The 265332-nt window shown below is 46.4% G+C and overlaps 6 protein-coding genes across 8 annotated transcripts; 4 read left to right on the top strand and 2 right to left on the bottom strand.

Moving 5' to 3' along the window:
• Positions 1-3520: 3520 nt before the first annotated feature.
• CRLF3 (cytokine receptor like factor 3) lies at positions 3521-14717 on the top strand (the record flags this gene model as incomplete). Its single annotated transcript, XM_078777987.1, is given in 6 exon segments — positions 3521-3605; positions 3921-4098; positions 5295-5553; positions 8453-8585; positions 8865-8977; positions 14051-14717. Coding segments are annotated over 6 exon segments (1007 nt in total), but the record flags the coding sequence as incomplete, so codon positions are not given.
• Positions 14718-53319: 38602 nt separating this feature from the next.
• YEATS4 (YEATS domain containing 4) lies at positions 53320-99066 on the top strand. Of its 2 annotated transcripts, none has more exons than XM_068117220.2 (6): positions 53320-53626; positions 56111-56297; positions 86899-86993; positions 87141-87233; positions 94731-94818; positions 98732-99066. In XM_068117220.2, the coding sequence occupies exons 1-6, from the start codon at positions 53573-53575 to the stop codon at positions 98893-98895; spliced, it is 681 nt and encodes a 226-aa protein (XP_067973321.1). In that variant the 5' UTR covers positions 53320-53572; the 3' UTR covers positions 98896-99066. The 2 variants fall into 2 exon arrangements, with proteins under 2 accessions (XP_067973321.1, XP_067973322.1); XM_068117221.2 differs by having other exon boundaries at positions 53380-53626; positions 86902-86993.
• Positions 99067-99068: 2 nt separating this feature from the next.
• ATP6V1E1 (ATPase H+ transporting V1 subunit E1) lies at positions 99069-117504 on the bottom strand. The gene is made up of 9 exons (XM_068117222.2): positions 117254-117504; positions 116721-116786; positions 115512-115621; positions 114774-114840; positions 111539-111619; positions 104816-104884; positions 103264-103358; positions 99573-99660; positions 99069-99278 (listed from the first exon to the last, which is right to left on the bottom strand). Exons 1-9 carry the CDS (start codon positions 117284-117286, stop codon positions 99216-99218), a joined length of 672 nt encoding a protein of 223 aa, XP_067973323.1. The 5' UTR covers positions 117287-117504; the 3' UTR covers positions 99069-99215.
• An 870-nt stretch (positions 117505-118374) lies between these two features.
• RUVBL2 (RuvB like AAA ATPase 2) lies at positions 118375-146860 on the top strand. Its single transcript, XM_068117218.2, has 15 exons — positions 118375-118471; positions 121805-121859; positions 125139-125194; positions 125917-126058; positions 129704-129833; positions 130054-130120; positions 130231-130337; positions 130827-130920; positions 131618-131741; positions 131833-131927; positions 132036-132154; positions 143347-143466; positions 143967-144096; positions 146372-146486; positions 146585-146860. Exons 1-15 carry the CDS (start codon positions 118463-118465, stop codon positions 146608-146610), a joined length of 1389 nt encoding a protein of 462 aa, XP_067973319.2. The 5' UTR covers positions 118375-118462; the 3' UTR covers positions 146611-146860.
• Positions 146861-148158: 1298 nt separating this feature from the next.
• On the bottom strand, positions 148159-155184 carry MED21 (mediator complex subunit 21). 2 transcript variants are annotated; one of them, XM_078777981.1, is made up of 5 exons: positions 154893-155057; positions 150028-150158; positions 149419-149533; positions 149198-149298; positions 148159-148946 (listed from the first exon to the last, which is right to left on the bottom strand). In XM_078777981.1, the coding sequence occupies exons 2-5, from the start codon at positions 150028-150030 to the stop codon at positions 148743-148745; spliced, it is 423 nt and encodes a 140-aa protein (XP_078634107.1). In that variant the 5' UTR covers positions 150031-150158; positions 154893-155057; the 3' UTR covers positions 148159-148742. The 2 variants fall into 2 exon arrangements, with proteins under 2 accessions (XP_078634107.1, XP_078634106.1); XM_078777980.1 differs by lacking the exon at positions 150028-150158 and having other exon boundaries at positions 154893-155184.
• A 55415-nt stretch (positions 155185-210599) lies between these two features.
• Positions 210600-264387, top strand: LOC137428641 (uncharacterized). The gene is made up of 34 exons (XM_078777283.1): positions 210600-210648; positions 210966-211036; positions 211189-211259; positions 212821-212906; positions 212994-213231; positions 215983-216103; positions 216415-216493; positions 216631-216737; positions 216891-217095; positions 217740-217865; positions 219049-219160; positions 221749-221887; positions 226961-227053; positions 227423-227492; positions 229526-229663; positions 230204-230368; positions 230669-230763; positions 230924-231050; positions 231749-231995; positions 232948-233009; positions 234016-234113; positions 237184-237335; positions 237622-237760; positions 238464-238574; positions 238702-238893; positions 240177-240416; positions 240683-240839; positions 241167-241292; positions 241378-241525; positions 245890-245927; positions 251932-253188; positions 256812-258983; positions 262228-264275; positions 264364-264387. Exons 1-34 carry the CDS (start codon positions 210600-210602, stop codon positions 264385-264387), a joined length of 9303 nt encoding a protein of 3100 aa, XP_078633409.1.
• Positions 264388-265332: the final 945 nt, after the last annotated feature.

Genomic DNA, 265332 nt, shown 5'->3' with positions numbered 1-265332 from the left:
GCGATAGTAATAGAGGGCTGTGCAGACAGCCGAGATCGCTGGCAGACCAGGTATTGGTGCCACAGCGACGCGCTACTCGGCATCCGATAGTTACGTACCTACTATATTATATAGTCTAGACTTCTAGTCGACTGGACCAGGTACGTAGGTCCGACTGGCAGGGACGTACTGAAATCGGTATACCTGGCTTAAATGAAGTCGGTGTAGCTGGCGGAAAACTGAAGTCGGTGTCGATGACGGAAAACTGAAATCGGTGTACCTGGCTTAAAAGAAGTCGGTGTGGCTGGCGTAAATGATGAGCGGTTTCGAATTCAAAATCCGTTCTGTACAGTACTGTATTGTAATTTATTGATTTTAATCACCAGGTGAAAATAATTTATCGGTCGCGCCAGACCAAAGCAAGATCACGTGAGCAAGATGGCGGATCATGGAAGGGACATTTCAAATGACGACTTGAAATTTTGTTCCCAAGGAAATGGGGAGAATTTTTTTTTTTTTTTTGTGAAATTTGAAATGAAAGTGAAATTTTGAATGGATTTACATATACATGCAATTGGCATAGAGGTTCGCTTACGAAGCTCTCTATGAACACGAGCCTCTAGACCCATTTGCTCTTAATAACCATCTTGATATCCAGTGGGACTGTTGTGGTTGCAGTTGCGCAGCAAGGATAATGACGATACGGTCTAGTTCAATTTTGTCAAGGACAGAAAACCCACATGTGATGGTTTGAAATTGGTTCAGTTCCACTGATAAATGTTATCTAGTTCTGTCAAGTGGTGTCCGATTTCTGGTGATATGAATGACCAGATTTCTCCAAATGTACCAATCCCACACTGCTTCCTGTAGCTCTGGTAAAGACAGCTTGGTTGCAGTCTCTACGCAATCCATCCAGCATGTATGAGGTCTGCCTCTTCCTCTTCTTTCTTCACTCGTTCCCAGCAGGGTTGACTTCTCCAGATTTTTGGTTTCTGCACAATGCAATACTCGAAATAAATTTTTTTTATTTAAAGTATATATATATTGTCGTGTCAGCCTGAACGGTTAGCACCGCTGGGGGACGAATGGCCGTAACGGATTTAACTCCGAGGCGAATTCTGAATAATGTAGGTACCGTCTTGCGCAGGTGCTTCCCTCAGACGGAACGACACGGGTTTATTCCTGAACCCACAGAACAAAGAAACACGACACACAATTGAAAATGCAACACAAATTAATTTCGTGAAATAAAGCAAAGAATAAAAATGAAGGGTGAGGCAAATTGAATATTTACTACGTTGAGACGTCTCCATTCAGACACACAAAACAGACAATGGGAAAGGTAAAAAGAAAATAAATTGTTTCATTTTAAGCTGGCTGGCACTTGGCTAGCTCAACGAGGCTTTTTATGAGCCTGCTGGTCCTCGAAGCCTCACAGGCAGGAAGTGCACAAGATGGCCGCTCCTCGGCGCCACAAACGTGAGGGCCTTCTTTGAGGGCAGTCCTTCCTCGGGTTCCTCTGCCGTCCGGGGAAGCACAACGCGGACCCACAAACTGCCACTAACACCTCCTCCTCATGATCACAAAAGTCCACATGAGCTCCGCAATGTTCTCACGCTCGCACAATAGCCAGGAACCGCCAGCACAAAAACGACAAACTGAGACAAAAGCGTCCGCCCCAGAAGATAGCCAGCACGAGAGAGAGATTCTTCCTCCTCAGTTCTCCAAGTCTCTTGATGACGTCACCCCCAACCAATCATGCACTTTGTGGGCGGGGCCTCCTGGCCCTCTTGACCGCCCACCAAATTCTCCACCTCTACTGGGCGGGGCCTTTTTCCTTAGTCGGTTGGTGGGGCGGGGTTAATTGTCTATTACGATTCCATGGAGGTGGGGTGTACTTGCAGATCATGATGTCCGGGTGCTGTCGGCGATGTTGGGCACAGGCAATCACATACTGGGGAGATTAATCTTAAACCCTAGAGCTAATTAGCATGTCTTCAATTTGGCAGAGAGGTAGCGTATGTGACACGGACGAAATGATGAAAATATTTTGGTGAAGATCCGGATCTGGATCTGCGAATTTTAAAAGTGATTCTTCACCATTGAGACATAGGGCAAAAAATGATAGATAGCACACTATCTCAAAAAGTTGTGTACGTATGCTCTCTCTCTACCGAGTGCCGTTCTAGTTTGAATTTTTTCATATTCACCTTCTTCGATGCAATTTAGCGGAAATGTGCACAAAAGTGGTTATTAAATATCCTAATAAAAATAATAAAAAAACACCGTTTAGAGGCCATTTTTCCCCGCAAAACGGGGGTTGGCCTTTTCGGGGACCGTGGTAGTTGTTTTTTTGGTCCCCTTTTTGAAGCAATGTTTTACGGCCGGATGCCCTTCCTGACGCCAACCTTTTTTGCCGCCTTTAACGACAAACAGGGAATTACCAGTGAACTGGTACTCAATTAGCCGACCTCGGAAGGATGACAGGCTGAGTCAACCCCCCTGGCGTTAATTCGGCGATCGACCGAGATTCGAACCCAGGATCCTAGGTATCCTAAGCCGGCACCCTAGCCGCTAGCCCAACACCAGGGATAACAACACCCAACACCCAACGCTAGCCCAACACCCAACACCACCTAATAATTAATCGATAATCAATAAAGCTAAAGATAATGGCAATGTGTGTGACATAATGGGGTGCATGGATGACACGGATATGTGGGTCATAGTAGCATAGTAGTGTGTTCAGTTAACAATGGTATTTTTCGACATAATGAATGCCCGAGGCGAGACTATGCTCTCCACCAAGTGCTCTTCTTGTTTATTTAGTATTTCCTCTTTGAGCAATAAATTATGAACGAAGTTGGACTTCACGGTACGAATAACGATTGATATCAATGAGTGGCATGCTAATAATCTGTCATACATGTATCTCTAGAAATCTTGATTTGTAAATAAAAAAATGTAGGTCAAGGTCCAGGTAATTGTTGAATGACAGAGCTTAGGAGGTTAACAAGCTGACAAGGGTAATGGGGTAAGGCGACGGAAGTTCAATAGTGAGATCATGGGTAAGTATGTGGAACAAGGTTCAGACATACATGGCGGCGGCCATCTTGGATTTTGACGTGGGTTGCACCCACCTACCAAATTAGAATTCGGTCCTTCGCTTACACACGCACGCACGCATGGACGGACGGACGCACGGACGGAGGGGAAAACCATAGTCCCCCTTTCGCTCCGCAGTTCGACGGGGGACAATAAATTTAGTAGTAATGGTCTAAGGGATCACTCTCTTTAATGACTTCAAGGAAGAGTCTGATAAATAAGACAATTTTAATGTAAAATCGAAAAGGAATTATTGGGGATGCGTAGTGGGGTGTGGAAGGAATGAAGAAAAAAGTAAAGTAGATGAGAACATTTTATGCCTGTATGTGGCATATATCAGGGATCAATGTTTTTATCATATTTGTAAACGTAATAAATAAATTGCGTCACCATGCCTCTGATGGCTTTTAACACTTTCCTCATTGTCATCCTCTAGGAGAAGCTGCTTTGCAAGTTCACTCTAGTACTACAGAGAAGCTTCTTGATTTAAGAGACGCAGCAGCAAGAGTCCACCTGGGCAGGTGAATACAGGGGCATTCAAATCCTTATCTGAATGAAATATTTGCAAGAGTTGAAGAGCTGCCAACGTGAAATATAAGGAGGTGTTTTGTGCTCGTGTGTATGTGTGCATATTTATTTATGATTAATTATACCTCTTTTCTAAAAAATAGATAAGTTGGTATTTCTTGGATTATTGTATCTTATTCTGAAAACGGGTTGAGCGTCCCGCGACTCCAGCATGTGGTCGGCTGGATGCCATTTTTGGCTTTTGCACTGATATTGTAATTGTTGCAGATGGAGTTGGTTTTTGTCAATGCATTGCCATGCCCATACAGCCTTCCGGAGGTGCCATCCCTCAACGACGTCCCATGCCTGTCGGCCAATCTCCCACGACACGTCATCCCGGGACTAGAGTTGCATCTGTCTACCCATGGAGCAGTGGCTGCACAGCCACCCGTACGCATCGAGGACATCGTGGAAAGACCTGGTGCACTTCATCTTCGCTGGACAAAGGTTTGTTGATGAAACACCACAACCCAGCAATGGAAATGCTGACTTTTTGTTTCATATTTTGTTTAGCTTTATTATCCCCATATTTTAATCTGCTCTGTCTGTCTGTCCATCCGTCTGTCAAGCTATCTCCTAAATACTTGTGTAGAAATTCACTAAACGTGGTAGTTATGATCATCATATGACAAGAAGGTGCAAGAACGGTATCATTTTTGGTCCTGCCCTTCTGAAGTCCTGTGGCGGGGTCAAAAGGTCAAATAAGAAGGGCAATAAGTGACTTTTCAAATGACGTATGAATGCTAATGAGGCTTTTTGTGCATGCGCTGTGTGTGTGTTTACAGTGACTCGGTTCTACTCTCCGGGCACTTTTAACCTAGCGTTGCTAGCGTGAAATCTGCAATTGAAATCGTCTTTTTCACATAATTTTCAGCATTTTGACGAAAAAGTGGCAATTTTAAAATGGTTAACTCTCATTGTTCTATCATTCCTCAATGCAAATCGCACTCGAGAAAATGTAGGAAATACGATAAAAAGTTGTGCATGAGAGGGGTCGAGTTCCTACCTTTTCCTGTTGATACAATTATCGAGCGGGGACAGTGAATGTAACAAACGGACGTATGCTTCTTATTTTACCAATAGATGCAAAAATATAGTAAAATTTATTGTGGCCCTGGAAGGTTTTGGTAGAAAGCGCCCGTCCACATCCTCGGGAGTTTGCAGTACTGAGAGCTGCAACCTATCAGCCTTTTGGGCAAGTTCAGAAAGTTCTCTAACTGCTTCATTTTGCAGAGGCACACCCCTTCTCACAGCTACGTTTTCAAGTGTTTTCGGCTTCTTCTCGAAGCTTTTTAGCCAATTTAAGGTCGCATTCCTTATCGGGCACGTACAATATATATTCAGCTACCACGATGATCCCCGTTTCTAGGAGTTTTTGTGCATACCCCCCATATCATTCTGGAGCGGATTGCATCATTTTGAAAGTTGTGTATTACGGGCACATTTTCCAACATTTTTATTGAAACTTTGCGTTGCAATCAGAATTGGGGGACACGTGAAATATGTGACCGGCTGACTACTTTCTTTTTTTTAATCGACAAAACGACTTTGGGTAGATTACTAGTATCTAAGACTATTTTATCAGCACGCAGTACCAGCTTGATGTCTGATATTTCTTGCTGATGAATTTGCACTCATGCCAGGTTGATGAAGATTACCCGGTTGATGAGTATGTCGTGCAGTGCAGCGAGATGTTGGACGGCCAGCAGGTGCAAGGTTCCGTTGGTGACAATGTGAGCATTTTGTACCGTGGACCCAAGTGTGAGTTCACAGCTGTGCGCCTGGTTTGCGGTACCCGGTACTCATTCCGCGCCGGTATACGGTGCTCCGAGAATGATGTGGATGACGATGCCACCGTTTGGAGTGTGCCGCAGGTTGGCAGCACCTCTCTACCTTCTCATGGTAAAACCTTAGTCAAATTTTGTTGTCTTTCAGAAAACTCAATTCCCCAACCCAAACCTCCTTTATTTATTCTTCTTCAGCCATTGTCAAATTACATGTACGTTTGCCATTTCAATCGCTGTCAATGATGCTGCTGATGTCATTTGGGTTAAGAAAATTAGGCTTTTCGCTTCCTGGTATCCTTCATGTTGCGGCTCATCACAAAATCGTCCCGGTTCCTTTGGCAAGCCTGTCTTCAAGCCTCCCGCTATAGGATAGGGGAAGGCTTGTAGCAGTTGTCGGGGTTTTTTTTCCTGCAATTGGCATCCATAATGTTTATGGTACCACAGAATTTCTTCGACCCCTTGGAGTACTAAACCACCATTTAGATTTTTCCCTGCACTCCCAACACTCCAAATTTTAGAGCTGTATCTCGGAATTGGGAAGGACTTTTAGAATGTAGATATCCAGTTTAAACTGATTTTTTTTTTCTTGGCTGATGGAGACTTTCGGTAGAAACAACAAGTGGGCTTGTGAAAGCATGGCCTTCAGGTTAAAATGCACATGTATTGATTGTTTGGACAAACTTTACCATGGTCTTCAGTCATCATGTACTTGGGTTTAGCATTCTCTTGATGGTTGGATCTTTTTCAGCAGATGAGCTTGTTCAACTGTCGTAGTAGAGTAATGGGTAGTGGAGTAACTTTAGTAATGGGTGTTCTAGACCCGCTGAAAAGCTTCTAGATTATCCACATGTTAAGAGGATGTGATGTTCTTTTGGCCAAGGCCTGGGGGCATTTAGACAATAGTAGTAGCATAACAAATGTTCTGTACCCGCTAACAGGCTTCGAGATTATCCACAGCTCGAGAGGATGTGATGATATTTTGGCTGAGGCCTGGGAGTGTTTAGGCCATAGTAGTTGTGTGAGGGGGCGTTCAGGACTTGCTAACAGCCTTCTAGATATTATCCACATCTCGTGAGGATGTGATGTTGTTTCGGGCCTGGGGGCGTTCTCGACCACTTGTTTATGTCATGGGGTTTCTTGCTCATTTTAATAAGGAGGAATGGAAAGGGATGGGTTCTGGATGACTTTATGGTTCTCGTCGACCATGACAGTTCTGGACCACACGTTAGACTTCTAAAAGGTAAGCTGAAACATGAGCTTGGGAGGAATGGGGTAAATAGATGTAGAAACACAAAGTCATGTTGAAGGAGACGGTAACCCGGATCAATAGCATCATCACCCGGGCTCCACATAAAGAGCTGCATGAGATACTCACAATAGTCCAAGAAATGCTCGGGATTCGTTTTATTATTTTCATTACATATATAACTATATATCGATGATTATTAAGCAAACATATTGTCATGTGATTCCTCAGGTGAACACCACAGGGATCACGAATGGCCAATAGCGAGCTTTAAACTCCGAAGCGTTCAGTTCAATTGCGGACTTTACTATATAGTGCGGGAGGAAAGAAAGGGCCGGAAGCTGAAGCGCTTACCTGAGCGATCCCACCGGGCAGTCTTCAACCTGCAGGAAATAAACTCACATGAAAACCCGGATTTAAAATGTACAGAAAATATCGAAAGGATTTATTCAAACGGATGCTGATAACAAGAAACGCGACAGTAAATCAAATTCCAAATCGGGACATCCCCCACACCAGACTTATAACACAGACACAGAAAGAAAATAAACTGGAAAATAATGGAGTGTGTGTGCACTTAGCTCCGATCACTGGTGGGATCTCGTCAGGGTCTGAAAAAGTCGTCCGGGGCGCTGGTGACGTTGCGCGCGTTGGTGCGAAACAGGCCTCACTCGCGTAGGCCCGAGCGTTCATCCACGCGTCGTTTCTGCCTGGCAAAACCCTGCACGTCTCCCGGTGGCGTCTCTGATCGCTTCCTGGAGCCCGTCGTCCACGCGCAATTGCTTGCGAGGTCCGGGACGAGGGACAAGAGCAACAATGGGGCAAGAGAGAGGAAGGCAAGACCGAAGGCAAGAGAGGAGGGCAAGAGAAGCAAGAGTCCAGGGTAAGAGAGAGAGACAACATGTCAGTCCGAGTCTTCTTTTATCGTCGGGTCGTGACGTCATCAGCGCTTCTCCACCAATCAGCGTGCCGCTTCTTGCTCGCGTCTGATGTCATCGGTGGTCCGCGCCAATCGGTGCTCTGCTTCCTCCTCAGCCTTCCTTCCACCAATCAGCGGGTAGCTTCTTGCTCCGTTCTGGCCAATCACGAGTCCCTTCTTACCCCGGCCTTCCCATTGGTCAACTCCTGCCCAATAGTGAGTTGCTTCTTGCTCCGCCCTGGCCAATCACGGCTCCTCAGGGCATATCTTCGGTCTGCCTGTCTTCCGTGGCGATGTAGCTGATGCGTCGAAATGGCCGTGCTTAGAACTGGCTTCCGGTTGGTTTTATTATGTATTATTTAGTGCAATTAATGGCTATTTCTCACTGGTGTCTATGCTGCAGTGCCAAAAAGGACAAAGGATAGATCACATCGGGTAAGACTTACAAGGGATAATTTATCCTTATGCCCTAAGCTAGTTAACATGCCCGCCCCCTCATGACGGGGACGAAGATACACCTTACTCCGACATTCGGCTAAACAGAACTTATTACATGGTGATCGTTCTTACCCGCATGTGGAGCATGATACCTACACGCATCTACCTGACTCTACATATCACTACCTCCACAAACATAGCAATATTTATTTCCATGAGGAGTGTTATATTTGTTCCTTTTTATAGAAGTTAGAAGTGCGTTTGTCATCTTTTTTTTGTCAAATGGACCTGTGCTTCATCTCTGGTGGTGTTATTGTTTGGCAGTAGGCCCAGGCTTGTATAATTCGTAACACCCATATTACAAACTGCAAACATGATCGTAACAATGAACCGATCTGTGGCCTTCTTTAGAATGGAGTGTCGGACACTTGGGGTTCACCTTGAACAGGCAGCGAGATATGGCGCTAAGAAATGCCATCACCGACGCATCTGTCCTGTACTCGCGCAGTGCTTCATATCACTGCGGCCAAAGTATTGCATTCAGGTCTGTATTGCAGGCCTGGCAATCTGAACGCAAGGCCTGTTTGTTGTTATTTTTGTTTTCACTTTCTCTCGCTGCTTCTCTTGCACTTTGCTCTGAAGGAAGTTTGTCAGCACAAATGACTGGTGTGAACAAAATGGCTGTTGTTGTGACTTAAACATGACCTCTACACTTGAGGTTGTGGTGCCGTTAGTTGGTGTCGCAGTGGTTGAAGGAGAAGCAGAGGTAAAAGTGGTCGCAGCGTTGTCTTGGTCAACATGATGATGGGACTTGGTTTGTCAGGGTGGAGTGTGCAGGACAGTCGTGTCGCATGGACAGCATTGGTCTCTGTATGGAGTTGCTGCCGGACACCAAGACTCTGCGTCGCTGTGGAGCACTCTGTATTGGTTCATCCGGTAAGGCTTGCCTCACGGACATGACTGCAGCTCCTCGCTATTTATTTTTTTTGTCATTGCTCCATTTTGGTTTTCCGAAGCTGCAATATTTTGGTGCTGTACAAATATACAGTACTGTGCAAACGTTTGGGTTATTCTCTCTTTTGCGGTGCTATTTGTCATTGATCATTTGTGGGACGTTAGAAGTACGCAATAACCACCTTTAGAGGCCATTTTTCCCCGCAAAGCGGGGGTTGGCCTTTTTCGGAAACCGTGGTTGTTGTTGTTTTTCGGTCCCCTATTTGAAGCAATGTTTTACGGCCGGATGCCCTTCCTGACGCCAACCCTTTTTGCCGCCTTTAACGACAAACAGGGAATTACCAGTGAACTGGTCCTCAATTAGCCGACCTCGGAAGGATGACAGGCTGAGTCAACCCCCCTGGCGTTAATTCAGCGATCGACCGGGATTCGAACCCAGGATCCTTGGATCCTAAGCCGGCACCCTAGCCGCTAGCCCAACACCAGGGATCCAGGGACCAGGGTTAGAAGTACGCAATGTAGGTCGATAATAATTCAAATTTCTGTAAAAAGCATATTTAATATCACAGTTACCTAACTAGAACGACACTCGGTAGAGCGCACACCTCTGCTAGACTGAACAGTTTGTTTTGTAACCCACCGATAGGTCAGATCTGGATTGGGACCTGAACCAAAATCTAATCGGCTTGTTTTTGTCACCTAACCAACTCGTCCACCAAGTTTAGTCATAACTCGTCCATAACATTTTAAAATATCATGCTATATAATCGCTTTTCCCCTGATTTCTCAATGGTGAAGAATCACTTAAATAATTAAATAAATTTCGTATCCGAATCCATATTCAGATCTTCACCAAAATCGAATCGATTCGTCTTTTTCACACGCACAACCTCTCCACCAAGTTTCGTCCGAATCCGTCCACAACTTTTTGAGATATGCTGCTATGTATCGTTTTGGCCCCATCTCCCAATGGTGAAGAATCACTTTAAAAATTCTACTAGCCGGATCCGAATCCGGATCTTCACCAACATCTAATCATTTCGTCCTTGTCACATACGCTACATCTCTGCCAAATTTTGTCCGAATCCATCCACAACTTTTTGAGATATCTCGTTCACAGACAAACACAAAGACAGACAGGGGTGAAAACATTAAATCTCCAGCCACCTTCGGTGGCAGAGGTAATAATTACCTTTAACAGAGATAGTTACCTTAAATAGTTACCTTCACAATATACCTGTAAAATAAATTAGGAAATTGAAAAAGGTTAATTTTTGCAAAACATATTGTATTATCGTGTCGTCGTAAATATCCAATTATCACAAAGGAAATGTACAGGAAACAATTTGTGGATTTTTGTACAGTAAATAATAATAAATTAATGAAGTGATCACCGCCATTTACATTAATGCGAATTACAAGAAACCACAATAAAAGTTGCAAATTAGTGAATATGTGAAATTAGTTTTCATCGGCTTGTTCCCTTGCTTGAAAGTCTAAGAGGGTTCAAAATGGCACCAAGGAAGCAACTTTGACCAGAACGGTGTTTGAAGATCCAATCTCTGCGAGAAGAAGGGCACACCATGAAGAAATTAGCAGAAAAACTGAAGGTCTCCTGCAATGTGGTGTGAGGTACATTTTGCAACACCTGAAATAAACGGACTCAGCACAAGACAAGAAAAGGCCAGGAAGACCCCAGAAAATCTCTGCAATTAGCTAGGGGGATTGGACTTGTACCGGTGGACGACTGGTGCCTAATGCCTGCGGACGAGATATGAAGGTGCTCACTTCACATGACAGAGGAAAATCAAGTCCGCATTTGACAAATGAAATGAGAGCAGGCCTGAAAATTAACATCTCGTTCAGGACTATGCACAGAAGGCTGATCTAAGAGATGCCAGTTCGTATGCCTAACTATAGATGTTTGCAGACTACTGTTAAACATGGGGGAGGCTCTGTGACTGTCTGGGGTTGTGACTCATCTTTTGGTGCAGGAAATGAATGAATGAATATGAATGATCGTTTTAAGGCCATTTTTCCCCGCTAGAGGGGGGGGGGGGGGGGGGTTAGCCTTGCGGGCCCCATGACAATCATGGTTCCCTGTTTGAGGCAATGTTTTTATGGCCGGATGCCCTTCCTGACGCCAACCCTTGGTCACGCTCTTGCGATGTGCAGGGACACGGTGTACCTATTCTAAGCCAGGGTACACACCGTGATCATTCATCCCAGCAAGCTGGTACTCAATTTGCCGACCATGGAAGGATGACAGGCTGAGTCAACCCCCCTGGTGTTAATTCAGCGATCGACCGGGATTCGAACCCAGGATCCTAGGATCCCAAGCCGGCACCCTAAGCACTAAGCCAACACCAGGCTACAACACCAGGCTTTTGGTGCAGGAAGACTTGTTAAAATCAATGGGACGCCAACAAAAGAGTGGTGCAAGCAGATACTGCAGCACCATGCAGTTCCGAGTGCAAATCGTTTAATCGGAAGGGAATTCATTTTCCTACAAGATAATGATCCGAAACACACTTCCTATTTAGTACAAACAGAATTTAGAGCAAGGTTACAGCTGGTGTGCTCCAGGCGTTAGAATGGTCACTCCAGAGTCAGGACATGAGTCCCATCAAGGCCATATGGGATAATAAAAAAATTTTTAAGGCCATTTCCCCCCACTGAGCAGGGTGCCTTTTTCGGGCACCGTGGTTCCCTTTTTGAAGCAATGTTTTATGGCCAGATGCCCTTCCTGCCACCAACCCTGTTATTCGCCTCTTGCGACATGCAGGGAATTACCAGTGAACTGGTACTCAATTTGCCGACCTCGGAAGGATGACAGGCTGAGTCAACCCCCCTGGTGTTAATTCAGCGATCGACCGGGATTAAAACCCAGGATCCTAGGAACCCAAGCCGGCACCCTAACCGCGAAACCAACACCAGGCTTGATGGAACAAAAGATGTCTGCTAACCTGTGTATGATTCTCTAGTTGCAGGTCCTATCCTCTGTTTCATGATACTCAAGGCCTTGTGCTTCACAGCATCAAAAAGTGCCAAATAAGTGGGTGGGCCTAATGGCCACAATATAAATATAAAAAAATAACCACCTTTAGAGGCCATTTTTCCCCGCAAAGCAGGGGTTGGCCTTTTTCGGGAACCGTGGTTGTTGTTGTTTTTTTGTTCCCCTTTTTGAAGCAATGTTTTACGGCCGGATGCCCTTCCTGACGCCAACCCTTTTTGCCGCCTTTAACGACAAACAGGGAATTACCAGCAAGCTGGTACTCAATTAGCCGACCTCGGAAGGATGACAGGCTGAGTCAACCCCCCTGGCGTTAATTCAGCGATCGACCGGGATTCGAACCCAGGATCCTAGGATCCTAAGCTGGCACCCTAGCCGCTAGCCCAACGCTAGCCCAACACCACCAACACCCAACACCTAATGGCCACAATGTCGGGGCATATTCCATGACACTGCAAATGAAAACCCTGATGGACAGCCATACAGACAGCCCTGACAGACAGGAATATCTCTGTAAGATGGAGAATTCCCAGTGAGCAACTGGAATTGAGGCCATTCTGAACATGCCGTCAAACCATTAAATATTGGAGCAGATAATGACACCATGAAGCTCTAATCTACAGACTGGGTGAATGAATGGTCAGCCATAGAACGAGATGAAGAGTTGGCATGGTGATCCTTGTGGATCATGGGGGACACAGGATGAGGACATTTTGACAAGGTCAAAGTTTTGGACAAGAGTTCAGTCTTTTCCAAAGTCATAATTGAGCATTATTATTTGCCACAGGACTATACAACAACAACAGGCATTTTAAGGCCATTTTCCCTGTAAGAGCGGGGGTTAGCCTTGCGGTCCCCATGACAATCTTCTCCATTTTGCCCTATTTTCTGCATCTCCCCTTGTTAGCCCCCTTGCCCGCATTTCTTCTTCGACCATCTTTAGCCAAGTCTTTCTCAGTCTTCCCCGTCCTCTACTTCCTTCTACATTCATTTCCATCACTCTTCTCAACCAGTCACTTTCATCCTTCCTCAACACGTGACCAAACCATCTCAACCTGTTCCTCTTCACAGCATCAATCACAGGCTCTATTCCCATCATCTTTCGCAATTCATCATTTGTCTTCCTCTCTCTCAACGATACTCCACACATCCACAGAACCATTCGCATTTCCACCCTTTCCAGCCTTCGTTGCTGCTCTACGTTCATTACCCATGTCTCGCTCCCATAAATCATAACACTTCTCACACATGCAGCATACACCTTTCCCTTCAGCTTCAACGACACTCCCCTCCTCATCAGGATGCCACTCAGTTCTCGAAACTTCTTCCATGCACATCTCACTCTTGCAACCGTTGCCGAGTCTGATCCACCTTCTCCATTCAGCATGTCTCCGAGGTAGCAAAATGTTTTCACACCTTCCAGCTTCACGCCGTCTCCAATATCCAAAGCAACATTTCCTCCATCTGCAGCTCCCTCTGTGCACACCTTGCATTTGAATGTAGCTGCCACACTGGTTAATGACCCTCTCAAACCACTACATTTTTGATGAACCCACTCAGCGCACATTGTACATTGAATGGAGTTCACTCCGACACCCTTCCTGCACACAGCACACGGCCACTTCCCAGTTCTTTCCACCTCACCACATGCTTTACCACATGCCATCACCTTCGTTTTTCCGATATTCACCTTCAGAACTATATAGCATATAATAGCACTGAATCATCAGCAAAATGTTAGAGAGGGTTGTAAAGTCGGGGGGCTGTGATGTGTTTATTTTTTTGTACACTGGCAAAGGAATGGGCCCCAAAATATCTGAAGAAAAGCTGCTGCCGAAGGGATGATAGAGGTAAGGCTAACACGCTGCTTTCTGGAATGGAGGAAGTCAGCAAGCCATGTATGGAGGGGACTGTTGATGCCACAAGAAGGCCTCAGTGCTGGATGCTATCAGAAGTCCATGCCATAGAGATTACTCTGAACAACTTGAATGTTGGCTGCTTGCTAATGCTGTAATTGTTCTCACTTCTTGTCATTTCTTTAGGAGCTGTCTTTGTGAACGGCAAGGAAATGACCAATCAGCTACCACCATTGGCAGCCGGGATGACTGTGACCTTTGAGACCGAACCCGTGCTCGGTCATGGCGGTGATTTCCGGCTACGGGTCAGCGTAGCGTGCGGGGAGCGTGAAGTGGTCTCTGACTGGCCTCTCCAACAGCCTCAACTCAAACTATTTTTCGGTTGCTCGTTCCTGCATGCTGGTTGGGAGCTTCTTGTTTTCTGAGTCGCAATTTGCGTTATCTTCTTTTTATATTTATATTTACCTCTGCCATCTGTGATGGACAGACGTTATGCTCGCACCTCCTGTCTGTTTGTGTGCAGGATATGTCAAAACGTTGGGGACGGATTCGGATGAAATCTGGTGGACATGTTGGGTGTGTGACGAGGACAAATTGAATAGATGTTGGTGAAGATCCGGATACTATATAATTTTTTGAGTGATTATTCACCATTGAGAGATGGGGCTAAAAAGATGTACAGTATAACATGATATCGCAAGTTATGGACGGATTCGGACGATACTTCGTGGCCAGGTTGGGTGTGTGACGAGGAAGAATTGGATTGCACTTCCCCAAGGTGTGTGTGTGTATGTGTGTGTGTGTGTGTGTGTGTGTGTGTGTGTGTGTGTGTGTGTGTGTGTGTGTGTGTGTGTGTGTGTGTGTGTGTGTGTGTGTGTGTGTGTGTGTGTGTGTGTGTGTGTGTGTGTGTGTGTGTGTGTGTGTCAGCTCCATTGTGAGCCTGAGGCCATGTAAAAAAAAAAAAAAAAAATTTGATTTGGTGAAGATCCGAATCCAGATCCGGCCTATCAGTGGGATACAAAATAGAAACTAATCAGCCTGGCCGAGGTATGCGCTCTACCGAGTGTGGTTCTAGTTTTAACAGTTTTTATTTTTAAATCGTGTTACATGCATACACACACACACACACACACACACACACACACACACACACACACACACACACACACACACACACCAATTCCAATAGCTTCTCTCGTACCTTCAGGAATGGGCAAAGCTAATAATGAGAGACAAGTAAATTAATACATTTTCTACATTGTCTGAGGTTCATAGTAAAGCATGTACAAACATTATACGCAGGACAAAAATGTTTATGAGACATCTGTGTACGTTATTGTGATTAAACAAGGATATTCGAGTGCAATATTATTCAATCAGTACAATTTCGTCTTCACGCTGTTGAAACCAAAGCTTTCAGAATCATTGGAATCTCCCGCGATGAAGCTAACTCCGAGAGCCTTTCACTCACTCACCGCAGGCAGGTTGGTGGTCTTTCTGTCTTCTACCGACTCCTCTCCGGCCTTGCTCCCCCCAGCTCTCTCTGTGCTCTGTCCCCCAAATATTCCTACAGGTCGCACAAGATCTGCCAGCAACCCTCTTATGGTTAAACTGCCAAAATCAAGACTCTCTGCTCACCGTCACTCTTTCATTCCCCTTTTTTCCCGCCTCTGGAACAAACTCCCTCACTCCCTTCAATCCCACTCCTCCCTCCAGGTCTTTAAAACAGCTGTTCACCACCATCTCTTATCTTCCCCCATCCAAAACCTTGATTTTTTTTACCCCCGCTAATTTCACCCCAGATACACTTTTTTGAAATTCAGACTTCTTTCCTGGAAGTCCCAGCAGTGTCCATGTGTTTTATACCTCTCCCACCGCCCCCCCCCCTTCCCGTGCCTCCTCCCCCCAAGCCCTCTCCCTTCCACAGATCTCCCGATGTCCCTGGTCTCTACTGTTGTGCTTGTGTGCTTCCCTCTCTCTCCCCATCTTGTCTCCCGCTCCCTTTATTAAATGTTTTATGTGTCCGCTTGTTTTTTTTGTGATGAATGTTAGCTCTTACACAAGCCTCGATCTTGTATACAAAAAAAAAATGTGGACAAACGTGTTGTTGCTTGAATGGGCCACAACTAAGACTGCAAGCGATGCCAAGCGGGAAGACCGGGCATGCGGAGGTCACCCGCCTCAAATGCGCGACCCTGGTTCACGACTTCATGAGCTATTGGTTCAGATGTGGATGCTGAAAGAGGCAACCCAATTGTTAATGCACATAATCGTTTTGTCGGTGCAATTAAAAAATTTATTTTGCAGTATTCTCCTGATTCTGTTGTACAATACTCGGTGCTAGTTTCTTGGCAAGGGTTATACTGGGTGGTTTGCCTTTGCCTTCCCAGCAGTAGTTGGGGCAGGAGGATCAACTGAGTGTTAAAGTTTGGAACATGGCGAATGTGTAAAATATCCAGGCCTGGACACGTGCTGTGTTCGCTCTGCATCCCCAGTGGTGCTTAACAGTCCAATCACATACACACTTCTCAGATTTGGAAACAAACACAGGCGAGCTTGAGAGAAGATACATCAGGAGCAACAATATAAAGAAGTCATGAGATGTCGATGGCTCACCATCTAAAAACAAGCATTCTGAGTATTGCGCTGCAATACATGTCCCCTACCGGCAGTCTGTCGTCCGGAAAACTGTTGGGGAAATTACCAAAGTTCAAAGTGCCATAACTTTGTCAAAAATGATCGAAACGTCGTGAAGTTTAAACTTGATCTGTAACTTATCATGAGGAAACCATGTACCAAGTTTGAAATCATTAGCATTAAGAGTTTAGAAAAAAAAGTCCGGAAAACTGTTCTTTGCGTGACGGACAGACAGACGGACAGATGGAGGGACGGAGTGCAAACCTATAGTCCCCTCCGGTGTACACCGGTAGGGGACTAATAACAGGAGTAACTAGAACGGCACTCAGTAGAGAGCATACCTCCACCCGGTAGGCCATGATATCACTCAATGGTGAAGAATCATTTAAAAAATTATCCTTGTCGGATCCGAATCTGGATCTTCACCAAAATCTAATCATTTCGTCCTTGTCAATACGCTGCATCTCTGCTAAATTCCGTCCGAATCCGTCCACAACTGTTTGAGATATTTTGTTGACAAAGGGACAGACGGACAAACAGGGGTGAAAACATAACCTCTATCCATGTGTTATGGTGCCAAAATACCAAGTGTTATTGTGCCAAAATACCATGTTATGGTGCCAAAATACCATGTGTTATGGTGCCAAAATACCATGTGTTATGGTGCCAAAATACCATGTTATGGTGCCAAAATACCATGTGTTATGTTATGGTGCCAAAATACCATGTTATGGTGCCAAAATACCATGTGTTATGGTGCCAAAATACCATGTGTTATGGTGCCAAATGCTTCCTGAATGCTTTGTTTCAGTTCATCAACAGATGCCATGTGATATTCCGCAACCTCAGCTTCGACGTACCCCCACAGAGCATTGTCACAGATGGTCAGGTCACGACTGCGCATTGACCACAGAAGCTTTCCACCTGTTTTCACGATCTGTATCTGACAATTCACAAATGACACTTGGTTTATATGGTTTCATGTGAAGGTCTTCTCTCATTGTGCAACGTAACGATGAATACGAAACACCCAACTCTGCAGAACGCTTCCGCAATGATTTTCTTGGAGATCTGAGAACGGATGTTTCAATGTTTTTCATTTCAAAATCACGAATTTTTGGTATTCCGCTGCGCTTGCTGTCGAGTACACTTCCAGTGTGAAATTCCTTTTTCTTCCCAAACATGAACATTTGATTTTGACGGTGCTTGTTTTCCAAAACGCTCCTCGAAGTCTACTCGCACCTGTTTCAGCGTCTCGTTTGTGTTTCTCCTCTTGTGCTACCAATCCACAGCTACCAGCATCACTTCCACTGTAAATGGACTTGTCTGCCATCTTGGTTTAATGTGTTATTTGTATTTTCTGAAAAAAAGAGAACAGTAAAAATACTTGGCAGAAACAAATCTTGTATAAGCAGAAACTAATATTGTATAATTACTAATGTGTCGATCGTTTGGAGCTGTCGCGGAAGTGGAGGGTGAGACTCAAGACGCCAATGGTCGGAAACAGGTTTTACAAAAGGTCACAACTTTATTAAACTGTATTCACTTCATCCAATTACCAAAATGATACCGCATAATATAATGGATCAGGTTAACTCTTTTCGCTGGTCCTTCTCTCCATCCGACACTCCCGTTCGGTCAGCGCTTCACGTAGCAAGTACTCGTTCATTCCATCGTTCCGTCGGGCAGGGCTTCTGAGGACAAGTGTACTTTACTCAACGTTTGCTCTCGTTATATCGCCAAACTGGACTTAATCTCCTCTCCGCTAATGTCCCGAGGTCATGCATCGCACCGAGTCCTGGCATCAGCTCGCTCCCCTCCTGCTGTGTAAATGGAAATCACAGCAGGGGGGGGTGCTCTAGCCTGGGGCCTTGACCAGGTGTTTCAAGAGATTACATTGTTCATACACATAAAATGTATCTGCTTTGTTACCAGGTTAATTAATAAGTTACCAGGGCCAATCAATATGTTACACTGAGTTACACTTCCACAATTCCCTCATCTTTTTGTTTTTGTTTATATTAACCATTAATCTAAACATCAATATAAGTAAACAATCAATCACTACTAGTAAACATCATTACAAGTATAAGTAAATAATCAATCACTTTGGTAATCAAATTCCCTTAGGCATACACCGTCATCCTGCAAGAATCACAAAACATTTCGTTGGTCATTGACTCCTTCCATATTGTTCAATCTATTGCATTTGCATCACAAATATATTTTCAAAACAACACTTCACCATCACCAAGATACAACAATTTCACTTCATTTTCAAGTTTTGTAAAGCATCTGCACCATCTGGCGAAAACGTTTGCCTCCACACAAATGTTGACTTCGTTTGAAAGGAAGGGCTGATCACTTGTGTTTGAATCCAGGTATGAAACATTTTCTCCTAATGTCTTCATAGCTCCTGCACTACTTCGTGTAGGATTTCGCTGTTGTGGTAACATTGCGGAGTCATAGACTGACCCTGCTCTCCTTGTAGCATTCTTGCCACTTTTTGCTGTAAACCATAGTAATTCCTGAACAAGGCCTTCACCCAGTTGTAGTCGACTTGCCTCCTCCCTTATTGTGAGTGGGCAGCAAGTATTGGTGTGACATTGATTGGCCAGCAAGATGTGGAACAGGGATGCCGGATGCATCCACAATGATGTTGGGACCATGGTGTTCAGGTCATTCATGGTCCTTACCAGGAGCAATCCAGCAGAATCGTGCACAGCTGTTGTGACAAGGGCACAGCCGTTTTTTGCAGCTCCATGCTGGTTCCCCGGACGTTGGTGAAGTAATAACATATGTCCCCGCATTTCACAGAGGTTGCAGGTAAAATGTCGTTGTCCTGCAACTTCTGATGTGGTGAATGTTCGAAGTCTTCGAACAAGAGTAAGTGATCGCCTTTCTTTCATATGTTGCAGTGTGATCCAGGCAAATGGTCACATAAATTTCCTTGGTGAAGGTAAGCATTCATCTCCAAGTTACACGGGAGAATGTCTTCATCATTCTTTGAGAAAGAGGGTGTATGCCACGATTAACTTCATTTTTTAGCCACAAATTTTCTTTCTTTCTTCTTCCCAATTCCGTTAGCAATCCCTCCAAAATGTGATCTCGTCTTATCCTTATGCTCAGTCATATCTGAATCTGCTTTCCGCACACACTGAATCAGATAGGGTACATCTTACCATGAAATCAGCATAATCATGTATATCTTCCGACAGTTTCACATTCAACAATTTGTTGTTTTTCCTTAACACAAAAAGTTATATTCATTTATATGCGTCACACAAATAATATTCAATCAGGTATGTATTTTATTACTAAACCAAGAATAGCATTGTATATGATTACAATCACACACGGGAATACCTAATTCCCAACAACAATTTTCCCAAACCAACAAATTAAGCATAATGTATTATTACCATAATTCCTCTCCACTTTTTCTTTTCCCTCTTTTTTTTTTTTTTCCTAACAGTGTGTCACTCGTGGTGATATGAGTTCATTGATATTGTAATTGACACAACTCATAACATTGTCGTTATGCCATTATCTTAATTCTACTGTTTATGTCGCCATAAAAGTCTTCCTTTTCTGGTTCCACATTTCTTTCCTCATTTGTCACTTCATGTGTTATCATCGTGTTGTTGGTTACCTTATTCAAACACACCGTCACTAAGGCTTTCAAGCAAGCCACCACTAAAACAATTGCCAATATAACTACTAAACCAACAAACAAGTCTGCTACTCCTTGTATATATTCATATCTATGACATAGTTATATGTCGATGACATTTAACATTATATACCAAACTAACAAGCTTCCTAAAAGGTAAATAAAGAAAATCCCTTAATATGTAACATAATCAGATTATTTGTCTTACCCTGATCCCCCTATCTCCCGGGGTTGAACTCAATCCCCTGATCATGAGTGTAGTTGTGATACATTTTTTCACTCATGTTGTATTTATATCAGCAGGTAATTGTATGTCATGTAGGCAAATAAATGTCACTATTCCAAGTAGGAATATCACATGTTGAAAATGTAATGTTTATCAATGCAAGGGGTGTTAAAATGTAATTCAAATGACTGTAAATCATGACTATCATTTTTCTACCACTGAATGTTCTGCTGGGCTGCTAGGTGCAGCCTCATTTTCTGTGGGATCGTCCACCTTAGCCCCATGTGCTTGCTTGCAATGAGAGGCATGAATCCAACTTTCTATTTTGGGTCCATATTTGTTTCTATTCTTATCAATCTCCTATGGTTTATCAATTCGTTCCAAGATACCGCAACCAAAGGTTTTAACCAAAGCTCTACCAAACTATTTCCAATTTGAACAAAAATGCCAGTGAAACAATGATTCGAAGGATTAACTTCAAGGGGTCAATAAATTTATTCTATAGCCAGATCTAATTTTCCCATCCAATAGTTTGCCTTGCCACATGTCATATTATAACACCTTAATAAACCTTCGAAAAAATGTTTCCCATCTCAACAAATTTCCTTTTTTACAAATAGCCATGTGTAACTTACGTATTTAACTACAATTTCCTCTCAATTTGTTTGGCCTAACTGGCCGCAAAAGTGGCTGCCAGCATGCAGTACCGTTTTTATCTACCAAGGAAGTGTTCCACACAAGACCTCTACCAAAATGTTGTTTGTAAAAACAAATCTGGGATTTCTGATTACATGGATGCACACTCTCAGGACATTTTCAGGCTGCTGTTAACAATCCACTACGATGACTTAATTCCTTTACCCACAATCAAATAATTAGTACAAATTGAGGATATTATCCCTATCACATTCTTTTATAGATTCATTATGTTGGATCTAATTTTTTCCAATAATTTTCCACTGCTGTAAGGCGGAACAATAGCTCTCATAAGTCTTAGTAATATCGTACTTAATTTGCCCAGCAGAGAATAATTTATTTACTATCCTTTCTCATCTGTTAACCAGTGACTTTGTTTAAACTCCAGAACTGAAAAACCCACAATAGTTCAAACCAGCAAAATTTTCTTTACTCTTTTCCCATATCATCTATGCCTAAAACACATCCATACATACAGCACAATTTATATGCTGATAAAATTCAAGTTTATATATATAAAATCCATGAGCAGAGTATTCTGGGAAGTCAGTGTAAGACCTCTCCCAAATTTGGATGATTTTGTACTTCCTCATTTCCTTTTATGAAGCTCATATCCATAAATAGATGTTATTCTCATATACATTCTATCAAAAATGGAATCCCAAAATTACTCACAATTTTACTATTAATTAATGGCTGCTCATAACCCAGCACATCAAATTTTTTTTTTATATTCCATTTCCCTTGACAAAAGAGATAATGTTCATAATCAAATTATATTTCTATTTTATTTTACGGATTCTCTGGATATTCAATCCCATCCACATATCCCAATCCCATCCACATATAACTATCCATTTCCAGACAGGCACACTGTCGGTGTCAACAATCTTGTAAGATTGATACACAAAAACACACACACACATGCATTATGCATATTTGTTTGCGTTGGAACCATTATTTACAGATCAGATGGGTGTCAATTTTATTTCAATTTCATAAAATTTGTCAATCAAATTCAAAATGCTTATAGACAAATAAACCAAAAGTCCATTCTTAGAAAACCCTTATGATGTCAAATTGAAATTACCCTTTCTGCCTTCACAATAATCTATCCAAATTTTGACTACACACCCATTTGCATGTCAGTCGACCATTGACCTATCAATCGTGCGGAACAATAGTCCGAAATTCCCACCTGATCATCATGTGACTCTTGTTACTTGGTTTGCCAACAATTGCAACGCAATTGTTCCAAACTTTGTAAATTTAAAATTGCTGTGCCCAAAATAGAAGATCCAATTTTGGCATTTGATCAATTAATTATTAATTTGTTAACAAGCAAAAAGAAAAATGAATCATTCTTGCTCTGAAAACTTTTCAGACACAAGAATCATTGACAGTTGTTCATGTTTGTCCAGTAATCGAATCTGTTGAGGCCAATCATCATTTGGGATTTGCAGCAATGAAGGCCTAATCATTGTCTGAGGTACCGGTAAGCACTGGTACCCTTGATCTTGGTTTGCCCCATGACCTTGTCTTCCTGTTGACATACGGACATCTTCTTCTCCAATGTCCCATCTTTCCACACTCAAAACACCGGTTTCTGTCGTTGTCTGATCTGTGCGCCTGTGCACTTGTATTGCTGGGCTGCATCTCTACATCCCTGAGTTGCCACTGCAATCTCTCGTTATCTCCTGAAACACGAAAAAATTCTCTGTACCGTCCTTTTTGGGGAGACAACTGGAAATCAGATGGGACAACTGTGACTTTCATTCCTAATTTCGAGGGCAGTTGTGCATTTGTCTCCTCCACTGTATCCTGTATCCTTTTTATTTTAAGTTCTAGTTCCGTTATCCGTTCTTGCTGTTCCCGTTGTCTGGATTCACCATCCCAAAGATGGAATGCAAGCCAGTCTACCGTTAGATTCTGTCTCTTCCTGGCTTTCAATCTTTGTTCCAATCTTTCCAATCGACTTCGCTCAAATGTACCATCTCTTGGAAACTCCTCATCATGTCCCTTTGTCCACAAATACCAATTCTCGACCTGCCTTATAGCTTCGGCACCATAACGGTCGTACATATGATGTGTACAAGTACCTTTTTGTGGAATCTCTGGTTGTCCTTGTGTGTTCTTGCAGGCTCCATTTCCCATTCTGCCTTTTATCAAAGTAGCGTTGGATGTGTTGTAGCTTGTTCCAGGTTCCTCTAAAGCTTCACTCGTACCTCCAGGAAGGATCTCTCCACCTGTTCGCACGGTGATTTCCAGAGAATCTCCCTCAGCTGTGGCTTTTGCACAATCCAATCTCACAGATCAGTATTTGCAGATGAGCCGGAGGGTCAGTATGAAGTGGGTGAATCCTCAGGTGTCCGCTCTGTTTGACGGGGAAATCACACAATGGTAACCGCACATATATATCTGTATATAAACTCACCACCTTGCTCAATTTTCCCAGGTTGTCTCCACATTGATAATATCTCGCAAAGATATCAAAGCTTCTTTCTTGAGACCGCATTTTCATCAATCAAACAATCAATATATTCAATTCAATTTATTCAGTTCAATTTATGCAATTAAATTCAATCAATTAGATTCAATCAATTAACAATTCAATCAATTATTCAATTTCAATTAATTCATCAATATTCATCAATAAATCAAATTAATCATTTTGAATGACTCCTTGCATAAGCCCTTTCCCCAATGATGTCAGGACAGGTCCATCCATTGACTGAGATCGAATTTCATCGGTCGTCACCTCGGATTCGTACCTCATGTCAATTGATGAATCGCCGTCCTGTCCTAGGGTCATATCTGACATATTTTCCCATTTTGCCTGGTCTCCACAAATTTTTCTTTGCAACCACTAAAGGCAACTCATCCTTCATTCGTGAGACAGCCAAAATGGATGCCAGATATTAAAGTTCTTTGGGAAAAATATCTCATCATTTTCCTTTTAATAGTACCCAAAATCTCTTGGCAATTTAAATTTCGTAAAACTACTGAAATAAGACTGTAAAATTCCTTCAATCATGCTAAATTTTGAAGCTCCATTGCTTGTAACACCCAATTTATCCCATAGGGCTTGAAAGTTCTTTCCCAAGTTCATGCAATCATTCTGCATTTGAACCCTATGATATCATTCATAATAATCATCATGATTTTATAGTCATGGTCATATCATAATCATCTATTTAAAACGAACATTTCCTTTATCACCACAATTATGTGGTATAATCAACAATAGAATAAAACTGTACATAGCAACAGGCTACCTCATGGCCACTCAGTATACCTATTGACAATAAGTCATAACAATATCGAATAATCATTGAACAATTCAAAAATCGCTTCCACTGCTCCAGCCGCAGCATTCGTCATTTTGTTTGCTCATCCGCATGACCAAAACGAAATAAAGGGAGCTCAACCATTACACAGCGCTTTTAATGGCGCATGCCATAGAAACTCAACGCAATTTCGACTCAGCCAGAAAACGAGCAAATTTTGCAGGATGTTAACTGGAATTAGTCGTGAAAATATATCCAAAATACACAAAAAATACACATCCACAAAATAAACAACAAACCCAAACAAACCCAAGGTCGACCCTCTTACACAGTAAATTACATCATTTCAGCATCGTATTGATTGCTGAAATATTCCAGGGTTTATACATACCTTAAAAGAGGTATGCGTGGTGTTGCCCCCTCCCACGTTTATTCCAGGGTTTATACACACCTTAAAAGAGGTATGCGTGGTGTTGCCCCCTCCCACTTTTAATTCCTCATTAAATTACTTATTAAATTACTTATTAAATTACTCATTAAATTATTCGTTAAATTACTCATTAAATTACTCATTAAATTACTCATTAAATTATTCGTTAAATTACTCATTAAATTACTCATTAAATTATTCGTTAAATTACTCATTAAATTACTCATTAAATTACTCATTAAATTATTCGTTAAATTACTCATTAAATTACTCATTAAATTACTCATTAAATTACTCAGTAAATTACTCATTAACTTATTCGTTAAATTACTCATTAAATTACTCATTAAATTATTCGTTAAATTACTCATTAAATTACTCATTAAATTACTCATTAAATTATTCGTTAAATTACTCATTAAATTACTCATTAAATTACTCATTAAATTCCTCAGTAAATTACTCATTAACTTAACTTACATAGTTTCAGCATTGTATTGATTGCTGAAATATTCCAGGGTTTATACACACCTTAAAAGAGGTATGCGTGGTGTTGCCCCCTCCCACTTTTAATTACTCATTACATCGTTTCCATTTAAAAAAACATCGCTTCTACTGCTCCAGCCGCAGCATTTGTCACTTTGTTTGGTCATCCGCATGACCAAACCGAAATAAAAGGAGCTCAACCATTACACAGCGCTTTTAATGGCGCATGCCATAGAAACTCAACGCAATTTCGACTCGGCCAGCAAACGAGCAAATTTTGCAGGATGTTAACTGGAATTAGTCGTGAAAATATATCCAAAATACACAAGAAATACACAAAAATACACTCCCACACAAATAAACAACATTTATTCCGTTCAACAGAACAAACATTTCCTCTATCATGACACGCATGTCTTCAAAATTATATGACCAAGAGAAAAAGTAAAATTAATTAAAACTGCGGGCAGTGATGATCCGGGGACCATACCGCTCCATCCTGATTGGACGAGTGCGTGCTAGAGTCGTTAACAACGACAGTCCAGATCCGATTGTTCAAAATTTCAACTCAATCGATCGAAAAATGAACGCAGGGATGCATTTTAAAGGTGCAGTGGCACTAACTGAGTTGCCACGAATATGGCCACGAAATTGCCAATATGGCCATCACAAAATATTTTCCTTAATCAATTGGCTCATAGCATAACCAATCTGCAAGTATTTCATCCGAAGATGTATCTCTCAGGAATTTTAATTAAATAAGTCATTTATAAATCAACGAGTTAATTTATTAAATGATTAATCAATAAATCAATATTTTCCTTGACAGCCACATCACTTGGTCAGTGTCATGTCCAAATATCAGCTTCCTTACTCAAAAGGTGCCTGAGTTAATGTAATGTAATTACTGTAATAAGATTACTGCAATTACTGTAATGATTACTGTAATTACTGTAATTACCGGAACTGTAATTACTGTAATTACCTCAGGTAATTACTGTAATGTAATTACTGTAATGTAATAAGAAATGTAATTAATTAAATAAGTACTTCATTAATCGTTAATAATGAAATAATTCCTGAATTCTCATTCGATTCACTTGACATTCGAATGTCCCCAAAACGTTGGAGCAAAACGTTGCAACAACGAAAGTGAAACGTTGTAGCGACGTTGTGGAAATGTTAGCAAAACCCAACATTTGAATGTTCCCATTCATTCCAACAACAAGTTCCAACAACAAGTTCCAACAACAAGTTCCAACAACAAGTTCCAACAACAAGTTCCAACAGCAAGTTCCAACAACAAGTTCCAACAACAAGTTCCAACAACAAGTTCCAACAAGTTCCAACAACAAGTTCCAACAGCAAGTTCCAACAGCAAGTTCCAACAACAAGTTCCAACAACAAGTTCCAACAACAAGTTCCAACAAGTTCCAACAGCAAGTTCCAACAACAAGTTCCAACAACAAGTTCCAACAACAAGTTCCAACAGCAAGTTCCAACAACAAGTTCCAACAACAAGTTCCAACAACAAGTTCCAACAGCAAGTTCCAACAACAAGTTCCAACAACAAGTTCCAACAAGTTCCAATCCACTAGCTGTTTTATTTGCCAACTTCTCCATAGCCAATGCCATGTGCCTGAGTTCTCGCCCTGCCTTCCAGGTTCCATAAAATGGAAATATTACCATTCCAATCCATTCCCCCATGCTAATAGTTCTTCTCTGCCTAGAATGCAGGATATGCGTTGGTGACTTTGTTAACAGGCGCATGTGTGGAAGCACAAACCCCAGAAAACATGTTCCGAACCATCCCGAGGGAAGATACGCATACGCCTTGTGTCCACATATAAAATACGTATTATTATATGTCCATGTGTTGTCCATTCCCCACATGCCTTCCCAATATAAAGCTAAACCCTTCGTGCCATTTGGTCCTAGTGGGACAGGTGTTCTCATCCAGCCTTCTTCGTGACCATAATTGTGGCATTTAGAGGTTCCCATAGACCTGTTATGCGTAGGCGTTTGGGGTCTGGTGATACACATTAATCCTGTTATTTGCTGCTGGACGGTCATGTAAGAGGGCATTTTGTTCTTATCATATGTAGGTCTATAACTGTCCTCAAATTGGTTACAATTATATCCCCCTTTCTTCCATCCCTCTTCCCCGGACAGTTGGCCGTTAAAATCTGATGCTATCAGGGTGTGAGGGAAGCGGCTACATAATTCCGCCCAACCAAAAGGAACTGCCTCCAATGGTACTCCGATCTCACTAGAATGCGGCATTTGTGTACATATCCAACAATTACTTTCATTTGCTATAGCAGCCCTTGTATGGGCTAAATGTAAAAAGTATTAATCCCGTGTAATCCATCGGATTCTAAAGGTGTGTCTTTATCCTTCATCAAACTTCTCTTCTGCTTTTGTCGTTCCGCATGATCATATATCTGTGTATCATTTGCTGGTGTTGCGTTTTGTTCCCTCATTACCCCAAAATAATCCATACAACACAGAGTCCCCACTACCAGAGAACCCATTCCTAGGATAAATATCACCATTTTCAAGGAGTATCTGAAGTAGAAGTCTCTGGTTTCCCTTGATTGGTCGGCTTGTCTTGATACGGTGTTTCCCTTTGTCCCACCTGTATCCATCTGTAAAACATGTGTCTGACTATCATCTTTATCTCTGTTTGGCTCTATGTCTCTCTTTCTTTCTTTTTCTGTCTATCTCTCTCTGTCTGTCTCTCTTTCTCACTTTGTCTCACTCTGTCTATCTCTTTTTGTCTGTCTCTCTCTATGTGTCTGACTCTGACTATCATCTTTATCTCTGTTTGTCTCTATGTCTCTCTTTCTTTCTTTTTCTGTCTATCTCTCTCTGTCTGTCTCTCTTTCTCACTTTGTCTCACTCTGTCTATCTCTTTTTGTCTGTCTCTCTCTATGTGTCTGACTCTGACTATCATCTTTATCTCTGTTTGTCTCTATGTCTCTCTTTCTTTCTTTTTCTGTCTATCTCTCTCTGTCTGTCTCTCTTTCTCACTTTGTCTCACTCTGTCTATCTCTTTTTGTCTGTCTCTCTCTATGTGTCTGACTATCATCTTTATCTCTGTTTGTCTCTATGTCTCTCTTTCTTTCTTTTTCTGTCTATCTCTCTCTGTCTGTCTCTCTTTCTCACTTTGTCTCACTCTGTCTATCTCTTTTTGTCTGTCTCTCTCTATGTGTCTGACTATCATCTTTATCTCTGTTTGTCTCTATGTCTCTCTTTCTTTCTTTTTCTGTCTATCTCTCTCTGTCTGTCTCTCTTTCTCACTTTGTCTCACTCTGTCTATCTCTTTTTGTCTGTCTCTCTCTATGTGTCTGACTATCATCTTTATCTCTGTTTGTCTCTATGTCTCTCTTTCTTTCTTTTTCTGTCTATCTCTCTCTGTCTGTCTCTCTTTCTCACTTTGTCTCACTCTGTCTATCTCTTTTTGTCTGTCTCTCTCTATGTGTCTGACTCTGACTATCATCTTTATCTCTGTTTGTCTCTATGTCTCTCTTTCTTTCTTTTTCTGTCTATCTCTCTCTGTCTGTCTCTCTTTCTCACTTTGTCTCACTCTGTCTATCTCTTTTTGTCTGTCTCTCTCTATGTGTCTGACTATCATCTTTATCTCTGTTTGTCTCTATGTCTCTCTTTCTTTCTTTTTCTGCCTATCTCTCTCTGTCTGTCTCTCTTTCTCACTTTGTCTCACTCTGTCTATCTCTTTTTGTCTGTCTCTCTCTATGTGTCTGACTATCATCTTTATCTCTGTTTGTCTCTATGTCTCTCTTTCTTTCTTTTTCTGTCTATCTCTCTCTGTCTGTCTCTCTTTCTCACTTTGTCTCACTCTGTCTATCTCTTTTTGTCTGTCTCTCTCTATGTGTCTGACTATCATCTTTATCTCTGTTTGTCTCTATGTCTCTCTTTCTTTCTTTTTCTGCCTATCTCTCTCTGTCTGTCTCTCTTTCTCACTTTGTCTCACTCTGTCTATCTCTTTTTGTCTGTCTCTCTCTATGTGTCTGACTATCATCTTTATCTCTGTTTGTCTCTATGTCTCTCTTTCTTTCTTTTTCTGTCTATCTCTCTCTGTCTGTCTCTCTTTCTCACTTTGTCTCACTCTGTCTATCTCTTTTTGTCTGTCTCTCTCTATGTGTCTGACTATCATCTTTATCTCTGTTTGTCTCTATGTCTCTCTTTCTTTCTTTTTCTGTCTATCTCTCTCTGTCTGTCTCTCTTTCTCACTTTGTCTCACTCTGTCTATCTCTTTTTGTCTGTCTCTCTCTATGTGTCTGACTATCATCTTTATCTCTGTTTGTCTCTATGTCTCTCTTTCTTTCTTTTTCTGTCTATCTCTCTCTGTCTGTCTCTCTTTCTCACTTTGTCTCACTCTGTCTATCTCTTTTTGTCTGTCTCTCTCTATGTGTCTGACTATCATCTTTATCTCTGTTTGTCTCTATGTCTCTCTTTCTTTCTTTTTCTGTCTATCTCTCTCTGTCTGTCTCTCTTTCTCACTTTGTCTCACTCTGTCTATCTCTTTTTGTCTGTCTCTCTCTATGTGTCTGACTCTGACTATCATCTTTATCTCTGTTTGTCTCTATGTCTCTCTTTCTTTCTTTTTCTGTCTATCTCTCTCTGTCTGTCTCTCTTTCTCACTTTGTCTCACTCTGTCTATCTCTTTTTGTCTGTCTCTCTCTATGTGTCTGACTATCATCTTTATCTCTGTTTGTCTCTATGTCTCTCTTTCTTTCTTTTTCTGTCTATCTCTCTCTGTCTGTCTCTCTTTCTCACTTTGTCTCTTTGGTCCATTCGCAAAGCCAAAACGAACGACCTGCGAGTACGGTGACCATACCTTGGGACCCCCTTGTCCGATTAATTTCAAACCTTGACAAATTTTCCATTCCTTCCCTTCCTGATCTTTCGTGGCATCTCTGCCATTTAAAATCCCATATTTTGTGAGCGTGCCGAATCAGTAAGCATCACCCCTTCTATGAGCCTCGACCAGAGGGTGGTTGTTACTCACAAACACCATTTCCTGTAATTATCTCTCACTAGGGCATGCCCGTACTATATATATATCTAAAATTATATCCCCCGCCGAGCAAGTCGCTGGCTCCAAGTCGAGTGCTTTGAACAAAAAAAAGTACTCTAAACGGTGGTTTTTTATTCAACCGTGAAGCATGTCTCAAAGGCTTCTTGATGGACCTGGACAAAATTTGATGCAATTTTTTTTTCTCAATCGCCATCTTTCATCATAATTCTGGACCGGCATGAGGGGGGTTGTCTGTCATGAATTTATAGGCATGGCGGGAAAACTGAAAAAAATTATTTATTTAAAACGGGTGTACACGATTGTACACGTGTACGGACGGACCTTACCGAACCGGCAAACAAGTCGCTTCATGCACATCAGTGGTGCGTTTCTTCGTGGCGCGTGTCAGAAGAATTACACAGCGCAGGAAAAATACGTATTTACAGAAATCGTTAAAAAAAAAACTCGGATAATCGCTAAAATCGTTGTGGCCGGTGTACCATATTGGAAATATATATATATATAAATATCAAGTTCCATTTCCCGGTTCCCTGTCGCTCGCCAAGCGCCGATCAAGTCAAGTGCTTCGAACAAGTGCAAAAAAAGAAGTACTTTATCCGTGTGCTGGTGGGTAAACGAGTGTACCGGCCTTACACGTCCTGGAAGCAGATCGTCCCATGGTGCACTCATGGCACGATCTTGCTCCTAGTTCATGGTAAGGCTTTTAATAACCAGCGTAAAAATACGTATTTACAGAAATCATTTAGAAAAAACGAATAAATTGCTACAGTCGTTTATCGAAATCCCATTTGTGATGGCTCACGCCACCTATATCGCGGCATCGGTGCGCTTCACGAGCCGACTTGCCCGCAGACCAGAGTAAGGCTCTTAACACCCAGCGTATACCGTACGTATATGCAAGCACACGAATAATAGAATCATTTAAACCGTTCCATCCGTGACTTTTTCCTTGGACGGTCGTGACAAAAATACTTTTACACTCCTTGGATTACCTACGGAATGCAAGTCCCACACACCAAATCCTCCATCTTCAGAATTCATATTTCATAATGGACAGATCCCCAAGACCTCATGCTTACATGCTCACCTTGGCGACGTCCACTCGAAATCTCGGTGGGACCTCCATATTGTCGCGGAAGTGGAGGGTGAGACTCAAGACGCCAATGGTCGGAAACAGGTTTTACAAAAGGTCACAACTTTATTAAACTGTATTCACTTCATCCAATTACCAAAATGATACCGCATAATATAATGGATCAGGTTAACTCTTTTCGCTGGTCCTTCTCTCCATCCGACACTCCCGTTCGGTCAGCGCTTCACGTAGCAAGTACTCGTTCATTCCATCGTTCCGTCGGGCAGGGCTTCTGAGGACAAGTGTACTTTACTCAACGTTTGCTCTCGTTATATCGCCAAACTGGACTTAATCTCCTCTCCGCTAATGTCCCGAGGTCATGCATCGCACCGAGTCCTGGCATCAGCTCGCTCCCCTCCTGCTGTGTAAATGGAAATCACAGCAGGGGGGGGTGCTCTAGCCTGGGGCCTTGACCAGGTGTTTCAAGAGATTACATTGTTCATACACATAAAATGTATCTGCTTTGTTACCAGGTTAATTAATAAGTTACCAGGGCCAATCAATATGTTACACTGAGTTACACTTCCACAGAGCCCAAGTCTTTCACGAAGCGGTACACTAATTCAGCTGTTTCATTTTAAGGAAGGCTTTACAATGCTGATACAACCTTTCCAGACCATCCCGTCACTCGCATCCATCAGGGCAAGAGCCAAGATTATATAGACATAGAGGGTTTTCAGAGGTATCCCAAAATGCCGTGCGCGCCACCATGCTGGTTGTTTTGACGGTTTTTTCAGAGTTAGTGCAAATGATTTCAAGCTCTGCAAGCAATGTTTACAACTCCATTAAGCTGCACTAGCATGAGCGAGCTGTATCAATGACCTATCCGTTTGGTCTTTTAATACGCTTGCAGGGGCTGATCTAGGGATGGGGGGGGGGGAGGGAGAGTTAACTGGGTGCATGTGACCCCCTTACCTTTTTTACCTCCGCCATCTGGAATGGACAGAGGTTGTTTTCACCGCTGTCAGTTTGTTTGCGTGCAGGATATCTCAAAAAGTTATTGACCGATTTAGATGAAATCTCCTGGGCAGGTTGGGTTTGTGACATGGACGAAATGATTTGTATTTTGTGAAAATCCGGATCCGGTTACGAGAATTTTTTTTTCAAAGTCTTTCTTCGCCATTGAGAGATAGGGCAACAACGATATATCACACGATATTAAATAAAAGTTGTGGATGGATTCGGCCAAAACCTGGTGGGCAGGTTCAGTGTGTGACAAGGAAGAATCGATTCGATTTTGGTGAAGATCCAGATCCAGCTACTATAATTTTTGAAGTGATTCTTCACCATGGATCGATTGGTCCAAAAAGGATATATTGAATGATATTTCAAAACATTGTGGACGAATTCGGACAAAACCTGGTGGACATGTTTGGTTGTCACATGGACAAATCTATTTGATTTTGGTGACGATCCGAATACGGATCCAGATATGAGAATTTTAAAAGTGATTCTTCGCCATGGAGCGATTGGTCTATAAATGATATATTGAATGATATTTCAAAAAGTTGTCGACGAATTCGGACGAAACTTGGAGGACAGGTTGGGGTTGTCACAAGGACAAATCGATTAGATTTTGGTGAAGATCCGAATACGGATCCAGATTTGAGAATTTTAAAAGTGATTCTTCACCATGGAGCGATTGGTCTATAAATGATATTGTTACGGAACCCAACGTCGGCCTTTTTCCCCTTAAGAAGGGGGGATTAATCCCCTTGTCTATGGCTGACCGACGTGAGTCCTGAAGTCCCAACGCTCCTCCCAGTCGGGAGCAGCCAGGGTATTTGGTCTATGAAGAGTCCCAAGGACCTGAGTGCCACTCCTGACCGCGAAGCAGGGGAGGGACTCCCCTGCTTGAACCCCGGTTTTAGATGGTCTAGTTGCCGAGCGGTTTTTAGCAACCCGAGGTTCGAGTCATTAGCATTCACTAACCCGATTCCGAAACGTTGGCCAAAATCGCGCCACAGGTGTTCAATGTGGAAACCTCAAAGACGAACGGATGTGAAGAAGAAGAAGACAAAAGTAGGAAGAACAAATATGATTTATTACTAACTATTATGTACAAGACCAAAAGAACCAAGGAGAAGGAAAGATCAGAAAATAAAGACAGAAGGATGGAAGGACCAGAAGACACAGTGCAATATTAACTTACCTATACAAACTTACTTATACCCCAGGACAAGACACACAAAACAGACGACAGTCAGACTTACACGAATGGGGAACGAAGGCAGGAACGAATGGCTGGAAGGAGAGGAAGGTTCAGTTGGAGCAAGAGAATGGTCGGGCCGGGAGTGAGCAGCCGCCGCCCCTCTGCACTCGGGTCCACATGGCCGGGATGCTCGCAGCAATACGTCGGAGCTTGTCGTGGCAAGGCTGGTTGGAACAGCGTCTCCTTTCCCAGAGCTCTCTATTCGGGCTCCTTCAACTCTCTGGCTCCCTCAATGACTTCGTCCTTCACCTCTTTCACCAAGCAGACCCTCACTGAACTCTTGCGCGCATCTCTCTCCCTCAATCATCTCGGTGGGGGCGTCGCGTGACGGGTTATATAGGCCACACCCTCGAATCTTCACGAACCTCCCCGGTCGTTCTTTCTCTGCCCTCTCAAGCCAAACCCCTCATCCTTGGTTGGTTGATCGGTGCTGGCTCACTCCTCCCTCAGATGACGAGGGGGGAGACATGCCTTTCTTCTCCGAACCGACCGCGTGTTCAATGGAGGGCAAATGCAGTTGGCAATTGCGGACAAATGGGGAATTGAAAGGGAATCTATCTTATTTGAATTCGGTGCAATGTAGAGTCAACTAATGGGAAACACAACCTTAAACTAATACACATAATAAAGAAATAACTATTTAGAAGGGTATATGGTGGCCTGCGTGTATGCGATGGATTAACTAAGAGGACGACCTTTGACCTTTGCACACAAAACGGAGATATTTACAAGGAATTCATTACACTTACACAGGGTGATATTTACAACAATAAAAAAACACACGATTCTCAAATCCACATCACTGCACCCTCATCCTCTAGGCACGTCCTCGGGCCTATAAAACTTACTTAGTGTGACGCGTAGGTGTAGTTCCCTCTACATTTAACCTGACCCTGAGTGTGACAGTTTTAAAACACAAATAAGTATGTCCCCCTGCTGCATTGCACCCTGCCTAACAGATTTACGCCCACAGGATAACCGAATTGCGGAATGGTTTTCAACCTACACATGTACGGTGGGGAGCATTATTTACAAGTGACGTTATTTGTATTTACACTGCAACCCAGGACCTGTGATTTGTTCTTTTGGGGGAGGGGGGAGACAGCCGGCACTGCATCGATGCACCAGCACCAATAAAGAGCACCATAAAGCACCAAAAACGCACTGGAGTGCACAGTCACCACAGTTCATAATAAAAACCAAACCCCTGGTGCTGGTCTTCTTCTTCGGCTCCCTCTACTGGCCATTATTCTTCCAGATGTTGTCTTTCTTCGTCTTCTTGCTGGCGGCCTATTTGCAATAATAAAAAGCACAAAACGTGTCCACTTTTTATTTATGGCCCACAGGGGCCGACTAGGGGTGGTTCACCTGTGTGGCATAGGTGCCACGTCACCGAGGTCCGCAAGCAAGATCCTGGGCCATCGTGGCCGGTTCCAGCAGAAGGGCCATGCCCCAACCCGTGGGTTCCATGAATGGTGCTCAGCCACAGACATCTGGTCCATAAGTGGTGCATCGATGCAGGCAGCTTATTGTGGGGGTGCGGGCACACAATGGCGGACTCCCGCACGCTCCCCTCGGTGCCCGGAGAGCACGATCCATGGGTCGGGGAAGGAAGACAGAGAGGGCTGGTTAGCGAGGGGTAAGGTCACAAGGGTACACATCAATAAAGGCAATGCAAGGTGAGGTGCGTCTGGAGACTGAGCGGAAAAAAGCTCGTCCCTACCGTACGTCACCCCCCCCCCCCCATTACCTACTCTCTACCCTTGCCCTTACCCCATATGTACACACAAAAATCTACACCCTTACCGATTCGTCACTACTGTCTCGTCTTCCCCATCTTTCCCCTAAGACCAAATTCGTCACCACAATCCCACTAATCCAAAATTTGCCATCACCAATTATTCATCAATCCTCATAAGGAGGGAGAGATGGAACAACAAAGCACAATGTCACACCCACATCATGATGCATCTCACAATCCAAACATTTGCACAAAAAAAATAACAACAACAAACCATGGCATGGTGTGGAGCACCGTCGTTACCTCAGGTGAGTGGATGTAGATGGTGCAAGGAGATTTCCATCCTATCTTCCTTCTAAATGACATTAACACACTTTACACTACCCGGGGTCTTTCCCTGCCAATCCATTGGCAATCTTACTCTATACAGTTTTAAGAACCAAATTCCCATTGACCAAACTGTGGTGCTTCATCAATTTGGGGTCTCACTCCCCCGATTCAACTCCCGGTGCCTTTGCACAATTTCAGGACTGGGTCGTGTGGCTCTCCCAGCAGGTCTACCCACCTGCACACCTCCACCACTGCAGTTGCCTCCGAGCTTACCTGCTCCTTACCCTAACCTATCTAACTGGGGAAGGCCCTCTGGCGCTCTCCCCACTTGGTGCCCTCTGGCACTGGGCTACCCAGTTCCGTCCTCTGGATCCTCGGGCCCCATCCACAACTCTACCGGCTCCCAGAGCCCACCTGCGGCCTCACCTGGCCGACATCCTCACAGTGGCGGAGTGCCCATTTAACTACACACACTAACAGGCCACACGCCCAGCCATTTCCACATTACTAATGCACCCATCCAAATACCATTCTTCCACACGCACCACAGATGCCAATATCCAACCACAATTTACCTACTCCCTCTACCTAACTCTTAAACTACCCTCCCTGGGTATTCGTGATGGGGTCCATCCTCCCCATACACACCTTCGCACCATCCACTCCACTCCACAGTTTCCACCATACTCACTCCACACCATCCATTCCATACTCCATATATTCCATACTCCATGTATTCCACACAACCATTCTCCATACACCTGTATTTGCACACCTGTGCCATCACACCTGGTGCTTCCTGCACTCTCCTTCCTCCAGGACCATTCGGTCAACACAACACACAATCACCATTACTCAGTCATACACTGCTCCATACACCTGTTCACTTGCACACCTGTGCAATCACACCTGGTGCCTCCTGCACCCTCCTTCCTCCCAGGCTTCTTCAATCATTCAATACAATGCACAACCACAATTGTTCCTCATACACTGCTCCATACACTTTCACGCTCAACACACACATCTCTCCCGAGCATTGCCTCGCAATTCCTCATTTGCTCGATATCAATACTCTCACACACACGGCATCATCTGATCTACCTGGTGCCCTGCTAAAACTCGCGCTTCCCCATCGCCCCTTACATTATTGCGCTCCCTCGTCATTAACAACCATTCTAACCTCTCTATGTCCCCAACTACCTGTCCAATGTTGCTACTTACCTCTACCGTTACCTATGGTCATCTCTAGGTCCCTATACATTATCCTAACCCTCCCGGGCTAGTTTTCACTGCCAAACCCCATAAAACTATTGCTCATGTGCCCCGTGGTGTGAGAGATGGCAGAGTTGCCATCCCACCACATCAGGCATCTTCCACTATAAATTTTGCTCATTAAATTCCAGCCAATCAAAAATTTTCCAATCACAAATTCCCTATCCCTACCAAATGTCCTTTAACTTGAGCCTCGGTGCGTCGTTACCTTCGCAAAGCTCGGCTTCGCATGCGGGTGGTTTGTTGCCGGCGGTTTGGTCCGTCCGGCATTCGGTGCAGGGAAGGAGGTTTACTCGGGCCGAGATTCCACGCACCATCTCGGCACGGAACCGCCTGATGCCCCAATCTCGGCCGGCCGGAACGCCTCAACCACAAGGGGTCGCCGTGCCGACCCTTCCCCCCTGTCCTCGAACCGGGCCGCCCGCTCCGCTTAGCGGAGCACGGACGCGACTGTGCAGAGCGAGGCCCGGCGTGGATTGCGTACGGCGGTTCTTTCGAAACCGCCGTGGTTACGATCCCCGCTGGTTCCCGCTGCACACAAAGCCCGGCACGAACCGAGGGCTCGTTTCGGCTAAACGTCGATCCAACCGCTATCCCGTTTAGCGTCGATGCTTCACTTGCATGCTCACACCCCGCGTTCCGTTCCTTGCTCACACATCCAGCTGTCTCCATACCCTCCGTCATTGCACCTTCTCTTACACACCCCCCAGGTACACTCATAGACTTCGTCACACACCTGACCACCACACACCTTGGCACACACTTGTCGTTCATACACCTCACCAAGACACCTCTTTGCACCCACTCCTCGGTCACATCTTCTGTGACAACTACGGGTGTGCACTCACCTGCACACCCAATCACGTGCTTCACTACCAACTCAAGTGTGCATTCCCACACGCGCTCGACCATTCCAGGTGTGCATCCTTCCATTCCAGGTGTACATTCTCTCTCACCTGTCACAACCAACTCGTGCTCCGTGTCACTCTCACTACTCTCACCACCACACTCGGTCGCGCATTCACCCTTACTCTCGACAGCGCACTCTGTAAGCATGCACCCATCCGTTACGCCCCTTTCTCGTGCATCCTCTTGTGCACACTCTCCCGTTACGTCCTCCGTAACACTCACCACAGGTGTGCACTCTTTCGTTACATCCCCCGTAACACTCCCCATCACGCGCTTCCATGTGCCCCCCCCCCCCCCGCACATGCGCCACGACCAACTCATTCTCGACAGCATACTCACTCCTCGGCGCGCACTTTTTCCTCACACACCCCATAGTCGGACATCCTCGCACACCTCCTCCTTCACACTCTGTACCTGTCACACACTTTACCAGTGGCCTCTCACGAACACCCGGGTCTAAACCAACACCCAAGCTGACTGAATCTCCCCTCACACCATATACATTTCCGAGTATATCGCCACTCACCTCGGCACCTCGCCTCCACTCCTCCTCCGCCACCTGCAAACTCTTTATTTGGTCAGTAAGCACATCATCACGATTTGAGCACAGACCTTGTACATATTCCATCACCTCCTCCTTTATCTCCCTCTGAGTTTCCCTCCGTCTCTTCTTAATTTCACTCACCCCCTCTTCCACATTCTCTAATTTTTGCTTCACCTCTTTCATTTCCCGGTGCGCCCCCTCAATTTCGTCCTCTAAGGTCACCTTGATCGTTTCTATGTGCATCCTCACCTCCCGTTCTTTCGTCTCCATTGCCTCTGTCACCTCGTCCAACCTCTTTGTCAACCCCTCATGGACCATCTGGCATTCCCTCTTCGTCGCTATAAGTCCGTTTTTATCTCCTTCTGTGTCACCTTTAACCCCACGATTACCGCAGTGTTCTTCTCCACTTGCTCCACTAATTCCTTCTGTCCCACCGTCAGCTGTTCTACTCCCCTCGTCAGATCCTCTATGCCCCCCTGTAACCTAGCCGTCCTATTTCTCACCTCTTTCTCCACTCCTGACACCAATTGTTACGGAACCCAACGTCGGCCTTTTTCCCCTTAAGAAGGGGGGATTAATCCCCTTGTCTATGACTGACCGACGTGAGTCCTGAAGTCCCAACACTCCTTCCGCTCGGGAGGGTATTTGGTCTATGAAAAGTCCCAAGGACCTGAGTGCCACTCCTGACCGCGAAGCAGGGAGGGACTCCCCTGCTCGAACCCCGGTTTTAGATGGTCTAGTTGCCGAGCGGTTTTTAGCAACCCGAGGTTCGAGTCATTAGCATTCACGAACCCGATTCCGAAACGTTGGCCAAAATCGCGCCACAGGTGTTCAATGTGGAAACCTCAAAGACGAACGGATGTGAAGAAGAAGAAGACAAAAGTAGGAAGAACAAATATGATTTATTACTAACTATTATGTACAAGACCAAAAGAACCAAGGAGAAGGAAAGATAAGAAAATAAAGACAGAAGGATGGAAGGACCAGAAGACACAGTGCAATATTAACTTACCTATACAAACTTACTTTTACCCCAGGACAAGACACACAAAACAGACGACAGTCAGACTTACACGAATGGGGAATGAAGGCAGGAACGAATGGCTGGAAGGAGAGGAAGGTTCAGTTGGAGCAAGAGAATGGTCGGGCCAGGAGTGAGCAGCCGCCGCCCCTCCGCACTCGGGTCCACACGGCCGGGATGCTCGCAGCAACACGTCGGAGCTTGTCGTGGCAAGGCTGGTTGGAACAGCGTCTCCTTTCCCAGAGCTCTCTATTCGGGCTCCTTCAACTCTCTGGCTCCCTGAATGACTTCGTCCTTCACCTCTTTCACCAAGCAGTCCCGCACTGAACTCTTGCGCGCATCTCTCTCCCTCAATCATCTTGGTGGGGGCGTCGCGTGACGGGTTATATAGGCCACACCCTCGAATCTTCGCGAACCTCCCCGGTCGTTCTTTCTCCACCCTCTCAAGCCAAACCCCTCATCCTTGGTTGGTTGATCGGGGCTGGCTCACTCCTCCCTCCGATGACGAGGGGGGGGAGACACGCCTTTCTTCTCTGAACCGACCACGTGTTCAATGGAGGGCGAATGCAGTTGGCAATTGCGGACAAATGGGGAATTGAAAGGGAATCTATCTTATTTGAATTCGGTGCCATGTAGAGTCAACTAATGGGAAACACAACCTTAAACTAATACACATAATAAAGAAATAACTATTTAGAAGGGTATATGGTGGCCTGCGTGTATGCGATGGATTAACTAAGAGGACGACCTTTGACCTTTACACACAAAACGGAGATATTTACAAGGAATTCATTACACTTACACAGGGTGATATTTACAACAATAAAAAAACACAGGATTCTCAAATCCACAACAATATATTGAATGATATTTCAAAAAGTTGTCGACGAATTCGGACAAAACTTGGTGGACAGGTTGGGTTTGTCACAAGGACAAATCGATTCGATTTTGGTGAAGATCCGAATACGGATCCAGATTTGAGAATTTTAAAAGTGATTCTTCACCATGGAGCGATTGGTCTAAGAACGATATATTGAATGATATTTCAAAAAGTTGTGGACGAATTCGGACGAAACTTGGTGGACAGGTTGAGTTTGTCACAAGGACAAATCGATTCGATTTTCGTGAAGATCAGGATACGGATCCATATTTTGAGAATTTTAAAAGTGATTCTTCACCAAAGATCAATTGGTCGAAAAACGATATATTGAATGATGTTTCAAAAAGTTGTGGACGAATTCGGACGAAACTTGGTGGACAGGTTGGGTTTGTCACAAGGACAAATCGATTCGATTTTGGTGAAGATCCGAATCCTGATCCGGTTTATCAGTGGGACACAAAACGTAACCTGTTCAACGTGGCGGAGGTATGCTCCCGACCGAGTGCTGGTCTAGTTTGTCACGTGATCGTTGTGCGAGATTTCATTGGACAATCATTCTGCATCTTTTTTGTGCACGCAGCAATTCATCTGAGCTGCGTTACTTTTCACCTCCAGCTCTGTGGTAATTCCTGATCCGCAGTGTCCAGGTTTGGCTCCGAAGCGAAAGGTAAAATTTCTGTACAATCCTGAACTACGTCATCAAGTAATTCAAACCTTCAGTTGTTACATATGTGGAGCTATGCTCCCACGTCGAACTCCAACAATATGGACGCAACAACGAGCTGAGTTTCACAGAGCTGTTTATTCCGAGCTCGGCACGAATGCACTGAAAACGGCTAACCCGAGCAGCAATATATTTTTCAAATTCAAACAGCAAGCCACGCCTCTCAACGGGGCGTGGTATGCAATCCGAGTGACCGCCCGCTGATTACATCACCGGCGGGTACAAGAGAATTGTGTCCGGTAACCGCTACATGCCCCCCCCCAGAATTCACTTGTACATGGAGAGTCAGTTTGTGGGGGGCCTTAATGACCCGGCCGAAACGACCCCTGGCGATTCGTGTGGGGGTGGGAGGTGGCTTGGCGGCGGATGGTCGGGTGGGGGGCTTGTTCGACGGGGGACGGCCCCGCCGTGGAGGAAGGGCCAACCGTGGAGGTTGGTCGAGGTCCAAATGGGCCGGCTTGAGGCGGTCCATGGAGATATGGTCCGGTTTGCCGCCATTGTCGACGACGAACGACTTGTCGCCCCTCCTCAAGACCTGAAAAGGCCCATCGTACGGCGGCCGGAGCGGTCCCCGGTGCGCGTCGTTGCGCACGAAAACATACTCCGCTGTGCGAAGCGCTGGGGGGACATGGGGTTGAGGACAGCCATGATGAGAACGGGGCACCGGGGCAAATCTCCTGGCGGCCTCCTGGAGGACCGAGCGTTGGCGAGCCGCGGACCAGGGGCCGGTGGCGTCGGGGATGAACTCCCCCGGCACGCGCAGTGGTTGGCCGTAGACCAGCTCGGCGGTAGAAGCCTGGAGGTCTTCTTTAGGGGCCGTCCGGAGGCCCAATAGCACCCACGGGAACCTGTCAGCCCAACTGTCGTCCTGGAGGCTGGCCCTGAGAGCGGCCTTCATTGAGCGGTGGAACCTCTTCATTGAGCGGTGGCTTGGGGGTGGTAGGCCGTGGTGCGGTGAAGTTTGACCCCCAAGGCCTGAGCGACCGCACCCCAAAGCTCAGAGGTGAACTGTGGGCCTCTGTCAGAGGAGATGTCGGAGGGGGCGCCGAAACGGGTGACCCAGGTGCCAATGAAGGCCTGCGCCACGTCGGCGGACGTCGTTGACGTCAGCGGGATGGCCTCCGGCCACCTGGTGGTCCTGTCCACCATCGTGAGGATATGGGTGAAGCCCCGCGAGGGGGGAAGGGGTCCCACCAGGTCCACATTGACGTGGTCGAAACGCCGCGCGGGCACGTCGAATGGTGCCAACGGGGCTTGGGTGTGCCGGTGGACGTTCGCACGCTGGCAGGCGACACAGGCGTTGGCCCAGTCGTGGACGTCCTTCCGTAGCCCGTGCCAGACGAATTTCGCTGCCACGAGCTTCTGCGACGCTTTCCGGCCCGGGTGGGAAAGGCCGTGGATGGCGTCAAAAACGAGCCGTTGCCATCCAGCGGGCACAATGGGACGAGGTTGGCCCAGGGAAACATCGCACAGGAGAACTGTGCCTGTGTCCTTGAAGGGGACGTCGGACAACCGCAGGCCCGTGTCCGCTGTCTGGAGGGCTTGCACTGCGGGGTCGGAGATCTGGTCGGCCGCCATGCGGGCGTAGTCCACGCCGAGGTGGACGGCGCCCGCGACAGACCGGGAGAGGCAATCGGCCACAGCATTGTCCTTGCCCGCGACGTGCCAGATGTCCATCGTGAATTCGGACACGGCGGAGAGGTGGCGCTGCTGACGAGGCGACCACGGCTCTGAGACCTTGGCCATGGCGAAGACCAGGGGTTTGTGGTCCACAAACGCCGTGAATGGGCGGCCCTCTAAAAGGTGGCGGAAGTGGCGAACCGCCAGGTAAAGGCCGAGGAGCTCGCGGTCGAACATGCTGTATTTGCGCTCGTTAGGGCGAAGCTGCCGGCTGAAGAAGGCCAGCGGTTGCTAAGCCCCGTTAACCCACTGCTCATGCAAGGCGCCCATCGCGTAGTCGGAAGCGTCCATGGTAAGGGCGATGGGTGCGTCGAGCGCCGGTTGCGCCAGCATGGTTGCGTTAGCGAGGGCCAGCTTAGCGCCCGTGAACGCCTCGTCCATCTCCTCGGTCCAGGCGATGTCGTGCTTGGTCGGCGTAACCCTGAGGGCCTCGTACAGGGGGCGCATGAGTTGGGCGGCGCGAGGCACAAACCGGTGGTAGAAGTTCACCATACCCAAAAACTCCTGCAGGGCCTTGACGGAGCGGGGGCGCGGGAAACTTTTAACGGCCTCCACCTTGGTCGACAGCGGAACGGCTCCACGCTTCGTGATGCGGTGTCCCAGGAAGTCGACGGCAGCCACGCCAAACTGGCATTTCGCCGGGTTGATGATGAGGCCGTGCTGGCTGAGGCGCTCAAAAAGCGTGCGCAGGTGAAGGAGGTGCTCCGCCCGGGAAGTGCTGGCGATGAGAATGTCATCCAGGAAGACGAACAGAAAGGTGAGATCGCGCAGCACACTGTCCATCAGCCGCTGGAAGGCCTGGGCTGCGTTAAGGCCGAACGGCATTCGGAGGAACTTGAAGAGGCCAAAGGGTGTAATTACAGCCGTCTTCGGAACGTCGGCCGGCCGGACAGGTACCTGGTGGTAGCCCCGAATAAGGTCGACTTTGGGAGAAGATCACCCGCCCTGCCAAACGGGTGGAAAAGTGCTGGATATGCGGTATCGGGTACCGGTCGGGGGTGGTGGCATCGTTGAGGCGGCGATAATCGTTGCGCGGTCACCATCCGCCACCCGGTTTGGGTACGATGTGCAGGGGCGAGGCCCATGCGCTGTTCAAGCACCGCACAATGCCCAACCGCTCCAGCGCGTCGAATTCCGCCAATGCCACGGCGAGTTTGCCAGGGTCGAGGCGACGAGCCCTGGCGTAGACCGGTGGACCAGTGGTTGAGATGTGGTGTTCGACGCCGTGTTTTATGGTGATGGCCGAAAACGTCGGCCGCGTGAGGGCGGGGAACTCACTGAGGAGGCGGGTGAAGTCGTCCGTGGCCGGGAGCGCGCAGGCTAGCTTGGTTGGTGCGGAGCCGCTCAACGAACAAGCGAGAGAGCTGAAGGTCTCTGCTTTGACGAGCCGACGACGTTTTACGTCAACCAAAAGTCCATGGGCGCAAAGAAAATCGGCACCCAACAAAGCCATGGGCACGTTCGCCGTGACGAAATCCCACTTGAAACGCTGGCCCCCGAAGCAGAGTGCGACGCTGCGTGAACCGAAGGTGCGGATAGAGGAGCCGTTTGCGGCGACCAAGGTGGGGCCGCAAAGCGCGGCCTGCTTGTCCTGCCCCGAGGCGGGTATAATGCTCACCTGAGCTCCCGTATCACACAGGAAACGCCGCCCGGACGCGGTGTCCGTAATGAACAAAAGGCTGCCAGAATGGCCGACGCTCATGGCAGGAAGCGAGCGCCGGCCTGGTCGTTTCGCAACCCGCCGAAAGTGCACGGTGGGCGACACGTTCTGGCCTTCTGCCCGAACCTGGCGTGGTAGTAGCACATGGTCCACCCCGGTGGTGGCGGCGGCGCCGGTCATGTCATGGCGGCCACAAGGGGCGCTGAATTGGCCGGTGGCAGCGCCGGTCGTGGCGAGGGCGTTGCCTCGGCCGGACCAGGGTTCCAGGCGGCCGCTCCGAAGTGCCGCCCAGCTGAGAAAAATTTGTCGGCTTCCTTAGCCAGGGCGCAAGGGTCCTTGATTGTCGAGTTAGCCAAAGCTAAGCGTACCTGCCCGGGTAGCTGTCGGAGAAACAGCTCGCAAAAGAGGAAATCTGGGCGGTGTTCGCCGAGCAGGGAGAGCATGTGGTCCATGCGCTCGGATGGTCGAGCCTCCCTGAGCTCAGGCAGATCGAGCAGCTGTCGCGCGCGTTCGGCCTCAATGAGGTCAAACGTACCGAGGAGTAGTCGTTGGAGTGCGCCGTACTTGTCGGCGGTCGGCGGGCGCCGTAGAAGGCTCAAGACCCGGGAGGCGGTGGCGGCGTTTAGCGCGGAGACCACATGGTGGAAGCGAGTCTCGTCCGCCGTGATGTGCCGCAGAGCGAACTGGGACTCCGCTTGGGCAAACCAGACGGCCGCGTGCGATTCCCAGAAGCCAGGGAGTTTCAAAGCAACGGTCGACTCCATTGCCGTGTTCGTAAAAGAGGTCACCAATGTGGAGCTGTGTTCCCACGTCGAACTCCAACAATATGGACGCGACAACGAGCTGAGTTTCACAGAGCTGTTTATTCCGAGCTCGGCACGAATGCACTGAAAACGGCTAACCCGAGCGGCAATATATCTTTCAAATTCAAACAGTAAGCCACGCCTCTCAACGGGGCGTGGTATGCAATCCGAGTGACCGCCCGCTGATTACGTCACCGGCCGGTACAAGAGAATTGTGTCCGGTAAGCGGTAACCGCTGCAGTCCATTATTATGACGATCTGATGATGCGAATGGCGACTTTAGGTTTAGTACTCAGATTCTTTTCATCACATTTTGTCCATGTCCGTTCCATGTTCTTGTTGATCTGTATCGTAAATTGTTTTTGTATTTAAGTCGTTGTTGTGAAGATCCGTCGCAAAGATTCCAAAACCATCAGCTATTCTTTATATTCAGTTAGTGACAGGCCCGAGGCCTTTTTTCCTGAATAAAAATGTATAAAAAGAAAGAAATAAAAAATGTTCCTTTTTCCTAAATTTGCTTTCCTTTTTTTTAACCGTTCCTGAATTTTCCTCAATTTTCCTCAATTTTCCTGCTGCGAAAGTAAGTTGATGGTTGTATATCACCAATTCCAGGTATATGAACTGGATTTTCCTCGAATCATTTGCAATTTCTATTGTTTTGCGTACTTGGGTGTGACTATCTTGGAGATGTTTTCTTTGTGAACAAAGGCAACTAGAACGCCACTCAATAGAGCGCATACTCCCGCCGTGGGTCAAGTTGGAATAGTACGATTTCACAAAAGTTTGAGGGAGTAGTTCAGTGACAACACAAGACAAGACAACACAAGACAGACACTGCACAGATATATATTTCGAATATATAGAAGATAATGTTAAAAAAAAACAAGGCAATTTCACTTACATTTTCGGATTCAGCGTTCAATTCTATATAAGTGAGTGTATTTTGAGGCATGTGTGACTTCAAATACAATTGTAAGCCAGGAAAACGTTCGTTTCATTCCTTAGGGATACAACATGTAAAACTGGCCCAAACGTCAAAACAAAACTCGCTCATTTGAAGTCGTACAAGCTAAATGCGACCACTCATTCTTCTGGGAAGAATCCCGTGCACATGCTGGTCACACTTATAACTCACCTAAGTCTTTATAAGTTCATCAAATACTGATACCGCGATTGACATTTGCTGAGGTAAATGTTGATATTGTGGCGGACACAAAAGCCCACTGGCGTGGTGACATCATTCCACGCACCAAGTGGGCGGTGGCCACGCCCGAGGGGTAGGCGTGGCCTCATGATATACACCGGGCGACCAGCCCGGAGCAGTTCAGTGTTACAGTGTGCTCTTACAATAAAGACGTTTATATGTTACCGCTTGTCCGCTTCCTCCTTGCTCACAAGCAGCGCGCGTAACGCCGCGCTTTACTGGTGACCCTCGACGTTGGATCTGCCGTAGCGATCCTTCCGAACACGACGCCATTGCAATGGCCAACGACAAGGCAATGGCGATTAAACTTCCCGAATTTTGGGAGGCCCAGGCCGAAGTCTGGTTCGTTCAAGCCGAAGCCCAATTTCAGCTTCGGCGCCTCACCAACGACGACCTGCGCTACTGCCATGTCGTCGCCTCCCTCGGGCCCGGCACGGCCGCTCGAGTTGTGTCCGTCCTTCGCCACCCACCGGACGGCCACAAGTACGAGGCACTCAAGCGGCTACTCCTAGCCACGTTCGGCCTCACGGACGACGCACGGGCCGACCGCCTCCTGGATCTCCCCGAGCTCGGTGAGACGCGCCCGTCGGTCCGAATGGACCATATGCTGTCACTGTTGGGCGACGAAGCCCCCGGTTCGCTATTCCGGGCGCTTTTCCGGCGCCAACTTCCAGCGCAGGTTCGCCTCGCGTTGGCCGGGACCGAGCTAACGGAACCCCGAGCATTGGCAGCCGAGGCGGACAGGTACTTCGCCGCTTCGGACACGCGGGCGAGCGTCGGCGTGGCCGTCACGGCCCTCGACGCTGATGTTCAGCAGCATGTTCCACAGCATCAGCTTCTACAGCACGCTGATGTTCAGCAGCATGCTGATACACACCTCGTGAACGCGGCCACGCCCCGCCCACCGCCGCGGCGAAAACCGCCACCGCGGGGAAACCCGCCAACTCCACCGGCCTGGCGGAGCCAGCCGCGCTCCTCCAGCTCCACCACCTGGTGCTGGTTCCACGCCAAGTTCGGCCACGAAGCTCGGCGGTGTCATCCGCCGTGCTCCTTCAACGGGTCGGGAAAACGCCCGGGCCGGCGCTCAATAGTGGCGATGAGCGCCGGCCGTTCGAGCAGCCTGCTGTTCATAACGGACACCTTCTCCGGGCGCCGTTACCTGTGCGACACGGGAGCGCAGGTGAGTGTCATTCCCGCCGGCACGTCAGACAAGCACGCCGCGGGTGGGGGCCCCGCACTGCTTGCCGCGAACGGGACGCCCATCCGTACGTATGGAAAACGCTGCCTCTCTCTGCGGTTTGGAGGGCAGGTTTTCCGATGGACGTTCGTCACCGCCGACGTGCCCATGGCACTGCTTGGCGCGGACTTCCTGTGCGCTAATGGGCTCCTGGTCGACGTCAAGCGCAGACGGCTTGTCCAGGCCGAGACGTTCAGCTCGCTCGCTTGTGCGTTGCCCAGCTCAACGAGCGGCTTGCCAAGCGGCTTGCCGAACGATTCGGTTCCGGCCACGTTGGTCTGTACGCTTCCGGCAGCGGACGCATTCACCCGCCTCCTCGCCGGCTTCCCGGCCCTCACGCGGCCCACCTTCTCGGCGGGGGCCGTCAAGCACGGGGTGGCCCATCACATCCCCACCGTCGGGCCACCGGTCTACGCCCGGGCACGCCGCCTCGAGCCGACGAAGCTGGCGGTGGCAAAAGCGGTGTTCGCTACCCTGGAGCGACTCGGCATCATTCGGCGCTCAGAGAGCGCTTGGGCATCGCCGCTGCACATCGTGCCGAAGCCCGGCGGGGAATGGCGACCGTGCGGGGACTATCGCCGTCTCAATGACGCCACGACTCCCGACCGCTACCCCGTCCCCCACATTCAGGACTTTTCCGCCCGTTTGGCGGGCAGGTCCTTCTTCTCGAAGGTGGACCTCATACGCGGCTACCATCAGGTCCCCGTCAGGCCGGAGGACGTCCCGAAGACGGCGGTCATCACGCCATTCGGACTCTTCGAGTTCCTGCGCATGCCCTTCGGTCTGAAGAATGCGGCTCAGGCGTTCCAGCGACTGATGGATAGCGTCCTGCGCGACTTGGATTTTGTCTACGTCTACCTGGACGATATCCTCGTCGCCAGCGCGTCCCACGAAGAGCACCTACGCCACCTCCGCACGCTCTTCGAACGCCTGGGCCAGCATGGCCTGATTGTGAACCCCGCAAAGTTCCGGTTCGGCGCCGCCACAATCGATTTTCTGGGGCACCGTGTCACCAGGCACGGAGCCGTCCCCCTGCCGGCCAAGGTGGAGGCGGTGAAGGGGTTTCCGCGCCCCCGCACGATCAGAGGGCTGCAGGAGTTCCTGGGCATGGTGAACTTTTACCATCGGTTCCTGCCCCGTATCGCCCAGCTCCTGCGCCCCCTGCACGAAGCTCTCCGAGGTAAGCCGGGCAAAGGCGACGTTACCTGGACCGAGCAGATGGACACGGCGTTCACGGGCGCGAAGCTCGCCTTGGCTAACGCCACCATGCTCGCGCACCCGGCGCCCGATGCACCGATCGCCCTCACCACCGATGCCTCGGACTACGCGGTGGGCGCGGTGCACGAGCAATGGGTGCGTGGAGCTTGGCAACCGCTGGCGTTCTTTAGCCGGCAGCTTCGCCCGCCCGAACGCCGTTTCAGTACCTTCGACCGCGAGTTGCTCGGACTTCACTTGGCGGTCAGGCACTTCCGCCATCTGCTCGAGGGCCGGGCGTTCACTGCCTTCGTCGACCACAAGCCGCTGATCTTCGCGATGGGCAAGGTCACCGAGCCGTGGTCGGCCCGGCAGCAGCGTCACCTCTCGGCCGTGTCCGAGTACACCACGGACATCCAGCACGTCGCGGGGAAGGACAACCCGGTGGCGGATTGCCTTTCCCGGGCCGTCGCCCACGCAGTCCACCTCGGCATCGACTATGCCCGGATGGCAGCGGACCAGGCCGCTGACCCCGACGTCCAGGCCTTGCGGACCGCCGTCACGGGCCTCCGCGTCACCGAGGTGCCGTTCGACGGCGTGGGCGCGGCCCTCTTGTGCGACGTCTCCCTCGGGCGTCCTCGCCCCATCGTGCCCGCGGGCTGGCAGCGCCAGGTGTTTGACGCCATCCACGGCCTGTCCCACCCGGGCGCGAGGGCCTCCCAAAGGCTGATCGCCGACAAGTTCGTCTGGCATGGCCTCCGGAAGGCCGTCCGCGGCTGGGCCAGGACGTGCCTCGCGTGCCAGCGCGCCAAGGTGCACCGGCACACCCAGGCCCCGTTGGCCCCGTTCACGGTGCCGGAACGCCGGTTTGACCACGTCCACGTGGACCTGGTGGGACCTCTGCCCCCCTCGCGGGGTTTCACCTACGTCCTCACCATGGTGGACCGCACCACCCGGTGGCCGGAGGCCGTGCCCTTGGCGTCGACAACGGCGGCCGATGTCGCGCAGGCTTTCATCGCCACCTGGGTCGCCCGGTTCGGCGCCCCCTCAGACATCTCATCCGACCGCGGCCCCCAGTTCACCTCGGAGCTCTGGGGGGCGGTTGCGCAGGGGCTCGGGGTCCGGCTGCACCGAACCACGGCCTACCACCCCCAGGCTAACGGCCTGTGTGAGCGATTTCACCGCTCATTGAAGGCCGCGCTCCGGGCCACCCTCCGCGACGGCGGCTGGGTCGACAGGCTCCCCTGGGTCCTGCTGGGCCTCCGGACGGCGCCCAAGGAGGACCTGCGCGCATCCGCGGCGGAGTTTGTCTTCGGGCAACCGCTGCGGGTGCCGGGCGAGTTCCTCCCCGACTCCACGGCACCATGGTCCGCGGCACAGCAGCGCTCCGCTCTGCAAGAGATCGCCCAGAGGTTCGCCCCGGTGCCAACGGCATGCCACGGGCACCCACCGACGCACGTCGCCCCGGAGCTTCGCACGGCGGAGTACGTCTTCGTCCGCCACGATGCCCATCGGACACCACTGCGGCCCCCGTACGACGGGCCTTTCCGCGTGCTGGAGACCGGGGCGAAGCACTTCACCCTGGACATCGGCGGTACTCCTGACCGCGTTTCGGTAGACCGCCTCAAGCCGGCCCACCTCGATGTGGACCATCCACCGCCAGTGGCCCGACCCCCACGTCGGGGCCGCCCTCCTGCGGGCGGACCCCCGGCACCGACCAGCCAATCCGCCCCCCGGTCCTGCACCCATCCCAGGGGCAGCCAGGGGCATCCCACCTGGCATCCCTGCACCCCGGACGCCGCCGATCGCCAGGGGGCGCTTCGGCCGGGTCATTCGTCTGCCCCGCAAACTGGCCCTCCAGGTGCGCGGGAATTCTGGGGGGGGGGCGCGTGTGGCGGACACAAAAGCCCACTGGCGTGGTGACATCATTCCACGCACCAAGTGGGCGGTGGCCACGCCCGAGGGGTAGGCGTGGCCTCATGATATACACCGGGCGACCAGCCCGGAGCAGTTCAGTGTTACAGTGTGCTCTTACAATAAAGACGTTTATATGTTACCGCTTGTCTGCTTCCTCCTTGCTCACAAGCAGCGCGCGTAACGCCGCGCTTTAATATCTCTTCTGAGGTAAAGAAAAAAAAAACAGTTTTAAAGCATTATACGTATCAAACGATACATTTTATGAAACGGGGAAACCGAATACACACTTTGGTTGCTTTAAAATGACAGAATATGTCTTTATTAGAAAAAAAAAGAAGAACCTTGAAGACGATGCTGCTAATAAAATACACCGCTCTAACGCATAACCATGAGTTTAAACTACATTTACAACAAATATGAAAACTATTTTCATATCACAATGTTAAATATAGTATATTGAAGATAATGTTAAAAAAAATTAGCCCTATCTTCCAATGGTAAACAATCCTTCAAAAAATTCCTGGATCCGGAATAATATCCTGAGCTTCACCAAAAACTAATCAACTCTTCCTTATCCCAAGGGCAATCATCCCACCAACTTTCATCCAAATCCGTTCAGAACTTTTCCAGATATCTTGTTCACAAACACACGAACACACACACACACACACACACACACACACACACACACACACACACACACACACACACACACACACACACTCGGACACGATCGAATGCATTACTCCCTGGCGGGAGTAACTAATCACAACATCCATGGATCTATCATTTAAAAATCGTCCATCGCAAATGTTTCCACTTGGTGTGTTGAATCGTGAATCTCAACTACAAACAAAAGTTGCTTTCTCAAAGTAAGACGTGCATTGATTTCTACATATTGCAGATGAGCTCCCACTTTGGACAAGAAACGCCAACAAGAAGACAAATGAGCCACATGATACAGATTCAGGTTGTACGCAACCTTAAAGTCCCAGGTACCATCGTGCATCTCCACATCTGGTGCTTCTCCTCCAATGATGCTTCCGCTGGCTCCGGCCAATGACTTCAGACCTGCTCATAGAACCACAGACCCACTTCCACTGAGCACATGAGATGGATCACGCAGGCACTGCACCTCATGCCATCTGTGACCTGCTCGTTTGGGACAGTAGACACAGAAGTCAGCAATGAACTGGTGGATTCTAGCAACATTACCTGCCATCACCAATATTAGTTGATACTGTCTTCTACTGACTCCTCTCTGACCTATCCCCCCCCCCCCCCCCCCAGCCCTGTCTGTGCTCTGTCCCCCAAATATTCCTACAGGTTGCACAAGATCTGCCAGCAACCCTCTGATGGTTAAACTGCCGAAATCTCGGCTCTCTGCTCACCTTCACTCCTTCATTCCTCTTTTCTCCCGCCTCTGGAACAAACTCCCTCACTCTTCAATCCCACTCCTCCCTCCAGGTCTTTAAAACAGCTGTTCACCACCATCTCTTATCTTCCCCCATCCAAAACCTTGATCTTTTCTACCCCCGTTCATTCACCCCAGATCCACTTTTCTGAAATACCGACTCCTTTCCTGGAGGTCCTTGCATTGTACATGTGTTGTTTTTTTTTACCTCCCACCCACCACCCCCTTCCCACGCCTCCCCCCCCCCCAAGCCCTCTCCCTCCCACAGATCTCCCGAGGTCCCTGCTCTCAAATGTTGTACTTGTGTGCTTCCCTCTCTCTCCCCATCTTGTCTCCCGCTCCCTTTATTTCGTCTTATGCGTCTGTTTATTTTTTTGGTCATTAACGTTAGCTCTTACACGAGCCTCGATTTTGTATACAAAAAAACCAGAGGTGCACAGCTGCCAGTTGGAGTGGACAGGCAAGTCAGCATCCGAGGACCCAAACACAGCAGCAAAAACCCGCAAACGGACATACAGATCATTCTTCCCCGACACCCACTGCCTGATACGTCTCTTCTGCACGATGCCCGTAACATCATTTGAGTGTGAGCAGTCCATTCGCGGACTGAGACGTCTGCAGACAACAATGTGTGACCATCAGATGAATGGACTGCTACAAACACACATTCACTATGGCATGAATTTAGATATAAATGGCATCGTTTATGACTTCACAAAGCGAAATCCATGGAGAATGGAGCTTTGGACATTCTTAAGTAGAGCTAGGACTACGACGTCTAACAATGTACAAATAGTAAACCGTCACTTCACTCAGTAGACCAACACAAGCTTCCATTCATCACTATTGAGGACAATATCTGTCTTTTAGCCAAATATTGTCAAGTGAAATAAAACAGAAGACGAATACATTGACTTGAATCAGGATTGGTGGTAGATTTTGCGATGTGTGAATATTTTAACCTCAAGTGAACCCCTCTAAACGTTTTCTGGATCCGCCCCTGGCTTGTCAAGTCCATTCGGGAAACATTACTTTCCAGCCTTGCAAAGTCCTGCTCGTTTACGCTGTGGTTACGTGTTTGTGCACTTTGCGGTGGCCATGATGGTGTAGAGAGCGGTTGTGTCTCTCTTCCCACCGCTCCCCCACCCCTGGTCTTTGTTTCGAGGCCTGCAATTTTTATTTCATATTTACATCCACCATACTCGTACATCGCTTTCTCGTCACAAGATTATTGGCGACGTTTGACGTGTGTATGTTCTTTATTTGAGACGTTGAAGCGCTCTTTAGTCTTTACCCTTTCGTAGCGGAAAGGGCGGAAGGAAGTGAAGCGTCTCGTCATGTACAAGTCCCGCATGGCGGAGTTCGGGCCCGATTCAGGGGGACGTGTCAAGGTTTGTGGATTATAAGCGTTACGGTCGCGCACAAGTGGCCAATGTGACCCGAATCCGAATGGTGGCTGTTCTGCCCGTCCAGCTGTCCTTTCATTCTCTTTTTTATTCCCTTCGTGTTGATTTATTGACGTGTACATATAATCCTGTGTCGGTATCACTTCCCCTGACGCTATTTAACCGGGTAAAGTAGCATTACTCATTAGGTAAGCAGACCGATGCCATCGGAAATTATACCGGCAAAACAACTGACAAATATTCCCAGCTCTGGTTAAGTTTGCACTCCTTTGTTTCAAAGTGCCCAACGAGCCTCCCACGAGGATCGGGGATTATACCGGCAAAATAACTGGCAAACACCTGTTCTGGTTAAATTTGTGAATTTGCACTGCTTTGTTTCATACATTGTCCTAGCCTCGTACCACCAACACCGCAAATTATACCGGCAAAATAACTGGCAAACGCCTGTTCTGGTTAAATTTGTGAATTTGCACTGCTTTGTTTCATACATTATGTCCTAGCCTCGTACCACCAACACCGGAAATTATACCGGCAAAATAACTGGCAAACACCTGTTCTGGTTAAATTTGTGAATTTGCACTGCTTTGTTTCATACATTATGTCCTAGCCTCGTACCACCAACACCGCAACTTATACCGGCAAAATAACTGGCAAACACCTGTTCTGGTTAAATTTGTGAATTTGCACTGCTTTGTTTCATACATTATGTCCTAGCCTCGTACCACCAACACCGGAAATTATACCGGCAAAATAACTGGCAAACACCTGTTCTGGTTAAATTTGTGAATTTGCACTGCTATGTTTCATACATTATGTCCTAGCCTCGTACCACCAACACCGCAAATTATACCGGCAAAATAACTGATAAATAAACATTACCGGTTCTGGTTAAATTTGTACTGCCTTGTTTCATACATTGATTGTGTCCTTCTAACATCTTATTAGTTTTAAATAGTCTCTTACTGTTAATGTGCAATTGGTCACTGGCTTTGACGCCAATACAAATTCATATCATGGACCCTAGGCATCAAAATGCAACATGTATCAAATGAACAGTTTCAAATGGAGCACCTCGCCACCATGAGAGTATCGAAATTGCATCAGATGTAGCAATAAATGTGAATTGTTGCTCTCAGCTTGCCGGCTGCACGACTGAAGACGCCATTTGCATTTTTGCCACCTTCATCCCTCCCCCGGTTATAACCCCGTGCGGGCAAGGGCAACTTGCTCGTGATGCCAAGTGATAGTAAACGTGTGTTGTGGTTTTTCCCTGAAACTTCATGACATTGAAGTCCGAAGTTACATTTTGATTATGCCATGAATCAATTCGTCCACTAATTTATGTCATAATCTGTCCACACCTTTTTGGAATGTCCTGCTATGTATTGTTTTTTGCCCCCGTCTCTCAATGGTGGACAATCACTTTAAAAAAACTGAAATAATTATCGTATCCGAATCTGCATTCTGATGTTCACCAAAATTGAATCTGTTTGTCCTTGTCACAATGTCAAGCAACCAACCTGTCCACCAAGTTTCGTCCGAATCCGTCCACAACTCTTTGAGATATCGTGTAAAATATCGTTTTTTCACTTATCTCTCAATGGTGAAGAATCAGTTTTAAGATTCTCAGATCCGGATCTTCCCCAAAATCCAATCGTTTAGTCTGTGTCACATACTCAACCTCTCCACCACATTTAGTCCGAATCCATCCACAACGTTTTGAGATTCGGTGGTGGAGGTACGAATAACATATTGCAGTAATGCAACATTTACAATACCTCCTTAGACTTCGAGTGCATCCATACAACGTCCGCCGTTGTCATGGCACAAGCTGGTTGTCAGGTGTTTCTCCACGTGTGGTGTGAAAACTGACACAAAATACCATGTGTTATGGTTCCAAATGCTCCCTGAATGTGGTTTCAGTTCATCAACAGATGCCATGCGATGTTCCGCAACCTTAGCCTTGACGTAACCCGACAGAGCATTGTCACAGGTGCTCAGGTCATGACTGCGCGGTGGCCACAGAAGCTGTCATTCTGTTTTCATTCATGATCTGCATCTGACAATTCACAAATGACAGTTGGTTTATATGCTTTCGTTGTGTGACGTAACGATGAATATGAAACGCCCAACTCTGCAGAACGCTTCCGTAATGATTTTTTTTGGAGATCTGAGAATGGATTGTGCCGTGTATACAGGGTTTACACAGTTATCCCATAATGCCGTGCGCGTTGCCATGTTGATTGTATTCACTTCCCTGGCAACGATGGCATCAGTAGCTGGCAATCTAGCACGTTAATCTCATTATTCTGATTGTAGTGGAAGGCTACGCTAATCATTTGGCCTTGTTCGGTCTTGTTTACCTTTTCTCATTTGTCAAGCTTGCCAATTGAGATGGCACCCACGCACTGCATCATGGGTACTGAAACACCTCTGACGGCGTGATTTTGTTTGGTGTGTTTTTGTCAGGGTGTTACTATAGTCAAGGCACTTGTTTATGGAAACGTGTCCCGTTACTTTGGGAAGAAGCGCGAGGAAGATGGACATACGCACCAGTGGACCGTGTACGTGAAGCCTTTCCACAACGAGGACATGTCCACGTATGTGAAGAAAATACAGTTTAAACTCCACGAGAGCTATGGAAACCCACTCAGAGGTAAAACTTGTTGGGAGAATGTCCGGGCTATTTGGGGTACATACATGCAAGCAGGTATGTACTTGTTATTTTGAACTGTCTATTTATTGGATGCAAAGTTGAGGCTCGTGGAGGAGCTAGAATATGGGATGAGTCAGGACGTAACAGGGGAGGACACACGAACAGCGGGGTTGAGGGAGACTTGGACAATTAATGGATGTGAGGAAGATTGAGGGGTATGGGAGGATGCACAGGGTGGATAAGATCGATAGAAAGTAGCAAAACTCTCAGGAAGTAACGACTGGTAATTTCGAAATATATGAGTTTAGGGAGGATTAACAAGGGGAGACAAGAACATGGTTTTGGATTGGGGATGATCTGAAATGGTGGGCAACAGCTGTCTTGAAGACCGGAAGGGAAGAAGAATGATATTGAAGTGAATGGGGTTGGGGGGGGGGGGGGGGTAGGAAGAGGAAAAAAAATGACTGGAGGTGAGCAGTGATCCTGAATTTTAGGAATTTCACCAGAAGGGGCTGGTGGTTAACCGTGTGAGCCCTGCAGAGACTGAGGGGGGACAAAGAATGGAAAGCACATCGGCTGCAAGACCAGAAAGGAGGCGGTAGAGGATGGAGACACCACTGACCTGTCTGCGATAGTGAAATGATAGGCCCATAGACTCAGGTTATGCACGGGAAATTCCAATGATGTTGAAGGCCTTGGGTGTGTACCCTGGTTTAGAATAGGTACACCGTATCCCTGCGTGTCGTAAGAGGCGACGAAAAGGGTTGGCGTCAGGAAGGGCATCCGGCCATAAAAACATTGCCTCAAAAAGAGAACCATGACAATTACAACTACATATGGGCAGGGTACAGTCCGAAGTACCCCGTGGGGGACCCCACTCCCTCTCGTCAAAACTCAAGGTGGGGAACCCGATCGAAGCAAAGGTGGAAATCACTCCATTTATGACGACGAAACGTCTGATGCCCGACGTGGAGATCGGTTTCTGAGGTTTGGGACATGGAATGTAGGGACAATGACAGGGAGATCAGGAGAAGTGGTGGAAGTATTGGTCAGAAGAAGAGTGGACATATGTTGTGTGCAAGAGACGAGATGGAAGGGAAGTGGTGTGAGAATGGTGAAGGGTAGGCAGGGACAGAAATACAAGTTTGTGTGGTAAGGGTGCCCGGAGGGCGTGAATGGTGTTGGTGTCCTGTTTTCTGAGGAGATTGTAGACAGTGTGGTGAGTGTGACTAGAGTGAGTGAACTGAGTGATAGGTTTATGATGGTGAAAATGATGATTGGAAAGCTCTTGGTGAACGTCATCTCAGGATATGCTCCGCAGGTTGGTCGGAGTGATGAAGAGAAGGACGAGTTCTGGTGTGCAATGGAGAAGCTGATGGAAAACGTGAAAGATGAGGAAGTTGTTGTGGTAGGAGGAGACCTAAATGGACATGTGGGAAGGAGTATGGACGGTTTTGAGGGAGTTCATGGGGGTTACGGATATGGTGTGAGAAATGGAGAAGGTGAAAGGATTTTGGAGTTTGCTGATGGAGCTGATTTGTTGATTTGTAATACTCAGTTCCAGAAAGAGGATAATAAGCTTGTTACATACACGTCAGGTGGGTCGACGACAACCGTTGACTACCTGCTGGTGCGTAGGCGAGATAGGGGGCACCTCCGGGACACAAAGGTGATCCCGGGGGAGGAGGCTGTTTCACAGCACCACTTGGTTGTCTGCGACATAAGGGTGAAAGGTGCGAGGAGAGCTCGGCGGGTGAAGTACTAACAGAAAATGAAGGTGTGGAGGTTGAAAGAGGTGACAGTGAGGGAGGCATTAAAAGAGAGGCTGAGTATGGTAGAGGATGATGTGGTTGAGCTTGAAAGTGGTTGGATGTCAATGAAAGATAGTCTGTTGGGAGCCGTTGGTGAGGTATGTGGATGGACAAAAGGACCACCGAGGCAATCGGAAACATGTTGGTGGGATGATGAAGTTGGAAAGAAGATTGACGAGAAGAGGAAGAAGTTCAAGGAGTGGCAGAAGGCGAAGGGTATGGGGGCAGAAAAGGCAGAGCATGAAAGTTATAAGGCAGCCAAGAAGGCTGCAAAGAAAGAGGTGGCAAAGGCACAGGAGGCATGTAGGAAAATTTTCGGAGAACGCTTGGATTTGGAAGAGGGTCAGAGAGCGGTATTCAGGATTGCAAAGCAGATAGCGAAAGAGAGGTGTGATGTGATGGGGGTGAGTTGCTTGAAGGATGAAGTGGGACAAATCGTTGTGGACCCAGATGGAATTAAAGGAAGATGGAAGAGATGTATGGAAATACTGTTGAATGCAGAGAATGAATGGGATGGCAACATAGAGAGTAACCCAGTTTTAGGGCCAGCAGAGAAGATAACCGAGAAGGAAGTTGAGGAAGCGATAAAAGCAATGAAGAGTAGAAAAGCGGGAGGGCCGACGGGAGTTGTGGGAGATATGTTGAAGGAAGCAGGAAGTTGGGGTGTGAAGAGAATGACAGATCTGTAATCTGGTGGTGAAAGAAGGCCGCATTCCAGTGGATTGGGAACTGAGTACCCTCGTCCCTCTATACAAGGGGAAAGGTGACCCTCTGGACTGTGGCTCGTATCGAGCGATAAAGTTATTGGAGCATGGAATGAAGGTATTGGAAAGGGTGTTGGAGAGGAGGATAAGGAAGAAAGTGAAGATTGATGAAATGCAGTTTGGATTTATGCCAGGAAGAGGAACGACAGACATGCTTTTTATTGTGAGGCAGTTGCAGGAGAAGTATATGGAGAAGATAGTCTAGGGCGATTAGTAATTTCGTGTTTTTTGTTTGTTAAAATTGATTTAGCAATGGATTCTGCTTCAGAATATTATAGAGATGTAAAAAAATAGGGTTCCATTTTTTCTTTTACGTCTAATAGGTAGTAATTCGAAGAAATCCAAGATGGCCGCCATAAAATTTGGAAAATACACTTTTGTGCATATCTTTGTATCTAGATATCATATAAACATGAATAATATGTCCTTTTATATGTTTTCAGACCCAAGGAAGCCATATCTGCCATTGTTTTTACAGAAAAATGCAAGGAAATTAAAATAGTGGGCAATATACCAGCCAAAATGGAGACGGCCGTCGTGAAATCGGATCGTATAATTTCCCAATTAGAATCGATTCAATAAACAATCTTCACTGATAACATTTATTTTGAATACACACACACGCACACGCACACACACACACACACACACACACGCACACACATACACACACACCTAAACATAAACGATGAATGAACATAAACGATCACATAAACGAATGCCTCATTCATCCTCATCCATATCTATCACACGCGGTTCATTGATGTTTGCTTTGTTGTTACAACTGTAACCCACACACCCACAAACTTCAGTACAAGGAATATTGTTATTGCGACAGCTACATCTTCCCATACACCCTTTCTTGCACCCACAGTTCACGAGATTCATTATTGCTTCTGGGGCTGGAGGATTCAGGCATCGACTTGGGGCATAAACCCCATCATCCGAAAGTAACTGCCAACCATACTCGACAGGTGATGGAAGGGACGGATGGCTTTCTGCTGCCTTTCTCCATATCATTGCGATATAATGTGCTCGCTGAACGTGTAACTTTAGCGAACCAGTGGTAGGTGGAAGACTCTCTCCCTCAGCAGCACGGTTGGAGAATAAGAACCAGCGAAGCTCGTTTACTTTCGTGTGAACTTTAGACTTGTACAGCAGACAGACGAAGCGTTCCAGCTGGGAACACACTTCTGGTGACGGATCAGTTTGTCCCAAAGACTCCAGAGCCTCCCATATCTTGTTGTCACATGTCATGAAGACCTTAAAGCACCAGTCCTTGCTCCTGCCAGCGAACCTTCCAGACATGTCACTTCCCGTGAATGCGTGGAATCCAAGTATTGCAGACGCACGTTTCTCTCCTAGCATGCCATGAATAGGTTGGACTGCAATGCTCCTCCTCAACTTTCCCTTCCCAGTGAGAAACCTCGTAGCAGGTGGTAGATCGTGAAATCTCTGAATCAGTAGGAGGAAGATATCGGTATCTGGCGAATCAATGATAACTTCTGCATCTTTGTCGACTGTGAGAGTATGCAGAATTAAGAGTGTATCGGCCTCTTCTTGGCTGTGCGTGAGTAGACTGTCTGGAACTTCAGTGTTGCCCGTGGTCTTAGTTCCTGATGTCACCATGAACTTCTTCAACTTGTTTGGATGAGCCTTGCTGTAAGATAGACACTTCACAGCCAAGTACTCTGTAAGCTCTGCCTTGGTCTTCACATTGGAAAGGAAATCTTTGAGTGAAATCTTCTGGATCAATGTACTATCCCTGACGTGATAGTATTGTCGCGTAACCGTGGTTAACACCACAGTTACGGATGACCGATTTGCGAGACTTTAACTCCCGAGGCGAACACTCAATGGCGGACTCAAGTTCAACACCAACGCGCGGAATAGCGGGACGCAGCGAAGGCTGCGCAACCTTATCTATTAAAATCAAACACCCAGGAAAACTGCGTTCAGATATTATGTACAAAAAGTAATATAAGGGTTTATTAGGAAAAGTAAAGCCAGTGAAAAAGCCCGCCGGTAAATCTAATAACTCTAATAAACCTAAATCGGGACGTCCCCACACGACTGACAGCAAACACAAACGAGGGAGATTAATCACGAAAATAACACGTCCCGTCGTTCAAAATATACGCGGAGATCGGGCTTATCTGTCTTTGTCGTCTTGTATTGTTGGTGTCCAGCACCGCTCCTTCCGGCCCGATCGCACACCACGAGGCCCCTCGCTCCAAGCACCACGCGTCCGACGCAGGCCAGCGGCTCCACTTGACCAGGGACAGGAAGGACTCCTTTCAACTCCACTCGACTCGACGCGGGAGTGCTGGCAGCCAAGTGCCAACGAACTGCTCAGTGCCAACTGGGTGTGCTCTCGTGTGTCTCCTGCGACTCCCCACAACCCGAACTGCACTCGAACTGCGACTGGAATGGCGCGTCCTCTCCAACTCTCCACCACCGCTCAACTCTCTGGTGCCTGCCTGCGTCTGCCAGTGCCTGCCACGAACTCAACTCAACTCAACTCAACTCGTCAAATGGCGTCCGACCGTCGCCTATATTGGTGGCCGATGACGTCACATTGCGCACTCCTCAGCCAATCAAAGCCTCCCGCGACTCCTGACATCTCCCCCGTTACGCGACCCTGCGGTCCTGGCATAACACGTGCCGGCCAGGTTTGTAGGCCTTTGGAGGTGTACACGGTGGCGGCCAATCATGGCGGTGTTTTTGACCTGGTTTCCTGTCAATTTAATACGAAGTCCTTGTCAGGGAAAGGGGATTATTTAATGTTGCGCTAAGGACCTAACTAATGTTTATGTGGTTTGCAGTGCCATAAAGGACAAAGGTTTGATTACTAGGTGATACTCACAGGGGCGTTACCTTTAATCCCTCACTATTTAACACTCGAATCTCCAGGTAGATCCACACTCATACATCTTACCCCGACAAACGCCTAAACATCAAGAACTTATTACATGTAGAGTCCCTGTCACGACAGCCGAATACCTACCTATTCAGTTCTACCTAGCTCTAGATATTGCTCTACCAAATTCATAACACAGCCCCCCCCCTGGAACCGTAGCTCCTGCAAGGTTCACCGCAGGGCTACCATTCCAGCCTTAACACTTACTGTCACACACTTAATTAACCTATGAAATAAATCAGGAAGGGCTGTGGGAAGTGAGTCGGACTACCTACCTACACTTCCTTAACATGCTGAACCCCTTAACCATCATGCAAGTATGTACATCTTCTTCGTTGTTCCTGTGGAGGGAGGAAACAACAACACACAACACTAACTTAACCACAAAACTTAACCATCTTTCCAAAACTCAAAACTCTAACCTTTGTACATACCCCGGTCTACAGACCGCGTCCCCCGGTGGATGCCACAAGACTCAACCTTACCTGCGGGGCCATCCCCAATGCATCCCCCCTAAATTTCCACGGGCCCTGTCCAGATGTTACAGGTGAGTGACACGGCTCGGTGGATTTCGCCCACATTCATGCAACACAGACCCCTTAACCACTCATTCTCATTCCATAGGTCATCAAGGCATTGCAAAAATCAACGAAGCACTTATTCCCAATACACCCCCTGCAGGACCATGGCATTGATGTCATTCACGTGTGTGTGCACTCCTCAACTAGGCAGCGGGGAGGTACCGCACAAAAAGATGGTGGGGGCGCATCAGGCTGTGGTGCCCGCAGTCCCAAAAACAAGTCAACCGACTTACAAGTTCATTGCCCCCCCCCCCTTCACCTCTTGGCCCCATGACAGCCCAACAGCCCCTTTCCGCCGTTACCTCGCCGGTGAGGGTCTCCACACACACCAGGCTCCTTTGCCTCCTGCTTTCGCGCAGCAACACGGGTCACCGGGGGACTTCCTCACCCCGCGGCGCCCAACCAGACCCTCCACCGACGAGCTCCAATTTCCAGTTACCACCGGCTGCCAGGGGTAATTGCCGCAGAGGGGGGCCCGCAGGCATCGCTCCTCAGAGCTTGCTCTGTACCTGCGGACACACACACCTTTCCCACCCACAAGACCCCAAAACACACTTCCTCCCCCGCTGCCATTCAATTCTCCACACAACTCAGCACAATTCAGTACAATTCATAGATGGTGTAAAAGGTGTTACAAGGCTTGCCATGGCCTGCCAATGTGAAATCCCATTCACAGTTCGAATCATTGAATCCTTACACATTTCCATTAGCACATTTCCAAAAAGCACAATTTATCGCCCCTCATTATCTCCAATAATCATCACTCACTCTCCAGGTTCCACTCTCACGACCACATCAAAACACCTAACCACAATACAAAAACATACGCCACCCACAAGACACTGTGGCTCCCATTCCATCCCCTCACCGGCCATGTCATCACTCTCACCCGCCTCCCAACTCCAAATTACATGTCCCCAATTTCCCAAAGCAAATCCTGAAGCCTGGGACAGTACTCCTCAAAACACTCACCTCAAGTGCAGGTAGTTGCAGGTTGGTCAGGTTCAAAGTGCAATCCACCCATACAATTCCCAAAATTTCACATTGGGCCTACCAAATCCTTCCAGATTTCTCTTTTGTCCCCACTACACTGGCAGGTATGTGGATCCGCATCCAACGGTGATCATCACTACACAACTACCTGTGGCCACGACAGCTCTGCACCTCTACCGTGCAAGGGTCACCGGGACAAGGTGAGCAGTCAAAACGCCAACATGGCCCATGAGTGTCCATAAGGGTGCGACCCACCATCCATCCTTTGGCCCCCCTGCGAGGAACACAGCTGCAGCAGCCCCAGCTGGCCAATGTGGTGAGCACTTGCTGCCACAACACACACTACCGCACACACAACCTCGGCCCTGGGGGGCACGGTCGCAGTGCGTGGCATCCCTACAGCCACGTCCCCTGCACCTCCCCATCATCCCCCAGTCCGACTACAGAACTGCAGCCCCCCAGTGCTCACCCACACTTGACCACACCAAGGTCCAGTCAACAGCCATGCTCCACCAGGAGACCCACCCAGAAGACATGGTCCACACACCTCGGACACGCACAGCACCACGTTGACCCTCAGGCTACACAACTACATCCCCATCATCCCGCGTCCCAAATATCAGCACAGTTGCCCCCGCAACCAGTTGAAAGCTGTGTCTTGCTACCCTATTAATTTCATCACAGCCTCCAACACTTTGGTCTACACACCTGGATCAATAATGGCGTCACTGTACAGTGTCCACCATGGCATTTCAAAATCCACCCTTAAATTTGCATCTAACCCACAGATTACCCATGCCAACCATTTGTCACATTTTACTAACCTCACCAAAGAAGGATGCTTTGCCATACACATGCCAGCCGAGCATGGCCCATATGCTCGGCGCGTTACACATCTCCCGATTCACATCCCCATGGCTCTCTTCCCAACCCGAGAGTCCATAAATCACAACGGAGCATCTGTGGAAGGTCACTCACACCATCACGTTCCACAGATGCCCCAATGGTTGTCCGGCAGGCTATCTCCATCCCTGTCCATTCGGTTTGACCCGCGTCCATCGACCAACACGGCATGGCAGGTCATCACATGCCAGTTGTCCCAAAGTCCCTGGAGGAGAATGCCAGGCCGCATGCCCGGGTGGTCACCACATCAGTCCCAAGTTGGCCATCCACAGTGCCACCACCAAAGCGCGACCCACAACACCTCCCCCTAGTGGTCCTCAATAAATGCCAACCCAGGCTTGAGAAACCACCTCGGACCCCTCTGGAGGTCTTAACCCCCACCAGGGTCCGGTGACCCTGCCGGCCCGAGCCACCAGCTCGGACGGCGCCCCGACGGACAAGGGACGCCACACTCCACCAGACCCCCCGTGGGACCCAGGTCGTACCTCGACACCCAAGGCTGGACCCCACGTCCAAATCTCGCCATCACAGCCCCCCAGCTGGCTGGCATACCCAAATTTTGAAAGGGGCAACTTTGGCCCGAGGCCATCACCCATGACCTCGCCATGTCCAGATCCCGCAGCCCGGGGACCAATCCCCACCATGGCTGCTCCAAATCAATTTCCCATTGTAATTTTATTTTAAATTTTCTTTTACAAATTTTCATTCCCACTGCCAAACCGCAGCTGCAGGGAACAACCTCTACCACCGGTTGTTCTGCCCCTCCCTGCAGTTGATCCAAATTCCCTACAGGGACCAAATCTCCAGAAGCTCTATCTCCCGATCCTCCAAGATCCAAATCCAGCCCGGAGCCAACACACTCCCCCAACTGGGTATTCCGTTTCGGAGCCTCTGGTGTCCAAATGTGGCTCGTGGTGAGGGTCTCCTGGGTCACTTTAATCTGGTCCTGAAGATGTTTAACCGACCTACTCACCTCTTCCTTCAGGCTCTCTTGAACCCGACCAACCTCCTGCTTGATGGTATTGTCCCAGATCTCCAGTCGCTCCTGCATAAAATCACTCACCCTTTCATTATCCATTAGTGGCCCCCACAGGCCTTTCTCAATTAACCCTTGCTCCTGCTCTTTTATGCGGGTTTCCAACCCCCTCACCTCCTCGGCCAATTTGCCCCCTTGTCGGTTGAGCAGTCCCCATTCCTCACTCTGCTGTAGCATTCTGGCATCCACCCGGCCCCGATAGCCTTCCAGGTCTCCATTTGCTTTATCAATTCGAGCATTTGTGGCACCAATCTGACCCTCCAACTTTTCCCCCATTTGGACAGCCTGCGTCACGCCCTCCTCTATTTTTGACATTAATTCTTCCCGTTTCAATTCAATTTCCACCCCTATGGCTTTTTCCATCTCCCCCATTTGAGTTTCTACTTTACCCTCAAATTTCCCCAGTCTGTCCGTAATTTGGTTTTGCACTCTCCCTTCTATGCCATCAATTCGTTCCCCCAGCTGCTGTGCCATTTCCCCAATTTTTTCTTCCAATTGTTCATTCCTTTCCTTTATTTCATTCCTCCATTCCTTCCCCTGGGACTCCATTTTATTTTCCATCCCTTCAATTTTATTTTCCAACCCACTTTTCATTTCTCCCATTTGTTCCTCCAATCGATCACTCATTCCCTTCATTCCTTCCCTACATTCCTTCCCCTGGGACTCACTCTGAGCCCTCATGTCTTTTATTAAATTTACTATGGTCTGGAGATCTATCGGGGCCGTCCCAACGGCGGGGAAAGTTCCAACGCTATCCTCCTTATCCCCCATTTCCGGCTCACTCCCGACGCTGACGGAGGCCTCGCTGCGCACCTCCATTTCGTCGACCTCCGACATCCGCCTTTCGGAAGGTTGTTTCCCGCGCGCGTATTTATTTTAATACCAAAAACACAATTTAAATTTGACGAAGACGCGATATCGCGCTCCGTATGCCCAATTGATTATTAAATTTCTCCGCCTCGCCTATACAAATTTTGCGTTCGAACGTCGGACGCAATGTACGCCCGACCGTGTCGATGTCTCGCCGCGGACAAAAAAATTTGTCCGACGGGTTCAAATCCTACACTCCTGACACCACTTGTCGCGTAACCGTGGTTAACACCACAGTTACGGATGACCGATTTGCGAGACTTTAACTCCCGAGGCGAACACTCAATGGCGGACTCAAGTTCAACACCAACGCGCGGAATAGCGGGACGCAGCGAAGGCTGCGCAACCTTATCTATTAAAATCAAACACCCAGGAAAACTGCGTTCAGATATTATGTACAAAAAGTAATATAAGGGTTTATTAGGAAAAGTAAAGCCAGTGAAAAAGCCCGCCGGTAAATCTAATAACTCTAATAAACCTAAATCGGGACGTCCCCACACGACTGACAGCAAACACAAACGAGGGAGATTAATCACGAAAATAACACGTCCCGTCGTTCAAAATATACGCGGAGATCGGGCTTATCTGTCTTTGTCGTCTTGTATTGTTGGTGTCCAGCACCGCTCCTTCCGGCCCGATCGCACACCACGAGGCCCCTCGCTCCAAGCACCACGCGTCCGACGCAGGCCAGCGGCTCCACTTGACCAGGGACAGGAAGGACTCCTTTCAACTCCACTCGACTCGACGCGGGAGTGCTGGCAGCCAAGTGCCAACGAACTGCTCAGTGCCAACTGGGTGTGCTCTCGTGTGTCTCCTGCGACTCCCCACAACCCGAACTGCACTCGAACTGCGACTGGAATGGCGCGTCCTCTCCAACTCTCCACCACCGCTCAACTCTCTGGTGCCTGCCTGCGTCTGCCAGTGCCTGCCACGAACTCAACTCAACTCAACTCAACTCGTCAAATGGCGTCCGACCGTCGCCTATATTGGTGGCCGATGACGTCACATTGCGCACTCCTCAGCCAATCAAAGCCTCCCGCGACTCCTGACATCTCCCCCGTTACGCGACCCTGCGGTCCTGGCATAACACGTGCCGGCCAGGTTTGTAGGCCTTTGGAGGTGTACACGGTGGCGGCCAATCATGGCGGTGTTTTTGACCTGGTTTCCTGTCAATTTAATACGAAGTCCTTGTCAGGGAAAGGGGATTATTTAATGTTGCGCTAAGGACCTAACTAATGTTTATGTGGTTTGCAGTGCCATAAAGGACAAAGGTTTGATTACTAGGTGATACTCACAGGGGCGTTACCTTTAATCCCTCACTATTTAACACTCGAATCTCCAGGTAGATCCACACTCATACATCTTACCCCGACAAACGCCTAAACATCAAGAACTTATTACATGTAGAGTCCCTGTCACGACAGCCGAATACCTACCTATTCAGTTCTACCTAGCTCTAGATATTGCTCTACCAAATTCATAACAGTATGTTGATTTCCCCTTTGTCCTCTTTAGGCGCATTTTGTCTTTCAGTGAGTTATCGATGTATCGGTCGAATACCAACCTCACGTCATCATAATGCACGGCAATATTTTCGAGGCGTTCAATGAACGATTGAGCAAAGTCACTGCATGTAATCATTTGTTCTGTTTTGGAGATCCCGTTAACAAGAGCCATGCCATCAATGATTATCATTCTATGGCGAGAAGTAGTCTCGTTTTCATTGATCACTCCTGATCTTGTGGTTGTGTCTGGGTTTTGGCTGATCTGAGAGGGTTCCTGCAAATTTTGGCTTGAGATTTCATAGTCAGTTGATGGGTCATTAGTTTCTTCCCCAGCGTGTGCTGCTGCATCATTCAAAGCGGCAATTCCCGCGTCTTGATGCTCATTGATTTCTGTCGAAATAGGTTCTCCTGGTGGATCATGTACATCCTGCTCTTCAGGCTCAGCCAGATGCTCAAGTTGACGAAGGATTTTTGCCTTGTCGTATGCCAACAAGAGGGATCCATCAGATGCAAATAAAGAACGTGGAACGATGCCAAATTCATAGGTGCCAATACATTCTTTCAGGTCGAGCTCTGGTCGGCTCCGTGAGATAACGATGAACCTCTGCAACAATCCTCGCTCTTCTTTGACTTTGATCAGCTTGTCGCCCGATCTCACTTCTGTTGTGGCATTCGAACTCTTGAATGTTCGAAGTTTTCTTTTCGTCATTTTGTCCCACACAGAAAGTTTTCCCTCAGCTAAACGATCTGTGGCAAATTGCTGGAACATCTGTTGTCCGATCTCGTCGCGCTCTAAGATGTCGCTGGACACTTTTTCATTCATGACTTCTTTGGTGAGCAGGTTGTAGACCTCGTCTACTTCCTCTTCCATAAATGGATCGCCATGTTCACGGAACACCCTAGAAAGCTTGGAGGCATGGCTCATCACCCGGGAAAGCTTCCCCCCCGTGATTTCGTGGTGTTGTTTTCTGCTCTGGTTTTCACCAAGACCATATCCCTCCGCAAACTCGTGCAGTGACTTTGACAGCTCAGGTGCAATGAGGAAGAACTTGTCAAGCGCCTTCTCATTTTGAGTTATCCCTACGATTCCTCCAATCACCTTCAGTGTACGGTTTTCTTGCTCAATGCCATGGTCTGGGGCTATTGATGTGAAGCCTGCCAATCCTTTTGTCACACAGAAGTTCCCTTTCATGAATTCCCTCCACAGTTCTGGGTGCTGCTTTTCAGTCTCCTGCATTGTTGAAATGTAGAGAGGGAGCAACCGAGCATAGTTTAGATGATCGTGAGCGAAGAAGTACTTCGTGAGAGACTCGATGCTCTCCATATGCAGCAGCAGATCACGTTGTCTTGTACTTCTAATGAACAGAAGGATAGTCTCAAACTGTTTCATGTAGTTCAGGATGAAGCGCTGTATCTTGTTTGTGCTGACCTCAAATTGTTCCAGTTTTTTGGTCATATCTCTGGACTCCATCATGGCCAATGTTTTTTTGAGAATGTCGCATAGATTCTTCTCTGGCTCCATGCTCCCGCTGATGTCTCTCTGATATGCCTCTCCCAGACGAACAGATGACTCGTTCAGATAGGCCCTTTCTTCAGGTTCCATTGCCAGGAATCTCTGGAAGTACAGGTTGTACAAAGCGATCAGTGTTACCATGTGTGCCTCCAGAGCTCGATACAAGTGCCTCCCATTTAGTATTTGGCTCACTGTGGTTGGCGAGAAAAGTCCAGCCTCGACCCATGCCTGATCAATTCCACTCCCTTCCACGTATTTTCCTAATGCAGCTAAGGCCCAAAACACAACATGTAGCTCACCAGGTCGGAAGAGGAATTGCTTCCTGATGTCCTCGCGTTCCACCCACAGCTTCATCGCCAGGTCGTATAGCTGCAAATCGAGAGTCATGACTGTGATTGCCTCACTCCCCATAACACGAGTTGTGATGTTGTGAGCTCTCATCAGACCCGTGTACAGTGTATCATAGTCTGTAGGAGGCGACCTTATCAACGGAGGAACGAGAGCAACATTGGTCTTCTCACTGGACGAAGATAGCAAGGAATTGAAGGCTCCCCACGTCCCCGGAGCTGTGAGTTTGACGTCAACTTCTCCTTCTTCCTCGAAGTTCAGGCATCCAATCATCCAGGTCATATCGGTTTTCTTGTTCTTGTCTGTCTCGGGTTTTGATGTGAGCAGCTTGCAGTCGCTCTTTCTCTTCTCGGGTGCTGGCTTCTTGCAGGTCAACGTTTTACAGCCAACTGCATCATGTATCGTTTGAGCTTTTGATGACCGGTCAAGTTCAATTGGTGGTATCATGGGTGATTTCTCCGGTTCTCCGGTGATACAGGCTGGTAGATCGCAATTGCTGTACCATGAAGGGTATTCATCCCGCAAGGAGTTGACTCTAGAAAATCGATGTTGTCCATGGCAAACCAGACGAACGTGTCCTGAACCAACCATGGTGGTAGACAGATGCCTCCGGTGGACTCCATTTGCTTCAGTACGGAGTTGGCAATGCTGGTCTCAATCTCCATGACCTTTTTGTAGGAGATGGCGAGGTCCAGATGTGCAAGTTTCTCTACAAGCGCCTTGGATCGTGTGTTTTTGTGTAGGTCGAGAGCTAAGCCCACACTCAATGGAGTTTCAAATCGTTGTTTGAATGATCCATCCTCGCTTCTTGGTTCGTACGATACCTGTCGGTCAGATTTATAAGCACCGACAAAGTGCTGCGCCAACAATGATGCACTCACACCAATGGAGTCCTCCCTGTTGCTATTTCCTACTTTCCTTGTTCCCATGACTGCATGCTTGCAGAAGATGTTGAGCATCGGGGGTGGCTTGTAATCAGCAAAGGTTCCATTAAATTTCCATGCTGGGGAAGATGCGATGTCTTTCCTCAATATTTTCGCAGCTCGCAAAAGTACTTTAAAATCGTCTTTGATGCTGTCTGCTGTAATTGTGCTTGATATCATGTGGTCTTTGAGCTTTGTGGAAAGAATCTGCTCTGGCTTTGTTTTGTTTGAGGGCCGGCTGAAATGAACATCGGCAATGTTGTCTAGGATCAATTGTTTCAGGTATGGCTTATAACTATGGTTGTCTGAGACCGGAAAGTCGTGCTCCTTAAGTAAATTGACATAGGTTACATGAATTTCATTCATATTCAGCACAGCATTTTCAGTAGTATCATTCAACGCAGTTTCAACAATTTCAATGAGTTCAAGGTCTGATAACACCTGACCAAAGTTAACATTGGTTGTTTCTGTTTGTTTTTCCGTCTTAACTATAGCACGTTTGGCCTTAACTACACATGGTAAATGATATTTCATGTCCTCAGCCATTGCTTGCAATGGGTCAGGCGAACTTATGACACTGTTCAGTCTCACTTTCAGATTGTCATTACTTGTTTCTTGGCCAATGTTTCTGATCTGGAGTCCCATGTTCTTTGTTGACACATTGTGTAGTTCACTTCCTCTGTCTTCCCTGGCATATGACACATCTGAGCGCGTCAAATGTCTGTTCTCGGAACACCTTCTGGATGTTGACGTGCTTTCCCCTAGATCACTAGAACTTGGTCGTCCTCTCTTTTTCAGTCGGATTTCTGCGGCACTGCCTGATGTTGTTCCTTTCTCAAACCTAGCCTTTGCTCGATCAATGTGCATCTTATTGGTAACATCTTTGTAACAAGCTTTATGGTAGCGGAGACCTTTGCGAGCAATTCTTCAGCAGAGGAATATTGCAAACGTCTATTCAATGATGCAAACTTTGTTTCACCATACGTGTACTGTTCCTCAGCACCTGCCATCAGTTTCTCGACAGAGGAGAGTTTTGGTTTCGTTACAAAGGTTGTATAGTCTGTTTGCCCTATGGCCATTTTGGCATACAAAACAAAGTCCGAAATCTACTGACTTCTCATCTTCCTGGGTGGTGAGTCACTCATCTTGAAGGTAGGTGTAATTTTCTAGACACTCTTGAACTGTCGTCGGTCCTGCAAAGATAGATACTACTATTCAGATTCACATTTCGTCAACACAGTCAAAACCAGACCTTAACTAGATGGTGGAAACTTAATTAACCGATTTCATGCCGGCCGACCCCACTTTGGCTGGTATATGTCCACTATTTATTTTCTTGCATTTTTCTGTAAAAACAATGCAGAAATGCTTCCTTGGGTCTGAAAACATATAAAAGGACATATTATTCATGTTTATATGATATCTAGATACAAAGATATGCACAAAAGTGTATTTTCCAAATTTTATGGCGGCCATCTTGGATTCTTCGAATTACTACCTATTAGACGTAAAAGAAAAAATGGACCCTATTTTTTTTACATCTCTATAATATTCTGAAGCAGAATCCATTGCTAAATCAATTTTAACAAACAAAAAACACAAACAATATGTTATGACATATGGGCCTGCACTAAGAGGAAGAAGTTGTTTCTTGGGTTTGTTGATCTGGAGAAAGCATTCAATAGGGTTCCACGTGAAGTAGTGACATGGGCATTGAGGAAGTTAGGAGTGGAGGAATGGTTGATCAGAGTAGTGATGGCAATGTATAAAAGAGCGTGCACAGCTGTAGGGACGAAGGACGGGAACAGTGGTGAGTTGAGGTGAAGGTGGGAGTGCATCAGGGGTCGATACTAAGTCCATTACTATTTGTAGCTGTGATGGAGGTGCTGGCTTGGAACGTCAAGGAGGGTTTACCGTGGGGAGTTGTTGTATGCAGATGATCTGGTGTTGATTGCAGAAAGTATGGATGGACTGAAGGAGAAGATGAACAAGTGGAAGGAATGTATGGAGTCAAAAGGTCTGAAGGTGAATATCGGAAAAACGAAGGTGATGGCAAGTGGTAAAGCATGTGGTGAGGTGGAAAGAACTGGAAGTGGCCGTGTGCTGTGTGCAGGAAGGGTGTCGGAGTGAATTCCATTCAATGTACAATGTGCGCTGAGTGGGTTCATCAAAAAATGTAGTGGTTTGAGAGGGTCATTAACCAGTGTGGCAGTTACATTCAAGTGTAAGGTGTGCACAGAGGGAGCTGCAGATGGAGGAAACGTTGAGTTGAATCTTGGAGACGGCGTGAAGCTGGATGGTGTGAAAACATTTTGTTACCTCGGAGACATGCTGAATGAGAACGTGGATCAGACTCGGCAACGGTTGCTCGAGTGAGATGTGCATGGAAGAAGTTTCGGGAACGGAGTGGCGTGCTGACGAGGAGGGGAGTGTCGTTGAAGCTGAAGGGAAAGGTGTATGCTGCATGTGTGAGAAGTGATATGATTTATGGGCAGCGAGACATGGGTAATGAACGTAGAGCAGCAACGTAGGCTGGAAAGGGTGGAAATGCGAATGGTTCGGTGGATGTGCGGAGTATCGTTTGAGAGAGAGGAAGCCAAATGATGAATTGCGAAAGATGATGGGAATAGAGCCTGTGATGGATGCTGTGAAGAGAAACAGGTTGAGATGGTTTGGTCATGTGTTGAGGAAGGATGAAAGTGACTGGTTGAGAAGAGTGATGGACATGAATGTAGAAGGAAGTAGAGGACGGTGAAGACCGAGAAAGACTTGGCTAAAGATGGTCGAAGAAGAAATGCGGGCAAGGGGGTTAACAAGGGGAGATGCAGAAATAGGGCAAAATGGAGAAGATTGTCATGGGGACCACAAGGCTAACCGCCGCTCTTGCAGGGAAAAATGGCCTTAAAATGCCTGTTGTTGTTGTTGTTGAAGGCCTTGGTTCCACAAAGTCAAGCTGAGCAACATGTGAGGCAGGGGAGCCAACCCGGGGAGGGGAGAGGCATTACTCAATCAGGCTGCGGATGCAGGCTTTGTCGGTGGATTAGTGTTCAGGTGTGCAAAGGTAGGACTTTGTACGATGCTGGATGCCCAGAGTGCCTTCGGAGGCCAACGTTGAAATGTGATTTGCCCAAGAAAGATCATGCCTGATAGTGAGACCCAGGAGTTTGAATGACTGAACTTCCTTAAGAGGATTGTTACGAAAATAGACAGGTGTTTGTGGATTTGCCAGATGGTTCTTTCAGAGTTGTTAGTAAGAGTTCTTTCGGAGGTGAGATTTGTCATGATTGAAAGACATATTCTAAGTGTTTGGACAACTTGTGATTTTTTTTTTCCAAGGTCTGAAGAGAGGAAGAGGCTGTAGCCTGCCTGTCTGGAGATGAGGGATGTCACGGCAGAGGGTGGAGTCATCAGCAAATAAATAAAGAATATTTTCCAGAGAGTCAGAGATTGCTGATTAAGATTAGGAAGTCTTAATTTGCTTCATCTGTGTTTATACATCTGTCGTCGAAAGCTTGGGGGCTGACTGTGACCTCTATGGTAGTGGTGTTTTTTGTTTTTGTTTTTTTAATCTGCAACTGAGCTAAAAGTTTCATTTTAGACTTTAATGTTTTTTTTTGCGGTGACAATTTTGAAATCTATAACTGTGTAATTGTCGTAATGGATGCCAAAACAGGGTGGACGCATGGCAGGTGCTGCTGTATGTCACGACCTTTGCGGCAAGTATTTGTGTGGTACAGGGCGTTATGGCTCTGGTACTGGCCTGAGCGATTAGGGTGCCGGCATGGGATCCCAGGATCTTGAGTTCGAATCCCGATCGATCGTTGAATCGACGCCAGGGACGATAGACTTAGCCTGTCATCCTTCGAGGTCGGCAAATTGAGTACCAACTTGCTGGGATGAATGTATCGGTGTGTGCCCTCGTTTTTAGAATAGGTACACCATATCCCTGCGTGTTGTAAGAGGCGACTAAAGGGTTGGCGTCAGGGAAGGGCATCTGACCATTAAAAAAAAAAAATTGCCTCACAAAGGGAACCATGATGATTGCCATGGGGCCTGCAAGGCTAACCCCCGCTCTAGCAAGAGAAATGGCCTCAAAAAGGGATTTTTTTTTTTCACGCCCTGTAGAAGATCACAATATTCCATTATCTCGCGAAATTGTGAATAAACAGTTTCGTCGATATTTAATTTTTACTTTTTTTTTTTTTTTTTTTTTTTTTTTTACTGAATGTACAATGCATCACAAAGAAGATAATTAATTTGGTATAATTTATTAGCAGAATTAAAATACTCACAATCACTTGAGTAGAAAGTCCATGGAATTTTCCGCGTGACGTATCTGGCGAGATTGTGAAGTGGACGTTGTTTCGACATACGTTGGGGCATAACTTTGTTGGAGAGCAATAATATCTGAGGGACGACCCAGCCTGACTGCTGATGACCAAGAGACAGTGAGTGCGACAAGCTGACAGAGAATATCATTGGCCCTGACTGCTGGCGACGGACAATGGTCACACACATTTAAAATACAGTATTGTCTTTAGAGAAGTGTTTATTTCATAATTCAGCAACATCTAGAGCTGCGTTCCGCAACCTTTTTAGCCCAGGACCCAATAAAAAAACCCAGGCAATCCAGCCGCGACCCATCGAACTCCGCCCCTCCCCACCCCCCGCCCACAAACCGTCACTGAAATATCGATTGCTTATGGCGTTAATATCTTGGTAAGGTTTCGGTTCATCATCTTTGTACAGTACTACAATTCGTAATTGAACAATAAAGCAAAGTGACGACAATCATACCAAACACTGTCCTTATTTTGTATGGATTTCCGAGAGAGAGAGAGAGAGAGAGAGAGAGAGAGAGAGAGAGAAGAGAGAGAAGAGAGAGAGGAGAGAGAGAGAGAGAGAGAGATGAGAGAGAGGAGAGAGAGAGAGAGAGAGAGAGAGAGAGAGAGAGAGAGAGAGGAGAGAGAGAGAGAGAGAGAGAGAGAGAGAGAGAGAGAGAGAGAGAGAGAGAGAGAGAGAGAGAGAAAAAGAAAGAAAGAAAGAAAGAAAGAAAGAGAGAAACAGAAACAGAGAAAGAATGCCCCCGCCCCCCTTGAGAATGAGCAGCGACTTCGATCACAGACTCCGCCCACTTGATATTATTGTCAGCCAATCAGGTGTAAACTCCCTGCCTTGTTAGCAGCTTCGGAAGAGATGAATCTGCCCCTCGATGAATCCGGATGAAGATGAAGATGAATCTCACAACATTCATTGGCGGTGTATCTTTGTGAAATAGAATAAAACTTTAATTATTAAAGTGACACGCCAAGATAAGGTGTTTGAACTTTATTTTAATCTTCATCGTGAATAGATGATGAACTTAAAATGTAACATGAACTGATAAACAAAACAAGAATAACTTTTACTGAAAAAACCCGATATGCATCTGAACTTATATCCAGGTTCAATGTTCCCGTTATCATGAACAACATTAAATAAACAACTTTCACCGATTAAACCCAAAGTGAAACTTACAAGCCTAATTCAAATGTTCCGTTAGCAACATTGTAGATGTGGATTATCCACATCAGTGCGATGGTTGACTTTGCATATTGGCTACGAGATCATCGATTCGGCTTTGAAGCGGCGACAATGCGATTCTCAGGTTGGTGCACAGGGCCACTGTCTCCAGTTTGTTTCGATACTTGGACTTCAGATATGTCACCGTTGAGAAACCTGCCTCACACATACACGTCGTCGTGAATGACATCAGGAACTTTACCGCGAGAAGTGCAATCTCTGGGTACTCATGAGACACTGTCAGCCAAAACTTTACTAAAGTGTCCTTCCTGAACAGTGTCTCAAGTGTACGTCGGACACGATGTCGATCAAGTCCTCTTTCAATCTGTTGGACAAGTTGCAGCACTGCTGAACGTCGACTGAATGAGGGTCTCGGATCCACTTCGTCCTCCACGCGTGGATCAACAGGAAAGTGTTCGTCAAATTGTTTGTGCAGGTTCACCAGATGTTCGACGATGACATCCTTAATGTCCACACGTTCTCAACACTCTTGCTGAGCAGATCATCCAGGTTTTCGAACATGTCAAATTCATCATTGGTCTGTACTCGGTTCTCTTCCATAGATACAGCTTTGACTTGAACGCCGCTATCTTGTCATACATTACGAACACGGATTTCGCCTGCTTGTTCGTTTTGCCCTGGAACGATATGTTCAGATTGTTCAACAAGTTGAAGATGTCGGCCATGTATGCCAATGTTGTGATGAATTTGTTGTTTTTGTAGTAGAATGCCAGGTCTGACCTAGCCACCTCCAAGAATGCGAGGACCTGGTCGCGAAGTTCATACAATCTTGCCAAAGCATCTCCTCTGGAGAGCCAGCGAACAGCTCCAAAATACCAGCACCATGGTGTGTTCTGCATCTTGCTCCTTACACAGCTCTGTGAACAACCTCGAATTTAGGGCGCTCTTCCTAAGATGGTTGATTGTTTTCACTGCAATGTCCATTGCTTCGGCAAGTCCAGGTGACATCTCTTTCGCCGCTAATGCCTCGCGGTGGAGGAAGCAGTGGGTCCAGCTTGCCTCTGGTGCCACATCTTGGATGAGCTTAATGACACCGCTGCGCCCGACCTGTCATCGATGCCGCACCATGGGTACAAACGCCAACACAGTCTTCCCACCTGAGGCTATGCAATGCGATGTGTTTGTTGACGACTTCGAATATTTCTGCGGCCATGGTCTTGGTCTCCAGCTCGTCACATGCCAGAAGATCCTCCATAAAATCATCGCCATGCCGATAACGAACAAATTGTGCTTATCGTTATTCAAGGTGAACCCATAGTTCAGGAACCACAGGCTGATACTTTCTAGCCATGGCGAGTACCTTACGCTCACAGCTCAATCTTTCGAATGAAAAGCAATGGACATTCGCGTGTCGGAAACTAAACGTATGATCTGACTGACCGGATGCACGCGTGGTACATCGCTGTACATCGGTACAGCGCGGTAGAAGAGTCCACACTATAAAGTTTGTGTTGGCGTTCATTTGATCTCTGTTCTGTTCAGTCGGGAGAAGTAAATCGTCGATAAAGTTTTTTTTTTCCCGCGATTTCTGAAACGATCGTGCGACCATTGAAAATCCTTCGCAACCCAAACATTGGGTCGCGACCCATAGGTTGCGGAACGTCAATCTAGAGGACATAGCTAGACAATATTAAATTAACATATATTTAACTGTTATTTGCACAACATTGTTGAAGTCACATTTTACATAATGTGGAATTTCCATGGGAAGCTGCTGGTTTGGATATTGTTCCTCATGGGATGGGCCTGCCTGCTCCTCTCTTGATGGGAAGGTGGACAGTGGTTACCAAAGAAAGCATTGTAGTATGACCATCGACAATGCATTTTCACCCGGTAGGGAAAGGATTAATATTTTATATGAATGGGTTTTGTTCTCATGGCCAACGTGCATGAGCATTCGTTCGACCGTGTACTTTGGTCTTAGTGCTGAAATACACGAGCATCTATATTATAATAGCCGTAGATGATTCTGTCTGTCTGTCTATCTGTTGGGTGTCTGTCCGGGGTGTGGCTTACTCGGTTTGCAGAGTAGCTCCACCCATAGCTCCACCATTCTGGGAGTGGCTATAAAACAAATATCCACCATTTATTAACTCGCATAGCTTTGAGTCCTGTTTTGTAGGCCCGTGGTGTCTTGCTCTCCCCCAGTTTTATTTCAAATCAAATTCGATAAATCATTTCATTTTTCACAGTCGCTAACATAGTTTTAGACTCGGTTGAAAAAAAACGGGAAGAAAATCCGATGAAAGTTGCCGTTTATAGAACGAAATGAATTCTCAAAGGCCTGTAACTTCAAGGCCATTGAGTCTCTCTCACGCCTTTATCTCCAATCTAACTCACCATATGATTTCATTTTTATCGATGGTTTTAACTTTAGACTCGGTGTCAGCAATAATTGAGAACAATCCACACACGCGGGAAAATGCAGAGATATATTTTTTTAAATCGCGTCATGGTGTATCATACACCGCCCAACATGACACCCGCCGGCAATGTGTCGATATATATTAAAAATTCGCTTTTGCTTTTCCGTTATGATATATTACTATTTCGTTTGATGATAGTCGTCACAAAAAACGTCAACAATGATGCCGACATATTTCTTTTTATATATATTTTCTTCGTTTTATTTCATCAACATATTAGCCGGAAGTAAAATATGTTTCAGGAAATTACCGAGAGATATTTCTTCGTTTTTTTTATTAGTTATGTGCGCATACACTTTAAATAGGTTTATTTGAAATCTTTAATTTTCCACAAACATTCCACACACAACGCGGGAAAATGCAGAGATATATTTTTTAAAATCGCGTCATGGTGTAATCATACACCGCCCAACATGACACCGACGGCAATGTGTCGATATCTATTTTAAAATTCGATATATCATTTCATTTTTCACAGTCGCTAACATAGTTTTAGACTCGGTTGAAAAAAAACGAGAAGAAAATCCGATGAAAGTTGCCGTTTATAGAACGAAATGAATTCTCAAATGCCTGTAACTCAAGGCCATTGAGTCCCTCTCTCACGCCTTTATCTCCAATCTAACTCACCATATGATTTCATTTTTATCGATGGTTTTAGAGTCGGTGTCAGCAATAATTGAGAACATTCCACACACGCAGGAAAATGCAGATATATTTTTAAAATCGCGTCATGGTGTATCATACACCGCCTAACCTGACACCGACAGCAACGTGTCGATACATATTAAAAATTCGATATATCATTTCATTTTTCACAGTCGCTAACATAGTTTTCGACTCGCGTTGAAAAAAAACGGGAAGGAAATCCAATGAAAGTTGCCGTTTATTAGAACGAAATGAATTCTCAAACGCCTGTAACTTCAACTTCAAGGCCATTGAGTCTCTCTCACGCCTTTATCTCCAATCTAACTCACCATATGATTTCATTTTTATCGATGGTTTTAGAGTCGGTGTCAGCAATAATTGAGAACAATTCCACACACGCGGGAAAAAATGCAGAGATATATTTTTAAAAATCGCGTCATGGTGTATCATACATCGCCCAACATGACACCGACGGCAACGTGTCGATATATATTAAAAATTCGCTTTTGCTTTTCCGTTAAGATATATTACTTTTTCGTTTGATGACAGTCGTCACAAAAACGTCAACAATGATGCCGACATATATTCTTCGTTTTTATTTAATTCAACATTATTAGCCGGAAGTAAAATATGTTTCAGGAAAATTACCGAGAGATATTTCTTCGTTTTTTAAAATTAGTTATGTGCGAATAACACTTTAAATAGGTTTATTTGAAATCTTTAATTTTCCACAATATAATTTACTTGCCATTTATCATTTGATGATTACGAGACAAATTCCTCTTGAGGATCGTGACAATTCATGCGCTGCGTGGAAACTTCTATTTCCAAAATGAATGAGACGATCGATGAAGAACGCAGACTTGAACAGGATGCAGCAAGAAAACGAATGAGACGGGCGAACGAGTCCATCGACGAACGTCAAGTCGTCAATGCAAACTTGCGGGGTCACCCGTGGGAATCCCACGGGCATGGATGTGTGTGACATTTCGACATATTGAGTTAGATGCTGCACATTCATTTTTACAAAATGGTTACTGGCAAGTCATCAGATCCAGAAATGGTGTAAAAACCACCGTTTAGAGGCCATTTTTCCCCGCAAAGCGGGGGTTGGCCTTTTCGGGGACCGTGGTAGTTGTTGTTTTTTTGTCCCCTTTTTGAAGCAATGTTTTACGGCCGGATGCCCTTCCTGACGCCAAACCTTTTTGCCGCCTTCAACGACAAACAGGGAATTACCAGTGAACTGGTACTCAATTAGCCGACCTCGGAAGGATGACAGGCTGAGTCAACCCCCCTGGCATTAATTCGGCGATCGACCGAGATTCGAACCCAGGATCCTAAGCCGGCACCCTAGCCGCTAGCCCAACACCAGAAATGGTGTCATGAACACAATTTATTTACGCACAAGCACAAAAGCAAGACGGGCCGATTTCCGATTCCGACGGGCCGACGGGCGAGACGGGCCGATTTCCGATTCCGACGGGCCGATTTGGAGCAAGAAAAAGAACGAGACGGGAGAAAAAGGAGAGAAACGAGACGGGGAAAGCCGATTGGAGAGGCGAGTGAGGCGCGATTGGAGAGGAGTGTGAGGCGCGATTGGAGAGGAGTGTGAGGCACGATTGGAGAGGAGTGTGAGGCGTGATTGGAGAGGAGTGTGAGGCACGATTGGAGAGGAGTGATTGGAGGGGAGTGTGAGGCACGATTGGAGAGGAGTGTGAGGCACGATTGGAGAGGAGTGTGAGGCGCGATTGGAGAGGAGTGTGAGGCGCGATTGGAGAGGAGTGTGAGGCGCGATTGGAGAGGCGTGTGAAGGATTGGAGAGGAGAGGAGTGTGAGGGATTGGAGAGGTGAGGGATTGGAAAGGAGAGGGATGTGAGGGTTTGGAGAGGAGAGGAGTGCTAGGTGGAGAGAGGAGAGTGTCAGGTGGAGACAGGAGAGTGTCAGGTGGAGACAGGAGAGTGTCAGGTGGAGAGGAGTGAGGGGTCACATATTATGTGAAATAACTAAATTCACACCATTTCTGGATCTGATGACTTGCCAGTAACCATTTTGTAAAAATGAATGTGCAGCATATAACTCAATATGTCGAAATGTCACACACATCCATGCCCGTGGGATTCCCACGGGTGACCCCGCTAGTACATATATATATATATATATATATATATATATATATACATATATATATATATATATACATACATATATATATGTATATATATATATATATGTATATATATTGTTACGGATCTCTCCGTCGGCCTTCTTCCCCTTATCAAGGGGGGATCAACCCCCTTGTCTTTGACTGACCGACGTGAGTCCTGAAGTTGCACAGCTACCCCCGAAGAGGCAGGTGCACAACCTCGTTCGTAACTGCGGACAGATGTGAATTGCCGAGCGGTCTAGCAACCGCGGCACGAACCATTAGCAGAGACTAACCCGATCCTGAACGTTGGCCAAAATCGCGCCACAGGTTTTCAATGAGGGAAATCACAAAAACGACGGATGTGAAGAAGAGGAAGACAGAGGTAGGAAATACAAATATAATTTATTACTACTATTTACAATTCAAAAGAAACCAAGGAGGAGGAAGGATAATAAAATAAAGGCAGAAAGAGGGACGGACCAGAAGGACACAGTGCAACACTAGCTTAACTAAACGGTCTTACTTAACCCCAGGACAAGACAAAAGACAGACTACAAGCGCACTTACACGTGGGCTGAAGGCAGGAACGAAGGACTGGAAGGAGAGGAAGGTTCAGCTGAAGCAGAGGAATGGCTGGACGGACGAGGCGGGATCACAAGGCGGGGAGGATGCTGGTGGTTGGTATGATCGCGGCCCGAGTTGAGCAGCCGCTGACTCTCCTCAACCGTCTCTCGTACGGCGACGTTGCTTTGTCGCTGCAACTGCTGTCACCGCTCAAGCTGCCGTGGTAAAAACGGCGATGGTCTCCAAGCTCGTTGGTTCGTGGGGGCTCCCTTGGTCATCCACTTCCTCAATCGTCTCAGGTGGGGGACTGGGGGTGCGTCACGTGCTTCCCAAAGACTCATCTGCCGCATTCCCCCAAAAGGCTTGCGCGGGCGCTTTTATATCGCGCCTCGCGATCAACCCGCGCCACGCCCGTGCTGGTATCTCACCAGTCCTGATTGGCGGGTGGGGGCTCGCTGGCTCCACCTTCCGATGACGATGGCGGAGACACGCCTTCTCCGAAATTACCTCGTGGCTAATGGTGGAGTGCAGTTGGCAATTGCTGACAAATGGGGAATTGGAAGGGAATCTACCTTATTTCAATTCGGTGCAATGCAGTGTCCATTAATGGAAGACAGAGCCTTAAACTAATACACATAATAAGGAGATAACTAATGAAAAGGGAAATCTATGATTTGCTAAGTGATTGTATATGGACTAACTAAGGGACAACCTTTGACCTTTACACACAACACGGAGGGTGATATTTACACACAAAAAAAACACAATTCTCAAATCCACAACAATATATATATATATATATATATATATATATATATATATATATATATATATATATATATATATATATATATATATATATATATATATATATATATATATATATACATAGATATATATACATAGATATATATATATACATACATACATACATACATACATACATACATACATACATACATACACACACACATTACATTACATACTAGCCGAAAGCACCCGGCATTGCCCGGGTTCTTTTTGAATGAATTTACTACTATAATTCAGCTTTTACTCGTGGCCGTCGAAGATTGACTACTATAATTCAGCTCGGCTTTTAATTGCGAAATGGGCCCAGCCCGGCCGATGCGGCCTCGACCGGCCTCGCCACCTAGCCTATAACCTTCCCGGGGCCCGTCCCGACATTTTTTTTGTATTGGAGGTTTCCTCCTATCTTTCACCGTTCAGGAGATTAGCTTGCGCAGACAAACAAACAACTTTCTTTTATATATGTATAATAATAAATAATAATAATATAATATAATATAAATAAAATAAAATAATAATAATAATAATAATAATAAATAAAAATAATAATATTGTTACGGTTTTTAGAACCTTCACTTTGTAAATTTAGTATTAAATTTCCTGTGTACATTTCCCCTTTTAATTGGCTGTTAATTGAAATGAGTGCACCGTAGCTAGTCCATATACAAGCACGTAGGCCATCATAGAACCTCTCTATAGTTATTTCTTATTCTATGTTAGTATAAGGCTCTGTTTCCCATTAGTTGACTGCATTGCACCAGATGAAATAAGATAGATCCCCTTACAATTGGGGATCCTCCATTTTCAACTGCGTCATTGCCATTCGCATTGCCAACTACATTTGCCGCCATTATGGCGAGGTCATCTCGGAGAAGAAGGTGGGAGGAGTCAACCAATCGCCAGGAACAAGGCGTGGCTTTGCCAACGCCTCATCAAGGGGGCGGGATCGGTGAGCCCTCGCGACCAATCCAGGCCGAGGTGAGCTCACCGATGGGCGTTTCTAAAAGGCCGGCGGCTTGATCGCCACGCGCCTTATAAAAGGAAGTTGGGAGGGACTGCTTAAGCAGATGACCGCAGCAGATGACCGAGGGAGCCAGAGGCGTGTCAACGAAATACGTGTGCCTGCCGCCGCCTTGCTCGCTTCCAGCCCGGAGAGGACCTGCTTGCTGTGCCGCCCTGCCAAACCTTCCAGCCTTGTGGTCCCACCTTCCTCTCCTTCCAGCCAATCCAATCTGCAATTCCCTATTCGTGTGAGTGAGTTCGTTCTGTCTGTATTGTCCTGGGTATAAGTTAAGCCTGTATAGATAAGCTAGAAATTGCTCTGTGTCCTTCTGCTCCTTCCATTTCCCTGTAAATTACATTTGTTTTCTTCTCTTCCTTTAGTCTTGTGTAAATAATAATAAATCCTGTTATTTCCTACCTTCGTCTTCTTCTTCACATTCGATCGTCTTTGTGATTTCCCCATTGAATACCTGTGGCACGATTTGGCCAACGTTTAGGATCGGGTTTAGTATTGCTAATGGTTCGAGCCGCGGCCTGCTAATCCACTCGGCAAAATAACATCTTGTCCACGGTCTCGAACGAGGTTGCTCACCTGCCTCGTGGAGGGAGCTGGGCAGCTTCAGGACTCACGTCGGTCAGTCGCAGACAAGGGGATTAATCCCCCCTTGGTAAGGGGAAAAAGGGGCCGACGTTGAGATCCGTAACAATATATATAATAGAAGAAGATAGAATATATTGATATGGTTTTGAGATTTGTATATATGACATCATTAAAGGCTAAAGGTTTGCCCCCCATAGTTAGTCCACAAGCAACACGTAGGCCCACTGAGAGTATTAGTTATGTCATAGTATGTGTAAGAATAGGCCATTTCCCTAGTAATATCTGCGTTGTGTAAAGAAATGAGCTTCGGTCCTTTCATCTTTGCGCCACCCCCCAATTACATCAGTGGGCATAATCGATCCCGTGCCCCATTTGGCATCCCTCAAGTTTGTTACGCTTTGGCTACCCGCAATTTGTTACGCTTTGGCTGCCAGCAGCGTTCGCTGCCCTTTGTTCGCTGCCAGCAGCGAAACTAGCCAAGTGACATGAGGTAGGCCTTAAAAGAGGGAGCGTGAGGTTGGGGTGTGGCAGAGTCGAGGAGCACGTCAGAGGCGGTGACGGTAAGGGCTCCCAGCCAACCAGGGCTCGGAGGGCATGGCGTGTTTGGGCATGGTGAAGAACGTCTGGTAAGTTCCAGAGAGTTTGCTGGGCAGGGCTATATAAGCCTTCGCAAAAGCCCTTAAACAGGTCTCGTGAGGAGAGAACTTGAGGACTGGCTGGAAAAGGACTTGTTGGAGAGCACTGATGAGGATTGGTTGTTGGAGAACTCACGAAGTCGCGCGTGCATACGACAGTATCAAGGACTTGGAAGCGCATTGCTCGCATTTATTGAACTATTACGTATGCGGCCGCAGCGGCGAGTGATTAACCGCCATTGCCAGCCCTCCCGTTCACCCTGTAATAATCCCGTGCGCGCCAACGACACGCGGAGACCTCCTGGCCGCTGTATACATCTTCTTCGCGGTGCGAGTTGGGGACCGGAGGGAGAGCTGCCCGGACGCCATCCCTGGACCATCAACCTGTTCGTCTGCAACCCCGTGCGAGTGTGTCTGAGTGTGAACGGGCCCGTTTGTCCAGGGGATAAGTATAAGACTGTTTAAGGCTGCAGTCTTCTTCTGCTAATCATTGTACATTGTATAAATAAATTCTGTTCTTCCTTTCTTCCAAATTCGACCGTTTCTGTGAATTCCATCATTGGGTAAGCGTGGCACAATTAAGAACCGCTTGGATCGGGTTTAGTCATTGATAACGGCTCGGGTCACGGGTTCGCTACCGCTCGGCGTATCCACCAACACCCGTGATTCGGGCGGGGCTTATTTCCTCGTTTCTGGGCAGCGCGAGTAATTAGGTATTAGTGATTAGTCCTACGACCTTACTTCGCGCTGTCCGGGAGGGACGCCATAGGTCCCGGGTCCCGTCGGCTAGTCAAAGACAAGGGGACTAACCCCCCCCTTGGTAAGGGGAAAAGGCTGGCGCTGAGATCCGCAACTATATATATATATATATATATATATATATATATATATATATGTATGTATGTATATATGTATATATATTTACGGGAAAGGGGTGAGGGGGAGGGGTTCAATACAGCAATTTTTGTCAAACAGGATAACTAATTGGTCCGTCAGTTAAGCAACGGGTAGGCTCTGCTGGTATATTATATATATATAATCGCCTAATGCTGTCTGTCTATCCCACCCTGAAACATGGAAACACTCCTCGTAGAGAAAAAATATATATTTAAAAGTACAAGTTACTTCAAATTAATCCATACCTATGGGAAATTTACAAGTTTTTTTCAATTGGACAAAAATAATTGAACATGGGTGGTGTATAGACAACAGACAGCTACCTTGATCGCTCCCAAAAAAATTATTTTCTTTGCTGTTAAGAAATATCTAACCTCCCATTTTGAGATCTTTCAACCAGCACATGAATAAATCTTCCTTTTAAAAAAATATAATGGTATTTTTATGATGGACTTCTGCTCATAATCTTACTATAATTCACCAAATGTCCGTCCATCTGTCCGTTCGAAGGTACCGCAAAAACGGCTCTACCGATCGCAACGATATTTTGCATGAGTAGTCCGAGGACCCCCTGGAGTAAAATAGGCTATATTGTTTTTCCAATTTTTCCAATTTTCTAGTTTTTCCAAACACTATGGAATAATATTTACCGATATGAACAGTGATGTGGCTTTTGTTGAAGTTCTACGTACCAGGAGAGAGTAGATCGACTCCTGACGAACTCTTCCTATATAAACGTGCGGCTCCAATGTAACACGGCAGCGTGTGCGAAGTGACTGAGAAACAGGTGTAGTGGTCGCTTCCGTGTTACAGATTCGGCGCGCACTCTTCACACATATACGTGCGACTGAGAAAGACGTGTAGCGGCCGCTTCCGTTTTGCAGAATTCAATCTTCTTTTTCAAAATAGACGCCATGTACTGTTTAGATTTTGGTGATTTGCGTGTGATATGATTCAACGGATGTTTATATGAATCGTTTAAAATTTAAAAAGCCTTCAATTTCTGATATTTTGCCTTTTCATTTGTGCCTCCCAATTGAAGCCCCGCCCATAGGGCGGGTACCGTTGCTAGTGCATATAATCCATGATCTGCATCCCGTATTTTCACATCCTACCTCCCAACCGTAGTAGTTACCAAGCCCCCATACGAAATTACAGAGACAGGATGGGGAGAATTTGAGATAATCATCAAAATTTTCTTCATCGACCCCAATGAAAGGCCGGTGAGTGTGATCTTCTTGGCTCATAAGGGTTTTGTGCACGAAGCCGTTTTGTGCATGATTTCCTGTTTGCTTCAAGGTTTTGGTAAATTGTATTGTGAATGGAAGAGGTTTCAAAAATACTACGCTTTTATCTCTTCATTCATTCAGGTCACTGTTTACCACCTCCTCAAGCTGTTTCACAGTGAACCGAATATTATGTTGGGCAAAAAGGCTTTGGTGTCTGAATTCTATGACGAGATGGTGAGTTTGAACAATGCCCGCAACTCCTGTTATAAGACGTATTGAAATGTCACTTCATGTCAATGGATTAAAAACCAATGTAAGTTGTACCTGCACTTTCAATTTGAAAGAAATATGCAGGGTGTCCCATAAGTCTGGAACCACTGGGAAAAAATGTCATTCATGATTTTTTTTTTCGTTTAAAAATGATATTTTCATGATTATTTAGTTTTTTGCAGGTGTCCATGATGTCGCTGAGTAAGGAAGAATGCATCCAGTAATCCTGCTTGTAGGAAATCAGTCATATGGAGGTCGCTGAGGAATTCAACATATTGCATCCGGACCGCGCGCCGATTACACACAGCTGTGTAGGCAAACTGGTAGCAAAGTTCAGGGAAACGGGATCCATAGGAGATAAACCACGCTGTGAACCTCTGAGGACATCCACCGACGACCACAGCTACTACCCTTCTCACTCATTATATGAAAAGCCCCAAAAGATCTCTGGCGGTTGTCCACGGGCACAGGAGTGTCGATAAGCAGTATCCACCGCATTCTTCAAGCACACAAATTGCATCCTTACAACTTCAAATCCTGCAGAAATTAAGCGAAGATGATTTGGACCGATGGATGGAATTTTGTGAATGGGCTATGGAACAATGTACTCAAAATTCTGATTTCCCATCCACCATTCTGTTCAGTGATGAGGCTGCTTTTTACGCAAATGTTGAGGTAAACTGACAACACCCGCTACTGGTCACAAGACAACTCTCACTGGTTTACTGCTTCAAAGGAACAAGGTGCCGCTCGTGTGATGCTGTGGTGTGGCATTTGGAAAGACCGCATCACAGGCCCCTTCTTTTTTGATAGCACAGTCACAGGAGATGCTTACTTGCATATGCTCAATGAAGAAACATTCCCCATTCCCAACATGGTTCTAGCAGGATGATGCTCCTGCCCATTACAGCATCCGCATAAGAGAGTGGCTGAACCGGTAATTCCCTGGTTATTGGATGGGACGTCTGTGGAGTGGCTGGCGAGGAGCCCCAATCTCAGCCCTTTGATTATTTTTTTTTTTAAATCTCTGGGGTCACTTGAAGTCGTTGGTCTACACGGAAAGGAGTGGGTTTGAAGAGAGTGTGGGAGTTTGTTCAGCGACGCATGTAACACCATCACTCTTGACACCATTCGCCATGTGACTGCTGACTGGATACATTGTCTGCATTTTTGTATCAATCATAATGGTTGAACACATTGAACACATTGAACACATTCTGTGAATACAAGCCGTTTTTTATATATGTATATTTCATTTTGTATACAAAGTCGAGGCTCGTGGAAGAGCTAACACATTAAACACAAAAAACATAAACGGACACATAAAACATTTAATAAAGGGAGCGAGAGACAAGAGGGGGAGAGAGAGGGAAGCACACAGGGAAGTCGGTAGATCTGTGGAAGGGAGAGGGCTGGAGGGAGGGAGGGGGGGGGGGGGGTACATGATATAAAGCAAATGAACACTGCTAGGAATTTCAGGAATGAAGTCTGAGATTGAAAGAGGTGGATTTGGGTTGTATTAACGGGGGTAGAAAAGATCAAGATTTTGGATGGGGGAAGATAAGAGATGGTGGTGAACAGCTGTTTTAAAGACCTGGAGGGAGGAGTGGGATTGAAGAGAGTGAGTGAGTTTGTTCCATAGGTGGGAGTAAAGAGGAATGACGGAGTGAGCTGAGCAGAGAGTCTTGATTTTGGCAGTTTCACTGGAAGAGGGTTGCTGGCAGATCTTGTGCGACCTGTAGGAATATTTGGGGGACAGAGCGCAGACAGAGCAGGGGGAGCTAGGCCGGAGAGGCATCAGTAGAAGACTGAAAGATGACCAACCTGCCTGCGGTGAGTGACTGAAAGACCCTCAGAGTTAGCTTCATCGCGGGAGATTCCAATGATTCTGAAAGCTTTGGTTTCAACAGCGTGAAGCTGTACTAGGTGTGAAGCAGGAGCACCAGCGCAGAGGGGAGAGCAGTTACTCCATCAAGCTGCGGATGAAAGCTTTGTATGTGGTGAGGGGCTCACAAGTGCACAGGAAGGACTTCGCATGACGGAGGATGCCCAGTCGGTGACTGGCTTTGGAGGCCAGCTTGAAAATGTGGTTTTCCCAGGAAAGATAATGACAGATAGTGAGACCCTAAAGCTTGAGTGACAGAACTTATTCGAGAGGATTGTTGGAGAAAGTAGATGGGAGGGTTGTCCAGTCCGTCTTTTCGGAGAGATATAGTGATCGTGAGATTTGTCAGGATTGAAAGACGTTCCACTTGTTTGACCAGTTTGTGATTTTGTCCAGGTCTGCAGAGAGTGAGGAGGCTGCAGCCTGTCGATCTGAGGGTTGAGATATGGAGCGGCAGAGTGGAGTCATCAGCAAAGAGATAGAGGATTTTCCAGAGAGTCAGAGATCATTAACCCTTTGAGTACGGATGACGTCCAGTGCCGCAACCCCCGAAATTTTTTTGTGTACGGATGACGTGACTGCACGTCATTGACTATACCTATAAATAGATCGTCAGTACGTGGTTGGATTCCTGTAATGCCAAATTGATCCCGTACCAGGGGTATTTTTAAATCCCGTACTCAAAGGGTTAATTAAGACTAGAAAAAGCACAGGGCCAAGAACACTGCCTTGAGGAACTCCAGCCTGGACAGGAAGGGAAGATGAGAGAATTCCTTTCAGGGCCACATGTTGACTGTGACCAGAGAGGAAGTCCGCAAACCATGCGTGGAGGTTTCCATGGATACCATAGGAGGAGAGTTTGGTGAGCAGAGCGGGGTGCCAGACCGTATCGAAGGCACGAGATATGTCAAGGGAGACGGCTCTGATTTCCTGTTTGGCATTTAGGGCCTCCATCCATTGTTGAGACAGCAGAAGCAGCATGTCCAGAGCAGAGTGACCTGGTCTGAATCCAAATTGATGATCCAAGATCAAGCCATGGGAGAAGAGGAAGGATTTGATGTCAGAAGTGATGATTAATTCCATGACCTTGCTGATTAATTGGGAGCAGGCCGATTGGTCTGTTTTTGCACCTTTCTTGTGTAAAGCGGTAATGTTGGCTGATTTCCAAGCTGATGGCAGATGACCTTGAGCAAAAGAGAGGGTGAAGAGAATTGAGAGAGGGTGAAATGGAGCGGCAGAGCAGGATTTTAGGACCCGTGGGCTGATGCCGTCTGGCCCAGTTGCAGAATCAGAGTCGAGGTTTGAAAGAAACTTCTCCACCTTGTCGGGAGAGAAGGACACATAGTCGAAGAGCAGTTGGGTACGACTGGGTACGGTGGGTACAGAGAGAGACGGGTTTGCGACACAAGATTTTGAGGCAAACACAGAGTTGAGGCATTAGGCTTTGTCACGTGCGGTGTCAGCTGTGTAGCCGTTTGAGGTAAGGGAGGGAATGGAGGGGAACAATTTGAGCAGATGCTACCAGGATTTGGAGGAGGGGACAGGTTTGAGAGATCAGTCTTGACATCCGAGAGATATTGTTTCCTGGCTCTCCTGAGGGTAGACACACACTTGTTCCAAGCTTTGTGAAAGGAACGGAGGAGATAGCCTTCCGTTGCAAGCGCCTCATGGAAAGCAAATCCAAGTTGTTTCAGGGCAACTGCCTCAGCACAAGATTCAGTGTACCATGGACAGGAGAAAGGGTATTACAACAACTGAAGACGAGATGGGATAAATCTGTGCATGAGAGAGAGCAATTTTCTTTGGAAGAATTCCCAGGATGAGTTTATGTCAGAGACAGTAGAGATGGGAGACCAGGCCAGATGATTGATCGCTGCTTGAAGACCGTGCCAGTTGGCCTGAGTGAAATTCCAGACTCGTCGACGCTGAGGAGGCTCTCTGAGAATGGCCAGAGAGACGTCCACTTTTACAAGGAAATGATCAGATTAACCGATTGGAGCAGAAGAAGAGCAGCAGACACATGCAGGGAAGTTTGTCATAACCAAGACTGGAAGATATGATGTACCGTTGACAGATCCGGGTCGGGAAATTGACAGATTTTGTTTGTCCCAATGAGTCGCAGAAGTCCTTTGCCGAGGTGCCATGGCTGGAGCGAGAGGAGATTAGAAGGGGAGGGGTGAGGGGGGAGATTAGAAGGGGAGGAGTGAGGGAGAGATTAGAAGGAGAGAGTGAGTTGGGAGATTAGAAGGGGTGGGGTGAGTTGGGAGTTTTGAAAGTATTGGACGGGACCACCTTCAGAGGCCATTTTTCCCCGCAGAGCAGGGGTTGGCCTTTTTTGGGCACCGTGGTCCCCTTTTTGAAGCAATGTTTTACGGCTGGATGCTCTTCCTGCCGCCTTTGAAAGTATTGGACGATTAATGAAAATCGAACATTTATTACAAACCGGGTTTCTTGAGATTTTCAAGTCAGAGATCCGTTTGAAAACATTAGAGAAGGGGTGAAATGAAGGTGAGTTTAGTGAATGAAGAAAGGAAAAACTGTAATAGATAGAATTATTTTTTTTGAAGTGGAATGAATTGAAGAGGAAATTGAAAAAAGCCTTTTGAAGAGGAAGAAGAATAAAAACCACCTTTAGAGGCCATTTTCCCCCGCAAGCGGGGGTTGGCCTTTTTCGGGAACTGTGGTTGTTGTTGTTTTTCGGTCCCCTTTTGGAAGCAATGTTTTACGGCCGGATGCCCTTCCTGACGCCAACCCTTTTTGCCGCCTTTAACGACAAGCAGGGAATTACCAGTGAACTGGTACTCAATTTGCCGACCTCGGAAGGATGACAGGCTGAGTCAACCCCCCTGGCGTTAATTCAGCGATTGACCGGGATTCGAACCCAGGATCCTAGGATCCTAAGCCGGCACCCTAGCCGCTAGCCCAACACCAGGGTAAAACCTACACCAACACCAGGCTCGCCCAACAAGAGGAAGAAGAATAGCGAGTTATAATATAGCATGGCAGGGGGGAGTTTAAACATTTTAAAACAAAACCGTGAACAGTCTGGGAAATTCGCTGAAATGCAGAAGAATAGGAGATTAACAAGCCAGAGGAGCGGAGAGTGAAGGAATTGGGTGGTGTATAAACAATTTGTTAGTACGGGAGGAGGGGCTTCCTTTTTATATTCTTCGTTAATAGTATCTATTTTTTTTGAAGGTTAGATGAAAGCGGATCTGAGAAAGGAGGAGAAAGGTTGAAGGAGTATGGTGAATTATTCACAGATTGGAAAGGTGGGGAAAAAAAAAAAAAACGGCGTGGAGAGGACGGAGATATGATGGAAAGAAAATGGGAGTGGCGAGACAACAGGGTGGGGGAGGGGGGACCGCGAGGAGAGAAGGAAATTGTTATTATGATTACATACATATTTTTATATATACTGTATATATATTGTATTTAATACATTAAACAAAGGGTAAGAGGTTAGGTGGAAGTAGGGAGTGAAAAAAAAAAAGGGTCCAGAGAAAGAACGGACGTGAATAAACAACAGACCGACCAGGAGACTGGGCAGGCCTCGAGGCTAACCAGGCCCCAAACACGTACGAACAAACTGGCTGACTAATACACACAATTTGCATGAATTGCAAAACAAGATCTAACTAGAAACACACAGTAAACATACACAGCAAAATAAAAACTTCACTTTGAAAAAAAATAAAAACTTCACTTTGGTGGCCGTGAACGAGCTCAGACGACACAACCTCACCCGGGGAACCGGAAGCGGAAAAATGATCAGTTTTAATCATTTTGCCCTATGGTTCCAGACTTATGGGATGGTTCCAGACTTATGGGACACTATGTTACAGCATGTTACCAACATTATTCGCTTGATTTGTGCCTCTGCAGCCATGTGACTTATTTTATCAAAATTAAATACACATTCCAGCTCAGTTTGTCTGTGTGAAACACAGAATGGCCCTGTTAGCAGCATAACACACCTTTATGCAGAAGGTGATTCATCCATTTTCCTAGCTACAATTTAAAGATCGCATTGACTGGTAAAGGGTACATAAACAGAATGTTTATGTGGCAGACCCTTCCTGTCTTGTTGTTATTGTTGTTGTATAGCCCCATACAGTTCTCTCGAACAAACCTGCTGCATGGAGACAGCCAATCAATCTCCCAGGTGGGACCCAGCGATCAACCACATCCAGGATGGTGTACCCCCGCTTTCGCAAAGTCGTCGTCGCAACAGAGTTAGAGAAAATCTGGGTCCCGGCGATATCGCAACAATGGCGACGCCTTTCTCACCGCACTCAGCGGGACATTTCCGAAGGACTTTCCTCATTCCCACGGATGCCAATCTATGGGGATTGCCCATTCTCATAACCTATTAAATGCTGAGCATCCGTCAAGCAAGGAAGCAGTAAGAGCCATTTTAAAAAACAACAAAAAAAACAACATTTTTTTTGGTATGATTTAAATTTGAATCACCAACCTCCCAAACTTGGAGTGGATGCTCGAACCATTACATTGTCGCGTCTGCTTAATTTGCATTGATTCACTTCGTTTATGGATTATGTTTGAGTCGATCTTGGTGGAGATTTGTTTTTGAAGCCCCTCCCATAACGGATGTAGCCACTCCCTCAACGGGTGAAGCCACACCCATCAACGGACAGACTCAATCAGAGATACTAGGGCATGCCCGTACTATATATATGCCCGTACTATATATATATCTAAAATTATATCCCCCCCCCTCTATTTACATGAAATGGTTTGGTCCATTCGCAACGCCAAAGCGAACGGCGAACGGCTTGCGAGTACGGTGACAATCCCCCCCCTCTATTTACATGAAATGGTTTGGTCCATTCGCAACGACCACAGAACCCCCCCCCTCTATTTACATGAAATGGTTTGGTCCATTCGCAACGCCAAAGCGAACGGCGAACGGCTAAATCGCCATAGCTCGGTAACTACTTGTCCGATTAATTTCAAACCTTGAAAAGGCACATCCTCGGGTCCCCAGCAATATACCTGGCAAGTTTCAAGTATATCGGACCGGTAGTTGTCGAGAAACAGCGGTCACAGACAAACATACATACATACATACATACATACATACATACATACATACAAACATACAAACATACACACAGAGATTACTGGAATTATAGATAGATAACCCCTTATTAGTCCTCTACCGGTGTACACCGGAGGGAACTATAGGTTTGCACTCCGTCCCTCTGTCTGTCCGTCACGCAAAGAACAGTTTTCCGGACTTTTTTTCTAAACTCTTAATGCTAATGATTTCAAACTTGGTGCATGGTTTCCTCATGATAAGTTACAGATCAAGTTCGAACTTTACGACGTTTCGATCATTTTTTTGACAAAGTTATGGCACTTTGAACTTTGGTAATTTCCCCAACAGTTTTCCGGACGACAGACTGCCGGTAGGGGACATGTATTGCAGCGCAATACTCAGAATGCTTGTTCTAACTACTGTCTCCTTTTATGATAAATTGTTTTGCAACTACGAACTAACCTTTTCTTTAACTCAGCCTCGTATTTTTCCTTACTCTTCATTTTCTCCGTAGATCTTTCAAGACCCCACAGCCATGATGCAGCAACTTCTAACGACGTCACGCCAGCTCACTCTTGGACCTCATAAACACGAGACGGACTGTAAGTGCAGAAGGTGGAATTGATGTGTGAGTTCAACTGTTGTAGCTTTTTCATTATTGCCTCCGCCACCGAAGGTGCATGGATCTTAAGTTTTCACACCTGTCTGTATGTGAGCAAAATATCTCAAAAGGTTGTGGATGGATTCAGACGAAATTTGGCAGACGTAGTGTATGTGACAAGGACGAAATGATTAGATTTTGGTGAAGACCTGGATCCGACTACTATAATTACCCTGCGCTCGCGAAGCGAAAAGCGGGGCTAAGCATTCAGTCGTGTACGTGTGCCGTGTCTGCATTTAAAAAATTCATTTTCTCGGCAACCGTTCGTCCGATTGACATAAAATTGTCACCATCGGAGGGCCTCCTCCTGAAGAATATTTTAATGATTATTATGATGTCATAGGTCATGTGGTACAGGCGCCATCTTGGAAAAACTTCACACCTCTGTATCTCTGAAACCACTCCATGGAAAAAATTGAGACCTGGCTCATTGTCAACTACTCCCCATGGGGAATAAGACATGTTATTAATGATGTCATCGGTGCCTTCGTTATGACGTCATAATTCGACAAATACACTTATCCATCCGATCTTTATTTTAAAAATTTCAGCAACTGTTGGTCTGATGGACACGAAATTTTCACCATAGGAGTGCCGCCTCCTGTACAATATTTTAATAATAATGACGTCATAGGTCATGTGGTACAGGCGCCATCTTGGGAAAACTGAAAAATGTTGCACCTCTATATCTCCAAAACCGCTGCATGGAAAAAATTGAAACATGGCTCATTGTAAAGAACTCCATGTGTGGAATATGTGTTGTTAATGGTGATGTCATTGGTGCCATAATTATGGCGTCATAATTCGACAGGGACAACGCTTGGTCTGATCAGTTTGAAATGTATTGAGCATGAGCTATGCAGCAATTATATTAGAGAATATAAATTTATGATGTAATCGCTCACATGGTCTGGCAGCCATATTGGATCAAATTTTTAAAATGTTCAAAAACGGAACAGTTGGCTCGCAACAAGTTGACTGTGCAGGGTAAGTATTCTATGAATACCATCTAGTTTTTTAAGTGATTCTTCACCTTTGGGAGATAGGGCCAAAAACGATATATAGCAGGATATCTCAAGTTGTGGACGGAGTTGGACGAAACTTAGTGGACCGGCTGCGTATGTGACAAGGAAGAATTGATTCAATTTTGGTGAAGATCTGGATCCAGATCATATAATTTTTAAAGTGATTCTTCACCATTGAGTGATGGGGCTTGAACAGACATATATATATATATATATATATATATATATATATATATATGGCAAAATATCTCAAAACGTTATGGACGGATTCAGCTGAAACCTGGTGGAGAGGTTGCCTATGTGACAGGGAAGAATTTTTTATTTATTTATGTATCCAAGATCGAGGCTCGTTTAAGAGCTAGCACATCAAACACGTATTAGCACATCAAACACAAAAAACAAAGGGGAGGGGGAGAGAGAGGGAAGCACACAAGCACAACAGTCGAGAACAGGGACATCGGGAGATCTGTTCGAAGGGAGAGGACTGGGGGGGGGGGGGGGGGGACACGGTACAAAATAAATTGACACTACAAGGAATTTCAGGAATGAAGTCGGGGATTAAAAGATGTGGATTCGGGGTGTATGAACGCGGGTTCAAAAGATCAAGGTTTTGGATGGGGGAAGATAAGAGATGGTGGTGAACATCTGTTTTAAAGACCTGGAGGGAGGAGTGGGATTGAAGAGAGTGTGGGAGTTTGTTCCAGAGGTGGGAGAAAAGAGGAAGAGGTGGGAGGAAAAGAGGAAAGAGTGAAGGTGAGCAGAGTCTTGATTTTGGCAGTTTCACCAGAAGAGGGTTGCTGGCAGTTCTTGTGCGTCCTGCAGGAATATTTGGGGGATACAGCACAGAGAGCTGGGGGAGATAGGCCAGAGAGGAGTCTGTAGAAGACAGAAAGACCACCTACCTGCCTGCGGTGAGTGAGTGAAAGGCCCTCAGAATCGGCTTCATCGCGGGAGATACCATCGCTTTCATTGATCCTGAAAGCTTTGGTTTCTACAGCATGAAGCCAAGCTAGGTGTGAGGCAGGAGCACTGGCCCAGAGTGGAGAGCAGTATTCCATTGATCTACGGATGAAAGCCTTGTAGGTGGTGAGGAGCTCAGGTGTGCCAAGGAAGGACTTCGCACGACGAATTGATTCAATTTTGGTGAAGATCCAGATCCGGATCCAGCTAGTCGAATTTTAAAAGTGATTCTTCACCATTGAGCGATAAGGCTAAAACTGATATATAGCACGATGTCTCAAAATGTTATGGACGGATTTGAACGAAACTTGGACAGGTTGTGTATGTGACAAGGATTAATCGATTCGATTTTGGTGAAGATCTGAATATGGATTCGGATATGAGAATTATTTAATTTTTTCGTGATTCTTCCCCATTGAGAGATCAGGTGAAAAGCGATATATAACATTATATTTCAAAAAGTTATGGACAAGTTGTGACTAAACTTGGTGGATGAGTTGGTTAGGTGACAAGAACAAGCCGATTAGATTTTGGTTTCGGTCCGAATCCAGATCCGGCCTATCAGTGGGATACTAAACAAAAATTGTACAGCCTGGGGGATGTGCCCTACCGAGTGCCATTCTGGTTCATTCTCAGATGTACTGCCATTTATATACCCTGACCCTGTCTCTGCATTAAATGTTCAATCTTGTTTCTTTTGCTTGTCCCAACTCTCTCCCCCCTTCATTCTGTACCCTCTGTGTACCAGAGTCTATTTTAATACCCTGTGAAACAATCTTCAGTTTTTAGCAAAGATCACATGTGCAAAACATAACATCTCTCTACCTGTAGCAATATCTAAGTCATGGGATTTCTCCTTTACCACCTCATCTCCATTGTAGAGCACAAGACAATCTGAAAGGCTTGTACAGGGTGTTTCAAAAGCCTTAGTACGATTTGGATTGTCTTTATTGACCATTCTTTTATTTTACAGGTTATGTTCTCGGAAGTTGGTAAATAGTCTCCACCAGGTTTCATTAGTCCGGAGTGAATATGTCACACGCAGCACAACAACAAAGTAAAATGGTAGTATTAGTATGGTACCTTGAGACGAAGTCTTTGATCAAGACTCAGCAGTTTTATCACAAACATTTTGAAGTGAGGAGCTCACCCAGCAAGAACTGTATTCTTCACAATGTCAAGAAGCCCCAGAAAAAAGGCATTGCTCACAATCTCAATAAATCGGGGAGAAAGAAGACTTGCCATTCAAAGGAGGACATCGAGGGGGGTGATACCATCTGTCACTCGGTCTAAGGAGTTCCTCTCGACGATGCCAACAGGAGCTTGGTCTTTCACACTGTCTTTCAGATCCTGAGGTAGAACATGACATTTTATCCATGTGACAGGGCAGCCTCCTTCTGGATAGAGCACATCTGGTCTCCACATTCACCAGACCGAAAACTGCTGGACTTTTCTGTGGAGCTACGCGAAGGAGAATGTTTACAAAGACAACCCTCGGTAACATCTAGTCGCTCAAGAGAGCTATTGGGGGAGTGTAAGATCCATCTAACATCTGACATGCAAGAGGGTGATACAAAACTTCCCTGTCAGTGTGAACGCTTGCCTGGCATGGTGTGGAGGTCACATCGAACACAGCATTCATACCGTTCAATCTTGGTGGATCAAAGTGCCAAAAAAACAAAAAACAATGTTCAAGTCTCTATTTATGATGAGTGATTGTTAATTTTGTCTCTTGTAATCTCTTTTTCAAAATAAAGTATTGAAATAGTACCAAGACCTTTGAAACACCCCCATATCAATCTGCGGCTGTTAAAATTGCTGATTCATCGGTTTGAGAATGACTGCATGTGGCCTCATGCTGCCTTGCAGTTGGAGACCTGGAGGCTAGGACAATAGAGCGGCTGGAGAGCGCTCGACGGAAAATTGGGGCCGAGATTGCCGTACTGAAGGAGAAACTGAGGGCGAGCCGCGAGTCCGTTCAGAAACACAAGGAAGAGATACGCCGGCTGGAACTTCAGGACGGCAGGGAGTGAGGATCAGAACTCTGAAGTCCGTTGCAGCTATTAATTCAGTTGTGACTTGTCCAGGTACGAGCTGGTGGACTTTAAGGGTAAGCCAGATCCAAACATTGCTTAAAGTGTTGTGTTTTTTTTTCATCCTCCGTGATGTAAAGAATTGTAATTGTCAATAAATAGATGACAAAGTGTTGTGTCGATTATTTTACTGATTTACAACATCAATGAGGAACGTTCAACTGCACATGAAGTTTTAATCACAGATACAATGGCAGCACTTCCACCGCTGCGGACAATAACACATCGTGCATTGATGATCGTTGCTTCAGAATCCCGCCTTAATCCAAAAACTTGCGGTTGGCATTTGCTCCAAACAGAGCTTCTCGGATTTCTGGCATCATCTGCAGGATAACAGCATTTGCAATTACTATTGACGTCTGAAAGAGTAAAAAAAAAGAAAAGAGAAACTTGGTGAAATTGATGCAAAGTTTGATATTTTAGGTACAGACAAGGAAAACGGATGTGCATGTCGTGTTGGGGATACAATTGGTGTTCCCAACTCGGTTTTCTGGAAAAGTGCGGTTTACCAAGGTTTTTCATAAATGTCAAAGTAAACAATTTGTTGCTTTTGAAGTCAAGATGGAAAAGCAATTTTTCACGTTTGAAATCTCACCGCGAACACAGGTGCCACATACCTGCCGAGACATCATGTCGAGCCGGCTTTCCAGCGTGTTGGAGATGAAAATCTTCCCATCTGGAATTGAAAGCTTGATTCCACCAGCACTATAGAAAAATTGGTCAAAAATGTACGAGTTAGGTCTTATCGCCATCCATTTAGTTACCACAGTACTTGTAGAACTGAAAATGGTGGCTCTTACTATACAGTAATGGCATGAGTAATTAATATCTTGAAAGGAGCAGCGTCCATCCATGTCACACTTTATTCTCAAGGGTTCCTGCTGTCATGGAATTAAAATATATCTATCTATAATTCCAGCAATCTCTGTGTGTCTGTCTGTGTGTCTGTGTGTCTGTGTGTTTGTCTGTGACCGCTGTTTCTCGACAACCACGGGTCCGATATACTTGAAACTTGCCAGGTATATTGCTGGGGACCCGAGGATGTGCCTTTTCAAGGTTTGTAATTAATCGGACAAGTACCTACCGAGATATGTCCAAAAAACGCTTCAACCAATCAGAGAGCAGCGAGCTATCACGTGTGCCGAACCGTTAATGCAATGCAAGCGTTAATGCGTTAATGCAAGGCTTTTCTTTTTTTCCCTCTTCTCTTTCTACTTTTCCTTGCGATTAAATTGCAAACAGCCAAAATACGTTGGCGCTAATTGAATAATTGGCCATTAACACTAAAATAATCGTAACTGCGATATGCCAACTTCCGGACAGTGCAGCCTTCCATGTTGTTGTTGTTTGCAGCAGCTGTTTGCAGCAAGGCAAGGCTTTTCTTTTTTCCCCTCTTTTCAAACTGCGATTAAATTAAAACGATTCATCCTAACTGCGATTTGCGAACTTCCGGACAGTGACGACTTATCTTCCGGCAGCCAATCACAGAACGCTCTGTTGCGTAGGCGTGGCCGATGTGAGACGAGCGGAGCTGAGCGCGTTACGAGCTGACCGCCATTACGGTACGTAATTCGATTTCTTATGCGCATTATTTCTCCCAATTCAGTCAGAGCGAAGGGCGGAAGCGAAGAGCGTTGCTTTTTTTGTTTACGGGCGTACGGGCGGGGTAGAGCGTACGGGTAGCGTTTTTTTTTTTTTTTTGGCCACGGAACGGGCACCCACGTACGGGCAATGCCCTAGTATTTGTAAAGCTAATAATCGATTTGCTTGGAACAAAAATTGGCTGTTTAATCATAAAAATGCCTGTTGTATAATAGGCCTTTGGAGGGAAGAAGAAAAAGCAGGACTTGGAGCTTTCATGTAGCAGTTCCAATGGTATGACAGCAGGAACCCTTTAAAATAAACCACTGTGGACATGGGAGCACACAAAATTATATGTAGTAATTCTTCTCGAAGCAATAGAAATATATATAATCGTACACAGAAGGAGCACACAAACAACTGGAGTGTTCATTGAACACCTTAGCCCATGCAGTCTTTAGAAAAAGGGCATGAGAAGGAAGGGTCCTTTGAACTCTTACTTTGCGTTTCTGAGCACGATCTAACTTTCCCACCAGCCGCAATTTTGTCTGAATCACGATATTCCTTAACACAAGATGCACAAGAGCAAGTGCCAAATTTGATTGGTCGAGATAAAACAACAAGCAACAGGCATTTTAAGGCCATTTTCCCTGCTAGAGCGGGGGTTAACCTTGCGGTCCCCATGACTATCTTCTCCATTTTGCCCTATTTTCTGCATCTCCCCTCGTTAACCCCCTTGGCCGCATTTCGTCTTCCACCACCTTTAGCCAAGTCTTTCTCGGTCTTCCCCGTCCTCTACTTCTACATTCATTTCCATCACTCTTCTCAACCAGTCACTTTCATCCTTCCTCAACTCATGACCAAACCATCTCAACCTGTTCCTCTTCACAGCACAGACTCTATTCCCATCATCTTTTGCAATTCATCATTTGTCTTCCTCTCTCTCAACGATACTCCACACATCCACCGAACCATTCGCATTTCCACCCTTTCCAGCCTTCGTTGCTGCTCTACATTCATTACCCATGTCTCGCTCCCATAAATCATAACACTTCTCACACATGCAGCATACACCTTTCCCTTCAGCTTCAACGACACTCCCTTCCTCATCAGCACGCCACTCAGTTCCCGAAACTTCCTCCATGCACATCTCACTCAAGCAACCGTTGCCGAGTCTGATCCACCTTCTCAATTCAGCATGTCTCCGAGGTAGCAAAATGTTTTCACACCTTCCAGCTTCATGCCGTCTCCAAGATCCAACTCAACATTTCATCCATCTGCAGCTCCCTCTGTGCACACCTTACACTTGAATGTAGCTGCCACACTGGTTAATGACCCTCTCAGACCACTACATTTTACATTGAATGGAGTTCACTCCGACACCCTTCCTGCACACAGCACATGGCCACTTCCTAGTTCTTTCCACCTCACCACATGCTTTAACACTTCCCATAACCTTCTTCTTTCCGATATTCACCTTCAGACCTTTTGCCTCCATACATTCCTTCCACTTGTTCATCTTCTCCTTCAGTCCATCCATACTCTCTGCAATCAACACCAGATCATCTGCATACAACTCCCACGGTAAACCGTCCTTTACATTCCGAGCCAGCACCTCCATCACAGCTAGAAATAGTAGTGGACTTAGTACCGACCCCTGATGCACTCCCACCTTCACCTCAAATAATTTCAATGTCGAGATGGTGTAAAATTTAGGGAAATTTTTTTTCCCTGAAGTTTACCGCCATCGATTCACCATCTTTTGCACCACCTTATTTAACATGTTCAGTTCGTCATTCGTGCCAATTGTTTATCCTTTACGATGTCCCTAAAAATAGTAAGCTTACTGTTTGAAATTATTTTCAATTTCGATTGAATGCCAGACACACAGACTAAAAAATTACCTTGATAATCCTCTGTGCACACGAGTGTTTGGATCGAAATACGGTACAATTTGCCAAATTCGAGTCAAAGTACTGCTAAACTGCAGGTTCATGTTCCGATTCATATTCTATAGTGTCAAAATATAAAATTCAATCAAAATCAAGTTGGTCCTCGATTATTTCGATTTATTGATTGACACCTGCAGACAAAGTGAACCAATTGCTTAACCCCGCATTTTCACTTCGTATTGGATGATACAGGTCTTTAAGTACCTTGGCAATATTCAAAATGCCACACGGTGCATTGGATCAGCAAGTCACAGACCAATGAAATGACAAAGCAGCAGTCAAGTGCTGCATTCATGGAAGTCAATTAAATAATGGGGGCGTTCGTGTGGAGCCTGTGACAACTGGTTGCATCATTTCCTGGGCGCAAGGCTGCCACCAATGCAATGCCTCTATGACCAGTCATCTGGCACGCATTTTGCTGACCTCGGAAGGATGGCAGGTTGCCAACCCACTTGGTGTTAATTCAAAGGCATGACAAGGGCTCAATGCTCAATTTCAAGACCTGAAGATCTCAAGCCAACATCAAGCTTAATTAAATAATTAATCACAACAATCTGCTGGTTTCTGACGATGACTTTCGAGGAGGGAAAATTGGTGCTGACAGAACAAGTTATCTTCCCTGATAATTATCAAAAACCATGTCAGACAATTTTTACTCTTCAATGCTACACCACCACCGTCTATGGGTCAACAAGATTAAATCTTATCTTAATTTGTGTAACGTTTTGATCATTTAACGTGATGTCCTTGACGGACAGGTGGCCTGCATACGTACATTTCTGCAGAAAGGTAATTGCTGTGATCAATGGTGACGATGACATCCATTTGAGTTTTCTTCTTGTAATTGCTGCAGATTTCAGGGATTATTTTCTGTATGGTGTTGGGTTGAGACAAAATGCAATGATTACGAACAAATCATTTGGTCTGAGAATCTGTGCATGTTAGATATCTGGCAAGTGTGTGTGCAGGATTGATAAAAGACATATAGCATGCAGTTTGTAGTCTTGGAGATAGGTTTCAAATCAGAAGCCACTATTGCTTAGGTATTCAAATTGCCTATGATTGGGGACAAAAGTTTGACAAATAATTTTTAAAAAAAATGCAGACGTCCTTTGAATTGTTCTTGGTCGCTTTAATCTCGTGGAGTATTTTTCCATTAACCCCTTCCTGGTTAAACCCCCAAAATCCAGGCCGGCTGTACACCTCCTCGCTTTTGTTCCTCGTTTCTCCTGTTTGTGGAATTGCCTTCGGACATGGTTTGATCGCACTCTTCCCTCCAGGGCTTCAAGCAATTGGTGCACCAGCATCTCGTCATTAAAATGTTTCTGCCTCCCTCAACTCTGCCTCATCTTGCAGATTAGTTTCCTTCCCTCTTCTCTCAATTTTTAATCATTCCTTCACTTATTGTGCCTAACTACCTCACTGTCGGTTCATTTCCTCCTCTCACACAGCTAAGACATTAACTTTTCTTCATCTGCATCCACTTGGTACTACTTAATAGAATGTCATTATTAAGCCACTGATACCCATATCTGCTGAACTTGTTGATCTGCTATCTTCCATAACGGAACTCCTGTTACTCTTATCTCAAGCTTGTAAAATTTGATCGCATCACACAAACTCTTCACTGGCTCCTTGCACACAAAAGGGGTTTTATTTATTTATTTTTCACTTTTTGGTGACGCCCTTGTAAAGCCAAACTTAAATCCAGCCTCCATTTGCAACCGAACCTTCACACCCACCCCGACAAGAATGTCGCGGTCTGATTGGGAATGCCGTGGTGGTTCTGCATGAAGATGAGGACTTGACGAACGTACATTCTTAAAGATGTACTCCTCCAGCTCGAGGATTCTTTGCCCTTTCAAATTAACACAGCCTCATCAAATCTCTTATGTTTATTTCCTTTTCTTTTATTAAATCTCCTTTGTCAAAAGCTTTGATATTTTGCGATTAAATGGAAAGTGCTTTAAGAGAAATTGGTCGACTATGGAGAGAAGCTGCAAGTTGCATTCTGGTTGCAGATTGTACCCCACGACTATTCATTCACCCTTTTTCCAACACTTGCCAATCCCTTCTCGGTTGTGCTTCCACTGATTTGACCTAATATAATGATCTGAAACATTGTCGTGGGATTTAAACATTATTCTGGGAACCTTGTCATGGGTCACCACATTACCTGTGGTGACCCAATAAATTTGGGTGGGGGCATTTGACAAGTTTACATGGTTAAAGTGCCGTCTTTTTACCCAAGTACTTCCTGAATCAAAGTGGGGTCAAAAACATTTCTCTAGCATGCCCAATTTATAAACATGCAACAACATCCTTACATCGAGATACTTTGCGTCAACCTTCCGACACCTCACCACCACCCTGGGTTCCAACAGCTGAAACAGGGACTGGAGAGGGGGGTAGGGGGAGGGAGGAAAAGTGATAAGATTTAACCACCTCTATTCTAGCAACAACCTTTATGAACTAGTTGGCCATTCAGGTTGTACAGCTTGGCCAAAACTTTGGTTGTGGTAATTGCACTCATACCACCATCTTATACATTAATAGTTACGTTTGTAGGGTTTAGACAATGATTACCTTCGAACCAGGTAAAATGCATAGATTCGTGTGCTCCGATTGTCGTGAAGAAGAAGAACCATCTCGATGTACCATAAGTAGGGAATTTGTAGTAGACCGGACTGTCGGTTTAAGTTGTGTATTCGTCCCCATCAGAGGAGTGGGGCTTGTTCATTAGCAAGGGATTATGGGTAAATTAATGCCCTGTGTGTCGTTGACTCTGCAATCTATTCCTTTGTTCCTTATGACACCGCACCAGACACATAGCCAAGCCACGCAATCGACACCCTAATTAGCAAGCATTCCGAGTATTGCACTGCAATACATGTCCCCTACCGGCAATCTGTCATCTGGAAAACTGTTGGGGAAATTACCAAAGTTCAAAGTGCCATAACTTTGTCAAAAATGATCGAAACGTCGTGAAGTTCGAACTTGATCTGTAACTTATCATGAGGAAACCATGTACCAAGTTTGAAATCATAAGCATTAAGAGTTTAGGAAAAAAAAGTCCGGAAAACTGTTCTTTGCGTGACGGAGGGACAGAGTGCAAACCTATAGTCCCCTCCGGTGCACACCGGTAGGGGACTAATGAAAACTAAACGGAAGCCAGGCATAAAGCACTACCCCTGATCACCCCGACTTGGTGAGAGGACACAGGACGGGCAGGCCAAGAGCCACGCCCCGAAGAGCAGCGATTGGTCAGGGTTTTGATGGACAGAAAGCACGAGTAAGAAGGGACTCGCTGATTGGTGAAGCAGGACAGATGATGTCAGAGCCGCAGGTACAAAATAGTTGGAGCGGCAGACATCTTTCTTCTCGTTCTGGAGACAATCGTGAATGGTCGTTATTTTCTTGCGCTGCTTCCCGTTGTGGACACCAATAGCGAACGGTCGTTATTGCCACTCTTGCCCCCTTCTCGTTCTGGACACCAATAGTGAACGGTCGTTATTGCCGCTCTTGCCCCCTTCTCGTTCTGGACACCAATTGCGAACGGTCGTTATTGCCGCTCTTGCCCACTTCGCGTTCTGGGTGCCACAGCGGACGATTGTGTGCCGACAAAGTCTCGCCCCTTCTGATTTGGACACCATCGTGACCGGCTGTGTTCCGAGATCTTGCTGGTGGTTGTGAAGAGGCAGAGCTGCGGACTGAGGGCTGCAGTTTCACGCACGAGGACGACGAAGACATGCACGGCTGGGGGAGCGAGCTGCACGCCTGCTCATTTGCTTCGCGTGGGAGGCCTGGTCCGCGCGAACTAGCGTGTTTTGTGTGCAAAGACGCCAAGGCCTCAGATGATCTTGGACAAATCCTGAGATTTCGGAGACGCTCAGAGTTAAGTGCACACAGACGCATATTTATTTGTTTATATTTCCCATTTGTCTGTATACGAGTGTGTGGAGGGTCCCTTAATTTAGGATTTTAGTTTTATCATGCTTTCTTTGTTACCGGCATTTTCTTGAAAAACCCGTTTATTTTTGTACATTTTAAATCCGGTTAGTTTGAGTTTATTTATTGCAGGGTCGAGGACATCGGGGGATCCGTGAAGGTAAGCTCTTTGGTTCCCTTCCCCGCCCCCCACGCGTATCCTCCGCTATAATTTTGACTGAATGCCCCGGAGTTAAAGCTGGTTCGGCAATTCGTTTCCTTAGACGATTTTAATCGCGAGGAACACGACAATAATAAGCATTATTAGATGCAACAACTACATGGTGAACAAACTTTAGAGAATGACATGGGGTTTGCTGTTGAAGCACATGTGCAGAGAAATAGCAAATTAGAGGGTAGGGTGGGGATTGATTTTTTTTTTTAATTTTGTATTTATCCATGAGCAGAAGCCAGTGGTAAAATATCGCTTTATTATTTATTTAAAAAAGTGTATTCTTGTGCAGGTTGAAAGAGCTCAAAAATGGGAGGTTATGTATTTAATAAAGAAAAAAAATTCAAGAGTGATTGAGGCAGCAATCTGTTGCCTATACATTGCCCAGGTTCAATTATTATTGTCAGATTGAAAAAAAACATTTGGCCGGAGGTTTAGATCAATTTAAAGTAGCACTGGGCCAATGAGAAAATTTGACAACAGATTAAAAAAAAAATAATGCCGATTATGCTACCAATGCCGATTATAACGTGATAAATAATTACGTCATTGTGCATACATGGTGTATACCGTGCTGGATCGGTGCCATACCCACGATTTATGCATTGATCTTCGAGTTGCTGTGAATTGATACATTTAAAAATACAGAATACCGTCAGTCCGCCTTTGTGAACACATACATACATAGTTACGTTTGTGGGGGGTAGGCAATGATTACCTGAGAGCCAGGTAGAATTGTATAGATTACCATGCTCTGTATGTCGCGATGAAGAAGAAGAAACCCCATGTATCATAAGTAGGGATCCGTTGGACCGTATGTCGTGTAAGAGTGAATCTTTGTTCCCATGACAAGGAGTGGGGTTATGATAATATTAGTTAGGGATTAATGGTAAATCCCCTGCATGCAATTTTCTCTGTTATTTCCCCTTTGTTCCTTATGACAATGCAGCACACACACACAAGCCAAGCAATCGTGCATTAATAACACTAAATAAAAACTAACTGGAACAAGACATTCAACTACCGCTGGCATTGCCAGCCCCCACGTCACCACATCAAGCAGGCAGGGCCGTAAGGCCATGCCCCGAAGAGCAGTGATTGGTCCAGGATTGATTCGAGCAAGGACTGTTAAGATGGGACTATTGGAATGGTGGAGCAGGCATGGGCGGCGTCTGACATCAGAGCCAAGAGTACAAAAGAACGGTGTCCCCGACATTTTCTCTCTCCGCTTCGGGATTTCATAAAGAACGGTCAAAGTTTACCAGCTCTTGAGTTGGGATTTTGATGGCGAACAGTCACGGTTGTCGCCAGGGGTGTGCCGAGTTACTGCAGACGGTCGCAGCTCGTGCATTCTTTCTTCTTGGTCTGGGTGATCGGCTGAGTGGCCGCATTGTCCTTTCACTTGCTCGTTAGTGCTGCTCCGGGCGTTATCTGGGTGCGCTGAGAGACGCGAGTGCTGGTGAGGCAAACGAAGAGGAAAAGCGTGGCTGAGTGAACGAGGGCGCGCTGAGGCCTACTTCCCGCCGAGGCCTACTTCCCGCCAGGGCCTGTGCCGCGCCCGGATTGCGCGCTCGGGGCCTGGACGATTCCAGACGGGGTTCAGAAGCGGCTCGCTTCTGTCGGGGACACTCGGGGTCGGGGACACTCGGGGACACTCGTGGCCTGGACTCGTGGAATGTCGGGGACACTCGGGGCCTGGACGATTCCAGACGGGGTTCAGAAGCGGCTCGCAGCCGAGTACAGAAACATTGCGCATTATTTTCACCAGTTATTTTTCCCCTTGGGTGTATACGGTTCTGTGTGGGGGCGCTCCATTTAGGATATTAGTTTTATCGTGCATTCTTTTGTTACCGGCGTTTTTCAATAAAGCCGGTATTTTTGCATTATAATTCCTCGTCGGGGTTGAGTTGATTGTCCAGGTTCGGGCACGTCTGGTAGAGTCCGTGAAGGTGGGAGCTTCACTGCCTCATTCCCCCAGGCGTATTAACTCCGCAATAGTTGAATTGAACGCCTCGGAGTGTAAAGCTTACTCGGCTATCCGTCCCCAGGGGTTTTCACCCCGGGAACGCGACAATATATATACATATATACAGTGCATTCAGAAAGTATTCAGACCCCTTCACTTTTTTCACATTTTGTTATGTTGCAGCCTTATGCTGAAATCGTTTAAATTCATTTTTTCCCTCATCAATCTACACAATACCCCATAACGACAGAGAAAACAGAATTTTAGAAAGTTTTGCAAATTTATTAAAAAGAAAAAACTGAAATATCACATTTACATAAGTATTCAGACCCTTTGCTATGACACTTGAAATTTAGCTCAGGTGCCTCCCATTTCTCTTGATCATCTTTGAGATGTTCCTACACCTTGATTGGAGTCCACCTGTTGTAAAGTAAATTGATTCGACATGATTTGGAAAGGCACACACCTGTCTATATAAGGTCTCACAGCTGACAATGCACATCAGAGCAAAAACCAAGCCATGAGGTCGAAGAAACTGCCTGCAGAGCTCAGAGACAGGATTGTGTCCAGGCACAGATTTGGGGAAGCCTACAAAAAAAATTCTGCTGCATTGAAGGTTCCCAAGAGCACAGTGGCCTCAATAATTCTTAAATGGAAGAAGTTTGGAACAACCAGGACTCTTCCTGGAGCTGGCCGCCTGGCCAAGCTGAGCAAATGGGGGAGAAGGGCCTTGGTAATAGAGGTAACCAAGAACCCGATGGTCACTCTGGCTGAGCTCCAGAGATCCTGTGTGGAGATGGGAGAAACTTCCAGAAGGACAACCATCACTGCAACACTCTACCGATCTGGGCTTTATGGCAGAGTGGCCAGACGGAAGCCTCAGTGAAAGACACATGAAAGCCCGTTTGGAGTTTGCAAAAAAGCACCTGAAGGACTCTCAGACTGTGAGAAACAAGATTCTGTGGGCTTTCATGTGTCTTTCACTGAGGAGAGGCTTCCGTCTGGCCACTCTGCCATAAAGCCCAGATCGGTGGAGTGTTGCAGTGATGGTTGTCCTTCTGGAAGTTTCTCCCATCTCCACACAGGATCTCTGGAGCTCAGCCAGAGTGACCATCGGGTTCTTGGTCACCTCTCTTTCCAAGGCCATTCTCCCCTGATTGCTCAGTTTGGCCGGGCGGCCAGCTCTCGGAAGAGTCCTGGTTGTTCCAAACTTCTTCCATTGAGGAATTATGGAGGCCACTGTGCTCTTGGGAACCTTCGATGCAGCAGAAATTTTTTTGTAGGCTTCCCCAAATCTGTGCCGTGACACAATCCTGTCTCTGAGTTCTGCAGGCAGTTTCTTCGACCTCATGGCTTGGTTTTTGCTGTGATACGCAGTCAGCTGAGAGACCTTATAGACAGGTATGTGCCTTTCCAAATCATGTCGAATCAATTGAATTTACCACAGGTGGACTCTAATCAAGGTGTAGAAACATCTCAAAGATGATCAAGAGAAATGGGAGGCACCTGAGCTAAATTTCAAGTGTCATAGAAAAGGGTCTGAATACTTATGTCAATGTGATATTTCAGTTTTTGATTTTTAATAAATTTGCAAAACTTTCTAAAATCCTGTTTTCTCTTTGTCATTATGGGGTATTGAGTGCAGATTGACGAGGGAAAAAATGAATTTGAACGATTTCAGCATAAAGCTGCAACATAACAAAATGTGAAAAAAGTGAAGGGGTCTGAATACTTTCTGAATGCACTGCATGTAGTGAAAATAATAAAACGAATCCCGAGCATTTCTTGGACTATTGTGAGTATCTCATGCAGCTCTTTATGTGGAGCCCGGGTGATGATGCTATTGATCTGGGTTATCGTCTCCTTGAACATGACTGTGTTTCTTCATATATTTACCCCATTCCTCCCAAGCTCATGTTTCAGCTTACCTTTTTGAAGTCTAACGTGTGGTCCAGAACTGTCATGGTCGACGACAACCATAGTCATCCACAACCCATCCCTTTCCGTTCCTCCTTATTAAAATGAGCAAGAAACCCCCTGACATAAACAAGTGGTCGAGAACGCCCCCAGGCCCGAAACAACATCACATCAGCATAAGGCTGCAACATAACAAAATGTGAAAAAAGTGAAGGCGTCTGAATACTTTCTGAATCCACTGTATACATATATATATATATATATATATATATATAAAATCAGTCATTATGCGACTTCATACCATCAGTGGAGAACCGCCAGTAAGGTGTCTCATACAGCTGCTGCTGCACCTTACTGGGAGCGATAAGCACCGCCTGCCACACGGTAACATTACCTCTGGTATCCATTCACTATATGGAGTCGACCTGGATGCGGTTGGGAGTTACTAATTAGTATCTATAATTTTACGCTCCAACCTAATGAGCGACCGTCATGACGTCATCACCACGCATGTCAGCATTGCCTGCCAAGCTCCGGAGGGGCCATCTAGCAGTGCGTCATTATGGATGTTAAATTCAGATACCGTCAAGTGTATGCAACATTCTGTATCATGTCACAAGTGTATTCATGACTGATATATATAACCGAAAGGTTTTCAGTCACAAGTGTATGGAAGGCTCACTGCGTTGCCCTGATGAAGCCCCAATAAGGGCGAAACCAGGTCGGTAACAGTGAGTTTTGCATGCACTTGTGACAGGATCTGAATTTAACATCCACAATGACGCACTGCTAGATGGCCCCTCCGGAGCTTGGCAGGCAATACCGACATGCGTGGCGATGACGTCATGACGTTCGCTCATTCGGTTGGAGCGCCAAGTTAGATACTAATATATATATAAATAATTTGCCACAAAGGTTTTTGCTTATTGTGACCTTCCATTCGTGGTGTGAAGCAGCCATTGCATACTTGCCTTTCTTTATGGTGGTCATGCCCTATTGGGGTCTCACCTGCAATACAAGATTGTGGAGCAGCTGGGTTCCGTGTTGGGAGCCATGAGCCAGTCGACGCCTTGCTTCATCCAGAAGATCCTGACAAATACAATTTACATAATTATAACCTCTCACCTAATCGTAATGGACTCTTAAAATTGTCTCTTCTTTGGGAAATAAAGTTCGGTAGGTTTTATACCATTTCATTAACCAGAATTTTCTGACTTCCCTTCACTGCACCCCCCCCCCCTCCCCAACCCCCACCCTTCCCACCTACTCGAACCAACCTTCTCTGCTTTTCCTCTAATCTGCCACATTCCCAAACCTTACCACTTTCAGTATCCCCCACCTAACCTCACTCTCTCCAAGTGTACACACTATGTATTATGTCGACTATAGCGTGTGCTGTGCAACAAGAAATGTGCCAGTCGATTTGACAGATCCACAGGTCTACAATTTCACTCAACATCGAGTCAACTTTGGTCTTCACTTTATAAAAGTTACCTTGTGTTGAAGGGCTTGGCAAAATATAGTGGGTTCTGTTAATACTGAGACCATACCTGCGTAATCTATAGACATCATTATTTTTTTCGTCCTTGGGGTCACAGTGTCGCATTGTGTATGACTAGGGCATGCCCGTACTATATATATATCTAAAATTATATCCCCCCCCTCTATTTACATGAAATGGTTTGGTCCAAAGCGAACGGCTTGCGAGTACGGTGTTTTTTATCGGACCCGTGGAATTATAGATAGTAGTTTTAATTAGTTTTAAAACATAGTTTAACGGCAACATAGTTTTCCAACGTGAAATAAATGAATACGCTCTCAAATGTGCCGTCCGAGGCAGAGTGTGTTCGCCACGTTCGGCACACGCGATAGCTCGCTGCTCTCTGATTGGTTGAATCGTTTTTTGGACATAGCTCGGTAAGTAATTGTCCGATTAATATGAAACCTTGAAAAGGCACATCCTCGGGTCCCCAGCAATATACCTGGCAAGTTTAAAGTATATCGGACCCGTGGTTGTCGAGAAACAGCGGTCACAGACAAACATACACACATACACACATACACACAGAGATTAATGGAATTATAGATAGATGACCAGAGAACAGGAAAGGCAATTTAAACATAAAAATACTCAGTATTTTCTGAAAATCCCACCACTGTAATGGAATGACCTTTAGATATTCGGGGGGGAGGGGGGGGGGGGGGACATTACAATGAGGAAGGGGTAGCTTTGGGGTAAACCCATATATATGTACAGTGTCAAAGATGCCTTGGGGGAAATGAGTATTAATTAATTAGACACATCACTCGTCATTGCTCCACACATGCGAAGCGAAAAGTGTGGTTAAGTAATTTGTTCACTTTGTCTCTCTCTAAAAATGTTAGTTTATGATCGAAGAACAACGTAATTTCAATTTAAGGTTTTATTTTGAACACAAATCGGAATTCTCCCTTTGGCTCAATTTGCCCTGATCAAAAGAGGAATGAGAAAATATTTTTTACTCTGTCTGCCTGCCTGGCAGACAAAACTGAAAATCATTCCAAACAGGAAACATACTGATTTTAAGGATGTCATAAAGGACACAAACAACAGGCACGAAGAACTAATGTAACGTGAGACAAGGTGGTGCAACAATGCCTCAATGACGGTAAACTTCCGAATTTCTTTTCTCTACAACCTATAAAATCAGTATTTTATTTCAATTTAACTATATACATTCAGTATATTTAATACTATATTTAATCAGTATTTAGGCCTGGCTTAGCGGTTAGGGTGCCAGCTTGGGATCCCAGGATCCTGGGTTCGAATCCCGGTCAATTGCTAAATTAACACCAGGGGGGTTGACAGCCTGTCATCCTTCCGAGGTCGGCAAATTGAGTACCAGCTTGCTGGGATGAATGATCCCGGTGTGTACCCCGATTTAGAATAGGTACACCGTATCCCTGCGCACCGTAAGAGGCGACTAAGGGTTTGTGCCAGGAAGGGCATCCGGCCATAAAAACATTGCCTCAAACAGGGAACCATGATTGTCATGGGGCCCGCAAGACTAACCCCTGCTTTAGCGGGGAAAATGGCCTTAAAACGATCATTCATTTCATTCATTCATATATACACGAACACTGGAGGACACAAATTGCCTTTTTGGCACATTCAAAAAAAATAAAAAATAAAAACTTTCATTTAACAGTACTGTACTTTGCCAAAATGTTACAGCATTTTACATAATCTTGACCAATCAAATTAGCTGCTCGCAGACAAATGGGTGTTGTCACAATGATGTTACACCAGCGATTAGAGAAACAGCTAGCTACATTTAAGCCAGTTGAAGTTCAGCTGGCCTGCAGTTGGGCTCAAGTGTATCTGCGCGAGTTGGAGCCAGGTTGTGGAACCCGGCGAGTCGAGTGGGCCGGCTGTGCAAATCCAGTTATATCTGGTTTGGTGCATCTGGTGGCTCAGAAGAAGAGTCCACAGTGCCCCAGATGATGGAAGGCCTACCCTCTTCTTTCTTTTTCACCTTCTGTCTTGTTCCTCTTCAGCGAGTGTCTGTGTCATTAAGAATAGGTTTAAATAGGCAAGGCCCATTTTGTCCTGGGACATGCAAGTACCACCAGGTCATTCTTATCCCGCATGTGTAGCGCAAAGTGGGGTTAAGCAATTTCGTCACTGTCTGTCAGACCATTTCTATGATCGAGTAACTACTTGATATCAATTGAATTTCTTATTTTTAACACGCGAACACAAATCGGAACATGAACATGCAGTGTACCAATACAATGGCTCTGTATTTGGCAAATTGTACAAGATAAAGTGAAGAGGAGGAGGAGGAGGAGAAGTGCACCAAAATATATTAAATTAACGTCAATTCCTGTGCTCACAATATGTGTGTGTACAAGCTCCCCTCCCACCCAGGTGATCCTGTGGAGTTTATCTCTGGTGAGACCAGCGATGTGTTCCTTTACCAATCGGCTTGCTATCGCTTGCCAAGCCAGCCGTTCCTCATCAACCGTTTCATTGGAGTGCTTGCAGGAATGCTTAAGCCACTTGACGAGTGCTTCACTTCACCTCTAGTGAAGTTCCTTAGGGCAAGACTGGCTCCCGCTACAATGAATAGACCCTCTAAATGCTTGATTATACCGTATTTCAGCAAATGAGATACAAGAATTTGTTTTGAGTTCATATCGGGCTCTTGGAAGGTTTAATTAATTTATTTTGAGGTACCATTTCACCAGCACCACAACTCACCTGGATAAGGTCTTCTCTGGCCTTCAGGACCTTGAGACGGGCCTGATTCATCAGGTTTGACATCTGGCTGTGGGTCATAACAGGCAGCAGGTGATATCATTCATTGGTTATCCATTTCATTGACTGCTGTGCCTTTCAAAAACATTCAAATAATCCCATTGTTTTTTTCGTTATGAATAAGCCTGGTGTTGGCTTAGCGGTTAGGGTGCCGGCTTGGGATCCTAGGATCCTGGGTTCGAATCCCGGTCGATCGCTGAATTAACGGCAGGGGGGTTGACTCAGCCTGTCATCCTTCCGAGGTCGGCAAATTGAGTACCAGCTTGCTGGGATGAATGATCACGGTGTGTACCCCGATTTAGAATAGGTACACCGTATCCCTGCGCATCATAAGAGCGTGAACAAGGGTTGGCGTCAGGAAGGGCATCCGGCCATAAAAACATTGCCTCAAAAACAGGGAACCACGATTGTCATGGGGCCCGCAAGGCTAACCCCCACTCGAGCGGGGAAAATAGCCTTAAAACGATCATTCATTCATTCATATTCAATAAACACCGTGAAGCAGAAATCAGTGCCCACTTATACCATTTGTTTTAGTTTAGTTGCTGACAACCTGAACATGCGGCAGGTAGAACCGGGTTACATGTTAACACTCCGAAGACTGAATCCTTCCATACATCATCACCCATTAACACTTATCCAATATGTCCTTCAACCAGCTCCCCCTTTAACAAATCTCACATTTTCTTTTGCTGCTCTATCTGCTTCTCCTTCTTTTCAAAGTGTTCCATTATTTTTAGCCGCTGTGACTGCACCAGCCGACCTTTCTCAATATTGAACTCTTCTTCTGCCTGACAAGAAGGGAGACACAGGAACAGTCGTCAAGGTCATGGAAGTAGTCGTTAATATGTATACCGCGACATTGAGATACCAATCGGTCATTTCCAAGGCAGGCAGGTGGTTACATGAAGCCGCTCCTCACTTACCGATCTGAAAGTACCTTGTGGGACAGCGTACAAATTGCACAAAGCAAAAAGTCCAATTGCTAGCCACCGATATAACCATACGAGAAAGATATTTTCAGAAAGAACTTACATCAAAGCAATTCAGGCACATTTGGAGGTGTCCGTTGTACAAATTACTAGGACATTTGTTTATAATGGATAATTTAACAGTAAATTCGATTTGAAACCGGGATCTTTGCATCGTGAGGCAAGCGCTGAGTTGGCAATGCCAAATAGGCCAACCAGTAGGATTCATCCTCAAACTTTTAAAGTCTTTCTTCACCATCGAGATAGGGCCAAAAACGATACGTAACACGATATCTCAAAAAGTTGTGGACGGACTTGGCCGAAACTTGGTGGAGAGGTCGACTGTGTGACAAGGACAAGTAGATTCAATTTTGGTGAAGATCCGAATCTGGATACGAGAATTTTAAAAATGGATTCTTCACAATCGAGATAAAGAATCCAAAACTATATATTCGATGATATTTGAAAAAGTTGTGGACGGGTTATGACTAAACTTGGGGGACGAGTTGTTTAGGTGACGAGAACAAGGTGATGAGATTTTGGTTCAGGTCCGAATCCAGATCCGGCCTATCAGTGGGATACAAAACGTAAACCTTACAGCCTGGCGGAGGTATGCGCTCCACCAGGTGCCCGTTGTGGTTCAAACCCGATTTCATCGTCGAGTTCGAGACAGCAAGTGCAATGCTCAAATGGCCACTTGGGTACATGTACAACCCAAATCACCTTTACTTTCAATATCTGACCCACACACGTCAAAAAGGAGACAGTGTCCCTATGTCGACATCAGATACGCTTGCAAACTCTGAACAAATTAATTCTCCATGATGGATTCAAACATTCATATTTCCCGGTCAGTGCGACCTTTCTTTCCCCCTTACAAGAGGGCAATTAAATAAAGAAGAGCAACAGTCGTTCTCACCTTTGCATCTATCTCATCAGCCTTTTCATTTGCCTCCTGCTCAATAAATGCCATCATATGCTTGATCTGTAAACACACAAAAGATCATTGCCATCATAAACACAAATCCATGGGTCAAAGTCCAAGCAAAGTTTTAGATTAGACGTTGGTGCAGCCTCTTCTTCCTTCCTGGCCACGAATCATGCCGGTCAAGGTATTGGCTATTGTAAAGGTGGGAATGAGGGCAGGTAAGCGCAGGCATCCACCCGTGCACCGTCCGTCGAATGGACGTTAAACTGGGCGTCCTATCTGCTGGATGTTCAAGATCCCACGGTGTCCTTCGCGGAGAGCAGGCGAGTTATCACCAGCACCCTGAACGAATTACAAATTCCTGCCCTGGTTTCCACTGGGAAGGCAAAGGCAAACCACCCATCGCCAAGGCAGCACTTTGCCTCTGTATATAAACGCATAATTCTATATTCTACACACCGAGTATACGGGGAGGGCCGATTTCCCTTTTAAACCACGACAAAGCACCCCAGAAGTATAATTACCTGCTTCTGCACGTCCGCATCACTGAGCGCCATGGCTGAGCGAGGGGGAGCGACGGGACTACGGAAGAGAATGAATCACAGTACGATTTATGAACCCGAAACGTCGTGGAAACAGATAATTCCCAAACAGCAATGCCAAAATTGCCAGCCAAGGCCAGTCCACCAGCAGTCCAGCACCTTCCTTTGGGTAGAGCTGCCGCTTCTTCCTCTTCAAAAAAAAATGTTGTTATTGACTTATCATGACGTTTCACAATTTATTTTTTTCCCGATCTGTATAGATCACGTCTTTCACTCGTGGTTTCAACTTTTGTTCAGCAAACTGGTCTGAGAAACAGAAAGTCCAAATAACACCAATATTGTATACAGTACACTACTTACAAGGACGCCGCTGACTACACCGCCTATCTATCTATCTGTCCGCACTATTTAGTACTTACCCGCCTCGAATGGGGAATAAAATGCCAAAAACGAAAAGGTATACAGAAAAATTAGAAATGTTTTCAAGAAAAATGATATTTTTATTGCAATTTGCTTATTTGGAATGTTATTGAACATTTTCATGTAATTCATTTACATACACCGTACAATATGACTTTGCAAATTGAAAGGTGTAATCCGTGATGCAACACATCGTTTGTACAAAAACAAAACGATATTTTGTTGTAATTTTTTTTTTTAATGAAGCCCACATTCCTTTTGGAGAGTTAGAACAGTAAAAACATGAGCGAGAATTGCTTTGCAATGCATGTCCCCTATTGATGTGATATTGAGACCGAGTGCATGTAAGAGCCATGGTGTATTACAGCGAGAATTACAGCTCGTCCGAGTCCAACAATTTATCGGCTGTATTCGTAGAATATGTCAGAATTATGCATTTACACGTTCTGTTCTTTATTGTTTTCTTTTGTCATAATTAAATGTACATTTTTTAAATGACTCTTCTTCAATTATACCGCCCTCTTTCTTTGATGGACAATGGAGGTGTATAGAGAGAATGATTGAGCGACACGAGTTCCCACTTTTTGCAATCACCATAAAATAAAAATACCCCCAAAATAATGAAATATGTGGAATATATTACGCAATATACATGTATATTCGGAAATGGAAATATTAAAATTATAGTGGATTGAATGAAAAAAAAAAAGACGTGTATCCCGCCGTTGCTCACCTCAGTCAGTGGCGTGGTGGCGTAGTGCGCATGTTACTATGGCGTCGGTAAGTTGTGTTACATGTCAATGATTTCTTCACATGTAGTCAACTGATCGTTGTTGGATTTTTCAAAGTCGCACCAAAACTTAAATGTAAAATGGTGGTTGTATTATATTAATCGTGAATGATTTGTTATTTTTACATGAGCTACCTCACGTAGTGTTGTTTTTCACCCAGCTCTCTATATATTCATATTGTGACTTGGATTGTAAGTGTAACTCACATCGTGACTATGTAGGTGTTTGTGTTACTAAAACCTTATTTTTCATTGGGTTGCTTTTGATATACGTAGTTGTGATACAAAGTGTGCAGAGAAAGGCGACAGCGACTGTAGCAGGGGGTGTGAGGAACAGTTTAGAGCCGTTGGCATGCCAACATTTGTGCTGTACATATACTGTACTGTTTATATAGGGTTTTCCGAGCTATCCCATAATGCCGTGCGCGCCGCCATGTTGCTGTTGGTTGTGTTCACTTCGCTGACGATGTTGGCATCAGTAGCCCTACATTCTTTTATCTCGTTATTCTGACTTACTGCAATGGAAGGTTTAGATATTTATTTGGCCTTGTTAGGTGTTTACCTGTTCGCCCTTGTTTTTGCTTGACAAGCAATATGGCGCCCGCGCACTGCATCATGGGTACTGAAACCCCTCTATATCAGCATTCGAGCTCAGCTGGAGTCTGGGGAAACAAAACGCTCAGAATTTAAAGCAGTAACCGCTGCTATACAATACTGTGTGCTGTGTTACACTACACTGTAACACACTACACTACACTGCTGTGTTACTGCACTTGCACTGCTACACTGTTGACTGCATCATCAGACATCAGTCAGCCTGCGTAGGTTTCAGAAGCATTTTTTGACAAAATTGTCAGCCCACCCCTTGAGTAACTTAGGAATCCATCCACGCTTCTGTCTTCCTGGCTGTCAGTGCTGTGGATTCCTTTCTGAAGATGATCTGACAGATCATCCCATGAGGGAGTACAGTGCGTGTGTGTGTGCGTGTGTGTGTGTGTGTGTGTGTGTGTGTGTGTGTGTGTGTGTGTGTGTGTGTGTGTGTGTGTGTGTGTGTGTGTGTGTGTGTGTGTGTGTGTGTGTGTGTGTGTGTGTGTGTGTGTGTGTGTGTGTGTGTGTGTGAAGCCTTTTTCCTTGATTTCTATACAATTCCATAACTCTGAGCCAATTGCTCCGAAATTTGCTGAACCACATTTTCACTCAAGGAAAGGTCAACATCACAATAAAACTTAAAATTCGTAATTAAATGTTGAAGTGAAAACAAAAAGTAATGGCGCTTTGGCCGAATGCAGGGAGAAGGGAGCTTGGCTTACACGTCAGCACTTCCGCATCGTGTTTGAATGTGAATTATTTTTTGGGAATTGAACCAATTTTGTTTAATTATTTATATTGCAATAAAATTAAAAAAAAAACCACCTTTAGAGGCCATTTTTCCCCGCAGGGCAGGGGTTGGCCTTTTTCAGGCACCGTGGTCCCCTTTTTGAAGCAATGTTTTATGGCCGGGTTCCCTTCCTGCCGCCAACCCTGTTAGTCGCATCTTGAGACACACAGGGAATTCCCAGTAAACTGGTACTCAATTTGCCGACCTCAGAAGGATGACAGGCTGAGTCAACCCCCCTGGCGTTAATTCAGCGATCGACCGGGATTCGTACCCAGGATCCTAGGATCCCAAGCCAGCACCCTAACCGCTAAGCCAACACCAGGCATTCATTTGTGGTCCCCATAGTCTCTTAATCCCTGGTGTTGGGCTAGCGGCTAGGGTGCCGGCTTAGGATCCTAGGATCCTGGGTTCGAATCCCGGTCAATCGCTGAATTAACGCCAGGGGGGTTGACTCAGCCTGTCATCCTTCCGAGGTCGGCAAATTGAGTACCAGTTCACTGGTAATTCCCTGCTTGTCGTTAAAGGCGGCAAAAAGGGTTGGCGTCAGGAAGGGCATCCGGCCGTAAAACATTGCTTCAAAAAGGGGACCGAAAAACAACAACAACCACAGTTCCCGAAAAAGGCCAACCCCCGCTTGCGGGGAAAAATGGCCTCTAAAGGTGGTTTTTTTTTTTTTTTTAATAGTCTCTTAATACCAGTTTGTTGATGATTTTATATTACAATAACCGAATGAAAATTAATAAACAAGTAATGGTCAGTTTCAGTCGATCAGTTTGATGTCGTAGACAAAGAATATGTTTTGAGAATATGGAGAAAAAAAATCTAAAAATAAATTATGGAGGAAAGCCAGGTCAGCCCCGTCGCAGCGCATCAAGTGTGAGACTAACCGTTTTTATAAATCGCTTCCGTGTTTATTTATTTACCATTGAGCTTCAGTGTCTGCCAAACCATAAAATAATTTCCATTTGAGCTTTTGTCATAAAATCATCAACAAACTGGTATTAAGAGAATATGGGGAACACAAATGAATAAAATGTACATTTTTTACCTGTCATTTTGGTCAAGTTTACTCCTATCGGTTTGGGAGGTGGAAAAGCAGTACATGGAGAATGAGAAATGGAGGTCTTGATGTACAGTGTGACTCTGCCGCCAGGGTGGGATTCCGGTTGAACAAACAGGAGGAGACAATAGCCAGGGAATGACACGAAGGAGTCATGGACGTCCTGTGGAAGGAAGGATTCTGTTGAACAGATGATGGTTTATCCGCAGCGGCCTGGATTGAAAGGATCTACACGTTTAGAGACGAGGGAGGGGAGCTGCTGATGGGGTGTAGGAATATGAAAGGAGCAAGGAGAGTAGAGCTAGCTGTATCTGTAGTGTCATTTGTGGAAGGACTGGAGAGGAGCAAGGGCATCAATATCAAGTTCCGATGAGGAGGCTGTATGATGATCCTGCTCCATGCTCTACCCGACCTAAAGAAGACATGCTATCGGAAGATGAGGCGATCACTTCTACCTTTTTGTCTCCATAATTCCACTACTCGCCTCTCCATTTGACCTTGATCGGGTGACCCACCTTGTATGCTTTTATGTGTGTATATATAAATAAATAAATAAATAATCTCACACTGCATTTGCCAGTTAGTAGTTCTGTTTATCTTCATAATAAATTATACCTTCATTTCACTCAGGTGTGTGTGTGTGTTTATACATATCCACGTTCATTCATATCAACTTTGGTTGTCTCTGACTGGACAAGCGTAGGACAGTTATTTTGATTTGGTATCAATCAGTAATTCAAAACTGCCAAAGATTATTACATTATACTCCCTTAAAAGTATGGTACATGTTTGCAACTGTTGAAGTGAGCCACTGGAAATACACACCAATGATTGCCAGTGTTTGTCACAATATGTGTGAAACATATATGCTTCTATGTCGTACAGGCAACAGCAAGCAAGGTGCAAGAGGTGAGGGACATCACTCGTATCGAACGCATCGGTATGAATTGCAGAAATTGCAGTTTAATGTTAAAGTCTTTGAATAAGATGAGACGATCAATAAATTTAAATTTAATTGCCATCTCTTTCCCTTCTCTAGTGTATACATAATAATATCACTGACACTGGAATTATTCTATTCTAAAAGGTGTGTTCTGGAAGACTGGAGGAGGATTTCATTGATTAAAAAAAATAAAAATTGATACAATGAAAGGTGAAATTCAGGGTATACATAGCAAACTTTTTTTTGTTTGTTTGGGGCCATTATTTATTACATATGCAGTACGTTTGTGGTGGGGTGGCTAAATGGATATAATATGAACAGAGAAAAAGGAAGAGAATGAAGGTTTATTGAAAAGGAAAATTGGGAGAGGAGTGGGAGAGAAGGGAAATAACGTTTGGAAGAGAGAAGCGAGATGAGGGTTGGAGCGTATGGGGGGGGGCTTCTTCTACGATTCCACTGTATATGCATAAGTACTGTGTTCCCATTTAGTATTTCAGTATGCAGCCAATTTGAAAAAGTAAATGGCTGACTTTTATAAGTAGCGTAACCTATATGCCTAGGGGCCTCTGGGAAACCTCAGCCCTCAGAAGCTGCAATATGCTGCCATTTTAAGCTTCAAAGACTCGTTCCGTAAATACAGAAATCAGGCCAATGACAAAAATGCAACAATAAATCAATAAGTTCAATCTTCAACTTTGTTGACCCGTTGTCAAAGAAATTCGGTAAATAATGATACAAAATATGCATCGGCCGAAACATTCACATCCTATGCAGGAAGACTGAAGATTATAACCACCTTTAGAGGCCATTTTTCCCCGCAAAGCGGGGGTTGGCCTTTTTCGGGAACCGTGGTTGTTGTTGTTTTTCCGTCCCCTTTTTGAAGCGATGTTTTACGGCCGGATGCCCTTCCTGACGCCAACCCTTTTTGCCGCCTTTAACGACAACCAGGGAATTACCAGTGAACTGGTACTCAATTAGCCGACCTCGGAAGGATGACAGGCTGAGTCAACCCCCCTGGCATTAATTCAGCGATCTACTGGGATTCGAACCCAGGATCCTAGGATCCTAAGCCGGCACCCTAGCCGCTAGCCCAGAACCCTAGCCGCTAGCCGCTAGCCTAGAATCGCTAAGCCGGCACCCTAGCCGCTAGGAAGACTGAAGATTGCACTGTCCTAATTCTGAGGTCGATGTCTCGACAAAAAATGATAAAAACAATTACAGCACTTAAAATGTACATTAACCCTTACACTATAAATCAAATTTAACAAATTGTTTAACATTCGAAGGAGAATCGGTACCAATTGAAGAAGACAAAGCAGCCAGTGAGGCTTGAGGGAAGACCGATCCAGGAAACTAAATAAAAGAAAAAAAGAAGAGAGCTCATAGAACACCTTACCCTGTGTAGTCTCGAGAAAAGGATATGGCAAAGGTCTTTTAAACTCCTGCATTGCGTTTCCGAGCACGATTTATATTTCTTGCACGCCGCCATTTGTTTTTCATATCATAAATTGTTCACAACCAGAGACACTTCTTCGATAAAACTGTCAACATCTTCAACACAGTAGAAAAGACCGAGCAACGTCGTTTGCCGACACTTTGGCATGGATGCTGTGGTAAGGTTTATCCGATTGTTCGTTCTTGTAGCTGGAAGCTGCGAACCATCATCACTTTTGGCTCGACCATATAATGTGTTTCACGTACAAAGGGATCGAAAGAAAACTTACGAAACACACAGGGCCAAAGCCGAGATATGGCGTTTTAGAAACGTTTTCATTTCAATTATTTATTGTCAGAATCGGAGGACGTATTGGAAACTCGACATTGGGAGTAGACTTCTCACCGAACCGCTAACCACCTGTTGATAACGGTGCATAATAGATGGCCCTTTGGAAGAGGCTAGGAATGGAAGATGAAGTGGGGAACAAAGGTAAGGCGTGCATGATTAGAAAAAAAAAATTGCACCATTGACTAAATTTGCAGCCATTTTGGAGATCTGGGCAAAGTTCTTCTTTTTTTTTGGACGGGGTTTATAACATAACCACATGTTGTTTGCTGTTAATAAAAATCTAAAAAATTAAATTAAAATTTGGCATTTTTAATATGAAATAGGCAAAGCCTAGAAACTAATGAAACCCATTTATAATTACCCTAATGAACCCTCTTAAATTACCCTTTAGAATAACCCTTTAGGATCACCCTTTAGGATCACCCTTTAGGATCACCCTTTAGGATCACCCTTTAGGATCACCCTTTAGGATCACCCTTTAGGATCACCCTTTAGAATTACCCTTCAGCATTACCCTTTAGCATCACCCTTTAGCATCACCCTTTAGCATCACCCTTTAGCATCACCCTTTAGAATTACCCTTTAGAATTACCCTTTAGAATTACCCTTTAGAATCACCCTTTAGAATCACCCTTTAGAATCACCCTTTAGCATTACCCTTCAGCATTACCCTTCAGCATTACCCTTCAGCATTACCCTTCAGCATTACCCTTCAGCATTACCCTTCAGCATTACCCTTCAGCATTACCCTTCAGCATTACCCTTTAGCATTACCCTTTAGCATTACCCTTTAGCATTACCCTTTAGCATTACCCTTTAGCATTACCCTTTAGCATTACCCTTTCGCATTACCCTTTCGCATTACCCTTTCGCATTACCCTTTAGCATTACCCTTTAGAACCCAACCCAGTGGGTTAGAAAGGTTCTTCTTCTTCTTGGTTTGACGGACAGATTGACATAGCCAAATACTGAAGCGGCTTCACCTCTTAAAAATATGACCACGGGTGCTGAAGCCCACCTCAAAGTCAATGACGTTATAAAATAACCAAATTTTGTTCATGCACAGAATCTGGTTGCGTGATTGGTTGAATGGAAGCCCTCTCTGCTGACTACAGCGATACATGTTTACAGGTCATGTTTTTACAGGTTACAGGTCATGCTTTTAGCTGAGGGAATGGCTGTACCGCTGAAGCAATGCCCCCTGTATGGTAGGGCAGGATTTTTCTTTAGCGTTTTGGGCCTGAAACCCATTAATAAGTGCAGAATTTGATGCGGTTAATACACTTTCGTTAGGCATCAGATATGAAGCTTGTGGCCAAGTTAAAATTGTGTGTTTGGTTCAAGCGATAATGACTGAAGTGTTTACAGACTAATTCACTGACTGACTGACATACCTGCGGACACTGCTCGATCGCGTATCTCATCGGACTAACGTCCAGGTGAGTGAATAATAATAATAAAATAATAAATTATACCTTTATTTCACTCAGGTGCACATTCCCACATCCGTGGCCTTGGACTGGACGATGCTTTGGAGGCAAGACAGGTATGAGGTGTGCGCGTCTGGCCTGCCCCGATTCTGAAATTTACTATCAAATAAAGTTAACGATAAGGTGCTGTAGAATTAGTACTGTAATCATCACATCGTTTCAAATGTGATTACAGTACTCGTTCAGTGCTAATGTGAGTACAGTACTAATCTGAGGCGTTTGAAAGGGCTTTTATTGCTCAATAATATATTGTGATTTATATGCCAGTTTTAATTTTTTTTACAGAAAAAATATTTTTGTGTACTGTGCAGTATATGCAAACGAACCTTACACTCGGTCTCCAAAGAGTTTAGAAAACAAATTGTGTCTATCAATGGTGTTTGCTGACTTTATCTGCCTGGCCATGGTCTGTTTATGTGATTGTCATAATATGAGCTGTATCAAGTCCACTCTCTTTCTCTCTCTCTCTCTCTCTCCCTCTCTTTCTCCCTCTTCCTCCCTCTCTAACTTAAACGTGATTTGATCTGCTAAAATACACCACAGCACTCATTTTAAACAGATTTTTCTGATGTCTTTTAAAGCTATCATTAATATTGATGATGCTAACTCTTACTTAGCCGTAATGCTGTGGCTTACCTCGATAATGCCGAAGGACCGGTTGAGGTCTGATTAATTTAAGAGCTACAGGTAGAATTGATACAATGAATTGCATGCCCAGGTAGTCCAAGGAAGTGTCAGCAGTCAGTTTTGTATCCCATGTTTTCATGTGCTTATGCAGGTTTCTCAAGGCATGGTGGGACAAGTTGGTGCCAGGCGGGCAGCAGGGGTTGTGCTGGAGATGATCCAAGAGGGCAAGATTGCCGGACGTGCTGTGCTGCTCGCTGGCCAGCCTGGCACTGGGAAAACTGCTATTGCTATGGGTTGGCCAATATGCTCTTCTCATGAATACCTAGGAAAATACGGGACTATATTTAACTCGGGGTTAAATAGACAAGTTAAAACATAATCAAGGATATGAACGAAATCTTTTTTTGACGAAAGGTTGAATGTTCCGTACATATGATTATATGGTTAGGGCTGTTAGGATACTTTGGAGGAAGTGTACTCGCTTTTGAGCTGTCTCGTCTGCATTCAATTACCAGCCAGACCCAAAACCCACCCTGGTGCTTCCCTGGCATTTTGCATCGGTGATTGTACTGATCTTCAGAAGCTCCAGGTGGACATTAAAGATCCCATGGTGCCTTTCACAAGAATAGGCCATTATATGCTGGCACCCCAGCCAAATTCCAAATTTCTGCCTTGACTTGCAGCACTCTACCTTAAATGTCTGGTTATCACTCAGCAACATTCACAACTTGTGAGCGCCCAGATGTTTGTAGAGAGTATGAGCAGATTTTGACATGTTCGTCGAGAGCTCAATCAATGTCGTGATGCAGTTTTTAAATAATTGGCGAAGAACCCATCCTACCGGACGGGTTAATTCCCCCAGGATTCCTGACGGGGCAGCGGCCCTATGCGACCCACATTTACATGTGGAGAATTGCAGGTCCTCCCTCCACCATGAACCCCTGGGACCATGATTATTTATTTATTTATTTTTACTGCCTAAAACCTTTCCGTGCACTCCCCCGAATACAACCGACAGTTTTCAACGCATTCTGTCCATCCATTCAGGAGTGGATAGAAGTCGAGCAAACAGACGAACACAAGCAAACTCATGCAAACACAGATACATACAGTCCTCAAATTATATATATATATAGGTAGTATGATTACAAGTTCCACAACTCCAGTTACATCTAATTCAGAACTTCTGGCACACTGGAATAATTTGGCTAATTTATTTCTGAAGATCATTTGGCTATTTAACACCTGGTTCCTATTTGTGCATTTTCTACATATGCCTTTAGGGTTGCGTTGGGTCATTTAAACAACTTCACTTCAGTGATTCATCAGAGTAAAACTGTACATGAATAAAAATTTCGTTGCCTGAACTTAAAATGCATTGAATTGATATTTTTTCAGCACCGACCGACACGTAATAACCCATAATGTGAAAGTGGAATTTCTTTTCTGAATTTTTTACAAATTAATTAAAGATTTAAAAGCTGAAATGTCTTCAGTCAATAAGTACTCCAAATTTCAACAAGTCAATAACTCTGGTACTCCAAATTGAGCTCAGGTGCATCCAATTTCCTTTTATCAATGGTGAGATGTCTCTACAACTTGATTGGAGTGCAGCTGTGGCGAATTCAATTGAATGGACATGATTTAGAAAGAAACATGCATTTCTGTATAAGGTCCCATAGTTGTCAGAGCATGTCTGAGCAGAAACTCGACCATGAAGTCCAAGGAACTGTCTGTCAAACTCCGAGATAGAATAATTGTGAGGAGGCGTTGATCTGGGGAAGGGTATGAAACAATTTCTAGAGTGTTGAAAGATCCCAAGAACACAGTGAGCAACCATGATTAGGAAATGGAAAAAATATGGAACTACCCAGACTCTCCCTCGAGCTGGCTGTCTGACCAAACTGAGCGACCGGGTGAGAAGGACCTTGGTGAGGGAGGTGACCAAGAACCCAATGACCACTCGGACAGAACTACAGAGTTCCTTGGCTGAAATCAGCGAATCTTCTGGAAGGTCAACATTCTCTGCAGCACTTCACAAATCTTGGCTTTTTGGGAGAGTGGCCAGACTGAAGCCACTCTTGAGAAAATGCACATGACAGCATGCCTGGAGTTTACAAAAAGGCATGTGAAAGATTCAGAGATCATGAGGCAAAATATTCTGTGATCTGATGAGACAAAAATGGAACTATTTGGCCTGAATGCAATGTGCTATGTCTGGTGGAAACCGAGCACAGCTCATCACCCATCTAACAAGATCCCTATGGTGAAGCATAGTGGTGGCAGCATCATTCTATGGGGATGCTTTTCAGCAGCAGGGACTGGGGAGACTTGTTAGGATAGAGGGAACAATGAATGGAGCCAAATACAGGCAAATCCTTGAGGGAAACCTGCTTCAGAGTGCAAAGACCTTAGATTGCGGTGAAGATTTACGTTCCAACAGGAGAATGACCCCAAGCATACAGCCAAAGCAACACTGGATGAGCTTCAGAACAAGAATGTGAAAGTCCTCGAGAGACCCAGACAAAGGCCAGACTTGAATCCCATTGAGCATCTGTGCAAAGACTTGAAGATTGCTGTTCACTGATGCTCCCCATCAAACATTACAGATCGTGAGTAATTCTGTTAGGAAGAATGGGAGAAATTCCCCAAATCCAGATGTACAAAGCTGATACAAACATACCCAAGAACACTCAAAGCTGTAATCACTGTCATTGGGGCCTATATGAAGTTATTGACTTGGGGTTAAATACTTGTGTAAATTAGATATTTCTGTATTTCATTTTCAATTATTCTGTAAAAATTTCTAAAACCAAATTTCCACTTTGACATTATGGGGTATTTTGTGTAGATCTGGGAGAAAAAAAAATCTCAATTTAATCCATTTTAAATTCAGGCTGTAACACAACAAAATGTGAAAAGAGTCAAAGGGTGTGAATTCTTTCTGAAGGCACTGTATCCTATATGAGAGATGTTCTTCTGTTTGTCTGTCTGTTACCATTTTTCTCAGATGGCCAAAATGTTCTGTCAAACTTTCAAAGGTTAATCAGTGTCAGTGAGCGTTTTAGGCAAAAAATACATTTTTGAAAAAAAAAAAGTTGGAAAGCTACAACGGCACAGGCACTATAGTGCCTAAATCTTTGTAGCTATGTGAAAGGGGATATTAAATGATCCTCGACCACATTCTTTCGTAGGTGTTGGCAAGTGCTTTAGACCCCGGCAATAAAATAGAAAACTAGAACGGCATGCAGTAGAGCGCATACTTCCACCAGGCTGAACAGTTCACGTTTTGTATCCTACCGATACGCCGGACCTGGATCCTTACCTTAACCAAAATCTAATTGGCCTGTTCTTGTCACCTACCCAACTCATCCCCCAAAGTTTCGACAGAATTCATTCACTTTTTGAATTATCATGCTATATATAGTTTTTGGTCCTATCGCTCAATGGTGAAGAATCACTAAAAAAAATTCTCTGATCTGGATCCGGATTCTCATCTTCACCAAAATTGAATCAATTCTTTCTCGTCATACACCCAACCAGTCCACTAAGTTTATTTCCCGAATCTGCCCACAACTTTTTGCGATATCTTGTTCACAGACAGACAAACAAACAGAAATTGGTGAAAACATAATCTTCGCCCACCTTCGGTGGCAGAGGTGATTAAAAACTCAAATTTGATTTCTTCAAAATGTCAACGGCATTACAACAGCACCGAACAATGCCGGGTACCCCTGCTATTCCTGTATAAGCCAACATGAGTATGAGGTTGGAGTTTTTCCATTTCTTTTTGGTTTGATGTCGGCCTCTTGGAAGAGCAAGAATATGCAACAGACATACAGATAAGGATCCCAAACAGGTGGGGCAACAATACCTTTTACTTGTTTGAAGTAAGGCGATCACATTAAATCTAATGTGTGCGATTATGAATGGTGCAGGAATGGCGCAGGCATTGGGGATGGACACCCCATTTACATCGATGGCTGGCAGTGAGATCTTCTCACTAGAGATGAGCAAGACGGAGGCGTTGACCCAAGCGTTTCGCCGCTCTATTGGCGTGCGCATCAAGTATGCGCCTTGTTCCTCCTTCAGTCTCATTTAATTAGGCATTTGTTTATTTATTGTTTGGCTGTTTTTTTTGTTTGTTTTTTACCCTTTATATTCCTTTGTTATTACTTCTGCCCCTCATTCTTCATCCTTCATTTTTCTTTTGTTGATCGAAGGACTGCATTGTCAAGAGGACAGGAAAAAAAAAAAGAATTTATGTATTGTGCTGTGTATTTATCAGAGAGGAGACTGAGATTATTGAAGGTGAGGTGGTGGAGATACAAATTGACCGGCCAGCAACTGGCACGGTAAGAACGTTGCATTGCATGGCTGCTCTTCCTTTTTCATATTCTGCTGGGCTAGAACAGCACAAGGTTACTGTGGTGGTCATTATTACGTGATGCCTTTTTTCCACTAGGGAACCAAGGTTGGGAAGCTCACCCTGAAGACAACAGAAATGGAAACTATTTATGATCTTGGGAACAAGATGATTGAATCGTTGAGCAAGGAGAAGGTGCAAGCTGGGTAAGAGTATTTACATGAGCTTATTGGATGGTGCATGCACCCCCTCATCCCCCACCCCCACCCCCACACTTCACCTCACCCACACGTCACGCCGCTCCTCCCACCTGTCGTGCACCTTTCACCCATGCCCCACGCCAATAACCACATGTCATACCACCCTACCAACACGTCATGCCGCCCCACCCACGCATTGCACACCCCTCACCCACGCGACGCTCCATTCCATCCACGCATCGCACACCCCTCACCATGCCCCACAGACCCCTCCCCCACGCCCCACCACCACCCACGCGTCACTCCATTCCATCCACGCATCGCACACCCCTCACCACGCCCCACAGCCCCCCACCCACCCCTACCAGCACCCATGCGTCATGCCTCCGCGCCCAACCACGCATCATGCCCACCCACCTCCCACCACACCAACTAAGCTTCTACACTATTTCTCCTCTTCCCTCTTCGGTGACGTAAACTGTGCATGATTTGAAGAGATGTCATAACAATTGACAAAGCAACGGGCAAGATTTCCAAGCTGGGACGTTCCTTCACACGTGCACGTGATTACGATGCCATGGGGGCTCAGGTAGGAAAACGTTCCTGACACTTGTTGATATTACATAGTGCCAATGACAAAGATGTTTCAATTGGGGAAACCCAGCTTGCTGTGAGATATGCTTTTTGTTTCAGAATGATCAATTGTTTGCTGTATAAATATAACACTAAGTTTAGTAAAAAAAAAAAATCACTTACCTTGCATAACCACATGATTCATAGGAAGAACATCTGATCGTGCCAATTACTATACCTTGTGACCAGTTGTTGACTTCACTTCCATTTTTGATCATAAACACATTGCAAGCAATGGCAACACATTTAGCTTTTTTAATTGGGCTTTTCAAGCAAAAGATAATTTGTACTTCTATCAGTTGGGCCTTGGAGTCTATCTGGTAACGTTCGAAGCAAGTGGATGACAGGTTGCTCTTCTTTAAAACGTTTGTCATGACTCTACTAACGGGCCCTGAACATCTTCAGTCGTGCAACTTGGTCAGATGATAGAGTAGGTGACGTGTGGCCTGCCTGTACCACCCGTCTCTTCCATTTTGCTCTCACTATTTTCCATTAGTGTCATCACTCGATCCATCTCTTCAAAAAATTACAAAACAAGAGAGTTTTTGGGCTTCAAGGACTGAAATTTCTGTTCCACAGATGAAATGTTTTGATAATATTGCACATTGCAGTTGTGGAACGCATGCAAAGGATGTGCGTGCATTCTTGTGCAGACACGCTTCGTGCAGTGCCCAGAGGGGGAACTACAGAAGCGAAAGGAGGTCGTGCATACCGTGACTCTGCACGAGATAGATGTCATAAACAGCCGCACTCAAGGCTTCATCGCACTGTTCTCTGGTACGCACTTGAGAACGCAAACTCCTTGGAGCTCACTCAGTCTATATATGGTCACACAACTGTTGTGCTAAAGACTGGAATGTCGGTGCAGGTGACACTGGGGAGATAAAAAGTGAGGTGCGAGAGCAGATAAACGCAAAGGTAGCGGAATGGCGGGAAGAAGGTAAAGCCGACATCATACCTGGGGTAAGACGTGGGGATGAGCGGAATCTCTTGTTCTCTCCATAAATCCATATCTAACATTGACTCGTGCATGGCTAAGGAAATATGACTTCACACCTGTCTTAATCCTAGGTTCTGTTCATAGACGAAGTGCACATGCTGGACATGGAATGTTTTTCTTTCCTTAACCGTGCCCTGGAGAGTGACATGTCTCCGGTGCTGATTATGGCAACCAATCGAGGAATCACACGGTAAGGCAACCATTAATCTATATATTCCATATGTGAAGAATGTAGGATATGTCTGGTAGGTAAATTAATTGATCAACATGGAATGGAATGGGATGGGCAAGGGGCAGGAAAAGTAAAGGGAAGAGTGGTGGTGAAAAGTGAAGAAGCTGGGAAGAGGGAGAGCAAGGGAAGGAAAAATTGATTACACATCAAATGGGGGACAGTTTAAAAAAAAATCAACCATTTTTAGCCCACCTGGGTTTTAGTCCGGTGAGCTTATGTGATCGAGCAGTGTCCGTAGATAAGTCAGTCAGTCAGTCAGTCAGTCAGTGAGTGAGTGAGTGAGTCCATAAACGCTTCAGTCATCCCTTGAACCAAACACTTGGCCACAAACTGCAAGGTGTATTTGTGAAGAAGCAGCTCTTCGTTTGCAAAAGAAGTCCACAAATAGCCTGAAATGACGCAGCTTTATTAAAAACCAACTTATACAGATCCGGAAGAAGCCAGACATCTACAGCAAGAACCACCATCATGCCACGTCTAGTCTTCCTGGAAACACATTGATTCTCATTCACTTATATATGAATACGATTATCAGAAAATCTCCGAGAGAACAAAGCGACTGGCGAGAGTCCCTCCCACCGTTATCCGCTGTCATTCGGGGGAGTCAGCCCTTCCTTATCATTCGGACCAAATGTTTCTCTGGGCTCCGAGAAAACAGAAATGTAACTCACAAAGAGAAGAGTGCATGCTTGGCCAAACAAACCCATATATTTTATGGGTTTGTTTACATGAGTAATTCAAAGCATGTTTATACAGAGTCATGCGTCGCTGTGATTAATACAAAATATATATGTTTATGTCTGCAATCTAAACATTCTACTAGCGTTACACAAAATCACGCGCGTGAGCGTGATTTTACGACCGGCCTTATCTAGCCTTGAAAAAGCACACGTATACAATTTGTCCAGCACGACCGAAGCGAGCCTTTCCTCATCCAAAACTAAAACGAAGCAAAAACCCTTTATTAACTTTATGAAAATAGCATTTTTAAACAACATTTAAATCATAACACATTAGCAACCAACGTCTATAACTGAACATTAGGCAATAACAAATCTACAACTTGACATTCCTTCCTCTTGTCTCGTCGAGACAAAGTATCTTAAGAGACAACGTGCCACATCGGGCTTTATTGAAAAATAATTGTGTAATGCGGGTATTGAAAAAATAATTGTGTAATGCGGGTATCTCCCAAGGGCATATCGTGCGCCCAAAGCGCCTCGCCCGTGCATTTGGCGAACGTGTCGTGTGGTGCGTGCTCGGAGCCTGAGGGCTCAGAACATGAAAGTCCATTAACGTTTCGGATCCACAACGAAGGTGTCTGGTCCAGATGAGGTTCTGCTCCGCCAGAGGGCCCATCACCTCCCCTGCGGAACTTGCTCCCCCCACCCTTTGCAGACTCAGTCCTTGCAGATCTTCGAAGTTAATCAACGATCATGCCCATGAGGTCCCTCACGTGCTGCTGTTCTGGGGAATACATAATATTGTCAGTATCTTGTGTCTCAATTTCCTGGTCAGGGTACAGAGCGTAAAAATCCGATTCACTTGAAGCATTTGAACTTAATACATATGAAGCAAAGAGAGGAACTTCCTTTATGTCAAAGTCTCCCTTGGGCGCCTGGTCGGCTTGCGGGTCTAGGATATCCTCGTCGGGTCCCTCGACCGCCAGACCCAGCGTCGCAATCAGATCCATAGTTGGGTTGAAAGGGGGCGTGCAGCTGTCAGCTTGTAATACATAAGCAGCGTTAGCCAGTACACGCAAGGGGTTTATAGCACAAGTATCACAGTCATCACATACACCGTTACAGGCAGCAGCCAGTTCCCACATGGGATCCACACAAGTATCACAGTCGTCACAAAATTCAATACAATTTTCTGGAGCGTTGGTCGCAACTGCCTTGTTGAAGGACCCGTTCAGGTCGACGGCCTCTGTGGTCAGAGCCATAGTCGTTGTCGGCGGCTTCTTCACTTTCCATCCTGTAAAATACTTTCTCATACAGAGGAGGACTAGAGATTTCATTAGTGCCCCCCAAATTACTACCCCGATTATCACAGCCAGTGCGGTCAATAACCACTTCACTATGGTGCCCGTCCATCCCCGGAGCATGTCCAAAGCCACCCGATTCTGCATCACCATTGTACGCATGTGAATCACCGTATCCAATAGTATGTCATGAGCCGTAGCGGTGTCGTTTGCCACCTTTTCTAGGGCCAAAGCCAATTTGTCTATCCGGAAACTATCCATGACTGTGCCCGCTCCTGGGAAGAAGAAACCAAACACCTTTTCCCATAGACTCCCGTGTAGTTTAGTGGTTCCATCTTCGTTCATGACTGACCTCTTATAACGCCTGTCCAAGGACTTTGGGTCTAGCTCATCCAGTATCTCAACGTCAGGAAGGACTGAACCCAGATAACATGTGCCCCCCCAATTATTTGGTGTACCTATGATTAGGCCCATCCTTACTGTGGTTGCTGTGGTGTAGTGTCTGGTGCTTGTATGGCCAACTTACAGTGCGTGGCGTGGATCCACGAGGTCTTGCCCTCGCAAAAGACTGCCGTTGGTGTAGTCAGCAACACCTGGACTGGTCCCTTCCACCTTGGTTCCAAGGCGTTCTTGCAGGTGAAGTGCTCCACGAACACCTGGTCTTTTTCCTCTGGTGGAACACCTGGTCCACAAGTCTCCTGGGAACGCCTGGTCCACAGGTCTCCACCCCATAGACGCAATTCATCCAATCCATAGCCCCATAGAACACCTTCTCTCCAACCTCCCAATCCACTTTTTTTTTTTTCAGTGGATCCAATTTTATCCAATATTCGAAAAATTATCCAATATTCAATTTTTAAATTCAATCCCATTTAATCCAGTCCAATTCAAATTAAATTCAATCCTTCTCTCAGCATCCCATTACCTGTTTCCAACATCAATAAAAATAAAATTATAAAATTAATAAAAAATCAATCATCTCAAGTCTCAAATCAAATCAAAAAATCAATAAAATAATAAAAATAAACGAAAATTACTTCAGCTAGAGTTTCAACTAGAATTAACACAAACAAACCACCATTAACCTCCATTAACACAAACAAACCACCATTAACCTCCATTAACACAAACAAACCACCATTAACCTCCATTAACCTCCCCCTATTATTTATTTATTTTCACGAATAAACAAATAATAGAAATAACCTGGTCTACTTCCAATTTCAATTCTGGTCAGTTCTGGTGTCTGGTCACACACAATGTTTTCCTCACCCACTGTGATTCGCTCAAAATAGATTCTCACTGTTATGTCTGAAATTCGTCTCATGAAAACCCATTCAAGAGTCCGGTGTAACGGACAGCCAAACACATAGACACGCCGAAGACCCCAGGGTACCCATCAAACTAGCTTGTCCGCAGATCCACAACACAGCGAAACATGTAACTTTACTAAAATAATCACTTACTCATAACTAATACTCATAATAACTCATAATTACTTATGTAATTACTCATACCAATACTTACTTAAAATAATGTAATATCCCAATCTTCACCCCCTATGCAAATCGAAGCACCCCGGACGATCCACAACCAATATCAACCACTGTAGCCGTCTTCCCGACTCCAGGCAGCCACACGCAGCCACATACATCTCCATCCACGTCACACAAGACAACAGCCAACGAGTGTGTCCACCACACAGAAACCTTTGGCAATGCAACAACCGAACTCCCAGACAACCAACAACAAAACCCAATCCATCTCCATGGCTCATCAAGCAGTTCCAACTTAATCCAGCTTCACATACCGATTTCCCCAAAAACTCGTGAAACTTCACCCCCATTCTGGAAAAACCCTGGACTAAACCCTGACACCCTAAATAACTTCAGACTCATCTCCAACCTACCCTTTCTGTCAAAAGTTTTGGAACGTGCTGTGGCCACTCAACTCAAACATCACCACTCTGCCAATAACCTGTATGAAACATCCCAATCCGGATTCTGCTCCAGCCACAGTACTGAAACTGCTCTCCTCAAAATCACCAGCGACCTTTTCTCTCCTCTGATGCCGGCAACCTCAACATTTTCATCCTCCTCACTTCAACGCCTCCTTTGACATCATCAATCACACCATCCTCCTCACCCTGTTTAGACCAGCTTGTGCCTATTAAACCCAAATCAGTTCACTCCCAAGCCCACAAGGACCACCTACAGCACTGCAAAGATGTCCTCTACTCCACCTACTACCCTCAAATTATCCACTCTGGCTCCGGAATCCCAAAAGCACTCTTCTCTACAATAAACAAACTAAATAAACAAATAAATAAACAAACTTTACAACGTGAACAAACTCCTCAGCGCCCTGGATACCACCACCTGTCATTCAGAGTAGACAACAGCATCTCCTTTCTGGTTTTCAGCATCTCCTTTCTCCTTTCTGGCATCCAAATAAAATTCTGGCTTCAAATCAACTTCCTCGAACTTAACTATGATAAATCTAAATTAATCTTCGTTTGCCCACAACCACTCACCAAATTCACCCATAACTTTGCCCCCAACATCGATGGTCATTTGAACACAAATTGAACAAAATTAATCGAACAAAACACTTCCATTAACTCGACATTCTTTTCACAGCACAAAGTTCACTTGAACATCCTTTTCCTGGATACTCCCTCTTTATTTTTATACCATACCATGCTTCTCCACTTGCAACCCAAATATTTTCCATGAAATAAATAAAATGAATTTTATGAATCTTCTCATTATTCGAAAGTTTACAAAATGTCCCAAATCTGTATATTATTTTCTACTGTGGTTATATTAAACCATTATTTTACAAAATCCAACTTTCAATAAACTGAAAAATGCTTCGCCATGGAATAGTCCACCACTCATATAAATAATCATAAGAGTTCTGCGAAACATCTCCATCTTTAAAACTTAGCCAACCAATTTTAAACCACATGTTTTCCCCCCAAAAAACAAGTCACATTCTTTGTATATTGCCAACATTGTTCATCGTTTAAGTATCATCCAGAACTAAATTTTTATAAACCATCAACTTGTAGATGCATTTATTTATATCCCATTAACCCAAGAACTCTCAATTGCTTGGTTATATTTTAGTAATGTCATATATCCATATTTCTTTTCCAAAATGTTCCTGATATACACATTAATCCCATCTGTCTTTGTTTCCAGATGAACTCAAATCAGGAAATCAACACAAATCCTTATTACCTCCAATCAATCACACTGCACATCATTCCCCGTCCTTGATGGATAATTTTACATCCAGATGGGCACAGCATCCCATTTTTGGCGACCCAGCCCTGAAACAAGCCCCTGGACTCCTTGCAGGCTGGACCAAAACCCCTGGACCTGCCTCCATGGAACAATGACGCCTAAGCACTCAATTAGCCCTCCCAGTACCAAAGACTTACAATCAGACCGACAGACAGACAAATAACAGAGGCATGTCGCCAGCCCCAGCACAGGACATCACCTTTCCGGGCAGGCACAATATAATCCACAGCATCGAAATGCCAATTTCTATCCGGAGCCTCGCAAAGCCAAAATCGGGCATGTTCACTGCATTTCACTGCATTTCACTGACCATGACTATCCCCATTGCTCGATCACGCACGTCACTGTGCTCGGCCCGGTTAAATTAAACTCAAGCGTACTGTACCTGACGCTTCCGGTCGGCACCGGAAGTCTGTTTATTTCTTGAGACCCCTGAATCGGGACCTCAACGACAATTACAACGACAAACAGAACTCGATATTCTCTGTTCATTAATTACGTACATGATTTCAGTTTTATCCAACAATATATGTCCCGATATTCTCTCCAGATTTAAGTTCTATATCCTGTCGTTAAAGCAACACCCTGTAGACTGACTCCGCCTGTCGTTCTTCCAAGGTTAGTGAATTGCCTCTGACCTCTTACCCTTACATATCTCGAACAAAGGTCAAATAAACTTCGAAAGGTCAAACTTCAAATTGGGGTAACCAGCGCTTTATTATCCCACAAGTAATGCAAGTCCGGCGACAATGGACAAATGACCATTAATGTGGCTCTACATAGCATAATGCTAACTTCTACGAATCCAACAACCGTCACAATCCGCCCAGGAACGTCCGTACGAGGCGTGCTTTACAATGCAGCACCTCTCTACCTGGTGCACACCTTTCGCACATCCCTCCTCGTTCGCACAACGCTTCATCAACAAACCTCCTCGCGCCCACACAACTGCAACCCCCGTGTCCACCCAGAGTGCCCAATCTGCGACCCACAATCTTCTCGGGGCACACACTTCCTCCTTGAAATCCATGCCTCAGAAATATAACTCCACAGAACAGACAGCAATGAAACCACAACCTCCGACAACCATTCGACGTACCTTATTCGCACATCTAGGTGTCTCCTTGCCCCCCGTCATTGCAAGAGCATCTTGTCTTGTACCTGGAACAATATCCTCCCAAGTACACTCATTCCGCTCCCATCCCACTCCTGACACTGGACAAATGGCTTCGTTACACACCTGACCACCGCACACCTTGGCACCAGCCACACCACATACCGACAGTTGAAACCTCGATATTCCTCTTTCCTCGGATAAGCGTTCTATTGAAAACGTGACATTTCTGCTCAAATTATTGAATTTTAATAACTTAACCTTACCAGCATCGCTCGCCAGCAAACCCTTTGTCCGGCGCATCGATCAACACAAATCCTTCGATGCATCTTCCAGCCGCCACTCCGCACTGTACCTCACTTACTGTTACTGTATGAACAAGACTTCCTGTTGGAACTTGTCACCGGAAATTAATTACTCTGTCTTGAAATCGTTTATTTTAGCGTTTAGAAAATCATTCTAGAAATCGAATTTAGTTTGGAAATCGTTTCTTCCCCTTATATAAATCCATTTTAAATAACGTATTCCTTTTGTGACATTGCATGGCATGTATGTCGCAGGTGCCCACTATTCTGACATGGCTCATGACTCATGTCTAATTCTGACATGAAGATGAAGGACAAGAAGATGAAGGATGAAGGACATGACATGAAGAAGAAGATTCTGACAAGATACTGACATGAACGTCTGACATCCAGCAAAGTCGAAATGACCCACAATGCATTTGGGCACACATCCTCCTCTGAGAGTGGGCGAGTTATCGCCGGCACTCTGAGCAAATCTCATACAGCACACCCGTGACTCGCGGCTCGCTCGGCTCCTGCCCGAACGCACAATATCCCTCTACCCAAACTTCCACGGAGCCGCACGGCGGAAACACAGGTTTGTACCACACTTTAATTAAACGAACATCGCCAGGATTCTCGGATAGACGTAAATTTCACAACACACATGACAAAAATCCGATTTAAATTCAGAGATCGCCGATCGACCTGGCACAACCATCTCAACGCGACGACGCCACGCCGCCCTCCGTCCTGGCGCGCACCCTCGTGCCTCCACACGAATCCCAACACTCCCTGCACGCCGCTCTATTCGCGTTCACGGCGGGGTTTACCTCACGTTGGGACATGCAGTCGGCTGTCATAACATAGAGCTGTCATAACAAATCTACGACCTGACATGTAGTGAGCTGTCAGAACATTGAGCTGTCAGAACTCATCCCTAGCTCGTAAACATCGCAAAAAAACAGGATCTCCGACGCTTGACCTCTCTGACCCAAAATGCACTATATGACACCAATTCCAAAGGTGAGCTGCCTCAGCGATACATCCCACACATACAATCCACAATATCTGCCATTGAATGAACTCTTCAATTCAAGTAAAACACACATATTGATTCGAATTCTGAATTTAGTTCAACAAATTCCAAATCTCCGTCCGACTGCCGCTCGAAAGAAAAAAACAGCCCATCCTGCAACCATCTCCAAGAAACCGCTTCATATCAACAGTAGGTCGACAAGGGCACTCCGAGTGCTTTCCTGACCCGATTTATATCAATTCGCTTCCCAAACAACTCCCAAACAGATGACAGACAAATACATTGGCCAGATACACACGTCAATTAACATCCCAATATACATTCATTCCTCATTCATATACTCATAGAAGTCTCCCAGACTTCGCGCGAAACTCAGATCGACTCAAATCATGCCTTTCTCCAGCCACTCCCAAACAATCTTTGCTCATTCATGTTACGTCTCTCATTCAAGGAAAAGGATTTTTGGGACGGGTTGGACGGGGGTGGGTTGAGGTGAAAAAGGGAAGGCAGGGCGGGGGGTGTTGGGGTGTTGCCTAGAGCCCCGGGACTGAGCTCAGGTCTTGGGGGGGGTGGGGGATGTTGCCTAGAGCCCCGGGACTGAGCTCAGGTCTTGGGGGGGGGGGTGGGGGGTCTTGGTCTGGCATCTGGTCCAGTGGCATCAACCGCTGATTTACTTGTTTAACTGCTTACTTAATTGTCCTCTGTCCTGTAGCTTCAATAACTATAGCTGCAATGCTTAAAATTTCAATATTTCAAAAACCATTCCTGTCCTTCTCACCCTGTGGCCACCTGGCCCATTTCCTGTGAGCTTATTTATTTTCTCTTGTCCACCAGGTCCTGGCCTGTTTCTATCTGGACCTCTGTTGCTTGCTTCCTCTGTCAAGCCTACCTGGTACCTGCGCGTTATCCTTTTACTGGCCATGTTCCTATGGCCCTCTTAAGTTAGCCACAGCCCTTCGTTCCCTGGCATGCAATGGCATACCCCATCTTGTCTCTGGGCTGTTCCTTCCTGGAAAAATCTTGGCCACCTGGCTCCAGCCTATATGGCTGTCCGACCTCATTTTCCCCTCCTGGTGCTAACTGTAACTTTAAGCTTACTGTTAAGTCCTTACTGGTATCCTTACTTGTTTATCCTGGCTTTAACAAAGCCACGTCATTCTGAGGCCTAAAATGAGCCTTTTCTTACAATTTCTGTTCGAGTGCAGGCAGCGCGGAAGACAAGGAGACTGAACCCGCTCGAGGGAGGAAGGTACGAATTTGGAATAATAGCCCTCTGATATAAAACAACTCCCACCTTTAATCAAATCCGCGTGCCGGCGCCGGCCTCAGGCAGCCTTCCTCCTGTCCCTCGGGCTCCGTTTCCCGTCGTCCGGTGCTGCACCCCAACTCCTGGTACCATCTGTGAAGAAGCAGCTCTTCGTTTGCAAAAGAAGTCCACAAATAGCCTGAAATGACGCAGCTTTATTAAAAACCAACTTATACAGATCCGGAAGAAGCCAGACATCTACAGCAAGAACCACCATCATGCCACGTCTAGTCTTCCTGGAAACACATTGATTCTCATTCACTTATATATGAATACGATTATCAGAAAATCTCCGAGAGAACAAAGCGACTGGCGAGAGTCCCTCCCACCGTTATCCGCTGTCATTCGGGGGAGTCAGCCCTTCCTTATCATTCGGACCAAATGTTTCTCTGGGCTCCGAGAAAACAGAAATGTAACTCACAAAGAGAAGAGTGCATGCTTGGCCAAACAAACCCATATATTTTATGGGTTTGTTTACATGAGTAATTCAAAGCATGTTTATACAGAGTCATGCGTCGCTGTGATTAATACAAAATATATATGTTTATGTCTGCAATCTAAACATTCTACTAGCGTTACACAAAATCACGCGCGTGAGCGTGATTTTACGACCGGCCTTATCTAGCCTTGAAAAAGCACACGTATACAATTTGTCCAGCACGACCGAAGCGAGCCTTTCCTCATCCAAAACTAAAACGAAGCAAAAACCCTTTATTAACTTTATGAAAATAGCATTTTTAAACAACATTTAAATCATAACACATTAGCAACCAACGTCTATAACTGAACTTTAGGCAATAACAAATCTACAACTTGACATATTGACCGTATCAAAATCTCTCCTCATTGGGAGGGTTTACGGTATATATATATATTGGTATATATATATTGGGTATATATATATCGGTATATGGTATATATATATTGGGAGGGTTTACGGGGGGGAGGGGGGGGGAGGTGGGAGGGTGGAGTTTTGACCCCTCAAAATAGGTATTTACTCTCTTCTCCAAAACTACACACACTATTTTGATGAAACTTGGCCACAAGCTGCATACCTGATGCCGAACGAAGGTTTATTGGCCGTATCAAAATCTGCGCTCATTAAAGGGGTTTACAGGGGAGAAGGGGCTTTAACCCCCCAAAATAGGTATTTGCTCTCTTCTCCGAAACTACACGCACGGTTTTGATGAAATTTGGCCATAAGCTTCATATCTGATGTCGAATGAAGCTTTATTGACCACATCAAAATCTTCACTCATTAAGGGGAATTACAGGGGTGTTTAGACCCCCCCCCCAAAATAGGTATTTGCTCTCTTCCCCAAAACTCCACACACAATTTCGACAAAACTTGCCCACAACCTTCATCACCCCTGATGTACCAATGTTTGCTCATGGCATAAAACAAATCAAGGTCTAAGGTGGTCTGTGGGGGGTTTGACCCCAACCAAAATTGGTAAATAGGTATGTATGTACAAACACACACACTCGTGAATGTGGATGCAGATACTTTGAGAACCGGGAGGGTTCTGTTTACCTTCTATACCTGGAGATAACAACCAACAACACACGCACACACACTTTTTTTCCCTCTCTCGAGGTCATACCAAGAATTGAAGCACAAGTAACTGACTTTCTCTGAGTGTTTACCCAGAAGTTTTGAAAAGTTATCGTAGCTGTGAGAGAGCTTGGGACAGTTACCACAAAGGCCGGAATATCGGATGTGAATGCACTTGCGACACACGGTTCCGAAACGGGATTTTCTTTTTTTTTTCTCTCCGCATCCATTTTGCACCAAGTCTCTAATTGAGTTGTCAAAATAGTCACTTGTCGCATTGTAGCTCCAGTGAGTTTCCCAATTGGTGACTCTATGCTCTCCTGCATCCCGATGTGTACCCCGATTTAGAATAGGTACACCGTGTCCCTGTGCATCGTAAGAGGTGACTATGGGTTGGTGTCAGGAAGGGCATCCGGCCATAAAACATTGCCTCAAACAGGGAACCATGATTGTCATGGGGCTCGCAAGGCTAACCCTTGCTCTAGCAGGGAAAAATGGCCTTAAAACGATCATTCATTCATTCATTCATTCATGCATGCTCTCCTGCTTGTCTGCAGGATTCGCGGAACAAAGTACCGCAGTCCTCACGGCATACCATTAGACCTCCTAGATCGCCTTCTTATCATCTCCACCAGCAACTACAGCCAAGCAGAGACACGTCAGATCCTGGCTATACGGTCAGAACTCTTACCGCCGCCTTACCAAATTATTTCCCTTTTTTATTCTTCCACAGCCGAAAGCGCCACAGGTATTATGTTTTTGGGTTGTCCGTCTGGAAGTGCATACATCGGTTTTTTGTAACCATGATAATTTTTGAACTACTGAAGGGATTTCAACCAAACCTGGCACAAGCTTGGACTGGTATACGAAGATCAACTGGTTCAATTTTGGGTTCAACAGGGCAAAGGCCATGTGCCCTTTGAAAATCATTTTGCAGATCATAACTCGAGTCTGAAACATCTGATATTTTCTCTTCTACTTATCTCGATTCTCTCTCTCTCTCTCTCTCTCTCTCTCTCTCTCTCTCTCTCTCTCTCTCTCTCGACCTTTAATTGAGATAAACCATAACTGTGAGTAGACATGTTACATGGGTGGAGCCATATCTATTGATACATTCATGCCAAATCATATTTTCTAGTTTATTTTGTTTTAACCTTTACCTGTTCCGACCTTCCAGGTGTGAGGAGGAAGATGTGGAGATGGGTGAAGCCGCTTTGACCGTGCTCACCAAAATTGGCGCAGAGACGTCTTTGCGCTATGCCATGCAGCTTATTACCGCTGCCAATCTCGTCTGCCGGAAGCGCAAGGTTATACAGCACAAATCTCTGCTAACTAATTTTATTTTAACCCTCTTGTTGCTCTGCTCGAGTACGGTTCATTTTGGAGTGAAGATTACAAGAGTAAGATTAAGAATGAGATAAATAAGCAAACTAAAGACTTTATCGAACACCTCACCCTCTGCACTCTTGAGAAACGGCACATGGAAAGGATCTTGCTCTTGCTTTTCATTTACTTGCAACTCCTGGTGTTGGCTTAGCAGTTAGGGTGCCGGCTTGGGATCCTAGGATCCTGGGTTCGAATCCCGGTCAATCGCTGAATTAACGCCAGGGGGGTTGACTCAGCCTGTCATCCTTCCGAGGTCGGCAAATTGAGTACCAGCTTGCTGGGATGAATGATCACGATGTGTACCCCGACCTAGAATAGGTACACCGTATGTATCCCTGCGCATCGTAAGAGGCGACCAAGGGTTGGCATCAGGAAGGGCATCGGGCCATTAAAAAAACATTGCCTCAAACAGGGAACCATGATTGTCATGGGGCCCGCAAGGCTAACCCCCGCTCTAGCGGGGAAAATGGCCTTAAAACGATCATTCATTCATTCTTGCAACTCTTCTTCTTCTTGCATCTCTTGCAACTCTTGCTTTGCATTTCCGAGCACAATCTATATTTCCTATGAGCCGTGATTTTCTCTGATGCTCGATACTCCCCAATGCTGAGAGAGCGAGCAGCAAATTTGGTTGGTTGAGATGGTGTAAAATGGCGGAATATTTTGTCCAAGTACTGCGAAACTGGAGGTTTTTGGAAGTGCCAAACATGGCGATTTGTGTTCTACAGTGTTTAAGTATATAGTTAAATGGAAATAAAATCTAGTGTTTAAAGGGCTCTTAGGGGGAAAAAAAAATTCCCAGACGTTTTACTGCCGTTGATGCACCGTCTTTCACACCACCACATTTTAACACGTCAAACTCGTTATTCATGCCTGTTGTTTGTGTCCTTTCTGAGGTCCCTCAAAACAGTAAGTTTCCTGCTTGGAATGATTTTCAATTTTGTTTGACTGCCACACAGACAGTCAAAGTAAAACAATTTCCTTAATCCTCTCCGAACCTGTGCACTCGGGATGAGATTCCGTACAATTTGCCAAATTCAGAACCAAAGTACTGTTAATCTGCAGGTTAATGTCGACTCAGCCTGTCATTCTTCCGAGGTCGGCAAAATGAATACCAACTAGATGGGAAGGGGGCACAGCCATGCCCCCAGAAAATGACGCAGCCAAGCAGTCACAGGCTGCACATGGATAAATGGAAAAAAGCATCAGAGGTCATGTCAGGTAAAACTGTGATACTTGAGAACAGCTGAATGGATTTAAGTCAAATTTGGTACTTGGTAATCAAACTCATGTCTAATGATGTAATAATGCGGGCGGAGGCATATCCGTTGACGTCGAAGACTGCCATTCTAGTTTATGCATGATCTGAGTTCTCGTGGTGGAGCTGCTACACGCAAACACACACATGGACATTGGACATGCAGACGAACATAAGACACAACACAATACTGTTAGATGAGACAAACAGCCACTGAATTTTGGGGAAGTGCCATCACTTCCTGGAGCACTCTGGGTACCAGTGACATCACAACAATGGTGTGGCCTTTCTCACGGCACTCAGGGGGGCATTTCTTGAGGAGGAATTTCCTCCTCCCAATGGATGCCAACCTATGGGGGTTGTCCATGCTATTTTAAATGCTAAATGTCAAGCAAGTCTCTGGTATGGCTTGGCTGGGGTTTTAACCCTCGACCTCCCAGATTCCGAGAGGAAGCTCTATCCATTATTGGACGTGACTACTTTATCCCAAGCTCAGCTTCCTCAGGGAAGCAGCTTATTGTCTCTGTTCCTTGCTGTAGTCCGAGTCATTTGGAAACGATGATAATGTGTGCTCTTCAGCATTGTCATCGGGTATCTTCATGCTCTTTTCGCTCTTAGGGTTAACGCCCGAAACGTCAGCTTCTTGCTTCCCACACTGGACTGGCATACCTTGATCAGTGTCCTGTCAATTTCATTCATTCATCATCCTCATGCATTTGGCTGCGGAAGTTTGTCCATTTTGGATTAAAGTTTTTCACGTGGGACAAACAGAAGGCAAAACTAAATGGGCAAGTACTAAAGAAACATTTTGTATCCCATCATGCTATTTTTGTGAAGGTCGGCACCAGAAACTGTCTGGGTTAGACGATTTGAGAAATGATTCGCTGCGGTCTTTGGTACCTCTGGGGTGCAACGTATTTGCATCGTTGCCATTTCAGGGCACAGAGGTTCAGGTTCCCGACATAAAACGCGTCTACTCCCTCTTCCTGGACGAAGCACGTTCGACGATGTACATGAAAGAATATCAGGATGCTTTTCTCTTCAACGAGATGAGTAAGTTTGGCACTTTTTCTTTTTTTTTTGACAGTTTGAAAACACCAGCAGCATGCACACACCAACGATGTACTACCGCACCTATTTGTGCCCCACAGAACCCGAAAGCATGGAGGTATCCTGAAAGGAAATGCATAACCGGCCACTGGAGCTCTACCCTTGATGGTGTGGGCCACGCAAACCTAGTGCCGTTGGGGGTGGGTGGGACGAGGTGTGGGTGGGGTTTGGTGGAGGGAAGGGCAGGAGTAAACACTTACACCAATGGTTTGTGATTATTGTATTGAATAAAATTTGCTTGTTTTTGTTTACTTTCTTTTTTCCCTGCTGTGTCACATTTTGATTGAGAAGGGTGCAATAAATACAACCCTTTGTTACATTGATGTTTGGGGGGGGGGGGGGGAGAGAAGCAAAGCAAAAAACGATCATTGGCAAAAAGGGTTGGCGTCAGGAAGGGCATCCGGCCGTAAAACATTGCTTCAAAAGGGGGACCGAAAAAAAAAAAAACACGGTTCCCGAAAAGGGCCAACTTGTGGGGAAAAATGGCCTCTAAAGGTGGTTTTTTTTTTTTTAGTTGCACAAACGGGCTATTTGCAATGTTTGGGATCGGGAAAGAGTTGCATGCAGCTTGGCGTCTTGGGGAAAAAAATTGCATACGAGCCATTTTCGTATGGAGATGAAAAGAGAAAAGGAACAAAGTGTTGAAGGTAATTGAAAGAAAATGAAGGAGGTTGGAGGAAAGGGTAATGAATGGGGTGGGAATTTCATCCAAATTCCACGTTTTTGTGCACAAAAGTGTGGTTACTTTGCTAAATTAATATTTAAATGCAAATCAAAACAACTTGACCAAACATATGTTTAATAACAAAGACAAGTTGGCCACCGAATGAATAAATCGATTGTGAAGCACAATTTAAAAAAAAAAAGGTTTCCTTCTCCATATCATAGTGCACAGGTTAAAGGTCAACGGTTGCAACCAGAACAGTAAGGGAGAAGGCAATAAGGGTGGAAAAAGAGAAAAAGAACGCTTGTTCCTTTGGCTTTTGAATGTTTTTTTTCTCGATCATGTACGATCCCGATTTGTTAATTGCATTTTAACCTCACATCGCAGGTCTCCAAGTATCCGTGCGATTGTTGTTGGGGGTCGATTTTTTTTTGAAATGTGCACCCATTTTTTTATTATTTGTATGCAAGATCGAGGCTCGTGTCAGAGCTAACATCAATCGCAAAAAAGGACAAACGGACACACAAAACATACAAAAAAGGGAGCGGGAGACGAGATGGGGAGAGAGAGTGAAGCACACAAGTACAACAGCAGAGAGCAGGGACAACAGAAGATCTGTGGGAGGGAGAGGGCTTGGAGAGAGGAGGCATGGGGAGGGGGGAATGGGTGGGAAAGTATAAACACGGACACTGCTGGAACTTCCAGGAAAGAAAAAATCTTTATGGTCCCCTAATGATCGTGCTTGCATAGGGGTCTTCTCGGTGAACGTCCGTCCAATGGACGACACACGAGGAATACAAAACATCAGCACGACACCTTATAGCTTGGTGGACATTCAAACCCAAACTACGTGGGTTGGGATCTCGCCGCAGCTACAAACTGCATACCTGGAAGCTGTCCTGCCACCCCACACACTGCCACGACAGAGAAACTGAAAATGAGCCAAAAGAGGAAATTTAAAATAAAAAGTATTTTATTGTTACAAAATATTATTATTCCACATGCACAACAGGCCTTGGCAGTACCACTGAATTGTTGCAGTAACATACGGCTGCAAACTAAACATTTAACCAGTCATAACCAACTGCGTTTCCACACCACTGTATCCTTGTGCGTTACAAACCAATGGTGTTCGTGTAATTAAAGTACACACAAAGCGTGCCTGTTAGATGCCATTTTATGTAGAGACTGTTGCGCTTTGCAAAGAACAGCAAGTTTCAAAAAGCACTTTCGACTTGGCACATGCGGGTTATAGAATCAAACAAATCCTCGACCCACGATAACTCCATTGCCATGGTGGCTTCCTGATCCACCTTTAAACCATAAACCCTTAATAGTTCTGCATCGTCAGATGTTTTTAAATCGAGTTCTTCATAACACAACTCTTCTCAATATCGAACAGCTGCGAGTTGGTCCCTTAATTCCTCTTTCATCACGCTTTACAATTCAACCCCTCAGCTTTGATTCCAGCATTTCATACTAAATTTTCTCTCCCCTGAATCCAAAAAGCTTCTAAACCACCTGAGGTTTTGCAATCATTCCCTATTTTTCACTACCTCTTCTTTTTGTTTTCCCTCACTCGTTCTCTCCTCACCACCATGCGTCCCGAGCTGGGATAGAGCAAGGTCTGCCAGAGCAGCTTGTATGGCCGATAGGAGCGCTTCACCCTGGGCCACAATAACGGCCAGTTCTTGTCCGGCCACCTGGCCCTCATCCTCCAAGCGCTGGAGACTTGCCACCTGGAGAAGAGATGCACGAGCTACCTCAAACTTGGCTCACACGATGCATGGGTTCATGTTAACGAGTCATCTATTATGTTCATAAATGTACGAAAGGAACAAGATGAGTAGAGTGGAGAAAAAAAAAGATGAAAAAGTGGGAAGCAAGTGAAGAGTTTTTAGCAAAGGGGATGTATGTAATATGTGAGAACAGACGAGGGGTGAAAAATTACATAACTAACACCTAGCTCGTAATGGGAAGACTATTCTACCTGCAGGGCTGGTGTGGAATCTTCACTCGGCAGTGAGTCGATAAGAACATCTATGTCCTTGGCGGTCCGGGCGATGAGCGTAGCGAACAGCTGGGAGTACTCTATTTATGGAAGAGGGGAGCGGGAATAAGCGAAGCAACCACAAATGTACACCAAATCAATGTGCAGGTTTCGTGGTGAAGAATTCTGTCGAGTGTTCATGTGAGCGCGTGTGGCTCCACCTTCCTGCGTGCTGGCCTGCACGTCTTTGATGGCGGCTCCCTGTGTGCTGGTAAAGCAAGAGGAGGGTGCACACTGCTGCAACACTCCAACCGCATTACAAAAATGGTCTGCCATCTAGACAAAGCAGGTTCAAAAAAGAAAACGTTTCACATTCGTTAACTTTGCAACTAACCTCCGTTTTAGAACCACCTTGAACCGCTCAGGCCATTTAGCCTCAAATGTATCGTCACCATTTCTGACCGTCTCGCCATTTAGGATTTCTCGACAAGTGATCGAGGCAGGCTGATGAAAGGTTGTGTGGTGTGTAGTCAGACTTTGAGGTATTGTGGAATTTTTTACAGCTTACCCAACACTACTTCATCCATTTTTTGAGAAGATTCAAATTAACCATTTTGCACTTGCATTTCACTACTGAAATTTGCACTATTCCCACATTTTGGGGCTATGAAGTAGCTTTGGTGTCCATGATCATTCCAGGAAATCAAGAGTGACGGTGTGTAGAATAGTGTAGAATAAAACTTCAATATAGTAAGGACTATTTCGTTGACTATTTTCGCAAAGAGTATACGAGTTATTGCCGGCACCATGAGTAAATTACATATTCCTACCATGACTTCCCGTGTCCTGTGTTGGAGATTCCAATTCCGATTCCTCACCAAAATCGAATCAATTCACCCTTGTCACACCCAACCTGCTCAACTAGTTCCGGCCGAATCTGTCTCCAACTTTTTGAGATATCCTGCACATAGACAAACAGGGGTGAAAACATAACTTCCATCCATCTTCGGTGGCAGAGGGAACTCAAAACGCCACTCGGTAGAGTGCATTCCTCTGCCAGGCTGAACAGTTTACATTTTGTATCCCACTGACTGGCCGGATCTGGATTCATACCTGAAACAAAATCGAATCGACTTATTCGTGTCACCTTACCAACTCTTCACCAAGTTTAGTCATAACTCTTCCATAACTTTTTTAAATATCGTGTTATATGTTGCTTTTCACCAGATCTCTCAATGACGAAGAATCATGAAAAAAAAAATTCTCTGATCCGGATTCGAATCTTCACCAAAATTGAATCACTTCTTCTTTGTCAGACACCCAACCTCTCACCAAGTTTTGTCCAAATCCGTCCACAACCTTTTGAGATATCCTGCTATGTATCGTTTTTTGCCCAATCTCCCAATGGTGAAGAATCGCTTAAGAAAAAATTGACTAGCCGAATCCGGATCTTCACCAAAATCGAATCATTTCGTCCTTGTCGCATACGCTACATCTCTACCAAATTTCGTCCGAATCTGTCCACAATCTTGTTCACAGACAGACAAACAAACAGACAGAGGTGAAAACATAACCTCCATCCACCTTCAGTGACTGAGGTAATAAAAAGAAATAACAAGCGTAAAATTTATGTTCACGAGTAAATAAAATCAGTTGCATGATTTACGTTACAAAAAAAACCTGAAAGTGTTCCATTGTTGTAATCGTCATGTCGTGTCGTCATGGAGAAATTTTAGCATCCGTACATTTGTGAGTGTCAACACAATACTGTTGCGGTTTTGAGTTTGTACAGTGAGTCTAATAAAGGTTAAAATTGCCCCCCATAGTTAGTCACACAAGCAACATGTAGCCTCGCGATAGTATAGTTATGTCTTAGTATTTGTGAGGTTAGTTCCTTTCCATTGTTAGTCTGCGTTGAGTAAGACCTAGGAGAATATAGGCCCTACTGCCACCGATCATCCTACGTCTGTAGCCTCAATCCCTTTTGCGTTAACGTTGGTTCATTATTGGGCGAGTTAACACGAGGCAGGCGAGGAGGACCGAGGCGGAGTCGAGGGCGGAGCAGCAGAAGCGCTGACGGTAAGCACGAGCCGCCAATCAGGGCTCAAAGGTAGTGACGGCGGCGTTGCGTCACAGGGTGTGGTGAGAAGGATCGAGAGTGTTCCAGAAGGTTCGGGGGGGCGTAGGTATAAGACCCGCTGCGCAAAGCCCTCGAGAGGACTCGCGAGAGAGGGACGTGCCTAAAAGGATTCGCAGGACTTGCATGAGGACTAGCGCGGAAGAGGATCGTTATAAAGAACTTGCACGAGAACTCACGTGCACTAAACCAGCTCAGGATTGAGAAAGAGGAGTTGGCCGCATGTGAGAACTGTACAGATACGCGGGCGCAGCCAGACGCGTTTAAGCCGATATACAGTGCATTTGAGACGCGCGAGTGAGAACGGCTGAGTAATCGCCAGCCGCGCTAAAAGTCCCGCCCATTGCCGTTCCGCCCCATCATCTGCCTTGTTCGGGAGACGCGCTACGAGTCCCTGCCTTCGCCTGCCACCATCTTCGCGGGACGTGCCGGGGCCATGGAGAGCCGGACGGCGACCGTCTCTGGACGACCACATCGACACGTGGGCTGACCAGCTACCCATCTGCAATCCCCTGTGTGAGTGTGAGTCGGGCCCGTTGTCTGGGTTTAGGTTAAGACTGTGTAAGGTTGCTCTGTGTCTCTGCGTCCCTGAACATTGTATTTTTTATTTTTTTTTGTATACGGAATCGAGGCTCATGAAAGAGCTAACATTTATTTCACAAACAAATCAACCAGACAAACAAGATATATAAAACGAGGGAGCGGAAGACAAGATGGGGAAAGAAGGGGGAGCACACAAACATAACATTTGAGAGCAGGGAGATGTGTGGGAGGGAGAGGGCTCGGTGGGAGGGAGAGGGCTCGGGGGGAGGAGGCGTGGGAAGGGGGGAGGGGAGGAGGCGTGGGAAGGGGGGGGGGTGGTGGGAGAAGTATAAAACACAAGGACACCAAGGACTTCCAGGACAGAAGTTGGTATTTCAAAAAAGGGGATTTGGGGTGAAATTAGCGGGGGTAGAAAAGATCAAGGTTTTGGATGGGGGAAGATAAGAGATGGTGGTGAACAGCTGTTTTAATACGTGTGGGAATAATTAAAACCTTTGTTCTTCCTTTCTTCCTGATTCGATCGTTCCTGTGGTTTCCTCATTTGACTAAGCGTGGCACGAGCACAACCGCTCTAATCGGGTTCCAACCTCTAGGTAACTGCGCGGACCACGTGTACGGAATCCGCTCGGCGTACTCAAACCACACGTGGTTCGTGCGAGGCTTGTTTCCTCGCTCCCAGGGCAGCGCGGGGAATTAGGTAAGAGCGAGAAGTGGTCCCGAAACCCTACTCCGCGTTTGTCCGGAAGGGACGTTGCAAGTCTCGGTTCCGCCAAGCCCAGTAAAGCCAAGGGGATTAATCCCCCCCGGTCAAATAACGATGTGGCATTGTGGCATTCTCTCAAGCAGGGCTCTTACCGCGAAGGTTCCATGGGTCTTTGCTATTATTTCCGACTATTTTCTCTTCAGCGACTTGACCAGGATCATGAGCTCTGTGTCACTATAAAGGTCTTTGTCGGAGGACTACTGGGTTATCTCACGAGATTGTGAAAGAAAATATCCGTCATATATTACTTTTAACGATGTGTGTATATGCATCAGGAAGAAGATCATTGGTTTTGCATTGTTTATTGGCACAGTTAGGCTGATCATGCTCTCTTGTGAGTTGTAATTCCATGGGATTTCTGCACATCTCGCATGACTGAGATTTTGACAGGTAACCGTGATGGAACATGACATGTAGGAGCCATGCTCTTGCTCTTTTTGACGCGGTTTCTGTGATGTTTGTGATCGCATGATAGGGGAGGGAAAAGTTAAATATTCTGCTGTTTCGATGTGGGAAAGAAGAAATATGTAATGATTGGTGTGGGAATGCTTGTTTGCTTTTATGAGTGGGAGGAGTTAAGGTGGGGGAGGTTGAAGCTTTGCGAGGGGGTTTGAAGGCTTTAAGTGGGGAGGGGATTGACATCTCAGAGTTGGGTGAGGGCTTGATGGGGAGGGGAGAGCAAATATGGGATAGTGTCGAGAGGGGGAGGTTGAGGTTTTTTGGGTGGGAGGGAGGGAGGGAGGGAATGAGGACTCTTGCAGAGGGGGTTGAGAAGTTGTGGAAGGTGAGAGAAGGTTGGGAAGTTGTGGATGGCTGTGGGGGTGTGGGGTGGTGTTTGAGGAGTTGTGGATGGTTGGGGAGTGTGGGGGGGTGTTTGAGGAGTTGTGGATGGCTGTGGGGTGTGGGGTGGTGTTTGAGGAGTTGTCGATGGCTGTGGGGTGTGGGGTTGGTGTTTGAGGAGTTGTCGATGGCTGTGGGGTGTGGGGGTGGTGTTTGAGGAGTTGTCGATGGGTGTGGGGGTGGTGTTTGAGGAGTTGTCGATGGCTGTGGGGTGTGGGGGTGGTGTTTGAGGAGTTGTCGATGGCTGTGGGGTGTGGGGGTGGTGTTTGAGGAGTTGTCGATGGCTGTGGGGTGTGGGGGTGGTGTTTGAGGAGTTGTCGATGGCTGGGGGGGTGTGGGGATGGTGTTTGAGGAGTTGTCGATGGCTGTGGGGTGTGGGGGTGGTGTTTGAGGAGTTGTCGATGGCTGTTGGATGTGGGGGTGGTGTTTGAGGAGTTGTCGATGGCTGGGGGGTGTGGAGGTGGTGTTTGAGGAGTTGTCGATGGCTGTGGGGTGTGGGGGTGGTGTTTGAGTTGTCGATGGCTGTGGGGTGTGGGGGTGGTGTTTGAGGAGTTGTCTATGGCTGTGGGGTGTGGGGGTGGTGTTTGGGGAGTTGTCGATGGCTGGGGGATGTGGGGGTGGTGTTTGGGGAGTTGTCGATGGCTGGGGGGTGTGGGGGTGGTGTTTGAGGAGTTGTGGATGGCTGTGGGGTGTGGGGGGGGGGGTGATCGAAGAGTGGGAGGGGTGGGGTGATTGAAGAGTTGTGGATGGCAGGGGGTAGGGGGGAGCAGGGTTGACGGCTTGTGAATGGTGGAGGAGAGGGGTTGAGGAGTTGTGTTGGAGGGATGGAGGGTTGTGGTAGAGAGGGGTTTGAGGAGGGGGGGAGAGGAGTGAGGACATTGGGGTCAAAGGTTGAGGAGGTGGGGTTTGGGGGGGGGGTTGAGGTGGGGTTTGTGGGGGGATCGAGTTGGGGTTTGGGGGAAGTTGACAGCTTGAAGTCACATTTTACATTGCGCAGATATATTTTAGCGGGTCCCTGCTGTTGCCGTTGGTGCATAATAACATGATTAACCATCAACCTAACATCCAATTACACCCACATTCATTCAGCCACAAGTATGATCGACTCATATTAAAGATGCCATGGGATATTAAACACCCACACGGTTTTCGGCGAGGACAGCCGGCTTAACATGTGAAAATAGTAAACGGCGTGCTCCACAATGCTGCACCAGATACACGAATAGCACCATTGGCAGCATTATATAATATATTCATCTTGGTCTGCACACGGAACTTTACTTTTAGACATTCGGGGGTGCGATACTGCGATGAGATCATACTGTATTGATCCTGAATAGAATAGAGAGAGGGGCACCGATCCTCTCCAACACACGGGACGACAACACCGCCAGGAACGACGATTCACTCACCAAATTAAGTGCATCCTGAAGTTGAGTTAAACGATCGGCCATGTTAGCACCTCTTCTGCAGAGATAAGAATGAAGAGCCACAACACAACTGCGTGATGAGAAATAAAAACAACCCAGTGACAGTGTGCAACATGCCGCGGAAAAGGTTCGACCCTTCCTGTCTTCAATGTTATTCGAGATTGTAAACCAAGTAGTACGTACGACAGTTTTTGACAATAAAACAGGACTGAATAAACTTTGTACAAGAGGTTTAACAAAAAAAACAAATTGAATACGCTTCGACGATCTTGACGAGAACAACACCACCATGGCGATTATAAACGGCGCAAACACGATGCCAGTTATCTTACGAACGACATTCCTAAATCTTCAGGTATCGTCATATAATGGTAATAACAAGAACGACCACACTGTGCTCACAAGTTGCGACACAAAATATATGTTTTTTTGCAACCAATGCGAAAAAATGGTGATTAAACAATTAATCACTGCCACAATCAGTGACACTGGGTCTCACGCTGCCACGCAATGCACGCACAGTCAGTTCTCAATAATTCTCATTGGTTGCATGTCACAACTAATTAAGAGGCTTCTTCTTCTTTTTAGAGCTTGAGCTGAGCGTTTTGAGTTCGGCGTTGTTTTGATAAAGACTCGATGAGATTCATTTAAAATTCCGAGTATTGTTGAGCTGTTCTTGCTAAATCTAAGATATTATGTAACACCTGAAAACATCTCCCTTCTCGTTCTCCCTTCTCGCCCTCCCTTCTCCCCCTCTCTTCTCCCCCTCCCCCCTCCCTTTCCCCCCTCCATTTCCCCCCTCCCTTTCCCCCCTCCCTTCTCCCTCCCCTCCCTTCCCTTCTCCCTCCCCTCCCTTCTCCTCCCTTCCCTTCTCCCCAGCCTCCCTTTTCCCCCCAGCCTCCCTTTTCCCCCCTCCCCTCCCTTCTCCCTCCCCTCTCTTCTCCCTCCCCTCCCTTCTCCCTCCCGTCCCTTCTCCCTCCCTTCCCTTCTCCCTCCCCTCCCTTCTCCCCAGCCTCCCTTTTCCCCCCAGCCTCCCTTTTCCCCCCTCCCCTCCCTTCTCCCTCCCGTCCCTTCTCCCTCCCCTCCCTTCTCCCTTCTCCCTCCCTTCCCTTCTCCCTCCCCTCCCTTCTCCCTCCCCTCCCTTCTCCCTCCCCTCCCTTCTCCCTCCCTTCCCTTCTCCCCCCCCTTCCCTTCAAATCAATACTCGACCCAAACAAAGCCAATGTAAATCTGACGCAACAAATCCAGGCAGTGTATCATGAGCAGAGGCTTACAGGCCTGATGTCTTTGGCCCACCAGAAAACCAATATGGCGGGCTATTTTTCTGCAGTGTTATTGTGGGCGGAGTCGGGCGACAAATGTGGTTGATATTTGACCAATGGGTGCACATTTCAAAAATTATCCCCCAATAAGAACCACCACCACCACCAGAACAACACCAACTACCGGTACGTACGCAGGACTCTTGTCTGCCTGTGATCAGATTCAGGGAGATATTGATACCCAGGGATGTCGAGAGCCAGCACAGGCTCCGGGGCAAACGACCTCGTAGACCACCCACCATTTCGCTCTCTTTTGGAACGTTTTCAAAATATCTTTCTTTAATGAAGATCCTAAAATTAGAACAGCAACAGGTTCATAAACAAAGCAAAATCACAGTAGTGTAGCGGTTACCGCTGGATGCACACAATCGCCTTGCACCGGCCAGAACACGGCCAGACGCGCCTCTCCCGGGCATGCCCGGACTCACTGTTCCCGGGCACGCCCGAACCTCCCGGGCACGCCCGGTCTCGTCTTTCCCGGGCATGCCCGCTCTCGCCTTTCCAGGGCTCGCCCAGAGCGTCCGGGCACGCCCAGCCTCGACTTCCCAGGCCGCAGCCAAACACGCCCGGGCAGGTCCAGACTCGCCTTTCCAAGGCTCGCCCTTGACACCCGGGCATGCCGGGTATAGCTTTTGCCGGGCAAACTTCCCGACATAAATGTGTATATTGTTACGGACACGACTTAGATGTTATGATGGGCCGAGCGGAATGGCCGCCGTGTTCGCACAAGTTACCCGATTACACTCGAACGTTGGCCGAATCGCGCTATGCTAAATCAATGAAGGAAAGGACACAACGGCTGGGTTAAATGACACGACACCAGGGGTACAGTTCTCAAGACCTCCGGAGGAGGATATAATATGGGTTATGCAGAACGTTTAGATTACACGGCACAGAGGTACAGCACAGAAAGATAAGCACTTATACACGGTCTTATCTTATTCCCGACAGACCACAGACAAACGGGACAAGACTGACTCACACAGTGATTGATGGCAAGGGAGGGCAGGCAGTCGATAGCTCAAGGTGCACCTTGGCTCAGGGGCAGAATCGACCCGGTCCGGTCCAAAAGATTCAGGGAGGTGTCTCAGCGCTCGGAGGTGGCGTCCTTCTTTGTCCAAGCTGAGGCGCATCTGACGTCACCTCCGTCTTCCTGCGCATGTCCAGCGGGGAGTGACACGCCCTCGGCTCGTTAGCTCCGCCCCAGATGGAATCGTTCCGCCGCTTCTTATTGGGTGCGGGGGGTTACCGGGCTCCGCCCTTGACGAGGAGCTGACAGTGAGCCCCTGAGTGGTAACCCCGTCGGAGCACATGGTCAATGGCGGCTAACCAAGCCGGAGTGAGGACGCGCACTCCCCGCGCCGCTGTTGTTGTTGTTGGTGTTGTTGTTTCATGAGGAAGAGATGCGGGGAGGTATTGGGAGGTCCTAAACTTACTACTGGTGCCATACAATCACATTCTGGTGCAACGAAGAGTCAGAATTAATGGAAACGAGTCCTTAACTGACATAGACTAAGAATAACTAGCAAGATGTCCTATAGTTGTCTACGTGAGATGCGGTGAACCTGGGTACGACATTTAATGGGGGAAAAATGGGAAGGTCGGTTCTACAGAGTGTTGTTTACAGACAATGGGACTAGGGAATGGGGGATTGGGGATAGTTGGGGAGTATTGGGGAAATAGGGGAATATTTACAAGCGGATATGGATGGAGGCCAAATCCCATATCCGCAACATTGCACCCTTCTCTACCTCGGGGCGTCCCGACCCGATAAATTTTTACCTACTTTAGTGTGGCACTCAGATGTAGTTCCCTCTACTATTAACTCTACCCTGAGTGCGACAGTTTTACAGATGTTCACAAATGAGTAAATATGTCCCCCTGCGACGTTGCACCCTTCTCCTCACAGAAACACACCCACAGGATAACCGAATCGCGGAAAGAATCCTCAAACTAAACATACAGCCGGTAGGGAGCATTATTTACAATTGACGCTACTTTATTTACAAGACTAACCCAGGACCTGTGATTGTTCTTTCTGGGGGGGAGACAGTCTGCTCTGCATCAATGCACCATTAAAGCACCCAAAAACGCACCAAAGCACCCTCAAGCACCAATCGGTGCAGTCACCATTGTTCATGAAAATAAAAAACAACAACCCCTAACCCTGCAGGTGTCTCTTGCTCTTCGGCTCCCTCTGCTGGTTATTATTATTGTCTTCCAGTTGTTGTCTTTCTTTCATTTTCTTACTGGCGGCCTATTTGCAATAAAGTGTGCCCCATGTGTCCTTTTTATTTTCTTTATTTATGGCCCACAGGGCCGACTACGTGTGGTTCACCTGTGGGGCATCGGTGCCCTGTGGCCAAGGTCCGCCAGCAAGATTTCCGGCCCTCATGGCCGGTTCCAGCAGAGGGGCCATGCCCCAACCCATGGGGTCCATCAGTGGTGCTCGGCCACAGGCATGTGGTCCATAATGTGGTGCATCGATGCAGACAGCTGGTTCTGAGAGTGCCGGGCGCACAATGGCCGACTCACGCACGCTCCCCTCGGCACCCAATGGCGCACAGGTCATGTGGGAGACAAAAGGGGAAAGACAATGAGCGAGGGGTAAGGTCACAAGGGTACACATCAATAAGGCAATGCAAGGCGAAATGCGTACGGAGGGCGAAGTGAGAAAGCTCGTCCCTACCGTACGTCACCCCCCTGTCACCTACCCTACCCTTGCCCTTACCCTTACCCCATATGTACAAAAATCTACACATTTACAAATTCGTCACTACTGTCACGTCTTCCCCATATTTCCCCTATACCAAATTCGTCTCCACAATCCCTCTATCCAAAATTTGCCATCACCAAATTCATCATCAATCCTCATAAGGAGGAAGAGATGGAACAACAAAACACAATGTCACACCCACGTCATGATGCGTCTCACATTCCAAACATCTGCACAATAAAATAACAAAACATGGCATGGTGTGGAGGTACGTCATCTCAGGTGAGTGCATGTAGATGGTGCGAGGAGACTTCAATCCTAACTATCCTCTAAATGACATTAACACACTTTACACTACCCGGGGTCTTTCCCTGCCAATCCATTGGCCAACTTACTCTATGGGTTCTAAAAACCAATTCCCATTGACCAAACTGTGGTGCCTCTCAATTTGGGGTCTCACTCCCCCGATTCATCTCCCGGTGCCTTCGCACAATTTCTGGGCTGTGACGTGTAGCTCTCCCAGCAGGTCTACCCACCTGCACACCTCCACCACTGCAGTTGCCTCCGAGCTTACCTGCTCCTTACCCAAACCTAACTACCTGGGGAAGGCCCTCTGGCGCTCTCCCCACTCGGTGCCCTCTCTGGCACTGGGCTACCCGGGTCCGTCCTCCGGATCCTCGGGCCCCACTGACACTAACGGCTCCCAGAGCCCACCTGCGGCCTCACCTGGCCGACATCCTCACAGTGGTGGAGTGCCCAACCAACTACACACACTAACAGGCTACACGCCCAGCCATTTCCACAACACTAATGCACCCATCCACAATACCATTCTGCAACCGCACCACAAATGCCAATATCCAACCAAAATTTACCTATACCCTCTACCTAACACTTACACTACCCGCCCCGGGTACTCGTGAAAGGGGTCCACTCTTGCCCCATCCACACCTTTGCACCATGCACACCACCCCGTACCACTTACTCCAACTCTCTCCACACCACTCATTCTCTGCTCCATATATTCCACACACCTGTACTTGCACACCTGTGCTCTCACACCTGGTGCCACCTGCACCCTTCTCTCCCCAAGCGCATTCGTGCTGATCCACAACACTCACTACTCATCCACTGCTCCACACACCTGTCCAGTTCTCACACACACGGCATCATCTCATCTAACTACTCCCCTCTGAAACTCGCGCTTCCCAGTCGTCCCTTTAAACTATTGCGCTCCCTCGTCATTATAATCCACACTAATCTACCTGCGTCCCCACTACAGGTATCAAGTCTCCTACTTAAATCTTGTCACCTGATGTCATCTTCGCTAGATCCCTACACACAATATAACCTAACCCACCCGGGCTAGTTTTCACTGCCATACACCCCATAAACTATAGCGCATTTGCCCCACCTTTGTGAGGGATGACAGAGTTGCCATCCCACCACATCGGGCATCTCCCACTACCAATTTTGCACATCAAATTTCAACAAATCAAAAATTTGCCAATCACTACTCATCATCTGCCAATCATTACTGCCAATCCTTTGCCAATCATCAAATTTTGTTTTTCTAATTTCGGGGCCAAAACACTATCCTCATCACCCGTCTACTTATTAGATCCTCTCGGTGCGCCGTGACATCATTAAACTCGGTTCGTAAAGCCGAGCAATGAATTCGGGTGGTTTGGTCGCCTGCAGGTTGAATCCGTCCGGCTTTCGGTTCAAGGGAGGTGGTTTGGTTGGACCGAGATTCCACGCACCATCTCGGCGCGGCACCTTGCGGTCCCGGGCCCGATGGCTCAATCTCCCTCGGTCGGAACCCCGTCCCCACGAGGGGGCACCGTTCCGCTTCCTCCCACTCGCCCTCGAACCGGACCGGTCGCCTCGCCCGACAAAGCCCGGACTCGACCGTGCGGGGCGGGGCCAAGCCCGAATCGGCAACGACGCTTCGAAGAGAAGCGACGCAGCATCGATCCGCGCCGGGCCCTGCATCCAACAAATCACACCGCGCCCCGAGTGCTCGCATCGGCTATCCGTCGCCCTAACCACTACCCCGGTTACCGTCGATGCTTTACTTGCATGCTCACAAGCATACGCTACCCCTTTCACCCTCACAAAACCTGGCGTTCCAACGCCGTCCGTACATTCCACCAACGCTCTCTCTGTTACACACCACACCTCTCGCGCACACTCTTGCGCACACTTCGGTCCACACCTCTCCTCCGTTACGTCCTCCGTAACACTCACCATGGGCGTGCACTCCGTATTGCTCTCACTCCCTGTGTCACACCCCGTACACACCGACGTGCATTCTCGCTCGCACTCGGTTTCACTCCCACACTTTGTAACACACCCACTCGCCGACGCACACTTTTTCCTCCCACGCGTGCCATTTACACTCACACGGGACCCTTCACCAACGCCCGGATGCCTCCTCGATCCCAAGCGCGCGAAAATTCTTTTGTCGCCAAACATCCTCTTACAAAATCTCCCAGCACAATACACAACAGCACGTCTCACCTTCGGGGTTCTTCTTCCTCCCTGCACCAAAACCTGCAAACTTCCATTTGGATTAGCGAGTACAGCATCAGGATGTGCATTTAGACTTTGAGCAATTTCCATTCCTTCCTCCGATTGTTGCTCTTTTAACTTTAAGTCCCCGGTCTCTCCAATTTCAACTATACCCATAATTTCTTTGTTCACCTCGACGACCGTTGGCTTTAATAAAACACCCTCTACCTCATCGGTCGCCGGCTTTTCCAAACCCCGTGTCGCGATTTCTACCCCCGTCATTGTACCCGTGCTTTCCTCCGCTTCGCTCAACCAGCGCTTTTCGACCCGCTTTACCTCCTCGTGCACCCCTGGGACCCTTTCGCCCAACTCTGTCCCTCTGCTCCCATGCCTCTCTATCGGCCCTCATTCCGTTCGTTGTTGCTTCAATTTTGTTTAACAATCGCTCACTGTTCCGGTTCAAAAGGGCTTCCATTTCAGCCATAAATAATTGCATGTCTTCCACCGTTGGTACAAAGGGTGCGGCAAAATTTGGAGCCGCTGTAACCACGTGCGCGAGAGCGCCATTTTGTGCACCTGATACCTCCTCAACCACACCTTCTTTACTCTCCTCCACCATTTTCCCCACTTCTTCCCTGGGGTCCTGGGTCGATTCTACCCCACTCTCCTCTACCGGAACCCAGCCGTCTTGATCCGCCATAGCGCGACTTTCAAAATTCGGGTTTTTTTTTTTTTTTTTGTAAAACACAATCAAATTTCGCCGTTATAATTTCGAGCGCGTGAAACGCGCTTCGGGTCCAATCTCACTTCCCGACACCAATTGTTACTCTAATAGTACAATTGGTGTTCCAAAATGTGGGCCTAACAAATTTAGTCCCAGGTCCGAATCCAACTCCTGACAACCAATTGTTACGGACACGACTTAGATGTTATGATGGGCCGAGCGGAATGGCCGCCGTGTTCGCACAAGTTACCCGATTACACTCGAATGTTGGCCGAATCGCGCTATGCTAAATCAATGAAGGAAAGGACACAACGGCTGGGTTAAATGACACGACACCAGGGGTACAGTTCTCAAGACCTCCGGAGGAGGATATAATATGGGTTATGCAGAACGTTTAGATTACACGGCACAGAGGTACAGCACAGAAAGATAAGCACTTATACACGGTCTTATCTTAATTCCCGACAGACCACAGACAAACGGGACAAGACTGACTCACACAGGGATTGATGGCAAGGGAGGGCAGGCAGTCGATAGCTCAAGGTGCACCTTGGCTCAGGGGCAGAATCGACCCGGTCCGGTCCAAAAGATTCAGGGAGGTGTCTCAGCGCTCGGAGGTGGCGTCCTTCTTTGTCCAAGCTGAGGCGCATCTGACGTCACCTCCGTCTTCCTGCGCATGTCCAGCGGGGAGTGACACGCCCTCGGCTCGTTAGCTCCGCCCCAGATGGAATCGTTCCGCCGCTTCTTACTGGGTGCGGGGGGTTACCGGGCTCCGCCCTTGACGAGGAGCTGACAGTGAGCCCCTGAGTGGTAACCCCGTCGGAGCACATGGTCAATGGCGGCTAACCAAGCCGGAGTGAGGACGCGCACTCCCCGCGCCGCTGTTGTTGTTGTTGGTGTTGTTGTTTCATGAGGAAGAGATGCGGGGAGGTATTGGGAGGTCCTAAACTTACTACTGGTGCCATACAATCACATTCTGGTGCAACGAAGAGTCAGAATTAATGGAAACGAGTCCTTAACTGACATACACTAAGAATAACTAGCAAGATGTCCTATAGTTGTCTACGTGAGATGCGGTGAACCTGGGTACGACATTTAATGGGGGAAAAAGGGGAAGGTCGGTTCTACAGAGTGTTGTTTACAGACAATGGGACTAGGGAATGGGGGATTGGGGATAGTTGGGGAGTATTGGGGAAATAGGGGAATATTTACAAGCGGATATGGATGGAGGCCAAATCCCATATCCGCAACAATATATATTGCTGCCCGATAAACGGGCTTGTCAGAATACCTGAGCTGTTTTGTTTCAATAAAGCAACTCGGACGAATTCCGTCTTTGGTCGCATCAATTCTTTCGACTCGCGTTGGAGCGCAGCTCCTTCACTGGTGACCTACCGACATGGACACGGCAGTGACGCTTAAACTGCCTACCTTCTGGGAAGCTCACGCGGCTGTTTGGTTCGCTCAGGCGGACTCTCAGTTCGCCCTGCGAGGCATCACCGTGGACGACACCCGCTTCCACCATGTTGTGGCGGCGCTCGGTTCCGCCACCGCGGCCCGCGCCTTGAGCCTCCTCGAGCACCCGCCGGCTGCTGACAAATACGACGTGCTGAAGACACTCCTCCTCGGCGCTTTCGCCCTCTCACTGGCAGCACGCGCACGGCGCCTGCTCGCTCTGCCCGAGCTCGGCGACACGCGCCCGTCAGAGCGCGTGGACTATATGCTCTCGTTGCTCGGTGAGCACTCTCCGGATTTTCTGTTCCGCGAGCTGTTCCTTCGCCAGCTGCCTCACCCGGTACGCCTCGCCCTGGCTGGCACGTTGATCACGGATTCCCGCGCCCTCGCCAGGGAAGCCGATAAGATCTCCTCGGTGGGCCAGCACATCGGCGCGGTTACCTGGAGCCCGCCGCCATCCGAGGCGACGCCCACGACGCCCGAGCGCCCTGCGCGGTTGGACGCCGAACTGCCGGTGCAACTGGCGGCCGCCACACCGCACCGCCCACTTCCGACACGACGGCCGGGGCCTCCACCTGACCGGGCGTGGTGTTATTACCACGCCAGGTTCGGACACAAGGCTCGGACATGCCGGCCCCCGTGCACTTTCGGCAGGTCGGGAAACGGCCGGGCCGGCGTTCATTCCCAGCCATGAGCGCCGGCCACTCGGGCAACTTGCTGTTTATTCGGGACAAAGCGTCTGGGTGGCGTTTCCTGTGTGACACCGGCGCCCAACTGAGCGTCATACCCGCCTCCGAGCAGGACAGGCGGGACGCCGTTTGCGGCCCCTCTTTGGTCGCTGCTAATGGCTCGGCCATACGCACTTTCGGCCCATGCGTCGTCACCCTCTGCTTCGGCAGCCAGCGTTTTCAATGGACTGTTGTGACCGCCTGTGTCCCCATGGCTTTGCTGGGCGCCGACTTCCTCTGCGTGCACGGGCTGCTGGTCGACGTCAAACGTCGTCGCCTTGTCAACGCCGAGACCTTCAGCTCCCTGGCGTGCACGATGAGCAGCTCCGCGCCGACCGAACTGGCGTGCGCCCTCCCGGCAGCGAACGAGTTCGCTCGCCTGCTCGCGGAATTCCCGGCCCTCACGCGGCCGACGTTTTCGGCCGTCGCGGTGCGGCACGGGATCGAGCACCACATACCCACTACGGGCCCGCCGGTCTACGCCAGGGCCCGCCGCCTCGACCCGGCCAAGCTCGCCGTGGTGAAGGCCGAGTTCGACGCGTTGGAGCACCTCGGCATCGTGCGGCGCTCCGATAGCGCGTGGGCCTCGCCACTGCACATCGTGCCAAAGCCGGGGGGTGGATGGCGCCCGTGTGGCGACTACCGCCGTCTCAACGACGCTACCACCCCCGACAGGTACCCGATCCCACATATTCAGGACTTTTCCGCCCGTTTGGCGGGACGGGTCATCTTTTCGAAAATTGACCTGATACGGGGCTACCACCAGGTACCTGTCCGGGCGGCCGACGTCCTGAAGACGGCCGTCATCACGCCGTTCGGCCTGTTCGAATTTTTGCGGATGCCGTTTGGCCTCAAGAACGCGGCCCAGGCGTTCCAGCGCTTGATGGACGGCGTGCTGCGTGACCTGCCGTTTCTTTTCGTCTATCTGGACGATATCCTCGTCGCCAGCACGTCCCGCGTCAAGCACCTCCTCCACCTCCGAACACTGTTCGGTCGCCTCAGCGAGCACGGCTTAATTGTCAACCCGGTCAAATGCCACTTCGGCGCGACGACCGTTGACGTTTTGGGCCACCGCATCACCAAGACCGGGGCAGTGCCGCTGCCGACCAAGGTCGAGGCCATTACCACGTTCCCGCGTCCCCGTTCCATCAAGGCCCTCCAAGAGTTCCTCGGCATGGTGAATTTTTATCACCGATTCGTGCCCCGCGCTGCTCAGCTCATGCGGCCCCTTTACGAGGCCCTCCGGGGCAAGCCGGCCAAGCATGACATTGTTTGGTCCGCGGCCATGGACGCGGCCTTCGCCAGCGCCAAACGGGCCCTCGCTGACGCAACGCTGCTGGTTCACCCGGTGCTCAACGCACCCATCGCCCTCACTACGGACGCCTCCAACTACGCGGTGGGCGCCGTCCATGAGCAATGGGTGGACGGGGTTTGGCAGCCACTCGCTTTTTTCAGCCGGCAACTCCGGCCGAACGAGTTAAACTACAGCACGTTCGACCGCGAGCTGCTCGGGCTATTCCTGGCCGTTCGCCATTTCCGACACCTCCTGGAGGGCCGCCCGTTCACGGCTTTCGTCGACCACAAGCCGTTGGTCTACGCAATGGCTAAGGTCACGGAGCCGTGGTCGGCCCACCAGCAGCGCCACCTCTCCGCCGTGTCGGAGTTCACCATGGACATCCGGCACGTCGCCGGCAAAGACAACGCCGTGGCCGACTGTCTTTCTCGGGCCAGCGCGAACGCGGTCCACCTCGGCGTGGACTTCGCGCTCATGGCGGCCGACCAGACCACCGACGCCTCGGTGCAGGCACTCCGTGCGATGGACACGGGCCTCCGCCTGGCCGACATTCCCTTCGCGGGCACCGTCCTGCTCTGCGACGTCTCCCAGGGCCAGCCTCGCCCCATCGTGCCCGTTTCCTGGCAGCGCCGCATCTTCGCCTCCATCCACGGCCTTTCTCACCCGGGCCGGAAAGCTTCTCAGAAGCTGGTGTCGGCACGTTTCGTCTGGCACGGCCTTCGACGAAACATCCGCGACTGGGCCAATGCCTGCACGGCCTGCCAGCAGGTCAAGGTCCACCGCCACACCCAGGCCCCGCTGGCACCTTTCGCCGTGCCTGAACGGCGTTTCGACCACGTCCACGTGGACCTGGTGGGTCCCCTGCCCCCCTCGCGGGGGTTCACCCACCTGCTCACCATGGTGGACAGGATCACCAGGTGGCCGGAGGCCGTGCCCCTCGCCTCCACCACCACCGCCGACGTGGCGCAGGCATTCATCGCCACCTGGGTCGCGCGCTTCGGCGCACCAGCGGACATCTCGTCCGACCGCGGCCCACAGTTCACGTCTGAGCTTTGGGGCGCGGTCGCCCGTTCGTTGGGGGTCACGCTGCACCGCACCACGGCCTACCACCCCCAAGCCAACGGGTTGTGCGAGCGGTTTCACCGCTCCATGAAGGCCGCACTCATGGCCGGCCTTCAGGACGACGGTTGGGCCGACCGGCTGCCGTGGGTCCTTTTGGGCCTTCGCACGGCCCCCAAGGAAGACCTCCAGGCGTCCGCCACCGAGCTCGTCTACGGCCAGCCGCTCCGCGTCCCGGGCGAATTCGTGCCCGACGCTACCAGTCCCTGGTCCGCCGCTCGCCAGCGCTCGGACCTCCAGGAGGCCACCCGACGATTTGCCCCCGTGCCGACGTCCCACCACGGTGGCCCCCAGTCCTAAGTCCCCCCGGCGCTTCGCACAGCGGAGTACGTCTTTGTGCGTTATGACGCGCACCGGGGGCCACTCCGGCCGTCGTACGATGGGCCCTTCCGGGTCCTGCGACGGGGCGACAAGTCTTTCATCGTCGACTTCGGCGGCCGGCCGGACCGGATTTCTGTGGACCGCCTCAAACCGGCGCACATGGACGTCGACCGACCACCACGGTTGGCCCTTCCTCCGCGGCGAGGCCGCCCCCCGTCCACAGTTCCCCCCGCTCGACCACCCACCACCACGTCGGACCCCTCCCCACGACACTCCAGGGGTCGCTTCGGCCGGGTCATCCGGACCCCCCTTAAATTGACCCTGCCGGTGCAGGTCGATTCTGGGGGGGCGTGTGTAGCGGTTACCGCTGGATGCACACAATCGCCTTGCACCGGCCAGAACACGGCCAGACGCGCCTCTCCCGGGCATGCCCGGACTCACTGTTCCCGGGCACGCCCGAACCTCCCGGGCACGCCCGGTCTCGTCTTTCCCGGGCATGCCCGCTCTCGCCTTTCCAGGGCTCGCCCAGAGCGTCCGGGCATGCCCGCTATCGCCTTTTCAGGGCTCGCCCAGAGCGTCCGGGCATGCCCGCTATCGCCTTTCCAGGGCTCGCCCAGAGCGCCCGAGCACGCCCAGCCTCGACTTGCCAGGCCGCAGCCAAACACGCCCGGGCAGGTCCAGACTCGCCTTTCCAAGGCTCGCCCTTGACACCCGGGCATGCCCGGTATAGCTTTTGCCGGGCAAACTTCCCGACATAAATGTGTATATATATTGCTGCCCGATAAACGGGCTTGGGAGAATACCTGAGCTGTTTTGTTTCAATAAAGCAACTAGGACGAATTCCGTCTTTGGTCGCGTCAATTCTTTTGACTCGCGTTGGAGCGCAGTTCCTTCAGTAGCTGCCTTTTCAACTCACAGTGTAAGTGTCAAAAAGGAAATAAATAAAGTAGTGTATTAACAAAACTATTATGTAAGTTCAAGTTGGTTCTCTCCGTGCCTCCGTGCGTCGACGGCACTGAATTTAAAATATATAGAACGCTCATACTCTGTGAAAGTGTAGCCGCCGTGTCGCCATCTTGGTTTAGCACGACTCGACCTCGACCAACTCGCTTCACGGATCTCGTTTGTTTTGAACGTGTCCCAGATTTTAAAAGCCAGACAACTGTTAAAATGGCATTTTGTGCAGCAATAAACAGCGCCAATCGGTTACGGAAGGGTTGTGGAAAGACGTTTCACAGCTGTTTCAAAGACGTTTAATTCATAGTCCACTAGCAGAAGTACCCCCCTCCCCCTCCCCTCCCTTTCCCCCCTACCCCTTCCTTTCTGTCCTACCCCTTCCCCACCCCCTCCCCCTCCTCCTCCCCCCCCTCCCCCCTCCCCCTCGCCCTCCCCCCCTCCCCCACGCCCCTCGCCCTCCCCCCTCCCCCTGCACCTCCCCCTCCCCCCCCCACCCTCCCACTCCTCTCCCCCTCCCATCCCTCCCCCTCCCCCCTCTCCTCCCCTCCCCCTCTCCCCTCCCCCCACCCTCCCACTCCTCTCCCCCTCCCATACCTCCCCCTCCCCCCTCTCCTCCCCTCCCCTCCCCCTCCCCTCCCCCTCCTCTCCCCCTCCCCCTCCCCTCCCCCCTCCTTAATTCATAGTCCATAGTGCTGTGATAGATAGATTGTTCTCGAATTTTTTTTTGTGAAAAGGAAAGTGTTGTAGTAACTGTGATATGTTTCCTATTGAAAAACGATCGCACAAAAGGTGAAAAAACGCTTTTGGCTCTGAATTACGTGCAAACGCATGATGGAAATCACCATCGCCCAGCATCGAGTGCCAACCAAGATGGCGCCCGGTAGCTACATCTCCACCTGTGTGGTGTGAATGGCAATGGTCATTCTATATACCGTATTTTCAGTTCAGTGGTCGACGGTCGCTTTCGGTGCTGCTTTTGCTTTTCTAGCCCGGGTTTGAATCTTCACCCAGTTACAAATGGTCACCACGGTGTTTTACAGGCTGGGTGATTCCTCATTGTGTGTGCTGCCTCTGTCCCTCCGATGGACGTTAAACAGGGTGTCCCATATTTGCTGGACGTTAAAGATCCCACATTGTCGACAAACTATTGCCTGCTCCCTGGGCAAATGACAAATTTCTCCCCAAACCTTCGTCGAAAGTCACGCCTGGTAGTCACGCCTTCAGCCGATGTAGCTCTTACATTGCCATCCCGCACAAAGAAACAAGGTGGGGTTGCACTGATGGGCATGGAGTGGGGAGGGGGGAGAAAATGGGGGGCGAGAAATCCTTGAAGAAGTGATTTTAGATGGAAGAAATATGCCCGGCCACAGTTTGTAAGAAGTTGAGAAAGTTTTCAAAGTTTGAGAAAGTTCACGGATTCATTAGTGGTCTTGAACGCCACCTGTTGACTGCTCATTGGTAAGGCATGTCGTGTAATTAGAAGCATTTGTTCGTATCACAATCGCCCATTTCCCTTACCCCGTTTCTATGGCAACAAGACTCGATTTATGTGTTTGTCCCTGCCTGAAACAGAGATGTTCGCACTTTCCCTTAGCAGTTAGCTTTCTTGTATAAACTCAGTAGCTGCAGGCTTGTCCGAGCAAAATATATTTATCATCCAACACCTGGTGCCTTATCGTATTTGGCAAGGCACTAGGGAGACTGCAGGCAACACTGTGTATAGCCCAGTTTTATTTAATTTCCATGTTCTTATTCATTACATTAAAACTATATATTGTTACGTTTGTAGGGGGTAGGCAATAATTACCTTCGTCCAGGTAGAATTGTATAGGGAGTGTGCTCCGACTGTCATGAAGAAGAAGAACCCCATGTATCATGAGAAGGAAATTCGTTTAGACCGGATGTCGTGTAAGCGCATATCTTTGTTCCCATCACGAGGGGTGGGTTATGTTAATTAGTTAGAGATTATGGGTAATTAATCCCCTGTATGTAATGGCCTCTGTTATTTATCCTCTGTTCCTTATGACAATGCAGCACACACACATAGCAAGAAATCGCGCATTTATAACACTAAATAGAAGCAACTGGAACAAGACGTTGAACAATACCACTGGCACTGCCAGCCGCGATATCACCCCATCAAGCAGGCAGGGCCGTAAGGCCACGTCCCAGAGAGCAGTGATTCGTCCGGGACCATAGAGTGATGTGATGGCGGCCACTGATTGGGGAGTGTGCAAACATCATTGGAGGAGGTGGAAGACCGGGGAATAAAAGACTTGAGTCCCGACATTTTGTTCTCTTGCGCGATTGGATTTCATAGAAAGCGACCAACGTTCGTGTTGTCTCCTCTTGGCTTTTCTCTCAGTTTCCGGATCTGGTGATAGATGGATAAAGGGGGCGGGGCGACACAACAGCACACCTGGGCGGGGTCTGCCAGGAGAGAAGGAAAAAAAAAATTGGATTTAAAATGTTAAACATAAGATGTTCGGGGGAGTTAGAGGGAGAAAAGAAAATCAAAGAAAAAGCAATACAGTGAAGGAAAAACTTAAATTCACAAAACACTGACGGGGGAGGGAAGCCTCATCTAGTGAGTGTTGACCTCATCAATCTCCATAGACAAACATTGGCAGTAGAATGGGCCGTACTGAAGAGCTCAGTGACTTTCAACGTGGCACCGTCATAGGATGCCACCTTTCCAACAAGTCGGTTCGTCAAATTTCTGCCCTGCTCGAGGTGCCCCGGTCAACTGTAAGTGCTGTTATTGTGAGGTGAAAACGTCTAGGAGCAACAACAGCTCAGCCGCAAAGTGGTAGGCCACACAAGCTCACAGAACGGGACCGCTGGGTGCTGAAGCACATAGCGCGTACAAATAGTCTGTCCTCAGCTGCAGCACTCACTACTGAGTTCCAAACTGCCTCTGGAAGCAACGTCAGCACAACATCTGTTCGTCGGGAGCTTCATGAAATGGGTTTCCATGGCTGAGCAGCCGCACACAAGCCTAAGATCACCATGCGCAATGCCAAGTGTTGGTTGGAGTCGTGTAAAGCTCGCCGCCATTGGACTCTGGGGCAGTGGAAACGCGCTCTCTGTAGTGATGAATCACGCTTCACCATCTGGCAGTCAGACGGGCGAATCTGGGTTTGGTAGATGCCAGGAGAATGCTACCTGCCCGAATGTATAGTGCCAACTGTAAAGTTTGGTGGAGGAGGAATACTGGTCTAGGGCTGTATTTCATGGTTCGGGCTAGGCCCCTTAGTTCCAGTGAAGGGAAATCTTAGCGCTGCAGCAAACAATGACATTCTAGACTATTGTGTGCTTCCAACTTTGTGGCAACAGTTTGGGGAAGGCCCTTTCCTGTTTCAGCATGACAATGCCCCTATGCACAAAGCGAGGTCCATACAGAAATGGTTTGTCGAGATCAGTGTGGAAGAACTTGACTGGCCTGCACAGAGCCCTGACCTCAACCCCATCGAACACCTTTGGGATGAATTGGAACGCCGACTACGAGCCAGGCCTAATCGCCGAACATCAGTGCCCAACCTCACTCATGCTCTTGTGGCTGAATGGAAGTAAATCCCCGCAGCAATGCTCTAACATTTAGTGGAAAGCCTTCCCAGAAGAGTGGAGGCTGTTATAGCAGCAAAGGGTTGACCAACCCCTAATGCCCATGATCTTGGAATGAGATGTTTGATGTTCGGGTGTCCGCACACTTTTTGTCATGTAGTTACGTTTATGGGGGTGTGGGGGGTGGGGGGGCGGATAGAGATTACCTTGGAGGAGATAGAACTGTGTAGGAATAGCATGGACCACGTGCGAGTATAAAGGCAATCTCGATGTAAGGAAGTGGGGATTTGTTCATGTTTCTTGTTTGGCCAAAAAAAATATATTGCTGGTCTCTGGTCAGATCAAAGTTCCAGAATTGATGCGGCGATGCGATTTTTTTTCTTTTTCTTTTTTGAAAAGCATGGATTGCACATATAAAGGTATTGTTTTTTGTGTCCTCATGCCTTGCGGTCCTCCTCATCTGCTGTGGCGCTGTCCAGAGAGAAATTAAAGACAGCCAATGGGACTTGTAGGCCTTTTTTTTTTGTAAATAATGAACACAAGGTTAAGTTATTTTAAAATGTATTTATTCTGAAAATCATGAAGTTCTTCAAGCATATTATAGACTGCCATTTCGATCTCGAGATCGCCTCGCCGTACCGTTAAACATTCCAATGCGTCCATCGCGTCAACACTGCGCATGCGCAAGTGGTCTAACAGGCCGATGGTCTCCCACGATCTCTTCTCCCAGTCCACCAGATTATCACAGACACTTACAACTTCATGACAAACGAGATAGGATCCAGGCCTAACTACCGAGACCACCCATAGCTCTCTCGGCCTTCTGGTTGCTTCACACGAACCCGACCAAGAACGTCTTCGTTTCAATAAATGACAATATCCAGCCGATAGAGGCCTTGCATCGCGTGAGCGTCGTCCATGGCAACCGGTTCCGGCCGCCATATTGGGTGGCATAAACAACATGGCAGGAAAGCTGTCGATTGATCAGACGGACCTGTCAGTTTACGCCCGTAGCTTGCCCGTTGAGGCGTTTTCGCGGTATTGCGAGAAACTGAGGCTGTGTCATCTGCCTGTGGACCCACAAGTACGCCACACACACTCCATAGTACACACACACTCCACCCGTACGCCAGAGGTACGCCACACACACTCCACAAGTACGCCACACGTACGCCACACATACACCACAAGTACGCCACACACACTCCACACGTACGCCACACACACTCCACACATACACCACAAGTACGCCACAATTACGCCATACGCACTCCACACGTACACCACACACACTCCACACGTACACAAGTACGCCACACGTACGCCATACGCACTCCACATGTACGTAACCAAATGCCTAATCCTGCTTTTCGCTTCGCGAGCGAAGGTAACAACCTCATGAGCCATTTTCTCACCTGAGAGCTGCAGTCAAGGCAGCCATGAATCCGTTTTAGCGTTGTGTCGTCCGGAAAACGGTAGAATGACAAGCCCGATCCCTTATGAAATCGGGCTGTACATCCGACAGCACAACAACTCTTTACCATCGTGTAGGGGGCAATTTATATGTGAGACGAGTTTCAAATTGCTGCCATTACGTATGGTGGCAGAAGCAATGTTTTGCCACCCAAGCGGTCACGTGACTAAGACGATAACGTCACATGCAACTTCCCCATTGGATTCATGACGTCACGGCACACAAAACTACTCATGTAGCGGTTACCGCTGGATGTACATAATCGCCTTGCACCGGCCAGAACACGGCCAGACGCGCCTCTCCCGGGCATGCCCGGACTCACTGTTCCCGGGCACGCCCGAACCTCCCGGGCTCGCCCGGTCTCGTCTTTCCCGGGCATGCCCGCTCTCGCCTTTCCAGGGCTCGCCCAGAGCGTCCGGGCATGCCCGCTATCGCCTTTCCAGGGCTCGCCCAGAGCGTCCGGGCATGCCCGCTATCGCCTTTCCAGGGCTCCCCCAGAGCGTCCGGGCATGCCCGCTATCGCCTTTCCAGGGCTCGCCTAGAGCGTCCGGGCATGCCCGCTATCGCCTTTCCAGTGCTCGCCCAGAGCGCCCGGGCACGCCCAGCCTCGACTTGCCAGGCCGCAGCCAAACACGCCCGGGCAGGTCCAGACTCGCCTTTCCAAGGCTCGCCCTTGATACCCGGGCATGCCCGGTATAGCTTTTGCCGGGCAAACTTCCCGACATAAATGTGTATATATATTGTTGCCCGAAAAACGGGCTTGTCAGAATACCTGAGCTGTTTTGTTTCAATAAAGCAACTCGGACGAATTCCGTCTTTGGTCGCGTCAATTCTTTCGACTCGCGTTGGAGCGCAGTTCCTTCATTGGTGACCTACCGACATGGATACGGCAGTGACGCTTAAACTGCCTACCTTCTGGGAGGCTCACGCGGCTGTTTGGTTCGCCCAGGCGGACTCCCAGTTCGCCCTGCGAGGCATCACCACGGACGACACCCGCTTCCACCATGTTGTGGCGGCGCTCGGTTCCACCACCGCGGCCGCGCCTTGAGCCTCCTCCAGCACCCGCCGGCTGCTGACAAATACGACGCGCTGAAGACGCTCCTCCTCGGCGCTTTCGCCCTCTCACCGGCAGCACGCGCACGGCGCCTGCTTGACCTGCCCGAGCTCGGCGACACGCGCCCGTCCGAGCGCATGGACTATATGCTCTCGTTGCTCGGCGAGCACTTTCCGGCATTCCTGTTCCGGGAGCTGTTCCTCCGTCAGCTGCCTAACCCGGTACGCCTCGCCCTGGCTGGCACGTTGATCACGGATTCCCGCGCCCTCGCCAGGGAAGCCGATAAGATCTCCTCGGCGGGCCAGCACATCGGCGTGGTTACCTGGAGCCCGCCGCCGTCCGAGGCGACACCCACGACGCCCGAGCGCCCTGCGCGGTTGGAGGCCGAACTGCCGGTGCAACTGGCGGCCGCCACGCCGCACCGCCTGCTTCCGACACGACGGCCGGGGCCTCCACCTGACCGGGCGTGGTGTTATTACCACGCCAGGTTCGGACACAAGGCTCGGACGTGCCGGCCCCCGTGCACTTTCGGCAGGTCGGGAAACGGCCGGGCCGGCGTTCATTCCCAGCCATGAGCGCCAGCCACTCGGGCAACTTGCTGTTTATTCGGGACAAAGCGTCTGGACGGCGTTTCCTGTGCGACACCGGCGCCCAACTGAGCGTCATACCTGCCTCCGAGCAGGACAGGCTGGACGCAGTTTGCGGCCCCTCTTTGGTCGCTGCTAATGGCTCGGCCATACGCACTTTCGGCCCACGCGTCGTCACCCTCTGCTTCGGCAGCCAGCGCTTTCAATGGACTTTTGTTACCGCCAGCGTCCCCGTGGCTTTGCTGGGCGCCGACTTCCTCTGCGCGCACGGGCTGCTGGTCGACGTCAAACGACGTCGCCTTGTCCATGCCGAGACCTTCAGCTCCCTGGCGTGCACAATGAGCAGCTCCGCGCCGACCGAACTGGCGTGCGCCCTCCCGGCAATGAACGAGTTCGCTCGCCTGCTCGTGGAATTCCCGGCCCTCACGCGGCCGACGTTTTCGGCCGTCGTGGTGCGGCACGGGATCGAGCACCACATACCCACTACGGGCCCGCCGGCCTACGCCAGGGCCCGCCGCCTCGACCCAGCCAAGCTTGCCGTGGCAAAGGCCGAATTCGACGCGTTGGAGCACCTCGGCATCGTGCGGCGCTCCGATAGCGCGTGGGCCTCGCCACTGCACATCGTTCCAAAGCCGGGGGGTGGATGGCGCCCGTGTGGCGACTACCGCCGTCTCAATGACGCTACCACCCCCGACAGGGACCCGATCCCGCATATTCAGGACTTTTCCGCCCGTTTGGCGGGACGGGTCATCTTTTCGAAAATTGACCTGATACGGGGCTACCACCAGGTACCTGTCCGGGCGGCCGACGTCCCGAAGACGGCCGTCATCACGCCGTTCGGCCTGTTCGAATTTTTGCGGATGCCGTTTGGCCTCAAGAACGCGGCCCAGGCGTTCCAGCGCTTGATGGACGGCATGCTGCGCGACCTGCCGTTTCTTTTCGTCTATCTGGATGACATCCTCGTCGCCAGCACGTCCCGCGCCGAGCACCTCCTCCACCTCCGAACACTGTTCGGTCGCCTCAGCGAGCACGGCTTAATTGTCAACCCGGTCAAATGCCACTTCGGCGCGACGACCGTTGACTTTTTGGGCCACCGCATCACCAAGACCGGGGCCGTGCCGCTGCCGACCAAGGTCGAGGCCATCACCACGTTCCCGCGTCCCTGTTCCATCAAGGCCCTCCAAGAGTTCCTCGGCATGGTGAATTTTTATCACCGATTCGTGCCCCGCGCTGCTCAGCTCATGCGGCCCCTTTATGAGGCCCTCCGGGGCAAGCCGGCCAAGCATGACATTGTTTGGTCCGCGGCCATGGACGCGGCCTTCGCCAGTGCCAAACGGGCCCTCGCCGACGCAACGCTGCTGGCTCACCCGGTGCTCAACGCGCCCATCGCCCTCACTACGGACGCCTCCAACTACGCGGTGGGCGCCGTCCATGAGCAATGGGTGGACGGGGTTTGGCAGCCACTCGCTTTTTTCAGCCGGCAACTCCGGCCGAACGAGTTAAACTACAGCACGTTCGACCGCGAGCTGCTCGGGCTATTCCTGGCCGTTCGCCATTTCCGACACCTCCTGGAGGGCCGCCCGTTCACGGCTTTCGTCGACCACAAGCCATTGGTCTACGCAATGGCTAAGGTCACGGAGCCGTGGTCGGCCCGCCAGCAGCGCCACCTCTCCGCCGTGTCGGAGTTCACCACGGACATCCAGCACGTCGCCGGCAAAGACAACGCCGTGGCCGACTGGCTTTCGCGGGCCAGCGCGAACGCGGTCCACCTCGGCGTGGACTTCACGCTCATGGCGGCCGACCAGACCACCGACGCCTCGGTGCAGGCACTCCGCGTGGCGGACACGGGCCTCCGCCTGGCTGACATCCCCTGCGCGGGCACCGTCCTGCTCTGCGACGTCTCCCAGGGCCAGCCTCGCCCCATCGTGCCCGTTTCCTGGCAGCGCCGCATCTTCGCCTCCATCCACGGCCTTTCTCACCCGGGCCGGAAAGCTTCTCAGAAGCTGGTGTCGGCGCGTTTCGTCTGGCACGGCCTTCGACGAAACATCCGCGACTGGGCCAACGCCTGCACGGCCTGCCAGCGAGCCAAGGTCCACCGCCACACCCAGGCCCCGCTGGCACCTTTCGCCGTGCCTGAACGGCGTTTCGACCACGTCCACGTGGACCTGGTGGGTACCCTGCCCCCCTCGCGGGGGTTCACCCACCTGCTCACCATGGTGGACAGGACCACCAGGTGGCCGGAGGCCGTGTCCCTCACCTCCACCACCACCGCCGACGTGGCGCAGGCGTTCATCGCCACCTGGGTCGCACGCTTCGGCGCACCAGCGGACATCTCGTCCGACCGCGGCCCACAGTTCACGTCTGAGCTTTGGGGCGCGGTCGCCCGTTCGTTGGGGGTCACGCTGCACCGCACCACGGCCTACCACCCCCAAGCCAATGGGTTGTGCGAGCGGTTTCACCGCTCCATGAAGGCCGCACTCATGGCCGGCCTTCAGGATGACGGTTGGGCCGACCGGCTGCCGTGGGTCCTTTTGGGCCTTCGCACGGCCCCCAAGGAAGACCTCCAGGCGTCCGCCGCCGAGCTCGTCTACGGCCAGCCACTCCGCGTCCCGGGCGAATTCGTGCCTGACGCTACCAGTCCCTGGTCCGCCGCTCGCCAGCGCTCGGACCTCCAGGAGGCCGCCCGACGATTTGCCCCCGTGCCGACGTCCCGCCACGGTAGCCCCCAGTCCTACGTCCCCCCGGCGCTTCGCACAGTGGAGTAAGTCTTTGTGCGTCATGACGTGCACCGGGGGCCACTCCGGCCGCCGTACGACGGGCCCTTCCGGGTCCTGCGACGGGGCGACAAGTCTTTCATCGTCGACTTCGGCGGCCGGCCGGACCGGATTTCTGTGGACCGCCTCAAACCGGCGCACATGGACGTCGACCAACCACCACGGTTGGCCCTTCCTCCGCGGCGAGGCCGCCCCCCGTCCACAGTTCCCCCCGCTCGACCACCCACCACCACGTCAGACCCCTCCCCACGACCCTCCAGGGGTCGCTTCGGCCGGGTCATCCGGACCCCCCTTAAATTGACCCTGCCGGTGCAGGTCGATTCTGGAGGGGCGTGTGTAGCGGTTACCGCTGGATGTACATAATCGCCTTGCACCGGCCAGAACACGGCCAGACGCGCCTCTCCCGGGCATGCCCGGACTCACTGTTCCCGGGCACGCCCGAACCTCCCGGGCACGCCCGGTCTCGTCTTTCCCGGGCATGCCCGCTCTCGCCTTTCCAGGGCTCGCCCAGAGCGTCCGGGCATGCCCGCTATCACCTTTCCAGGGCTCGCCCAGAGCGTCCAGGCATGCCCGCTATCGCCTTTCCAGGGCTTCCCCAGAGCGTCCGGGCATGCCCGCTATCGCCTTTCCAGGGCTCGCCCAGAGCGTCCGGGTATGCCCGCTATCGCCTTTCCAGTGCTCGCCCAGAGCGCCCGGGCACGCCCAGCCTCGACTTGCCAGGCCGCAGCCAAACACGCCCGGGCAGGTCCAGACTCGCCTTTCCAAGGCTCGCCCTTGATACCCGGGCATGCCCGGTATAGCTTTTGCCGGGCAAACTTCCCGACATAAATGTGTATATATATTGTTGCCCGAAAAACGGGCTTGTCAGAATACCTGAGCTGTTTTGTTTCAATAAAGCAACTCGGACGAATTCCGTCTTTGGTCGCGTCAATTCTTTCGACTCGCGTTGGAGCGCAGTTCCTTCACTCATAGCTTTGGAACGGCTGGTTGGATTTGGACAAACTAAACGCAATTTTGTAGGGGAGAACCGTGCGCGAACGTCTATACCAAATTTGAAAAAAAAAAATTGTTGACGCCCAGGGCCAAAGTCGATGCGGGCGCTGTCCAGAACCCGGAAATATATTTTTCTCGGCCTAATAGCTTTGTAGCGGTTGCCGCTGAACATACACAATCGCCTTGCACCTGCCAGGGACGCAACCGGGGAGCGATCGCTGTGCCGGGCTCGCCCAGACCGCCCGGAGATGCTCAGTCTCGCCTTTCCCGGGCATGTCCGGACTCGCCTTTCCCGGGCTCGCCCAGACCGCCCGGAGACGTTCAGTCTCGCCTTTCCCGGGCATGTCCAGACTTGCCTTTCCCGGGCTCGCCCGGGCCGCCCGGAGACGCTCAGTCTCGCCTTTCCCGGGCATGTCCAGACTTGCCTTTCCCGGGCTCGCCCAGGCCGCCCGGGCGCGCCCACTCTCGCCGCGTTTGATTGTATATATATTGCTGCCCGATAAACGGGCTTTTCAGAGTACCCGAGTTTGGTTTTGTGGAATAAAGAAACTCGGATGAATTCCCGTCTTTTGTCGCGTCAATCCTTTTAACTCGCGTAGGAGCACAGCTCCTTCATTGGTGACCCCCGACATGGACACGGCAGTTGCCCTTAAACTGCCTACCTTCTGGGAGGCTCACGCGGCGGTTTGGTTCGCACAGGCGGACTCCCAGTTTGCCCTGCGAGGCATTACCGCCGACGACACCCGCTTCCACCATGTGGTAGCGGCACTCGGCTCCGCCACCGCGGCCCGCGCCCTGGGCCTCCTCCAGCACCCGCCAGCCACTGACAAGTATGGCGCGATCAAGACGCTCCTCCTCGACGCATTCGCCCTCTCACCGGCAGAACACGCACGACGCCTGCTCGACCTGCCCGAGCTCGGCGACACGCGCCCGTCCGAGCGAATGGACTACATGCTCTCGCTGCTCGGTGAGCACTACGCGCATTTTCTTTTCCGAGAGCTGTTCCTCCGCCAGCTGCCTCGCCAGGTACGCCTCGCCCTGGCAGGCACGCAGATCACGGATCCCCGCGCCCTCGCCAGGGAAGCCGACATGATCTCCTCGGCAGGCCAGCACATCGGGGCGGCTACCTGTAACCTGCCGCCATCCGAGGCGACGCCCATGGCGCCCGAGCGCCCGGTGCGGTTGGAGGCCGAACTGCCGGTGCAACTGGCGGCCGTCACGCCGCGCCGACCGCTCCCAACACGACGGCCGGGGCCTCCACCTGACCAGGCGTGGTGTTATTACCACGCCAGGTTCGGACACAAGGCTCGGACATGCCGACCCCCGTGCACTTTCAGAAAGTCGGGAAACGACTGGGCCGGCGTTCATTACCAGCCATGAGCGCCGGCCACTCGGGCAACTTGCTTTTTATCAAGGACAAAGCGTCCGGGCGGCGCTTCCTTTGTGACACCGGTGCCAAACTGAGCGTCATACCCGCCTCCGAGCAGGACAGGCAGACCGCCGTTTGCGGCCCCTCCTTGGTCGCTGCCAACGGATCGGCCATCCGCACCTTCGGCCCGCGCAACGTCACCCTCTGCTTCGGCAACCTGCGCTTTAACTGGACCTTTGTGACGGCGAGCGTGCCCATGGCTTTGCTGGGTGCCGACTTCCTCTGCGCACATGGGCTGCTGGTCGACGTCAAACGGTGTCGCCTTGTCAACGCCGAGACTTTCAGCTCCCTGGCATGCACGATGAGCAGCTCCGCGCTGACCGAACTAGCATGCGCCCTCCCGGCGGCCAACGAGTTCGCTCGCCTGCTCGCGGAGTTCCAACCCCTTACGCGGCCGACGTTTTCGGCCGTCGCAGTGAGACATGGTATCGAGCACCACATACCAACTATGGGCCCGCCGGTCTACGCCAGAGCCCGCCGCCTCGACCCGGCCAAGCTCGCCATGGCAAAAGCCGAGTTCGACACGTTGGAGCACCTCGGCATCGTGCGGCGCTCCGATAGCGCGTGCGCCTCGCCACTGCACATCGTGCCGAAGCCGGGGGGTGATTGGCGCCCATGTGGCAACTACCGCCGCCTCAACGACGTTACCACCCCCCCCCCCCCCAGGTATCCTGTCCTGCATATCCAGGACTTTTCCGCCCGTTTGGCGGGGCGGGTCATTCTCTTAAAAGTTGACCTAATACGGGGATACCACCAGGTACCTGTCAGGCCAGCCGACATCCCAAAAACGGCCGTCATCACGCCGTTCGGCCTGTTCGAATTCTTGAGAATGCCGTTTGGCTTCAAAAACGCGGCCTAGGCGTTCCAACGCTTGATGGACGGCGTGCTGCACGACCTGCCGTTCCTCTTCATCTATCTGGACGACATCCTCGTCGCTAGCACGTCCTGGGGCGAGCACCTCCTCCACCTCCGAACACTGTTCGAGCGCCTCAGCGAGCACGGCTTAATCGTCAACCTGGCCAAATGCCACTTCGGCACGACAGCCGTTGAATTTTTGGGCCACCACATCACCAGAAACGGGGCCAGGCCGCTGCCAACCAAGGTCGAGGCCATCACGGAGTTCCCGCGTCCCCGCTCCATCAAGGCCCTGCAGGAGTTCCTCTGCATGGTGAATTTCTCCCACCGTTTCGTGCCCCGCGCTGCTCAGCTCATGCGGCCCCTTTACGAAGCCCTCCGGGGCAAGCCGGCCAAGCATGACGTCGTCTGGTCTGCAGCCATGGACACGGCATTCACAGGCGCAAAGCTGGCCCTCGCCGACGCAACGCTTCTGGCTCACCCGGTGCTCGACGCTCCAATCGCCCTCACTACGGACGCCTCCGACTACGCGGTGGGTGCCGTACACGAACAATGGGTGAACGGGGTTTGGCAGCCACTCGCTTTTTTTAGCCGGCAACTCCGGCCGAACGAGCTAAAATACAGCACATTTGACCGCGAGCTCCTCGGTCTATACCTGGCCGTTCGCCATTTCCGCCACCTCCTGGAGGGCCGCCCGTTCACGGCTTTCGTCGACCACAAGCCGTTGGTTTACGCGATGGCCAAGGTCACGGAGCCGTGGTCGGCCCGCCAGCAGCGCCACCTCTCCGCCATGTCGGAATTTACCACGGACATCCGACACGTCGCGGGAAAAGACAACGCCGTGGCCGACTGTCTTTCTCGGGCCAGCGCGCACGCGGTCCACCTCGGCGTGGAGTTCGCGCTTATAGCGGCCGACCAGACCACCGACACCACGGTGCAAGCCCTCCGGGCGGCGGACACGGGCCGCCGCCTGGCCGACGTCCCCTTCGCAGACACTGTCCTGCTCTGCGACGTCTCCCAAGGCCAGCCTCGCCCCATCGTGCCCGTTACCTGGCAGCGCCGCGTTTTCGCCTCCCTCCACGGCCTTTCCCACCCGGGCCGGAAAGCTTCCCAGAAGCTGGTGTCGGCGCGTTTCGTCTGGCACGGACTTCGACGGGACGTCCGCGATTGGGCCAACGCCTGCACGGCCTGCCAGCGGGCCAAGGTCCACCGCCACACCCAGGCCCCGCTGGCGCCTTTCACTGTGCCCGAATGGCGTTTCGACCACGTCAATGTGGACCTGGTGGGCCCCCCTTCCCCCATCACGAGGTTTCACACACCTGCTCACCATGGTGGACAGGACCACCAGGTGGCTGGAGGCCGTTCCCCTCGTTTCCACCACCACCGCCGACGTGGCGCAGGCTTTCATCGCCACCTGGGTCGCCCGCTTCGGCGCACCATCGGACATCTCTTCGGACCGCAGTCCGCAGTTCACCTCCGAGCTGTGGGGCGCGGTCGCCCGCAACCTGGGGGTCAAGCTCCACCGTACCACGGCCTACCACCCCCAAGCCAATGGGTTGTGCGAGCGTTTTCACCGCTCTATGAAGGCTGCGCTCATGGCCGGCCTTCAGGACGGCGGTTGGGCCGACCGGCTGCCGTGGGTCCTTTTGGGCCTCCGCACGGCCCCCAAGGAGGACCTCCAGGCGTCCACCGCCGAGCTCGTCTACGGCCAGCCGCTACGCGTCCCGGGCGAGTTCTTGCCCGACGCTACCAGTCCCTGGTCCACGGCTCGCCAGCGCTCGGACCTCCAGGAGGCCGCCCGACGGTTTGCCCCTGTGCCAACGTCCCGCCACGGTGGCCCCAGTCCTACGTCCCCCCAGCGCTTCGCACAGTGGAGTACGTTTTTATGCGTCATGACGCACACCGGGGGCCACTCCGGCCGCCGTGCGACGGACCCTTCCGGGTCCTGCGACGGGACGACAAGTCTTTCGTCATCGACGTCGGCGGCAGGTCGGACCGGATTTCGGTGGACCGCCTCAAGCCGGCGCACGTGGACGTCGACCAACCACCACGGTTGGCCCTTCCTCCGCGGCGAGGCCGCCCCCCGTCCACGGTTCCCCCCGCTCGACCACCCAGCACCACACCGGACCCCCCCCCCCCCACGACCCTCCAGGAGTCGCTTCGGCCGGGTCATCAGGACCCCCCTTAAATTGACCCTGCCGGTGCAAGTCGATTCTGGGGGGGCGCGTGTAGCGGTTGCCGCTGAACATACACAATCGCCTTGCACCTGCCGGGGACGCAACCGGGGAGCGATCGCTATGCCGGGCTCGCCCAGACCGCCCGGAGACGCTCAGTCTCGCCTTTACCGGGCATGTCCAGACTTGCCTTTCCCGGGCTCGCCCGGGCCGCCCGGAGACGCTCAGTCTCGCCTTTCCCGGGCATGTCCAGACTTGCCTTTCCCGGGCTCGCCCGGGCCGCCCGGGCACGCCCACTCTCGCCGCGTTTGATTGTATATATATTGCTGCCCGATAAACGGGCTTTTCAGAGTACCCGAGTTTGGTTTTGTGGAATAAAGAAACTCGGATGAATTCCCGTCTTTTGTCGCGTCAATCCTTTTAACTCGCGTAGGAGCACAGCTCCTTCAGCCTAAGGATTTTGTTTGAATGTGCACGTCGTGCTTGTGATAAGATATAGAGGGGTTGAGGTTAAGGAAACGTGTGTAAAAGCTCATGTAAACTTCCACTTGTCATTCCAGGTGTCATCTCTGTTGAACATTGTTCACAAAAGCCCACAAAATCGAGGCAGAAAGCCGTCACATTGTGAGAGGCAAGGAGAGAGGGGGCGGAGCTATAATCATCCCCTGTATCAAATTCAATTCTGTGAGGATAATTCGGCGTGAACAGGGGTGCTGTGAAGCTGCAGGGTCGGTGGAGAGGCTGAGGAGAATCGAGAGGAACCAGGGCGAGCGGAAACCGAGTGCAGAGGAGCTCTCAGAGGCTGAGGGGAAGAGGCGAGGTGTGTGAGGAGAACGGTGGTGTTCGCAGCGTCCTGAAGAGAACTGAAGGAGTTGTGAGGGGAATTGAGCGGTGGAAACTTTAAGGAGGCCATCCTGCCCACCTGCCTTGGCCCTTGAACCGAGTTCCACCATCCCCCCATTGCTGGTGGTTCGTCCAGCTGTTACCTCACCTACCTATCGTCCTGCCCATCTCCTCAACACCAGCTACGTCCCCATCTTCCTGCTCTCCCGCTGCCACACCAGAGATAAGTTCGCCCGGTTTCGTGTGCTTGTGACTGAGAGCGAGGCTCCTTACCTTATTTTTAATCAAAGCCTCGGATTTAAAGCCTGTTTTTAGTTCAGGTCCGAATCCAGATCTGACCTATCGCTATCAGTATCAGTGGGATACAAAACGTAAACAGTTCAGCCTGGTGGAGGGAACAATTTGAAAGCAGGGATGGGGGAGGGGAGAGAGCCGGCGAAGCGGGGAACAGAGGAGGGTTTATTTAAAATAACGAGTCGAGGTGATGCTGGTTTTGGGTTTATTAAAAACTAACAAAGGTACCCGCTTCGATTCGTCACTGGAATATGAAAAGATGAGCGGGGGGGGAGGGGGGGGGTGGTATTTGTACGATGACGTAATCCGTCGGCGGAACTACAACTACATGTGAGATTAGTACGCGTACGTGCGTCATGGCGGCAGAGCTATTCATGGCTTCACTGAACGTCTATCACTGTGGAACTAGTGGGGTCACCCGTGGGAATCGCACGGGCATGGATGTGTGTGTCATTTGGACATCTTGATTTAGATGCTGCACATTAAATTTTACAAAATGGTGACTGGCAATTAATCAGATCCAGAAATGGTGTAATGAACACAATTTATTTATTTCACATAATATGTGACCCCTCACCCCTCACTCCTCTCTACCTGACACTCTCCTCTCTCCACCCTCACGCCTCTCCAATCCCACTCCTCACACTCACCTCCAATACCTCCTCACATTCCTCTCCAATCCCTCACACTCCTCTCCAATCCCTCACACTCCTCTCCAATCCCTCACACTCCTCTGCAATCCCTCACACTCCAATTCCTCACACCCCTCCAATCGCTCCTCACTCTCCTCTCCAATCGCCCCTCACTCTCCTCCAATCGCTCCTCACTCGCCTCTCCAATCGCCCCTCACTCTCCAACCCCTAGCTCCTCGCTCTCCAACCCCTAGCTCCTCGCCCTCCAACCCCTCGCTCCTCGCCCTCCAACCCCTCGCTCCTCGCTCTCCAACCCCTAGCTCCTCGCTCTCCAACCCCTAGCTCCTCGCTCTCCAACCCCTCGCTCTCCAACCCCTAGCTCCTCGCTCTCCAACCCCTAGCTCCTCGCTCTCCAACCCCTAGCTCCTCGCTCTCCAACCCCGAGCTCCTCGCTCTCCAACCCCGAGCGCCTCGCTCTCCAACCCCTAGCTCCTCGCTCTACAACCCCTAGCTCCTCACTCTCCAACCCCTAGCTCCTCACTCTCCAACCCCTAGCTCCTCACTCTCCAACCCCTAGCTCCTCACTCTCCAACCCCTAGCTCCTCACTCTCCAACCCCTAGCTCCTCACTCTCCAACCCCTAGCTCCTCACTCTCCAACCCCTAGCTCCTCACTCTCCAACCCCTAGCTCCTCTCTCCAACCCCTAGCTCCTCTCTCCAACCCCTAGCTCCTCACTCTCCAACTCCCCGCTCTCCAACCCCTCGCTCCTCACTCTCCAACTCCTCACTCCTCTCCAACCCCTAGCTCCTCACCCCCCAACCCCTAGCTCCTCACTCCCCAACCCATAGCTCCTCACTCTCCAACCCCTAGCTCCTCGCTCTCCAACCCCTAGCTCCTCGCCCTCCAACCCCTCGCTCCTCGCCCTCCAACCCCTCGCTCCTCGCTCTCCAACCCCTAGCTCCTCGCTCTCCAACCCCTAGCTCCTCGCTCTCCAACCCCTCGCTCTCCAACCCCTAGCTCCTCGCTCTCCAACCCCTAGCTCCTCGCTCTCCAACCCCGAGCTCCTCGCTCTCCAACCCCGAGCGCCTCGCTCTCCAACCCCTAGCTCCTCGCTCTACAACCCCTAGCTCCTCACTCTCCAACCCCTAGCTCCTCACTCTCCAACCCCTAGCTCCTCACTCTCCAACCCCTAGCTCCTCACTCTCCAACCCCTAGCTCCTCACTCTCCAACCCCTAGCTCCTCACTCTCCAACCCCTAGCTCCTCACTCTCCAACCCCTAGCTCCTCTCTCCAACCCCTAGCTCCTCTCTCTAACCCCTAGCTCCTCACTCTCCAACTCCCCGCTCTCCAACCCCTCGCTCCTCACTCTCCAACTCCTCACTCCTCTCCAACCCCTAGCTCCTCACCCCCCAACCCCTAGCTCCTCACTCCCCAACCCATAGCTCCTCACTCTCCAACCCCTAGCTCCTCACTCTCCAACCCCTAACTCCTCTCCAACCCCTAGCTCCTCTCCAACCCTCCTCATCGTTGATGCAGCAGCATCCTGTGCGAGTCTGTGATCAGGTTCGTCGAGGGTCTCGTTCTCCCGTCTCGTTCTTTTTCTTGCTGCAGTCTAGTGGGGTCACCCATGGGAATCCCACGGGCATGGACGTGTGTGACATTTGGACATCTTGATTTAGATGCTGCACATGAAATTTTACTAAATGGTTACTGGCAATTCATCAGATCCAGAAATGGTGTAATGAACACAATTGATTTATTTCACATAATATGTGACCCCTCACTCCTCTCCACCTGACACTCTCCTCTGTCCACCCTCACGCCTCTCCAATCTCACTCCTCCTCACACTCCCCTCCAATACCTCCTCACATTCCCCTCCAATACCTCCTCACACTCCGCTCCAATACCTCCTCACACTCCCCTCCAATACCTCCTCACACTCCTCTCCAATACTTCCTCACACTCCTCTCCAATCCCCCACACTCCTCTCCAATCCCCCACACTCCTCTCCAACCCCCCACACTCCTCTCCAATTCCTCACACTCCTCTCCAATTCCTCACACTCCTCTCCAATTCCTCACACTCCTCTCCAATTCCTCACACTCCTTTCCAATTCCTCACACTCACCTCCAATCGCTCCTCACTCTCCTCTCCAATCCCTCCTCACTCTCTTCTCCAATCGCTCCTCACTCACCGCTCCAATCGGCCCTCACTCTCCAACTCATTGCTCCTCACTCTCCAACCCCTCGCTCCTCGCTCTCCATCCCCTCGCTCCTCGCTCTCCAACCTCTAGCTCCTCGCTCTCCAACTCCTCGCTCCTCACTCTCCAACTCGCTCCTCGCTCCTCTCCCGTCTCATTCATTTTGGAAATGAAAGTTTCCACGCAACGCATGAATTGTCACGATCCTCAAGAGGAGGTGTCTCGTAATCATCAAATGGCAAGTAAATTACATTGTGAAAATTAAAGATTTCAAATAAACCTATTTAAAGTGTATGCGCACATAACTAATTAAAAAAACGAAGAAATATCTCTCGGTAATTTCCTGAAAACGTATTTTAGTTTTTACTTTCGGGTAATAATGTTGAATGAAATAAGAACGAAGAAATATATGTCGTTTTGTGACGACTGTCATCAAAAGTAAAAGTAATATATCTTAACGGAAAAGAAAAAGCGAATTTTAAATATATGTCGACATTTTCCCCGACTGTTATTTTAGGCGGTGTATTTTCGTGTATCATCGTGGCGCGAGTTTTAAAAATATATCTCTGCATTTTCTCGTGTGTGCGTGAAGGTTCTCAATTATTTCTGACACTGAGTCTAAAACCATCGATAAAAATTAAATCGGATGGTGAACTCGAGATAAAATCGTGAGGGTGACTCAATGAATGGGCTTTATTTTACAGGCCTTTGAGAAATCATTTCGTTCTATAAACGGAAACTTTCATGGGATTCTCTTCCCGTTTTTTTTCAACCGAGTCTAAAACTATGTTAGCGACTGTTAAAAATGAAATGATATATCGAATTAGAGTTGAAATAAACCTGTGTGAGAGAGAAAGACAGCACGGGCCTAATTAAACAGGCCTCAAAGCTATTCAAGTTAATAAAATGGTGGATATTTGTTTACATGAAGCCTCTCCCAGAATGGGTGGAGCTACTGTCTAAACGGAGTAAGCCACACCCCCGGACAGACAGACAGACAGACAGACAGACAGATAGACAGAATCACCGTAGCCTATTATAATATAGATAAGCTCCGATTGTCTGTCTCCTGAGAATTTGCCTCCGAGTCCTTGAGTTTGGCGGTTATCCGCCCTGTGCCTGTCACGTATCCTATCGGTTTTCATCCAACACGTGTGCCCCTCTTTTACAACAACCAAGAGGAACTATCGCCGCAACATTTTCATTACTCTGCGCTCACAAAGCGAAAACGGGGTTAGGCGATCGGGTGCGTGTGTCTGAATTTTTAAAATGTATTTTCTCGGCAACCGTTGGTCCGATTGACACTAAATATTACCATAGGAGTGCCTCCGCCTGTATATATATTTTTATTCACAATTATGACGTCATTGTTCACGTGGTATGACCGCCATCTTGGAAAACGTTACACTTCTATCTCCGAAACCGCTCAATCGAAAAAAAATTAAACATGGCTCATTATCAAGTACTCCACATAGAGAATAAGATGTGTTGATTATGATCTCATCAGTGTGTTCATTATGTGCAAGTATTTTTTTCTTTATTTTGTATACAAGATCGAGGCTCGTGTAAGAGCTAAACGTGTACTCGTGTACATTATGTACAAGTATAACAGCAAGTATAACGCTTCATCCAATCGGTATGAATTTTTACCTCCGCCACCAAAGGTGGATGGAGGTTATGTTTTCACCCCTATCTCTCTGTTTGTCTGTTTATTTGTCCGTTTGTGAACAAAATATCTCAAAAAGTTGTAGACTGATTCGGACGAAAATTGGCAGAGATGTAGTGGATGTGACAAGGACGAAATGATTAGATTTTTGTGAAGATCCGGATTTGGATCCGGCTACTAGAATTTTTAAAGTAATTCTTCACCATTGGGAGATGGGGCCAAAAACGATACATAGCAGGACATCTCAAAAAGTTGTGGACGGATTTGGACGAAACTTGGTGGAGAGGTTGGGGGTCTGACAAGGACGATACAATTCGATTTTGGTGAAGATCCGGATCCGGATCCAGCTAGTATCATTTTTTAAGCGATTCTTCACCATTGAGTGATATGGCCAACCAGGCGGAGGTATGCTCTCCACTGAGTGCCATTCTAGTTGTCCCCCGTCGCACCGCGGAGCGAAAGGGGGACTATGGTTTGTCCGTCCGTGCGTGCGTGCGTGCGTGCGTAAGCGAAGGACTGCATTCGAATTTGGTGTGTGGGTGCAACCCACGTCAAAATCCAAGATGGCCACCGCCATGTATGTCTGACGCCATGTATGTCTGACGCCATGTATGTCTGAAGCCATGTATGTCTGAACTTTGTGAGCGGAATATCTTGAAAAATAAGCGAAGTACCAACTTCGAATCTGGTGTGTGGGTGTATCTCGGCATAAGGAAGAACGCTATTGAAAATTGGGTTGCCACGTCAAAATCCAAGATGGCCGCCATCATATATATGTCTGAACCTTGTGAGCGAAATATCTTGAAAAATAAGCGAAGTACCAACTTCTAATCTGGTGTGTGGGTGTATCTAGGCATAAGGAAGAACGCTATTGGAAATTGGGTCGCCATGTCAAAATCCAAGATGGCCGCCACCATATATATGTCTGAACCTTGTGAGCGAAATATCTTGAAAAATAAGCGAAGTACCAACTTCTAATCTGGTGTGTGGGTGTATCTAGGCATAACGAAGAACTCTATTGAAAATTGGGTCGCCACGTCAAAATCCAAGATGGCCGCCTTGCGTCTTCCACTTTGTCAACTCGCATCACTTCACCGACGGGGGACCCTAGGCATAACACTTGTTTTTCTCTGCAACTGTTGGTCGGGACATTAAATTTTCACCATAAGAGCACCTCCTCCTGTATAATATTTTAATAATTGTGACGTCAGGGGTCACATGGTACAGGTGCCATCTTGGAAAAATGTTGCACCTCTATATCTCCGAAACCGCTCCATGGAAAAATTGAAACGTGGCTCATTTTAAAGATGTCCTCATGTGGAATAAGTGTTGTTAATGATGACGTCATTGGTGCCTTAGTTATGATGTCATAATTTGACAGGGACAACGCTTCGTCTGATCAGATTGAAATTTCTTGAGCATGATCTTCGCAACATTTTTATTAGAGAATGTGAATTAAAGACGTGATCGCTCACATGGTCTGGTAGCCATATTGGATCAAAGAAAAAAAAAACCCCTTCAAAACCAAAATAATTGGCTCGCACCAAGTCGACTGTGCAGGGTAAGTATTCTATGAATACCAACTAGTTATATTTTGTCATTGCTGTAATCTATACTTGTATTGATATTTTATGTAAATTTATCTGGTTTCTCATAGAACAGACATATCCACATTTTCTCATGGCCAGGTGTGGAAGATTTAGAACAGCTATGGCTGCAATTTCAGAACTTGGCTGCTAAAGTTGAAGATTAAAAATATACCGCCATCTCAACAGCTGTTGCTGTGGTTTGTGCAGAGTTTGACCAAGAATGTACAGCCCTGAGAAACCAAATTTGAGACCTCAGGTACATCCAGCGTGAGGATCGGGATAATAGACAACAATATTCAGATCGCATACAGAATGACCACATGTATGGATAGTGTATGAAGAAAAGAAGACCCACCTTTAGAGGCCATTTTTTCCCCGCAGAGCAGGGGTTGGCTTTTTTCGGGCACCGTGGTCCCCTTTTTGAAGCAATGTTTTACAGCCGGATGCCCTTCCTGCCACCAACCCTGTTAGTCGCCTCTTGTGACGCACAGGGAATTACCAGTGAACTGGTACTCGATTTGCCGACCTCAGAAGGATGACAGGCTGAGTCAACCCCCCTGGCATTAATTCAGTGATCGACGGGGATTCAAACCCAGGATCCTAGGATCCCAAGCCGGCGTGGCGCCTGATTGTTTGATCATTTACGATTGTCGGGTGATCGTTTACGTGGCACCTGACCGCTAAGCCAACACCAGGCTAAGCCATGTGTATATAGTAAGGTTAAAGACTACACTGGGACATTTACTGGAGAAACCAGTTCTGATGACACTTATTAAATGTGTTTTTAGATAAAGTTGATAGAGCCTTAGACAACCTCTTATATGTCATTTGCAAAGGTAAAGTGTTGTCTTTGTTGGATGGCTACGCCAGAGCGAAATGTGAAACTTTGGAAGAGAATGCAAAGAAAATCGATTCATCAGTTGTTGAAATGTTAAAAAGTAGTTTTCGTGGCCCACTCCAGGGACATACACACTCTATTCTTTTCAAGGAAGCTACAAAGTGCAGTAATGAAATGTACGTGGCACATGCAGCTTGTTCGCATCTACTGGCACACTACCATTGTACTACCATGACAGGTGAGCAACTGGAACTGGTTGTGAAAGACGTTTTTCAACACGTTAAGTAGCTCCATGCGTCAGTACATTTATCAACAGCTGCATATACGAAACACCGACCAAGAGGCTGTGTCCATTGATGCACTGGTTGATATGGCTCAAAACCAAGTTGGCCATAGACTATCTGGCTCTCACCAAGACCGTTTCGTCTGTTCGGGATGACTACGCCACTGACTCCTATCCACAGCCACGAGACATGAAACATCCTTCTGAAAGACCCTTGGGACGCAGTAGAAGAGCTCCCCTTTGTACCTCTCATCCATCCTTTGAGTACAGGTTTTCCTCACCCCATAGGCCCCGTCACTGTGATTATGTGGATTTTGCTGTGCATGGCGTTTTTCGCGAGGACCCGTATTAGGATGACAACTGCCAGAAATATGCCAGATACCTGAAGCCACATCGAGTTGGTTCTCCCATATTGTGTGGAAGTGATGACCGTGTACACCAGTGATGTAGGACTCGAGTCCACTTTTTGGAGGACTCGCACTCAACTCTTCAGGACTCGGACTCTGCCAAGAACTCGGACGTGGCCCGATTCCGACTTGAGTCCGGAGAAATTTAGGGTACAGCATAAATAAAAAGTGTACAGTAAAACTTATTGAACAGCAGCAAGAACCCACACGTACAGTAACCAGGCCTAATATTGGTTTCCTGCCAAAATGCTTGTACCTTACCATGCACTCAACATGTAATGTGTTGTACCTGTGAAGCAGGTGATTATAAAGGATTAAAAACCACCTTTAGAGGCCATTTTTCCCCGCAAGCGGGGGTTGGCCTTTTTCGGGAACTGTGGTTGTTGTTGTTTTTCGGTCCCCTTTTTGAAGCAATGTTTTACGGCCAGATGCCCTTCCTGACGCCAACCCTTTTTGCCGCCTTTAACGACACACAGGGAATTACCAGTGAACTGGTACTCAATTAGCCGACCTCGGAAGGATGACAGGCTGAGTCAACCCCCCTGGCGTTAATTCAGCGATTGACCGGGATTCGAACCCAGGATCCTAGGTATCCTAAGCCGGCACCCTAGCCGCTAGCCCAACACCAGGGATTGATTATAAAGGATTAACGGACAGAATTAAACAATCCTACAGAGGAAAATGAAAATAACTCCGACGATGTTCCAGATTTTTGGAGATAATGCGAACGTCATACTTCCGTGTAATGGTTTGCGATCCAAAACATTCTGTTCTTTCAAAGAGCACTTCTAACGATTTGCTGAATCGCTTTAAACCTATAAAACACTAAATGGCTTAACTTTAAACGCTATCAATGCTTTCGTTTTAACTGCGACACAAAAATAAGGCACATTTTCCTTATAGTAATAAGAATGAGGTTTTTGAGTGTAAAAAGAAACTGGGAATGAGAAACTGGGAATATTTATACACTGCCTTAAACGATATTTCTTAAACTATGTTGAAAAAAATCAATGTTTAATACACATAGTCACATACTTTTTTACATAGTACTTGTAAACACGAAAAAAGACGTTGGTTATTATTGTAATTGAAATAATTCGTGCATTAGTTCATTTAAATTGTTTAGATATAGATAATATGATAATAAAATGTAAACATATTTATGAAAACGATGAAAAGTAGCACAATTGTATAACTTGCAGGCAATACTTTATGACAGTCTAGCAGACTTAAAATCACTGTTTTTGAATGATTTATGTCGACAATCTGAGCTATGTTTGTGTGATGCTGTTTTGGACTTTCATAACTTTGACAGTTGACAATAAATGTAATTTTTACCACCTTGTTTTCTGGACAAGATTTGTATGCTATCATAAACTTTGCAGACTGAAAATAATGAGCAAACTACCGCAAGATGACCATAATATGGAACAAAATGTTGATGCAAGTAGCAAGTTACACTGTTAGTCGGTTATCATTTTTAATTGCCTTCATTTACATAATACTGTTACGTTTACGGGGGGTAGGTAAGGGATTACCGGAGGAAATGTATGACTGAATAGAATTAGCATGGACCGTGTAACGTGTAGGAGCATTTTGTTATAATAAGTAGGGAAAATGTAGCTTAAGGTTGTGTTTAAATATTCCTCATACGAGGGATGATGACGTGTCAATTAATTGAAATAATTCGTGCATTAGTTCATTTAAATTGTTTAGATATAGATAATATGATAATAAAATGTAAACATATTTATGAAAACGATGAAAAGTAGCACAATTGTATAACTTGCAGGCAATACTTTATGACAGTCTAGCAGACTTAAAATCACTGTTTTTGAATGATTTATGTCGACAATCTGAGCTATGTTTGTGTAATGCTGTTTTGGACTTTCATAACTTTGACAGTTGACAATAAATGTAATTTTTACCACCTTGTTTTCTGGACAAGATTTGTATGCTATCATAAACTTTGCAGACTGAAAATAATGAGCAAACTACCGCAAGATGACCATAATATGGAACAAAATGTTGATGCAAGTAGCAAGTTACACTGTTAGTCGGTTATCATTTTTAATTGCCTTCATTTACATAATACTGTTACGTTTACGGGGGGTAGGTAAGGGATTACCGGAGGAAATGTATGACTGAATAGAATTAGCATGGACCGTGTAACGTGTAGGAGCATTTTGTTATAATAAGTAGGGAAAATGTAGCTTAAGGTTGTGTTTAAATATTCCTCATACGAGAGATGATGACGTGTCAATTAGTAGTAGGGAATAAGATTAATTTCCCCCTGTTCGTGTCACTCTTTGTGGCCACCCCTAACATTTAAAACGACTGCCGGCCAAGCAAAACAGCAGCCGGCCAGTACTCAAGCTCCATGGATACACACGGCAAAGACCCGCCCAGGAGAGGTGGGGCGAAAATGGTTCAATGGGCGGGGAGCGGGACCGGCAGGCCACGCCACCCCCTCCCTCCACCCCCGCAAGTGACGCGGCCGGATGACATAGGCGGGCGAAAAAGAAGTTTCGTGATTGGGTCTGGAGCAGGAGCGCGAGCAAGAAGCATCGCCATTTTTGTGTCCTTGGAGGAGAGCGTTTTGTGTGGTTATCGTGAGGGAGCTTTGACTGCTGTGCTCACCAGGCAGCTGAAGGCCATGCTGTCCTTCCCCAAACGGAGAAGAAAGGACCAAAGGCCATCTACGTGCTCACCACCAGATCTATAGCGAGCGCTTTAGGCGGTCGCTTTAGGCTTGGTTCGACGTCATGGTCCATTTTGTGGGTGGCTCAGCAAAACGGTGGCTCCGTTTCCTGCGTGGGTGGCTCCGGGCTTGGCTTTGAAAACTGCCGACCTTCCAAAGGATCCATTTTGGGCCAGCTAAATGCCAGAGAGGGACTTTTATTTTCTTACCTACCCTGTGTGTGTGTTTGTGTCCGTGTGGAGGTACCTCAAGTTAGCATTTGTACCTCAGCATTTATTTTCGTTATTTTCATTCCGTGCCTTATTTTAATTTTTTTTATTATTGTTACATTTCTTTTCGTATTCTTGGTTGGGTTTTGGAATAAATCCTTGTGTTCGTGAAGTTAAACGCTTCGTGTTTCTTCCATTCTGCGCCATCATAACCGCCAGATTGGGAGATCGCCCCGGGAGTTAAAGCTGGTTCGGTTCATCGGTCCAAGGCTGGTGATAACTAGCTGCGGACGCGACAATACATAAACACAAATAAATTCACTTTTTCTACTTTCCTATACATGCTCAGCATAGGACTCGGACTCTGAATGCCAAGTACTCGGACTCATGACTACTGGACTTGGACTCATACCGCAGGATTCGGACATGGACTCGACTACAACACTGGCAGCTACAGAGGAAAGAAAGATAAAGAAATGGGAAGTCAAAAGGAGGAATTCCCTTGCCAAGCTTATTTGTGGACCACTGTGCATTTTGGGGAGGGGTTTTGCATATTTGTAGATCTTGAATAATTCGGATGAAAAGTAGAAGTAAAACTTAGTGTGAAATGCACGTTTCAATAACATCATCTAACATTAACATAACATTAGGAGTATACATAACAGACTTATATCTGAACATTTGATTGGTTGTAGTATTATTTTGAATCCGACTACGGCGGCCATTTTTGCTAACATAATGAAGCAATGAGTAATGAGCGAGATGAAGGTTCAAGATCAACTTTTATTTCCCTATCCACCCAGCGATTCATATCTGCCAACCACAACAACAACAACTCGTAACTTCCTCAATGTTCAAAAGTTCTCATTAGTGGCCAGAATTAGTACCACCATACCCCCATTTACTTAAAACGGCTAAAGCATACAGAAAAACCCCAATTCTTACCAATGACCCCAGGTGAATAGTAATTAACTCGGCAACTAAAACTCTCAGAGACTCAAACTTTACATAACATTATCATTGAGATGTGTGGCTAGTGTCTTAGCATGAGAAGAGCAACGAATAGGGGGTGTTTGTGTGACTACTTGTGTAGAGCCTGTTTTAGGCTGCAAAGCTGAGGATGTTTGTTCAGCTGGTTCTTGTGACTGAAGTATTGGTGTGGAGTGATTTGCCAACTGATCTTCCACTGGGAGTGGGGTAATAGGTGGAGGAGGCACAACAGACTTCCTGAGGTGCTTGCGGCTGCGTCGGTAAACCTGGCCGTGAGACGGCTTGCCTTGCGGTTTACAATGGTCAAACATATATGCAGAGAAATACCAATAAATATCAGCTGACATTCTGCATTCTTGCAGAATATTGTGGTGCTGACCGGGCCGCCGTGGTGCTGACCGGGCAAATGTGGTGTGGTGCTGACCGGGCCGCCGTGGTGCTGACAGGGCCAACGCGGCGTGGTGCTGGTGGGGCCCCCGTGGCCGTGGTGCCCCCCCCCCCCCCCAGAATTTCCATGTTTTAAACGTTTCTCAGTGTGTACCCTGGATTTAGAATAGGTACACCGTATCCCTGCGTGTCGTAAGAGACGACTAAGAGGGTTGGTGTCGGGAAGGGCATCCGGCCATAAAAACATTGCCTCAAAAAGAGAACCATGACAATTACAACTACGTATGGGCAGGGTACAGCCCGAAGTGGAGATCGGTTTCTGAAGTTTGGGACATGGAATGTAGGGACAATGACAGGGACATCAGGAGAAGTGGTGGAAGTGTTGGTCAGAAGAAGAGTGGACATATGTTGTGTGCAAGAGACGAGATGGAAGGGAAGTGGTGTGAGAATGGTGAAGGGTAGGCAGGGACAGAAATACAAGTCTGTGTGGCAAGGGTGCCCGGAGGGCGTGGATGGTGTTGGTGTCCTGTTTTCTGAGGAGTTTGTAGACAGTGTGGTGAGTGTGACTAGAGTGAGTGATAGGTTGATGATGGTGAAAATGATGATTGGAAAGCTCTTGGTGAACGTCATCTCGGGATATGCTCCGCAGGTTGGTCGGAGCGATGAAGAGAAGGACAAGTTCTGGTGTGCGATAGAGAAGCTGATGGAAAACGTGAAAGATGAGGAAGTTGTTGTGGTAGGAGGAGACCTAAATGGACATGTGGGAAGGAGTATGGATGGTTTTGAGGGAGTTCATGGGGGTTACGGATATGGTGTGAGAAATGGAGAAGGTGACAGGATTTTGGAGTTTGCTGATGGAGCTGATTTGTTGATTTGTAATTCTCAGTTACAGAAAGAGGATAATAAGCTTGTTACATACACGTCAGGTGGGTCGACGACAACCGTTGACTACCTGATGGTGCGTAGGCGAGATAGGGGCCACCTCCGGGACACAAAGGTGATCCCGGGGGAGGAGGCTGTTTCACAGCACCACTTGGTTGTCTGCGACATAAGGGTGAAAGGTGCGAGGAGAGCTCGGCGGGTGAAGTACCAACCGAGAATGAAGGTGTGGAGGTTGAAAGAGGTGACAGTAAGGGAGGCATTAAAAGAGAGGCTGAGTAGGGTAGAGGATGATGTGGTTGAGCTTGAAAGTGGTTGGATGTCAATGAAAGCTAGTCTGTTGGGAGCCGTTGGTGAGGTATGTGGATGGACAAAAGGACCACCGAGGCACTCGGAAGCATGATGGTGGGATGATGAAGTTGGAAAGAGAATTGACGAGAAGAGGAAAAAGTTCAAGGAGTGGCAGAAGGCGAAGGGTACGGGAGCAGAAACAGCAGAGCATGAAAGTTATAAGGCAGCCAAGAAGGCTGCAAAGAAAGAGGTGGCAAAGGCGCAGGAGGCATGTAGGAAAATGTTCGGAGAACGCTTGGATTCGGAAGAGGGTCAGAGAGCAGTATTCAGGATTGCAAAGCAGATAGCGAAAGAGAGGTGTGATGTGATGGGCGTGAGTTGCTTGAAGGATGAAGTGGGACAAAACGTTGTGGACCCAGATGGAATTAAAGGAAGATGGAAAAGATATATGGAAATGCTGTTGAATACAGAGAATGAATGGGATGGCAACATAGAGAGTAACCCAGTTTTAGGACCGGCAGAGAAGATAACTAAGAAGGAAGTTGAGGAAGCCATAAAAGCAATGAAGAGTAGAAAAGCAGGAGGGCCGACGGGAGTTGTGGGAGATATGTTGAAGGCAGCAGGAAGTTGGGGTGTGAAGAGAATGACAGAGATCTGTAATCTGGCGGTGAAAGAAGGCCGCATTCCAGTGGATTGGGAACTGAGTACCCTCGTCCCTCTATACAAGGGGAAAGGTGACCCTCTAGAGCAGGGGGTGGCAACCTTAGGCACGCGTGCCACCATTGGCACGCGGCAGCGTAGTCATTGGCACACTGGCGAAAGCAGTGCCCTCTCCGCTGCATGCCAAATCACCTATTGAACAGCCATTGGCTGTTGCGCGTGTTGCACTATAACAGTATTCCGGTGTGATTGTGCAGGGTGATGAGGTAGATGGATCAGAGCAGAGTCACCATTCAAATTCCAAATTCTATTACTGGAATAATAATCAAAGATGCACAACATGAGATGCCGGCCTGGCGCATTCAAACACAATATTCGCGGCAACCGGATGTGCTGTAAGAACAGTGGTGTTGTTCACAGCAGATGGTCCGAGGCTGCATCTCCACTCATTATTATTATTTGGACTGGTTTCTGAGTTTTAATATTATTAATCATCATTATTCTGAATTGTATAATAATCGCAGATATAAAACAGGAGATGCAGGCTTGGTGCCTTCCGATATACCGTTCGCGGCAACCTGAGGTGCTGTAAGAGCGGCTGTGCTGTTAACATCCGGTGGTCAGCGGTTGCATCTCCACTCTTTGTTATCATTCAGGCTGCCTTCTGCGTTTTAATATTGATCTCGTCATTATTTTGAGTTTTTTATGGGGTGGTAGTAATGAAAATGGGGGTAGTAGTTTTTCTCGTAACACGCGGCCTGTCTTATTAGTCCCCTACCGGTGTACACCGTAGGGGACTGTAGGTTTGCACTCCGTCCCTCCGTCTGTCAGTCTGTCGATCCGTCAGTCCGTCACGCAAAGAACAGCTTTCCGGACTTTTTTTTCTAAACTCTTAATGCCAATGATTTCAAACTTGGTACATGGTTTCGTCATGACAAGTTACAGATCATGTTCCAACTTCACGACGTTTCGATCATTTTTGACAAAGTTATGGCACTGAACTTTGGGAATTTCCCCAACAGTTTTCCGGACTATAATTTGGAGTCCGGTCAGTCATAATGCTGTCTTCTATGACAGTGCTACCCAATGCCGGTAGGGGACATGTATTGCAGCGCAATACTCAGAATGCTTGTTTAGTTTGATTGACGGTACGGCCTCCCGCTCACATTTCCCACAGGAATTGCAGTGAAGCGGTTCAGGTTCGGTAGATGTTCGGTAAATGTTTCTTTAAAATGTTGTTGCTATGCATGTAGCCGATATGGATGGAATAAAATTCCATGTCTGTTGAAAATATTTTTTTGATGTGGTGTCAAAATTAAACTTAATGGTAAACTTAATGTTGATATGGCACACTAATTAACAAGAACATTTCAAACTGGCACTTCATGTCAAAAAGGTTGCCGACCCCTGCTCTAGGGTGTGGCTCGTACCGAGCGATAAAGTTATTGGAGCATGGAATGAAGGTATTGGAAAGGGTGTTGGAGAGGAGGATAAGGAAGAAAGTGAAGATCGACGAAATGCAGTTTGGATTTATGCCAGGAAGAGGAACGACAAACGCGCTTTTTATTGTGAGGCAGTTGCAGGAGAAGTGCATGGAGAAGAGGAAGAAGTTGTTTCTTGGGTTTGTTGATCTGGAGAAAGCATTCGATAGGGTTCCATGCAAAGTATTGACATGGGCAATGAGGAAGTTAGGAGTGGAGGAATGGTTGATCAGAGTAGTGATGGCAATGTACAAAAGAGCGCGCACAGCTGTAAGGACGAAGGACGGGAACAGTGGTGAGTTTGAGGTGAAGGTGGGAGTGCATCCGGGGTCGGTACTAAGTCCACTACTATTTGTAGCTGTGATGGAGGTGCTGGCTCAGAACGTAAAGGAGGGTTTACCGTGGGAGTTGTTGTATGCAGATGATCTGGTGTTGATTGCGGAAAGTATGGATGGACTGAAGGAAAAGATGAACAAGTGGAAGGAATGAATGGAGACAAAAGGTCTGAAGGTGAATGTCGGAAAGACGAAGGTGATGGCAAGTGGTAAAGCATGTGGTGAGGTGGAAAGAACTGGGAAGTGGCCCTGTGCTGTGTGCAGGAAGGGTGTCGGAGTGAACTCCATTCAATGTACAATGTGCGCTGAGTGGGTTCATCAAAAATGTAGTGGTCTGAGGGTCATTAACCAGTGTGGCAGCTACATTCAAATGTAAGGTGTGCACAGAGGGAGCTGCACATGGAGGAAATGTTGAGTTGGATCTTGGAGACGGTGTGAAGCTGGAAGGTGTGTAAACATTTTGCTACCTCGGAGACATGCTGAATGGAGAAGGTGGATCAGACTCAGTGTTACGTGGTCCCCTCGGTGAATACCTGGTCTCGGTGACCCCCGGACCGTGAGAGGAACTTCGCCAGAAAGTTGTATTATATATGCGCTTTCGCCACGCAATCCATATGAATTCCACCCAAGAGAAAACTGATGTTCAAGGATATATTTCAATGGTAATGACACCATACAATTTCAATGATACAACCACGGAGATTTTCCCCGAGCAATCAATAGCAAACAACCATCCACAATTCCCAATCCACAATCAATCCCCTATATGATTAAGATGGCCATCTTATATATGTGTGTTCACTTCGGTACTCACGACCCCCTTTTGGTCTCTGCTCCTCACAATGTCTCTGGGCCCCTCCTGACCAAGATACTGGTCGGCGTCGCCGCACTCGGGCGGTTGAACGAACCCCGGGTGGACGTTTTTCCATCGGGCAGGTATCGTACCAGGCACCGTGGCTGCAGCCCCTCGTGGCCACGCGAAGCGGGTACGGTAGAGCAAGCCAAAAGCCCCACGCCGCTTGCAAGGCGCGTTAGGCCCCAACGTGCGACCCGCACGCGTCTGTTTAGACGGGGCCGCGAACGGTGCCCGACGCGGGGTCGATGCACGGCCCCACGTCAACTTGACGTCTCCACCGGGCAGGTACACGTCCCGGTAATTCCTCGCGCCAGACGGGCTTCGGAACGCCACTTTTCCACGCAGCGCAAGGTCGATCCCACCTTTCGTCGGAGCGGGGCGAGGAAGAATAATACTCGTCCCTTTTCTTCCTCGTGTCTTTTCTTCTTCCGTTTCCGGTCACTTCCGTTTCCGGACACTTTTTCAGAAGGGCTCCTCACCCTCCAACCACAACAACCCTTAATCTACTACGCATGAATAAGCAAAGACCTGAATGGTAATTCACATACATTCACATAAATATGTAACACTCAGCAACGGTTGCTAGAGTGAGATGTGCATGGAAGAAGTTTCGGGAACTGAGTGGCGTGCTGATGAGGAGGGGAGTGTCGTTGAAGCTGAAGGGAAAGGTGTATGCTGGATGTGTGAGAAGTGTTATGATTTATGGGAGTGAGACATGGGTAATGAACGTAGAGCAGCAACGAAGGTTGGAAAGGGTGGAAATCCGAATGGTTCGATGGATGTGCGGAGTATCGCTGAGAGAGAGGAAGACAAATGATGAATTGCGAAAAATGATGGGAATAGAGCCTGTGATTGATGCTGTGAAGAGGAACGGGTTGAGATGGTTTGGTCATGTGTTGAGGAAGGATGAAAGTGACTGGTTGAGAAGAGTGATGGAAATGAATGTAGAAGGAAGTAGGGGACGGGAAGACCGAGAAAGACTTGGCGAAAGATGGTGGAAGAAGAAATGCGGGCAAGGGGGTTAACAAGGAGAGATGCAGAAAATAGGGCAAGATGGAGAATATTGTCATGGGGACCGAAAGGCTAACCCCCGCTCTAGCAGGGAAAATGGCCTTTAAAATGCATGTTGTTGTTGTTGTTGTTGTTGTTGTTGTTGTTGTTGTTGTAGTATTCTGCATTCTTGCCTCATATTCATCTTTTGATCTCAAATCTAAATTTCGTGAGTGTATAGCAATAATAACAAATTTGACTTGACTGTTACAATATACTGTCCTGTCACCAGTGATTAACACCGCCAGATGACGGAAGGCCCTAACGGTCCTTAACTCCGAGCCGCGTAGCTGAAACGGGCGGTTGGTCCGTTGTGCGTGGGTGAAGGAACGAAAGTGCTCACCTGCACAGAGCTAACGGGGCTTATACTCAAACCCACAAACACAAACATGGCACAACAAAAAAATTAAATCTTAATATCAAATTTGAGATGTCTCTATTCAGTCACAAATACAACACATGGGGGAAAGATAATGAAAATAAAAGGTGTTCTTTTTTTCCACCGGTACTCAGCTCTGGTCCAATATGCGCCTGGCAGCTTGATTGTTGCAGCAGTCCATGCAGCTGCCCGTACGGGAAATGCTCCAACAAATGGCGCCAAAAATGCCCAGGCATGAGCAAGCAGCCAACCGGCCCTTCCTAGTTTCCACCGCCAAGCGAGACGCAGCTCTCTGCTCCCCAGAAAAGCACCGAGTCAAACAACATCCCCCTTCAACGTGGCAAAGGCTCCACAAAGCTCGGAAATGTTCTCTTCACAGGCACACACAAGACAAAGCAACCACCCCAGATGAAAGCCAGACCGAGAGAGAGCGGGAGCGATTCTTCCTCTTCCCTCCCCCTCCAAAGCGCACTAACTCCATGACCCGGCCGAACAACCAAAACTAGCATTCCTCTCAAGTCCACGAGCAAAATCACACCAGCACGAACAAAGGAAAAATGGCGCAGCCATTGCCATTATTTTGAACATATTGTTCGTGCCAAGAGACCGAGAGAGAGTGACAGCGATTCTTCCTCCTCCTAGCTCTCAAACCTTCTCTCTCTGACGTCACGCCGTCCAATCACCCAAGCTCTATGAGATTACCCCATGGTCAGGCTCAAACCAAAAACGAACTTTGGGGCATGGCCTTTTTCCTTACTCTGTTGAAGGGTGGGGTTAATTGTCTTTCGAGAACGTTTGGCTCTGCTCGGGAATGTTCGGGTTTCTGTCGGTAGTTATTTTGGTTTTTGTTGTTGTTGTTGGTTAAAGACAAGATCTGCCAGCAACCCTCTTATGGTTAAACTGCCAAAATCAAGACTCTCTATTCACCTTCACTCTTTCATTCATCTTTTCTCCCGCCTCTGGAACAAACTCCCTCACTCTCTTGAACAATCCCACTCCTCCCTCCAGGTCTTTAAAACAGCTGTTCACCACCATCTCTTATCTTCCCCCATCCAAAACATTGATATTTTCTACCCCCGTTAATTCACCCCAGATCCACTTTGTTGAAATACCGACTTCTTTCCTGAAAGTCCTAGTGGTGTCCATGTGTTTTTTACCTCTCCACGCCCCCTCCCCCCCTTCCCATGCCTCCTCCCCCCAAGCCCTCTCCCTCCCACAGATCTCCCGATGTCCCTGCTCTCATCTTGTCTCCCGCTCCCTTTATCATATGTTTTATGTGTCGGTTTGTCTTTTTGTGATCAATGTTAGCTCTTACACGAGCCTCGATCTTGTATACTAAAAAAAAAAAGACGGGTTTTTGTGGCCTGCTTGTTATAATTGTAAAACCATAGGGAAAAACCACAGGAAGCAATCACATACCGGGGAACTAATCTTAACCCTACTTAGTTAACACAAGTTCCACCCCCGTGTGAAGACACAGAAACGATCTTAAGCTCATAGTTTTTCTATGAGAACGATCTTAAGCTCATACTTAAATACATCGAGATTGGCTTCCTACTCGCACGCAGTCCATGCTACCCTACATAATTATATCTCCACTATAGTATTTCATCATCTACCCCCACAAACATAACAATATTTTTATTGAAGGCACTGTATAATGAAAAGAACACTGTGCATGGAGAAAAGACCATCTATCTAATACATTAATACATCTATCTAATGTAACACATGGTTATCCACATGTATTACATTACTCATAACTATACTTTGAAATAACTCTCGTTATACTATATATATGCATTTAGGATAGCCGGCTTAGGATCCTAGGATCCTGGGTTCGAATCTCGGTCGATCGCCGAATTAATGCCAGGGGGGTTGACTCAGCCTGTCATCCTTCCGAGGTCGGCTAATTGAGTACCAGTTCACTGGTAATTCCCTGTTTGTCGTTGAAGGCGGCAAAAAGGGTTGGCGTCAGGAAGGGCATCCGGCCGTAAAACATTGCTTCAAAAAGGGGACCAAAAAACAACAACTACCACGGTCCCCGAAAAGGCCAACCCCCGCTTTGCGGGGAAAAATGGCCTCTAAACGGTGGTTTTATACTATATATATGCATTATTTAACTCCGAGGAGCCAGAACCACAACACTATCCCCACCTCCTCCTTCAGTCTCCCGATGCTTTGCTCAGAACGGGGCCAATGCTGGGCATGACCCTATTTAACCAACAAGACAACTCCTGCCCTAGTCTAATCCCACATGTACAAGAAAAAAAAAGAAGTTCATTTTCTAATGCTAATGCATTGTGTCTCTAAGACTACTCATTCTCTCACTTTGCACTTCCATAAACGGTACTATAGTAGGATACAATTTAATATGCGGTTGCTGGGGTGGGGGTGGTGGCAGAGGCTGACTCAACCAAGAGAGCCCTTTCTACCTCTATATGGTGTGTGCTGTCTCTTGGTAGCTGGCTCCTCCAGGCTGGTATCAGACCCCCTTCTCCACCACTGTCTTTCAAGGCCCTTGGTCCAGGCACCACAAGTGCATCGGTGACTACAGAGCCTTTTAAGCACCCAGCACCTACCCTTTGACCCATACAGCCTCGACACACAGGACTTCTTCCTGGCCTGAAGTGCCGAGGGGGATCATCATCATGAATGCACCCCATTACTTTTGTTTCCTTTATAGTACATCTGCATCTCCCCCTTTTGTTATAGTAACGAAGGACCTCAGACATGTGAGCTTGTCAACTTGTCAACCTTTGACTGGTGAATTTTTTTTTTCCCCCTTTTTTAAAGGCCATTTTCCCTGCTGGAGCAGGGGTTAGCCTTGCGGGCCCCATCACGATCATCATGGTTTCCTTTTTGAGGCAATGTTTTTTATGGCCGGATGCCCTTTCTGACGCCAACCCTTTAGTCGCCTCTTACGACACGCAGGGATACGGTGTACCTATTCTAAACCGGGGCACACACCGGCAATTACACCGGCACAGTTGCATATTATTTTGTTGTTGGTGTATGTAGCATGCTTTTTTTTTTCTTTTTTTATGTAGAAGACTCCAGGCATGGACTCTGTAGTCCTCATTGAGGTCAGGCCTAAATAAAAGAGCTGCATTGATAGAAAAGTGAAGAAGGAGAGAATAGTCTTAGAGTTTTTGAGAAAGCAGAAAATCTGATTTTTGAAAGGGGGAAGATCATAAGTGTTTGGAAAGACATGTGAAGGTAAAGAGTTCCAGAGTTTGGCAGTGGAGGGGAAGAAACAAACATCATAACGGCCCACCCTTGAGTTGCCAATGGCCACACTAATCATGGGATGTAGTGGCTTGTCGAGTATTCCGTGTTCTCGCTAATGGCGGACGTACACAAGCAGCAAGTTCTTGGGAACAGAAACCGAAGTAATATCTGTAGAAAAGAGAAAGAGAGCAAACTTTGCGGCGTAATTTGAGCGGGTCGAGTTTTGAGGTCAGATTGGGAGAGTTGATAAGTCGAATTACTTTGGATTAAATTCTGTCCAGTAAGTATGTGGACCTAGAACCTCCCCAGATGTGACAGCCACACTCTATACAAGGACGAATCAATCCTTTATATAGTTGAAGCAACTGTTGAGAGGAGAAAAATCTTCGATATCTGAACAGGACTCCCAGTTTCTTCCAGGTAGACTTAGCTATTTGTGTAATGTGTGGATTCCACGATAATAAACCTAGTAGGTTTATTGTATCACATGGTGTAATTGTGGAGCTTTCAAAGGAGATTGGAGAGTTGAGAGGAGTTTTCGAGAGAGATGGGAAGAAATTGAGGTTACCTGATTACATTTGCCCCACTGGGAAATCTTGTGCAAATCCGAATTTAAAGAGGTGGCTGTGATCAAACGAGATGCAGATCCATTGAGGGAAGATGGAGCTGATGGGAAAAACATGGAGGAATGCAACGTTGAGTCATCAGCATATGAGTGCATTTGGTTATTTGTAGAAGAAAGAAGGTCATTGACAAAAAGAAGGAAGAGTGTTGGAGACAGGACACCCTGAGGGACACCGCTGTTGATAGGGAAGGGGGGGAGATGTTGAGCCATGGACAATTACAGAGATAGAGTGGTCGGAGAGAAAGCTCGATTATGAGAGAGCAGAGTGAAGGGGGAAAGCTGAAAGAGGGACTTTTGCTGTTTTACTAAATTTACGTACAGAGCATGCAAAAGAATAATGGTTGCAACAGGAATTTAAACAAAACTTTTTGCAACGTTTTTCCACATAATTGCCTATCCCTAGATGTCTACATAATAAATAGATGGCTTCTAAGCTTTCTCTCACATAACTTGGAGATAACAAATTCCACACCCCACCCCCCTATGTATATGTAATAAACATCAACTTCTGTACTGTAATATAAATCATGTAATGAACTGTAACCAACCAACTGTAATATAACCAACTGTAACATAATGTAATGTAAATGAACAACTGTAATAAACCCCAACTTCTTTCCTGAAATTCCTAGTAGTGTTCATTTGCTTTATACCGTGTACCCTTCCCTCCTCCCCAACCATCTCCCTTCCACAGATCTACCGACGTCCCTGTTCTCTACTGTTGTGCTTGTGTGTTTCCCTCTCTCTACCCCACCGCCTCCCCACACCCCTCTTGTCTCTCACTCCCTTCATTGTATGTTTTATGTGTCTGTGCATGTTTTCATGTTCATTGTGTTTCCTCTTACACGAGCCTTGATTCTGCATACAAAAAAAATAAAAAATAAATTTCCCCATAAAATGATAATTTTTGCCACCATCTCATTGACTTCAATGTCACTTTCATACACATTTCCCTTCCATATCTTTTCTCTCCACCACAATTTCCTTTCTCCCAAGTTAATGTAACTCTTCTTTGTATGGATATAATATAATACGCTAATGATCCCTTAATGAGAAGAACGTACAATGAGAATAATGAAAGCAAACAAACTATGTCATGTTTTCTGACAAACATTTAAAGCTTTAAAAGTATTGCTGATTTAATTTGAATCCTGAAAGATCTGTTAACTTGCTTGAATTACGGATTATCACACAAGGCATTAAGTCTGAGTCCTTACATCCTGAATCGAAGTCCAAGTTGGAGGCAGGTAAAGAGGGACTATTGGGATAGTGATTGTCCAATGTTTCTGCTGGAGCACAAGGCCAGCCAGTGAAGAAGAAACACCACTCTTTTAATTTTTCTGCTACCCAGGTTATGGGTTGGCAGGATATCTTCGGCCTGTGGGTGTGCATACTCGCCTTTGAGCTATTTTGTCTGGGTTTGAATCACTACGCAGCTATACACTGTCATTCTTGTGTATCGCATGCAGCTAATGGCATCCACGTGACGTCCTTTAGAAGGAAGTTAAGTTTGAGGACCCGTATGTGCATTGTTTGTTGGTGGACCATAAAGATCCTACGGCCGGTGTCTTTTGCGGAGAGTCGGAGAATTATCGCCGGCATACTGAACACACCATAAATGCCTGCATTCTTTGTCGAGTAACCTGTGTCTCAGTGGCGACCTGTCCAAGATTGATTTAAAAATATAAAATAACCACCTTTAGAGGCCATTTTTCCCCGCAAAGCGGGGGTTGGCCTTTTTTGGGCACCGTGGTTGTTGTTGTTTTTTGGTCCCCTTTTTGAAGCAATGTTTTACGGCCGGATGCCCTTCCTGCCGCCAACCCTGTTTGTCGCCTTTTACGACAAACAGGGAATTACCAGTGAACTGGTACTCAATTAGCCGACCTCGGAAGGATGACGGGCTGAGTCAACCCCCCTGGCGTTAATTCAGCGATCGACCGGGATTCGAACCCAGGATCCTAGGATCCTAAGCTGGCACCCTGACCGCTAACTACTGATAACTGACCTGCTGATAACTCGTTCTCGACTCGTTGTGATACGACCCAGAGCTCTGTAAGAAGTATTGTCCTCACTGTTGTAAACTGGCTGAGCGAGGCCAATACCAGCACCTTGTATCCTTTGCAAATGGCTCGATGTAAATACAATTATTATAAGAGTACCAAAGCCTTACCAGACAGGTACCTCATTGTTTGACAGGCATCCCTCAGATTACTGTATTATTATTATTATTTGTCCCGTTTTTTTGCTCTATTGTTTGGTGATTTTTTTTCCCCTCAGCAACCACTGTCCGATTGACATGAAACTTTCACTGTAGGAGTGCCCCCCCCCCCCATGGAGAATTTTATAATGATAATTGTAATGTCATAAGTCACATGATATTTCAGCCATCTTGGATTAAACGCAAACATTAAAATATATATTTATATGAAACCGCATAATCCATCGGTGCGAAACTTTACAAATATCATCCAATACCATTGCTGCATATAGTGTGAAAATGATGACGTCATACGTCATGTGGTGTGGCAGCCATATTGGATAGAAAAACGAACCTTATCCGATCAACACGAAACTTCACAAACGTGATCCCCTACCCAATAAGAGCCGGAGTGTAAATTTATGATGTCACTGATCACGTGGTCGGGCAGGCATATTAGTTTGGAAAACCAATCTTTCAAAAACATTCTTCTCCAAAACAGCTTAACCAATGGATGTGTAGCATATCACAATATATGCAGCTAGGGTAGTGGATCATATCTGTAAAGTCTCACATTGATAGCTTCAGCGGTTTCAGAGAAATATATATTTAATACTAGTACCCGACTGCAAAGCCGCAATGAGCCGGCGAAGCCAAAGCCTCTTGCCACTATTTTACCCATCACTATGGCATCAGTAGGTTAGGTAGTTGGTGGCAGGTAGGTGTAGTAGGTACTGTACCTAGTTCAAAATGACACCATTTGCATTCTGGATGAGATTAAAATTGATAAAATTTACTTCTTCATTAATTCGGTAAATTCCGTCTCAACTTCGGATATTTCCGGCCGTGAAAAACTTTCCCCTACGGCCGCGAGATTTCTAAAAAACTTCTTCGTCAATTTTAGAATATTTGACGCCGTTTTCAGCCTCCGAAACGCGGTACTGGTAATAAGGTTTTTTGAAATATTTTTTCAAATGCTCGAATCTCATTGGTTCTGGTGTTTGGTGACGATTTTCGTTGAAGATAACCAGGGCCCGTGTGGGCCCGGGGAACGAGGTTGGTCTTAAAGTATTTTAATTACAAATTAGAGGTGCATAAGATGGTGAATCAAACAAAGATGGGTGAAACAAACTCCTATTGAACTTTTTCTCAATTTTTTTATGCATACTTCCGCATCCGCAAGATGGCGGCCTCCATTGAGCGATTTGGTTTTTGAAATATTTTTTTCAAATGCTCGAATCTCATTGGTTCTGGTGTTTGGTGACGATTTTCGTTGAAGATAACCAGGGCCCGTGCGGGCCCGGGGAACGAGGTTGGTTTTAAAGTATTTTAATTGCAAATTAGAGGTGCATAAGATTGTGAATCAAAAAAAGACTGGTGAAACAAACTCCTATCGAACTTTTTCGCAATTTTTTTATGCATACTTCCGCATCCGCAAGATGGCGGCCTCCATTGAGCGATTTGGTGCGTCAAAGCTTCGAAATTCTCAAAGGATCCAGCAAAATCTGTCTTTTCAACATAATACGTACGCGTTCATTCACAACACCGGCTTCGCCGGCTATGATCGACTAGGCATGGGGAATATTGGTTGAAAATTTCAAGATCATCAGTCACATGGTCTCGCAGCCACATTGGATAAGAAAAGCTTTATTCGATCAATGCGATACTTTAAAGATGTGATTGACAACCCATTCTGAATTCAATTTAATAAAAGTGACCTCAAGGGTCAGGTGGCTGATCAAAGCAGGTCGCGGATTTGTACCCAGCCATAACTGCTCACAGTTATAAAGCTCATTTCTAGTTTTTATTACCTCCGTCACTGAAGGTGAATTGAGGTTATGTTTTCACCCCTGTTTGTTTGTTTCTCTGTGAACATGATATCTCAAAAAGCTGTGGACTTTGTGGAGAGGTTGGGTATGTGACAAGGATGAAATGACAAGATTTTGGTGAAGATCTGTATTCGGATCTGGATCTGAGAATTTAAAAAAGTGATTCTTCACCATTGAGTAATTGGGCGAAAAACGATATGTGGCATGATATTTCATAGGTCTCAGCACATTGGCCAAGCAAATTCTTCCCTCATTGAGTGCGAACATATCCGTATTATTCATTAAAACCTTTGGGATAATGCTGTCTCAGACTTAATGCTATTACTGAAGCTTTCATTCATGTATGGTCCTCATTTTGCCAATAGTTAGCTTTGTAAGATTACATTTCATCTCCCATTTTAATAAACACATTTTTGCCTATTTGCAAGTTTCTCTTTCATCCGCATCGTCTACAAAGCCTTCTTTCTTTGTAGGTAGAAACTCACCTGCATTACCTGTAGTCATCATCTCTTAACTTAAGATCAGTGCTGATTTGGGATACATTTGCAAGCACTCCAAGCGTACTTTTGCTTACCTTGGAGCATCCATGGAACAGCGTGCATTACTGCCTCATTTTCTCCTACCACAGCGAGTCGCTCAAATAATGCAATACAAATGGAATTTGGACTATTTTAAATGATTTGGGAGTGGGCCAAAGTGATGAGAAGCTCAGGTTGGATCTATATAAACGAGACAAGGAGAGGTTCAAGCAGTGGTTACTGAAGCCTCTGGTGTGTTTCACCATGTGGCTGTTGGTGTCGTTAGGGACTGTGGGTCTATGGCTCGCAACAGGTGAGAGAGAGAGAGAGATGGAATATGATGAGGTTCCTTTGAAGGTCCTCATTTGATGTGAAAATTTCAACATGAAGATTTGTGCCTTCAGTCGAAAAATCTGATTGTTTAAAAATAAATCTAATAGTTGGTGTTTAACTTTTGAATAGTAGTTGAGAATTTATTTGCTGCAGCTGTGAACAATGTTTGTACAATAAACCAGCTATACAAGAATCTAGTAAATACAATATTCAGACCGTATTAAGCAAATAGATTTGCATTTGAAAAATCTCAAAAAACCTAGGGATCTATTCTTAAATTGTTTTCTTTCCCTGCAGTATCGGCGCAAAGCAATTCCACGGTTCCACGTAAGTCGACTCTTTTCTCTACTCTCATCTTCACACGAGTGGTTGTTTTATCAGGACGAAATACCATTTTGTTTACTTGAAGCATTAGGTTTAGCATTTTTATGACAAAAATAGAACGAGACATTTTGCTTTTAATGAAAAAAACCAGCAGCGTTTATATTGTGGTAACTAAAATCTTATATTGTGCTCACAGTTGTATGACTCAGCAATGAGCTTTCTTTTCCAATTGGAGAAGTTTCTTGCAGTTGCAGTAGTGTCTGCTTGGTGTGAGCTGGAAGGATTAATCTGCTCTTTTGCAGTAAGATGAATCTGCGAGGAGGTATACTCTTAGCCAAGGAACTTCTGCCTAAATCACTGAGTTTTATCTGTTACAAGATGAACTAGAATGGCACTCGGTAGAGAGCAAACCTCCGCCTGGCTGAGCAGTTTACGTTTTGTATCCTACTGAGAGGTCGGATCTAGATCTGGACCTGAACCAAAATCTAATCGGATTGTTCATGTCACCTTACCAACTCATCCACCTAGTTTTGTCATTGGTCGTCCACAACGTTTTGAAATAAATAGCGTGCCATACTGTATATCGTTTTGGTGTTTGAACCTGGTGTTGGCTTAGCGGTCAGGGTACCAGCTTGGGATCCTAGGATCCTGGGTTTGAATCCCGGTCGATCGCTGAATTAACGCCGGGGGGTTGACTCAGCCTGTCATCCTTCCGAGGTCGGCTAATTGAGTACCAGTTCACTGGTAATTCCCTGTTTGTTGTAAAAGGCGACAAAAAGGGTTGGCGTCAGGAAGGGCATCCGGCCGTAAAACATTGCTTCAAAAAGGGGACCAAAAAACAACAACAACCACGGTGCCCGAAAAAAGCCAACCCCCGCAAAGGCCTCTAAAGGTGGTTTTATGTTACTGTATATCGTTTTGGTGCTATCTCTCTGGAGTGAATCACCTGGAAATTTAAAAAATTCACGCATCCGGATTTGGATCGTCGCCTAAATCAAATCGATTAGTCCTTGTCTCACACAGAACCAGTCCATCAAGTTTTGTCCGAATCCATCCACAACTTTTTGAGATATTGTGCCATATATTGTTTTTTGCCCTGTCTCTCAAAGGTGAAGAATCACTTCAAATTCTCAGATCCAGACCTGGATCTGGATGTTCACTAAAATCTAATAATTTTGTCCTTATCACATACCCAACATCTCCACCAAAGTTTGTCTGAATCCATCCACAAGTGTGAGATATGCTGTTTGCAAACAGACAGGGGTGAGAACATATCCTCCATCCACCTTCAGTGGCAGAGGTAATAATTTAGGAGGAGCTCCAAATGGCATTGCACCTGTTTCATTGTTTATGCAGAGGCCTGCTATTGGTTGGTGGGTCAAATATCATCCTCAAATTAATATGTTGGTGGACATACTTGGATTTGTGGTTGCAATAGTGGTTGTTGAAGCATTTCCTTTTTGAAAAAGTATTTAGATAAATTGTGCATAAAGACAAGTGCAATCATCAGAAAAATTAAATTGTGGGCTGGGGATGGCAGGATAACCTGGACCTAGAGGTATGCACTCTCACCTCTGAACTGTCTAGTCTGGATTTTAATCTTGACCTGGCTATAAACTGTCATCCTGGTGTTTCACATGCAGGGCGAGGCATCCATGTGTGTGCTGTCCCTCAGATGGACTTTATACTGGGTGCCCTATCTGCGGACATTAGTTATTGGACGATAAAGACCCCACAGTGTCCTTAGTGAAGAGTAGGCGAGATATCGCCGGCACTCCAGCCAAATTCCAAATTTTCATACTCTAACCTCTCATGGGTACTGCATCAGCGGCACAGCTGCGCCCTCAGCAAATGATACTACCTGCAGCCATGTGCTGCACAATAAATCCGAGGAAGAAAAAGAGGAAAAAGATGGTGAGGTTGATGGAAATGTATGTACCTGTAAAATGTTGCATTTTTGTTGTTGTGTCCCACAAACTGAATTGAACATTCTTATTTCAGCCACTGAGAAGATATGCACCTTGTGGAACAAAGGACATGTGCGCACTTTCGATAATGAGGTCTACAGCTTCATATCAGATTGTGATATCCCGGTCTCATCCAACTGTAAAAATGAATACACCGACTTCGATATTTCTGCCAAAAGAGATGAAAATGGTTTCCTGAAATATATCAGGTTTCGCCTGGAAGCTACACTCGTCGTCATCGAAGGGACGGAAATTAAAGTGGATGGAAACTTGTGAGTGAAAAGTGCTTTTGGAAAATATAACTCGCCACCGTGATAACAACCACACACTGCAATTACAATCCATGTAATTTGTTTATTATATTATACATGTATAAATGTTTTCTAACTCTTAAAACAAAGTCTGCCAGTTTTGTGACAGCCCTGCCATTTCCATGACGATGCTTCCAAGGTTAGTTAAAAAAAGTTATACAAACGAGATAGAACAGCGAGGCACACGTAAAACAGTATGATATGATAAGGCTGTATGCAATGGTGAGAAAAAGTGTCTGGACCCTTCATAATCTTCTGTATTTCTGCATAAATTTGACCTAAAATGTGATCAGATCTTCATCTCAGTCCGAATGATAGATAAAGTGGTCCTGATTAAACAAATAGCACACAAAAATCTACTTTTTCATTTGTTTATTGCACAAAATGATCCAACATTCAATTTCTTTCAATGTCGGAAAAAGTACGTGAACTTCGAGGTTATTTCGCTCAATTAAGGGGTAATTACAGTCGGGCGTTTCAATGAGTGGGATGACAATCAGGAGTGAGTTTTGGTGGCCCTGCCCCAGATGAAAACCTTTAACATTGTTCATCACCATCAGAGTTCAGTCTTCACCACACAGGTTTGTGGAAGTTTGCCATGCCCCGATCAAAAGATTTCTGAAGACCCGGAAAAAAAGAGTTGCTGATGCTCATTTGTCTGCAAATGGTTACAAAACCATTTCTAAAGATGTTGAGCTCCACCAATCCACTGGCAGGCAGATCGTGTACAATTGGAGAAAATTCAACACCATTGAGCAAATCTGCAAGGAAGAATGGGCGAAACTCCCCAAATTCACATGTGCAAAGCTCATGCAGACATATCCAATAAGACTTGAATCTGTAATCGCCCTCTAAGGCACTTCTACGAAATATTGACACAGGGGGTTGAACAACAACACACAACAACATGCATTTTAAGGCCATTTTCCCTGCTAGAGCGGGGGTTAGCCTTGCGGTCCCCATGACAATCTTCTCCATTTTGCCCTATTTTCTGCATCTCTCCTTGTTAACCCCCTTGCCCGCATTTCTTCTTCCACCATCTTTAGCCAAGTCTTTCTCGGTCTTCCCCATCCTCTACCTCCTTCTACATTCATTTCCATCACTCTTCTCAACCAGTCACTTTCATCCTTCCTCAACACATGACCAAACCATCTCAACCTGTTCCTCTTCACAGCATCCATCACAGGCTCTATTCCCATCATCTTTGGCAATTCATCATTTGTCTTCCTCTCTCTCAACGATACTCCGCACATCCACCGAACCATTCGCATTTCCACCCTTTCCAGCCTTCGTTGCTGCTCTACGTTCATTACTCATGTCTCGCTCCCATAAATCATAACACTTCTCACACATGCAGCATACACCTTTCCCTTCAGCTTCAACGACAACTTCAACGACTTCAACGACAACTTCAACAACTTCAGCTTCAACTTCAGCTTCAAACCTCAACATTTCCAACTCAACATTTGGGACTCTGACAAGAGTCTGGCGGTGAATATGAAGGAGGTTTGTGATGAATTAGCAAAGACTAAAGTGAACAAGGCCACTGGCACAGATGGTATTTGTGATGGTATCACAATCCCCTCCTCATCAGCACGCCACTCAGTTCCCGAAACTTCTTCCATGCACATCTCACTCTTGCAACTGTTGCCGAGTCTGATCCACCTTCTCCATTCAGCATGTCTCCGAGGTAGCAAAATGTTTTCACACCTTCCAGCTTCATGCCGTCTCCAAGATCCAACTCAACATTTCCTCCATCTGCACACCTTACATTTGAATGTAGCTGTCACACTGGTTAATGACCCTCTCAGACCACTACATTTTTGATGAAACCACTCAGCGCACATTGTACATTGAATGGAGTTCACTCCGACACCCTTCCTGCACACAGCACAGGGCCACTTCCCAGTTCTTTCCACCTCACCACATGCTTTACCACTTGCCATCACCTTCGTCTTTCCTATATTCACCTTCAGACCTTTTGTCTCCATACATTCCTTCCACTTGTTCATCTTTTCCACACAGGGGGTTGAAGTATTATCTAAATTGGATATTTCTGTATTTCATTTTCAATGGTTTTGTCAAAATTTATATTAAAAAAAAAAATCCACTTTGAAATTATGGGGTGTCATGTGTCGATCAGTGACAAAAAAATGTCACTTTAATCAACTTAAATTCAGGCTGTAACAACAAAATGTGAAAAAAATGTGAAATAAGTCAAGGGGTGTGAATACTTTCTGAAGGTACTGTGTGTGTGTGTGTGTGTGTGTGTGTGTGTGTGTGTGTGTGTGTGTGTGTGTGTGTGTGTGTGTGTGTGTGTGTGTGTGTATATGTGTGTGTGTGTGTGTATATATATATATATTTATATTTGTATTTATATATTTATATTTATATTTATATATATATAATTTTATTTTATTTGTTACATGGTAGATATATATGAATACACACACATAATACATTTGTACATTTTCTGTCAAACAATATATGCTTGTATATTGAATCGTCCCCGAAAAAGGCCAACCCCCGCTTTGCGGGGAAAAATGGACTCTAAAGGTGGTTTTTTAAATTTTATTGAATCATAATAAGGTGGCTTTTCTGACACATTGTACATGTTTCGTTTGTAGAACCTTTTGAACGCCATTGTACATATCAGTGTGCTTGGTTTTAATGATTAAGTCTAACGATCTTCATCTGCATACTTGTTCACAGAACTAGTCTTCCCTTCACTAACAAAGAAATTTTTATCAAGAGACATGAAAATGATTTCTACCATCAAATCAAAGCCAAACTGTTCGGCGTGAGCATTTATTGGAATGAAGACTTTCTCACTGTAAGTTTACACCACATTGAAAACCTTTATGTTATTTTAATTTACACCATTATGAGATGCGAAGGTTGATTTGCCTTTATGGAAAAAATGTTTATATTATTCAAAGCGAGGTAACATCGACAAATATATTTGTACAAGTATCCTTGAACCGGCAATCATTCAGGAAAGGTCACGTCACCTTTTTCTGAATACGGATCCTTTGCTTGCACACCACTCGAAAGGCATTTGGCAACGGCACCTGATTGATCATATACATGGGGACTCTGATGTAATGTACTCATATGCCTGTGCTGTGTCCTGGTTATTGGTAGGTTGGTCTGGAACAGAGGCATGCTGGTACTACATGTGGTGTCTGTGGAAACTTTGACGGGAATAAAGATCTCCCTCTCGGTGAGAAGCTCGTCAGACTTTACTGCGTATCTTCAGCTTACCTTGTGGCTGAAACTCCGAGTGTATGAGGAAAGTGAAGAAGGATTTGTTCGGGTTTATCAGGCCATTGTTTGTATTTTTGGTTTCCTTTGTTGCAGATAACAACATTCAGATGAAACTCAACCTCAGAGAAATGGTTTCATTTCAAGATTGCACGATGAATTATGCTTTGAAGCCTCCCTGTGCCAGCTTGCCTTTGGCAAAAGTGAGTATGCCCACCTATAATCTGACAGTGTGCCCACCTGTCTGCATGTCAATTCGAGGCAAAATGTTAACTTGAAACATGTGACATGACCAATAACCATCTGTACTTCAATCCTTCTGGATTCCCTTCTTCTTGTTCTTGTGAAATTTGCAGGAAACAGAATGCACCGAGATTTTCAACACCGCCCTTACCAACTGCCCCAGAGATCTCTTGGTTGAATTTAAGGAAAGATGTTTGTGGGACCACTGCACTTGTGAAGCACCATCTCGCTGTACATGTATGACGGTTGCTGACTATTCAAACCATTGTAGTAGGGAGTATGAGAACCCAATCGAATGGAGAACAGCAGACTTTTGTGGTCAGTATGTATTTGTGGGTTAGTGAACCCCTTTTGTGTCGTATTCTATTGTGGTCCTCCCTGACTCGATGATTCGTGAAACATCATCTTGTACATTTTTGATATTTCATCCTATTAAGCTCAATACCCTGAGGAATAGTCAAAATCTGAGATTATAAATACCGACTAAGTTCAGTAGTGGAACCACATATTTATGGACACAAATAAGGCGGAATTTGGACCCGATCCTTGCGCAATCCCACTGCAGTGCTCCAAACATGCCTCTTCCCTGCCGTCCACGTGCTCCTGTTACCTTCCAAACTTCTTTCCCTTCCCTTCTCTTCCTACTCCTCTCACACTTCCCTTTTCTCATTTTCTATTTTCTCAATTTATACTTAATCGGTGAATAAGTCACAACATGGTCCACATCGTCAGTTCCAGGTTGTTCTAACAATCAGGTTTTGCCACAGAAAGCTTAGTACCCCTATTTCATATTGCTCCATCATATTGTTCTCATTGCATTACTTTTGATTATTTGATTAATTTCACTGTTTTTTATAGTTTCATATCTTCATTGGTATGAAAGCAGAAATATCTATCATTGATGGATGCCAAAGTTACAAGTACAAGGAGATGTCCAACAATGCTTTGCTTCCACCTCACAGGTATCACCTGCCCACCAACCATGGAGTACTTGGAGTGTGGCAGACTGTGCAGGCAAACATGTGCCAATCCAGTTGGTGAGCTCGCATGCGAGAGCCTCTGTGTACCTGGATGTTATTGCCCTCAAGGTCAGTTGACTGCACAGCATCATGGTTGCACCATAGTTAGTGAACTCCTTTATGAGTTCAAAACTGCTCCAACTTGTGGGGCTGTGGTACCTTTTGAAAGGAAGATGCTGTTTTGTGGCCGCATTTCCGAATGACAGGTGATGACATTTAAAAATGCGAGCACTCTTTGGATTCCTGATAATAACGAGCCTCAGTGTGCAGTCTGACAGGGTGGTTCAGAGGTAGCGCATTCGCCTCTGAGCTGCCTAGTCTGGGTTTGGGTCCTGACCTGACAATAAACTGTTGAACTGTACTTTGCTTTAAGGTGGTTGCATCAAAAAGTCTGCTGTCCTTTGGTTGTGACATTAAGCTGGGTGTCATGTCTGCTCGCATTAGCTGTCTCATCGTGCCTTTCGCAAGGAGGAGGATATTGTCTTCCCCAACGTTTTTAAATTCCAAATTCCTGCCAGAACTATCTCTACAAAGTTCAAACTCCGATTTGGTGGCCTTGGCACCTAATCACCCACTTTCAGAGATGTGGTCCAAGGCAGAGCCTGAAATATGGCCACGATAATTCTCAACAACCGTCTTATTGTGCAACCATTTAACATATTTTGTTGATCCTCCTTGTTTTCTAATCACAGTCTAGATCCTTGCTTTGACATATGCCACCAGTTTGTATATGTTAGGTGTGGAATTATCCATCATTCCTTGCATCACACATCCCATATTTGATATTTTTTCACAATTTGTGATGAATGTTATTGAAGCCAGCATTGACATAACACATCCCACATACCCTGCTGTCAGACTGGAACAATGTGGACATGACTGGTCTGCTGTTCCTCCGTGGGATTTCGTGGATTGCTTGACATCATAAACTGTACAGATGCTTGCCTACATCGAGATGACAAAAACATTTAGTTGCAGGGTTCTGTTCTTGAAGTGATTGGCGTTGCATATCGGCTATAGTCTACTTCGTGATGACATTCCTCTTGGTTGATTTGGAGACCAATAAGTTGGTTGGAATCTTCCAACTAGAGTTGTTCAGTCTGACAGCTGCATGTTAATGTAAAAGCAACCATGTTAATGTAAAAGTTTATAATGTTTCTTCCTGTTGTATTTTCTTTTCAAACCTGTAAATATTTGTTGAGGTTGACATAACGTACTTTTTTTTGAGGTTTTTTTTTCGTACCATTTACAGAAACGGTATTTTCACCAACTGGAGAGTGTATACCGCTGTCATCTTGCCCATGTGAGTTCGAGGGGATATTCTATGAGACAACGGAGCACCGAATTGACAGCGCCAGCGACTGGTAAATGCAAATCTGATATTCTGTTGCATCTCTTCAAGTAACATGGAACATGTTACCACAGTCACTTTTATTACTCACCTGGAAGTCAAATAACGTTCAAATGGGCCTTATTAGCCTGACGTCGGGTCTCAGTGCGAGACGGCTGTTTTTTTTTTTTAATCGCTTCCATAGAAGATGCTTAGCACTACAAAACTTTAACATCGACGTTCTTGGGTAAAATGCCAGGGGCATATAAAAGGCCCCTTTAAATAAGGGTATGTGCCATGTGGCAAAGTAAAGAAGAAAAGGGACATTGCATAGCTCATCGAAAATGCCAAACAATACAAAATAAGGGGCATTCAAAAAATCTTGTGGGCATGCTGGACTACCCTTGTGTTCTGAGGAGGAACCAAGTAAAGCTCTAGAAAAGGTCATACAAAGGGGTGCCAATTTGATTCATACAGCTGCACGAAGAAGTAAATGTATTTTATTTGCCAGATGTCGGGCTCCTCTTTATATGAACTTTTTATATGAACCTATCTGAACTTTAAATGAAGAATGTCCCTTCTTTTCTATAGTTTGCCACATGGCATGTACCATATAAAGGGGCCTTTCCTATGCCCCTGTCATTTTCCCCAGATTCATTTTAAATACGAACAAAATGCTTTTGTTCGTATTTGAACACATAATACATTTGAACACATTTGAACACAAAATACGAACAAAAAAAACAAAACACATTTGTTCATCGTGTAAGACTTTATTCAAGACGATATAAAAGACTTGAAAAAGGAAGTGGAAAAAAATATTCAACCCAGACAGGATTTGAACCCACAATCACCCAACTTGGGATTCTGATGCTTTATCCATTAGGCCATTGAGCCCGCACGTTCAAATTATTTTAAAAATATTTTAAAGGGGTATAAAGTGTGTATATATGTATATTTATATGTACAAGATACCAGTGGAAGCCGAGAAACGAATTTTCAGTCCCCATGTTAAAGATGAAAACAGAGAAACCGTCCCCCCAAAAAGGAAGGGGCGCTTTGTGACTCCCTTTATTTCCATACAACATGCAATTTGATGTGGTACAATACTCGTAATGACACTGAAATTCAGGTTTAAGACTAATTACGTTTTAAATACAAGCAAAATCCATTTGCTCATTGTTCAAGATGTTCATTTGTTCATTTTCCAGACGATATAAAAGACTTGGAAAAAGTAAGGGGAAAAGATATTCAACCCAAGCAGGATTCAAACCTACAACCCCCAGCTCGGGAGTCTGATGCCTTATCCATTAGGCCATTGGGCCAGCGCATTAGATTTGTGTGATAATATTTTGAAGAGTTATATAGTGTGTGTATATTTATATATATATTTAATTTCAAAGCAAAAACGATAGCACTTGCATGGAATTTGTTTTAAAAGCCATTAACTAGACCTATTGGCTGATGTATATTTCAAGCTTAAGCTAGTTTCAATGTACGGTCCTTGAGATATGAGCGCCAATACATCTTGGGCTGACGGACGGACGGACAGACACCAACATGATTTCGCGGGTTTTCTAAATAAGACTCAACAATGCATGAACGGACGTTGCTGAAATTTTGAACATATGACTTCAATGTACAAAGTATTTACTTCTGAAATGTGCAGCCAATTTCCTCCAATACAACAACAAACAACAACATGCATTTTAAAAGGCCATTTTCCCTGCTAGAGCGGGGGTTAGCCTTGCGGTCCCCATGACAATCTTCTCCATTTTGCCCTATTTTCTGCATCTCTCCTTGTTAACCCCCTTGCCCACATTTCTTCTTCCACCATCTTTAGCCAAGTCTTTCTCGGTCTTCCCCGTCTTCTACTTCCTTCTACATTCATTTCCATCACTCTTCTCAACCAGTCACTTTCATCCTTCCTCAACACATGACCAAACCATCTCAACCTGTTCCTCTTCACAGCATCAATCACAGGCTCTATTCCCATCATCTTTCGCAATTCATCATTTGTCTTCCTCTCTCTCAACGATACTCTGCTGAGATCAATTTCCTCCAATAGAAGCTGAGAAATGTGTTTTCATTCTTGATAACCAACAAAAATGTTCGCTAACATTGCGTCCAAGGGAGAGCCCATGGCCACACTGTCAATTTGGACGATGAAAGCGGACATGACTGGCTTTGCATTTTGAGATGCTTTTTGAGCAGACATGGCCATTTTTACACCAACTAAATCGATAAATAAACAATTGATGGTTAATGGTATCCAGACTCTTCATCTAAATTGTGATGCTTATGTTGATATGGATCAAGCGTTGGGATTGAAAAATCAGTGATATGGTTATCAACCATTTTGGAGCAAATGCCTGAAACAGTAATTATATAGCTTGATTGTAACTTGATTGAGGTACAGGCAAAACTAAAAATTCCATGGTACTGCAGTGTCTCATGGGTAAATTTGATACCTCAGGAGTACATTTGACGAGCTATAGGTAAGCTTCAAGGTAAAATGGTCACAAACCTTTTCTCCTGGTGGTGACCAAACCATTTGCCTGAGAAGTCAGTATATTGGGCACACTGGCAGTCCTAACGGAATTAATTCATTATTTCTTGCAGTGAATGTGTCGATGGTCAGTGGTCTTGCAAGAGCTTCAAGCAAATCTCTTTGTGCTCTCTGGAAGGAAATGTCCATCTTACGACCTTTGATCACACAAGCTACAACGTTTTTGCAGAGTGCAAGTTTACCTTTGCTTCGGTAAGTTTTATGATAACAATGTTAATAATCATGGGAATATCATTCATGAAAGCAGTAATACAACATACAATGCCTTCAGAAATTATCAACACCCCTTCACTTTTTCACATTTTGTTGTGTCAGACTGAATTTAAAATGGATTCTATTTGAAAATTTTGTCACAGATCTACACAAAATACCTCGTAATGACAAAGTGAAAACATGTTTTTAGTAATTTTTACAAAATAATTGAAAATGAAATGCAGAAGTATCTAATTTCCATAAGCATTCAGCCCCCTGAGTCAATATTACCGAGAAGTGCCTTTGGCAGCGATTACAGCTTTGAGTCCACTTGATGATGTCTGCATTAGCTTTGCACATCTGGATTTGGGGAGTTTCTCCCATTCTTCCTTGCAGATTTGCTCAAGCTCTGTCAAGTTGGATGGGGAGTGTCAGTGAACACCAATCAAGTCATTTCACAGATTCTCAATGGGATTCAAGTCTGGCCTTTGGCTGGTCCATTAAAGGACTTTCATCACGTTTTTGTTCTGAAGCTTTTCCATTGTTGCTTTGGCTGTATGCTTGCAGTCATTGTCCTGTTGAAACATACATCTTCACCGTAGTCTCACGTCTTTTGCACTCTGAAACAGGTTTCCTGAAGGATTTGCCTGTATTTGGCTCCATTCATTGTTTCCTCTATTCTTACATGTCTTCAAGTTCCTGCTGCTGAAAAACATCCCCATAGCATGATGTTGCCACCACGATGCTTCATGTTGGGGATGATGTTAGATGGGTGATGAGCTATGCTCGTTTTTCGCCAGACATTATTGCACTTTGCATTCAGGCCAAAGAGTTAAATTTTCATCTCATCAGACCACATAATCTTTTGCCTCATGTTCTCGCAGTCTTTCACTTTCCTTTTTTCAAACTCCAGGCATGCTGTCATGTGCCTTTTTCTCAGAAGTGGCTTACGTCTGGCCACTGTCCCACAAAGCCTCGATTTGTGAACTGCTGCAGAGACTGTTGTCCTTCTGGCAGGTTCTCCCATTTCAGCCAAGGAACTCTGTAGTTCTGTCAAAGCGGTCATTGGGTTCTTGGTCACCTCCCCGACCAAGGTCCTTCTTGCCTGGTTGCTCAGTTTGGTTGGGTGGCCAGCTCTAGGAAGAGTCTGTTTAGTTCCATATTCTTTCTATTTCCTAATAAAGGAGCTCACTGTGCTCTTGGGAACTTTCAACACTCTAAAAAATCTTTTATACCCTTCCCTGTATCTGTGCCTCTTCATAATTCTATCTTGATTGAGAGAGTTTCATGGTAGAGTTTCTGCTCTGACATTCACTGTCAACTGTGGGACCTTATATAATAATAATAATACATTTATTTTATATAGCGCTTTTCAAGAAGCCCAAAGACGCTTTGACAGTGTACAAAAAAACAAGTGCAAAAAGACAAAAATATAGAAAGATGTTTCTTTTTAAATAATGTCCATTGAATTGAATTGGCCACAGGTGAACTCCAATCAAGTTGTAGAGACATCTCAAGGATGAGCAAACGAAATTGGATATACCTGAGGTCAATTTGGAGTGCCATAGCAAAGAGGTTGAATACTAATTGATTCACCACAAGCTTTTCATTTTTAATTACTTTGTAATAATTTCTTCAATGTTTTTTTCCACTGACATTATGGGGGTATTATGTTTTAGTCAGTGACAAAAAATCTCCATTTAATCTATTTTAATTCAGGCTGTAACACAAAAAATGTGAAAAAGTCATGGGGTGTGAATACTTCATGAAGACACTATCTGTGCTACGTAATTGTAACAATAACAAGAGTTCTGGTGGTCAAAGTAGACGCGGCATCATTACCACTGCTACAGACCCACCTAAACAGTCCTGAGAGGTTCTGAGCTTGAGTTGAAACCTCTTTTATTTGTTATTTTTCATGCTAAGATGTGTCAAGATTTGTTAGAGATGTGCATGGAAGAAGTTTCGGGAACTGAGTGGCATGCTGACGAGGAGGGAAGTGTCGTTGAAATAGAAGGGAAAGGTGTATGCTGCATGTGTGAGAAGTGTTATGATTTATGGGAGCGAGACATGGGTAATGAACGCAGAGCAGCAACGAAGGCTGGAAAGGGTGGAAAGGCGAATGGTTCGGTGGATGTGTGGAGTATCGTTGTGAGAGAGGAAGACAAATGATTAATTGCGAAAGATGATGGGAATGGAACCTGTGATGGACGCTGTGAAGAGGAACAGGTTGAGATGGTTTGGTCATGTGTTGAGGAAGGATGAAAGTGACTGGTTGAGAAGAGTGATGAAAATGAATGCAGAAGGAAGTAGAGGACGGGGAAGACCGAGAACGACTTGGCTAAAGGTGGTGGAAGAATAAATGCGGGCATGGAGGTTAACAAGGGGAGAAAAAGAAAACAGGGCAAAATGGAGAAGATTGTCATGGGACCTGCAAGGCAGGGAAATTGGCCGTAAAATTTCTGTTGTTGTTGTTGTTGTTTCATGCTAAGCTAAGGACCCTGCCAGTGCTTGTGTCACAAAATTTTCTTGTGAGCATTATTTTATTTGGGTATCTTGTAACAGTAAGAGCAACGAGAACTGCCACTTTATAACTGATGGCAGTGATGACCGGTTTCCTCTGCCTTCCTGCTTTCATACAACCCCACTTTCATTGGACTTGCTTTGATACAACCCCGCTTTCATACAACCCCGCTTTGTTACAACCCCGCTTTCATACAACCCCGCGTTCATACAACCCCGCTTTGTTACAACCCCGCTTTCATACAACCCAGCTTTCATTGGACATGTTTTGATACAACCCCGTTTTCATACAACCCCGCTTTGTTACAACCCCGCTTTCATACAACCCAGCTTTCATTGGACATGCTTTGTTACTACCCGGCTTTCATACAACCCCGCTTTGTTACAACCCCGCTTTTTTACAACCCCGCTTTGTTTCAAACCCGCTTTCATACAACCCCGCTTTGTTACAACCCCGCTTTGTTACAACCCCGCTTTGTTACGACCCCGCTTTGTTACAACCCTGCTTTGTTACTACCCCGCTTTCATACAACCCCGCTTTGTTACAACCCCGCTTTGTTACAACCCCGCTTTGTTGCTACCCCGCTTTGTTACTACCCCGCTTTCATACAACCCTGCTTTGATACATCCTCGCTTTGATACAACCTTGCTTTCACACAACCCCACTTTCAGCACAACTAAACCTACACCGAAAAGTCACATGGCTGGAGAAGATATATTGTGGAGTTTCTTCTTCCTCACAAAATAACAACTTCTTCCTTCCCAACCGTACAACCAATCATATTCAAGTTTTATACAATTATTCCACTTGACATCTTCTACAGGACTTTAAAGTTTCACATCGATCAATGAAGCGGTTCAGGAGATACAAGTTTTTTAAGATTCCCATTGAATTATTTATCGCTGCCAAACCATGTGACCTATCGCAAATTCCAAAACGTTATTTTAGCACACAGACATGGGGAACATATGTTTGAAGTTTCCACTCGAAATGATCAACAATGAGGGAGCAGGTAGGTTTTAAAGGTTTATGCTTCAAAAAATCACAGCTCCCAAACCATGTGACCTACGACATCACAACTCCTGAACGTTTTGTTAGTCATGGGTATGTGGTCATGCATGTAAAGTTTGGCCTCGATCTGTTCAGCCGTTTTGGAGCAAAAAGGGTTTTTGGTGGTTTTAAAGGCTTTTCTCTTTAAACAATATGGCGGCAGAACCACGTGACCTATGACGTCAATATTTTTTCCTGCATCAATTTATCTCTCGATGATGCTCAAGAAATTTCATCCTGATCGGACGAAGTTTTGTACCTGTCGAATTATGACGTCATAATGGAGGGACGTATGCCATAATCCTTCACATGGCTTGTTCTCCATGGAGAGTTCTTTACAATGAGACATGTCTCAATTTATTCTGTGCAATGCCTTTTTAGATATAGAGGTGCAATTTTTTTCTCGTTTTTTCCAAGATGGCGCCCGTACCATGAGACCTATGACGTCATAATTACCCTTAAAATATTCTACAGGCCGATACGCTCCAAGGTGAAAATTTCCTGTCAATCGGTCCAACTTTTACAGAGAAAATGATTTTTAAAGGAAATAAATCCAAAAAATGGCAGTGGCACAATCAGTTAGATGGCCTGAGAAGAAAAAGTTTTGCGTTTCTTCTTCTTCCAACAATAACGAATTCTGACTTCCAGACCGTAGAACCAATCACGTTGAAATTTTAAACACCTATTCCCCATGATGACAGCTACATTACATTAAAGTTTCAGGTCAATCAATGTCGTGCTTCAGGAGATAGAAGGAGGAGATAGGTTTTAAAGTTTATGCTTAAAAACGTCACAGCTCCCAAACCATGTGACCTACGATGTCACAGCCCCCAAACTTTTGCAGGGCTCTTTAGAATGAGCCAAGATTCAATTTTTTCCATTGAGCCGTTTCGGAGATATGGAGGTGCGCATGTTTTCGGTTTTTCGAAGATGGCACCCATATCACGTGACCCATGACGTCATAATTAGCAGTAAATAATTGTATAGGTCTAGCCATTGACTTGGTGAAAATGTTGTGCCAATTGGACCAACGGTTGCAGAGACCAATGGTTTAAAGTTTTCGGACTTGAAAAACAGAGGTGGAAGAAGAAGAAGAAGAATAAACTACAGCAAAAACCACATAATATGTCGAGGAAACCTAATAATAATACTATTGCCAAATGTGGGGTGAGATTGCACGAGACCCCCTCCCCACCTTTCTGTGTCACCTTCTCAGTCCTGGTTGAATTGTCAGTATTGTGAATGGTTGCACCAGAGAGCTCTTTTGCAGATGATTATAGCTGTCAATTTCAAATGAAAATGTTCAGTAAACTGAACAAAAGGACTGAGTAGGATGGGAATGTACCTCCGGTGTATGTCGTGGTGGTGTTTTGGGAGGTGGGGGAGAAGGGGTCTTTCCTCACCTTTACTTACAGAGGCATATTGTCCCACCTTCTTCCATATTATCTTTTAATTTATGGATGTGGGATCACCTCTGAGATGTGTGAATGCTTTGGCAGGCGAGGAGCTGGGTGATAGAAATCTCAACCGTGTCATGTGGTCCAAGGAGCACACAGACATGTCTGTCAGGAGTCACATTCTCTACTCTCACGGTACGAAAATCTTCGGATTCCCCGTCACAATGCTTGTTTGTATTATTCGATATATAAATGTGTGTGTGTGTGTGTGTGTGTGTGTGTGTGTGTGTGTGTGTGTGTGTGTGTGTGTGTGTGTATATATGTGTGTATCTGTGCATGTGTGTGTGTGTGTGTCAGTGCCAATAACTCTTGGCATGTCGTGGAGTAGTTTGACTTCATGGTTAAGTAAATGCAATCTCAGTGGGGATTCCTGTCTGTCAGGCTAACCCGAGCTCCTATAATAACTATAACCAGGCACATTTATTCACGTTATACCTTGTGTTTGTGCTGAAACGAGACTGTTTAACAGAAGTTGCAAGATTACCTTATTCCTCTGTGCTACAGACCAATTTTGAATTCCGTGATAAAGGTGTCTTCACTTTGGACCTTCAGGTACCTTTGCCTTACGAATCAGGTAAGAAGTACAACCAGTTATCAAATAATATATTAAAGCCTTCATGGAGCCAAACAGATTCTCATTATCTGACTTTATTTGTCTCACCCCAAAGGTGATGCAAGACCATAGCAATCCTTCCTAATCCCCCCTCCCCACCCACCCCCCCCCCCTCCCACGCGCGTGTGTGTGTGTGTGTGTGTGTGTGTGTGTGTGTGTGTGTGTGTGTGTGTGTGTGTGTGTGTGTGTGTGTCCATATATTTTCACTTTAAAAATGGTTTTCTTACAACGGCTTGCCAATCGCTGCAAACTTTAAGCATTATGGGGGGAGGGGGGGACTCCGCATGTGGAGTGTTATATTACGAACTCTGACATAGGTCACCTGGCATGGCAGCCATATGTGATTAAAGGAAACAATTTGGACATCATTTTCTCCAAAACCACTCAATTAATTTTTTTTACCTGGCATTTGTCCTCACCTCCCCTGATGGTACATAGGGTGATAACGATGAAGTCATCGGTGAAGTGGTATTCCAGCCATAATTGGTTGAATTAAATTCTTCACCAAAATATCTGAATCTTCATATATCTGATATTTGACCCAATGTGAGAGAAGAATTAAATTTCTGATATTCATAAAACATGCCAAGAAATTATGACATAATAGGGTGCATGGATGATGCAGGTGTCTGGGCCGTAATAGCTGTGGGCCAACTCATGTAAAATGGTCCATTGTAGATACTTGTATGAACGGCTCTAATTTCCCAGGAAAAAAGCCGTTTCAATGATAATTTGTTTCATTTAATTTGCTGATGGTGGGAAATAGTATAATTTCCCAGGCACTCTCACGGTATTCCATCGGTTTCCATCTTTCACCGTTTTCCTGAAACGGTTTCCATCTACAATAATTGTGCATATCCAAACTTTATGTGCACTTGAAAATCCTCACCAATTATCTTGTAATATGCACCGGATTTTCTGATCTTGAGTTTTGGACGGAAGATACCCCTCTCGAGAAAGGTGTCGGCGGATGCTTCCATCTCTCCCCCAATCACTCCTTCTTTCCCGTATTCGGTCCTGGTTATATGTTCAATATACTGAGCATCCGCATCAGAGAGCTCTTTGGCTGACGGTATAACAGACAGCTTCAAACGAAAAATGTTAAGCATACTGAATAACGAACCAATCCTGAATAACTAACCTGAATGGTCAACGAAATAACTAACTAACCTGAATAACTTGATCTCTTCTAACCCCGTGAATTCACCCCAAATCCACTTTTTTTTTGAAATACTGACTTTTTTTCTTTCCTGGAAGTTCCAGCAGTGTCCATGTGTTTTATACTTTCCCACCCTGCCCCCACCCCCCCCCCCCCCCGCCTTCCCATGCCTCCCCCCCCAAGCCCTCTCCCTCCCACATATCTTCCGTTGTCCCTGTTCTCTGCTGTTGTACTTGTGTGTGCTTCCCCCTCTCTCTCCCCATCTTGTCTCCCGCTCCCTTTTTTGTATGTTTTGTGTGTCGGTTTTTGTTTTTTGTGATTGATGTTAGCTCTTACACGAGCCTCGATCTTGTATACAAAAAAAGGAGAATATACAAATATACATTCGGGACATATATTCCCCACCTTTGGAGAGTTGTATCCTGTACTTGCTGATATTCCCAGGTTTACTTTGTCGGACTTTACAAGATGTCGTGACTTTTCATGACTTCATTTGAAGCTTTCTTTGCCCATGTCATAGCATGCTCAGCCACACGAGATGATTATCGTGATTTGAAACTGTTTTTTAAAACATGGTGTCAACAAGTAATTGTAATACATCTGGACAACTTCAGATAACAAAGTCCATATAAAATGCTTCATTGACTCATCATTGTCATTGACTCTTAATGGTAACGGATGACAAAAATTGTGGAAAAAGAAAATCTGTTCATCTTATGTGTACCTGGTCCCCTCGACAATATTGTCAGTATGCGACTCAGTTTCATATGGACTGGAAAGGCAAATTAAATTTAGAGCTTGTCCAATCATACTGACTTGTGCTGCAATTTTCCAGAAACGGTTTCCATCTACTACCAGTCGTCGATGGTGATTGAACTCCAGACATCATTTGGAGTAGCTTTGCAGGTGCATGTGGAACCCATCATGAAGGTGTATCTTCGCGTGCCTTCAAAGTTCCGTGGTGAAACCAAAGGTACACATGACTATTAAAAATGGTCATTCCTTCTGTAAGTGTTGTGATGATCACGATATTGCTGTGAAAGGAAACTCCTCTCAAAGATCCAGAGCATCGAACATAAAGGTGGGATTTATTGCAATCAGCTCATCCAGCAACCCGAACACCTCAATACAAACTACGTGCACAAAGAGAGCATGGCTCAAAAAAGTGAGACTCGATGGCAAATTTTGGATCCAGTGTGAGAGCATTTCACAACAGGAGACAGACTTTCTCACCTGCAGCAGGAGCCTTCCAGTGGTGTCTCAGTTTGTCTGCAGCAGCTCTTTGTTCACTGAGCAGAAATATGTATATCAGATGAGTTTCCAGCAGAAAATATATTGGAGCATGACGGAGAATACCACTCAGGAATCCCCACTGTTTGACTGCCACAGAATTTTGAATCAATTCCTCACCAAATAAACAAATTATGTATTCTGCATGTGCTGGAATGTTGGCATAGACTGTAGATAATAATGTCCTGCCTTTTGTTTTCATTGTCCTTTTCCCTGCGTTTAGGCCTGTGTGGGAATTTCAACGGGCAGGGCATAGATGACTTTTATTCATCACAAGGCATCTTGGAAAGCACACCGGCAGCTTTCCTAGCATCCTGGCAAGTGCTAGCAGACTGTCCGGCTATTGGAGACATCGAAGAGAATCCATGCACCTACAATGTGGAGAAAAGTCAGTGACATCTGTGTTTTATTGTCGTTATCTCAACATGCATGTTTTTACTGTGCGTCTTTCCACATTACTGTGATCAAATATGATGGTGATTCAAAGTTTACCCCAAACATTTGTTAATAACTGCCCTTTAAAAACTAAAGTCTAGCTCAAATTTAAACTACACAGCACTCATAATTATTATCAAAGGGAAGCGATTCGATAAATATTGACAAAACTGCAAAGAATATCAAGAAGAAATGCAAGGAAAAGTTTGTGGTGCTGAAGAGCAGTTGATGTGATGTCATTTCCTTTCATCAGAAACGTTTGCTGAGGGAAGCTGTTCATTGTTGAAATTAAAAGCGGGCCCTTTTGCACCATGCCACAACAGCGTGTCTCCGGATGAATACTACAAGGTAACCATTTAAATCAACAACCAACACCATTTATTCCACAAACTGCAAACGCATCATCAAATGTATGAGGACCAAACTGAAACGCAAAGCGACCACTGAGGTGCCATCTTGTGGTCTGAAAAGTGCTCTGAGATTGTCGTTGTGCTTTTGTTGTTGACAGAACTGTCTGATGGACGTCTGCAATGCGGAAAATATCATTCCAGCCTTGTGTGCTGCATCTGCATCCTATGCGCACGCCTGTGGCGTTCGAGGAACGACAATCATCGGATGGAGACAAGGACTGTGTGGTGCGTCCATCCTTTGCTGAACTCCAAGCACAGTTCACATTTTATTGTTCTGTTCTGACTGTGATGGATCAAGTTTTGTTGAAAGCTTTATGTGAACAAATTAACCACTCGACTAACCTGTAACTAACGTCAAACGTCAATGGGAGTTCATCGGAAAAGAATTATAATCTAGAGAAGAGGAACTGCTGAATGACAGCATTGAAGCATGAAGATAGCACTCCATGATAGCACTCCATTGATAGCATGAAGATAGCACTCCAAGATAGCATGAAGATAGCACTCCATGATAGCATGAAGATAGCACTCCATGATAGCATGAAGATAGCACTCCATGATAGCATGAAGATAGCACTCCATGATAGCATGAAGATAGCACTCCATGATAGCATGAAGATAGCACTCCATGATAGCATGAAGATAGCACTCCATGATAGCATTGAAGCATGAAGATAGCACTCCATGATAGCATTGAAGCATGAAGATAGCACTCCATGATAGCATGAAGATAGCACTCCATGATAGCATGAAGATAGCACTCCATGATAGCATTGAAGCATGAAGATAGCACTCCATGATAGCATGAAGATAGCACTCCATGATAGCATTGAAACATGAAGAACGAACCACCTTAAATCTCAACCTCCCCCCACTTTCTCCCTTCCCTGCCCCCACCCCTGTCTCCCACTCCGCCCCCACAGCTGAACCAAGTTGTCTAGGAAACCAGATATTTTCCTACACAGCACAACTGTGTTCGGAGACTTGTCGCTCACTTGGTGACAAAAGACTCTGCTTGAACAATGACATGCCTGTGGAAGGCTGCACCTGTCCAGTTGGACTTTATCTGAACAGTGAAAATCAATGTGTGAAGGAATCTTTTTGCAACTGCTATCTGGGCAACCGTGTCGTAGCCTATGGCACCAGCATATCTTTCTTTGGGAAGAAGTGGTAAGTGATGGATCATAATTGAAATTTTTATTTATCAAAATTAATTAACTCATTCAAATGTGTTTTTCACGTCGCACATCCACAAAACTCTTACACAGAGATTTCCTATACAGTTCTACCTCTCCTACGGTATTCTTTTATCTGCCCCCCTCTCCCCCCCCCCCCCACCCCACCAGAAACAAAACAATAATTTTGTTCTTGTAAAATACCGAATCTCCCCACCAAATTTCGGCTGAAACCAAACACAGCTTTGAGATGTCCATTTCACAAACTCATGACAGCGAGACAGGGGTGAAAACACAACCTCCATCCATATTCGGTGGCAGAGGCAACTATAATGGCACTCGGTATCGCGCACACCTCTGCCAGATTGAACAATTTACGTTTTGTAGCCCATTGATAGGCCGGATTTCATCTGGACCTTAACCAAAATCTAATCGGCTTGTTCTTGTCACCTCCCATTCATGCACCAAGTTTTATCTAAATGCGTTCCTAACTTTTTGAAATACAGTGTGATATATCGTTTTTGGCCCTAATGGGGAAGAATCACTTTAGAAATAATACAAGTTCTAGTATCTGGATCCGGATGCTCACCAAAATCGAAACAATCCATCCTTGTCACACACCCAACCTGTCCACCAAGTTTCGTCCGAATCCATCCATAACTTTGAGTTATCCTGCTCACAGACTTTGAGTTATCCTGCTGACAGGGGTGACACCATAACCTCCATCCACCTTTTGTGGTGGAGGTAATTAACGCAGAGAAATATAGAGCCCAAAACATTGAATGAGATGTAACAAATAGTTGTTAAAAAAAATAAATGCTTAGCATGGCTGGTCGACTCATTGAGCTCGTACACTTTGAATAGACTATATACCATAAAGGTATAGCAAGAAAAACTCCACAAAGTGGTGTATCACCAAATATCTAAGCCCTGTTTCTGCTTTACAGCTTATGTGAAGCTGGCCAGTTGTACTGTGATGGTGAAACAGAATTTGTACAAGGACAAAAACGTAAGTACAAAATCTTCCATTTTCATATGTTTTATGCATCAAGACAGCACACTTATTGTGCCCCGTCGCACCGCGGAGCGAAAGGGGGACTATGGTTTTCCCCTCCGTCCGTGTGCGCGTCCGTCCGTGCGTGTGTGCGGACGTGCATGCGGGCGTGCGTACGTGTGTGCGTGCATGCATAAGCGAAGGACCGAATTCTAATTTGGTGTGTGGGTGCAACCCACGTCAAATCCAAGTTGGCCACCGCCATGTATGTCTGACACCATGTATGTCTGAACCTTGTGAGCGGAATATCTTGAAAAATAAGCGAAGTACCAACTTCTAATCTGGTGTGTGGGTGTATCTAGGCATAAGGAAGAACGCTATTGAAACTTGGGTCGCCACGTCAAAATCCAAGATGGCCGCCGCCATTTATGTCTGAACCTTGTGAGTGGAATATCTTGAAAAATAAGCGAAGTACCAACTTCTAATCTGGTGTGTGGGTGTATCAGGGCACAAGGAAGAACGCTATTGAAAATTGGGTCGCCACGTCAAAATACAAAATGGCCGCCTTGCGTCTTCCACTTTGTGGAAGTCACAACTCGCATCACTTCACCGACGGGGGACCTAGGCGTAATGCTTGTTCTCAATAAATTCCACAGCTTTCAGGAGCTAATTGAGAATAAGTGTCCTCCTACCCTGATTAAATATTCTGATTGAATTCGTGTTCTCCCCATCCTGGAAAATCCACCCTCCCTGATTTTTTTTGTGAATATACTGCTTTTAGTGGAAAAACAAGAGCTTGGGGATAATAAACAGGTACAACAAATTTCTTTCACAAGGTTGGGAGCACCAAATTATTGTTAAAACAGGTCATTTTACACACAGATAAATTAACTTCTTTCAGGTGATATGTTTGACCTTTGCTTGACAATGAAAGTATTTTTTCTGTATATTTATTTCACAACAACGAATCTAATGATCCATCACTGTCGGCAAAGAGTAATACTTCTATATTTCTGAGCAGCAAACTGCACAGCCCCCAAGGAGTATGTCGACTGCATACAGCCCGGAGACTTGAGGAAGACTTGTGAGAGGACCTGTCGTACATATGCAGTTCCCTGTGTAAGCTTTGCTTTTCCTACAGACTTGTGTGGAACAGCACAATAAACAATGTGCATTGGAAATAAGAACATGCAATAAAATGTGAATTTGAGTAGGATCAATCACATTGATGCATTTGTGCTTTGATGACTGAACAAAGGGGTGTGCTCATTTCTTATGTCCATGTCAAAAAAGGCATCAAATTGCCCATGCAAGCTGACTGATACTAAGATTAACAGGGAGCAAGTAACAGTGCTTTTAGCAGTGGGTGGTTTTGTCTTTGCAATCCATGGCCACGTTTCTGGTGGATTCCCAGCCATCTTCAGCATGGAGTGAATTCTCACCAGGATATATATATATAATATATATATATATATATATATATAATATATATATATATATATATGTATATGTATATATATATGTATATGTATATATATATATATATATATATATATATATATATATATATGTATATATATATATATATATATATATATATATATATATATATATACACATATATATATAACTAGCAGAGGTACCGGCTTTGCACGGGAGTGGGGGGAGAGGAGGGGAGGGGGGAAGAGGAGGGGAGGGGAACGGGGGGGAGGGGGGAGGGGGAAGCGGCGGGAGGAGGAGGGGAGGGGGAAGAGGGGGGGGAGGGGGGACATGGGGGGGGAGGGGGGAAGGGGGGGAGGGGGGAGGGGAAGGGGGGGGAGGGAAGGGTGCGGGGGTGCCCCAGGGGAAGAAGGGCCCCTCCCCTCCCCCTCCCCCCCCTTTCCCCTCCCCCCCCCTCCCCTCCCCCCTCCTCCCCTCCCCCTCCCCCTTCCCCCCTCCCCCCTCCCCCCTCCCCCATCCCCTTCCCCCTCCCCCTCCCCCCCTCCCCATCCCTTCCCCCTCGTTCCCTCCCCCCTTCTCTTCCCCCTCCCCTCCTCCTCCCCCCTTCACACCAGGGGGGTTGACTCAGCCTGTCATCCCACCGAGGTCGGAAGTCGGAACTCATTGTCGTCAAATAAATGTAGCCTGTATGTTTCACTCTTTGTCACATGCCGTTGGTCCCATGTCAATCGGATGAAGTTGAAAAATTAACGTTACGAAGGTTCTCTGGGACGTACTGATTCCGAATAATGAAGTTGAAAAATTAACGTTCCGAAATACGCTAATTACGCTAACAGAAGCGCTGGAGGGAGCACTGCGCTCCCTCCCTTAGATTCCCTCCCTCTTCTGCTAGCGCTAATTACGCGTAACACACTAATTTTAAAACCCGAAGTTTTTTTAATTTTAAGGTGTGCTGTAGTCAGAAGCGCTAGAAGCGCTGCGCTCCCTCCCTTCGAATCCTCTCTCTTCTGCTAGTGCTAATAATACGCTAATTTTAAAACCCGAAATTTTTTTAATGTTTATGTCTCCGTGACATTCCTGGGACCATCCCGAGTCGAACAGTACTTTCCGCTCGCAATCGTCCACGGGTTCTCGAGATCTTAGAGATCATAGATAGATCAGGATACAGACACAGAGGCCAACTCTACTTTATATATATAGATATATATATATCATATATATATACTATATATATATATATATATATATATATATATATATATACATATATTATATATATATATATATATATATATATATGTATATAAATAAATAAATATATATATATATATCTATATATATATATATATGTATATAAATAAATAAATATATATATATATATCTATATATATATATATATATATATATATAATAAATATATATATATCCATATATCTATATATCTATATATATATAAATAAATAAATATATATATATAAATATATATATATAAATAAATAAATAACAATATAACGCACACACAATATGTGCACATATGTGCACACAATACTCCATGTGCATACATGTGCGTGCACACAATATAACAATTGGGAACTGTATATATAAATATATATAATGCACACACACACACACACACACACACACATACACACACACACATCTCACATATAAAACAACTGTGAATGTCTTTTTGGTGTTAGCCTTTGCTTTTGCATTCTGAGTCTGCCTTTAGAGACAGTAGGTGTAAACCAACATGAAAACCAGAGAACTGTCCATGAAAGAAAAGAAAGCTCAAAGAACAGAATAAATAAGTTGGAACCACAGCACAAAAACTGGGCAACACAAATACAACTAGAAAGGGCAATCGCAGATTGCAGACCCTTGCCAGGACATGTTTTCAGTGGTTTTTAAGGCTTTTTTTTGTTGAAACAAATATGGCGGCCGAACCACGTGACCGAAGACGTCGTTTTTTTTTTTTCCCCTCCACCAATTTATCTCAAGATGATGCTCAATAAGTTTTTATCTTGATCGGATGAAGTTTTGTACTTGTCGAATTATGACGTCATATTGGAGGAACCTATGACATCATCATTAAGATGTTATTCACATGGAGAGTTCTTTACAATGAGCCATGTCTCAATTTTTTCTATTCAGCGCTTTCGGAGATATAAAGGTGCAAATCTTTTTGGTTTTCCATGATGGCAGCCATACCACTTGCCCTATGACGTCATGATTATCATTAAAAAAATTATGCGGGTAGAGTTGCACCTATGGTGAAAATTTCCTGTCAATCGGGCCAACGGTTGCAGAGAAAATCATATTTATTCTGTGCGGACAAACAAACGGACTCAAATGCAATACCCTCCCCTCAGGCGAGGGTAACAATTGGGAATATCTTAAATACATACATTATATTATTTTAAAGAAACCACTGGTGTACTTAGCAATAGACAGAAGCCAGGTCGGTCAAGGAAAAGAAATGCAGTTGATGACACAAAAAATTTCCCTCTGTCTTTGTTTTCCACTCTATTGTTGGTGCATCCCCCCTCTCCCTACTCTTCCTGACCTAATGCATGCATCTCTGCTGTTCCTTTTGCATCCTGTTATGTTCTGATCCATTTGGTGTATTCGCTCTTCCACGAGCATCGAGTATGTTAAAAAAAAAAAAATGCAAGATGGCAATTGCTTACCAAGTTAGAGCTGGCACCATCAATCTTTTCCCCCAACCCGTTTTCATTGTGCTCTGCAGACTGCAAGCGAATGTGTTGTGGGCTGTGTTTGCCCATCGGGAATGATTCTTGATGACTTGGCAAACTGCGTTTTGGTCAAGGAATGCTCCTGTGAACGTAATGGCATATTATATGCTGGTGGAGATACAATCACAGTAGATTGCAACCAATGGTACGTGCCTGCAGTCTTTCTTACACAACCCGATAAAAACACTTAAATAATGCAGTTCAATAAAAATTGATATAACTGTAATAGCATAATATGTTTTGAGCTCTTTATCTCTTAATTTCAATAGACATGAGAAAGCATCTTCAGTACATCACATTTCAAAAAACAAATGCTGATAGCTCATTACATTGAGAAAGTTACAACTTTCCATGTTTCCTTTGTCCATTTGTATTCACCGAGTCATTGCATGAGGTGAAGGCTGATCCTGTCTTTTTAAACTCATGTGCAGTGTGTGCAATGAGGGAAAATGGATCTGTACGACTGAAAAATGCCCAGCTGTCTGCAAGATGTATGGTGATGGACACTATGTGACATTTGATGGGCATCGTTACCTGTTTGATGGGAAGTGCGCCTATACTGTTGTTCAGGTATGTGATCCCACACGTACCTTGAAAGATCCAATATTAACCTTGTATAAAGAACAACATTTTGGGTTCATCTCAAGTTGGTTTCATTAGCTTTGGAAAGAACATACAGTATCGTGAAACCCCGACATTCACGGATTCGACATTCGCTGACCCTGTGTATTCGTGGTTTTTAAAATGTGATCTGCTTTTACATTTGCAGCCCCTGTGCACCAGCTATTCGTATTCATTTGCAGCCCCTGTGCTCCACCAACGTTGTTGGTATTTTCTGTTTTACAATAATAAATTCGTGGATTCACAATTCACAGTAGTTTTCAGGAATTCCATGAGTCTTGAAAATAAAAAAAATCCCGTATCTGCTTTAGCATTGGAAATTTTACCAATATTGAATCGATTTGTCGTTGTCACACACACAACATGTCCACCGAATCCGTCCACAATGTTTTGAGATATCCTGCTCACAGACAAACAGACAGATAGGGGTGAAAACATAACCTCAGTCCACCTTCGGTGGTGGAGGTAATTATCTTCACAAAATGAAATTATACTGGAGAAATTGATCAATCATGCAGGCAACTATGTTCAAGCGACCAAAGTAGATCATTGCTGACCTTCACAGTCACCTGTTGTCCTGAACGTTTAACCCTTTACAGCCCTTAATAAAATCTCTGACAAGTTGTGGGTGTCGAACATACATATTCAACAGGACTACTGTGGCAAGAGCCGTACAAACGGGACATTCCAGATCATCACAGAAAACGAGGAGTGTGGAACTACAGGCACAACCTGCTCAAGATCTGTCAAGATCTTTCTGAAGGTACATGGAAAGCAAGATGATAATAGCTTTAAAATTAGCAAAATGGGAAATAGGAGAGGCTGAACAAGTTAATAAGCTTCAGAAAAACATTTTCAGACATTTGTTATTGTTATTGTCATTCAAACAGAAATACAATCTTGAAGTTCAGCTCAAAGATGGGAAGTACAAGATTATACCGCTTGAAGGAAAAACCTCGAGACCCAATAATCTGGCTGTTGAGTCGGTTGGTTTGTATCGAGTTTTTCAGATGGCTGAGGGCATCACGGTTATGTGGGATGGACGCACAAGCATCTTTATCAAGCTCAGCAAAGAATGGTCGGTAAGAAACAAAATGTTTCACTTCCATAATGGTCAGTACAAATTATTCTCAGTTTTTGGAAATTGAATTTGGATTCCCTTAAAACTTTACTTGTATCCATTTTTACATCCTCCACAAATAATTAATATACCCTTATCTTATTTAGCCAATTGAACTGTATTCAGTTTATATAATATATACATTCATACAGGTGTCCCCCACTTAACAAAGGATTTACGTACATTTATACTCCATTATGCGGTAGCTCCTTTTCCATTATTTCTAAAAGGAAAATTACATTTCGGTTTCTAACCGTTATTTATCTGTCCAAAGGCAAAGCCATACGCTTGGTATTAGGATGGTTTTATTTGCAAGTAACATTATAATGTCATTATTTACCCAATAATAAAGACGGTAACACAATAAGAAAGTTAATCGGGTTGTAATACGTGCCAAAACGATCTTGAATCCAAGTTTCTTTATGTATGAGAAGGTGGCAGGAGATTGTGATTTTTAACCCTTTCATTCTGAAACGTAAATTTTTTGCAAGTCTTCTTAACGTTAATTCCCCAATTGAAAAGTTAATCACATCATTGAAAAGATAATTATCAGTGAAAAAACGTATTGTAACTGCACAATCACCACACACATTTAGACCTTCACAATGAAGACCATTCCTTGTGGCGAACATGAAAAAAAATATATATATATTCCTTGTGGCGAACATGAAAAAAAAAAAATTCCTTGTGGCGAACATGGGAAAAAAAAAAAAATTCCTTGTGGCGAACATGGGAAAAAAAAAAAAATTCCTTGTGGCGAACATGAAAAATAAATAAATAAATAAATAAATAAATAAATATATATTATATATATGTATATATATATATAGTGCCGAGAGAAAGTGTACACCCACTTTCAAAATTTTCACCTTTTGTTACCTTGTAGCCTGGAATTAAAATGCATCAAATGAGACGTTTTTCACCTTTATTTACACATCGTACGTAACCCACAACTTCCAAGTGAAAAACAAATGCTACAAATTTAGGAAAATGAATTAAAAATACAAAACTAGAATGTCTTGGTTGGATAATTGTCCGTGAAGAGTGTGCAAGCCAACGCTGGCACCGTGTTCAAATTCCTGCTCTAAGTACTGCTTGGGCAAACAGCCCAGCATGATCCCATTCTTCTGCTTCAGTAGAATCAATCAGATCTAATCGGATAGTCCAACATTGATCTTGCTTTGACATAAAATGTATGTTTGTGGTTTAAAATAAAAAAAAAACAATTCCTTTTGTTGTTGACAGGGCAAAGTTTGTGGCCTCTGTGCCAACTTCAATGGGGATGTGTTGGATGACTTGAGCACACGTGCTGGGATGCCGGTTACCAGTGCCCTGGACTTTGGAAACAGTTGGAAAATGTTTGACGATTGTCCAGATATTACAGAGGAAAGAGACCCCTGCACGAAAAATATCTACCGGCAGGTCTGGGCCGAGAAGAAGTGCAGCATTATCCAGAGCGACACCTTCAAGGATTGTCATAAGGAGGTACAGCTTGCTTCCCCATTGTTGGGATCCAAAGTTGTATTAAATGAGAATGATGGATGTAAATTATTTCAGGATTGATAATATAGTTTCAGAATTGTATGGAAATTGTGCATTTGAAAAATTTCCATTTTTATTTAATGGTTATTCTTCCTTCCCCCGCTCCTGCAGGGAAAATGGCCTTTAAAATGCCTGTTGTTGTTGTGGGTTATTTTTCCTTGAATATAATTCCTCTCTTGCATCTCCTGACACTCCAATCCAACAACTAGGTATACCACATACCTTACTATGAAGCCTGTGTGCACGACTCGTGCGCTTGTGACTCAGGCGGTGACTGTGAATGTCTGTGCACGGCCATTGCTGCGTATGCCGCTGCCTGCAATGAAGTTGGCGTCTGCATACGCTGGAGGACACCTGAGCTGTGCCGTAAGTTAGAACTTTCTGTGCCTCAAATGTATTTATCGAGGAAAGCCGATATGACTTGCTTCATATAATCTTTAATAAACCTGAGAGATTTTTTCGGAATTTCGGAGATAATATACCATCAGGATTGTCAAGTACCACACTTACATGCTCAGGTGATCTTCAGGATTTCCTCCGTACCTTTGGTCACCAATAAGCTTTAAATTCCTTGACAAAAGTCTTATTGTTTGGTCTTATTGAACCTCCTCTGTGATGCTGTACTAAAAACTGAGTTGGCGTTGACTGTTTTACTCTTTTTCTCACCGAGTTATTTTTATCTTCCAACCACAGCTGTTTTCTGTGATTATTACAATAAACCAGGCCAGTGTGTCTGGCACTACAACCCATGCGGAACGATGCCTTCAACCTGCCATAACCTTTATAAAGCAAAGTTCGAACAGCCACCACTTCTTGAAGGTAAAGACCTGAGCACTCAGACTCCTCGTTGTTTGTATTTTTTATTTTAACCCAATTACAAAAATAATCCCGCTGTATTTTACAGGTTGCTACCCCACCTGTCCGGATTCTGCCCCATACCTGGATGAAAACTCCATGACCTGTGTACCTTTGTCCAGCTGTAGCTGCTACATTGGCGACAGAGTGATTCTTGCAGGGACTCTTGTTCCCTTCCCAGAAATCTGCAGTGAATGGTAACGCTCTTGAATTTTATGTAGGTTTATTTTAATCAGCTCTATCTATAGTGACATCGCATGTCAGTCGTACTTTTATTTTTTTGGGAAATTACAAGCTCATTAGTTTGGAAAAGAAGTGCTTGCAAATTACTTCAAAAGAGGACGTGATTGGGCAGATTCAACCTTGATTATAATTGAGGAGTTACAAATATTTGTAGAAGATTTAAACCAAGAAGTTCAATTGTTTGGCCTGCATTTGTGGATCAGAAAGTGAGGAGTTGAGGTTTTCTGTTTAAATCAGAGTACAAAGGGGAGGGAGGTAATCTTATTTAGATAAAATGTATAACTTCCTGTTTGGAGTCGGGAGTAAATAAAAGCTTATGCTCCTCTTCAGAATTATGTTTAAATATCAAACGTTTGTGATACATGAGATGATTGAAGTGCAATATATTTTACAGGTGAATATTTTCAAAAAAGGATAATTTGAACACCCTCAGTTTAGTGTGCAGTCTGATGTTTTATGAAGGAATAGGGGTTGCTTCCCAGATAAAAAGTTAATTTTAACAAGAGGCTGTGTGTAAATGATGTAGTTGCATTAATTTCACACATCTAATCGTTAATTCATCCTCAAAGCATTTCGATGAGTTCTGTAGAGTGTTGCCTTTGTCTGTTTGGCACTCCATTGTGAGCACACAACTCATGATGCTGGCTCGAGTCTCTCATATTGCACAACGACAGTCACGTGAAAAAGTAAGTACACCCCATGTAAAGTTTAGACTTTTTCAACATATTTCAATATACAGCTATTTGATCTTCATTTCAACAATATTGATAGATAAAGGTGATATAATATAACAAATATCATGAAACATTTACATTTTGTCATCCATTGCATAATTTAAATAAACATAAATGCAAATTTCGCATGTGGAAAAAGTAAGTACACTCTTGCTCCCCTTGGCTCTAATAGGTGGTATTGCCCCCTTTGGCAGAAACAACCTCAAGTAGGCATTTCTTATAACTGTCTACCAGTCTCTGACATCGACTGGGAGAAATTTTTCTCACTCCTCCATGCAGAATTCTTCCAGCTGTGCGATGGTTGAGGGGTTTCTTGCATGCACAGCTCGTTTCAAATCCCCCCACAACATCTCGATGGGATATAGATCCGGGCTTTGACTTGGCCATTCCAGAACCCTCCATTTCTTTCTTTTCAGCCATTCTTTGGTGGATTTACTGGTATGTTTACGGTCATTGTCATGTTGCAAGGTCCACCTTTGGTTGAACTTCAACTTTCCGACAGATGGCCTCACATTATCCTCAAGCACCCTCTGGTACAATGAAGAATTCATAGTGGATTATATGAGGGTGAGCTGCCCATGCCCTGATGCAGCAAAGCTGCCCCAAACCATAATATTTCCACCACCATGCTTTACAGTTGGTATCAGGTTCTTACGGTCAAATGCTGTCTTTGGTTTTCGCCAAACATGTCTTCTGGTACTGTGGCCAAATAACTCTAGCTTTGACTCATCTGTCCAGAGCACATTGTTCCAGAAGTGCTGGTCTTTGCCTAGGTGTTCATTGGCAAACTTTAGTCTTGTCCTGATGTTATTTCTGGACAGCAAAGGTTTCCTCCTGGCACACCTCCCATGTAGATCAAATTTGTTCAGCCTCTTTCTAATGGTGGACTCGTGCACTTTGACATCAACAGTGGCAAGAGCTACCTGTAGGTTCCGTGATGACATTCTGGGGTTCTTAGAGACTTCTTTCAGCATCTTGCGGTCTGCTCTCGGGCTGAACTTGCTGGGGCGGCCTGGCCTGAACAAGTTGGCAGTTGTTTGGAATCTTCTCCACTTGTAGATGATCTTCCGGACAGTCGAATGATTGATTTCAAATTGTTTGGAGATCTTTTTAAATCCCTTCCCAGACTCGTAGGCATCTATAACCTTCTTTCTGAAGGCCACAGAGAGCTCTTTTGATCTAGGCATGGTGATGCCGCACACTTCAACAACAAAGAGCAAACCAAACGAAATGTCTGAGGTTTAAATAAAACAGGTTCCTCCAAGATCCTCTCTAACGATGTTCTAATCATTTGCACCTGAGCTGGTGCACCTGATTCTAATTTTAGGTATTTGAAGTAGTGATAAATGTCGGGGTGTACTGACTTTTTCCACATGCGAAATTTGCATTTATGTTTATTTAAATTATGCAATGGACTACAAAATGTAAATGTTTCATGATATTTGTTATATTATATCACCTTTATCTATCAATATTGTTGAAATGAAGATCAAATAGCTGTATGTTGAAATATGTTGAAAAAGTCAAAACTTTACATGGGGTGTACTTACTTTTTCACCTGACTGTATACAGTGTTGATGTCCATTTTTGTCTTATTCCCCTGAAGTTCTTGTGATTTATGCAAAAGTACATTGAGTTATCCTGACATCCTTGGTAGCTCTGGATTAAAAAACAAATTTTTATCCACAACAATACAAAAACACAGCTTATATAATCAACGAACATTTTATTGCTATAGCAGACCATTTACCCAGAATTGATGGAACAAAATTACCAGCATACCTACCCTCCCTGTTAAGATCTCCTTGTGTCCAACCCCAACAGGTCTATAATCAATAATGTAAACTTGAATTTCAAAATCAAGCATTTCTGGAGACTTACCTGTGTGAGTCATCCGTGAATTTGCTTATTAATTAAGTTTTCCCCTGTCTGATGTTTTAAATGCATCATTTGAACAAGCGAAACTTCCGGATCGTTGGAAGTATGCAGAAGTGATGCCCTTTCCAAAGTCACAACCACCGACTTTGTGGGAATTGAGACCAATGGCACGAACGAGCTACTTTGCAAAAGTTGCGGAATCATTTATTGCAAAATTGCTCATCGAGGACATTGAAAAAAAAACGATCCTAATTAGTACGGTAATCAAAGAAAGCTATCAACTTGTCATTATCTAATAGGAATGCCTCATCAGCTATATGAAAATGCTGATAATCCAACATCAATATCCACCGTAGTTCTTACAGATTTTTCAAAAGCCTTCGATCCGAATTGATCATAATGTTCTGGTTTATAAATCGATTCACCTTGGACTACGCCCATGTATTATCTCCTGGATTATTAGCTTTTTGGAATTTCGTCACTATTGTGTGAAATATAAGGGAGCCATATCAGATTTTAAAAATAGTCATGCTGGACTACCACAGGGTACAAAATTAGTTCAAATTTAGTTTTTGGTAATGATTAATGATGCATGTGAGAAAAGTCCCATCCCATATTTTAAAGATGTGGATGATCTTACCCTTGTTGAAAGTTGTAAAGAGACTCAACAGTCACAGATGCAGCAATCCTTACTTTCTTTTCAGAATTGGACAACTGATAATAACATGAAACTGAATGCGTCAAAATGTTACACGATGACAGTTTCCTTCACAAAGTAACCAGTGCAACACCAAACCCTCTTTATAAATAACACTCAGTTACGCAGTGCGCAAGCAATCAAAGTGCTTGGTGTGACAATACAGGAAAACTTGAAATGGGATGTTCATACAGGAGAAATGCTGAAAAAATGTAAGAGAAAGTTGTACATTTTACGTAATCTTAAATCGTACAACTTACCCATCTGTGACCTTGTGACAATTTATATTGGCTACATAAAACCAGTGTTGGTGTGTTGTGTACCTGTTTTCAATGGAGCCTTAACTTTACTTACTTTACTTTCAATGGAGCACAGGTGAACAATTTAGAACGGGTTCAAAAAAGAGCCTGCAAAATAATGTCAGGACAACGTTACACATCTTACCATCTGGCTTTGGAAACATGTAAATGACAAACCCTGGAGGAACGACGATATAATTTGTGCAAAGATTTTGCACTCACTATTGAAACCCATCATTTGCGCACAACATGGTTACCTGCCATGAGAGATATACTGTACCTTTTAATCTCAGGAAAGCACGAAAGTACTCACAGTTCAAATGCAGACCAAAAACATTTCAAACAAGCGCATTGCCATTTTTAATTGGGGTTCTTAAAAGTTTGTAATGCTTCAATTTGCCTGAGCATCTTCAATTTGCCTCTTTCTTTGAAGTTCTCGTGTTGTTTGTCTTGTCTATGGTTCTTGACCACAGTTGTTGCATTCAAATTCCTGGTAGAATCCACATCTACGAATGTGCTGCATTGTCGATGCTGTTATCTGTTTCCTTTTTCATCATCTGTTTTTATTCTCTGGTCCCGTTTCCTCTTTACAACATAGTTTTTGTTGCTTTTTGTTTTTTAACCTTTCCTAACTTTTTTGGAAAGTGCTTTGGTTGTGGAGCTTGAAATTGATTGATTGATTAACACCACATTTTGTTGTTGTGTTGCAGCACTTGCACAAATGGTTTCCTGACGTGCTCCAAAGCAGGTGATGAGATTTGTTGTGTTTTAGCTGAATTTGATATCAATAACAATAACATGATGAATAATAATTGTACTTTAAAAATCTGGACAGCATTATTACAAATTAAACTACGCATTTGCTCTGCATTCACACTCGGTGACGTTGTGGTCAGAGCATCCGTTCTGGGTTTGGAAAGTCGGTATTTTGATTGCAACCGTGGCTGGGTCATACCAAAGATTACAAAAATTGTACATTTTGCTTGCTCACTTGATGCTCAACATTTAGAGGATAGAGCATGGACAAAACCATGGATTGACATACCATGGTGTAAGGGGCAGAGGGACAGTGGAGAGAGATAGTTCTCCTTAAAATACCCGGACTGCAAAGAAAAGCGAAGCCTCGGGATGGCAGCACCAACACTCAGTGTGTTCCAGGAAACCATTTCTTCAAGGTCAATGGCTGTGTTTGCTTTGTGTTAAAAGTCGAGCCCTGTACAACAACAATAACAACAGGCGTTTTACGGCCATTTTCCCTGCAAGAGCGGGGGTTAGCCCTGTGTTGTCTGGTATCTGGTATCTACTTGAATCTATCTGGTATCTGGTATCTGGTATCTACTTGAAAAAGCTGTCCATACGCTCACACTTTCGAAGTTAAGTAATTTTTCATGTACAAATATGTACAAATGCAATTCGATCTTGCAACAGATTGCAGGTTTTGAATTGCTCGCGCAACACGTGTAAGAGAAGGAAAGTGCTGAACTCAAACCGATCCACAATGGTGCTTTTACCCTTTCATTCACTATTTCCTTTGCAATTCGTTGTTTCTCAACTCCATATACATTCACTAGTAGCTATCGGTATCTATCTGGTATCTGGTATCTACTTGAAAAAGCTGTCCATGCGCTGCCGCTCACGCTTTCGAAGTTAAGTAATTTTTCACAATTGTGTTTTTGTCGAAACTGTATCTTTCTTTCGGTGTGTGTACCTATTGGTGTGTCTTTAATAGGATTCTCGGTGTTGGTTTTTCATACCTGTGTGCAGAATCGTCGGTTAGTTCGTGTCGCGTATTCTGAGGCCTCGTGTAGTAGGCTACCGTGTCTGACCTTGGCTTGAGGCTTTGTTTTTGTCTCAGCGGTTCTTCGATTGCGCTGCAATTACTTTCGGTCTCTGTTTTTCCCGGTCTTTTCACCCCATACCTCCTTGTTTAAAATCTCAACTCAAAAAAAAAAACCAAAAAAATATTTCCTTCTCTGTTCTTATCCGTTTGTTCGTTCTTATTTGTTCGTTCGTTCTTTGACCACATTGTTCGTGATCACGTGATCATGTTGTTAAAAATGTTTAAACTGTCCCCTGAAGAACTGTATTCTGTCGTATACTATAACACCTTTTTCTTCTTCTTCTATAAAAGGATGCTTTCGACTTGCTAACCAAATCTATCCATTCCAAAAAAAAATTCCATCTCTTACAGTGCCTCTTTCATACATTCCTGAAACTCTCCAGCACTCCACCCATCCTTCAGCATCCTCAAACGTATTTTTGACTCGAAGGTCTCAAGAAACTCATTTTGCAATAAATGTTCGTTTCCCATCAATCGTACACTTTTCAAAATCCAATGTCACCCCTCCCCTCCAAATCTTCCCCATCACCCCTTCCCTCCAAAACTTCCCCATCACCCCTTCCCTCCAAAACTTCCCCATCACCCCTCCCCTTCAAAATTTCCCCATCACCCCTCCCCTCCAAATCTACCCCCTTGCCCCTCCCCTCCAAATCTTCCCCATCACCCATCTCTTTCAAATATTCCCCCTTGCCCCTCCCCTCCAAATCTTCCCCATCACCCATCCCTTTCAAATCTTCCCCCTTGCCCCTCCCCTCCAAATCTTCCCCATTACCCCTTCCCTCCAAAACTTCCCCATCATCCCTCCCCTCCAAAACTTCCCCATCACCTCTCCCCTCTAAATCTACCCCCTTGCCCCTCCCCTCCAAATCATCCCCATCACCTATCTCTTTCAAATCTTCCCCCTTGCCCCTCCCCTCCAAATCTTCCCCATCACCCATCCCTTTCAAATCTCCCCCCTTGCCCCTTCCCTCCTAAACTCCCCCCACACCCCTCCCCTCCGAGACTCTCCCTCGCTCCTCCCCTCCTAGACTCCCCTCTCACCCCTCCTCCTCAAAGCGTTCTCCCCGCTTCTTCCCCCTTCCAACTTTCACCTTCATCTCCCCCAACCTTCTGCCTCACTCTTCCCCCTCCTCAAATAACACCTCACTGTGCCTCACCCAATCACCATCAAACCTTTTGTCCGCCCTATTCTTCCCTTTCTCCAAGCTATTCTGAAATATCTGACACACCTTCAACAGCTCTCCCTACCTCTTCCTCCTCTTCCACATCTTACCCTACCACTCCCTCCCCCCCCCCTGTTCTGTATCCGATGCTCCCCCTTCCCCTTCTTTAACAGTATAGACCTCAAACATCCAGGGCCTTCGCTCAAACTTGACTGATCTCTCCATACAGGTTGCTTCTGACAAACCAGACGTGATCTGCTTAACATAAACTTTCCTCCTTCATGATGTCTCTGATTCCTTGGTATCTCTCCCAGGTATGAAAGACCTGAGCCTCGTCCTGGAGGTGGGGTTGCTATCTTTATAAAAAAACTCTCTGCCTCACTCGCCCTGCACTGCCCTCTCTCCACCTCACCCCCAGGAATACCTTTGGCTGCGGCTTCCCCTTCGCTCCCACCTTTTGTTCATATGTGTGTTGTACCGTCCACCAAACAGTGATGACTCCATCTACATCTCGCTGTCTGATAATATGGACCAACTTCTATCAACTCATCCAAACTCTCTCTTCCTCATATCTGGCGACTTCAACTGTCATCATGCCAGTTGGCTGGGTGTGGGTACCTCTCTCACCAGCCATGGCTCTTCAGCGAAGGACTTCTGTGACTCACTGGGACTGACACAATCTGTCAATTTCCCGACCCGGATCTCAGTCAACGGAGCATCTTCTCTTCTGGACTTGGTTATGACTAACTTCCCTGAAAATGTCTGCCTCTCTTCTTCTGCTCCAATCGGCTCATCTGATCATGTGCTTGTTAAAGTGGACATCTCTCTGACCATTCTCAGAGAGCCTCCTCAGCGTCGACGAGTCTGGCATTTCACTCAGGCCAACTGGCACGGTCTTCAAGCAGCCATCAATCATCTGGACTGGTCTCACATATCTATCGCCTCTGACATCAACCCATCCTGGGAATTCTTCCAAAGTAAATTGCTCTCTCTCATGCACAGATTTATCCCATCTCGTCTTCAGTTGTCATACCCTTCCTCCCGTCCATGGTACACGGAATCTTGTGGTGAGGCTATTGCCCAGAAACAACTTGCTTTCGTCTCCTGGAAAGCAAATCCAACGGAAGGAAATCTCATTTCCTTTCACATAGCCCGAAACAAGTGTGTGTCCACCCTCAGGAGAGCCAGGAAACAATATCTCTCCGTTCTCAGGACCGAACTCTCTTATCTGTCTCCCTCTTCCAAATCCTGGTGGCGTCTGGTCAAATCTGTTTCTGGTGTTTGTTCCCCCTCCATCCCCTCCCTCACCTCAAACGGCCACACGGCTGACTCCGCACGTGAAAAAGCTGAATGCCTCAACTCTGTGTTTGCCTCTAAATCTTGTGTCCCAAACCCATCCCTCTCTGTACCCACCGTACCCAGTCGTACCCAGCTGCTCCTGGACTCTGTGTCCTTTCCTCCGGCGAAGGTGGAAAAGTTTCTGTCAACTCTCGACTCTGATTCTGCAACTGGACCTGACGGCATCAGCCCACGGGTCCTAAAATCCTGTTCTTCTGCTCTTTCACTCCCTCTCTCTATTCTCTTCACCCTCTCTTTTGCTCAAGGTCATCTGCCATCTGCTTGGAAATCTGCCAACATCACCGCTTTGCACAAAAAAGGTGCAAAAACAGATCCCAGCAACTACAGACCAATTAGCCTTCTCCCAATTATCAGCAAAGTCATGGAATCCATCATTGCTTCAGATATGAAATCTTTCCTCTTCTCCAATGGCTTGATCTCTGATCGTCAATTTGGTTTCAGACCTGGTCACTCTACTCTGGACATGCTGCTTCTGCTTTCTCAACAATGGATGGAGGTCCTCAATGCCAAACAGGAAATTAGAGCTGTCTCCCTTGACAGATCACGTGCCTTCGATACGGTCTAGCACCCCACTCTGCTCACCAAACTCTCCTCTTTTGGTATCCATGGAAGTCTCCACGCATGGCTGGCGGACTTCCTCTCTTGTCGTAGTCAACGTGTGGCCCTGAATGGCTTTCTCTCATCTCCTCTTCCTGTTCAGGCTGGAGTTCCCCAAGGCAGTGTTCTGGGCCCTGTGCTTTTTCTGGTCTTCATCAATGATCTCTCTGACTCTCTTGAAAATCCTCTCTATCTCTTTGCTGATGACTCTACTCTCTGTCGCTCCATTCTTCATCCCTCAGATCGGCAGTCTGCAGCCTCCTCACTCTCTGCAGACCTGGACAAAATCACAGACTGGGCAAACAAGTGGAACATGTCTTTCAATCCTGACAAATCTCACACTCTTACGATGTCTCTCCGAAAAGACTGACTGGACAACCCTCCCATCCACTTTCTGAATAATCCTCTCCAACAAGTTCTGTCACTCAAGCTTTTGGGTCTCATTATCTGCCATGATCTTTCCTGGGAAAACCACATTTCAAATCTGGCCTCCAAAGCCAGTTGCCGACTGGCATCCTCCGTCGTGCGAAGTCCTTCCTTGGCACACCTGAGCTCCTCACCACATAGAAGGCTTTCATCTGCAGCTCAATGGAATACTGCTCTCCCCTCTGGGCTGGTGCTCCTGCCTCACACCTCGCTCGTCTTCACGATGTTGAAACCAAAGCGTTCAGAATCATTGGAATCTCCCGTGATGAAGCTAACTCCAAGGGCCTCTCACTCACTCACCGCAGGCAGGTTGGTGGTCTTTCCGTCTTCTACCGACTCCTCTCTGGCCTTGCCCCCCCCCCCCTCCCCCCAGCTCTCTCTGGGCTCTGTCCCGCAAATATTCCTACAGGTTGCACAAGATCTGCCTGCAACCCTCTTATGGTTAAACTGCCAAAATCAAGACTCTCTGCTCACCTTCACTCCTTCATTACTCTTTTCTCCCACCTCTGGAACAAACTCCCTCACTCTCTTCAATCCCACTCCACCCTCCAGGTCTTTAAAACAGCTGTTCACCACCACTCCTCCCAAGCCCTCTCCCTCCCACACATCTCCTTGCTCTCAAATGTTGTGTTTGTGTGCTTCCCCTTCTCTCCCCATCTTGTCTTCCGCTCCCTATTTTTATATATTTTGTTTGTCTGGTTGATTTGTTTGTGAAGTAAATGTTAGCTCTTTCACGAGCCTCGATTTAGTATCCCCAAAAAATCTCTATCTGCCTGTTTGCTTTGTCCTTGATCTGTGTGTGACAGCTCTTCCATGAGCCTTAGACCCCACAAGAAAAAACGTTTCAGAAAATCGACAATCACAACCACTTAATCGGTCATCTGTGATTGTAACTTTGCAGGAAAAATTGGAGTTTCCATCACATAAACAATGTTCCTTTGAGAAACTTCCAGGTTTCCAGGAAGTAACTGAAAAGCCGACAAAGCAACTGAAAATAAATATGAAAGCCCTTCATAAAACAAGAATTGTACTCTGAGATATGTCACATAAGCATTTGTTTAAACCTCTTGCAATGACACCATCACTATAAAAGCTCTGATGAAATGATGCATGATCTCTGTTGTAATCGCAGCATCTTCCAAGAAAATGGGAAGGACCAAATATCCATTCATCAATATAAATAATGTGTAATTGGCACATCAATCTTGCAAAATTATACAAGCAACACAGGTTTGAAACCCAGGTTGACATAAATGTTTCACTTGTATTCTGACATCATTGTTCTATCTACACGTTATGTGCATATGATACATTTCTTCAAAGTTGTTGTCAAATTATTATTTAATGTTTGGTCCTTTCTTTCACAGATGGATGTTGCTATGGTGGGGAAATTTACAGTCCAGGAACAGAAATTTCCGTTGAAGTGGATGAACTGGATCTGTGCACATATAACACAACATGTACCATTGACGAAAATGTTGAAACGAAGGTCAATTGCATCACCACAACTACTCTACCAGCAACAACTGTTATCCCTCCTGTACCCACCACAACAATTCCAACTCCACCCCCAGTGATAACATTTACTCCAAAAACAACAAAGGTGCCAATTACGACTCCGCCACCAACTACCTACATGACAACAGAAGAAGCAATTCTTACAGAAACCCCGATGACTGCAGAGAGGCCACCAATATCCACAACAACAGTGCCGGTTCCAACAACAGCAGTACCAACAGCAGCTCCACCGCCGACTGGAGTTCCTCCAACTTTACCACCTGTTCCACCAACGATCCCAACTGCACCTCCACCGACGACAGTAATGCCTGTTCCAACCGTTCCTGTGCGTCCAACCTTACCTCCAGTTCCAACAACGGCAGTACCAACAATAGCTCCACCACCAACTGCAGTTCCTCCAACTTTACCACCTGTTCCACCAACGGTTCCAACTGCACCTCCACCGACGACAGTAATGCCTGTTCCAACCGTTCCTGTGCCCCCAACCTTACCTCCAGTTCCAACAACGGCAGTACCAACAATCGCTCCACCACCGACTGGAGTTCCTCCAACTTTCCCACCTGTTCCACCAACGATCCCAACTGCACCTCCACCGACGACAGTAATGCCTGTTCCAACCGTTCCTGTGCGTCCAACCTTACCTCCAGTTCCAACAACGGCAGTACCAACAATAGCTCCACCACCGACTGGAGTTCCTCCAACATTACCACCTGTTCCACCAACGGTTCCAACTGCACCTCCACCGACGACAGTAATGCCTGTCCCAACCGTTCCTGTGCGTCCAACCTTACCTCCAGTTCCAACAACGGCAGTACCAACAATAGCTCCACCACCGACTGGAGTTCCTCCAACTTTCCCACCTGTTCCACCAACGATCCCAACTGCACCTCCACCGACGACAGTAATGCCTGTTCCAACCGTCCCTGTGCCCCCAACCTTACCTCCTGTTCCAACAACAGGCGTGACTGCTGTGCCTGCCACAACACCAGTTGCCACTACAGTTTTGACTACCTTTGAAACATTAGTTACAGAGACTGCGCCAACTGCAGAGAAGCCAATACGACCCACAATACCAGCCGCGGTGGGAACAACGCCCGTTCCAAAAGGTAAAATTATATATTTGAGCAATGTCTGGTGTTTGATGATTTTAATAGACCTGTACCAGTAATTCACCTGCTCCTCACTTCTTGTTTGTGATTTTGCTTGTGTTGGTTGCATTGCATCCCTTCCATGTCAAATTCTGCATGAAATTCTCAGTCTCTCTGACTGTTGATGTGCAATTCGGGACTTTCGAAATGATGTTTGAATGCCAATGATGCCCTTCGGGCATGCACCATGTGTGGGTTCCCAGTGATTCTCTTCCACGAACTGGTGCATTTTACCTGCCTTTACTCGGGAGGGAAATGGTTTGTCAAAATTTTTGTGTTCTCAGATTCAAATCATATTGAAGGGGTCGAAGGGCTCCAAAGTGTCTAAAGATCTCTGGGATATCAGGGGTGTAAGCGGTCAAATACGTCAATGGGTTCTTAAAAGGTCTGAAGGGTGTGCAGGTCTAAATGGTGTAAATGTCTAATCTCTAATGGGTCTGAACCCTAAGGCCTGTGGATGCTTTATGGGGTCTAAGAGGTCAAAATTTATCGATGGGGTCGAAGGAGTCTGAAGTATCCAAAGTGTTTGTTGTCATGTTCCAATAGTTGTGAGGGTCTTAAGGGTTATACAGTGGTCGAAAGCATCTCTGGGGTGTAAAGGTTCGAAACTCAAAATGGTCACGGGTTCTCAGCAGTCTAAAGGGTGTAAATGTTTAAAAGTTACGTTCATATTGTACGTAAGTAATAGACTGGAGTTTCAGCTCCATACAAACCCACAAAAGCGATAGATGCACGATCCGATCATTTTGATATTTTCATCATCAGCAACGGCACCCGCCCTACAGGTGGGGCTTCAATTGGGAAGCCCAAATGAAAAGGAAAAATATCAGAAATTGAAGGCTTTTTTTATTTTAAAGGATTCATATGAACAGCCGTTGAATCATATCACAAGCAAATCGTCAAAATCTAAACAGTACTTGGTGACCATTTTGAAAAAAGATTGATTTGTGGAAAACCGAAGCACCCGCTACACGTCTTTCTCAGTCGCACGTTTGTGTGTGAAGAGTGCGCGCCGAATCTGTAACACGGAAGCGGCTGCTACACCTGTTTCTCAGTCGCTTTGCACACGCTGCCTTGTTACTTCGGAGCCGCACGTTTGTTTAGGAAGAGTTCGTCAGGAGTCGATCTACTCTCTCTTGGTACGTAGAATCTCAACAAAAGCCATATCACTGTTCATATCGGCAAATATTATTCCATCGTGTTTGGAAAAATTGGAAAACTTGGAAAAATTGGAAAAACAATAAAGCCTATTTTACTCCAGGAGGTCCTCGGATTACCCACCCAAAATATCGTTGTGATCGGTTCAGCCGTTTTTGCGGTCCCTTCGAACGGACAGACAGACGGACATTTGGTGAATTATAGTGAGATTACGGGATGTTTTGTGAAGATTTTCTCAGGTATGGAATACCAATAAACATTGATACTTCCCATGGTTGTGACAAATCATAAGATCAAGGCCTGTCCTCCAGCTCAGTCAATTACCCCAAATAATTTTTTGCCATCTCAATTTTCCAAGAATAAAAATGCAAAAAAGATCCAGACATACCCATGTTCTTCACAACCGGTCAATATCCCAATGAACATATATGATCGAGGGACCTATATTGCTTCATGTTTGTGAAAGAACCATTGCTTTCCGAAATAAAATGATCAGCAGGGGCGAATCAACATTGATCATTGTCAGACGTTGGGAGCTTTATGGATTTTCATGGAGGAAACTGATGGTGTTTAGGTTCTTCTTCCTCTTTGTGTGCAGCACTTGGCTGTCAATGGCATAATTGGCTGAGGGGGGCATGGCTGTGCTTTTGATGCAGTTAACTCTGTAGGTTAGGGCAGCAATTTGGAATTTGTCCAGGGTGATGGCGGTAACTCACCTACTCTTCGAGAAGGACACCATGGGTGGGATCTAACATCTGGCAACTAATGCTGGAAGAATGGACACCGTTTACCGTCCATCCGATGGACAGCACACACATTGATGCCTCGTCCTGCCTTCGAGACAGCAGCATCACAGTTTATCGCTGGGCCCATATTCAATCACAGGAAAGATGACTCAGAGGTGTGTGCATATCTTGATGCCATCCTGCCAGCCTCTCTTTTTATCAGTTAACATAATAACGAATATCATCTTATTTTTCGCACACCTGGAACGTCGGTATGGAGAGCTTATGCGACGGTGCCGCCGCGTTGTCCGTCAGTCCGTAAACACTTGCAACTTCTTCTCCAAAACCGCTGAATGGATTGTGACCAATCTTGGCACAAATGATATTTGTTTTGTTGCAATTCACGTTTGTTCACGGCATTAAAAACATCGGGGTCTAACCGGGGTTAAAGTGGATCCCGGTTTCACCACCCCCCCACCCCCCCCCCCCCCCCCAAAAATAGGAATTTGCTTTTTCCTCTGAAAGTACACACACTATTTCGATGAAACTTCACTACGACCTTCACCACCAGTGATGTACCGAGGTTTGTTCATGGCATAAAAAATCGGGGATTCAGGGGATGTGTGGAGGATTTGACCCCCTAAAGTAGGAATTTGCTCTGTTCTCTGAAACTACACATACAATTTTGATTAAACTCCATCAGAACATTCATCACCCGTGATGTACCAATGTTTGTTTGAAGGCATTAGAAAAATTGGGGTCTGAGGAGGTAAAAGGGATGGGGTTTGCCCCCCAAAATAGGAATTTTTGTTTCTTTGTTTAAAGTCTGATGATTATGTCAGCATGATTATCCATGCCGCCCTGTCTTCGAGCAACATTTTAAATTGGTTTAAAATACCTTTAGTCGGTGAAATATACTGCTTTATTCTACCAGGTGAGCGCCCAGGACTATTGCCCCGATTTCTCTTCATTACCTTCGCAAAAGCGGAAGGTTATGTTTTGATCGCTGTGTATTTATTTGTATGTCTGTGTGTGTGTGTGTATGTTATTCGCATAACTCAAAAAGTATTCAACCGAATTGCATGAAATTTGGTGGGATGATTGGTTATTATACGGGACACATTTGATTAGATTTTGGGAGCAATCGGGTCAAAGGTCAAGGTCAAGGTCACGAAAAGGTCAAAATCGTATTTTTGTTGTTCTGTTCCCTACACTCCCATGCCAAGTACAGAACAGTAGCTGCGGCGAAGGTATGCGCTCTACCGAGTGCCCGTTCTAGTTTGTAATGGGATTTATGCCATTTCACAGGATACAATCACACCAGGATTATGACATGTTGTAGGATATAAGGGATTATGATGTGAGTTTTATGCATTCATGGATTATGGTGCAGGTTATAGATGAGAGCAATTTCGATTTCAACACTTTATCCCCTATTCTTGAGTCTTTCCTTTGTAAAAATGAGACGATCCACACTGAGACCCCAAACTGAACCATAACCCCAACACTCACCATATTTTGAGAAGAAAAACAGCTTTTCCTCGGTTTGTTGTTTTGCCGGTCTCAAAATCTGAAAATCAAAGGTTGTCTCATGGTGCCATCTTTCAACTCAAGGTGTTCCTGCTTCTTTAAAGAGTTGATATTTGCTCGTGACTCAATATTATTTTGTTGCAATGATTATTATGATATCTTTTGCAGTCTGCACCGGACAGTGGACAGAATGGTTTGATGTCAGCAAGCCAGATGCAAATGGAGAGGAATATGAGACAATCAAAGCAATTGAAGCCACAGGAACACATTTGTGTGCACCAGACCAGGAGATCAATGATATTGAATGCCATGCTGAATTATTCCCCAATATACCATTCAACAAAATGGTGGGGAATGGCACTTGTGATGTGAACGTTGGTCTCGTTTGCATAGAAAATGCAAATGGGATAGGTCCCTGTCTCAACCATGAAATCAGGGTTTGCTGTGGTATGGCTCCAACAACAATCCTTCCACCACCAACAATACCAACTCTGCCGACAGCAGTTCCTGTCCCAACAACATTACCACCTGTTCCACCAACGGTCCCAACTGCACTTCCACCGACGACAGCAGTGCCTGTTCCAACCGTCCCTGTGCCCCCAACCTTACCTCCAGTTCCAACAACGGCAGTACCAACAGCAGCCCCACCACTGACTGGAGTTCCTCCAACTTTACCACCTGTTCCACCAACGGTTCCAACTGCACCTCCACCGACGACAGTAATGCCTGTTCCAACCGTCCCTGTGCCCCCAACCTTACCTCCAGTTCCAACAACGGCAGTAGCAACAGCAGCTCCACCACTGACTGGAGTTCCTCCAACTTTACCACCTGTTCCACCAACGGTTCCAACTGCACCACCACCGACGACAGTAATGCCTGTTCCAACCGTTCCTGTGCGTCCAACCTTACCTCCAGTTCCAACAACGGCAGTACCAACAATGGCTCCACCACTGACTGGAGTTCCTCCAACATTATCACCTGTTCCACCAACGGTCCCAACTGCACCTCCACCGACGACAGTTGTCCCTGTTCCAACCGTTCCTGTTCCCCCAACCTTACCTCCTGTTCCAACAACGGCAGTACCAACAACAGCTCCACCACCAACTGGAGTTCCTCCAACTTTACCACCTGTTCCACCAACGGTTCCAACTGCACCTCCACCGACGACAGTTGTGCCTGTTCCAACCGTTCCTGTGCCCCCAACCTTACCTCCAGTTCCAACAACGGCAGTACCAACAGCAGCTCCACCACTGACTGGAGTTCCTCCAACTTTACCACCTGTTCCACCAACGGTTCCAACTGCACCTCCACCGACGACAGTAATGCCTGTTCCAACCGTCCCTGTGCCCCCAACCTTACCTCCAGTTCCAACAACAGCAGTACCAACAACAGCTCCACCCCCAACTGGAGTTCCTCCAACTTTACCACCTGTTCCACCAACGGTTCCAACTGCACCACCACCGACGACAGTAATGCCTGTTCCAACCGTTCCTGTGCGTCCAACCTTACCTCCAGTTCCAACAACGGCAGTACCAACAATAGCTCCACCACTGACTGGAGTTCCTCCAACATTACCACCTGTTCCACCAACGGTCCCAACTGCACCTCCACCGACGACAGTTGTCCCTGTTCCAACCGTTCCTGTTCCCCCAACCTTACCTCCTGTTCCAACAACTGCAGTACCAACAGCAGCTCCACCACTGACTGGCATTCCTCCAACTTTACCACCTGTTCCCCCAACGGTTCCAACTGCATCTCCACCGACGACAATAGTGCCTGTTCCTACCGTTCCTGTGCCCCCAACCTTACCTCCAGTTCCAACAACGGCAGTACCAACAACAGCTCCACCACCAACTGGAGTTCCTCCAACTTTACCACCTGTTCCACCAACGGTTCCAACTGCACCTCCACCGACGACAGTAATGCCTGTTCCAACCGTCCCTGTGCCCCCAACCTTACCTCCAGTTCCAACAACAGCAGTACCAACAACAGCTCCACCCCCAACTGGAGTTCCTCCAACTTTACCACCTGTTCCACCAACGGTTCCAACTGCACCTCCACCGACGACAGTAATGCCTGTTCCAACCGTCCCTGTGCCCCCAACCTTACCTCCTGTTCCAACAACGGCAGTACCAACAGCAGCCCCACCACTGACTGGAGTTCCCCCAACCTTACCTCCTGTTCCAACAACAGGTGTGACTGCTGTGCCTGCCACAACACCAGTTGCCACTACAGTTTTGACTACCTTTGAAACATTAGTTACAGAGACTGCGCCAACTGTAGAGAAGCCAATACGACCCACAACACCAGCCGCGGTGGGAACAACGCCCGTTCCAAAAGGTAAAATTATATATTTGAGCAATGTTTAGTGTTTGATGATTTTAATAGACCTGTACCAGTAATTCACCTGCTCCTCACTTCTTGTTTGTGATTTTGCTTGTGTTGGTTGCATTGCATCCCTTCCATGTCAAATTCTGCATGAAATTCTCAAAGTCTCTCTGACTGTTGATGTGCAATTCGGGACTTTCGAAATGATGTTTGAATGCCAACGATGCCCTCCGGGCATGCACCATGTGTGGGTTCCCAGTGATTCTCTTCCACGAACTGGTGCATTTTACCTGCCTTTACTCGGGAGGGAAATGGTTTGTCAAAATGTTTGTGTTCTCAGATTCAAATCATATTGAAGGGGTCGAAGGGCTCCAAAGTGTCTATAAGATCTCTGGGATATCAGGGGTGTAAGCGGTCAAATACGTCATTGGGTTCTTAAAAGGTCTGAAGGGTGTGCAGGTCTAAATGGTGTAAATGTCTAATCTCTAATGGGTCTGAACCCTAAGGCCTGTGGATGCTTTATGGGGTCTAAGAGGTCAAAATTTATCGATGGGGTCGAAGGAGTCTGAAGTATCCAAAGTGTTTGTTGTCATGTTCCAATAGTTGTGAGGGTCTTTAGGGTTATACAGGGGTCGAAAGCATCTCTGGGGTGTGAAGGTTCGAAACTCAAAATGGTCGCGGGTTCTCAGCAGTCTAAAGGGTGTAAATGTTTAAAAGTTACGTTCATATTGTACGTAAGTAATAGACTGGAGTTTCAGCTCCATACAAACCCACAAAAGCGATAGATGCACGATCCGATCATTTTGATATTTTCATCATCAGCAACGGCACCCACCCTCCAGGTGGGGCTTCAATTGGGAAGCCCAAATGAAAAGGCAAAATATCAAAATCTAAACAGTACTTGGTGACCATTTTGAAAAAAGATTGATTTGTGGAAAACCGAAGCACCCGCTACACGTCTTTCTCAGTCGCACGTTTATGTGTGAAGAGTTCGCGCCGAATCTGTAACACGGAAGCGGCTGCTACACCTGTTTCTCAGTCGCTTTGCACACGCTGCCTTGTTACTTCGGAGCCGCACGTTTGTTTAGGAAGAGTTCGTCAGGAGTCGATCTACTCTCTCTTGGTACGTAGAATCTCAACAAAAGCCATATCACTGTTCATATCGGCAAATATTATTCCATCGTGTTTGGAAAAATTGGAAAACTTGGAAAAATTGGAAAAACAATAAAGCCTATTTTACTCCAGGAGGTCCTCGGATTACCCACCCAAAATATCGTTGTGATCGGTTGAGCCGTTTTTGCGGTCCCTTCGAACGGACAGACAGACGGACATTTGGTGAATTATAGTGAGATTACGGGATGTTTTGTGAAGATTTTCTCAGGTATGGAATACCAATAAACATTGATACTTCCCATGGTTGTGACAAATCATAAGATCAAGGCCTGTCCTCCAGCTCAGTCAATTACCCCAAATAATTTTTTGCCATCTCAATTTTCCAAGAATAAAAATGCAAAAAAGATCCAGACATAATACCCATGTTCTTCACAACCGGTCAATATCCCAATGAACATATATGATCGAGGGACCTATATTGCTTCATGTTTGTGAAAGAACCATTGCTTTCCGAAATCAAATGATCAGCAGGGGCGAATCAACATTGATCATTGTCAGACGTTGGGAGCTTTATGGATTTTCATGGAGGAAACTGATGTTGTATAGGTTCTTCTTCCTCTTTGTGTGCAGCACTTGGCTGTCAATGGCATAATTGGCTGAGGGGGGCATGGCTGTGCTATTGATGCAGTTAACTCTGTAGGTTAGGGCAGCAATTTGGAATTTGTCCAGGGTGATGGCGGTAACTCACCTACTCTTCGAGAAGGACACCATGGGTGGGATCTAACATCTGGCAACTAATGCTGGAAGAATGGACACCGTTTACCGTCCATCCGACGGACAGCACACACATTGATGCCTCGTCCTGCCTTCGAGACAGCAGAATCACAGTTTATCGCTGGGCCCATATTCAATCACAGGAAAGATGACTCAGAGGTGTGTGCATATGTTGATGCCATCCTGCCAGCCTCTCTTTTTATCATTTGACATAATAACGAATAACATCTTATTTTTCGCACACCTGGAACGTCGGTATGGAGAGCTTATGCGACGGTGCCGCCGCGTTGTCCGTCAGTCCGTAAACACTTGCAACTTCTTCTCCAAAACCGCTGAATGGATTGTGACCAATCTTGGCACAAATGATATTTGTTTTGTTGCAATTCACGTTTGTTCACGGCATTAAAAACATCGGGGTCTAACCGGGGTTAAAGTGGATCCCGGTTTCACCACCCCCCCACCCCCCCCCCCCCCCAAAAATAGGAATTTGCTTTTTCCTCTGAAACTACACACACTATTTCGATGAAACTTCACCACGACCTTCACCACCAGTGATGTACCGAGGTTTGTTCATGGCATAAAAAGTCGGGGATTCAGGGGATGTGTGGAGGATTTGACCCCCTAAAGTAGGAATTTGCTCTGTTCTCTGAAACTACACCTACAATTTTGATTAAACTCCATCAGAACATTCATCACCCGTGATGTACCAATGTTTGTTGAAGGCATTAGAAAAATTGGGGTCTGAGGAGGTAAAAGGGATGGGGTTTGCCCCCCAAAATAGGAATTTTTGTTTCTTTGTTTAAAGTCTGATGATTATGTCAGCATGATTATCCATGCCGCCCTGTCTTCGAGCAACATTTTAAATTGGTTTAAAATACCTTTAGCCAGTGAAATATACTGCTTTATTCTACCAGGTGAGCGCCCAGGACTATTGCCCCTATTTCTCTTCATTTGTTATGGGATTTATGCCATTTCACAGGATACAATCACACCAGGATTATGACATGTTGTAGGATATAAGGGATTATGATGTGAGTTTTATGCATTCATGGATTATGGTGCAGGTTATAGATGAGAGCAATTTCGATTTCAACACTTTATCCCCTATTCTTGAGTCTTTCCTTTGTAAAAATGAGACGATCCACACTGAGACCCCAAACTGAACCATAACCCCAACACTCACCATATTTTGAGAAGAAAAAGAGCTTTTCCTCGGTTTGTTGTTTTGCCAGTATCAAAATCTGTAAATCAAAGGTTGTTTCATGGTGCCATCTTTCAACTCAAGGTGTTCCTGCTTCTTAAAAGCGTTGATATTTGCTCGTGACTCAATATTATTTTGTTGCAATGATTATTATGATATCTTTTGCAGTCTGCACCGGACAGTGGACAGAATGGTTTGATGTCAGCAAGCCAGATGCAAATGGAGAGGAATACGAGACAATCAAAGCAATTGAAGCCACAGGAGCACATTTGTGTGCACCAGACCAGGAGATCAATGATATTGAATGCCATGCTGAATTATTCCCCAATATACCATTCAACAAAATGGTGGGGTATGGCACTTGTGATGTGAACGTTGGTCTCGTTTGCATAGAAAATGCAAATGGGATAGGTCCCTGTCTCAACCATGAAATCAGAGTTTGCTGTGGTATGGCTCCAACAACAATCCTTCCACCACCAACAATACCAACTCTGCCGACAGCAGTTCCTGTCCCAACAACATTACCACCTGTTCCACCAACGGTCCCAACTGCACTTCCACCGACGACAGTAATGCCTGTTCCAACCGTCCCTGTGCCTCCAACCTTACCTCCTGTTCCAACAACGGCAGTACCAACAGCAGCTCCACCACTGACTGGGGTTCCTCCAACTTTACCACCTGTTCCACCAACGGTTCCAACTGCACCACCACCGACGACAGTAATGCCTGTTCCAACCGTTCCTGTGCGTCCAACCTTACCTCCAGTTCCAACAACGGCAGTACCAACAATAGCTCCACCACTGACTGGAGTTCCTCCAACATTACCACCTGTTCCACCAACGGTCCCAACTGCACCTCCACCGACGACAGTTGTCCCTGTTCCAACCGTTCCTGTTCCCCCAACCTTACCTCCTGTTCCAACAACTGCAGTACCAACAGCAGCTCCACCACTGACTGGTATTCCTCCAACTTTACCACCTGTTCCCCCAATGGTTCCAACTGCATCTCCACCGACGACAATAGTGCCTGTTCCTACCGTTCCTGTGCCCCCAACCTTACCTCCAGTTCCAACAACGGCAGTACCAACAACAGCTCCACCACCAACTGGAGTTCCTCCAACTTTACCACCTGTTCCACCAACGGTTCCAACTGCACCTCCACCGACGACAGTAATGCCTGTTCCAACCATCCCTGTGCCCCCAATCTTACCTCCTGTTCTAACAACTGCAGTACCAACAGCAGCTCCACCACTGACTGGCATTCCTCCAACTTTACCACCTGTTCCCCCAACGGTTCCAACTGCACCTCCACCGACGACAGTAGTGCCTGTTCCAACCGTTCCTGTGCCCCCAACCTTACCTCCACTTCCAACAATGGCAGTACCAACAACAGCTCCACCACCAACTGGAGTACCTCCAACTTTACCACCTGTTCCACCAACGGTTCCAACTGCACCTCCACCGACGACAGTAATGCCTGTTCCAACCGTCCCTGTGCCCCCAACCTTACCTCCTGTTCCAACAACGGCAGTACCAACAGCAGCCCCACCACCAACTGGAGTTCCTCCAACTTTACCACCTGTTCCACCAACGGTTCCAACTGCACCTCCACCGACGACAGTTGTGCCTGTTCCAACCGTTCCTGTGCCCCCAACCTTACCTCCAGTTCCAACAACGGCAGTACCAACAGCAGCCCCACCACCAACTGGAGTTCCTCCAACCTTACCACCTGTTCCACCAACGGTTCCAACTGCACCTCCACCGACGACAGTAATGCCTGTTCCAACCGTTCCTGTGCGTCCAACCTTACCTCCCGTTCCAACAACGGCAGTACCAACAGCAGCTCCACCACTGACTGGAGTTCCTCCAACTTTACCACCTGTTCTACCAACGGTTCCAACTGCACCACCACCGACGACAGTAATGCCTGTTCCAACTGTCCCTGTGCCCCCAACCTTACCTCCTGTTCCAACAACGGCAATACCAACAGCAGCTCCACCACTGACTGGAGTGCCTCCAACTTTACCACCTGTTCCACCAACGGTTCCAACTGCACCACCACCGACGACAGTAATGCCTGTTCCAACCGTTCCTGTGCGTCCAACCTTACCTCCAGTTCCAACAACGGCAGTACCTCCAGTTCCAACAACGGCAGTTCCAACAATAGCTTCACCACCAACTGGAGTTCCACCAACTTTACCACCTGTTCCACCAACGGTTCCAACTGCACCTCCACCGACGACAGTAATGCCTGTTCCAACCGTCCCTGTGCCCCCAACCTTACCTCCTGTTCCAACAACGGCAGTACCAACAGCAGCTCCACCACTGACTGGAGTTCCTCCAACCTTACCACCTGTTCCACCAACGGTTCCAACTGCACCTCCACCGACGACAGTAATGCCTGTTCCAACCGTTCCTGTGCGTCCAACCTTACCTCCCGTTCCAACAACGGCAGTACCAACAGCAGCTCCACCACTGACTGGAGTTCCTCCAACTTTACCACCTGTTCCACCAACGGTTCCAACTGCACCTCCACCGACGACAGTAATGCCTGTTCCAACAGTCCCTGTGCCCCCAATCTTACCTCCTGTTCTAACAACTGCAGTACCAACAGCAGCTCCACCACTGACTGGCATTCCTCCAACTTTACCACCTGTTCCCCCAACGGTTCCAACTGCACCTCCACCGACGACAGTAGTGCCTGTTCCAACCGTTCCTGTGCCCCCAACCTTACCTCCAGTTCCAACAACGGCAGTACCAACAGCAGCTCCACCACTGACTGGAGTTCCTCCAACTTTGCCACCTGTTCCACCAACGATTCCAACTGCACCACCACCGACGACAGTAGTGCCTGTTCCAACCGTCCCTGTGCCCTCAACCTTACCTCCTCTTCCAACAACGGCAGTACCAACAACAGCTCCACCACCAACTGGAGTTCCTCCAACTTTACTACCTGTTCCACCAACGGTTCCAACTGCACCTCCACCGACGACAGTAGTGCCTGTTCCAACCGTTCCTGTGCCCCCAACCTTACCTCCAGTTCCAACAACGGCAGTTCCAACAATAGCTTCACCACCAACTGGAGTTCCACCAACTTTACCACCTGTTCCACCAACGGTTCCAACTGCACCTCCACCGACGACAGTAATGCCTGTTCCAACCGTCCCTGTGCCCCCAACCTTACCTCCTGTTCCAACAACGGCAGTACCAACAGCAGCTCCACCACTGACTGGAGTTCCTCCAACCTTACCACCTGTTCCACCAACGGTTCCAA

The sequence above is a fragment of the Myxine glutinosa genome, chromosome 5, assembly GCF_964187855.1.
Source record: "Myxine glutinosa chromosome 5, kmMyxGlut1.1, whole genome shotgun sequence".
NCBI lineage: Eukaryota > Metazoa > Chordata > Myxini > Myxiniformes > Myxinidae > Myxine > Myxine glutinosa.
Note: the sequence above shows the minus strand (reverse complement) of the source record. Positions and strands in the feature narration are given on the sequence as shown.

Excerpts from the sequence above, each read along its gene's own strand:
- YEATS4 (XM_068117220.2), top strand. The coding sequence starts at position 53,573 with ATGTACAAGTCCCGCATGGCGGAGTTCGGGCCCGATTCAGGGGGACGT. Across the intron at positions 56,298-86,898 it reads CTATGGAAACCCACTCAGAG|TAGTTACCAAGCCCCCATAC; the intron begins GTAAAACTTGTT and ends TCCCAACCGTAG. Across the intron at positions 94,819-98,731 it reads TCATAAACACGAGACGGACT|TTGGAGACCTGGAGGCTAGG; the intron begins GTAAGTGCAGAA and ends GCTGCCTTGCAG.
- RUVBL2 (XM_068117218.2), top strand. Across the intron at positions 125,195-125,916 it reads ATGCTTTGGAGGCAAGACAG|GTTTCTCAAGGCATGGTGGG; the intron begins GTATGAGGTGTG and ends GTGCTTATGCAG. Across the intron at positions 129,834-130,053 it reads TCTATTGGCGTGCGCATCAA|AGAGGAGACTGAGATTATTG; the intron begins GTATGCGCCTTG and ends TGTATTTATCAG.
- MED21 (XM_078777980.1), bottom strand. The coding sequence starts at position 154,934 with ATGGCCGATCGTTTAACTCAACTTCAGGATGCACTTAATTTG. Across the intron at positions 149,534-154,892 it reads TTCAGGATGCACTTAATTTG|ATGGCAGACCATTTTTGTAA; the intron begins GTGAGTGAATCG and ends TGCTTTGTCTAG. Across the intron at positions 149,299-149,418 it reads GCAGGCCAGCACGCAGGAAG|AGTACTCCCAGCTGTTCGCT; the intron begins GTGGAGCCACAC and ends TTCCATAAATAG.
- LOC137428641 (XM_078777283.1), top strand. The coding sequence starts at position 210,600 with ATGTGGCTGTTGGTGTCGTTAGGGACTGTGGGTCTATGGCTCGCAACA. Across the intron at positions 216,738-216,890 it reads CCAGCTTGCCTTTGGCAAAA|GAAACAGAATGCACCGAGAT; the intron begins GTGAGTATGCCC and ends TGAAATTTGCAG. Across the intron at positions 237,761-238,463 it reads GCGCCTATACTGTTGTTCAG|GACTACTGTGGCAAGAGCCG; the intron begins GTATGTGATCCC and ends CATATTCAACAG.
- ATP6V1E1 (XM_068117222.2), bottom strand. The coding sequence starts at position 117,286 with ATGGCGCTCAGTGATGCGGACGTGCAGAAGCAG. Across the intron at positions 114,841-115,511 it reads ATAGAGCAGCAAAAGAAAAT|CCAGATGTCAAACCTGATGA; the intron begins GTGAGATTTGTT and ends TATGACCCACAG. Across the intron at positions 104,885-111,538 it reads TCCACAATCTTGTATTGCAG|TCCCTGTTTCAGCTGTTGGA; the intron begins GTGAGACCCCAA and ends CCCCCTCTCCAG.